Genomic DNA, 288,358 nt, shown 5'->3' with positions numbered 1-288,358 from the left:
AAAGACTTTTGGTTGTGAAGCCTTTGTCCACATTAATAAGGAAAATAGAACAAAGCTTGAGGAAAAATGAAAGAAATGTACCTTTATTTGATATAGTGTTAATGATTTTGTTTATCGCTTTTATGATTGTGAAAAACAAAAAATCATTAGAAGCAGAGATGTCATATTCAATGAAAAGGTTTTGTATAAGGATTAACTGCAAGAAAAGAAACAAGAAAAAGAAAACAGAGAATACACAGTGCTTGATGAGATCATAGAAAAAGTGGTGGTGCTTGAAAATCATAATGATCAACAACCACAACAACAATAAAGACCACAACAACAACAAGCACCTCAAACACCTAAAAGTGGTGTTAGAAGATCTACCAAGATAAGTAGGTCCCTTGAATGATACCCTTCTTCATTATATTATGTATTGGTGATTGATTCTAGTGAACTAGAGTGTTATGAAGAAGCAATGTAGGTAGAAATCAGGAAGAAGTGGGAGCAAGCCATGAAAGAAGAGATGGACTCCTTTGCACATAACTAGATTTGGGACTTAGTCAGGTTGTCTGTAGGTAAAACAAAATTGCAGAATAAATGGGTTTACAGGTTGAAGGAAGAAGATGGAGGTAGAAAAAGGTATAAATCTAAACTTGTGGTGAAGGGGTTTGCACAGAAAAAGGGTATAGACTTTGATGAGATATTTTCTCCTTTTGTTAAAATGACTTCAATTAGAACTATTTTAAGTCTAGTAGTAGCTGGAGATTTTCATCTTGACTAGTTATATGTAAAGACAACCTTTGTCCATGGGGATTTGGAGGAAGAGATATATATGCAGTAGCCATAAGGATATGAGGTAAAAGGGAGGGAGAAACTAGTGTGTAGGTTGAAGAAGAGATTGTATGGATTAAAACGGGCTCCAAGGTAGTGGTATCTAAAATTTGACAGGTTTATGTCTAAACAATGTTATGCTAGATGTCACTATGATCATTGTGTTTATTTGAAAAGGTAAAATGATGGTAGCTATATTATATTGTTATTGTATGTAGATGACATGCTTATTGCAGGTTCTAACATGTAGGAAATAAATGTGCTCAAAAGAAAATTGGTTAACTCATTTAAAATGAAAGATTTGGGTGAAGAAAAACAAATCCTTGGTATGAGAATAACTAGAGATAGGAAGAATCGAAAATTAACATTGTCTCAGAGTGAGTACATAGAAAAGTTTTTGAAAAGATTTAACATGAAGAACGAAAAACCAGTTAGTATACCTTTGTCTAGCCATTTCAAACTAAGTAAGGAGGCGTGTCCTAAGACTGAGGAAGAAATGGCTTATATGTCTAAAGTTCCATATGCATCAGTAGTTGGAAGCTTAATGTATGCAACGGTTTGCACAAGACTTGATATTGCACATACATTGGGAGTTGTAAGAAAGTACATGAACAATCTAGGAAAAGAACATTGGATGTCAGTGAAATGGATTCTCAGGTATTTGAGAGGTACCACAAATCAAGCATTATGCTTTGGTGGTTCAAACATTTCTCTACAAGGATATGTTGATACAAATATGGCGGGTGATAGAGATAATAAGAGGAGCACAATAAGGTATGTGTTTACTGTAGGTGGAACAACTGTCAGTTGGGTTTCAAAATTGCAAAGTATTGTTGCACTCTCAACAATGGAAGCAAATTATGTTGCTACTACAGAGGCTAGTAAAGAAATTATTTGGTTACAAAGGTTTCTGGATGAATTGGGTAAGAAAAGGAGTTGGGTAGGTTATACAGTGACATCCAGAGTGCCATACATCTTGAAAATAACTTTTCATTTCATTCCAAGACTAAAAATATACAACTTAAGTACCATTTCATACGGTCAGTGTTGGAAGATGGACAGTTGAAGCTAGAAAAGATACACACTAGTCAGAATCCTGCAGATATGCTAACAAAAGTTGTAACCAGGAAGAAACTGAGATTCTTCTCAGTTTCAATTAGTTTTCCAGTATGATGAAGAATATGAGAAACAACCAAGTGCAAAGTGGAGTCATTATCGAGCAAAGAGTTTCTATAATCAGTCTCTAAGTGGGAGATTGTTGTGTGTGGAGCCTGATTATCTTCTTTATTTAGAGGTATCACTGCATTGGACCCTAGTTCGTAATGTGGCAGCAACACTTGTAATATTTTCACTAGAAGGGGGGTTCAGGGAGGGTGGCTATGACCTTTGGGAGGCGCCCCCCCCGGCAAGGCGATCAGGGGCAGTGCCCTCGAAGCTAAAAACATATGTAAAATTGCCTTGTAAAATGTTGCAATTTCTTAGTCAATCTGGGTCATTGAGTAGGCAGAGATCTAACAGTAGAAGTTATGTTTAATTTAGGGTTTCTTTCCCTAGAAGGAAACCCCTCGCTATATATGCAGGAATTGTATTGCGTCTATGTAGATCTGTATTCTGAGTGAGAAAGCGAGAGGATATTGAGTGAGAGAGAAGAGGGAATTACAACGGATTTGCTGTAGGTTGTATCTCTTTAGTTTACTGGATAATATAAAAGGAAGGACTAGCTGTTTCCCATGGACATAGCCCAAATTGGGTGAACCACGTACATCTATGTCTCTCTTGTTTTATGTGTTTTCTGTGTTTATATTTCTGCAATATATTTTATGTGTTCCATTGATTTGTATTATATAATTTTCTAACACAGTTGGTGTCATTATTGTAGGCCTTTGGGTTCTCTTTGGTTTACCACTAAAATCAGATGTTTCTCTTCTATAAGGGTTTTCTTTTGGGAGGAATACCCTAGAGCAGTGATACAATGGCTTTCATAGGTGGTTGGACCACCTAGCCTTCCTAGAAGGTCCAAAACATTTACATTCATGATACCATTTTGTTACAAGACCTATGAAATTATTGTATTTAGGTTGTCATGTTAGTGACCATGAATATCAGAAAAATCGCAATGGATTAAATTAACATGGAAATAATATTGTTACGTATATAAAAAAATCAATAAAAATGTAATTCACTAGAGGAAAATCCTAAGCTTGGATAATCATATATGGTGTAAGCACATATTCCATATAACACAAAACTCCTCTCTATTGCAATGGGTCATCATAATTTGTATACATGTATCCATTCCCATAATTCCTTCAATAAATCTACTAATAGTTGTAAGTAGACACCCATATTCTTCACTTGTCTTCTACCATGGACTATGAGAGCTAACATAAGATGTTCATTCTTCACGAACAACCATGGGGGGATATTGTTATTGATCACTACTATAAGAAAAACAAAATAATTTTTGTTTTGGAGGGAATATGGGTTGATGCCATGCATGGATATGCTGAGTGGTAGAATTTGTACTTCATCATTGAATTTTTCATGTTATGTATCCTCTATAAGCTTCATGGCTATTGAATATGTTGGGATTCACATAACTCCTGAATTTCTTCCGTGTGAAACATGTCATCCCTACAACATAGCTAATTATATGAAATGAAAGAGCCTTTGAATCCTTAGGATTATAGGCATGTGTCTCAATATCTTACGAGGAGGACCATGTGATTTACCTTTTTTTTAAATTACGGTACCTGCCATGCCCACATTTCAGGCATATCTCTTTGTCTGCATATTCTCCTATATATAGAATACAATCATTTGGACATGCATGATATGATATGTACTCAAAAGCCAAAATTTTCAAAATCTGCTTTGCCTCTTCACAACTACCCAGCAAGACATTATCACTCAGAAGAACCTTATCTTTAAATAACATGTAGTTGGTGGGGAATATAATTGTACAATGCCAATATTTAATGTTCGTAAAATCAACCATTTTTAATGTTTATTGTGTGACAATATTTCTAAAAATATAAGGGACTTGATCAATCATACAGGTGAATTACCTCAATATTGCCGAAAAACATGCATTCAACATGTGAAACTTTGCTTTCAAGGTTTAAAGCAACATCATTGTCCCCAACTGAGTAGACTTTGACTTGCTTCCAGATCCAAAGAGAGGAGTGGTGGAAGTATATTTCAAGCTTTCGAATAAGATATCATTGACATGAGCATCATCCCCTAGATCATAATTCTATAATACATCTAATATAATTTCCTCCATTGCAGTCGTATCCCATAAGTAATCATCCATACCAACCTCTATTTTATTGCCTCCATTTCCAACTTATGATGAAGAACTACCATCATTGTAGTCATTCCTAATTGGTGAATCAGGATGTAGTGGGAACTAAATAGATGGTTGATTCAACCACTCTTTGTATGTTCCCTTTATGAGTCTTTCTCTTAATGCAACCTTCTCTCGAGTTGACGTTGTAGTGGGGTGCATCAGAATATGGTACTTGCATCACCAATTATCACTAGAATCCTAATTTCAAAAATATTGAATTTCATTAAGTACAATATCAATGATATTAGTAAGCACGTCAATGCAATTGGTTTATTGAAATTACATTATACCAAACCATTATTACCATCGGTGATCCAGGATTGGGGATGGAAGATGCCATGTTCCAATTGGCAGGATGAAGAGACTATACATTTTCATCTATCAACGACTTGCAATATGTTTCCCCAAATAAGAGCTTCCGCTGTTTTTGAAATGGAGGAATATTTTTTGCATTTGAACTTGATTATGAATTAGGATCCTGCAAGTTTGGATACATTTTTATTCAAATTCACATGGATTAAAAAAATAGATAATTGAAATATAAATAAAATATGAACTTACTAGAGATTGAAAGGGATAATTCCGTGAAGGAATCTGGTCAACGATATGGAACGAGTTGGAATTTGAAGAATTGACCATTTGATATTATTGAGATTTTTTCCTTGCATTTGAGAAAAATCAAAAATAAAATTTTGTGTGCATATCTAAAATTAATCTCGAGAACCATTTAACCATAATATGAATTTCAATATTGTTTTCAAACCATTTCTCAAGAATAAGGCGACTTTAAGTGGAAAATGCATACTATGAACTACTGTAATTCACGTAGATGCATCCTAAAAGATAATTTGAGATCAATATGCCATTTTATGTGAAAATAAAGTTTCAAATGTCTTTTAAACCTGAATGGTGCGCTTATCAGAAAAAATCACATTGATGCATTTAATATAATACTAGCACTAGGCATTTAAATAACAATGACACCAATTTCCGCCATTCTGAAAAAAAAAAAAAAAAAAAAAAAAAAAAAAAAAAAAAAAAAAAAGGTTATCAAATTGGTGCTCTTGTACAAAAACTCACTGATGTGTTTAAAAAAAGTAGTACCGGTATGCCCTTGTTTCCAAAATTTTGAAAACAAGAATGAATTCAACCATCTCGATAGTCATAGCAATTACAACACTGATGCTTTTAAATACAAACCACACCATTGCATTAAAAAAATTAGTCGCACAATTTTGGGATTTCGAAAAAAATGGTATCATGTCAGCACATTGAAAATATTTGGCACCCTGACAATTTCGAAGAACTTTTCTTATAAAGTCACTGGTGCGCTTGACTATCATACCCATTGATGTTTCCATAAATTGAAAGAAAAAACACATTTAGTTTTCTTTCTCTCTTTTTTAAATTAGAAAATGAGCAGCAATTGATTTTTTGAAATCTAATTTCAAAGAGTCTTTTAAAGAGTAAAAAGTTATTTAGTATTTCATTATTTTTCCCAAAATTTCAAGAGAGTGATTTACAAGAGAGACATACTAGGAGAACTATGCAACAAAAAAATACTTTGGAGTAAAAAAACTATTCAGAAGATCAGAAGATGAAAGATCTGGTGATTCACTCAAAACCCTCCATAGTAAAATTTTTAAATTTTATTTTTTATTTTACTAATAAGTTTTTTTACAATTTCTATTAGGGTTTAATTTAAAGAGACATCATTTGCAAGAGAGACATACTAGGAGCACTGTTGAGTAGCATAATATTTTGGAACTGCAGAAAGGTCAAAATTTGAAAGGTATGGTGATTCACTCAAAACCCTTGATAGCAACATTTTTAAAATTTACCGTTAAAATGTTTTACAATTTCTTTTACATTTATTAACAATTCAAAAATAAATAAATAGATAAATTATAAACCCTATATAATAAGAAATTTACTATTGATTTAAAAAAAATCATGATATTTGTTCCTATTTAAAATTAATTAAAATTTAGGAAAAAAATATATTCAATGCATACCTTAAACCCTTGCTTCTTCTTGAAAAATTTCACCTTAAGGTTTAACTTCCTCTACCACTTCATAATTAGGGTTTTCATTTTAATCATTTTAGATTTAATGAGTTTGTGTACTTACTATATATAGGGTGTTTGACATGTAAAGTAGGGGAATCTCTTATTGTAGTAGATCCAAACCCTCTCGACCCTCGCCGTTTAAAAAAATGGATTTATGTTCTATGTTGTGCCACGTATAATGTAACACAATGGTGCACCCTTTGTAATACAACACATCGATATATTATAACACTATCAATTATGTCCAATCTATTCATCGTTTCTCCCGGTGTTTCATAACACATCGATGTGCCTCTTACAAATAACTTCGTTAAATCATTGTGATCTGTTTAACCTTGCAAATCACATTTCCATAATTTAAAATTATTTAAAAATAATAATTTTCCATGACGGTGTTAACCATTAAATGCTTGATGTGTTTAATGGGCCAAACGCACCAGTGCATTTATAATGGCTTCTATATTGAATGGTATAGGTCTAATATTGATAAAAAATGTTTGAGAAGATGTCAAGTAACAAAAATATTGATTGATATAGTGATAGGACATCAACAAAAGAAGAGTGTTGGAGGGAAATGTTCCCCTAGGGCTTTTTGGGTTGAAACCCTATCAGACTGAAAGTTATCTATTCAAAGAAACACACATTCACACAGCCATTAAGGGGACGTACCTTAGGTCCTACGTTTGAGAAGGCCCTTAGGTTCCAAACCCTTCTTGGAGTTCCCTTCTTCTCTTTTGTCCCGCAAAACAACCAATTCCAAAGAACACAGTAGTATATGGACAAAACCTTATAAAGAAATCATCTTCATGTTATAAATAAAGGTAGTTAGTTATGAAATCCAAAAAACCATTTACATATATATTCCAACATGAATATCATAAACATAAAGAGGATTTATATCGGGAACCAAGACATGTGTTTCTTTTATTATAGACAAATAAATTACATAAAAAGGAATAATTTCACTTGAGTCACCTTCAGCAGGCTCCAAGAAAAGCTTCCTTCCAGATCTGTTTCAACCTCAAGCCTTTAACAAACTCCTTCCATGCCTTACTCCATGATGTCATAAATGATGGATGAGCATCAAAACAAAAGGAAACAAGGGTTTCCTGTACAAATGGGGGAAGTGCAGAAGGCACAAGGGACTTCAGACCTGGTCAGGGGAAAAAATCTCAGCATAATAACCTTTCTCTCTCTTCTCTCCTCCCTTAGGCCTTCCCATTGAGGTCTTTTTATACCTCTCCCAAAGTAGTTTTTTTTAGTTGGGAGTTGGTTGGGAACAGTTGGGCCACGGGCACTAATAGGTGATCAGCAGGTAAAACCCGTGATCTCCGCCTGAAAATAAGGAGTTTTATATTTTTTTAAGTGTTTTAATACATATACGCAAGTTGGGTATACACAGACCCGCGTATACACATGTTTAACTCAGGGCAATGTCACGTATAAGGGATAAAACACTGTTTTTTAAATTTTAGGACCAGGTCTGGAAGGAGGGGTTACCCTAGGCCATGAGTGCAGCATCACAAACCATAAGAGTGAGATTTGGAGCTATAACAGATGCCCCCTAATATATGAGGTCGGAAGGGATACATGATGGCCGAAATGTATTATGCAAGTACATGGAAAGGAAATCTGCCAAAAACTGAGGAGGACTTCACCAGAATTCAGCCTGCCAAGCCACCAAAGGAGATCAGAAAGAAACACTATCTGAGGCGGGCATACCCATGCTCAGAAAAAGTAAAGCATGTCCACATATCAAGTACAAGCGGATCCACTAAGTATACAAGTATAAATGACTGAAAAATACATAATGGATCATCTGATCATGATTGAACAAGTACATGTCTGAATATCATATATAAGACTGTCAATGATGCTGAAAGATGCAACGGATCATTGATATCAAAGACTGATCCCAAAAGGTACCAACTGAACATGATGGAATAGGATGGTACTACACTGCAAACTCAGGTGTCAGCATATAGAATGTCGCCATGACTGACTGCAACATATAAGGTGGAATGGTATCAAATAACAGCAATAGGAGCAACTATCAAGTGAACCAATGAATGCTGATACAACCTGAGGTCTTCACCGACCGCCATGGTACATTTATACACCATGGGAATAAATGATCTGAAGTCGACCATGTGAGAAATCATTTGATTACTGGTCATTGATGTATACCATTAACAAATGCGAGACTACTCACCAATAATGATAATGAGCGTCAAGGTACCCAGTACAATCTAACAAGTGTGAATAGATGAACTGGAGTTGAACACCTGTAAGAATCTATCGATCAGGAGACAATGATGGTTTCCCACTGTCGATAGCGAAGGATCTGCCACTAATGATTGCAAACCCCAAGGTACTGCCAAATGGACTCTAGATCTTTGCCCCAGAGCAATGAGTCAGAGTCGATAGGGAAAGATCCACTAGAAGGAAGGCATTAAGGCATCCTTCATCAATCTAGCGCGAGTGTAACCCGTAGGCCAATAATGTGGAAGGAATCGGACGAAAGAGATGTAGTAACCCAACCGAAGTACGTTTCCGGCGTACACAAGATGTGGCTAGCGCATGACAGAAACCCTCTGAACCAACCAATAATGAAAGCTGACACAGAGGCGAGGTATCAACCAATAGGTTCAAATGGAAACCAAGGTACTGCACGAATCCCAATGTGTGATAATGTAAGCTGATGTCGAACACAAGGGAAACCACTCAGTCAAAGACCCATGATACTGATCGATGCTGAGCACAAGGTGACCTATCAATAATGAAAATAGGGGCAGGGTGCGGCTCTAGGCCTGTCCTCAGAGCAAGATGTCATCTTCGATAAGGACAAGACCCGCCAGCAAGAAGTTAATGAGGACCTTCTCAAACCGGCACGAGTAAAGGACCAATATAGCTGATGTGATGATAGACATGATACTGACAACCAGGGATGGCCGACTGAAAGATGAGTCAAGAGACACCGTAGAAAGCTCGACTCAGGCTAACTTCCCTTGAACAAAAGCACGACTCAATGTGACTATGTGGCAGCATATGATGACTCTGTATAAGTTTGTCATGCAGGAGGCACGAACGAACCCTCCATATGATTGGAAGAGATAACCAATCAGGGGAGAACTGACTCAATAACAAGGTTAAGGCATACTTAAGTCAAACTAAATCCCTCCCAAATAGAGAAGACTTTGTTTTGAGTGCTTTGTTCAAGGGCGACACGACTAACTCTAGCTGCCAACAATAAAATGGAAATACTGTCCCGTTCCCGCTCTTTTTGGAATATTAATTTTTTTTTGTCTTTTTTTGTTAAGCTTGAAAAGGAATAAAAGAATGCTATGGTATAGTGGAAAGAACGAGTGTCGGTGAAACAGATGATCTAGTTCCTGGGAATGGAACGTTCCTATGCTCAATGCAGGGAGGCGAAAACTGGTCAGTGGCACTCAAAGGTGTGTTCCTTCCATGGGTCAAGGTGTGTCAAGCTGTAGAAGTCAAAGGTATGCAAGGTTGATTTTGCAGTCGTCATGGTCAAAAGTTGGCTTAAACACGAGTCCAATTGAAGCCGGCACTAGGCCAAAAGGTGCAAGTGGTCAACATGCAATGCAGTAGTACAACTCAACACAAAGGAGCCTCTAGGGTATAAGGCCAGAACGAAGCGAAGAAGCAAAGAGGAATGAGTCTTCAACGCATAAGTCATGGCAGGACTACAGAGGACTCCTGAGCCTACTCTAATCGGAGCAGCATGGGAAAAAATTGTCAGTGAGGTGCTAACTATGATGCCCATGTAAAGGATGGCTCTACCATCGTGTCATGATTTAAAGAATCGACGAGTGAAGATGGCTTACGAACCATAACATGATGGGGTCGACCCTATGGCAGATGTATCGGCAAATGGAGGCTAGTATGCATAATGCAACGGAAAAATGGTGTCCCTAACCTATATGCCAGTGAGAAAAATATACCTGCCATGATGGGTCAGCAGTCATGGAACCGTCTCGAAACTGTCAAAAAATGTCCAAAATGTCCTGAAAAACAAACCAATCTCGACATTCCAAGCTCCCAAGTTAAAAGTCACATGAGGCCAAACAAAATAAAATTTTGAAAAAAAATTGCATTTTCAAAACTTATAAAAGAGATTTTGGACTCACCATTTTTACCATTTGAGTTTGAGAGCAAAGTATTTGGAGCAAAAGGAGCAAACTTCGCATAGCCAGATTCAACCGTTCAAATTCGTCAAAAACCTCCAGGTAACTCTTATACTTAGCTTGCAATTGATTATGACTGGTTTTAAGATTTTTGATTAATGTTTCACCGTTGAATTTTTTGCCCAAAATTTCTCTACAATGTATACGCGGGTTGGTAATATGAAATGCTCGTACATGCGGGCCCTATATGCGACTGTGTGCACAGGGACCCGCGTATACGCCGCGAACAATTTTTAAACAAAAACTAACGGTTACAAATCATTTTTTCTCAGAATGCCTGTCACGTGGCATGAAAGAGAGCATGCAGCGGTGGATAATGAAGTTATGAACAGTCCAGAAGCTTTAGATGCCCTACGGGGATGCGGTTTGCTTAAATTTTTCAAATTTCCGAATATGAAAGCAAACACACGTCTCCTTGAGATGCTCATCGATTATCGGGACGTCGAGGAGGAAGCCTTTATGATTGATCAGATGCCACTCAGGGTAGAAGTGGAGGATATCTATTCCATCATGGGCCTTTCTCGAAGGGGAGAGGTAGTACATTCCCGGGGCAGGACATAGAGCAGTCTCATGATAGAGTACTATGTATAGATATATTGCCCGGGACATCCCAAGAAGGTTGGGAGACAGATTTCCATCACACATGTGGCGAGTTATCACTGAGGATAATCATGTTTACCATAGCTCGAGTGAACGGATCGTCCTCTTTGCATCAGGCATCATAGTTGACCATGAGCATGGCAGTTGACTGTCTCACTACTATGTTCGACTGTTGTACTCCTCTTCTGGCCAACATGAAGAGCCAGCTCCCTTCTATCAGGAGGGGACAGACCAAAAACTTTGGATATGGGACTATCCTGTGCACTTTCTTTTTCGAGAAGGTTCCCACACTCCACCCCAGGGTAGCAGTTTCCATCAACACCCCATGCGATCCACGCATGGGCCGGTGGGCCGATCTGATGAAACGTCTGGGGGGTGGGGAGGTCCCAAGGACTGCCTTCGACGATGACTTCTTCACCTGGTGGGATCAGTAGATCATCGCCGTGGATGACTACCCCTATGCTGGGCTGGATTTCCGAGGAGATCCTGACCTAGCGTTACCACCGAACGCAGCATGGGGCGAGATTGGTAAGAATTTTTTGATTTTATGATTTTTTGGATTTTTCAAATATAATGATGAATTTTGAACAATATTTTTGATGAGATTCAAATGAATAATATGATGATCATGTTTCAGACATTGGACTGGTACGACCAGATGGGTTCCCGTGGCATGGACGACGCAGCGGAGGAGCCGAAGAGGCGGCTGCTGATACAAAATGGACTCTACACAACGTCCAACGACACTTGGCGAGACTGAGCTGCCGAGTACCGATGGATGCCATAGAGGACCTTCCTGAGGATATGCCGCGTCATGTGGTTGGCATGCCACGTGACTAGGTTTGCACTTTTTGGCTTGTGGCCAATGCGATAGTTACCTACTTGGTCGCTCATCCTGAGCCGGGGGATTAGATATGTCGGACATGATTATGGGCATTTGAGTTCAAATTTTGTATATTTTTGGACACACATATGTACACTCGAGACGCTTTATGATATATATATATATATATATATATATATATATATATATATATATATATATATATATATATATGTATATATATATATATATATATATATATATATATATATATATATATATATATATATATATATATATATATATATATATATATATATGTATATATATATATATATATATATATATATATATATATATATATAGTTCAACTTTTTGATGCTTGATTTTATTGTGATGAATGATTCATGTGCTAGTCTAATGCCTGATTAGCAATAGAATCAGCTAACCAATTATGAGATCTTGGAATGTGCAAATAATTAATATAAGTAAATGATCTTTGCAACAACCTCACCCTTAAATACTGGCGATATAAACATGGATCCCTTACCCGATAAATGTTGTTTAATTGTGACACTATCAATTGAGAATCAAGATAAACTACAAACAAGTCGATCCCATGAGAGATTGCCTCAGATAATAAATTAATAATGGCAGTATACTCAGCCATATTGTTTGAAGCAGGACTGATGCATACACCTCTTGATACCATCAATTGACTAGTTGGATAATAGAGTACCCAAGCTACGGAAGTGAGATTCCGAGTGTGCCGACTAGCACCATCGGCGAACCCAAAATAGACCAAGTCATCCATCAACACCTGCCACAGCAGACAAAAAAGTGCTGATATCAAACACTTTTGATGATATATGTACAAATATACATATAGTACAAAGAAGCCATTGCCTAACTCCTACTTAAGCAAAGTACTTCTTCAGGTAGAGCTTGTTTCGGGGCTTCGCCAGCTTGTTTCCCTCAAAATTGATTAACTCATACGACCCTTTTTCTAAAACTCATTTAATAATAAAAGGACCGTACCACATAGGCTTAAATTTTCCTGCCCCCAAGGTGTCTTTATCTTGGTCATAGACCAAGACAAGGTCACCTTCAGAAAAGACTCGAGGACGGACAGATTTATTATACTGCATTTTGACCCTTTTATTATGAGCCTCATTCGTTGTGGCTGCATCTCGACGCTGCTCATCGAGATGTTCCAAATGAAGGAGGCGCTCTTCGAGACTCGAAGTCTTAGGAAGGAGCTCAATAGCTAACTTAAGGGATGGGATTTAACATTCAACCGAAAAGATAAATTCCATCCCATAAACCAACTAAAAAGGTGTAAAACCAGTAGTCGTTTTCACAGAGGTTTGGTATGCCCAAAGAGCCGAATACAACATAACGTGCCAATTGGATCAATTTTTGTCGATTGTCCGTTGGAGGATCATCTTAAGAGTTTTATTGATTGCCTTGACTTGTCCATTGGCCTGAGGATAATAAGGAGACAAATTCTCTTGCTGGAAACCCAATTTGAGAGCCAATTCAGACATCACTTGATTCTGGAAATGACTGCCATGATCAGTGACAATCTCTCTCGGGATACTGAATCTTGAGATAACCTGATTAAAAAGGAACGATGCTACTGTGTCACTATCATTCTTGTACGTAGGCATGGCCTCGGCCCACTTCATAAAGGTGAAGGTGGATTCGCCGTTGAAGGTGGATTACAAGTCGTAAAATCAATACCCCACTTAGTAAAGGGACCGACGGTGACAATGGGAAAAAGAGGAGTTGGATGCGTGTGCATCTTTCGAGTGAAAATTTGACAAGGGTGATAGCGTTTGACCGCTTCCACACAGTCTTTAAAGAGTGAAGGCTAAAAATAGCCGCACGTAAGATGCGCTGGGCTATAGCAAGCCCTGATAGATGACCACCACAAGCCCCACTGTGGCAGTCATTTAGCACTGACTCTGCTTCCTCTAAGGTAAAATAGCACCGAAGAATTGAATCAACTCCTCGACGGTATAATGTATCACCAATGATAACATAATTTTTAGCCAAGTGACATAATTTTCGACGTTCATCCTTAGATAAAGTAGAGGGAAACTTCGAAGTCTGGAGATAAACAATGATATCTCCATACCAAGGGTCGAGTGGAGAGATGAGGAATAAATGTTCGTCGGGAAAACTTTCCTCATAAACAGTATCCTCTCCACAAGGAAGCTCAGAAATTAGCTCAGCGAAAACCATGGATTTCTTAGACTTGGCAGACAAGAATTCGAGATTGAATTCTTGCAATATGACTATCCATCTATTATATTTTCCCCAATCACTCGCCTACTGAGGACAAATTGAAATGGATTGACCACCACTAAGACAAATGTTTTGCGTAGCAGGATATAATGACGGAGCCGTTGGACATCATGGACAGCTCCCAAGGCCAACTTCTCAATCGGAGAGTAGCAAAGTTCAGGACCTATTAAGCCTCGGCTCAAATAATAAATCACATGCTCGGTGAGAGCATCATCCTCCTGAACAAGAACCATACCAATGGTTGATTCTGCTGCAGCGAGATATAAAAGGAAGTCTCTACCATAATTCGATGGACTCAAAAGCGGGGCAGAGACTAATGCTTTTTTCAAAGCATCAAACGATCGTTGCGCAAAGTCGTCCCATACATATGGAACTCCTTTCTGTAGCAAACGCATGAACCCTTTAGTGATCTCGGCATAGTTCGCTATAAATCGTCTTAAGAAATTAGCCTTCCCTTGAAGACTTTGAAGTTTTCGAATTGAGGACGAGGGAGGCAACTGAACTATTGCCTCAACCTTGAAGGGATCAACCTAAATCCCTTCATTTGACATGATGAACCCTAACAGCCGACCAGACGTAACCGCGAAAATGTACTTGTTGGGATTCAACTGGATTTTATAAAAACGACATCGCTCAAAAACCAATCGAAGATGACTAGGGTGATCAGTTCTCTTTCGAGAACGAGCAGCGAGATCATCCAAGTATGCCTCGATGACATGTTTGATGTCGTGGAAAGCATATGACATGGCCCACTGAAAAGTGGCTCTAGCATTTTTAAGACCAAAAGGCATCTTTCTATATGCAAAGGTATCCCAGGGACATATAAAGGCTATCTTATGTTGATCTTCAGGACGGATAGAAATTTTATTATAACCAGAAAAACCATCCATGAAGGAAAAAATCTCATTACCCACACACTCGTCGATAATCTGATCAATGAATGGTGTGGGGTAATTATCTTTCGGAGAAGCCTTGTTTAGGTCCCTAAAATCGATGCATACGCGGATTGTCCCTTGCTTTTTATCTACAGGGACTGGATTAGAAACCCAATCAATAAGAGGAACAGGGTATATAAAACTCGCCTTTAGCAGCTTCTCAACTTCAGCTTTGATAGCTGCCGCTTTCCTAGGGTTAACCGGCCGAAGCCTTTGATGAACTGGCTTGGCGTTCTCATATGTCTTGATCTCATGTTGAACTATAGAAGGATCAATGCCAGGCATTTCTTCATAAGACCAAGCAAATACATCTCAAAATTCCTTGAACAGGTCGGTGTAAATTTGAATTTCTTCAGGGGAACATTCAATTCCGATGATCATGTTAGGGTCCCTAGAGATGTTTATAGGTATCATTTTTGAAATCACCGACATATTACCTTCGGCACGAACGTTTGCTGGAGCCAAAGGATTTGACACCATACAAACATCACTAGTACAGAGCTCAGAGAATCTAGATTCTACTTCCTGCAATGGAGGAAGAAAGTATGAATGATGGTGTAAGTCTTCCCAAGGTCGATCTATACCCATCATTGCTTTGAGGATTGCTTCTTCAGAAGGTAAAACCGAACCTAAGCAATTCAAGGCAAAGGTAGAATCAAGGCTCCAAGCCGGGGCCACATCACCGTCTAACTCCTCTTTGGAAAAAGGAGCAGAGTGGTTGTCTGCAGAGTCTACGATAGACTGATATCTAAGCTCAGCTGCAGATATAGGGAATGCCATTGCATTTACTTGTCCTTCAACTAATGTGGTCGTAGGTGAAGGTAAGGTCCAAGGGTCTGAAAAATAACGAGTTCGAAAGAACTCTTCTCGAGGAGACTCCTTAGATGATGAAATGGCATTGATTTTAGCAAAAGGAGAGGGAAGATCAAAGGTACCCCTCAATAAGGAATACATCCCTACTCCTAAATTCTCAGTAGGCGAACAAGGGTTATCCACTAAGGGAACAGTAGAGTCAGAGCTTGCTTGAGGATTGACTGGGCAATAATCCAATTGATCAACCTTAACGATTTTCCCCTCATGAGGAAAGCAAATGACACGAAACAGAGTCGAAACAACGGCGTCCATTTCATATACCCAGTTCCTTCCTAAGAGGAGATTATAGTCTAGGTTAGCATCTATGACTTCTACTTCAATATTGACGACCTTACCCCCAACACATATAGGAAAGGCCGGGATAATCCCATGCGGCTTATGAGAATGACCATCAAATGCAGTCAAGACGGTAGGTGAAGGAACGACCGACGGCTATCCAATAGCCTTCCAACATGACATCGACATGACACACGTGGAAGCTCCTTCATCGATAATAGTACGAAAAATGTTGATTTTCTGGTATGTAGACTTTATTTGGAAAGCCATATGATGAGGAAGTCGCTTTTTGACATTTAACATGTCAAAAGTGAGCACTAAAGAATTAGTTGGATCAACTTCCCCAATCGTGGAAAGTAAAGCACTTCGTTGAGCCAGACACGACTGGAGAACCTCTAAAGCAGACATAACACACAGACTCTGAGCCAGATCCTCAACAATGGAGTAATTCTGGGCGGCCCTAGCATTAGGATTAATAGTCGCGCGTTTAGCGGAACCTTTCGGTATCCATGGTATAGTCTCAACAGGGGGTCGCTCAATATGAAGGTCGGTATTTCCGGGAACAGTCTTGTCCTTGGAAGTTTCAGTTTCACCATAATCACATGTCCGAGTAGCCACTTGGACGTTAGAACCCATCATGAAAACATTCGATGATTTTTCCCCTTCCTGGTTGGCCCCTGCGGAGGTACCCAGATTTGAACTCGCACCAACAAGAAGTTGTTGCCCTTGGGGAAAAGGGTTGGTTAACACAGCTTGAGAACTAGAAGTTCCTTGCTGTCCTAACAAGCGTTGAGCGTCTTCAATATTAGGGCAGAGATGAGTTAAATGGTCTCCACTGCACAACTTGCATGGAAACTTGACTTTCTTTCTAGACTCATTTCTACCACCACCAGCATTGTTGCCGGATTTGCTTGCATCAGGCTTCCCATCCTAATTCTTTTTCTTACCTTGTCCTTTATTTTTTCCATTGGAATTTTGATTTCCTTTGGGGTTACCAGATTGGACGGCATTAATTGAAGAAGTTTGGGAAGTTGGGGGATTAGACGATGTGACTTGGTTGTTAGAAGCAGTTTGTAAGGACAACTGCTGCAATTGGTTCAACAAGTTCACTGTAGTTGTGTCTACCAACCCAACGATACCATCCGCATGGGGACCAGGCTTCAACTTAGCTATGTCAACCTTAGACCCAGGAGCATCTGGAAAGTATTTTTGTAGGATCCCAGACTGAGAGTAGATCAATTCTAATTGCTGGGCCCTAAAAATGTCTTGCTCCTCATAATAGACTCCAGACATGGAGACATCCTTAGAGATCTCGGGCTGTAAAGATTTCAAAAACCATTTGAGACAGTACTCCCGAGGGATTTCGACTTTAATGAGCCTCTTTCTTCGTCTCCATTCCTGAATATGGTCAGAAATGTGAGTTGCCTTATCCTGACAAAAAGTGGCCAGAAGTTCAGTTCCGGCATCATAACGGACAGGTAACTGGAAATGATTTAAGAAAATATTGGCTAAGTCAGCGAAAGATGTAAAGCTTCCCCCTGGAAACTCTATATACCATTTGGCCGCATTACCAGTCAAGGTGCACTGAAAAAGTCTCAACCTAATCGAGTCATCGATTAGGGAGTTAGATGAGCACCACAAATGGAATGTGGTTACATGGTCGCTTGGGTCTTCACCGCTCTTCCCTTCGAATTTTGGAATGTCCAAAGAGAGTTTGGTTGGGACCGGAGGCCAGGCTGGATTGTAATTGATTGGATCATTTGTTAACTTAGTGAGATCTGGAAAGTTCAACGTTGCCAGAAACAGAAGCCTAGGAGGACCTTGGGGGTTCCACCCAGACTGGGCGGAACTCCCAAAGTTCTAAAAAGGTTGTCCTAGGTTTTCGAAGGCACCAGGCTGCCCGAAGTAACTAGTAGAACTGGCTGAACCAAAAGGCAAGCCTTATGATCCAGTAAAATTCGGAGTTTGACCAACTCCGGCTGCAAAACCTCCATAACTAGAAAAGTTTCCTCCTAAAGGATTATAAGGAGTTGATAACCCCTGATACGATTCCAAGCCGAAGCTAAGGGAGGAATACTTTGAAATGAACTAACTGTGGAGTACAACCTATTCCCTTGTTGGCCAAAAGACAGATTCCCTGTTCCCGTGCCACTAACCCTAGGGTTAGTCCAACCTTGGATAGGATTGTTGCTTTGTCCTATAGAAGAAAAAGGCATGGATCCTATTGTCAGGTTGGAATGTGGTATATGACCACTTCTAAAAGGAAAACCCTGGAATGAAGCCGATCCACCCATCATGGACGTAGCGGCACTAAACGGAACCGATGGAATACCCTGTGAGTGGGTGCCAAATGGGAAGAATCCAGTACCAAAAGCATTGGTTTGGGAATTTCCACTCATGGATGGAATGGAGGTAGACCCAACTAAAGATGTGCTAGCAAAAGATCCAAACAAAGAAGCAGAGGATATGGAAATCGTTCCTCCTCCTTGCACTGATGTTGGGGTTTGTATAGTCCTAGCACTTGTAGAAGCCATGCTTCCAGTAGTGGTCATCGATGGTAAGTGCGTAGCGTAACCTGGACTTGACGATCTATGCGTCGGAGTCCCAACGTATTGTAATACGTCTGGATGACTAGATGGTAGTGTAGAATTCGGAGCCGCTAACGACTCTAAGAGTTCTTCGACCTCTATGTTATTCTCCGCTTGAAAGAGAACTCGAGAAAGGACTGGAGTGTCCCTCTCTTGTTCGGAAGTTCCAGGTCTTGCTTGAACACTAATGCCCCCGAGAGGAGGATCAATCCCCGATGCGTCAATTGCCGTAGGATGAAACCCACCAGTAGTATTACCTCTGCGCCTTCTAGGAGAAGGTTCTAAACTTGGTGGTGAAAGACCACGAAGTCTTCGAGACCATCTGGGAGATCGGTCAGCCACTTTGAATTTTTTGTTATGATCTAACTAAAGACTCAAAAAATTGAAAGCTAGGCCAACTAAGAGGACAAAGCACACACTATAAAGTCCCTAAAGATAACAGCCAGTCAAACAACTTCCAAGTATTTCCGCTCCAGGTGATTAGAACCGGACACCAAAATACAAGAAAGTGAATTAAGGGGCCTTTCGAAGATAGTCTGGGATGATGAGGGTCCAGTCCTATCAGTGAAGGTATTAGAGGAAGTTACGCTGACCTCCTAACAACAGCCTGCGCTGGTGCAAGCCCCCAAGCTTCGCAAGGGTGCCCTCCAGTAGTACTGTCAAGAGTGATGCAACATCGACCTCATGTGCCACGGGATTCCCCTCCACAGCCACCTGTGTAGATCCCTAGGAGTAGCAACTATGGATACCAACTCGTCACAGAAGCCAGGCGGAACAGTCGTGAGGTAAGTTCGGACAAGTAGGAGAGGGGGTATCTCTCTTCCCTGTCTTCACAGACCCTCGTGCTTAACTCCCAGATCCGGAGCTTTCCTAGTCTTCCTAACGCTATTGGATTTTCACTTGCTATTCAGACTCCTAAGTTTGACGTTTATATGGCCTTGGAGAGTTAACTCTCCACTCGCCTAATCCAAGGCCCTAAAATCCTAAACTTGTTGGTGTAACTGACTTTAAAAAAAAGTTTTAGTAAATTTTAGTTAGCACTTGATTTTAAAATAGGCTGTTCTTTAAGTCACAGGGTAACGAAAGTGAAACTAGTGGTGTTTTTTTGACGCAAAAGAAATTAATAAAAACCTAACTACATGCACATGCACTTGTTTTCGTTTTTCGATGAAGAGCAATTTCTATAGGGTTCAGAGGAACTTCTAATAAAACAAATATTTATTTTCTTTTCATTAATTCACGCTTCACACTCACAAAAGTTAACAAAGCTATGTATGCCTAAAAAGGTATGCAAATCTATCATAATGCAACAAATATATGCCGATGAAAGATTCGAAACTACTTCTAAAAACAACAAATGAAAGTTGCTTGCTTATCAATCTTTATCTTGCCACTTAAAATGTCTAGATGGAATATGAGATGCTACCATTCATTTCGTCTAAACACTAAAAACGAGCTCTAAGACAAACATAAAGCACTTTCATTCACTAAAAGGAAACCAAATGAAAACCAAGTTCAAGAAAGCAAAACTAAGTTTTTCGAAAATATTTTCTTCAAACGCAACAACAAAAAAGTCTTTTCAAAAATGCTCTCAACAACACTGAAACTTGTGATTGAAGAATAGGCAATAAACACTTTGCAAATTGACACCACACAATTGATGAAAACTCAACAAAAAGAGATGTGTTTAAGGATGCTCTTAACAATCAAAAGCAACAATGAAAGCTTTGGCAACAATAACCAAAAAGATCAAAAAGACAAATTTCAAGAAAGTGTCAATCAACAACTTTCATGAAACAAAGAAGCGGATGGTCACAAAAGTGGTTTTGTCAAGCAAACAAAAAGTCACCAAAAGCAAGATTTGAAACGAAGATTGAGATCAATCTCCCTACCCTGATGAATCAGAGCAGCCAAGATTCCAAACAAGAAATCTTGCGTGCTTGAACAAGAAAAGATGATGCTTGCAACAACAAAAACAAGACCAATACTCCTTATAATCAGAGATAATTCAAAACAAGATGCTCGCTGTAGAAATAAAAACTGATACTGGAAAGTGACTGTTGAAGACTGACTCAAACTACTAGACAGACCTTCAGAAACAAAAATATTTACAAATCTTGAAAATTACAAGATATACGTGGCTGTACTTATGTACAGATTGCATGTATACGCGACTGTAACTAAGGAAACCTGCGTATACGCGGGTTCACTTAAAGAAACATGCGTATATATGCCTCTGTAACTAGAAAAAACAGAGTATATAAAAGGTTTCAAGAAAAATAAAAAATAAAAACTAAAGAAACTAGCAAAACTTAAAGTTCAAAAATAGACCAGACAGCAACAGTAAGAAAACAGGCAACTGAGCCCTGATTGGCTTGAAAACACCCAAACTAGGAACAACAAGAGTGTTGTCCCCAGCAGAGTCGCCAATTCTGTTGGAGGGAAATGTTCCCCTAGGGCTTTTTGGGTTGAAACCCTAGCAGACTGAAAGTTATCTATTCAAAGAAACACACATTCACACAGCCATTATGCTATTATAAGCAAATTCTATTGTAAAGGGGACGTACCTTAGGTCCTACGTTTGAGAAGGCCCTTAGGGTCCAAACCCTTCTTGGAGTTCCCTTCTTCTCTTTTGTCCTACAAAACAACCAATTCCAAAGAACACAACAGTATATGGACAAAACCTTATAAAGAAATTGTCTTCATGTTATAAATAAAGGTAGTTAGTTATGAAATCCAAACAACCATTTACATATATATTCCAACATGAATATCATAAACTAAAGAGGATTTATATCGGGAACCAAGACATGTGTTTCTTTTATTATAGACAAATAAGGTACATAAAAAGGAATAATTTCACCTGAGTCACCTTCAGCAGGTTCCAAGCAAAGCTTCCTTCCGGATCCGTTCCAGCCTCAAGCCTTTAACAAACTCCTTCCATGCCTTACTCCATGATGTCATAAATGATGGATGAGCATCAACACACAAGGAAACAAGGGTTTACTATACAAATGGGGGAAGTGCAGAAGGCACAAGGGACTTTAGACCTGGTCAGGGTAAAAAATCTTAGCATAATAACCTTTCTCTCTCTTCTCTCCTCCCTTAGGCCTTCCCATTGAGGTCTTTTTATACCTCTCCCAAAGTAGTTTTTTAGTTGGGAGTTGGTTGGGAACAGTTGGGCCACGGGCACTAACAGGTGATCAACAGGTAAAACCCACGATCTCCGCCTGAAAATAAGGAGTTTTATATTTTTTTAAGTGTTTTAATACATATACGCGGGTTGGGTATACACAGACCCGTGTATACACACGTTTAACTTAGGGCAATGTCGCGTATAAGGGATAAAACACTGTTTTTTAAATTTTAGGACCAGGTATGGAAGGAGGGGTTGCCCTAGGCCATGAGTGTAGCATCACAAACCATAAGAGTGAGATTTGGAGCTATAACAAAGAGAAGAAAAGTTATTTGTAAAATCTTTACAAAATTAATATGTTTGAACTATATGTAAGTTTAACTAATATGTATTAGTTGGCGTGTGCCATGCAGAGCCACAAAATGAAGAATTTTGATAAGATTATTTATAATATAAGTGTAGAAGAGCATAAAAGCCTAATGGAAAAATTACAAAAGGATGAATCAGGTGAATGAAAAATACTATTCTATATGAGTTTTTTTTTTTTCATTAATAATATACTTAAAAATATTAGATAGCATGTTTCAAATAGTTTATTAATTCATATATGCTTGATGTTATATAGGGAGCAACAGTGAAGAAAAAGATCAATGTTGTTGTAAGAAAAGAAAAATTATAGAACATGTAAATGACGACGAATTGGCCCTTAGCTCATCTAGAGTGGTGCTAGAGGGTAATGGGGTGAATTTTTTTACAAAACTATGAGGTGTCTAGTGGAATGAACATATAGACATACTTTCCACTTACAATATAAAAATCAATCCAATGATTCTAAGAACTAGATTATATTTAAACCGTAGGAAGCGTTTCCAGAGCAATGGTCAATGAGACATGCCAAACTTGCAATAGAAAAAACATAAAACAACAAAAAATAATAACTTAAAAGGTAATATTCCTAATTAAAATGATTTTCTAGAATTATATGTATATATTAATACAAACCATTCATTTATTAATAAAAATTTTTCTATATTTAATTTTCTTATATCAATGTAAAAATGGTTTATCACTTTTTTCAGGAAGACTATGAATATCCCAAATGATCAACAAGCCGATATGTGAAACATGCTAGTAGGATTGTCCAAAAAAGTGTACAAGGAGATGGTCAAATAAATGGACATAGTTGCATCACAGGAGGAGCCATATCAACAAAAATGTGCTTCAAACGTATGTAATCATGATTGAATTTGTACATCTAAAAAATAATCTAGCATTAAATATTAATTTTCAAGTATTTTCTTACAGAAAAGAAAACAAAATGGAACTTATTCAGCACGTAAAATAGGATGACAAGGAACAAAAGGGTTGATTTCAAATTTTGTGAGTAATTTCTAATATTTCCTTATAAAAAATCAAGGTTTCATTTTTATATAATTTAAGTCGTTTTACAACAACCATCCTTAAATGTATTCAAAGAAGATTCATTGAAAGAATTGATTGTCATTGGATTAAATAAGGGTTGTGAGTATATGTTGGCATATCAAAAACTAATTCTAGAATTTGTAAGTATCTATGTTGTTTTACTTTAAGTTTATCATTAATAGAACACAAAAAAACTTTATATTAAATCTATGATTTATAATAGGGTCTAAATTATGCAGGAAACAAAGTATGGAACTACCCCAATAGAAGACTTGTTGCAACAAGGCATGAGAATTGATTTTGAAACCATGTGCACAATTTATGAGTCACTTCTTACTATGGTACATTTCTATTCGATTCAAATTGATGTATATTATTTATTTATATTTTCATTATTCTCACCAATGTAGATAAACTCATTACACTTTATTTTTATGTTTGAAGATGGAACAAGATCAAGAAGACAAAAACAATCAATGCAATCAACAAAACATTCCTCCAAATAACCAAAGTCATGGAAGTAGCTCGAGCACTAACAACAGTTCCAATGAAGAATTATAAGCTATTTGGATATAAATGCAACCTGTTGTATTCATTTTTTTTAATGTAATGGACATAGTGTCCCAATTGAAAGAAAAGGGGTTACCAATAACAATCTCATTTTGTATGACAAAGAGTCTTTTATTGATATATAATAAAATATAGTTTAATGTATTCTATTGTGTTATCCAATGTCATTTTGAAATGTTACACCACTGCTTAAATATATGGATGATTAAATATTATAATGAAGAGATATGGAATCCGATAATATAACAAATTAATCCAAACATTAAATACAAATGAACTAATCAAATTTTAATTTATATAAATAATGTTATAAGATATATGTCAATTTTTCGATGAATAATAGATTTTAAAAATTACAATAATTACACTATCACATGTCGATGTTTCCAAAAAAGAGAAAATATCATACAAAAAGTCGGTGCATCCATAACATAAAAATGCATTGATGTGTTATGTTATATAAAATCACTGTGATGCCATCTTTTGCATGTTGATGCCTTTCTAGAAAATGATAGCACCGGGGCATTTATTTCTTCAAGCACTAGTATTGTTTGCAATTAATACCCCTGTTGGGGCCTTCGTTCAAATTTTGAAAAGGTTTTGACCAATTTTGACTGACTAAGGGACAAGAAGGAAACGAGTGGCAGCAACGGTTGGTTGGGGGAACAAGTAGTTGCACAAGAGTTGCGGCAAGGTGGCAGTAGAAAACAAATGCAGCTGAGGGGGTAGGAAGGTGCAGAAGTATTCGAGGGGAAGAATTGGTAGTCCAAGTAATAGAGAAGGGATATAAAAGGAGAAGACTAAGAAAGGAGCAGGGTTAGATTCAGAAAGGTTAAGGGAAGGTGAAAAGGTTCCCTATTGCAACTAATGGAGGGAAGAGCACAGGAGCTGACAAGACACGGTTCGTGAAGCTACACAGTACTTGTGGAATTGAGCCAAGTATTTCATGTAGTTTTTTATGGTGGAATCCAAGTGATGTTGTAATGGTTAATTGTTATGATTAATATAAAAGATATGCTAAGATTAGTTGTGGCTTATTATGTATCAAGGCCTTGTGTATAAAGGAACTTTTATTTTTTTAATGACTTAACAATTGCATGTAACCGGTTGTTCGTGTGATATCATGACTATGTTGTTACCTCTGTGTTTTTTATAATGTATTCACGTATTTGGTTGAATACAAACCAATTAAGACTTCCATGACCCCATGCTAAACCCTTCTCCCTTTTGGTTGCGATGCACCTCGGGTGGGACTCCCTACCCTTTGGGGTAAGGTGAAAATGCCGGTGCTACCCTAGACTACAACGGACCACTGTTGGCCTCTTGTGCCCGAACCAGGGTCTTCCCCCTGCTGAATCTCACGAGCCAACAAATGGATCTATTGCTGGGACCTGAAGGTATGAGAACTAATTCTGACTATGGTGTTGAGGATATTTAAAAGAGAGATTTGGGATTGGTGGAACCATAGAGTAGATTAGTTTGTAGCAGAGTAGGCTACCTGTAGAAGTCAACCAATCAGCAAGGTAAGTGAGGAAATTTTATATGTTGATGGCACTAATGATTGATATGAAATTTTTTGGTGTAAGTTCCCAAAGGACCTATACAATTGGTTAAGAAGGCTGAAGGGACAAACCCAGCCAGGTGGATCGGTGACAGCTTGCTGAAGCTAGACTCCGTTGGGTGTCACCCTGCTGCAACAGTTGGATAATGATCTGACCAGAGTAGTCGACTTTTGGGTAAGGACTACAGTGGAGGGATACAGAGTTGATTTTTTTGCGGAGAGTTATCAATCTTTTTCAAAAAAAGAAGTTGTGTTTGGCTCAAGACTGAGAGGTGAGTTGATGAGGGAAGTCCCAACATGGATCAAGATGTTTATGGTGGAAGAAGGACTGTTGTCTTCGCCCGCTGCGGGGATAGCAATGTAAATCCTCAGTACGGGAGGGAGATGTAGAGGGTGGAATGCTACCAGTTGAGGGATAGAGATGCTGCTGAAGGGATGAATGTTGAAGAACTAAAGAAAGCAATAGATGTTAGGGCACAGAGAAGGGCACTGCTAGTGGATAAGTGGCAGGCGATAGTGATTCAGACTCTAGGGAAGAAAAGGATGGGGCCCCACCAAGTAGGACCGATGAAGGGAAAACCCAAAGCCGAAGTGTAAGGAGAAGAAGGTAATAGGAAAAACAAGAGTGTTGAAGGAAGATGGAGGAGTTGGGAAAATTAGGATGGACCTTCCCTGCAGTTTGTGGAATTTGTATCCCAAGTACAGGTTGCGACAAACAGATCGCAAGAAAAGAGGCCACATGGGCATGAAGAAGGAAGCAGAGCGGATATGGGTGAGGTGATGAGGAGGTTATTCAGTGAAGAGGAAGTATCCATTAAGAGTCAGCAAAAATACCCCCAAGACATAGGTAGCATTTCCCTTGATCTTCCCCAAGTACTTTATCACAATTCGAAGGAATTTATTATTAGCTTAGCTAAGGCAATGCGGGTATATAGTGCATGAGAGAAATATCGCGTCAAGTTCAACATTGGGAGTGGCACAAGACCCAGTAATATAAGTAACTCAGGATTACAAGGAGTCCAATGGCCGGGGAGAAAAGGGTTCATGTTGATAGCTCCTACCCAGATAAATATGGCAGGATATTTTACTAGATATCCTGAATTTGTGGGAAGAGGAAATGAGGATGTAGAGCAGTACTGGTACCTCTGCGAAGCTATTTGGAGGGATCATCAAACTCTAGATAATATAAGGGCAGTAGAATTCCAAATCACATAGAGGAAAAGGGCTCTGCACTGGTTTATAAAGTGGGTGGAGAAGAATCAAAACCCCACAGTAGATGATATCAAGAGAGGACTTGTGCAGGAGTTCAAGGTACTACAGACAGATCAGAAAGGGCTATCAAAACTTTTGGAAATTAAGTAGAGGGAAGAAGAGATAGCTTGGGAGCTTATGCAAAGGTTTAAGGATTCCATTTCCAAGTTGGGTTACACCCTGGACCCAAACCACCTGCAGGACTAGTACATTAAGGCACTATTTCCTTTGACAAGAATGCCATTAACACAACAAAAGATAGGAACCCTCCAGGATGCATTGGAACAAGAATCACACATAGAAGTGATGGAAGGATACCGACATGAATACAAGGTAGGGGTGAGCCTACAAGACCCACTGATTTTAGGTCTGCAGAACTAGATCGCGACCTTGACGGAGAAAATAAAAGATATTCAGCCATTGCATCCAACCATAACCAACATTTGTTGAACCCACTGCATGGTGGAGGGGCACAACATGACAGAGTTCCTAAGGTTGCGAGGGATTAATCATACAGGCATGGTTGCAGGGTCTTCAAGAGCCCAACCAACAACAGGAGTTGTAGTGGTTGGAGCGCAAGGGGCCTTCTGGGGGAGGAATACTCAGGACTTTTGTGAATTCTGTAGGGCATATGGACACCTGCAACAGATTTTCCACATTTTAAAAAAGTATTATAATGTCCCCAATAATACCTACTGTGAGTTTTGCGCATCAACGATGCATCATACCGATCAGTGTTGAGCACTGGATACTCTAGCAGAAAGGCTAGACAAATCCATGTTCAGGATCAATGAATCAAACCGGGGGGGACGAGGAGGAAATGGGCGAGGGGGAAGAACAGGAGGAAGAGGGCCTATGAGGTGTTACAACTACGATCATGAAGGGCATGTTTCCAGAGAATGTCTACTGCCAAGGAGACGTTGGTGCTCGTAATGTTGAGTTAATAACCACGCAATGGAGGACCGTCTGGAACTCATTGCAAGGTGGGAAGAAAGGACCAGATAAAGAGGGGCCAACTTGGTGAATGCTGAACCATAGAATGATGGTAGCCTCCTTGCAACCAATATTAATATAGTCACCAGGGGAGGGAAGATGACAAGGGAGGACCACTACATAGAGGACCCCCACTTGATCCTTAAAGCGACATCTCCACATAAGGGGTATCAACCTGAACGCCAAAATCAATACTATCAAGAGGCAACTAAGTTGTTCTAAGGGATGACCACATAGAAGGATACTAAAATACCATGAAACCACATGGATGATCACACCTAGCCAATTGGAGAATGGTTTAAACTGTTCTTGAAAATTATTGAGGATGAAGGCATGCTGAAGGATTTGAGAAAAATTCTAAAGGCTACAGTATCCATGGAGGAAGAGGAAGTGGATCAACCAGGCATAAGGTTTGCAAAGAAAGCTTCTAGAAGAGTGAAACAGAAAAATAGAAGAATAAGAAAGGAGTTCCAAATCAATGCACAAGTGGCAGGATTCTAGATAAGGGACACGATGTTAGACTTGGGGTAGGATGTAAAAATCCTACTGACGAAAACTTGGGAGGAAATGGGGAAGCCTCAACTAAAATACTCGCCAATTCAAATAAGAATGGAAAATCAGTACTACATACTACCAATTGGGAGATTGGAAAATGTAGAGGTTGATGTGGCGGGGGTGAAGGTACACACAAAATTTGAGGTGATTGACATCATGGGGGATAGGGACCCATACCCGGCACTCTTAGGGACTAATTGGGAATACGAGAACTATGTAGTCATAGACCTAAAGAAAGAACTGATGATTTTCGAAGCAGATGGTTAAGAGTGATCCAACCATTAGACCCCTACCAAGGACCTAGGTTCATAGAGCCAGTAGATGACAAGGATGAGCTAGGAGGGTTAGACCAACTATACATGCTCACAACAGGGAAGAGGGAGGACTACATCAACCCCATGGCTGGAGATCAGTAAGCTAGTGAAGTATCCAAAGCTTGGAAGCTAGCTTAGAAGCTGCATGGGATGCATGGCAACAAGGGGGATATGAATTGACCACTAGACAGTGTGTGATGATAAGCTGAGTAAACTTGGGAAAAATGGAGATAGCTAACTTCCCGAGGTACCATGGCCTCGAACCAGTGGATACCTCCTTAGACAGAGTAGACTGGGAAGTAATAGAGGATCAAAGGATCTCCTATCTAACTATCGGCCTCATGCCAACTCTGGCAAGATGGTGGATAACAAATTGCAATACACTAAAAGAATGGGCAAGCATCAAACAAGCAATGAAGGAAAGGTTTGTCTAGGATGAAGATCAGCCACAAGATAAGAAAAAATACAAGGGGGGTTCAAGTCTCGAGTGTTATAGACATTTTTGTGCCTTACAACATTGAGCATGAAATTTCCATAATCTAAGGGATCCAAAGTCCCTAAACATGTTGTTCCTACCCCTAGAGGAACAAGGCTAACAAACCACAACAATTCACAAAAGTTCTCCACCTGAAACTGCTCAGAAACAAGTCAATTCAGGATCATTTCAGTGGCTACACTAGCTGTCTGCGTTGAATGTCAAAGCCAACACTGGCTACCTGCGTCGAATGTCAACTGGAACAAAGGCTACCTACGCTGAACGAGAGTGGACAAGTGGCAGGCTCATTTCTCAAGGTGTCAAGACCCAGGAAGCTTCCAAAATGACACTTGCCTCAGGGAATTCGACTGGTGATGAGTAAGAGGTTCCAAATCTCCAAGTGGAAGCAAGAACCTCCAAGTGGACTCAAGAACTGATAGAGGGAGAGGACACTAGTCATATCTCAAGCTGACTCATCCTCTCTCCAAACATCTATATATGGATCTCTCCTCTATGAGATCTAGAGGCTGGAATTTTATTATTGCAAAGAATTGTTGTTGGTTTGAGACTGGAATCATTGGGTGCTTAATGCTTTGAAGGGGCTGAAGATAGGAATTCCATTTGCTGCGAAGGAGATGCTGGATTGGAGCCCTCTGGGTTGTATCTCTTCCTGAACCTTGTTATTCATCAATAAAGCTATCTTGGTTTCTCATATATGCTGATGTATTTTGATGTATGAATGTATTAGTGTATTTGGTTTATTTCTAATCCTAAAGTAGTTATGAATGTGAACATCTGTCTTTGTGTAGTGTTCTTCTCTTGTCGCAAGTAGTTGTTCTCTTGTGATCTTGCAGGAAGCTGTAGCTGGATAATCAGGAAGGAAAGTAGCTGTGAACACCCGAAGAGAAGGGAGATTGGATCGAGGGACAAACAGAAGACACCGGTAAGTCTATTGATCTCTCTTCTTTCACATTTCATAAAGGAAGAAACTAGTATAGCTGTACTTGTTCGTTGCTAAGGCACTGTCACACCTTAGGTGGATAGGATCGTCCTGCATAGGCATTTTTCCCCACAACAAATTGGCGACTCCACTGGGGAAGGATTTGTTTAGTCGATTTATTTGTGTTCCTATCATTTGTTTACTTCATAGACTTGACAGCAACAATCGAACTGCATCTTTACCGGATGCAAAGTAGAAAGTTGCTGCTTTTTTCCAGTTGCTGGAATTGTCTATGATCAGAACAATGGGTTCACAAATGATTTGATGATCCTTGTGATAGATCTTAGTAGCCTTCAAAGCATCCCTTTGATTACACCTTGCTTGTTTCTTTTATTTGGCCTGAAACAGTTGATTGAGTAGCAAACTGTGACCCAGAACCTAAGGGAAACGAGAGTTTCTCCTCCAGCGCAGACCCAGTGAAGGGATTATGCATTTCAACGTAGGTCTCATGAAGGATACCTGCGCTGAATGTCAAAACCCCTGTGTTGAACCTGCGCTGAAACAGTTTGCTCTTGTGCAGCTGGGGTTCTCTGCTCTGTTTTGCCTTGTTTTGATCTCTGATTTTTGTGGCCTGTAACCAGCATAGGTACCAGTCTAAAAACCCCTTTTCTCTGCTTACATTCCGCCTCCTTTTGTACAAAAATACTGTGAGTGTTTTTATGTGTTTGTGGCATCATTTACGGTTTTCCTTTGCATGAGTAAAATAGTCATCTTGTAGCCTTTGATTCAGATCTGATTGATTGTGATCTTAGAAGAGAGTTCATTGGCTGTTCACAGATTGATTATACATTTACTTTTGCTTATTGGTTTGAATTTGTCTCTTTTAAGTGTCGAAACAAGTCTTTATTTCGAAAATCGTTAAGTGTTGTAATCTCTTCTATCTTCTCTGATTTCGAAAAAGTGAACTTGTTTGTATTGATCATTTAAAAGCAAATTCAAAGTTGTACAAAAAGCTTTCTTTGTAGGCATCAATACTAAGAAAGCGAAAAACAAACACCTGCATTGTGCATTTGCATTTGATAGTTTGCATGTTGGATTTAGGAAAAGTGCATTAGAGTGTGCTGATTGCTCTTTGAGAAAAGATGGTGTCTTTCTTTTCCCTTAGTAGCTAGGATTTTCAAAGTTGAAAAGATATAAAGCTTGCTTATCATCTTTAGACTGCATTTAGGAATTTGTATCATACATCTCGTGGTGAACCTTGAAAGGAAAACTTTAAAAAGATCAACCTAAAATAAACTGAATGAACTTAACAACGCTTCGCAACATAACGCACAACATAGAGGTCTAGGCTAGAGACGTGTTCCGACGTCGTTAAGCCTAGTGACTGTCGATCTCGTGGAAGGTGGGTGATTCCTCCTGAGGGACGATAGCGCTAGTACGGATTGTGCTCCCACATACCGTCGTGTATATATTGGGAGACCCCTATACGCATATATCTTTTATCCTTAGGAAGCCGTGTCGGCCGCCCTACTGATCGCAACGCATTGAACACAGCGTTCACGAAGATCGACCGCCCGGACCTTAAAAAGTATTCTGCGGTTTTGCGAAAAGTTTGGCACACCCTCTGCCTAGAACTCCAGAGCAGTTTCTTTTGGCCTTTTTCAGACTCTATAATAAAAAAAGTCCATCCGAGCATTTGTCACTTCGGGCTTGTTAAAACATCGAAGGAGACTAGAGTCATCTTTAGCTTTTTCTCGACTCTTTAAAAGTGAAAAAGCAAGTTGTGTCTAAAGCGTCATTAAAATTTATTTTGAACGGAACAATCACCCTCTATTCCTGCGTTGATCTTTAGGTTGAAAAATGGAGCACACCAACCAAGGAATTCCCCTTGGTGGAAATCCTAGTCCCTTCTCCTCTTGGGGAGATGTTGGTGCGCCCCACATGGCCACATTGTCGCTTCCAGGACTGACAATTGGCCTGCCAGTTTGGCTCTTTTCAACCAATGTCGTTCATAACACCACCATTCCTGAACAGTCGAGTCAACAGTTAGACCAGACTAGAGTTGCCCACCAGCCTTCTACTTCATCTTCCTCTCCTCCTTCTTCTTCGCTTGACGGAACTGGTAAAACAAAAAACCAGGTTCCTAAGGAGAAGAAGGAAATGAAGAAGAAAGAGAAGAAGAAGAAGGAGCCAAAGGCGACTGGGGGCAAACAAGTGTTGTCTGACAAAAATCCACACACAACACTGACAAGGCCTAAATCGCCATGCGTCATATGCAAGGGAGACCATTTCCATAGAGATTGTCCCTGTATCCCTCGAATACTAAGGGACTGGTCTCCCCGTTTGCACAATTCGGTAGCATCAACCTCTGATAGCCATGTTGACTGCTCACCGTCAACTAGTGAAAGTGAAGCCACAGGACAGAGAGGGAAATCTAGATTTCCCTGCAAACTGTGTGAAGGCGATCACGCCATCCACCGTTGTCCCTTCTAAGACGAGGCTAAAAGAGTTCTGGAAGATCGCCCGATTTTACGAGCGCAACTTCCTCCTGGATATAAAAAACTCCTGCCAAGTCCTTCACTAGTTGAGAACCCGGCTGACCCGCCCAGATGGTCAGCCGAATCACCTATCATTGAAGATGAACCATCTGGATCCATGCCTAACAAAAGTCAACAGGTTGATACGGCAGTTGACCCGGTTTTGCCTTCAGAGGCTCTATCTTCGAATGATACCATCACAGAGGAGAATAAAGACGACACCATCCAAATTCTCTTCATCAGCACTGACTCCGATGAACAAGGGGGCAATGCTCCCATTCCTTTATCGCAGGAAGGAAGTTCGTCAGAGCGATATTCAGCTGTTTATTCCGTCCCACCACCAAGAAACCTGGTTGTGTCCTTTGACTGGAACCGACTAGGCAGACCGCGGTTGCCAGCAAGTATACCATTCAGAATTATCGTTCAAATATACAGAATGGTAATGGCTGGCACTATCATTGATGAGGGGGCATCTGTGAGTATCCTTTCCTCTATTGCTTGGAAAGCGCTTGGTTCGCCAGCTCTTTTACCTGAAATGAGAAATCTATCAATTTTTGATAAAGGAACCAGTCGACCTTTAGGGATCCTCCCCAATGTGCCTATAACATTGAAAGGGAAGACCGTTCAAATGAATGTGATGGTCGTTCAAGGACCCTTGGATTATAACCTACTCCTTGGACGAGACTATATATATTGCATGGGAGCTATTGTCTCCTCACTCTTTAGAGTAATGTGTTTTCCGCATGAAGGAAGAGTGGTCAAGCTCGTGGACCAACTTTCGTTTCCCAGATCACGCATCGCAAATAGTCATGTACCATCCCTAAATGGTCTATTCACGCAAGAAGTGTCTCAACCCACGGTCCGTCCTCCTGATGAGCGCGAGTAATCCGAGAGGATATGACTGGAACCCACGGTGCATGCGTCCTGGTCTGCTTCGGCAGGGAAACTTTACGTATAGAGTAGGTTTCCGCGGGAGAATATGACTAGTCTGTACCCCGTTCGTAGAGGAAGAGGGGTTATTCTAGAATAAGATTCTTTTGTCAAAGTTATGTGAGTTGACAAGAATCGTCACTCACCTTTGTCTATTTCGGTAGACATTGCTGAGGAAGTGTTTTGTTTGAAATATTAACGAGACAATCTTTGGGTAACCTGAAAGAGGTAGGCCTCTCCCAGTGAAATGAAAGTTTTGACGGAATTGAAGTAGAGGTAACCTTGAAATCGTACTTTATGCCTGGGGGCATGCAAACCTTTTGGAGTGCAAGCCAAGAGCGGTTATTTATTTGTTTTTTAGGTTAGCCGTTTCCTAACTTGCATAAAGAAAGGATAAGGAGCAAAGCTTAGTGAGATGAAGCTCCATAAAAAATAGAATCTTGATGAGACACTCTGATCATATGACTGGGTATTCGAGCAGTTTTAGCACAAAGTTCATGCTCGTTAAAAAATAAACACAAGATCCGAGCAGTTTTAGCACATAGTTCATGCTCGTTAAAAAATAAACATAAGATCGAGCAAATGTTTCCACCCGCGTTTAAGCTCGTTAAAAAATTAACTATCCCAGTAAATAACCACTGTGAATGTAATATCATCAGCCGTTAAAGCCTTGGTCGTGTTTGCACCGTCACCTCCACTTTTCATTTGGCCGATCGTTCACCTACATATGATTGTTTACCCATTTTGAGGAACAGATGCAAAGAGTGATTTCACCTAGCCATCCTTGTGACACTGCCGTGATTGGAAAATTCCAACTTGTACCTAGAATCTAATGCTAACCCTGTTTATCACTCGTTCCTCAAAAGACGAGTCTTCTTTAAGCTCTTTTCAATTGACTCGTAAAATATGAAAAGATTGCCGAGTTTTGGCCTTCCAGCTCGTTAAAGGATAGGAAGAGCTATCCCTCCTCTAGATTTTAATCTTTTTGGGCCTGAGGGATTATTGCACAAAAAGATCAAGCGCTTGTTTTGTTCGGCTCGTCAAAACTATCGAAAACTCATCCCTTCTGTATTGTTTTATACTTTTTCGGACTTAAGGGATTAGATGACGAAAAAGGAATTTTGGAGTTGACTTTATGTACCTTTTCAGACTCTCTAAAAATGAAAAGGACCGAGTTATCCTTGTCGTTATACTCATTAAAATCATTAAATAGCGACAAACTTGTCTTTAGACGAGAACGCGTTTCACTATCGCTATGCTCGTTAAAACATAGCGATGGGCTTGCCCAAGGGCAGGTTATAGAACAAGCATATGTTATCCTCCTCAAGCTTGACAAAAATAAAGAGGTACAGGTCAGCAATGACTGGGGAAAAATTGGGAGAAACTAAAGAAAACTTTGATGGTAGCAAGTCGCTCTTGAACATGACACTTTTCCTCTGTACCACAATCGGGTTGGGTTGTTTCATTCACCGGTCACATCCATGGTCTCGCCATACCATCCATATTTGGGGTAATGCTACCGATCCATCGTATCAGTGTCGCCATATGTTCAAGAGAAGTCGTTCAGAAAGAGTCAACCGTGTCCCATCCACTGCCATACATTATCCTTCATCCATTCATGACCGCCACCCTGAATCATATGTCACAGATCATTTTCACCTCCATTAAAATCATTAGCTCCGTTCCGTGTCACTGATGTGGGATTCATTAAGGCCCTCCTGTGACGGATCGCTTCTTGTCGACATCAGCTCATTATCCAAGAAGTTGATCTAGAAACGACCCCTTCAGTACTTTGAAGCTTGCATGCCACAATGGCAAGTTTCTCACTTCCGGCGGCAGGTATACGTCAATGACCTTCGACCGAAAGATTTCGCGTGGTGTTCGACGCCAAGTCCTTTATTCACACCACGTGAATTGTACTGCAGTACCTTGAGGGTCATTATCATTATCGGTGATTCCTCTCGCGCTTGTTAACGGTTTACATCATTGACCGGTAATCAAGCGATGTCTTTCCATGTTCGACTTCAGAACATTTCTCACATGGATCGACTTGTACATAGAGTGAAGATCGAACGAGTTTGAAGACCCCGGATCTAGTTTCATCCATCCGGGCTGCGATATATATTCAGGAAAGATAAAGACATTGACATGTACATCATTGCAGCAGATAATCATCCTACTCAAAGGATGATAATTTCATCAAAATTATCAGTCTATCATTAGACGATTGTCTGTTCTATGTACAGAAAAATGAATTTATAAAGCTGAGCATGGGAATGCCCGCCTCAGCTAGATCATGAAAGCAGTATGAAAAATAATGTATTGTATTGTATTGTATTACAGGTCTCCTCCCAGCATTGGATGAACTTCGGATCCCCCTGATAAAGCATTTCGCCCGATAAACAGCCTCATACTTTAGGGGGCAACTGTTATAGACATTTTTGTGCCTTACAGCATTGAGCATGAAATGTCCATAATCTAAGGGATCCAAAGTCCCTAAACATGTTGTTACTACCCCTAGAGGAACAAGGCTAACAAACCACAGCAATTCACAAAAGTTCTCCACCTGAAACTGCTCAGAAACAAGTCAATTCAGGATCATTTCAGTGGCTACACTAGCTGTCTGCGCTAAATGTCAAAGCCAACACTGGGTACTTGCGTTGAATGTCAACTGGAACAAAGGCTACCTACACTGAACGAGAGTGGACAAGTGGCAGGCTCATTTCTCAAGGTGTCAAGACCCAGGAAGCTTCCAAAATGACACTTGCCTCAGGGAATTCGACTGGTGATGAGTAAGAGGTTCCAAATCTCCAAGTGGAAGCAAGAACCTCCAAGTGGACTCAAGAACTGATAGAGGGAGAGGACACTAGTCAGATCTCAAGCTGACTCATCCTCTCTCCAAACCTCTATATATGGATCTCTCCTCCATGAGATCTAGAGGCTGGAATTTTATTATTGCAAAGAATTGTTGTTGGTTTGAGACTGGAATCATTGGATGCTTAATGCTTTGAAGGGGCTGAAGATAGGAATTCCATTTGCTGGGAAGGAGATGCTGGATTGGAGCCCTCTGGGTTGTATCTCTTCCTGAACCTTGTTATTCATCAATAAAGCTATCTTGGTTTCTCCTATATGCTGATGTATTTTGATGTATGAATGTATTATTGTATTTGGTTTATTTCTAATCCTAAACTAGTTATGAATGTGAACATCTATCTTTGTGTAGTGTTCTTCTCTTGTCGCAAGTAGCTGTTCTCTTGTGATCTTGCAGGAAGCTGTAGCTGGATAATCAGGAAGGCAAGTAGCTGTGAACACCCGAAGAGAAGGGAGATTGGATTGAGGGACAAACGAAAGACACCGGTAAGTCTATTGATCTCTCTTCTTTCACATTTCATAAAGGAAGAAACTAGTATAGTTGTACTCGTTTGTTGCTAAGGCACTGTCACACCTTAGGTGGATAGGATCGTCCTGCATAGGCATTTTTCCCCACAACATCAAGGAGCACATCAAGGATTGAATGATCAATTGGAAAAGCAGAGGAATTTCGAGGGATCGGTGGGTACACGCATTCATACATACTCTTGGAACTGTTCCTCGAGCTTGTTATGTCCAAGAGGATTTCCATCGGTAGATAGCATATTGGGATACCATGGAAGAATAGTTTGTCAGCAACTTCTCATTCAGAGGGGACGAGGCACAAATGACAAGGCCACTCCAAGCAATAAAGGGAGTTCTATTCACACCGGAGCCATTGGTTGAAGGAGGGCCTGGTGAAAGTTTTCTACAATATTTGTATGAGATAGAGTTGCTAGGATATGCAGCGTGTGACAGGGTAGACGCAGGACCATATGATGATGACAGGTTGGAGGGACCGAGACATCTAGCCTTTTGGGAAATGAAAGGGGAGAGGGATATCTGGGAGAGCCCCCAACTGGAAGGTGCTGACCTTCTACCAATGAAGCTAAGGAAGTAGAATGTTGGGTCTGAGGATAAGCCCAAGATAGCATTGGTGGGAGACTACTGGGACGAGCAAGCCACCAAGGGAACTTTCGACCTATTCTATGAATATCGAGACCTATTCTCGGCCTCAGTGGCAGAACTGAAGGGAATAAAAGGAAACCTTGGGGAGATGAAAATTGTCTTGAGACCAGATGCCCAACCAATAAAACATAGACCATATAGATTAAACCCAAGGGTGAAATAAAAAGTTAAGAGAGAAATTGACAAAATGTTGGAGGCAGGAATCATTTTCTCGGTGGATGAATTTGAACGCATAAGTCTGATAGTTATTCAAAACAAGAAGAACGCAACTGAAATTAGAGTATGTGTCGACTATAGGAGCCTGAATAATGCATGCATGCATCACCCATTTCCCACACCCTTTAGCGATGAGGTCCTAAACAATGTTGTGGGGAATGAAGCATATTCATTCATAGATGGTTTCTTGGGTTACCACTAGGTCAGAATAACTAAAGAAGATAAGAGGAAAACAAAATTCACTACGGAGTGGGGGTCACATGCCTACAATTTCATGCCATCCGGGCTAAAGAATGCATCAGCATTCACCTCAAGAATCATCATAGCTACATTCAAAGATTATATTCATAAGTTCCTAGAAGTTTACATGGATGACTGGACAGTATACAATCTGTTGAAAAAGCACACCAGCCTATTGAGAATAATGTTCGAAAGGTGTAGATAATTGAAGATCTCCTTAAACCTCAAGAAATGTATCTTCACAGTCCCCTTTGGAAATCTACTAGGCCATATTGTATGCAAGGATAGAGTATGTGTAGATCCTGCAAAGGTTGTGGAAATAATCGACATGGAACCGTCGTGCAACATCAAACAAATAAGAGAAACTCTAGGGCATATAGGGTACTACAGAAGATTTATAAGAAATTATGCATCCATCACAGCTCCAATGAAGAAATTACTAAAGAAAACAGAATATTTCATTGGGACTGCAGACTACCAGACAACCCCAAATAACTTAAAAGAAAGACTAGTAAGTGCCCCTATATTGGTGTATCCTGATTGGAACAAAATCTTCCATGCACATATTGATGTATCAGGAATAGCACTGGGAGCAGTCTTAGCACAGCCAGGGGAGAAAAACATGGACCATCTAGTGTACTATCCTAGTAGAAAGATGTCTACTGCAGAAAGAAACTACACAGCAACCGAAAGAGAAGCCCTAGCAATGGTTTACTCTCTTCAAAAGTTCAAACACTACTTACTAGGCAGGCCATTCAAATTTTTCACAGACCATTTTGCACTCAAGTATTTAGTAAACAAGCCAGTCCTAGAAGGGAGAATATGTTGATGGTTGTTGTTGTTCGAGGAATTCACGTTTGAAGTAGTGGTAAAGCCTAGCAGACTCATTGTGTGACCAGACCACTTGTCGTGGTTGGAAACAAGGGAAAATGAAGGAGAAGTAGATGATTGGTTGCCCAATGCTGATTTATTCAGAGTAGAGGCAATCTCAGATCACCTGGAATAGATCACCTCATTCTTAACAACTAGTCATTGCCAGTAGGATACACAACAACATAGAGACAACACCTAGTAATTAGGCAACATATTACCAGCTGATTGCAAGACACCTATATAAGATGGGCTTAGATCAAATACTGAGGCACTGTGTCCTTTAGCATGAAAGGAATGATGTCTTATGGGAGTACCATGGAGGGTTCGTAGGAGGCCACATAGGAGGGAAGGCCACCACAAGAAATACACTCCACGCAGGACTGTGGTGGCTAACTATCCATAAGGATTCTAAAGAATTTTCCAGGACATCTGACATCTACCAAAGGGTTGGAAATTCATCAGCACGTGATGAGCTACCTCTACATCTGGTCCACACAGTAAAAATCTTCTATAAGTGGGCAGTAGACTTCATTGGATCCATTTCTCCACCAGCGAGGCATTCGCGAGCAAGGTAAATCATAACAGCAACAAAATACCTCACAAGGTACGAAGAGGTGGCACCCATAAAGGACTGCACAACAGAAACAACAGTAAGGTTCATATTTGAGAAATAATTTCATGGTTTGGATGCTCGACGAGCCTCACAAGTGACCAAGGCACACATTTCCTGAATGAGACCATTGAGTCTCTGCTAAAGGCATTCATTGTTCAACACAACAAGAGTAGCTCGTACCACCCACAATCCAATGGTGCAGTAGAAGCATTTAACAAGATACTAGAGAAAGGACTCACAAAAGTTGTATCTGCCAATAGGGATGACTAGGATGAAAGAATACCACCAACCATATGGGCATATAGGATGACAGTAAAAGGACTCCATAAGAAAACTCCATTTCAGTTGGTATATGGAAGGGAAGTGATAGTACCAGTAGAATTTATACTGCCTAGCATGTTCATCTTAGAGGCAACGAGAATGACAGACAAAAATTCCTTAAGAGAGTGACTAAATTAGCTGATGGAACTTAATGAAACCCAGCTTTTAGTAGAATTCCATCAATCAATGGAGAAGCGAAGGCAGAAATCTTGGCATAATAGGAAAATCAGGAGGAAGTTGTTTGGTGTAGGGGAACAAGTGCTCCTTTATAATAACAAGTTCCAGAAGTTCCCAGGGAAATTGCAGATGCACTGGCTGGGATCGTTCATAGTAACAGAAATCCAAGATTCGAGTGCGGTAAGGCTTGCACGACTAGATGGAGTCTTACTGCATCGATGGGTGAATGGCAGATGCTTGAAGCCCTTCCGCAACTGAAAGAAATAATTTAATAAAAATAAAAATAAATAAATAATTATATATATATATATATATATATATATACACACACACACATATATACATATATATATATATATATGTGTATATGTGTGTTTGTATATATACACATACACACATATATACATATCTATATATATATATATATATATATATATATATATATATATATATATATAATGGGCGACAGATATCAATAAGGTTGCCGCAAAGTTTTCACTTACCGCAACCCATTTGTGGTCGGGGGGAAATGTAGCATCAATAGGCACAGATGTAGTCCCCATCAGCAGAGCCAGTGGCGGGGGGAGGGGGGGTGTAGCATCAGTGGATACACATGAAATCCCAATCAATAGGGTCAGTGGCCACATACGTAATCCTAATCAGCAGAATACACATAACCCTACACTTTTCCCAACATTTATGACCACTCAGATACCCGTCCCATCTGTCGTACCAATAGTCATTTCCTGATTAAGTAACTAAATAAGAAGTTGTCAGAGTAGGAGCCACAATATTTTTTCCCATTAAGCAAAGAGTTAGTTAATAAATAAACACATCACAAAGAAATAAATACTCCATGCAGCCCACTCTGTACCTTCGAGTCCACGTCAAGGTTGTCATGTCCAAGTCGGCTAGTGGCGACAAGGTCTAGCTAAAATGCATGTGAATATCGACAGAGTAATTAGTTATGAAGGCCTCATCAGTGAGGGAACATCGTGTCAAGATCAACTACTTAAGGCATAGAAGAATGAAGGGAATTCCAGAATTCCAATTGTAGACAACAGAAGAGTCTCAAGTTTGCTCTAAAGAACATGAGCAGGGACAGAAAATAAGGAAGCCTCTAGTGTAGATAGTTTATCATATGAGAAAGGAGATGGCCAAAGGATTTGTATCAGTTCCACAGGATACATTGGATGCATGAATTGAAGCAGTCAACAATTTATATGGGAATTATGACAAGGAAAATCTGATCGACATGGCTAAATGCGCACTGGTCAGCTACTGTGACCACATCTAGGTGGCATACTCATGCTTGGCAGCCACCAACGCTGAGATGAAGAGGAAATTGGAGACGGTGAGATCTGCATTACTGGATCCAGTGGAAATTTATGCAAGGACAGTCGAGGGGAAGTTCAGGGAGATGGAAGCCAAGAATAAAGCTTTAGCCGACGCCCTCACCAACAAATATTCCCTGATGAACAAGGTCCATGACTGGTCAAGAAATCTGGCACTGAAGAACCACTTGGTCTACCTTCTCTGAGAGCAAATATAGACTCTATTTGCTAGCACGAAAGACTACCCAAACCCCACCAAGCCGCAGCAAATCAACGATCAAATGGACACCCTCCAGGCTTAGGTTGATAGTATAGAGGAGGAGTCTATGAGGATGAAGAAGATCATCAAGGATCTATAGCCACCGTTCCGAATGCAGGTGTTACTCAGTGTGAAATTAGCCATCCAAACTCACGTCGCACTCAGCTAAATTATTTACTCAGGCTGTCGATGCAATCCTAACGTGATGAGACACCACCATTCAAAATTACATAGTGTTCAGGCAACAGACAACAACCTTTGTCATGGAGTTGGAGCCTTCATTTGGAATGGGGGAACTGCAGGAGCAAGAAAGCGCAACAAAAGTAGATGCCACCCTGCAAGAAATTATCAAAGAAGAAGAATCACTTACACAACAGATAATAGAACCAGCATAGGAAATAGTGAAACCAACACCAGCAAGATTAGCAGGACCGACAGAGGATGAAATGAATTGACTCGGGGATGAGTCAAGCAATTATGGTCGGGGCCTATTGGGGCCTTCGTTTAAATTTTGAAAAGGTTTTAACCAATTTTGACTAACCAAGGGATGAGAAGGAAATGGTTGGCAGCGACTGTTGGTTGGCGGAACAAGCAGTTGCGCAAGAGTTGCGGCAAGGTGGCAACAGAATGTAAAGGCAACTGAGGGGGCCGGGAAGGTATAGAAGCAACCAAGGGGAATAACTGGTAGTCCAAGCAATAGAGAAGGGATATAAAAGGAGAAGACCAGGAAAGGAGCAGGGTTAGATTCAGAAAGTTTAGGGGAAGGTGAAAAGGTTCCCTGTTGCAGCTTATGGAGGGAAGATTGCAAGAGCTAAGAAGACACAATCCATGAAGCTGCACAATACCTGTGGAATTGAGCCGAGTATTTCATGTATTTTTTTATGTTGGAAGTTGAGTGATGTTGTAATGGTTAATTGTTATGATTAATATAAAAGATCTGCTAAGATAAGTTGCGGTTTATTATGTATCAGGGCCCTGTGTATAAAGGAACTTTGATTTTTTTTAATCAATTAACAATTGCATGTAGTCGGTAGTTCATGTGATATCATGAGTATTTTGTTACCTCTATGTTTTGTATAATGTATTCATGTATTTGGTCGAATACAAACCAGTTAAGGCTTCCATGACCCCATGCTGAACCCTTCTCCCTTTTGGTCACGGTGCACCTCAAATGAGACTCCTTGCCCTTTGGGGTAAGGTGAAAATGTTAGCGCTATCCTAGACTACATCAGACCACTGTTGGCCTCCTGTGCCCAAACCTACAGTCTTCCCCCTTATGACTCTCACGAGCCAACAACCCCGATGCATTGTAATTCTTAATGCACCATTGCTTTCATAGAACTAACACCTTGGTCCTACAAAATATTATTTCCAACCCCAGTGCATTATGAAAACTAACAACACTGGTCCTTTTATATAACTAACACATTGGTGCATTTATAAAAATGATATGCATCGGTGTTGCAAGTTTAAACAAAATCATTGACACGATAATTATTTTATACTGTCCCTAGTGTTGTTCCTTATAAGAATGCCTTAGGGTTTTTTTTTATCTATTAGCACTAGTATGGTATATATTACACGTTAGTGTTATTTTCATTCAATGCCTCACTTCTTTTAGTTATTTATGCATCTCAGTGCGTTTACATATGTAGCGCACTAGTGCTACTTGTTCCATGAAGTGCACCGTAAAAAAAAACATTCGATGAAACTCTAACTACCTAGATTTTTTCAATTGTGATGAAGTTTAGTTATAATTTTGCTAAAAAATCCAGTATCACAAACAAATTTTTTAGTGGATGTTTTTTTTGACATTTTTTGCCAATTTTATAAAACTAAAAATCTCTGTGACAACCTCTGTTAGAAGTTATTTTCCTTGTAGTGTTAAGAAATATTATAAATTTGACTAAAGGGGTATTATATTTTTAAGAATTGAAAAGTTTTGAGACAAAATAACCTATTAGATGTTACAGGAATTATTCAATGAAATTTTATAGGCTTAGGAGTAGATTTAAGTATATAATAAAAGATGAAATTTTCAAGATCTCTTGTGTTGAAATAAAAAATAACTCTTGGGATTATATAAATCTCTATTCTAAGAGTTTTCTTATGACTGAAAAATGATGATTTTGTTCTAAGAAATTTCAGTTTAGATTAAGATGCAATAAATGTAGGTTTTCTAGATTGTTTTGGATAGAACTGGAGTGTGATGGATAATAGTGTCAGCAATACCATTTAGAAGATACATATTGCAAACTATAACTTTACAAGCTCTTCATCCCATGGAGATAAGTAAAAAAAAATTTAAAGATACCACTCTTTGTATGATAATCATTGCATAAGAGTTTTTTTGTATCAGATTTTGGCCAAATATAAGTTTCCTTGTTGATTAGGGGAGAGTGTCATTCTAAGGTCATTAGGGTTATAAAATAAGAAGGCTTTTTAGGTCTTTAAGGAACCCATTGTGTAGAAAAAAAGTAAATAATTCCATCTCTTCCAAGATATTCATAATGTTTTGTTTCTTTATTTAAAGCCATAGAGAAGTATGTATTGCAAAAAGAAATGAACAAGACGATTGTGTTGGATTTTGAGGAGAGGAAGAAAAAACCCTAAGAAGGAACGTTGTTCTTATAAAGAGGGTAAAATAAAACCTTAGCTTTGAAGGAACCCTAAAAGGTAAGTGGAACCCTTGTATGAGGTTAAAAGTCTAAAAGAAGAATTTAAAACTCATAGCCTCATAGGTGATGATGATAAAAATTTGGACCATATGTTGAAGTGAACTCGTGAAGAGATAATCCAAACAAATTTTTGGGTTAGCTACTAAAATTAGCACTTGAAATCAACTCGAATTCCATGATAAACCCTAAACAAGAGGATATTTTACCCCATTCTCATGACAACACTCTGATTCTTGAGTTAGCATAGTGACCACCTCTGATTAGGTAAGCGGGGTGCATTACAAGTGGTATGATAGTTTGTAGCTTCAAGACTTGGACCTAATGGGCTCTATCAAGAAATGAATGAAATTATAAAGGTGTAACCCTACTTACAAAATTGAATATGGAGTGCAAGAATGCTTTCAGCATGATGCAAACTTATTGAACCTTAGCAATGCATGTGTTAATTTAGCCATTGGTAGAACTTCATGTATGCTTTTACACATAAATTTGGTACTATTAACAGTTATACATGAGAATAACTACACGGTGTGCTCTTTCTGTATGGATTTTTTTTTTCTATTCACTGTGCTCTCTATCCATATTTGTTTCCAAAAACATATTCTTGCCTGACATATTTATGGATTATGTTGTAGCAACATATTATTCCACTGAAACTGAAGAAAAAAATGTTTGGTTTCCTGGCATGATGCCAACATGCATTACAATGGTATTAAAGAAAAGAAAAAATATTTAGTAACATGTTATGATTACAATGTACATTACAATGGCAGTGGGCATTATTTCATTTTGGCCACCAGTCGACTAGGAGGATTCCTAAATTGGGTGATCATCTTCTGAATAGTTTAATTGAGACCAACATATGGTTAATATATCTAACTACATTGTAATAATATATTTTAATGTTCTTCATGGAATCTAATGAAGTTGATTATTTTCATAATAGAAGTATGGTATATTTTTTTCCTAAAGATGCACTTCAATTAATCCTCACTGCCCTTCTAAATCATGTCTTCCATTGATTGTATCTTTGGCACATAATACCTTCTCTCTATTTTTTTGTGTTGTATACAATGCTAATATTTCGGAAAAAAATGTCCATTCAAGAAGGTTATTTTTCTCTTTTGTTTTGATGTGATAAGGCCATTGAAACATTAATTATTTTTATTTTTCATTAGGCCATTGGAAAATTAATTATTGTTATTTATGATTAGGCCATTGGAATAGTAATTATTTTTAATTCTAACTAGGCCATTGGAACATTGATTATGTTGGTTTATTTCATAATTGAGACTATATTCAATTGCAACATTTTGATTTATCTTATCCTTGGCTTCAGTTATGTCCTAGAGATTTTTCCAGTATTATCCTAAGAGTTTACTGCCTTTTTTTACCTACTAAAATGTTGAGAAAGCACTACAAACATATTCTCCAGCCACAAAGTGTATGACTATAAGCACTAAAGATATTCATAATCTAAAGCATAACTCTTATGTTTTGCGTGTTTGGATCAAGTTAAATTCAACTTATTAATACTCAAAAATAAAGAGAAAGGAATATGAGAACACATTTCATAAAAAATTGAAAGTTATCAATGATGTTTGCTATCTTTAAAATTAGGTTTTCTAGGTGTAATCCTACAACATCTGAATAATAATATGTTGTAGTTTCTAGGATAGTTGGATCTTCCACGATTACGTGATGGTTGTTTTGTTGAGCCACTAAATGTATAAATAGATTTATACCATGCAGTATTTTGGAAATTTTCATTTACTTTCATTTATCTATGTGGCTAGGAAGTTCCACCCATTTGGCAAGAGTCAAAATAAATGCATAACATGTATTGGTTACAATGCTATGGTTAGAGATTGTATGTAGGTTAATTACAAGAGAAAGTGAATATTGTTTAAGCATGGTGACATTATTTTCTGTTGAATTGAGATTGCCTACAGGTCTTGTGATGCAGTTTTCTTAATAAATGAGAAAATTTAAAATAAATGCTTGTTAATGTACCATGTGGTGCCACAACTGACTCTTTAAGCTTATAGGTACCATGACTATTGGTCTCAGTAAGAAGGCCAAATATTTCAAAAGTGTTCTAAAAGTTGAGCTAAATATGGTCTTGATAAAGAGTTTGAATTTGATTATGTTGTTAGAATATATCATATATTTGATTCTAACATTTTCAAATACACAATGATAGTTACGACCACACATTAAAAAAGCAGAGAAGGCAAGTTCTTTGTAAATTCTTTACAAAATTAATATGTTTGAACTATGTGTAAGTTTAACTAATATGTATTGGTTGGTGTGTGTCATGCAAAGCCACAAAATGAAGAAGGTTGATAAGATTATTTCTAATCTAAGTGCAGAAGAGCTTAAAAGATCGATAGAAAATTTGCAAAAGGATGAATCAGGTGAATGAAAAAATACTATTCGATATGTGTTTTTTTTTTCATTAATAATATACTTAAGAATATTAGATAGCATGTTTCAAACAATCTACTAATTCATATATGTTTAATTTTCTACAAGGAGCAACAACAAGGGAAAATGTCAATGTTTTTCTAATAAAAGAAAAAATATAGAGCATGTAAATGACGATGAATTGGCCCTTAGCACATCTAGAGTGCTATTGGAGGTTAACGAAAGGGGGATTCTTTTTTACAAAACTAAGAGGGATCTCGTGGAATGAATGTATAGAAGCACTTTCCACTTACAATACAAAAATCAATCCAATGATTCTAAGAACTAAATTATATCTAAACTACAAGAAATGTTTCCATAGAAATGGTCAATGGGACATGTCAAACTTGCAATAGCAAAAACATACAACAACAAAAGAGAATCATTAAAAAGGTAATATTCCTAATTAAAATGATTTTATAGAATTATATGTATATATTACTACAAACCATTCATTTATTAATACTGATTTTATTATATTCAGTTTTCATATATCAATATAAAACTAGTTTATTACTTTTCTTCAGGAAAATTATAAAAATCCAAATTGATCAACAATCTAATATGTGAAACATGCCAGTAGGAATGCCCAAAAAAGTGTACAAGTAGATGGTCTAAGAAATGGACATAATTCCATCAAAGGAGTATCCATCTCAACAACAACGTGCTTCAAATGTATGTAACCATGATTGAATTTATACATATAAAAATATAATTTAGCATTAAATATTATTTTTCAAGTATTTTCTTACAGAAAACAAAACAAAATGGAACTTATTCAGTACATAAAATAGGATAACAAGGAAGAAAAGGGTTGATTTCAAAATTTACGAATAATTGCTAATATTTCCTTATAACAACTCAAGGTTTCATTTTTGTATATTTTAAGTTGATTTATAACAACAATCCTTGAATGTCTTCAAATAGGTGTTAACATACAAAGAAGAGCCATCAAAAGAATCGATTGACATTGGGTTGAATCAGGGTTTTGAGTATATGTTGGCATATCAAAAACTAATTCTAGAATTTGTAAGTATCTACATTGTTTTAATTCTATAAGTTTATAATTAATAGAACAAAAAAAACATGTATATTAAATATATGATTTATAATGGGGTTTAAAACATGTAGGAAACACAGTATGGAATTATGCCAACATAAGACTTGTTGCAACAAGGCATGAGACTTGGTTTTGAAACCATGTGCTCAATTTATGAGTCACCTCTTGCTATGGTACATTGCTATTCTATTTACATTGATGTATACTATTTATTTCAATTTTCATTATTCTCACCAATGTATATACACTCATTACACTTTATTTTATGTTTGCAGATGGATTTAGATCAAGAATATGAAAACAAATGATGCAATTAACAAAAATTCCTCCAAATAACCCAATTCATGGAAGTAGCTTGAGCACTGACAACAGTTCCAACTAAGAATGATAATCTATTTGGATATCAATGCAACCTATTGTAATTTTTCAAATAATTGTCTCTGGAAATCAAATATTTTGTTTAATGTAATGGACATGGTGTCCCAATTGAAAGACAAGGGGTTACCAATAACAATCACATTTTGTATGACAAAGAACCTCTTATTGGTATATAATAAAATACATTTTAATTTATTCTATTGTGTTACCCAATGTCATGAAATGTTACACCACTGATTAAATATATGAAAGATTAAATATTATAATGAAGATATACGAAATATGATAATATAAGAAATTAATCCAAACATCATATACAAATGCACTAATCAAATTTTAATTTATACCAATAATGTTATAATATATATGTCAATTTTTTTATCAATAACATATTTAAAAAATTACAATAATTGCACTGCGAGAAGGCGATGTTTCCAAAAACGAGAAAATCTCATACAAAAAAATTGTGCATCCATAACATAAAAACACATTGGTGCATTATGTTATATAAAATCACTGTGACAACATCTTTTTACATGGTCGGTGCCTTTTTCGAAAATGACAACATTGGGGCATTTATTTCTTTAAGCAATGGTATTGTTTGCAATTACCAACCCAGTGCATTGTAATTATTAATGCACCAATTCTTTCATAGAACTAACACCTCGGTCCTAAAAAATTATTTCCACACTGGTGCATTATGAAAATAACAACATTGGTCCTTCTATATAAATAATGCACTAGTGCGTTTATACAAATGATACACATCAACCTTGCAAGTTTAAACAAAATCATCGACATGACAATTATTTCTTACGTGCCATGGTGTTGTTCCATACAAGAATGCCCATGGCTTTTTTTTTTTATCTATTAGCACCAGTGTGGTATATATTACACACCTCATTGCTTTTAGTTATGTATGAAACCCGGTGCATTTATATATGTAGTGCACCAATGCTACTTGTTTCATGAAGTGCACCGCAAAACAACATCCGCTAAAACTCTGATAGCCTAGATTTTTTCAGTTTTAATGAAGTTTAGTTATAATCTCTGCTAAAACATCCACTATCACAATCAAATGTTTTAGCGGTTGGTTTTTCAATAATTTTTGCCAATTTTATAACAATAAAAACCTCCATTATAACCTCTGCTAGAAGGTACTTTCCTTTTAGTGTTATGACTTATTATAAATTTGACTCAAGAGTTACTATATTGTTGGGGCTTGAAAATTTTTGAGACAAAATCACCTGCCAAATATTATAGGAATTATTCAATGAAATTTTATAGGATTAGGAGTAGATTTAAGTATAAAATAAAATATGTAATTTCAAGATATCTTGTGCTGAAGTAAAACAGAACTTCCATGCTTATATAAATCTTTGTACTAAGAGTTTTCTTATTACTAAAAAATGAAGATTTTGTTCCCAGAAATTTTAGTTTAGATTAAGATGCAATAAATGTAGTTTTTCTAGACTTTTTTGGATGGAGATGGAGTATTATGGATAGCATTGTCAACAATATCATTTAGAAGATCCCTATTGCAAAAACTATAACTCTTCCCATGCAGATAAGTAAGAAAAATTAAAGACACCACTCTTTGTATCATATTTTGGCCAAATATAAGTTGCCTTGTTGATTAGGGTAGAGTGTCATTCTAAGGTCATTAGATTTAGAAAATAATAAGGCCTTGTATGTCTTTAAGGAAACCATTTTGTAGAAAAAAGGAAACAATACCATCTCTTCTAAGAAATTCGTAATGTGTTGTTTCTTTCTTTAGGGCCATAAAGAAAGAAGTATTGCAAATAGAAATGAGCAAGATGATTATGTTGGATTTTGAAGAGAGGAAGAAAAAACCCTAAGAAAGAATGTTGTTCTTGTAAAGAGGGTAAAATAAAACCTTAGAGATGAAGGAACCCTAAAAGGTAAGTGGAACCCTTGTATAAGTGTAAAATCCTAAAAGAAGAGTTTAAAACTCATAGCCTCATAAGTGATGATGAGAAAACTTTGGACCAAATGTTGAAGTGAACTCATGAAAAGATGATCCAAATAAATGTTTGGATTAGATACTACAATGAGCAGAAGTTCAAAGTCCAAGATAAAACCCTAAACAAGAGGAAATTTTAGCCCATTCTCATGAAAACACCCTTAGTCTTGAGTTAGCATAGTGACCACCTTTGATTAGCTAAGGGGGGTGTGTTACAAGTGGTATGATAGCTTCTAGGTTCAACAATTGGCCCTAATTTGATATATCAAGAAAGGAATGAAATTGTAAAGGTGTAACCCTACTTACGAAATTGAATATGGAGTGCAGGGATGCTTTCAGCATGATGCAAGCTCATTGAACCTTAGCAATGCGTGTGTTAATTTAGCCATTGACAGAACTACATGTATGATTTTATGCATAAATTTGGTACTACTAATAGGTATGAATGTGAATAACTATATGGTGTGCTCTTTCTGTATGGATTTTTTGCTTCTATTTATTGCACTCTCTATCCATATTTGTTTCCAAAATCACATTCTTTCCTGACATATATATGGATTATGTTGTAGCAACATATTATTCCGCTTAAACTGAAGAAAAACGTTGTTGGTTTCCTGGTATGATCGCAACATGCATTACAATGGTAGTAGACAAAAAAAAATGTTTATGAAGATGTTATGATTACAGTGTACATTATAATAGCAATGGACATTAATTCATGTTGGCCACCAGTCAACTAGGAGGAGGACCAATTTGGGTGATCATCTTTTGAACACTTTGATTGAGGCCAATATATGGTTAAAATATTTAATTGCATGGTAATAATATATTTTAATGTTTTGCATGGCATTCTATGTAGTTGATGCTTTTGATAATAGAAGTATGGTAGATGTTTTTCCTAAAGATGCACTTCAATTAATTAGCACTGCCCTTTTAAATCGTGTCTTTCACTGATTGTATCTTTGGCACATAATACCATCTCTCTGTGTTTTTGTATTGTATACATTGCTAATATTTGGGACGTAATTTTCCATTCAGTGAGGTGATTTTGCTATTTTTTATGTGTCCATTGGAACATTAATTATTTTTTATTTCTGATTAGGCCATTGAAACATTGATTATATTGATTTATTTAATAATTAAGTCTATATTCACTTGCAACATTTTGATTTATCTTATTTTCGTTGGCTTCATTTATGTCTTAGAGTTTTCTTTAGTATTATCCCCAGAGTTTACTGTCTTGTTTTACCTACTAAAAAGTTGAGAAAGAACTACAAACATATGCTCTAGCCATTAAGTGTATGACTATAAGAATTAAAGATATTCATAGTAATAAAATGTTCTTGAACTCCCAAAATCATGACTCTTATGTTTTCTTTGTCTGGATCTCGTTAAATTCAACTTATTAATAATACAAAATAAAGAGAAAGAAAACATATGAGAACTCATTTCATAAAGATTTGAAAACTATTAATGATGTTTGCTAGCATTAAAATAAGGCTATCTAGGTGTAATCCTACAACATCTGAATATGACTATGCTGTAGTTTCTGGGATAGTTGAATCTTCAAATATTACATGATGGTTGTTTTTTTGAGCCATTAAATGTATTGGGTTTATCCCTTGCATTATTTTGGAAAAAATTCAGTTACTTTAATTTATCTATGTGTATAGGAAGTTCGACCCATGTGGAAAGATTCAAAATACATGCAAAATAGATATTGGTTACAACGTTATGATCAAGGATTGTATGTAGGATAATTACATGAGATACTGGATATTGTTTAAGCATGATGACATTATTTTGTGTTGACTTGAGGTTGCCTACAGATCTTGTGATGCAGTTTTCTTAATCAATGAGAAAATTTAAGATAATTCATGTGAATGTACCATGTGGTGCCCCATTTGACTCCTTAAGCTTACACGTACCATGAATACTGGTCTCAGCAAGAAAGCCAAATATTTCAAAAGTGTTCTCAAAGTTGAGCTAAATATGTTTTCAATAAAGATGTTGACTTTGATCATTTTGTTGACTTTGAGAGTGCCATGAATGTCAGAATCAAGACATTGAGTCAAGTTTTGGGACTATTTTACTTGATGATTGATTTTCTATGATCTTGATCTTTAATTGTGCGATTTTGATTTATGGATATGCATGGCCATGCAGTTTGTGTGTGGTTTTCCTTGATGATTGCAATTTTGGGTTTTATTTTCTTTTGTGATGTTGCTTTTTATTTTACCTCTTTCATTTCCTAGTGGTTTTATAATTGTCCCTTGATTTACATACTTGGGGTCCTTGGGGCAAGAGGGTTGGGTGGTAGGAAAACCATAGATTTTTAAGGAAGATGTAATGTATGATTTGCATGGATAAGGACATGATAAGGGAGAAGTAACATGGAACACCATGAGGAAAATTGGCATGAACATGGTAATAGGCATATGCAAAATAAAAATGGTAAGTGGAACGCGATATGACATCCAAGTAGGATGGTTGAGTCCATAGAAATGATGGACAACAAAATGGTAAAATGAAGTTTTCTTAACCCTAATTTTATTTGCGCATGTGCTTATCTATTGTATACATGACTATGCTAATATGAAAATTCCCTTTTGACTGACAAGTGTTTTTCAAGAGTCATTCTTGTGGAAGAATGATGGTATATAATCATTTGATGAAAATATGGATGCACATAGTACAACAAACAAAGACATGCAGGTGGAGAAAATTTTCTAGACTCCAATTGTGTATCTGGTGGAGCTCAAACAAAGTTCTATATTCCCTTATTGATTTGAGGGTGGGGGTATAAGTCAATGGATTCCCTTATTCCTTGGGTATGTGTGCATGTCTCGTACATGTGTAAATGTGTATACATTGTACCATTTCATATGTTCATTTGTGTTATGTGTACGTGGCAACATGTTATCTATAAGTGGAAAAGTGCCACACATATATGTATATGTGTTTGTTACTTGTTTAGGCATGCCTTCTATGTATTGTTTTTAGGTGGAGGCAAGAGATCCTTTGGATTCCCAATATTTCTGTCGACATAAGAATACTTGGTCTAGTAGTGACTACCTAGTTTGGTAGTGTATGCCTAGTTTTGTAGTGACTACCTGGTTTGGTAGTGCTTACCTGGTTTGGTAGTGCCTACCTAGTTTGCTAGTGCCAATAGTGTTAGAAACAATGGAAACCATGACACTACTAAGAGGCAGGGGTGAATTAGTTGTGTGGCCAAATTATACAATTATTCACAATTTTCTCTTTTTAATCTCTTTAACAATTATTCATGGATCAATAACACAAATCAATCATGTATAACATCATAAACATTAAGCACATGAGCAACGTATACACAATACACCAATATTATTTTTATTACAAGTCTTCAACTTGATTACATAATGGCCCCACAAGCTACCACGTGTGGGTTTATCTACTACTATTGAATGGAACTTCAATCCTTGCTCATTTATTAGCTACTATTGAAAGGGATTGTTATCCCTGCTCATTTACTAGTACTTACTAGAAGGAACTCTTGCCCCTTGTTTACTAGTACTCATTGGAAGGGATATTTCCCCCTTCTCATTTATTAGTCTCTACTGAAAGGGACTCTTGGTCCCAAATATTTACTAGCACCCACAAGAAGGAGCTCCTACCCCTGATCTGCAAGCTACCACTTGTTGGTCTTATTGATCCATATTTTATTCATTTTCATACTAGAACCAAGGGAACACTTACCTCACAAAAAATAAATATGCTTACTGCAATTTCTCATCAAGGCCACCTTAAACACCTTTAGCAATATCTGGTTGTTGATGCAAAACACCACCACTTTCAGCAATCTGTCATTACTGAACACATCATACACTAATCACCAAGCTCTAGACAACATCAACAATTTATGAGAAAACACCTTTCAGATACCTAGATTGGTATTTGATTCACCTTTGATGCATACCTAGACTATTATGCATCATGTTGCACCAACAACCTCTAATCCACACACTCTTCTCTACAACCACTTTCCACACCCTTGACTTTTGATGTTCAAATTCTACTTTTAAAGGATTATAGATTGATACTTTTGAATTGATATTTAGTTATATTGTTGTCAAATATCCTACATGAACTAATATTTTTTTCCTTTGTCCTGTTAATTTCAGTCCTTTGACTATTCACCAAGATTTTTATTCTACTGCTATTGTTTAAAACTCACACTTTGATTTTCTGTTGTTTTCCTGCTTATTTTTGCATTTTTGCCTTTTTAGCAAGTTTTAGTTATGGTTTGCATTTTTTTTGTAGTTAACTTTGGCTTAGCTACCAAATACGCTACCAAATTGATAGTTCCACCACTTTTAGCCTTTAGCACCTTTTCTCGACTCCTTTACCTATTTTTTTTGCCATAATACCAGGTCTATGTGACCACTGGCTTAGGTCCTAGGCGCTAAGCCCTACGTAGGCCAAAACCCTATGGTAATCACTCTATGCCATTGGTTTATTTCTATGCAAAATAAACAAACACCATCCCAAATGTCAATGATCCTTTGTTTCTACGTGAAACAATCCAAGGAGTTGGCACTCAGCCTCTCCCAGAACCTCTGCAACTCTTTATATCTCCGTGTCCTTGATTTCTACCTATGGCATAAGGCCATGTGAGGGTGCTTAGCCAATAGCTCCCTTCCTCTCAGCGTATTCACTTATGTGCACCACAATAATATGCTAGGGTATAACCTATGGGTTGACGTGTCCATGGGGGTTGGCCGATACACATTTTATTGGCTATTGTTTTTCCTCCATGGCCCAATGCCTTATGTCTACTGCCTTCTACTGAGTTCATTTAACAATCCCACCAGGGTAATTCTTGTAGGATGAGCTGCCCTGTGGGCCTTGTCGACCTTTTGACTACCTGTCAGTACATGTTTTCTGTCAATGTGTCCCAACAACGGACACTTGAAAATACCTCTTGTGAACGGTTTAAACCTTCCGGGCTAATATTGCTTGGATAACATCATGTTGGCATCACTAGGAACACCTGGTGTCTTTGGAGTGGTGACATATGTCACCTAGAAATGGCCCTTTGGGTACCCAAAAATGCCAAATTTACATTCCAGATGTCCTCATCTTATTGGCTGATGCTGACATAACTATCCTTTGTGGTCTAGGACAATCACGAGCCACCACTTGTCCTCTTGGAGGAGAGATAAAACATTCTTCGAGGCCTTATTTTGCTACCATTTCCTTTGTTATTTAATTTTTCTGAAAGCCATCGGGTTGAATCCTTTTGTCCTCAACACTACTCTTGAGCGGATTGTGGTATTGGGAGGAGTGTCCCTGGGGTGGATCTCTGTCATTAATCTATGGGATCAACTGTGTGGGAAACCACCTCCCAATACCAAAAAGCCTATCTAAAGGTTTGTCTACAGTTCCATCAGGAAGCCACCATGTGACCCAACACTTTCCTCTTGGTGCTTAGCTGTTTGCACCCTACACAATCTTCTGAGATGCACCATTAGGCTACCTCTATTGGGTCAATGTGTACTATGGTCTTGGCCTCTGCCCTATGGGAAGTCTCCTTGCTACTATTGTGGCTTCTATGTATGCCCTGTCACTAAGACATGTGCATTGCTTGCCACATCTACTTGGTCACTAAGAATTTTGCATTGTTGACATACCATCGGGGTATATCTGCCAGGGTATTACCATCGGGTCATCTCCACCTGTGACCAATGGGACTACTTCCCACTATTGTGTTGTCTCTCCAAGTCATCCAAGAGTTTCACGTAGAGACTCAACCACCATCTTTGTTGAGTTTGGAATTTCTACCAACTTTGGCTATGTGCCAAACGTTACCACCAAAAAATTATCACCTAGCCATTTCTAACTAAGCAGATCGAAATACACCATGTAGGATTAATTTTACCATAATAAAATTACTTTCACTATGAAAATAATTTAGTAAACCACTTTTTTAAAGTTATTTTGCTGATTTAAATAATAAAAAACCATGAGAATAATTACATAAATCATTATTTATTTAATCTTCTCTAGGAATAATTATTAAATCATTGTTTACCCCAGGTGCCCATGGGGCTTTGGATTGACGGTGAATGGGTGCACTGTTAAGGCACTCCTTACGATAGGTCACCGGTTCAAATCCCCCGTGGGTGCTTACCTACCAAAAATAAATAAATTATTAAATCATTGATTAAATAATTATTCCTTGTCACATTTGACTAAATACCCTATGAATAATTAAATAAATCACTAATTATTTATTATTCCTTATTTCTATTATTGGAATAACTATTAAATCACTATTTAATAATTATTTCAATTTCACACCATTCTTCATCCTCGAAAAATAATTAATAAATAATTTTATTTGTTAATTATTTCTAAATAAATATATTTAACCATTTTAAATATATTTTCCCTCTCCAATAAATATAATAAAGTATTCGATCTTGGCGAGAATGTAACCCTGCAACTTGAATGAGGATCGACGTTGACGCTAGGTTTTTGCATTAGGGTTCCATGGCGGGACGCGCAGGGGGGAGCGCCGCTCCCTCCTACAGTCAAGTAGTCACAGAAGGAGGCAAGGAAGCAGGAGGGAAGCATTTCAAAAAACTGTCGAGAAATATATCAGAAGCAAGAGGCAAGGAGACAGTTGGAAGAAATCAATCCCAGGATCAGGAAGGGAATCAATAGGAAACAAGTAAAGAAAAGGAGAAGGGAGGCAACAGCGGAAAAACGACTTCCACAAGAACCACGGGAGTTTGCAAACCCAAATCAAGCATCATTCCCCGGGTCGTATTGAGTGATCTTGCGATTCAAGTGCACAGGGACCATATGAAAGAACATGCGATCATCTGCAAGTTCATGGGGTTATGGCCAATGGAGAGGGCTTTACACATCTAGATTAGGAGCCATTGGAAGCCAAAGGGAGAAATACATTTACATCTAGGTTCTAAGGGCTTCTTCACAGTGGTGTTCACGAACCTAGAGGACAAAGACATAGTGTTTGAAGGGGGGGGCTTATTTCTATGCTGCCACAGAACTCTACATGCGGCCATGGATGATGAACTTTGTCTCGAAATGTGAAACATTTACATTTGTACTAGTTTTCATCAAACTATACTCACTACCTCTGGATTACTAGCTCCCAGAGTCTTTGAAAACCATAGGTAACAAGTTGGGGAATTTTCGGAAGATATCAGAGACAACTCTCAAAGGTAAATACACCTCCTTTGCCTGAATATGTCTGTAAATGGATCTATCTAGAGCCCTTATAGAAGCAATAATTTTAGAGGTATATGATGAATATTGGGTGCAAATGGTGGACTATGAGCACATACCTTTCAGGTGCCGCAAATGTCATGAACACGACCATCTATTTAGCGACTTCCCAACAAACAATATGGAAGGCAATGGGAAAACACCTTTGGATAGATATCATGAGGGTTTTACCAAGGTTGGGGCCAAAGGGAAAGGGGTAAATGATCACACAAGAAAAGCAGTGAAGACAGAAATACAAGACACAATAGTTTCAAAATCCTAGAGGAAGTAGAGGAGAACATGGAGATAGTCCAGGACAGGGAGAACTCATCCAAGGAGTAGGAAATAGAAGCTGAAATGGAGGATACCATAGTAAACAACCAGCAGGAGGATATACCAAGTTGCATGGAGATCAGTAAAGACCTTGAGATGACTCCAAGTGAGGCAGGAACAGAGGACCATGAACTACAAGAGATTCTAGACAGGGAAAATCTAGATCTAGAACTATTTCTAGAACAAGGCAGGAACAAAGGAGTGGACTCCTTGCCAAAAGAAGACTATGATCGAGTTCAAAAACGCTTTCTATGGAGGGCACAATTGAAGGGAATTGGTGTCAAGAGAAACCACGAAATCCAGGAGCAAAGTGGGGTCAAAACTATGGAGAACTCATAGGCACAATCTCCAAAGAACTCAAGAAGGAAAGGAGGAAGGAAAAGACAGAATGAACTGCTAAACGAATGTGGAAAACTACCAATTAACTCAGTTAATATGAAAGATCTTACCAACTATTCCTTTACTAACCTTGCTTAATGAAGCTTACAACATGGAACATTAGAGGTTTAGGTAGTAGAAGGAAACAAAGGAATTTTAGTAACATAATTAAAGAAGAAAAACCAGACATGGTATTTATTCAGGAGACCAAATGTTCAATGGAGAAAATAAGAGAAATTCATAATAAATGGTTAATCAAGTATGATTATTTAGAGGTCAAGGAAAATAACTCGGTAGGTGGGATTTGTACGCTGTGGGATCCACAGAAATTTGGAATCCTAGATGCTGAAGCATCCAGGAACTATCTATCTTTGGTGTGTAGTCTGGTAGGTGATAAGGAAACATATATGATAACAAATGTTTATGGACCTTAGAAGCAAGTAGATAAACTCAAGCTTCTTACCTCCGTGGAAAATCTAAGAGCACGATATCCCAATATGCCTTGGATAGTTGCAGGTGATTTCAATATGATAAGATCTCTTTCGGAAAAAAAAGGAGGCACTAGACAGCTAGGCAGAGATTCTGAAGCCTTCCAAGATTTCATCATGAACATGGGACTAGTGGACACCAAGACAATAAATGGAACCTTCACGTGGAACAACAAAAGGGGAGGGGCTTCTCAAGTGGCTTCAAAACTTGATAGATTTATCGTCTTTGAGGATCTCCTCCTCACAGGACCAGCCATCACAACGTCCATTCTGCCCTTTGAATGTTTGGATCATTGGCTAGTTCAACTAGAAGCTACCTTTATGGGCACTCTGAGGAACAGGCCCTTCAGATTCAAGAATGCCTAGCTCTCACACCCCAAATTCACCAGTAACATTGACAATTGGTGGATAGAGGATCTGAATATTAAGGGCACTAAAATGTACATGCTCTAGCAAAGATAGAAATATATTAAATCCAAACTGAAAGCTTGGAACAAAAAGGAATTTGGCGATATCCTCAAGGCTAAAATCAAGACTGAACAGAAACTCCAGGAAATCAATCAGATCAATATCACAGAGGGCTTCAATGAAGAGAGGCAAAAGCTAACTAATTATTTATAGGAAGAATGGGAGGATCGATGCTTACAAGAGGAGACTTTCTAGAGACAGAAATTTAGGATTCATTGGATCAAAGAGGGAGAAAGAAATACTAAGTTCTTGCACAAATCCACTATGGCCCATAAGGCACATAAAAGAATCACAAAGATTAAATATTCTCAGGGTGTTGAGCTTGTCTCCCATAAGGACATGGAATCAAATCTAGTACAACATTTCTCTAATATTGTAATGGAGCCAATGGAGGATAGATCTAGGTTCATTAATCAGTTCACCCACTATATCCCCAAGCTGGTCACTAGAGAGAACAACCACAATCTCAATAGGCCAGTCTCGGAAGAGGAGGTCAGTGGGGTGATCAAGGAAATTCAAAGTGGAAAAGCACTAGGCCCGGATGGATTCAATATTGATTTCTTCAAAGCCTGCTGGGGTACAGTCAAGCAGGATATCATCGAAGTTGTGGAAGACTCAAGAAAATACAAAATGGTTTTGAAAGCACTGAATGCTTCCTTCATAGCTTTAATCCCCAAAAAGGAAAATTCCATGACTCCAGATGGATTTAGACCCATAGCTTTATGTAATGTGGTGTATAAAATCATCTCCAAGGTGGTAGACAATAGACTCCAGCCCCTACTACCTTCCCTCATCTCGGAAGAGAAAATAGGCTATGTGGAAGGACGACAAATTCTCAACAACATCATCCAATCACATGAAGTGGTACACTCTCTCAAAAGAAATAAGCAAGCGCATGATTATTCAGTTGGACATTGCGAAAGCCTATGACAAACTCAGTTGGTCTTATATCAGAGCTATTCTGAAAGCATATGGCTTTGACCAAAATTGGATAAGATCGGTTATGGCACTAGTCACCATGACTAGCTTTTCCATTCTGCTTAATGGAGCCCCTTCAAACACATTCACACCTTCCAGAGGGCTTATAAAAGGTGATCCACTCTCCCCTTTCCTCTTTTTCCTCATGATGGAAGGGCTAGGCAGGGCAATCAGAATGGAAAATGTTGAAGGTTGAATTTATGGGATCAAGCTCACCCCAGATGGAGAAGCTAAAACTCGTCAACAATTTATGGATGATACTATGTTGCAGGGCATACCCACAGTTAGGGAAGCAATGGAAATCAAAGATATCTTAAACGACTTTGCTATGGCAGCAGGCATAGAGGTAAGAAAAAATAGGTCCAAAGTTTTTTTCCTTAACACAAATATTGTTATACAAAGAAACATTACCAGAATTCTAGGTTTTCAAAGGGATCAGTTGCCTTCCAAATATCTTGGTATTCCTCTTACTGATAAACTTCTTAGCAAGAAAATATGGGAACCAATTTTAAATAAACTTCAGGACAAAATCAGAAAATGGGCATGTAGATCTTTAAACTTAGCAGGGCGACTTGTGCTCACATAGGCGGTCTTGCAATCCATTCCTGTTTTCATGTTTGCAGCTATCACTGCTCCTCAAGGCATTAAGCAGCAGATAAGGAACATTCAAAGGGACATTTTATGGGGTAGAGGGGAAGAGAAAAAAAAGTGGGCCTTAGTTTCCTAGGACAAAATCTGTAAGCCCAAAAGCCATGGTGGCTTTGGACTACATGATCCGGAAACTCTCAGTAAAGTTTCAGGAGCTAAGCTTTGGTGGCAATGGATCAAGGAGCTGAATGCCCCATAGGCCAAGCTTTGGAAACAAAAGTACTCCAAGCACTGGCAGGAAAAGGATATTATTAGAATGACAGGACAAATCATAGGATCACACATATGGAACCTTGCTTGGGAGAACAAAAGCATTGTTCAACAGCATTATTTTTGGGAAATCCGAGCAGGGGACTGAGCTTGATTCTGGGAGGATAGATGGCAACAGGAACCCATCCTCAACAAGATTGACCTCGCAGCCCTCAAGAGAGACATAGATAGCAAAGGCCTATTAATGGTAAAAGACTTTTGGGACCAGATGGAGGAAGTGGAAGGAACTAAGTTACAGTGATGAGAATCTTTTAAAGGCCATGGTAGAGGCTCTCACCATGGACTTAAAGCATAGACAAATTTTGGTTTCCTCCTCACACGACCAATTAAGATGGGAGAAGAATAACGAAGGTAACTTTAACCTCAAAGAGGAAAAACAAGAAATCACAGGATTCAACTTTTTAAATGGTGATAAAAGTCTGGAAGGAACTTTGTCAAACTCCTCACTGGATGAAAATAAAGTTGTTTATCTGGCTTGTGCATCAAAGGAAGATCCTAACTTGGGAAAACTTCCTAAAGAAAGTCTTCACTAGCCCTTCCAAATGTCACCTGTGTGGCTCACATGAGGAAATTATTGAACACCTGCTCAACCTCTGCTCTTTTTCTGCTAAGGTATGGTATTGGGTGGCATCAAGCTTCCGACAAACTGACAAGGACAATTTCAGCATATCCAACACTCTCAAAAATTGGAGGAACAACTCTCAGAGAATGAGATCATCAACAAAGCTTGGATGCTAGTACCGGGCTTTGTTATCTGGAATGTTTGGAAAGAACGAAACAGGCGGATCTTCACAAATAAAGCTAGCGAACCCCAACATATGATCAATCAAATTCTAATACAGCTTAAAGAAATAGTTAAGAGCCGTTTGAGGTCAATTCCCACGAATCCTCCTCTGCCTCATGGGGATATTATTATTCTTAATTTGGGTCTTCAATCCATCAATCCTCAAGAACTAAGGAAGGAAGTGAGAACATTTAGCACTGGGGCAGGTAGATGGCAACCCCCTCCTGAGGGATTCTTCAAAGTAAACATTGATGGAGCTTCTAAGGGCAATCTGGGGGAAGTTGGATTTGGGGGTGCTATAAGAGATTCTCAGGGGAACACAAAAGACATCTTCCATGGCCACTTGGAAAAGGGTACCAATAACATGGCTGAACTTTTGGCTTTAGATCAATGCTTGGAAATCCTAGTGGAGGAAAATTTACAGAATGTTATCATTGAAGCATATTCAGATTTAATCATCAGAGTAGCCAAGAGGATTCACAATGGAACTTTGCTAGATAAAGTGTCAAAGCACTGGAAGCTACTGCAGATTTTTCACCATATCCACTCTCACTTGCAAACCCTTAAAACAATTAGATTTGTTCATGTTAGAAGGAAGGCAAACATGCTTGCAGATCGGTTGGCCAATGAAGGTGTGGCCAATAACGATAGGGATTCTCGGCATACATGGGAGTTGTTACCTGAAGAAAAACTGCAAGAGGACTATTTCATCCTGGCAACCAAAGGTTGGGATTTATGGATGAACAGTGCTAATCGAAGGGATTCGGAAGACAGGAGTGAGGTTGATATCACCTAATTTGTCTATGATTTTGGGATATGGTTGGTCTCCTCAATTTTGTTAACTTTTGGATGAATGATGAAGGTTTCAAGTCGGGCAATGACGCAGAATGAACTGCTTGGGTGTATTTGGCTCAGTGGGTTTCTGTTGGCGACTCAAAGCGGAAGTCTCAAAGGGGTCTACTGGAATGTTTTGGCTTTTTCGTGAAACCACGATCTCAATACCATAAGTGATATTTCGCACGGGACTCAGATGGTGTTTGGCATTTTGGTAGGTGCATGTGATTCCACTTAGTGGGTAACACGTGACATCGAGAGGTGAGAGAAAACCGCTTTCATCGCAGTTAACCTCCGCACTTCTCATTCGTGTGATGTCCCAATGACCATTGGATCAAGATTATGTATTCAGCGGCTAAAATGGGCCATGCTTGTCACCTTAGAGTTCCAGACCTGTTGCTACTTATTGGACCCAGTTTAGAGTTGCGGTCGGGTTTGTGTGCAAGGGATAGTGGGGTCCATTGTGGGTCCCTGTATGGGCCCCGGGCTTTCCACCAAACCATGAACACAAAACCCCAAAATCGTATGTTATATATCGGGGGAGACATGGCCGGTATCTGGTATTGTGGAAGATGCATGCGATTCCACTCAGGGGGTAACACGTGGCAATAAGAGGTGAGAGAAATTCGCTCTCATTGCGTGGTTAACCTCCATGCTTCTCATATGTGCGATATCCCCACTAGCCATTGGTTTGGGACTTTGCTTTCAACGGATGGGATTGGTTATGCTTATTGCACGCTTCTGGGTTCCTTTGTGGGTCCCTTTGTTTGTTGGCCATTAGATAGAGGTTATGTATTCAACAGCAAAGATTCAGTTTCGTGGACTTTTTATTATTGCCTCTAGATCCGTCTAGTGGATGCTGGAGGAACCACTTTGAGCTGTTTGTAGGAACCTCTTTGAGATTTAGTCCTTAGTTTTTTGCCGCCCCTACTATCTAGGGCACTCTGTATATTATGTAATTTGATCAGATTAATAGAAGGTTCGTCTCTTAGTTATCAATATATATATATATATATATATATATATAAAATAAAGTATTCCTAACAGTTAGATCTTGATTTGATCAAGATTGTTTTATTATTCTCGATTTTCGTGATTAGCTAAATACTTTGTTATAAATAGGAGGGTTTCCCATTCATTCTTCACCATGATCATTATCATCGTCACCATTATCGTCTCTTTTCTTTTGATCTCCCATTTGATTTCTCCACATTGTTTTGGGTTTTCACACATTGAGAGAGAAGATCAATTACTGAAGCATCAAGGACATCAAAGGACCCATCCCATAGCGGGGGACTTATACACCCATTTTTGTAGATCTCCTTCACCAGGTATTTTCAATAAAGAATTCTTTCAATTAAAGTATTTACATTTGGGTTATTGCATTGGATATATTTACTACTGCTTTCCATTCTGGATGATATATGTTTTTGTCATAGGTTTTTCACTTTTTATTGCAGATCTAAATTGTAAGGAGCCATCAAATTGTTGTTAGGGTCACTTGTCACCTAGTGACTTTAGTGAAGTGTTTTTGGTACACCTTCCAAGAAATTTCATGCTAACAAATGGCGACTCCACTAGGTATCGAACCCAAAATATGGAACTGTAGATTTAGGATTGTTTGAGGATTTAGATCACCTATAGGCTAGAGGTATTTTTCTTTGATAGGATGTGATTTCTTGTATTAGAGTAACACCATTAATATAGTTAGTTTACACTTGACACCACTACACTAGGCATTTTCTTTCTTTTTCTTGCTTTTTTATTCCTATCATCACCCTTTAGTCCTTGGATCATTATTATCTTGACCTCATTATGCCTCCTAGGTGTTCGTTGCAGAGACTTCGAGGTCTTCACACTCAATTCACGTTAGAACATATTACTCCTCCCTATTGAGTTAGATTATATCCTCCCATTTCTTTATCAAGTCAACATTTTGATTCCAATTCTACTGATTCTTATAGTTCGTCCTTTGATTCTACATCTTCCCAACCCCATATCACCACCATTTCAAGCAACAATTTGGGTGCGGGAAACTAGGGTGGTAACCCAAGTAGCAACCAGGGTAACCCCACCAGAGGAACCCCCACCAATGTGGTCAATCCTCCACTCTTACTTCCTTTTATGGTTTGTTTGAGTCTCCCAGATTTCAACCAACTTATCAATGATCCTCTTCTTCATGATCCCACTTCACCATCTATGACTACGAAACTCCATTCAAACATCCCAAAGTTTTAAGGTTATCTTAGAGAATATCCCACTAATCATGTTCACTGATTCCACATGTGTTTTTCATCAAATTCTGTTACTAAAGACTTCATCTGTCCTCATTTGTTCTAATGCAAGCTTACTGGAGGTGCTGCTAAGTGGTATGTTGATCAACCCAGAACCACTCATTCCACTTTTGCAACTCTTACCAAATATTTTCTTTCCTATTTCCAGTTACCTCTCTGTTACGACATTGGTACCGAACTATTCCACCAAACTTATGCCACTCGCCTATCTAACCATGTCCAAAAATGGTGTAGAAGGTGGAGCATCTATCGAGCTCCTAAATTTGAAGACCACATTTATATGGATTGGTTCCTTAGATCGCTTTTAGCCCCCATTACGAAAGATGTCATCTCACACTTCCTCCAGTCTAAGGAAGATGCATTCTAAGTAGCCTTAAACCTTGATTTGGTCTACTCCCAGTAAGGTTATGTTTATAATGTCATCCCTGATCTGCCTTGGCCTAGTGTTGCTAATGCACTAGGGGCATCTCATTCCACGGATGGCATAGTTGGAACCATTTCAAACCCTCAACCATATGCTCCACCTCCGATGAGTTATGGTCCACCTTAGGGAGGGACTAGCTCCTCTAACATTTATCCCTTCCCCAATCCTCCACATGGAAACTCTTATCTAGGTCCCATCACACCATATTCATATCCCCATCCACATCCATAGTGTCTAGGGCTAGTTTTTGCACCACTTGTTTATCCCAATGTTGCCCCTTCTCCTTATTATCAATATGCACCGCCCAGTGCTCCAACCCCTCTGACACCAATACCCAAGCCCCCCTACTTGCTCCCCCTCTTCCACAATAGCCACCTCCTCCATAAGGTCAAGTGTATGCTTAGGAGAGAAGATCCAATTCCCCTAACCCCAACAAAATGAATAAGGGAAAGGGTAACCAGAACCAACAATCTTAAGTTAATCAAGGAAACCAAGGTCCTCTTGCCAATGTACCTCAGGGTCCTCGGCATAATCTCGCAACCTAGCAATTGGACGGTCAACCTAAGAAAAATAAGGTTCTTCATACGAAAAAACCTTGTCCATATTGTGACATATATGGTCACTATACTCATGAGTGTCCCCTTTTACCTCAAATGCATCAATTATGGGAAGCTCAAGAAACTTCTTCTTGAGGTCCACAGACCATCGCTCCTCCTCCCCCTCCTACTTCATCTCAACTGACAGTGCTTACCAATCCTTTTCCTCACTAAGGATATATTGCTTCCCAACCTCTACTAGGTCAGGTAGCCTAGCCAACTCCATCATTTGGTCACCATTTTTATCAAATTATTATGATGAATTATGATGAGGTTAATACTGAGCAAATCAACCTTTAGACTTGATCGTGTCAACATGAGAGGCCATCCACTAATTTCACAACTAAGTCCCAACCCCAAGTTTCCACTGATCCTCTATTGTCATCCAATGTTACATTACAGATCCCTCACCCTAAGGTTGAGGTTATTCCTAAGATCCTCAAAGTTCCATTACCTCGAAATGTTGCGTCCACTAAAGCCACCCATACCTATAGCATAGTAGATGACTTGGCATATTCTCCTGCTTCCATGTCAATGTTGGAAGTACTCTAGACATGCCCATTCCAATGGAAATATATACTCTCTACTTTGGGTGTTTTGGATCCCCAAGATGATCATATGATTGCATTTCATGTTGAGAAGTAAAAAAATCCTCTGCTACCTTCATCTATTGCTTTTCAAATACCAGTCTCCATTAGAAATTCCATCCTTCAATGATGTATCATAGACAAAGGTGCCTCCACCTGTGCAATGGCTTCTAGTGTTTGGAAGCAACTTGGCTCCCCCGACCTGTCCCCATCCACCATCACTCTTCATGCCTAGGATGGTAATCCTTCACAAACCATTGGATTATATCGTAACTTTTGAATCACAGGTTCCAACAAGACTGTCTCTATGGACATTGAAGTCATTGATGCTCCCTTAGTTTATAACATCCTTTTGTGTCATAGTTATACCTACGCCATATCAGTTGTCACATCTACAGTTCACTGTAAGATGTGTTTTCCCCACAATGGAAAGATCATCATCATTGATCAGTTGATGTAATATGATCCCAAAGCCCACACTTCACCTCGGTCCAACATCTATCCCATGACTGACAATAAGGTTGTCTCGTCCCTCACCGATGTCTCTCGTGGAGTCTACAAAGATTCCACTTTTCTTGGTGCTTATTACGGTCCACCACCTACTCCTTCTGAGCCTATTTCATCTAGTGTTTTCTTTCTCCAAGCATCACGGGGCACACATGAATGGTTTGGTATTCCTTCACAATATACAACACCTCGACAACCTATTGTTCCTAACTCAACCCAACCTTCCGATACTTCTACGCAAGGATCATTTCCTTGTATTGGTGTTTCTCCTAATCCATTTCTACCTGGAACCATTCCCCTAGGTCTTAACCATCTCAAAGTAGTTCCTCCAAGCCATTATCCTTTTATTCATATGTCATTCTTATTCCCTCCCCCCATGGAGTTTATACTACACCTGTGATGGCTATGTTGAGTTTACCCAACATTACCTTGGGGATTCTAGTGTGGTACATCGATCCTCCTACAAACACTACCCCAGTCAAGTCAAACCTTACACTTCTTTGAGCCTCATCCAACCTATTGTTCCTAACCCTGCTTTTGCTTCAGTTCCATGAAAACCTCAACATGACCCTACTATTTTTGTGAAAGAATCTAGCGAGGGAGGTGTTGGATCACTAAGATGTCTTTTATACGAAATCTTAATCCCTACATTAGTTGTCAACCCGAGGTAAGTCTTTTTATCTCAAGATTGTCAGCACAGTATATGCAGTGAATCCAAAGGTTATCTAATGGTGAATTGTTGCAATCACTAATGGCTAATTCTTCAATTTAATTCACACAATTCTAGAAATAACTATATATGGGAGAAATACTCTTAACACACTTTGTAATTCTATGCAACTTGTTCCGAAATCAATTGAAACTGAATGTAAGTAAGAATTACACTTGGAATAGTTCAAATAAACCTAATGATAGCATACTCAATCAAGTAAATAACTTATAACTATTGAACAACACTATTAATCTTTAACAACCCAAATCAACTTGTAATTCTCAATTGAACAACAACAATAATTGAACAACAATTGGTAATTGAACAACAATTGATAATTGAACAACAAATAGCGATAAAGGATTTCTAAATAGAAAATGATCTATATTGAAATCTATACAAGTTAATCAGTCTTATCTCCAAGATCTATGATAACATCAATTCAAATGAACAACAATCTGCTATTAACACTAATTCACTCATTCAAATCAAAGAGCTACTTAAGTATGTCACACGGCTCACTCTAAATCTAATTGAATAATAGTATGAATCAATATCACAAACCTTTACGATAAATGAAGTAACCAAAATCTGAACATTAAATCAATAGAAAAGACTAAATGTAGAAACTATAACATAAGGGAGTAGTAGAACTTCTTGTGATTAGGCCCAAAGTTGCCAGAAGCCTCTACTTAATAAGAACTTAGAATATGAAGCTGTATCAAACGCAACCTTCTTTCATTAATTGGAAGTAACAGCTTACAGAGTCACCGATATAACAATGTATATGTTTTCAAAAGAGAATAGTTATAGATTATCAAAGTATGAATTGTATCTAATTGCCTTTCGTCCCTATATAACATAAAAGAGTAACTGGATAAAAGAAAATCCTCAGGATCAGGGGATCCTGAGGATTTCGCAATACATAATCTAATCATGTGATAAAATAGCATTGTTTGAGCTGATCTCCTGCTTCCTTGTCTACCTAAGACACTATATCTTTTCCCTTTTATGGCCTCATGTTGTTTTTTCAACTGAACGGATTTTGCCCAGTCCGCATCTTTGCACACAAAGATAGCAAAAAATAAATTTCTTATACTAGATTTTCCTATTCTATCACTAAATGCTTTCATCCATATTTATCCGATATTTTCCTCATTCTAATCTATAAATGGAGATAATCATATAAGGATGAATGGTAAATGAAGCATTTTACGAAGAGAAATCATACCTTTTTCCCGTCCCAACGTACTCCCCAGCTTACCTTGTTGAACGTCCTCGTGCAAGTGAATAGTTTAGATGCAACTGAGTTAGGGAATAAGCAGGATATACTTCCTCCTTGTAATTTCTAAAACCATTTTTCTTCTTAAGGACAGTAAAAGCTTGGGTTACCCACTAATCCTTCAATTTATAGTCAATGTGGTATTGATAAGGAGGATACCATATAGTTAGAGTTCTGTAACGACATCCTATCCAATCTGGCCCCATCGTTAAAAACATATTATTATATTTGTAGAAACAAAAAGAGGCAGCTTGGAAGTTTCGATATCCAAATGGCTCTTGGCTCCTGACAGTGTTACTGGAGACTTTCCACCTCTCCCTTGATGCAGACAAGGCTTCTTCCTTAATGTCCTGGAAATATTCCTTTCTGGCCTGAATAATATCAGTATGGAGTGGCCCCAACTTGCCTACAACACCGGATCACTACATAAAATGTTTATGCCTGACAGATAGGAGTAATCACTCTGTAGGCTCCCTCTGACCCATAATTCAATGCCATACTCAAGTTTTCTGAAATTGTTGTGAACCTTGGCCCACTTGAGCTGGTTGGCAGCAAATGAGAGGAATTCCTAAAATTGGATGTCTCCTATAAAAGGGCTAGGGTGGTTGTCCTTGTCATCTTCTAAAAAAAAATTATGCATATAGAGTTCACAAAGGAGGCACTGAACCTTATCATTGTGCTCTTTGAAGCATTTGAAAAAGTAGGGAGTGGTTTTTATCTCTACCGGTTTGCCAGCCTTAGCGGCCTTAACTTTGAGTAGGAGGTATATTTCCATGAGAAATAAAGAATAATTTGTGGCGGGGGCTCGGCAAGATAGGGTGTCTAAATAAAGAGAGCAGGTGGTCTCCATTTGCTCTCTAGTTTTTTGTAATTAACCCTTTAATCTTTCAACATTCTTTTTCTCAGCCTTATACTGAGCAAAGGTCTCATCTTCAGTCTTGTAAGTGATTCAAACTTCTTCCTTAACCCTTGATGTTCATGTAGAGGGACTACCTTTGCCTTATGCTAAGCAAGTTTCTATCGAACCATTAGTAGCTCATTGTGCAATTTTTTGATGATGGCCTCTCTTGCTGAGGAGGTGTAAAGGGGTGTCTCATCTATTTGGGCTTCTCCATCTTGGGTCTCCGTAGGGTCTATCTGCACAGCATCTTTAGCTACTTCTTGAATTATATAATCAACTCAGACATCTTCTTTAACATCTGTTTCGGTAATAGTATCCACACTGGGGTGGTCCATTTGGGTTCCCTGCAAAAAGGTACAGGGGTCCTCAGTTTGCATGGAAGTGTCTTCTATTGTAGCTGGCTCAGTCTGGGATTCTTTTGGATAGACCACAAGAAACTTTGTCTGAGTCTCACCATCCTTCCCAGAACATTGTTCTATTTGCATTCCTACAGTTTCCATTTCCACTTTCAATTTCCTGGTTTTGGTTGCCTCTTTTAACCAATGTTTCAACTGCTTGATTACTTGCTCTATTTTTTGTACTTTATGAGCTTCTTTCTAAGCCTATCTCTATAGGAATTTTCTACTCTAGGGCCTTCATCTGATGGTGGGTTGGCTATGTTATGTTATGCTTCCTGTACAGCCTGTACTATGTCAACATCAAGGATGTTCCCAATTGGAACTGTGTCTCTTGGTGGAATGCCTCCTTCTAACTCGTTGTTATTATATATTTCATTTTCAGGAGATCCTAATGCAATGGTATCTCCTGAACAATTATCATTTTCGGGGTCTTCTCCTTGGTAGGCCTCGTCCACAGGGGACTTTGAAAAGGGAGTATCACCTGGTTGATTAGCATCTCTCAGGTTTTCATCTTCAGGGTTTCCTTCTGCTGGGGGGTCCACTGGACTGGTGCCCACTGTTTGAATTTCTTCTTCATGTACCTTAGATTCGAGAGGTGTTCCCATAGAAGGAATTGACTCCCTCTATTACTCCATGGCTTCAATAAATGGCTGGGTTTGCTCATGACCAGGGCTGCCAGTAGGGACCGAACGATTAGGGGTACAATTCTGTGTTTCCATGATCCCTGGATGTTCTCTACCTTTGGCAAAAATTCCCATGCTTTCCAATACCCTGGCCACTTCCTCCACATAGTCTTGCAAAGGAGGGTCTTGCGGACTAGGAGGAGGTGTGCAGGATGGTTCGGCTTCCTCTGCTTGGATTGGGATGCGCCACTAGGTTTTCACTCGAACAGAGCGCCTACGCTTTGTTGATTCTAAGGGTATTGAGGGATTCTTTCTCTTTAGTGTTCTCTTGGGCCTGGGGTTCTTAGCCCTTGCTGCTCTGTTTTCGCATTTTCTAGGGGTGGAGCCAAGGTAGGATTTATGATACTGTCCCATGTTAATTTTTGCTGGGCCAATCTATTTGTGATAACTAATTTAATTAACCCGTGATGGTTGACTACACTATATGGGTCTTTGGTTGTCCTTACCTGTTGGGCGACATCATGTAATAGGGAATTCAGATAAAATGGTAATTAACTAAAATTATTTGCTTTAGAATGGCTATAAGTTTCAGCTGTCAAGGATTTACCAAATTGTGTCGGCTGTCGTAAGTGATGTATCTTTGGATGATGATTGCCAGTTCTTACCATGATTGCTGTAACACCGACAGATGAATTCCTTTCCCTGCTCGTACCAGTCACTTGCCCGGGTCCTGGAATACTTCAATTGCACTGTATAAAAGGATCCATTTATCTATTGATTTCTCTCCCTCTGCCAGAAGTTCGATGACTTCGGGTAGGAATTCTTCAGAAACCATCATGCTTATACCTTTTACCACTGTGCTACCATTCTGCAGATTTTGTAGAAATTCCAGCATTAGCTCCTCATGAAATCCTTGCAATTTGTTTAAATATTGCAGCCAGCCAGCGCGTTCAAGGATTTCATGAGCTTGATCCGACACCATCAGCATTGGAGATTCACTTCGAATAGCTCTTTCGCCCATGGTTGCTGCACCTGAGGCTAGTTCACCTGTATACAATTGTGTTTTACCCCTGTAATTTATAACAATAGTAATGTATGTTACAACAATTAACAGGGAAATGATGTTGTTTGGACAATTATTATCATTTTTAGTTAAGTCATTCGTCTTGTCAGCGATACTTAACATAGGATCGTAAGTTCGCATGCCCGCCATAATGGTTTCAATTCTTCATCCAATCAGAATTTCCTGCTAATTATTACACATTCATTCTCATCATGCAGTTTGTACTTTGGAGGTAATCCAAATGATTGTTACACAGTTATCCATAATTGTGATACATGTCATGCATACGCAGGACATCCCCCCTCTGACGAGAAAAGGGCGTCCATGTCCTTTCAACATGTGAAAAGCAAGCAAATATACTAATGCGAAATAAACGTCGGCAACCAATCTAAAAAAACACAGCACGCAAATCAGTAAATAATTTAAGAAACATTTACCGTCAGACGTGAATTGGCCAAATCAAATAAAAACAACAATTTTAATTCATTATGTCAAAGATATTAACCGTGAGTAGTGTTAATCACATCAACATAATCGGTGATATGTGTTTAGTGACTGTCATTTAATGATTGGACATATGGAATATAATAAATATAGATTAAAGTCACCATGCTATTCAGTTTGTAAAAGTGCTACTCAAATGGAAATTCTCATTAGAAATAAATCCATAGGTGATAAGAGCTAGATGACATATGGCAATATAAGATTATACTCCAATACCACAAGCAGAGCCACTGCTACCAGCAAGCATACATAACCTTGGCAGGGTTTCTTTTTAACCCCCCCAAATGAACCAGAGTCCTTAGAGTTAATTCTTATTTTCTTTGTCATAAGGAGACCACTATGCTGGCATGGTGACTAGATAACCATAGTGCCACTCACCAGGGTGTAACAAAGTGATCAGGCTGCCTCGTGATGAGACTCCCTATTCTTCTGACATATTAATTATCAAGAAGGTCATTGCCTTGGTTTGGTAGCCAAATTGGAATGTCACCTGCTACATCCTTATCATCATGGTAGGCTGGCTCCTGATGATACCCCCTGTCCTCTTTAGACAATGTGTTAAGCATTTTGATATTTTTTATTTTTTTTTGGAATTCTTATTGTAGAAAATGGGAGGCTCATTTGCTCCTTAAGAGTTAGGGATGGTGTAAGAAGTAAAAGGATGCCAATTAAAGTGTTATACTCTTATCCCTTTATCACTATATCATTGAGTTTTATCCATTTGGGAGTATAAACATAAGCCAGGATGGATTAAGAATAATGAATCATTTCACGTTGTGTCCAAAAAAGAAGATGTTTAGGTTGTCATTCTAAAGATACGCCGTATTAGCTTATGAATAAAGATAACCATCGAAATGGTTCTAGAGGTCATAATGATACTATTATTACTGTTTTTCCTTAGAAGAGGCATAAATCGATTCAAATGGTGCTTATTTGCAATACAAAAGAAGAAGAGAAAATGGCATAATGGTCAAAGAAATGAGGAAAATTCACAATTTAGCTTCTTAAAATGTGTTGCTCAATCAATTGAATGGAAATCGTTCAATTGTTTGAATGGAAAAATCAAGATAGAAAATACCTGAATGTGGGTGATTAATGGGAATTCAATGTTGATAAGACAGGAGAATGGTAGAAGGCGGTGCCACATGGCCACCCGCATCCTCCTTCATGCCAAATTATGGAAAAATACAAGTTACAGGCAAGCACCATTAATTTGGTGCACTGGTTGAGGCAACCATAGCAGACTTAAGGCCATGGCGAATATTAGCAACAATTCATTATCCCTCTCCCTTCTTGACTACTCCTGCCCCCCACAAGCAAAGGAGTCGAACACACGCACTGTCATAGGACGATGCTGCTAGCTTCTATGTTGTGTGGATCTAGGAAATGGACACCACTTCACCCATTCCACCTTCTGTGCTTTGAATTTTAACCAGAATTCCTCTGCTTCTAGCCCCATCAACACCAGAAACCCCAGAGTGAACGATATCCTATATGCTTCTAATTCTGGTCATAACTCTGCTATCCCCGCTCAAAACTCCAATAGCCATCCTGCTGGTCACGCAATGATGCAGATTAGGCATAGAATGTGTAGCAAACACAGAAGTAGTCGAGGCTGTAGCACTCGCCCAGCCACGCAGCCCACCCCTGATTCAGAAGCCCCTATCTCCTCCCCCTCTTCTAGCCAATTCAGAGGTCATCTCTCTGACAACTACCCTCATACCTGTAGTAGAAGAGGCCGAGCACAAATTCATGGTTCTCGTAGAGTGAATGTTTCCACTTAAACGATTGGCCCTCCTAATCTCCCTCACCCCTCTTACCACACTACCTAGTTTCGCTTTCAGAGCATGATGAATCAACCAGCCATCCTCGCCACCATAACTGTGGCTTTCAGTGAGGAATTGAATCAGCAGGAGGCGCAAATTTCCCAGACACAAGAACCAGAACCAGAGAAAGGGGTGCCAAGGAGGCAGGATAAGGCCAAGAAGTCAGTTGATACAGGAGCTGGAGCAAATACAGAAAAGAAGATTGTTTTGTTCAGGCGCAGAGAAAGATACGACAGCACCCTGCATGGCGAGGATATGGCTAGTGGCAAGCATGTAGGAGATGAATGCAAGGGAGACACGCAAAAGGCCGGAGGTAGCCAAGGTGGCATGTTTGCTGTGGTGGTGGAGGAGGAAGACTACGACTATGGCATCGTGGAAGAACCGGTGGACTGGGTGGAACACGGTTGTGGCATAGTGGAAGAGCAGCCACCTGACGACTAGTGGGCTCTGTTGGACTGCTGAGAATGACAAGTGGACGTCACTAGACTAAATCATGTTTTTCTTTGTTTTGACTATATGTCTCATTCAGACTGGATCACAACTGGGCTTTACCCATTTCATGCTGACTGGAATCTGACTGGGTTTATACTTTTTTTGTTTATGAACTGGTTTTATTGCTTGGATACACTCAGACTGGTTTCCCCTCAGTGGGTAGTCTTGTTTTTTGTATTCTAAGATACATACATAGATAACTTTGTTTTGCACTGTAAAGGCCGGAGCCTCCATGTAATTTTACTTTTTTACTTTAATAGATCAACATTACAAAGAAAAAAAAAAATCAAGATAGAAAATGAAAAGTGTTGTTCAATCGATTGAATGAAAATCGTTCAATTGTTTGCACAACGAAATCCATCAAAAAAAAAGTGTTGTTCAATCAATTGAATGGCAGTCGTTCAATTTTTCAAATGGAAAAATCAAAATAAAAACAAAATGTGTTGTTCAATCAATTGAACGATAGTCTTTCAATTGTCTGAATAGTGAAAACAAATGAAAACAAATTGTGCAGTTCAATTAACTGAATGACAGTCATTCAATAGTTCGAACTTCGAAAATAAAAGAAAACAAATTGTGTTGTTCAATCAATTGAACGGAAGTCATTCAATAGTTTGAATAGTGAAAATACAAAAAGAGAAAAAAATGTGTTGTTCAATTAATTGAACGACAGACATTTAATTGTTTGAACAACGAAAACAAAAAAAAGGGGAAAATGTGATGTTAAATCAATTGAACAAAAGACGTTCAATTTGTTTGAACAACAAAAACAAAAAGGGAAAATGTGTTGTTCAATCAATTGAACGACGGGCATTGAAATGTTTTAACAACGAAAAAACAAAAGGAAGAAAATGTGTTATTCAATCAATTGAACAACAAATGTTCAATTGTATGAACAAAAAAAACAAAAAGAAAATAATGTGTTTTTCAACTAATTGAACAGTAGAAGTTCGATTGTTTGAACAATGAAAAACAAAAAGGGAAAATGTGTTGTTCAACCAATTGAACGCCAGAAGTTCAAATGTTTGAACAACAAAAAACAAAAAGAAGAAATGTGTTGTTCAATCGGTTGAACGAAAATCATTCAGTCGTTTGAGAAAAAAAAAAAAAAAAATGTGTTGTTCAATCAATTGAACAGAATTCGTTCAATTGTTTGAACAGCAGAAACAAAAAATAAGAAAATGTGTTGTCAAATCAATTGAATGGAAGATGTTCAATTGTTTGAATAGAAAAAACAAAAAAGAAGAAAATGTGTTGTTCAATCAATTGAATGACAGAAGTTCAGTTGCTTGAACAACAAAAAAAGAAGAGGAAAATGTGTTGTTCAATCAATTGAATAATAGATGTTCAATTGTTTGAATAGAAAAAAGAAGAAGAAGAAAATGTGTTCTTCAATCAATTGAATGTCAAACACTCAATTATTTGAACAACAAAAACAAAAAGAAGAAAATGAAACTAAAAAAAAAAAAAATATTCATATTTACATGGTAATGCTTACAAAGATATCTACATTATTTACAATTTCTCAAGCAATTTAAATTTTTTGAAGGAAAAGTTGTTGGGTTCTCATTCCCTGCACCTAGAATTTGCATGGAGGGGTCCTCACGTACCTGCTCGCAGAAAGACTCCTTGGTAAGCGGTTGATGATAGAGGTGCACTCGATCCCCGTTTACCTTAAAAGAATGATCAGATCCATCTATGGTAGTCAAGGTAAGAGTAACATTACCATGCACTTCTTGAATCTCATAAGGGCTAGGCCATCTTGTTGCAACTTTCCCAAGAAGTCCTGGAATCTGGAATCGTATAGAAGTGCCCAATCCCCTTTTTGAAACATTTTCTTCTTGATAAGGTTGTCATGGCATTTTTCCCTTTGCTGCTGGATTATTGCAGTTCATTGCAAAGAAAGCAATCGAGCCTCATGTAATTTGTTAATATGGTGAAGACGCTTGGTTTTGGCTTCTCTTAATTCCAGCCCCACTTCCTGGACTGTTCTTATAGTATTTATTTCAAATTCCATTAGAAAAATTGGTTCTTTATCGAACACACGCTGGTATGGAGAATATCCAATAATATTCCTCCAAGTCGTACGATAGGCCCACAAGGCCTCTGGCAGTCTAGCAACCCAATCTCGCCAGTGTGTTGAGAATGTCTTGGTCAGAATCACTTCTATAATCTTATTGATGCTTTCGACCTGCCTGTTCACCTACGGTTGATACGGAGAAGTGATCCTATGCATAATATGATGGTTTTTTAGAGTGGCAGTAATCTTGTGCCCTGTGAATTTCTTTCGCCATCTGTGATCACTTCTCGCTGTAATCCATACCACAGAAATAGCCTAAAAAGGAAGTTAATCATTGCTTCCTCTGTGGCTCTTGGTAAATCTATTGTTTCCACCCATTTTTTCACATACACCATTTCCCATTTTTCTTAGGGATGACCATCAATGGAGAAACCCATTTACTGTCCAAAATAGGATAAATAAAATTTAAATATAGTAGCTTCTGCAATTCCTCTTTCACGATATCCTTGAGGTGTGGGTTCAAACTCCATTAAGGCTGTTGGATGGGTCGAGCATCCTTCTCTATATAAATGTGGTGTGTACATAGCTGTGGGTCTATCCCTTTCATATTAGGATAATCCCAGGAAAAAGCCCCTTTATTTTTCTATAATACTTGGATAAGGTTTTGTTGTTGTTCGCTATCCAGATTGTCACTGATATTTAGAACTTTTCCTGACTCGATCTCAATAGGTTTTCTGTTATGGACAACAGTCGTCTGAATATGCTAATCATTTGTATCCTTCAGGGGATCTTCCATGGATTCGTTATCAAGGATTTATTTCAACATCTGACACTGTACATTACTCACATTAGCTGGTTGATTTATAAAATTGTTGATAAAGTCATCTTCAGTCTGATCTTTAAATTCTAGTTCCTTTGCTACTATGAGTGGTGAATGGGTGCTCTCTTCCAGGTACGTTGGTGGCTGCTTACATATTTTTACAATGGGAAAACTTGGCCTGGTGGGAGGATCTAACACCAGATTTTTTACAACATCCCCCTTTGTAATAGTCGTGATGCCTTCTTAGCAACCAATATATGCATCAACTATTTTCAACCAAGGTCAGCCTAGAATCAAAGGATTCCCATCCAACCTACTCCTTGGGTTTCTAAGCAGGAAATCTACTGGATATTCCCATGTGTCAATAGAAACTATCATGTCTTCTGAATTCCCTTCTGGTCTTACCACCGATCAATCACCAAGTTCTAATAAAGTGGTGGTTGGTTCTAGGGCTGTAATACCAAGTGCTTGAAAGGTTTTTGTTGTTAATATGTTAATGGAAGCTCCTAGGTCAACTAGTGTATTTGGAAGAGAGTGTCCATATATCTGAATTGTTGCCATGGGGTTTCCAAGATCTTCGTACTTTATTGGAGTTTCCTCTCCCAAGAGTAAATTAGATAAGGTCCCTACAACATGGATAGTGGGTGAGGCTTTTACCTTCCTCACAGGCTTCCTTACACACAATTCTTTGATTGTTTTGCATAGATGGGAATGTCTTGAATGGCCTGGAGGACAGGGATCTTAATACACAAATGTTTTAGTTCCCCTACAAGATCGAAATCAGGGTAGGCGATCGGTTTAGGTATCGTTAGTCTTTGGAGGAACAGAGGCGAAGTGATTATAAGTTTTTCAAGGTCATCATGCTAATTTGTTTCTTCCCCTTGCTTTGATTCAGTATTATTTACAGGCGGTGGAATATGTACAAGTGATGGAATATGTATAGGTGGAGACACATTTTCAATTGAAGGCTGGTCCTTTTCTTCCCCATGGGTGATGACGCCTCCTAACCTCAATCTCAACTCATTACATTATTTTTGCTCAATCTCATACTTTGGGTTTTCAATAATCTGTACTAATTGGACTGGTCTGTTATTAGGATTCTGGTTTAGCTAGGTTGGTAACTGCGGCCGCAGAAGAGGTTGAGAATTCTGTTGCAATGTATAAGGAGCTGACAATGTGGGTTGAGCATGAGGGCCTGTCCCCATAGGTACATTAGATATCCCTAAAGGTCGCTACCAGTTTGTAGACCAATTTGGATTTTTAGAGGTGGAAGATGTTGAAAATAGCAACAAGAAATGCTAAATATAGAAGTGTTAAAAATAACACTACCATAAATAGAATTTCTGGATACCTTCCTATTTTAGTTAGTCCTTGAACTAAAATAGAGAAGTAAAATTCGAATTTGATCTTAGCAGCTGTTTGTAAAATAATTAATTAATTCAACTTGAGTTAATTAGTTGTAGAAAATCAAACATGAAGTCTATGTGAGGACATGCAACAGTTATCCCATTGATTGAGGAATTTATCCCTTAGTTAAAGAGATAAGGATGAGTTGCAATATTGAGTTTTAGTTATTTAGCTCAGTTAATTGAGTTAAGTCCAGCTAGATTAGTTCAAATAGTTTGTTGAACTAATTGTGAGTTTAGTTAGTTAATGCATGCATGCATGTAACTACTACACTTCAGATAACTGAATATTCTCTCATAAGTGACTCATGCATGTCAGACCAGACAGAGACCCAGTTGATATCAAATGATGGGACAGTGTACTATCAATTGCAAGAATATTCCATGGAGGATATCTCTTGCATGTAGAAGGAATTCATTCCTTGGAGATTGCACAATTACTTCTTCAGTTTAGTGAGTGTGTGAAGAGGCCAATCACACAGGTGGCATCATTAGACCCAAAAAAAAACTATGCAAGGAAATAGGAGGCTTGGAGGGCTGAGGGAAGGCATATCTTGTGTCTATTCAGTCTGTGAGCTATATTGTTTGATTGCAAAGAGAGCAGGATAGCTTCTGAGCTGATTCTTTTTGTAATCTGAAAATATTTTCCACTTGTATGATAATACAGAGATTGAGGTTTGAGGCTGAGGCTTTCCCTGGGTTATTCTTCTGTGTTCATGTGTGATTGATTTCTCATTCTCAGTTATATGTGTTCTATTTGATCTTGCTCATATTTTATTAAGCTTCCACAAGTTTGTTGTAGAAGTAGATCTTGTATTTTGCTTTAGTATATTGCATAATCTGTTGATCTACAATGGGAATTTCTACAGAGCAGGCCATTGGGATTGATAGGGATTGCCTTGCCAAACAAGACTAAAAGGAGAATTCGGCCATCAATTTCCTAGAAAATATTGTGTTGGCCAGGATGTCAGAGGGGATGGCAGGCTCTGCCAATTTGATTTAGGTGATTAGCCTTGCCAGGCTACCCCAAGGTTCTACAGTTGATTAAACTATGAGGAAGGAAAGAATTGGGGTATGTCTTGTGACATACCTATAGGTTTATCTTGCCATTGTTAACATTGGTTCATCAGATATACTGGTTCTATTTATTCCTCTTCTTTTTTTGAATATCGCTTTCAGATCAGGTAATGATGGACATTTTTCAGTGTCGTGATATTTAGTACAGATGGCGCACATCTAAACCATGTCTAATGGGCATTCCCGTTGGTTGTGCTTCTTTCGACAACGTGGGTAGAAGATAGCCAAATTTTGTTCTGCTAAAGCCTATTTTTGTTTAGCCTATAGGACGTCCAACTGTGTTGTAAGAGTGCCCAGGATGTTCATCTTAAAATCTTCCAAGAGGTTACCAATATCCATCTGTATTACACATCCATTATGTAGTTTGCTTCCTCTCCTCATGGGATCTCAGCTACTTGCTCCTGTGCATGTGCTTCCCAGCGAACACCTAATACACAAACAAATAATTTCATCATAATCTTCTTGAGAAATATCTCATTTTCCCATTAAGTTTAGAGTTTCTACCCATTCCTCTTCCATCCCTTTAATTAAGATAGCTATAAGGACTTATTTTGGTAGGGTAGTGTGTGGAGAACTCTGCAAATTATAATTAAATTGCTCTACATATTATTCTAGTGTTTCATTATCTTTCGCAGTCATCTTGACAATATCATCTTTCAGTTCCTTAGTTTTACAAAAGTCCTGGTATCTTTTGAGGAAGGAGGTTTTCATTTCATCCCAAGAATGGATGGTTCACCCACCTAGACCCATAAACCATCTTAGAGCCACCCATTTCAGAGTGGAGGGGAATAGTTTTAGCTTTTGGGGGTTAGTGGTATAGTCACACCCTCTACAGAGGACATCAAACACAAATAGGAAAGCGTCAAGATCCTATGTGATCATCCCATGGAAGGTTGGGATGCTCTGTATAGGAATAGCCTTCATAGGAGCATTAGCCACCTAGTCAACTATGGGGTACTCTAATGTTGAGGTTTGACGTTGGAGTGGTTGATCTGCCATTTGATCAAAGATGTGCCAATAATATTTGAGCATTTCAAGGGGTGCTTCTAGAGTAAACAGAGAGTTAGCAACCCGAGCTAGCTTTACAACACTACCTAGGTCTGGGATCTCAGGACATCCTTGTTTAGACAGCTTTGGTTCTACTTTAGTAGCCATACTAGTTTCTCCTTTTCCTTCTATTAAGTTACAAGATTTTCCCTCCTGTAGAGGATCAGAGTGTAAACTTATTGTAGCTTGACGACTCTGTTTTGATCCTCCAATTTGGCGATGAATCTCATCGTATGCTGCAAATGGTGAGCTTGTTGCTTGAGGGATAACAGTAGAACTTTTTCCAGGTAAAGCCTATTGATGCTTGAGACTCTGCTCTTCTTACGATTTCATATATAAAGGTCATTCTCCCAAGGTTCACCAATCCTTTGGGTTTTTTGGGTTTTGGTAGAGGATTCTGCTCCTTTTCTATTTTTCTATTTCTAGTCATTCATAAAAACAAATTCCTATTTAACCTCTAAGGTTTTGCTATAAAGCGGGTAGGTAAGAAAGCACTTTACTTGCTAGGTATGTAGGTTCTTACCTTCCATTTTTAAACCTAATTCTTCCACATCCAAAATAAAAACAATCACTTGAAACACCCTCCCTGGCAATGGTGCCAAAATGTTGGCTCACTAAGATGTCCTTTTACAGGCAATCTTAATCCCTACATTAGTTTTCAACTCGAGGTAAGTCTTTTTATCTCAAGAGTGTCAGCACAATATATGCAATGAATATAGAGGTTATCTAATGATGAATTGTTGCAATCACTAATGGATAATTCTTCAATTCAATTCACACAATTCTAGAAAGAACTATCTATGGGAGAAATACTTTTAACACACTTTGTAATTCTATGCAACTTGTTCCGAAATCAATTGACACTGAATGCAAATAAGAATTACACCTGGAATCATTCAAATAAAAATAAGGCTAGCGTACTCAATCAAGTAAAGAACTTATAACCATTGAACAACACTATTAATCTTTAACAACCCAAATCAACTTGTAATTCACAATTGAACAGAAACAATAATTGAACAACAATTGGTAATTGAACAACAATCGGTAATTGAACAACAAATAGCGATAAAGGATTTCTAAATAGAAAACGATCTATATTGCAATCTATAGAATTTGATCAGTCTTATCTCCAAGATCTATGATAACATCAATTCAAATGAACAACAATTTTCTACTAACACTAATTCACTCATTTCAATCAAAGCGTTGCTTAAGTATGTCACACAGCTCACTCTAAATGTAATTGAACAGTAGTATGAATCAATATCACAAACCTTTACGATAAATGAAGTAACCAAAGACTAAACATTAAATCAATAGTAAAGACTAAATATAAAAACTATAACACAAGGGAGCAGTAGAACTTCTTATGACTGGGCCCAAAGTCACCAGAAGCCTCTGCTTAATAAGAACTCAAAATATGAATATGTATCAAAAGGAACCTTCATTCAATAATTACAAGTAACAGCTTAAAGAGTCACCGATATAACAACATATATGTCTTCAAAAAATAATAATTACAGATTATCAAAGTCTGAACTGTATCTAACTTCCTTTCGGCCCTATATATAACATAAAAGAGTAACTGGATAAAAGAGAATCCTCAGGATCAGGGGATCCTGAGGATTTCACAATACATAATCTGATCATGTGATAAAATAGCATTGTTCGAGCTGATCTCCCACTTCCTTGTCTGCCCAAGACGTTTTAGCTTTTCCATTTTATGGCCTCGTGTTGTTTTGTCAACTGAACAACTTTTTCCCAGTCCACATTGCTACACACAATGATAGCAAAAAATCAATTTCTTGTACTAGATTTGCCTATTCTATCACCAAATTCTTTCATCCATCTTTAGCCAATATTTTCCTCATTTTAATCTATAAACGGAGATAATCATATAAGGATGAATGGTAAATGAATCATTTTACAAAGAGAAATCATACCTTTTTCCTATCCCAATAGGAGGCAAATCCCAAGAACGGGAACCAAAGACAAGGCACCCCCAACAACTCCATCTCCTCCTAAGCCACCAAAGCCCATTCCTTGATGTGCTTTGTGTGATGTTCTTGGTCAAGCCACCAATAATTGCACTAACTATCCTTGGGATGATATGCACCATCATGCGTACGTCCTTCCGTAGCAAACCTAATGAAGCCTAAGCTACACATACCCGTAGTATGCATATAAAATGCATGTCATATACATGTCCCAAGAATTTTAAAATTCCTTCTTAGTGAAACCTTCTTAAGCCAAAGTTTTCTTTTAATTGAATATTTAAGTAGAATTTATTAACCATACCATAGTCTTTGGACTTTGGTTAAAATTCTAACCATTATCCATAATACATTTAAGCCCTTTTATTCTGATTTATTTCTATTATAATTCTTACATATTAGAAATTGTTCCTAAACCACACTTAAACCTTCATTAACTTACCTTTCTGCCTTTCTCCAGGGCTATGCACATTAATCAAGGCTCACTTTAATGCTCAAATCTCCACCATTGTTTTTGTTGTCTCAATCCAATGGTGATCATGCCATATCACGCAATAACTAGCACGATAAATAATAATCTGAAAGCACGCAAGAAAATTTGTTTTGGGTGTGCTACGTGGCACCTCCACATTTGATCACATGCACTCAAGAAATTTTTCTTACCATTTTATTTCCATGCGATATACCACTTACCATATTTGGAAAACTACCCACGATTCCTCATGGAACTTTGAAGTTTCATTCACCACCTTATAGTGATTCTCCCTCTACACAAATTCAACATTCAAGTTTGATTTGAAACTTGGATCAGTTACATCGGCAAGACTAGTTCTTCTTCTCCCTATTCTAGTGACCATCAGTTACTCATGCAGAGCATCATCAATTTCTACACAAGAATTTCGTTTTCCTTCAGAGAAAACTTCCAAACAATGATTCTAGCAGGAATGTCCATTCAAAACTTAGTTCACACTATGCATTAATGGTTCAGAACTTTGACTTGAAATAGCCAGCCTCTCTTCCATTCATTCTCTGAGACTAATCTGATTCCCCGATTTCTCTTCAGGTAGCTTTAAACCACAACCTTAAATAGGACTTCAAGCCATCTCTTAATTAGACCTCGAATAGGACTTCGGTCCACATCTAATTCGATATGCGTTCTACACCCAACAAATAATAGCTTAACTTTGTTCCTCCCAAGCTTCAGCTTGATTCTTCAATTGATTTCGCTACAACCTGACCATTGTAATACTATTATGTGCTAGGTTTTTTTCCCGTTCTTCTCTGCATTCTACTCGAACTCCACCTAGATACACATATTATGTGGAAATAATCTAATTCTCATACAATTTAAAATTAATCACTAAATTCACACCACACAAACTCAGAAATAAAGTTATTTGTATTAATAAACAAATATTTACAAAAATAATTCCTTTTTGGCCTGTTCTTCAATATCATTGGCCTTTTTCCTTTCCTCCCCGTAGGATTACAGTCAAACCCTATCTATTACCTAGTCTCTGATCTCTGACTCTAACCCCCTACTATATTCCTTTTAGGCTTACATTTATATAAAAGGTTCCGTTAACCAATTTAGGTTCAGATCCTCTATCTCATCAACCCATTCCTAAAATATGTTCTTTATCCACAAAATCATCAACTAATTCCTAATCTAAGATTTATAATTAATTTCCAAATCTCTCAATTCCTATGAAATCTCAACTAGCCTAAATCTCTCATGTTCTCTAACATTCGAGAACTTTTACAATATGCCTCACAATATCTAATTAATTCCTATTCTAAATATCTCTTATTAAAATAACTCAAAAACAATAATAATTAAATTAATTTGATACATAGGAATCCAACTTTCTTAAATACACACAACCCCCTATGTCTACTAAAATACAATGAAATTTTTGAGCTGGATGCTCCTGCATCAGACTCCGAAGGTTGAAAGAAATCATGATCTCCAGATCATGTTCCTCATATGTTGATAATAAAAAACCTCTAGGGTCCCAAATTTTATTTTGTAACTATCCAAATGCTCTACTCCTTTGTTTTTGTTGTATGTCATCTATATTCTGTTTCATCTTCCTCTCCTTGTCAATCAGTTTCAAATTATGATTGATCACTCTTCCTTTTGTTGTCAATCTCCTCCATCTGGACTGCTTCATCATTAACTGCCATAATTCTTCAATCTCCATCTCCAACATATCCTTGGGCTGGTACATACTGTACCATTTACTTCTACCTCTTTCTCTTTGCTTTAGTTTGTTTCTATTGTACACTAACTCTTGCATCTTCACATTTTTCATCTATTCAAGCTCTTTCTCTTTCATGGTTAACTCTTCCTTCATTGAATCCTGATTTTCTAGCATTATTTCCAACAATTGAACACCTTTTTCCCACGGATTAAACTTTTCCATAGAATCTTCCTCTTTCATATTTACTTGGTTGCTTATTTGTGCCAAATTTTCTCCAGCATCTACAACAAAACATGCACTCACAAGACAATTATTAAAATAAAAAACATAAGGTTTCAGTGCCTCTTTTTCCTATGGCAACATTTTAGAATGTTGCTCTGATTTTTCCTCCCCTATCAGCACATCAATATGTTGAATCAATCTCTCTAAAGAATTCTTTAAAGGACTCTCAAGACTGTCAGGAAGTCTCTCTTCCACACCATCTACTGCAATGTTGTCTCCCTGCTCTTTTCCACTGTAGTGAACTCCTTCCTCTACAATCACATTGTCATACTCTGAGTTTTCTAGCAAATATTCCAGCAATTCAATTTCTCTTTGACACTTCATAAGTACTTCATCATCACTCATAATTTCTGCATTTATACATAAATTATCAGTTTGAAAATTACAAAGTTCAACAATCTCAATTTTTGCTTCACATATCAGCTCTTCAGATTGAATTCCATCTCCTTCTTTTACAAGATATTGTTCCTATGTTGTAACAGCTTCAAATATCAATGCATTACTAAATTCTTTCTGCTGCAATAAGTCACTTCTTTTCTCATTCAAGAGACATTCTCCGTCATTCTTTACTTCAAAGTATTTATATTCTGAAAGATACTCTTCCCTACTTTTTACAGCTTCAAAAGACTTCTCATCCTCTACAAAACCTGTAATCACATCAAAATTATTAGATTAAAAAATACAAGGTTTTATATCCTCCTCCTAATCCCTATTTGTCCAAGAGTTCAGAAAATCATCAATAATTCCTTCCTCAACAAAGTAAATTGCTTGCTGTCTTGAATTCTCACAATAATTCATAAGATTTTTCACAAATCTCTAGTCTTCATATTTACCTAGAACTTCACAAATCTCAACTTCTCTGAATTCCTCAGACTTCAATTGAACATTCATTACTCATTCAAGCTTCTTAAGCTCTTCTGCTAACTTCATATTCACCTGTTGATTTCTCTTCTCTTGTTCCCTTTGCCACTTTACTTTCTTCCTTATGACATAACCATGAATCTGGTGTTCCTTATTCCCTGCAACATCTCCATCAATAACTCAAGATGGAAATTTATCTCAACTTTTCATTTGTCAATTCCCTCTTGACTCATTCTCTTGCCATTTTCCTTGGCATCCTCCTTCTTCACTTTTCCTCTACTTAGGTCTTCCTCAGAACCTCTGTTATCTCTGTTATGATTATCATTTTTCATCTCCTTCTCTATCTTCATGAGTTCCTCAATCACTTACTATGAGTTGCACTAAAGCCTCTATAATAGCAAGTCCTCCCTGCTGCCACTTACCTCACCAAGATTTCCTTTGTACTTGGTGTTTTGGCAAGCACTTGGTTCTCTATTTTCTAGAACCTCTTGAGCATCCCTTTTAGGCTTCAACTCATCTACACCTTTTAAGAACACAACTATCCTCTTTATCCAACATCTTTTGGACTTCTTCAAGGTTCTACCACATTCTTCTTTTACTGAGAAACTATTACCATCTTTCTTCATTATTGCTTCTTTTCTTTTGCTGAGATACCTCCTTTTTGTCTACAACATGAATTTTGCAACACCATCTTCAACCCAGATTAAATCAAAAGCATATCATCTGACCTTCAAGATCTCTACATGATCTTATTCTCCCATTCACCTGCATTTTGAATGGATTGTTCTCTGTTTCTTTTCATCTACAAATTCTCCCAATATTCTGCAACACTTTATCTCTGTGTGCTTACTGTTTATTAGATTCAAAATCTGATCTCCTTTTGCTTCCTTTCATCACCATTCACTTGTATACAGAACTTCAAAACATAACTCGGTTCTAAATTCTTCTCAAAGCACTTTTACACGCAGAATCTCATTGTTAGGCTCCAATACCAAAAATGATGAAGCCTAATCCGCATGTACCTACAGTATGCATATAAAATGCATGTCATATACATGTCCTAGGAATTTTAAAATTCCTACTTAGTGAAACCTTCGTAAACCAAAGTTTAATTCTTTTAATTGAATATTTAATTGGAAGCTATCAACCATACCATAGTCTTTGGACTTTGGTTAAAACCCCAAACATTATCCATAATACATTTAAGCCCTTTTATTCCACTTTATTTCTATTATAATTCTCATATAATAGAAATTGTTCCTAAACCACACTTAAACCTTCATTAACATACCTTTCCACCTTTCTCCGTGGCTATGCACATTAATCGAGGCTCACTTTAACGCTCAAATCTCCACCATTGTTTTTGTTGTCTAAATCCAATGGTGATCATGCCATATTGCGCAATAACTAGCACAATAGATAATACTCTGAAAGCATGCGAGAAAAGATTTTTTGGGTGTGCTACGTGGCACCTCCACATTTTATCGAGCACTTTCAAGAAATTTCACTTACCATTTTTATTTCCACGTGATATACCAGTTACCATCTTTGGAAAACTACCCACGGTTCCTCACGGAACTTTGAAGTTGCATACACCACCTTATGGTTATTCTCCCTCTACACAAAGTCCGCATTCAGGTTTGATTCAAAACATGGATCAGTTATGTCAATCCATGCAAGATTGGTTCTTCTTCTCCCTATTCTGGTGACCATCAGTTACTCACACAAAGCATCAACAATTTCTACACAAAAATTTTATTTGGCTTCATAGAAAACTTCCAAACACAACGATTCTACCAGTAATGTCCATTCAAAACTTATTTCACGCCATGCATTAATGGTTCAAAACTTTGACCTGAAATAACCAGCCTCTCTTCCACACATTCTCTGAGACTAATCCAATTCCACGATTTCTCTTCAGGTAGCTTTAAACCACAACCTTGAATAGGACTTCGATCCATCTCTTAATTAGACCTTGAGTAGGAATTTGGTCCACATCTAATTCGATCTGCATTCTACACCCAACAAACAGTTGCTTAACTCTGTTCCTCCTAAGCTTCAGCTTGATTCTTCAATTGATTTTGCTACAATCTGACCACTGTAATACTTTTATGTGCTTTTTTTCCTATTCTTCTCTATGTTCTGCTTGAACCTCACCTACAAACACATATTATGTGGAAATAATCAAATTCTCATACAATTTACAATTAATCACTCAATTCACACCACTCAAACTTAGAGATCGAGTTATATGTATTAATAAACAAATCTTTACAAAAATAATTCCTTTCTGGCCTGATCTTCAATATCAGTGGCCTTTTTCCTTTCCTCCCCATAGTCTTACAGTCAAACCTTATCTATTACCTAGTCTCTGAACTCTGACTCTGACCCCCTACTCTATGCCTTTTAGGCTTAAATTTATACAAAAGGTTCAGTTAACCAATTTAGGTTCAGATCCTCTATCTCCTCAACCCATTCCTAAAATATTTTCTTCATCCCCAAATCATCAACTAATTCCTAATCTAATATTTAAATTAATTTCCAAATCTCTCAATCCCTAATAAATCTCAACTAGCCTAAATCTCTCATGTTCTCCAACATTCGAGAACATTTACAATATGCCTCACAATATCTAATTAATTCTTATTCTAAATATCTCTTATTAAAATCACTCAAAATCCTTGATATTTAAATCAATCTGATACATAGGAATCCAACTTTCTTAAAAACACAAGACCCCCCATGTCTACTAAAATACAATGAAATTTCTGACCCGAATGCTCTTGCATCAAAACCCATGACCAATATGTTGTGGAGTCCAAAGACTTCATTTATGCTGAATTAGATTGGTTTAGAAATCCCATTCTACAAAAGATTCTTTTGAAGAAGGAAACATGGCTAACATTTCCCCCACCAAGAAACTTAACATTTGGAATAAAGTAGGCATTGAAGAAAATATCATCTTGGGAGCACAATACACCTCATGAGAAATTGATGCTTACACCAAGTTATTGAAGGCATTCCGTGATGTTTTTTCCTAGTCTTATTATGAAATGCCCAGACTTGATCCAACTATTTTTGAACATCACATCGACACTTGGACGGATGACATACTCGTTCTCTAAAAGAAATGACCTATCCATCCTTTGAGACGTGAAGCTATTAAATCTGAAATTGATAAGCTCAAGCATGCTGGCTTCATCTATCCCATTGGGTACACCACATGGGTGTCCAATCCTATTCCTATTCTCAAGAAACAATGCACCATCCATGTCTGCACATACTTCCGTGATCTAAACAAATCTTGTCCCAAAGAAAACATTCCCACACCCTTCATAGACCAGGTGATTGATGAGTGTGCAGGGCATGAGGTTCTATCCTTTGTGGAGTGATTCTCTGGATATAACTAGCTATGTATTTGTTATTTCGATCAGCTTAAAACTTCCTTCACTAGTCCGTTGGGAACTCAATATGATCGAAATGTCCACCCTCATACCTTCCATGAAGGCGACCTTGTTCTTGTTTAATACCAAGCTCATGATGCCCTAGGGCATGGGAAGTTTTAATCATTATGGAAAATGGGCATAACTTTTAGAGGGTCCAGAAGGAGAAATCCTTCCCAATCTTCAAAATGCACTCTACCTCAAGAAATTTTACCCATAAAATTTCTCATTGAAATTCATATATCTCTTTCTTTCTTCTTGCATTTAGGTAGTTTTCATCCCCCACCATCTTACACATTGTCTTCATGCATCTTTCAAATGGATCCATCATCCACACCTTATATTGATTATATCAATGGTGCAAGTCGCTTCATCAGGAATCTAGCCTCGGTAACTTGGGCCATTTTCACCCGCTTGCATTCGTTAGTCCATTCCAACGACATTTTCATTGGATCTTCCACCAATAACCAGGCTGAATATGATGTTGTGATAGGTTTGTTAGCTGATTCCCTTGATTGTTGCATCCTTCACCTTCATTTTTGTCTTTATTTCTTTCTACTTTTCATGCAATTGAATGACATTTATCATGTGCATAAGCCTATCATATTTAGAAAATATCTACAAGTTAAGCTTTTGGCACGTGAGTTTGAATCCATTTCATTCAATCATGTTCCTAGAGCTCAAAATCACTATGCATATACCATTGCAAATAACATTCTAAATTGGTAGTTATCACATATAGGAAGACATCCATAAACAAATGGTGAGCCAAAATCATCACAAAAATATGCATAACCATAGATATTTATCGTAATACAATTTTTAGTCGACTACTCTAAATACATCTGACATTCTCACTCGCATGTTATTATAAAACAAAAATGGCGGCCCACATGTCCCTATGCAATCACTATCATTTGGAGGCTCCCAAGCCAACGACTCCATCCCACCAGCTCGTAGATCTCATACTTCTTGACTGGCCATAGCAATGTGTTGTGTGATTCGTCACCACTCTGAGGGAAGACCCATACACTCATTTGTATATCGATCATGCCACCTATGTTCTATCACCCCGATCAATAGCACGTCAAATCTCCGTCAGAGAACCTCTAGTAGAGAATCACTCCCTAATCTCTATTATGATGTGCCACCACCTTGATCTATAGCCCCAAGCATTGCGGCTCATCCCATGTATCTTATTGGCCTCACCGGTGCTATATCTGCACCACAAATTTTAGAAATAAATACCATATACACATATTTATTAAACTATAAATGCATCAAATATATAACATATTTCACTTACCATCTGGACCGCAAGCTCATCCCAGAAGTGGTAAGTCAGGATTCCCCTAATAGTTTATGCCACTATATGGATAGTCATCTATGCATAAGGGCATCTGGTTCGAATGAGAATAAAACTCAAGTTTGAACACTCACCAGAATCCCCCTCCTCCACCTCGTCTTAGTAGCTACCCCCAACGATGCATCTTGGGATCCTATGGGCCCCTATCACAAATATGTACATGAGGTCGAATAGTGGGGATCTTCTCAAAGAAGAGTGAGCATAACAATGTACTAAATGAATAATTTCCTTCATCTTCATAGTCTCAATTGTTGTTTCAATGATGATAGCATCATATGGGCCCACCCATAGTAGGTCCCTCCCAACACACTCTCCACTAGCATCATCTACCCTCCAATGATATGGTGGAAGGAATGAATACCTAAGATCTGCAACATTGCTATGGCTATATCTCGTGTCTCAAGCTTCTCTAGGTCACTGATCTGTATGGTCATGCCCTTTGCATGACTCCATAATACACAATGGTGATCAACAAACTCACCTATGTGCCTCCCACAATGCATCACTAGATGTATCTCCCCTACCACCCCGAGGGGTGAAATCCTATCAGAATATATATGTCTTGGATCGTGATCTTGATTGTGTGCCCCTATACTAAAAATGCCTCCTAATTCAAGTCTCAGTAACTCACTATCATCGATAGAAAAGGCTCACCAGCCCTCATCATATGGTTCTCTAAGAACGTCATCATGCCAACACCCCTCTCACTGCACGATTCCCTTGAATCTTAGCATGGAGGGAATCCAAATCTCATTCTCATCATGACACCTTCAACTCTGCCATACCTACAAAATACCATTATGTTTTGTCAATCCAGAGTTAAAGGAATGCATTTCTATTACTTAGCTTCAACTCACAATATACCACTATTCCTGCTCATCCTCTCAGCCTAGAATGCAATTTTTTCCCTCAAAAGTGTGTTGCAACTGTGAGGATGAGTAGGGGTCCCCCATAGTGAACTGAAGCCCTAATCTGAAAGTCTGATCCACCAAAAGTGATGAGTAAGGTTAGGCCACTAACTCCAACTTGCAGATCATAATTCTAATGGTAGGTTTTTTTGCGATATCCAAAAGTTTTAGGGCCTTATACTCCTCTCCAAATTCTCTAAAACTCACTATGAAAATGAATTGGATTTGGGGGAAAGAAACCCTTTTATATGAAAAGCCCTCATTTTTTCCATCGCTCTTGCGACCAAACCATAGCTCTGTTTAAAGAATTGTTAGTACCATTGGAAATCTCTCACTAAGTTCTATAATGGGTCTCTCTTTATTTTTGGTAATTTCAAACTTCACGGGAAGCCATTTTTTCCATGAATTCTCACTTCGCCGCCTATTAAAATAAAATTTCTTTATTTGAGCCACCCATACTCTGGTACCAGTTTACCTTTGCACTAGTTGACTCACTGTTGATTTTTGTCACGAGAAACCATCATTTACTCATGTTTTTATGGTCCCCTCTGGGTCTCCCCCATGTGGTAGCATCATTGAATCACCCTTGCTCAAAGCATCCAATATGAGTCACCGTTATATCTATGGAGTCTATTTTGAGTCCCCTTATGCCCAGTTACATTGTTCCATACATCATTGTGTCACATCCATCCCTTTTTATTCATATTTTCATTTCCATGTCTATTGTTCCATATTTTTCGAACCCCCGTTTGAGTCATTGACCATCCCATCCATAATCAAGTTAGTGACTGTCAGGTCAACCATCCTTATTATACTCTAACAAGGGAATTTATCAGTCGACCACTCATTTTTTTTCCTTCCATCATCATCCCTAATGTTATTCCATCAGTCACTCTACTATGATTCCCCATACATTTGTAAAGGATTCCTCATTTCCTTAACTTCGGTAGGCCCTCTTATGTCGACCTCAACACATTTATTCCATAAGAGTGTTCTAGAGTGTGGTGTACCTTGGTTCTAGCTTCCATACCTTTTTGGTGCCTCAAATCAATCAAAGGGAATCATCATTTCCCTTTGACTTGGTTGTTTCTCACGTTCTCGACACCAACTCCTTATCGCACGATTGAGATTTGTACACTTGACGGTTCGGTGCTCCAGTGATTTTCCTAGTGATTCCTAGGTGTGCATGAGATGTTCTAGACCTCATGAGAGGGAAGCCCTTCTGGTATCCCTCCACATGCCCGGATAACCATAGATGTTGATCTAACTTCAAATGTAGTTCTGCAGATATCATCGGTTTGATGTCCACCGCTTGCAGCGCCCACATCATGTATGACTCCTTCAGATCCATTCAGATATTCAGAGCCCTTTCCTATTTAGTAGGAATTCTTTGGTTCTGATCCCCGCTCACCATGTCAGCCTGAGGGGAATCATATCTCATGTACTCATATGTTATTCAATCTTGGCCTATGTTTTTATAGGCGCATTATGCATATGGGATCAATTCTATTATTTTTTGGCCCATTGAGGCTAGTGTATCATGTATCATGTACTTTGTGGCTTAGTCCCACATTGTTGGGCTCATCATTATTATTTGTATGCATATATCTCAGTGGGTATGGGTATGCCTCCCCCGCCTCATTTGAGATCATGTACTCATACATAAAAGGAGACTTCTATTAGTTTAGTAGGTCTTGCCCCCTTCATTATTTGTCGTCCTTGCATTGCTTTCGTTCTCTCTCTCTCTCTTTGTCTTCGCTTTGGTGTCTCTTGGAAGTGTAGCCTACAAAGTATTTCAGTCATACGATTTTCTCCTAACACTCATACATTGGGGGGTAATCTGTTATCACCAAAAAATGATCACCTACCCATTTCTAACTAGGCAGATCGAAATATACCATGTAGAATTAATTTTACCATAGTAAAATCACTTTCACTATGAAAATAATTTAGTAAACCGTTTTTATTAATTATTTTCTGAATTAAATAAAAAATATCATGAGAATAATTAGATAAATCATTATTTATTTAATTTTCTCTAGGAATACTTATTAAATCAATAATTAAATAATTATTCCTTGTCACATTTGACTAAATCCCCTATGAATAATTAAATAAATCACTATTTATTTATTATTCCTTATTTATATTATTGGAATAATTATTAAATCACTATTTAATAATTATTTCAATTTCACACCATTCTTAATCCTCACTAAATAATTAATAAATCATTTTATTTGTTAATTATTTCTAAATAAAGATATTTAACCATTTTAAATATATTTTCCCTCTCCAATAAATATAAGAAAGTATTCCTAACAGTTAGATCTTGATTTGGTAAATATTATTTTATTATTCTCCATTTTCAAGATTAACTCAATACTTTGTTAGAAATATGAGGGTTTCACATTCATTCTTCACAATGATCATTATCATTGTCACCATTATCTTTTTTGTCTTTTGAGCTCCCATTTGAGTTCTCCACATTGTTTTGGGTTTTTCACACATTGAGAGAGAAGATCGATTATTGAAGCATCAAGGACATCAAAGGACCCATCCCACGGAGGGGGACTTACAAACCCTTTTTTGTAGATTTCCTTCACTGGGTGTTTTCAATAAATAATTTATTCAATTAAAGTCTTTCTATTTGGGTTATTGTGTTGGATATCTTTACTGCTGCTTTCTATTATGGATTGTATATGTTTTTGTCACAAGTTTTTTCACTTTTTATTGCAGATATAAATCATAATTAGCCATCAAATTATTGTTAGGGTCACTTGTCACCTAGTGACTTAAGTGAAGTGGTTTTGGTACACCTTCCAAAAAATTTCACGCTAACACCATAGCTCATCTAACCTCTCCTAACTCTGTAATAGTTTGACTTGGGGCCACCAAATTTGGCTGTCTCTCACTTTCATGCCAAGAGGCCATTTTTAAACTTTTGCATACCACCATAAATATTTTTCTGAGCTCTTTCCATATGTGTGGCTTCCACATTCTTCTGAGATGATCTGCCTCTCTAAAAATGGTTCCAAAGTCTCTACACCATTCTCATCCATGATGATATTCTTATGATTGATCCTTTTCCATGCTTTGATTTTTCCTTTGCCAATAATGAAAACACCATTTACAGTGGTTTGCAATTTCCATTATATCCTTTTCCACCAATGATTTCCATGCTATCCTTTTCCAACAATCTTTGCCATGGCCTTTGAGTTGTCCAACAATATTTTCCTTTGCCATCAATTTCCTTTTCCAAGAATCTCCCCCCTTCAGAATTAATGGCAACAACAAGATCAAACAACACTTCATTACCAATGATCAATATTTTTCTTTGATACTTCTCCTTGTGCTTTTCCAATCATCATTTAGCATCTTGTGTTTGATAATAAATACTTCTCCTCCTTTGACATTAATGACAAAGATACTAACATGCGCCCCCTGCCAACAATATCCCTTTTTATTCAAATCTTGTGGACTTGTCAATTTCTTCTTCTTGTGAGTAATAGCTCTCTGGATTTTGATTTCTGTGAAAATTGTGTATATGGTAAGTAGAATCGGGTGAGTTTCCCCTCTTGTGGTAAGAGGGGAAACATATATTAGAGCTTGTGCATATTGATGTGTTTGGACCTGTGAAGGGTCCATCACTGGGTAAGTCTATCTACTATGTATCATTTATAAATAACTTCTCAAGGAACACATGGATATATTTCCTTAAGAAGAAATATAAAGTCTTTGATAGGTTTAAAGAATTCAAGGCTCTGGTGGAAAACCAGACAGAGAATAAGATAAAGGTGCTAAGGAAAGATAACGGTGGAGAGTTTTGCAGTGAGGAATTTCAAGAATTCTGTAAGAAGTGTGGTATAGCACGGTAGAATACTACTCCATATACACCTTAGCAAAATGGAGTTGCAGAAAGAATGAACAAGACGTTGATGGAAAGGGAAAGAAGCATGCCTAGTGGTGCCAGGATAGGACAAAAATTCTGGGTAGAGGTAGTGGAGACAACATGTTACCTTGTCAACAGATCACCTTCATTAACGTTGGAGGATAAAACTCCACAAGAGATATGGACTGGTAAGAAACCCTCTCTTTCACATCTGAGGGTATTTGGATGTGATGCATATGTACTTGTTCCAAAGGAGAAATGAACTAAGTTGGATAGTAAATCTGAAAAGTGCATCTTTATTGGGTATAAGGATGGTTTAAAGGGTTATAAGCTTTGGAACCCAGTAACAAGGAAGGTTGTGTACAACCGAGATGTGGTGTTCAGAGAGGTGAAAGATGTTATTAAACATGAATTCCAACCAAAGGAACTTGAGAAGATAGAGTTGGAGCTAAAGGAGGAAGAATCAGACTCTATAGTAGAGGAGGAACCAGAGGATGAAAAGTCACAAACTCTAGGTGAGATAAGATCAGTTCGAGAAAGAATGCAACGAGAAAGGTATAGTCCATCTGCTTTCTGTTGAAATTTTTCTTTATCTATTACTAATGATGATCCTAGAACTATGAAGGAAGCAGTAGATTCAGAGGATGGAAAACTCTTGAAAGAGGCCATGGTTGATGAAATGGCATCTTTGCACAAAAATGAGGCTTGGGATATGGTGGGGTTGCTGGATGGAAGGAAACCCATTGGCGACAAATGGGTGTTCAAGAAGAAGACAAATGCAGAAGGAAAGGTGGAGAAGTACAAAGCTCCATTGGTAGCAAAAGGTTATTCCCAGGTGTCAGGAATTGATTTTGGTGATATTTTTTCTCCTGTTGCCAAGATAATTTTGATTAGATTACTTTTGATTAGATGTTTTTGGACGCGGTGGTTTTCGGTCCATGGTTTTGTACGCGATGGTTTTCGGTCCATGGTATTCGATGATTTGGCATGTATAAATATGTATTATAACATTGAAAGGAACATAATGAAAAATCAAGCTGGTAGTCCCAGTTTTGGGATCCAAAGGACAATCTCTGTGTATATGTGTTTTTATGTGTTATGCTCTCACATTGTTTATTTTCTATGTTTTAGAATTTGTATACAAGTAATTTTTGTATGGGGTTAAAACATACACTTGTGTACTATTGATCTTCGTGTTTTGGTAGTTGTTTGATGACAAGAAAAACTTAATAATAAGATAATAAGAAGCTAATAATAATAAAAAGTAAAAGGACATCACAAGCAGTTATCAAGTCAAAGAGAAATCACTTCAATTATAGCCCTATTGATTTGTCAATGGACAACACCCCCTCGCGACAACAAACCAACAACTACCCAAAAGCCAAAGGACTGCAACACAACCCATTTTCCAAAGCATATCACCACAGGAAGCTAGCACAAACCTCAACAATAGAGCCTATACACAATACTACAAGTAACCATGATTTGACACCAAGAATTTTGACTTATAAACTTCCAGACCTAGGAACAAGCATGAATAAAACTCAAAATCCTCGAGTTATAGACATTCTAGTGTTGAAAAGAATGAACCCATGAAAGCAAATTCATTGGGATATTGTGATAAACACCAAACTCACCAAAATAAAAAGTCAAAATAAAAGACAAGAACTTAATATAACAATTCACCAGTCCGTAAGGAAGAGCTCATCCCCTCGTCAACCAACGAAATACATGAACCCAGAGCACCAACTTCACATACCACCAAGAGGCTAACTATAGGTTTTAACCCTATACAAAAATTACTTGCATGTGAATTATAAAAACAAAAATAAATAATGGCGAGAGCATAAAACATAAAACATATATACAAAAACATTTTCCCCTGGATCGCAAAACCGAGACTACCAAATTTATTTTCCATTTATATTCCTTTCAATGTTACAATAAATATATATACATGCTGAAGCATCAATAAACCTCAATCCATTAATCTTAGATTAGAACATAACCATAGTTCCCTTGACAGGATCTACAAAAATACAATGGATAGAAAACCATTATGCCCAAAACCATGTGTGAAAACCATGCACAAAACCATAGGTAGGTTTGCCCACCGCTATCGCAGACCCCATAAAGGGGGGTTACTGCACCCCTTGTGACCCCCCTACTGCGCCTAGCGCAACGAATAAGGGGGAATATCACCCTCACGTGCGTGGGACTAGTTGTGGGAATAATATAACACACACCCAACATTCTCCCACTTGTTGTTTTCTTTCCACATGGGGCCACACGAGAGTTTAGCCATTGGTCCACCCCTGCAATGCCCATTATTTCTCTACACCAATAAAACTTCTCATTCTCATAGAATTTGTCAATGCATCTGCAACATTCTTCAAAGTGTCCACCTTTACTAGCAACATCTTTTTCTCCTCATCCATATCCCTCACAATGTGATACTGAACATCAATGTGCTTTGTCTTTGAATGATAAGAAGGGTTCTTTTCCAAGAAATTTGGACTTTGGCTATCACAATATATCCTTATAGCTTGTTTTACAAACCCCGTAATTTAACACAATATCTACAACCAAACTGCTTCCTTGCTTGCATGAGTGGCTATCATGTATTCTTCCTTTGTAGTTGAAAGCGCCACTCCAAACTATCTCTTGCTCATCCAAATGACTTTGCCTACAAACAAGTTAAATACATACCCACTTTTCGATCTTCTCTGATCCATATCTCTAGCCTAGTCTGCACCAACAAATCCATGGATGTCCAAAACTCTATCCAATCCTGGTCTTCCTTGGTAGCACAGACCATAATCAATAGTGCCAGGAAAATACCTAAAAACTCGCTTCACTGATGTCCAATGCTCGTTCCCTGGTTTTGAAATAAACATGCTCAATACTCCCACTACATGTGCAATGTCTAGTCTAGTACAAACCATTGCGTACATCAGGCTATCAACTGCACGTGTGTATGGAACATGGGACATGTCCTCTTCCTCTTCTTGTTTCTTGGGACACTTTTCAGCAAATAAATTTACACTGATAGGAAAAGGAACCTTTGCTAGTTTACTATCCTACATATCAAACCTCTGCAATATTGTCTTCACATACTTCCTCAGGTTTAATCAAAGCTTCCTCTTTGCCCAATATCGTTTAATTTCCATTCCCAAAATATAGTTTGCAGCACCAAGATCTTTCATGTCTAATATGGAGGCCAATTGGGTCATCAATTCCTAGCTAATTTCTTTGTTATTTCCAATCAACAACATATCATCCACATATAAGACCAAATAAAGAACATGGTCACCAATTAATTTAAAATAAACACAATGTTTTGCTTTTCTTCTAGTGAAGCCAAGTCTCCGTATATATGTATCCAATTTCTAATACCACATCCTTGGTGATTATTTTAACCCATACAAATACTTTTTCAACCTACAAACCAGTTCTTTCTTACCCTTCATTACAAAGCCTTCAGGTTGCTTCATGTAGATATCTTCTTCCAAATCCTTGTGAAGAAATGTTGTCTTCACATCCATCTATTCTACCTCAAAATCAAAAGTAGCAATAACAGATAAAATTAATCTAGTAGAAGCTACCTTGGTAAAAAAAGAAAAAATATCACCAAAATCAATTCCCGACACTTGGGAATAACCTTTTGCTACCAACCAAGCTTTGTATTCCTCCACCTTGACTTCTGCATTCATCTTCTTCTTAAACACCCATTTTCTACCAATGGGTTTTCTTACAGTCGAAAACTCAACCAGATCCCAAGCCTCAATTTTTTGCAAAGATTCCATTTCATCAACCATGGCCTCTTTCCAAAGTTTTCCATCCTCCAAATATACTACTTCCTTGACAGTTATGGGATCATCATCAGTAATAGATAAAGAAAAACTTGAATAGAAAGTAGCTAGACTATACCTTTCTTGTTGCCTTCTTTCTTGAACTAGTCTTCTCACAACTATACTTTGTGTCTCTTCATCTTCTGATTCCTCTTCTTTTGTATAGTCTGATTCATCCTCCTTCAGCTCAAACTCTATCTTCTCGAGTTCGTTTGGTAGGACTTCATGTTTAATAACATCTTTCACCTCTCTAAACACCATATTGCAGCTATACACAACCTTCCATGTTTATGGGTTCCAAAGCTTATAACCTTTTAAACCATATTTATACCCATTAAAGATGTACCTTTCAAATTTACGATCCAACTTGGTTCTTTTCTCCTTTGGAACATGTACATATGCATCACATCCAAATACTCTCAGATGTGAAAGAGGGGATTTCTTACCAGTACATACCTCTTATGCAGTCTTATCCTCCAAGGTTGATGAAGGTGATTTGCTGACCAAGTAACGTGTTGTCTCCACTACCTCTGCCCAAAGTTCATGTCCTAACCTGACACCACTGAGCATGCTTCTTTCCTTTTCCATCAATGTCCTGTTCATTCTTTCTGTAACTCCATTTTCCTGAGGTGTGTATGGAGTAATACTATGTCATGCTATCCCACACTTCTTACAGAACTCTTCAACTTCTTTCTTGCAAAAATATCCACCATTATCTGTCCTCACCACCTTTATCTTCTTCTTTGTCTGGTTTTCCACCAAAGCCTTAAATTCTTTAAATTTGTCAAAGAATTTAGATTTCTTCCTGAGGAAATATATCCATGTATTCCTTGAGAAGTCATCTATAAATGATACATAGTACATAGACTTACCCAGTGATGGAACTGACATAGGTACAAACACATCACTATGCACAAGCTCTAATATATGTTCCACCCTCTTAACACTAGAGGGGAAACTCACCTGATTTTGCTTCCCATATACACAATTTTCATACAAATAAAAATCCAAAGAGAAATTAGACATACCTTCTACCATACCATTACCATGAAGTAGCTGAAGGCCCTTCTCTCCAATATGTCCAAGCCTTTGAAGCCATAGCATGGTCTTTTCTCTAGAGACCACTAGATTTTCTGCTTCACTTTAAGGAACCACATAATTGTTGCACCCATCAATAACAGTGCTACCTTGAAGCTTGTACAAAGTTCCAATCTGAATTCCCCGCATCAATACCAGTGCTCCCTGAACCATCTTGTAGGTATATTTCTCGAACACTGTTTTTACACCTGCATCATCCAACTTGCTTACAGAAATTAGATTTCTGGCAATGCAAGAATATATAGAACACCTGGAAATGTTCTAATACTTCCACCTTGTAACTTAAACTTGAATTTTTCGTGATCGATATTTATAGCCTTCCTATCATCCCTTAATAAGACATCAACACCATCATATTTATCATACTTGGAGAACCACTCCTTGGGGGGAGTGAAGTGAAAGGATGCACTTGATTTAATTAACCATGCATCATGATCTACATGTGTACTTGAAGAAGAAGACAAGTACAAATTGCCACCTTCATCTAAGGTGGTTTTTGCCTCTATAGAAGGAGCATCATTAGATCCCTTTCCTTTGATCTATAGTCCTTTTTGAAGTGTCCTTCCTTTCTGCATTTCCATCACACCTTTATAGGTTTTTCTGGAGATTTAGATCTCCCTCTAGATTTATATCTCCCACTTGAGCATTAATTTTTGTTTATGTTTTGGGAGCATCCTTGAACAGACAAGGCATCACCATTCTTGCCCTCTGTATTTTTCCATCTCATATCCTCTGATAGCAAGGATGAGATTATTTAATCAAACTGCAAGGCAACCGCATTACTACCTATTGCAACAACCAGACTATCCCACGAATCTCGTAGAGAACACAAAAAACTGATGCACTTATCTTCATCTAAAATTTTTATGTCAATAGATAACAACTGGCTTACTACAGTATTAAAGGCATTCATATGCTCTGTTACCGAGTCTCCATCCTTCATCCTTAGGTTATACAACTTTTTTCTTAGGAACAGTTTATTCTCCAGAGACTTAGATTGGTATAGAGTCCCTAACTTTTCCCACAAATCCTTCACTGAAGCTTCCCCTGATACATTCAAAAACACTAAATCTGAGATACGCAATTGTATTATGCTCTTTGCCTTCTGATCCAACTTTGCCTAGTCTTCAGTTGACATTGATGTTGGTTTAGTACCCAAATCTACTGTGATCCATTAATCTTTATCCACTAGCATATCCTCCATCTTGATTTTCCACAACTCAAAACTCTGACCATTAAATTTATCAATCTCTATCTTTCCATTGATTGCCATCTTCTTTCACCACAAGAATCGATCATGTAGCTCTCCCATTGAACAGGGTCTACCACAGGCCCGATAAAAACCCCTCAGCAGTAAAGGCGTCCCCTTGAAGCCAAAATAGCTCTGATACGAAGTGTAGGTTTTAACCCCATACAAAAATTACCTACACGAATTCTAAAGACAGAAAATAAACAATGGCGAGAGCATAAAACATAAAATAGATATACATAGAGATTTTCACTTGGATCCCAAAACTGGTACTACCAGACTAGTTTTTCATTATATTCCTTTCAATGTTACAATACATATATATTCATGTCGAAGCATCCATAAACCCTAATCCATTAATGTTGGATTATAACATAACTATAGTTCCCTTGACCAGATCTACAAAAATACCATGGACAGAAAACCATCATGCCCAAAACCATGTGTGAAAAGCATGCACAAAACCATAGGTAGGTTTTCCTACCTAATATAGGGTCCAAATTTTTTTTTACCCGGGGCATTGCCCCAGACTTGTAGAGGGGGGCTACCGCCTCCTTGCTATGCCTAGCACAACGAATAAGGGGGATTATTGCCCCCTCGAGTGTGGGGCTATTCATGGAAAGAATATAACACTAACATTTTTTCTTCCCTCCTAATTAGAAAAAAATCCAGAGAAATACATGCCATGAAGGCTCCCACAACCCTATGCCCAAATAATATGTTACATGAGGCCGAGGAATAAGCATTGGCAGTCACAATCTCCTTCACACTACACGTCATGGATTGAAACATGATCCTTCAATTTAATAGCATGCTCATAAATGTGAAAGAGACGCTGCATACCTCCCGCATAAAATGGGAGCATGAATTCCTGAGGGTGGTGGGCACACAAACCCAATCCCCATCCTATCTACATTAACACCCCCATCGGGGCTAATTATTTTTTATAATTAATAATAATAATTAATCTAGTTAATTATGGTTATAAGCCTCTTTATTTTGGAATAGGGCTTCCAAAGTTTTAACTTAATTATGAATAATTACTAATGCAACCATATAAATTAAATGGTTGGTAAAAGTTGATAGATATGAATCCATGATAAGGAACAAAACACTTACTCCATGATACATCTCACATTGCTAAGATTAAAAAACACATAAAAATTATACAAGTATGATTTTATTTTAAATTATTATTATTAATTACCCTAAATGGGGTGTTTTTTGAGCAAAAATAAGGGGGATTTTCCAACAGTTGTTGTGCCAAGAGACTGAGGGACATGGAAACACACCCACGTATAGAATGTTCAATGAACCAATGATCCCAAGGCACTACCACATGCAAAATCCAATCAGATTACTTAACTTCCTACATGCTCCATACTCCTCTCTCGATTGCCATTCGATCCTCCTGAAAATTCGCTGGTAATTCACTTTTGTGAAGCATCAACCAAGTTTATTTTTATTTATTATATTCTTCTTATGGCTCATATTGATTATTTTGATGGTTGTTATACCTTCTTTCAAACAAGCAGGCCTTGGTTCTCGTCAACTTCAATTGGGGTCTATGTAATCCCATTCGAGCCCTTGCCTGGTACTGACTTTCTATCTTTGGTAATCTGACTACGGTGTCAGAAAGGAAATTCTTTTCTTTCCAAAATAGAATTATAACTACGACAATTGTTTTGATCTAATGGCTCTGAAGACTGTTTTTCCACTGCAATCTTTTTCCCCTTGTAGGTTTGGCATGTATGTTGCAACTTTTATGTTTGGTTTCTTCTGCATGCAAGACTAAAATTCACTCCACTATTGGACAACTTATGTGGCTATGCAATCAGTTAATTCTATTTTGGGTGATGCCTCTTGGCCTCTAGTCTCTACTTCCATTTCAAGGTTTCCTTCTAGCTCTCCTTTGTGCCACATTCTGGTTTGGTTTGTCTATCCCTGCATATGGCTTACTTCAGTGCCTAAGAGGCCTCCCCGTGGTCTAAACTTTTGGGATTATCTCTTTACTTTGATGCTTTCCTAGGTTGGCCTTGCGTCACCTCCCCTACACTTTCCTTGGCTAGCTTATCCCCCCAACTCTCTAATAGTTGTTTATCTTCCTCTTTGGTCTTGACCATCCTTGACACTTGGAAACCCTTCCCTAATTCTCTTATATGCGGATTATTATATGGAACATGTCACTTGCACCTCTCCTCTCACACCCCTTTGTTTCTTTCTCTTTCTTAGTCTATCCACCATGCCTCATAAATTTTCTCACATTCGCAGAGGAGTGACCTACTACTAGAAACAAACCAATCAATGAATTACACATATACACCATCTCTTGGAGGAAACTTCCACCCATATCTGTGATCTTACCTCGAGCCCTATCTAGGATGGCTCACATATACTGGGGAAGAATGAACCTCCCACATGAACTAACTCTTGGACATGGAGGTTCTTGCTCAAATGACAGAATGGACATCGAATACCAGGCATACATTTTGACATTACAACTAGTACATGCACATTGTTGAGTTATATTTGCATATGAAATTCCTCCTTGGAAGAATTTTGATGGACATGTTCGAACTTCAAGCATACCTCCTCCACTCTATGGAGCACTTGCATCATCACATGAAGGACCTAGACTAGATGTTTGATCCTATAGAGAAACACCTTGGCATCCCACCCCCAGTTGGAGGCAATATTGGCAAAAAAAAGGATCTCATCTAGCTTATCATTATGAATTTTGATCCCTCCACTTAGTCTTTTGATATGTCCCTGACTCCATCATTTCTTGTTTTTATTATTTATTTTCAAAGGAAACTAGGCCCATTTTTCAGTCCTTGTATGGTCAATTTTAGTTTTTTTAGTACTTTGTTATCCTATGCCTCTCTACGAAGAGTAAACTTTTGGTTATGGTCTAGCCTTTGCAGTGAAAGACTAACCTAAAACTTTTAGAATTTTCATGTACACTCATGTTTAGAAGGTAATACAATATATATATATATATATATATATATATATATATATATATATATATATATATATATATATATGTATGTATATATATATATATATATATATATATATATATATATATATACATACATACATATATATATATATATATATATATATATATATGAATTAATATATGAATTAAACATATATACATCCTCCACTTTACCAAGAATATTCTTACCCTCTAAATAGGCTTTGTTACAATAACATGGGATAATACCATGGCTTATCAATACCACCGGTCCAAAAAATCATAATTTATTTCCTATGACAATTTCTTAATTAATCAATTTAATTAAAATTATATAAAATGTATACATGTTCTATGCAGGGCTAGAGTGAGGTTGTTGGTACTAGGCCACCACGCAAGTATACTCACTTAAGAGTTCACATGGCTCAAATCCAATACAACAATATTATAGGCAGGAAGCCATTAAACAGATATTCTTCAAGGCATTATAGCTCATTGTGTCATTGGCACGGATTTGAACCTGGGTGCGAAAGATAACAACCATTTTGTCCAACCACCCAAAATAACCCCAATTGACTATATTAATTTTTGTTTGTAAATAATAATAATTATAATAATTTAGTTATTTTCCATGTTATTTTTTGCTAAATCTGGGTGCCGTCTCGAATCATGATTGCCATAATGCCTCCCGCGCCAACACAATAACGCATTAATGGATAGGGTTAGGTGGCAATTCTCCTTTTTCAACCTCGCAAATCACATTCAATGAAGAGGGGAAGGTGGCGGACAACTAAGGACTCAACTTCCATACCTTCCTTAAGACATGTATTCAGATGTTATACCTCAAAGGGGCATTCAATCCCACACTCAAACTGCTCTGTAGGTGGTTGGCCTTTGCTGCATTTGCAAAGCAGTGAAGGTTGAGGAGCTTGGCACTGAGGGCACAAGTTTTTCTCACCTGACAGCTATGGTCCGCAAACAAAGATGCTCCATGAGAGAAGGGCGAGGAAGAGGCCATCAACCTCCCCCTCCATGGCATGACTAAGGGGTAAAACAATTCGATGAATATTTACCACAACATATCAAATGTTTGATCGTAACTATGGAAGCGCAGAAGCTCAACATTGGTAATGGTCACTAGGGAGCCAAGAACTTGCTTGATCATCATCTAAGGGATCAAGAAAAGGTCTTGCATGTCGTGGAAAGTGTGGACATAGATTTCCATCTAGTCCAGGCTCGGTCGGGTTTGAGGGTCCTATCAAGCACTCTAGGAATTCAATTTCCTCCTCCACCCCCTCCGCCGACTTCCTCCAACTTGCCAAATAATCCAGATAATGTAGACTTGATCCATCAAGGAACCAAGCCTCCCATCCCTAGACATATAGGGTCTAAGAAAAAGAAGGAAAATAAACTAGGTAGTCCTGGCTCTTCTGGCCATGTGGAGAAGGAACAAACTCCTGCCAACAAGACAGTTGTTGCAGACAATTTGAAAGGAAAAACCTCGTGGTAGGAGGCCAACGCCAGTACAAGTGGAACATTTGTTGAGTAGGAATGACCTCCATGATTACCAAAAAGCTATGAGGACCCCTTCCTGTATCTCTCTGAGCGTGACCATGATTTCTAATAATCTTCAGGAAAGGCTTTCTCAACCTCTGCTACTTTACTACTTTTCTTGTGGTCTTTTGTTGTCACTTCCTACCTAGTTTCTGCTACTCTTGCTTTTGCTATGGTTCTATGATGTCAAAAATTAGTCTCAAGGCTCTCGGGCAGACCATTTGGTTTCCCCCTTAAGGGCAGATGATCTCTCCAAAGCATTCTTTAGGTTAGGAAGTTTTTTTTTATCCTTAATGTTATCATCTCAAACACAACCCGCTCATGTTTATCCATGCATGTACTCAATGTAAACTTTTCATAATCTAATGAAATTTTGCTTGCTTAGAAAAAAGTATGTTTTTTTTTTTTTTTTTTTTGACAATGAATGATGTATGATGAGGTAAGTGATTTGATGTCTATAAGCTTTTATCAACCATTTAATTTATATGATCGTGCCAATTTTTTTAATGCAATGTGAAATGTATCATAAAGTAAACCTTAAATGTTTATCATGAAATGATATATATCCCTCTTTACCACACGTTTAATTTATATGGTTGCACTAATAATAAATCTATTAATATTTATAATTAATACTTACTATTTTTACCCCAAAAAAGTAAAATAAATTTTACTTTCTTTAAAATAAATACGAGAGTCTATATGTTCTAAATTTTCGAGTGTTTTCTAGCATATTTTCTAGTCTAATTTGTCTAGAATCTGGGAAGGATTTCTTGGAATCACAATTTTGAGTTTTAAACTCTCCAGAATCCGAATATTCAGTGATTTTTCAAAATGTTGAATCCATATATACAATTAAAAACCCATTTTAAACAACAAAATTAAGATTTCACCAAAACAAATTTTGTCGAATTCCAACTAAAAACTCCTATACATAATATTTTTAAACAACGCCAAAATAAAATTCCATACATATTTTATAAAATTTATTACAAAACTACAAAAACCAAAAACCCCAAATAAAATCACCATAACATGCGCATTTTATAAAATTTATTACCAAAAAACACACCCTAACGTGCACATTTTTATTACAAAACTACGAAAACCAGAAACCCCGAACAAAATCACCATAAAATACACATTTTATAAAATTGATTACAAAACTACAAAGACAAAACCCCGTGTATTAAGAAATTACACTAATTACCACAACCCGCTCTGGCCAAAAGGCACTGATATAATCTTGACTCTTTGTGGATCCACTGCATGTAGACACATCTAAAAGAACTCCACGTACCAACGCAGTTTAAACTTTTTATATTTCAATACTAAACATAGTCGATATTTTTAATAATTAAACGTACTGGTCAAAACACATGCCCATGAGTCATGAGATTTCATGAGGTGAACAATGAGAGCACTTAAAAAGCTGGGATGCAATATATAAAAGGAAATGTGAGGAAAAGCAACTGTCAGATATGGAACTATTTAGATGATAAAATATGTATGTACATGTAAAATATAATGGTAAATGATAATAATGATGGTTACAGGGACATCTATTTATACACATTGAACATTGAGTCACAAGGTAAAGAAGTTTGTATCTTTTTTCTCTTCATTAAATTAATTATTATATACAATTATGTTTACAATAGTGTTTAATATGTCATTATAATATTATGTTGTAACATTTCACGGTTTAATTTCATTTTTTATTTTTTATTTGGGATGAAAAAAATAAAAATTAGAGAACAAATTATCTTTCAAATATTTGAACTTCTCAAACTTTCTTCAAGTGATTCACCTCGTTTCCAACAAATGTACGTTTATGCCAGTGAATAGTTATGCCAACTTACCTTCTTGTAAGAATTTGTTCTCAACTTTCTAAAATGTGTCTAGAGCATATAACAAGCATTTCCACAAATTACAAACACACTTCTTACTAGACCACTTAAAATATAAAATCTAACTAATATTAAAATGCACATAATCGAAGTCCAATTATGTATACCTTACTATCAGAATACTTCATCTATCTAATTGTTGCAGCAAATGCGCAGGAAGGGTGTTTTGACAAAAATAGTCGGAGTATAGATCACTACAATTAGAATTATATTGGAGCCAAAACCAAATCCATTTAGTGGATTATGGATTAGAAAGGTACTAGATTGGAGTTTAGAACTACTACAACGCAAATGTAGTGCTAGTGTGTTATGTTTTATTTTGTAGAAAATAAAAATCAATGAAACTATTGTATTTAAGAGAATAACTTCCAAATTCATCTATGTTCTCATTAAAATCTGAACATGAGAAGTTTATCATTCCCACAAAACTAGCATGCCATGTGTGTCAAGGTGCTTTTAACAATTAAATTTAAACAATTAAATTTAAGTATATATATTTTCGAAATTTGAGTTCAATGCAAGCAAAGCATTATGAAATTTGTTAAGGGTGTGTTATGTTTTTTTTTTTAACTAGAGGAAATGATAACTGGGTCAATTTTATACTTGCATGATAGGGATTTGATTCCGACCACTATTACTATAATCTCTAGGTGCTTATGTATGCTCTTTTAGCACACACCAGTTAACAGGGGGATTTGAAACTTGAATCTCATCATTTACATAACACCTCATAATAAGACAATTGTCAATTGAGTTTCCCTCAGGGGAGATAGAAGGATGTGTCATGTTATTTTTATTAGGTAAAGAAATGATATGAAACATATAGTTTTAATAAGAGCCATAAAATAATCATTGGATAAAGTGCAAACACAAAAAGCTTATTTGTTTGTACAAGTAGTCTTGAATATAGGATCCAATGGTAGATTTTGGTAAAACAAACAATTTGTTTGAAATGTGAAATTCCTCATCTATAGCTATAAAGTCATCAAAACATGTATGAGATGCCATCCTTTGTGTCAATATTGCGTTTTTGGGCCTATAATGATGTGTATTTGTAAATTATTGTGATATATCCAAATATATGTTATGGTGGAAGTGTCCTTAAGATTGAAGATTGAAAGAATTTTTTATGATTGCAAATAATCTTTCAATGACTATCTAAAATGTTCAAGTTTTACATAAACTTTGATCAGTCATTAGATCTCTCTCATGCCAATCAAAGTTTTGTACAACTAGTCTTGTCGCTTTTGATATGGGATCCAATGATAGATTTTGCTACAACATGTAATATGTTTCAAATGTGATACTCCTCATTTATGAATATAAAATCATTAAAACATTTATGAGCTGGCATCTTTTTGTGTCATATTGACTTTTTTGGGCCTAGAATGATATGAAGTTCTAAATTGTCACGAGATCTCCAAATATATGATATGTTGGAAGTCTCCCTGACACTTAAGATTGAAAGATCTCTTATAATTGCAAATAAGCTTTCAATTAATATTTAGGATGTTCAAATTCTATAAAAACTTTGGTTAGACTTTGGATCTCTTGTGCCAATAATAGATAGAAATGAGAGCATGGCATACAACTTAGTCTTCCGAAATTCAAATTACAGTTGTCACGCGAAACCTTCGTGTGGTTCATGTCTTGCCCAAAATCAAAGATAAATAATTAGGTAGGATTTCATGTATAGTAATGTTCATTCCATATCATCATACACTATTTGTTTTAAGTTGCATAACATTTTAGTAGCTATCTATAATTTTTAATAGTACTCCATGACCATAATCAAATTTTAATTAGGGTTTATTAATGAATTTTACTCATTACCCAAATCTATCAACTTTTAATAACCATTTTTATCCATCTTCAAAACATGTATAATGTTTATCAATCTAGTTTTTGTTCTATTTTTTATTGGACCCCATTAAACATGTCTATGGTGGTAGATTTTTAATCAACATTCACCATAGATCTCTTGACGAGCACCTTTTTCCCAACTCCATAAATCCCTTCCACAACATTTTTATAAAACTATTGCCATAGATCACTTAGGTTTCCATTTTTTTCCTACCACCATAGATGATTATTCAAAACCATCTCTAAAGTGATTTATAAGGAATTTTTTGTGGCAATGTCAACCTCCTACAAATGATTTTTTATGATGATTTCAAAACTACCACTAAACACCCATATCTCTAGCATTACATGCATTATGGTGGCATTGACGATGTTTTTTTTTTATGAAGAGCTTAAAATACCACGTTAAGGCCCTTAACAACACTTTTTACATCTAGAAGGCCAAAAATTTTGTAGTGTACCTTTTTACACTTCTAATGAAGAATAGTTTTAAGTTCCCTAATGTTAGCACCTAAATCCACCTCAGGCTAAAAGAAGGCGAAAATCAGGGTAACCACAAACCACGCTTAGTCTTGTAGCTAGCCCTACGAGAGCAGGAGAGGGCTCTCTCCGAGTCACACTCAGTGAATAGATGAACGAAAAGGACTGAGATGACTTTCCAACGAACAATTTATATTAGGCTAGTAAGTGAAAATGAACATAAAGAGGGATTTTTATGAATGACTGTGTTTCTGGGATGTTATGGGACCACTGGACCTCAGTGAATAGAGAACTTAACATAAAGGCGCAGATTATTTCGTGAGGCAAGGTAGGTGGAAAGCATAGCAATTTCGTTTTAAGATATGGCGGAATGGAGAGAATGATTAAGAGGGTGAAAAGGGCATGGACCACATGAATCCTTTTCAACAGAAGAATGAACACTGACATGAAATTTTCCCACAGGTAGAGCAATAAAATTGAATTCTACCTAATCTCATTCGAAAAATTTCACCAGAAATGAATATGAAACGAAATATGGAACATAACAAGATACATATGAAACATAAGAGACACACTTGCTACAATCACAACCACAGGAATCTCATGAAACAGAGCCACTTCCTTTCATTAATTCTCTGTAAAAATATACAATGCAGAAACAAAGTTTCTTTCCCACAGTCTCCCAGAAGTTACAAGCCAGCGAACCAAAAAAATTCCTTTGCAAATGGTTTGCATACAATATATAGAATGTTCCATGAAGAGATAGAACGCCCAAGGGTCACAAAATGAAGGTGGAGAGCCAAGCATCAGCTACAGGTGCAGCACCAAAAACATGACACATGGCTTGGGTGACCCTTTTCCTTCCTTTGCCACTTGTATAACTGACCATATGGAGTGAAAATATTTATAAAACCGTCGCGCTCCTCCTCCTGTGCATCATGCTCGTTTCCAGGAGACTTTTGGAGGACTTACCAATGTCCAAATGGAGCGCCGGATAGCTTGTTGGAAAGGTATTTGAGTCTACTTTCTAACCCAACCAGACTTTTTCGATTTGGAGTTCATTTGCTATGTCAAAAAGCAAATCTCCCAAGACTGGTCGAACTGTGCCAAGTGAGGCTGCCTCAAGGCAGAGTGCTGTTGCAGTCAACTTTTGAATGCCTTCCTCAATCTAAAATTAAGCTCGTGATAGCTCATTGGAAATCTGTCCTGTCTACTTTCCATCCCAACTGGAATTTTGCAATTGGGAGTTCATTTTCCCTGTTAAAAATCAAATCTCCCAAGACTGGTCGAACTGTGCCAAATGACGTTGCCTAAAGGCAGAGTGCTGTTACAGTCAACTTTTGAATGCCTTCCTCAACTCAAAATTGAGCTTATGATAGCTCATTGGAAAACTACTTGTCACTGGTTATCATTTGGATTATCAAGCAAGTCATTTGGCCAACCAAACTAGCAGAAAACTTGATTTTCCTGAGGTCGCTCCAAAGGTGCATCAATTCTCCCAAGGCAACTGTATTTTTGACATTTCTTCAAAACCATGACACCTGTGTAAAATGTGAAGGAAAATTTTGTTCTTTGGTCGGTTGTGGACAAAAACCTCTCTCAGTTTTCCTGAATTCATCTTTGATTGCTCAGAAACATCATTTGAGTGAAACATATCCCGATGTGTGGGACAAGGGATTTGCCGAAATGAAGCGAAATGAAGGGGATAGGGAGCTTATAAATTCTTGAGGAAATTTTGGGAAGTATGGAGGGATGTTAGGAAGTAGGGGAAAGTGGAATCTTAGAAATTGAGTGAGGGGCAGGGGTCCAAAAAGTCAAAACACATGCCCAACCATAGAAAATTGCCAAGTTGTAGCAAGAAACTAGGGTTTGTGCGAAAATGAGGAATTTGGGGGATCTCAGAGATGGAAAGTGTTTGATAAGGTATTTTAAGGATAGGGGAAGGTGTATGAACATTAGGATACAATATTTTCCGATGATTTGACCATCCAAGAGAAATTAGCTTCAAAACCCTAGGAGAGGGAAATGAACCTTGCCTAGGCGCAACTGAAGCACAAACAAGGTGTGAAATGACCCAATGGAACTTGACATGATGATGAAAACCCTCTAAATGATGGTAGACTCAGCTGAATGGTGACATGGAACATCATTTGGACAACTTTGACAAGGGTAAAATCACACCCTAGACCCAATGCCTAGTGACCAAATTTTACTTTGAAGACTCACTAAAATGATAAAATTTGACGTTGACACCTTAAAATCACTTGTGTAAGAGCATGCTTGATCACTGGAGGAAGGCTGCAAAGACTGACACTAACATTGGCTCCAATTGGGGATGGTAGCTCCTTGGAGGTGCCAAGAACTACATATCTTTGGGTGAGCAGACAGTGCCTTTGTCCATTGGGCTATGGAGTCCATTATTCTGACAAACCAACATGACTCAATTTATTAACTGAAACTTGACTCAAAGTGACTCAATTCAAACTGACATGACTAAAAAACTTGACTGAACTTAAAACTTAAATCTTGGTGGTAGAACATGACCACCTTTATTTCTTACAAGACTATATATCATCAAACTATATCAAACTGCGAATGTAACCAATCAAGAAGATGGCTTCTTAACTGATTCTTCTGATCAGATCTTCTAGTCAACAATTGATATTGGTAACTGGGCACCCAAAAACATAATTGGCCATGATCTCCTTCATCACTGAATACTGCAATAATCACCTTCACTGTTGTCGGCAACAAATTTGCCATTGGATCATGAAAAACATGAAGATTTACCTCCTGCTGAAGAAACAAGATGTCTTTTTCTTTTGATTCTGATCTTCCTTCATAATGTCCTTCAGAAAAAGTATGTTCCTAGTCCTCAAAAATTTCTGAACAAGCAGATGAGTGGATTTACCCTTCAAAGAACACTTCAAAACATGAAACATATGAGGAAGAATATGAAATGGAATCCATAATGGTCTGGTTGGCTATAGTCTGAATACGTTTCTGATCATCTTGACATGATATCAACTAGATTCTCATACATTCATCACATTCATCAATCATGAGAAAAGAAACTTCGGATGATTCTTGAAACCCAACACTAACATTTTTATCATCTACCATAAATTCATCTAGAGAAAGCTTTTCACTTACTTGAACAAAGTTTTCATCTTGTTGTCCATGAGCTGACTGTATTACCTCTCCATGAAGGCTTTGTTCTGATGACATGAGAACATTTGGACCCAAAACTTTGTTTTCTTCTATGGACCAATCTGAAACGACACCTTTTCTTTCATCACTTTCAGCCATATGGAACTCTCCAACCTGATGATCTATTTCATGTAATTCATGTTGACTGTCAAGATGCAAAATCTCTTCATTTTCCACCGTACCCAAATCTTGATCATGCTGCAAATTTTCATGATCATCTTTACACTGTTGAAAAGGAATTTCATACAAGGCTTCCATGATTTCATCATCCATAAAATTATCATCCTCATAATATTTTTCAAGGCTCTCAATAAAACCATAAGCATGCTTGAAACACTCATGAACTAGATTCAATGATGGATAAGAGTCTTTATATTTTTCAATGAACAGGGCATGAAAATCCTTTAGACAGTAAATACAAGCAGCGGGCAAATTTTCATACCAAGATTGGGCTTCACCTTCAAGAGTGGCCATGAATATCTTCATTAAGCAATCTTCAGGAAAATCAACCTTCAACTTGCGAATATGCATGTGAAATCGAACTAGATGTAAAGCAGCGTCCTTCTTACCATCATATTTAAATGTAGGTAGATTCCTTGACCAATCCACCTTCAGAATTTTATTTGGAAAGCCTGGAATGTGATCGCGGCTCATGGGAGCATATATTCTTGCAATCTGATACTCTGCAGTGGCGTCACCATGAACCACCGATTGTTGGATTCTTCAGTAAAAGGAGTTGCCAGGTGAATGATTTCAGCCATCTTCTTATGTCTGATCGTTGTTCACCATCAACATCAGATCTGAACTTGAGATATGTCCTGGGGAAAGACAATCTACAAGTAAAAAATTTTGTAATCAAGTCCCCAGTATGGTCGCCACTATGTTATCACCTAAATCCACCTCAGGCTGAAAGAAGGTGAAAATCAGGGTAACCACAAACCACGCTCAGTCTCGTAGCTAGCCCTACGAGAGCAGGAGAGGGCTCTCTCCGAGTCACACTCAGTGAATAGATGAACGAAAAGGACTGAGATGACTTTCCAACGAACAATTTATCTTAGGCTAGTAAGTGAAAATGAACATAAAGAGGGATTTTTATGAATGACTATGTTTCTGGGATGTTATAGGACCACTGGACCTCAATGAATAGAGAACTTAACATAAAGGCGCAGATTATTTCGTGAGGCAAGGTAGGCGGAAAGCATAGCAATTTAGTTTTAAGATATGGCGGAATGGAGAGATTGATAAAGAGGGTGAAAAGGAAATGGACCACATGAATCCTTTTCCATAGAAGAATGAACAAGAACATGAAATTTTCCCACAGGTAGAGCAATAAAATTGAATTCTACCTAATCTCATTCGAAAAATTTCACCAGAAATGAATATGAAATGAAATATGGAACATAACAAAATACATATGAAACATAAGAGACACACTTGCTACACTCACAACCACAGGAATCTCATGAAATAGAGACGCTGCCTTTCATTATTTCTCTGTAAAAATATACAATGCAGAAACAAAGTTTCTTTCCCACAGTCTCCCAGAAGTTACAAGCCAGCGAACCAAAAAAATTCCTTTGCAAATGGTTTGCATACAATATATAGAATGTGCCATTAAGAGATAGAACGCCCAACGGTCACAAAATGAAGGTGGAGAGCCAAGCATCAGCTACAGGTGTAGCACCAAAAACATGACACATGGCTTGGGTGACCCTTTGCCTTCCTTTGCCACTTGTATAACTGACCATATGGAGTGAAAATATTTATAAAACCGCCGCGCTCCTCCTCCTGTGTGTCGTGCTCTTTTCCAGGCGACTTTTGGAAGCCTTTCCGATGTCCAAATTGAGCGCATGATAGCTTGTTGGAAAGATATTTGAGTCTAATTTCCAACCAAACCAGAACTTGTCAATTTGGAGTTCATTTGCTCTGTCAAAAATCAAATCTCCCAAGACTGGTCGAACTGTGACAAATGAGGCTGCCTCAAGGCAGAGTGTTGTTGCGGTCAACTTTTGAATGTATTCCTCAATCTCAAATTAAGCTCGTGATAGCACATTAGAAATCCTGTCCTATCTAATTTCCATCCCAACCATAATTTTGAAATTTGGAGTTCATTTTCCCTATCAAAAATCAAATCTCCCAAGACTGGTCGAACTGTGCCAAATGAGGCTGCCTAAAGGCAGAGTGTTGTTACAGTCAACGTTTGAATGCCTTCCTCAACTCCAAAGTGAGCTCATGATAGCTCATTGGAAAGATACCTATCTATAGTTATCATTTGGATTATCAAGAAAGTCATTTGGCCAACCAAACTAGGCGAAAACGTGATTTTCCTGAGGTCACTCCAGAGGTGCATCAATTCTCTCAAGGCAACTGTATTTTTGACATTTCTTCAAAACCATGACACCTGTGTAAAACTTGAAGGAGGTTTTTCTTCGTTGGTCTGTTGTGGAGAAAAACCTCTCTTAGTTTTCCTGAATTCATCTTTGATTGCTCAGAAACATCATTTGAGTGAAACATATCCCGATGTGTGCGACAAGGGATTTGCCGAAATGAAGCGAAATGAAGGGGATAGGGAGCTTCTAAATTCTTGAGGAAATTTTGGGAAGTATGGAGGGATGTTAGGAAGTAGGGGAAAGTGGAATCTCAGAAATTGAGTGAGGGGAAGGGGTCCAAAAATGCAAAACACAAGCCCAACCATAGAAAATTGTCAAGTTGTAGCAAGAAACTAGGGTTTGTGCGAAAATGAGGAATTTGGGGGATATCAATGATGGAAAGTGTTTGATATGGTATTTTAAGGATAAGGGAAGGTGTATGAACATCAAGATACTAGCTTTTCCAATGATTTGACCATCCAAGAGAAATTAGCTTCAAAACCCTAGGAGAGGGAAATGAACCTTGCGTAGGCGCAACTGAGGCACGAACAAGGTGTGAAATGACCCAATGGAACTTGACATGATGATGAAAACCCTCCGAATGATGGTAGACTCAGCTGAATGGTGACATGGAACATCATTTGGACAACTTTGACAAGGGTAAAATCACACCCTAGATGCAACGCCTAGTGATCAAATTTTACTTGAAGACTCACTGAAATGATAAAATTTGACCTTGACACCTTAAAATCACTTGTGTAAGAGCATGTTTGATCACTGGAGGAAGGCTGCAAAGACTGATACTAACACCTAACATTCTCAAATCCTTCAAGTGGTTTCTCAAACCAATCAATGTGACTAGTACAACCCAAATTCATAAGTCATGATATTAGGGGTTATTAATCATAATGATTTATTAATTGGTTTTCTCTATATCAAGTTCCTTGATCCTTTGGGAATCAAAACTATGAAAGTTGTGTGTACTTATGAGAAAAGTTTGGCTCATGCTTGAGTAATTCAAATACATTTTGTTTTCATATAGTTTCATGGGAAATTCTCAATTCGTATTTTCCATTATGTTGTAATTTCTCACTTGGTCACCATCTATGTATATTGTCTTCATTTTTTTTCAAAATTTAATCTTCATCTTAGATTCTATACATAGATTTTATACAAACTAATAGAATAACCAATGTTGTATTCTATTAATGAGTACATTGTATTCTAACCGTGACTAATTATGAGTTGCTTCTAATCTATTATTTGATCGACATACATTCATAAACAATGGTGAGTCCAACCAATTAGATAATTACCATATGAATTTGTAACATGTATTAGGTTAGTTGACAAGCCATTCAATAAATTGAGTAACATGTAACAAATTCAAATAGAATAGTTGAAAAAGCATCTTCGAATTGCACTCATGATTCCTTAAAGTTGATATTCAAGGAGCCTACTCAAATAGTTAATTAGATTAAAATAGTCAACCAATGTATTCTACTAGAGTTAGTTTACTAAGGGATGTAGTCAACTATTTAGTGAAATCAAATGACCAACCAAAGTAGTTATACAAATTGTAACTACTTCTATCTACTGAATCATATAAATAGACATTGATTTGAGATGTAATGGTTGTCAATCGATTTAGCATATAATAGAAGACTACTTATTTTTGGTTCCATAATTAATATTGTTCTCTTTCTCATCCTATATATGCATGCTTATGTATTGTTGTATAATATGGTTTATCAACTATGCTTCTAGTAACCAAATTTATTGTTTAATCTTGTAGATTACAACAATGGTTCCATTGCTACAATATTATACATTAGTTTCATGCATGCATAGTTGTTGAGTCAGGGGTGATTAGTGATTGGTGGGAAAGAAAACTTGAGACTAATTGAAGAATTGTCCCAAGAGAAATTGACTAACCATTATATAGGCTAAGGCATGATTTTCAACAAAAACACACAAGAGGTTTATAGAATCAATTCCTAGAGAAATAGAAAATCATGTTAATGCACTTGTTCATGAACAATATAATGTAAGATGAAAAACTACTTTTAAAATTGATCAATAGAAGTTGAATGAATTTGGATGATTGGGTTGAAAAATTGCTAAATATTTCTACAATAGACAAGTAATTGAAAAACACACATCCATGGATGACATAAAAATGATATTCTACAATGAATTACACAACAATTTCCTTTACATTGCATGTACATTATTACATAAATTTATTATCCATAAGGGAGTCAAACAAAATTTCGAATCATAGACCACCCTAAGAACTCCAATCTACACCAACTAGAAGAAACAACAAGAGTAGGGATATTTCTTGAGAAAATGAACAAAACTATAATGATAACCACCTTTCAGAAAGATTAAATTTTAGGTCATTGACGGTGACCTAGCCACTTGTCATATGCCTATGACAAGAAACAAATCCCTAGTTAGCTTGCACTGAAGAAAAAATAGGCCAAGAGAGAGTGCAAGAATGCTAAGAGAGGAAAGAAATTGGCATTAACCAAGAGGGAAAGATAGTATACAATGATGAAAAATTGGAGAGAAGAAGTAAAATAATAATGGAACAATAAAACCTCTGAGTTTCCTTACAAAAATTTGAACAAGATAAAAGAAAAAGAAGAATATTTCAATTGTGTGATGTTGTAAACCCTTGTTGACCTAGAAAAGAATAAAATTTCAATGGAGTGACAAGTCAATCGAATGCTAACCATATCCAAGTTGAGAGATCAAGATCAACTAGAGGTGAAAGGGGAAGCAATTGTGATGGTTTCTAACTTGGATGAGAAATTGCACATGGTGGAGGCAAGCTCGGGAGGCCTGCATCTATGGAAAAATACAGAAAACATGAAATTTTATGAGTCATGACCTATGATACTTGAACATCAAAGACTCATAACCAAGTATTGATATTGATGAAATAATATGGCAACACTTGCACATTAAACTTGTTATAACCTTATTTTAGAGTCAACTACATGGTTATGGTCAAGTTAGTAATGAAATTCAGATCCGAAGGCCATCAATGGAAGGAAACTAAATAAATATTATACCTAAAAGAGGATAGAATAAGTTCCTTATCAAATTTAAGGATCTCATGGGAGCATACCCCCTACTAGATTTAATCGTTGAAGAAGTTCAAACACCATTAGTGGGAATCTGTGACTAAGAGAAACAACCCAGAATAAAGAACATGGCTGAATATAAAGATAAATACTATCAAATGGATGAAGTTAAATAAAAATAAAGTTCTCAAGAGGCACTTTCCAAAATAATAATTTGTAGTAATTGAAAGACATTGCTCAAAAGATTGAGTTAGTCTAATCCAAACAAACCACAAACATCACCTTTGATCATGCCATCAAATCTGTTAAAAATAACAAATTTGACACACTTAAATGTTGAGAACCTCCCACTATATGATGGATATTTATATTGAAAGAGGCATTGGTTTATATGTGAAAAAAAATGGGATGCAATGGATGTTATAGATGAGACAAAGTGTATGGAGAATTTGTGGGTGTATTGAGAAACAAAGAATTCTTCTATTTCATGTACTTTTTAGAATATAAAAATTAAATAAAAGATGACATTAGGATTAGTTTTTAACAAATTTTTTTTATGACCCGTGATTTAATCATCATGTAGCTTATGAATTTAAAGAAATCAAGAAAATTCCAAATGAATAAGTTAGAGATTACAATAAAACATTCAAAAATATACTCATCCTAGTCCCCTATATAATTGACAAGGAATTTCTCATGCAATGGTTCATTTTTTCTTTCCCTAGAAATTTAATGCAACTTTGAGAGTGCATGAAAGCTCACTAAGGAGGCATTGAAGAAATCTCAACAAATATAATCCAATGATGACTAGGTGGCCCCGTCAGGTAACTGAGAAATTGAGGAAAAATTAGCAATAATGCAATGATTATTGCATAACCTCACAATGAGAATATCATATTTGTGGTACAAAATATGTATGATCATACAAAATAATTTTGAAGATATAGAGAGTCGATCAACAAACATAAAAATGTCAAGAAAATTATTACTTTGAAATTTGTGAATGTTTAATGAATCATACTCTAAAAAATTGTATGCACAACTTTAAAAACTTGAATCCTAAGTGGTGTGTCATTTGTAAGGAACCTACCCTCAATACATCATAATGTTATCACAATCGTAGAAATAGGCCTAAGTACTTGACTATATATCACCTAAGCTTATAAAAATCAAGCTCCTTAGGAAGGAATAAGTGATGGAAGCTATTATACAAGAGGAAGTTATGGAGATTGACATAATTAATATGAAGGTTGAGATGGCCAACATAGAGGATGTGGTGGATATGCCAGAAAATATCCCTTTGCATGTTAATAGAAGATCACTTATGTCTTAACTATCCCTTTAAGGATATAATGATTCTATATTTTTGTACTAAGCGTTGAGAAGGAGACCATTCCTTGGAAGATTACCCAATAGATAATGAACAAAATAAATGAGAGTCTACTACAAAGTATCCCAACTATTGAAAAACTATACTCCAAGAATCTAATTGTGGTTAGTAGACTATGAGAAAATAAGGTGGAAGATGCATTGCTATAAAGAACCCCTCAATTTAAGCCTAGAAAGAAAGATAGAGGGTGTCAAGTAATTTATTTTCAAAAAGTTTGGACAGTAATTATCAACCAAGGTTAGTTAACGTATGAAGTGAATTCATAGTTTGTGTAGAATCAACTTTCATATCTCTCAAAATGCTACCTTTTTGACACTATCAATTTTCATAAACATTAATTCTAATCTAATTCCAATGTAAAATCAAATATAACCTTCTGATAAAAGTCTACTCTACCTTCAATGGTAGAAATCTAGGTCATAGGGTTTCATATAATTCTATGATTAGATGACTTGTATGATAATACTATGTTCGCTATTTCAATAAATTATTAGAAGAATCTTCCTTATTAATCATAGACGATACAAAGCAAAATCAAAGCTAGTCTTCTACTTAAGGTCTATTGTAGCTTCAATAGTAGAAATGTAGATCATAGGGTTTCATCTAAATATATTGTTAGATGAATCTAGTGACAATACTCTATTTAGTACTTCAAATAATGATCATAAAAATATACTTAAGTAATTACAAGCCATAGAAAACAAAATCATAATTTCAAACATAAAATTCAATTAAATTTCTAGGCTAAGGAGAATATGAAATGTATATGAGGAAAGTTAAAAGAAAATGATAAAAGAAAAAACAATATTGATCACTCTTGGTTGATCTGGATTAGATCACTATATTTGTTTCCATCCATCTCGATACTTTCAGAGTGGAAAAAGTGGAGGAATCAACTCTCAGGATCATTTTTACAGGCAAGACTCAGTGTGGCGAATTAGGGTTTGAAACCTTTCAGGAGCATTTTGGCACATCAAAAGACATTTTTTGTGGGGTAAAAACTTTCTGCTTAAGTTTTTCACTTTTTTTCCTATTCTACACATAGATACCTTTCCAACGGTGCAAGAATCATGTCAATCCGAGTTTGTATGAAAGTTATGCTTCTCAGAAGTTGGCCTTCCTTTTTTCACCACCATAATTCAAGTGGATGCCATGTAAAACCCCATTATTCATGAAATAGGTGATATCCATGTGATTATGGTGTATAATACTCAAGAATAGTCTATATTGTAACTTTGGTTAAGAGTTGAGGTAGGAAAACCTAACCACTAGTAGGCTATCAGGTTGTGTTATAACAATGCCACTAGGAGGAAAAGGGGTTCCATTATTTCAAGTGCATTTGTTCCATAGATAAGAAAAATAGCCAAGAGGTATATGAGGTAGAGAACACAAATAGGATTCATGCACTGTAGAAGCCCACTACCCACAAGAAATACTTCTTTGTACTTGTGGACATATTTCCATTCAGAGAAAGAGAGTGGAGAGACTTCACCTTCCAGGTGCATTTTTCTCTTGAAAGGATTTCCTAGGCCATATCATATGTCAAATGTGTGTGTGTGATATTTTATTTCTCTATTCTCTATTTTCTGTTGGAAATAATACTAAGAGGGGGGGGGGGGGGGGGGGTGAATCAGTATTATCAAATCAAACACTTTTTAATTTTCATACTCAGATTCATATACGCTACTTCAGTGAAGGGAACCTGTGTGTACAAGCAACTGTGTCTATTGCAACTAGTGTATATCTAGTAAAATTATGATTCATTTAATCCATTAAATGTTGATCTTTAGTTAGTGCATAAGGAATTTTATTAACCATATGAACAGTAAAGAGGTGCAGTAAAACAGAATAGATCATCGCACACAAGAAACACACATGAACACCATGATGTAAGGTGGAAACCCAATGTGGGAGAAAACCACCTGCTGCAAGTTGTCTCTATCTTCTTTTAATAAGAAACTTATTTTTACAATATTCCTGTACTGGTGCAGTCTTATACCAGTACACAGGCTTCTACCTGCAGAAGGCTACAACCTTCTCTCATTCTCTAGCTTCTCCTGGAAGGGAGCTGCAACCCCCTTAGCTCTTGTACTAGCTGATGTACTAGTACGTAGGTGCCGACCTATAGAATGCTCCAACCTTCACTCGTTTTCTAGTTGCTACTGGAAGGGAGCTATCACCCCCTTAGCTCTTGTACTAGCTGATGTACTAGTACGTAGATGCTGACCTACATAAGGCTTCAACCTTCTCTTTCTTCCTCCAGGTACCATGTTTCATAAATTTTCAGACTAGATACTCATGGAACACAACATCATAATCTGAAGGCCACGTTTCATCCAATTTTCATACTGAACCCATCAATATCATTGAAGCTCACAATCAATCAACACTAGCATCATCAATCTCTGAATCACCAAATACTGAATCACTGAAATCCAGTCAATAAACTGCAATCACCAGAACATAGAGCAGGACATAGAACTCTGTAACAATGTTCAGATCTAATTGTATCATCAAAAATCATGTATCAAAGTGCATATGCTACCTGGAAGAGCCGAACTAGTGTGTATACGCAACTTCACCAAAGCGAACCAACGTATATGTCATTAATTACTTACTTATAACTTCGTTGCACTTCTGGACTGTAGACAAACCCAGATCATTACATATACAAGGATAATACGTATGTTAGCAACTAGATCTAGTCCATCAGATCCCATAAAGATAAGTCATTATGATCCTGATCCATTATAGATCTCATCCATCAAAACTGAAGCTAAACACAGTCAACCAAACTAAATATGCAGAATACTGACACCAATAAACAGTCATCAGAACTCTTCAACAACCAGAACCACCTGTAACTTCAAACATCATAGTTCATATGGTATACACTACTCAGATGTATCTAACCTGTGTATGTACGCACTTTTATCATAGTCAACTAGTGTATACATCTATAAGTATTCATTCATGATTTGCAGCTATTCCAAAACTTCAGTTATACCCAGATCATAGTATTTACAGAACATTACATGCATCAGTATACAGATCTAGAATAAGCGTGATCAAACCATATAGAGATTATTCATTCCAAGCCATTAGATCCTAGTCTATCCTTAGATCTTATTCTCCATCAACTGCTGAGATTCCTCCTTAGCAAAGCATTATGAACCCATAACCTGCATACTAGATCTCATACTTCAACAAATATTCAAGACTTTCTGAATGCCTTTGCCTGATGATCTTCTTCTCCTTTTATAGTCTTAGGCCTTACTCAATACCATGGTCCAGAACAATAAAGAATCAATACCATGGACCCAATTATTGGGTTCAACACTTCGGACAAGATACCATGGTCCAAAACCATAGGTCCAAATACCAAGGACTAAATACCACGAACCCAAAACTTAGTTTTCCGACATGTACGTGCCTTTCCTTGTGTGAAAGTGCATGTGTACGATATATGTGCCTTTGTATATAGTGATCCTGCATGTATACACTACTTGGTATATAGCGAACTTGCGTATATACGCGACTTGGTATATAGTGAACCTACGTGTGTACATGACTTGGTATATAGTGAACCTGCATATATACTTTTCTTTCTTCATTCTTTGTAGTCTGATCATCAATTCTTTGCTTCTAACATGCTGCACTATGATCTGTCATCTGTGTGAGTTGCCATCAAGGACAACACCTATGTCATAGCACCAAACCTGTGTCATACTTCCAACAATCTCCCCCTTTGGACTTGATGGCAAAGCTAACTTGCCATACTAAGAACTATCATCTTAATGAGTTGTCATTGTTCATTACATCTGAACTGATTCCTTTGAGTTGTCCTACATCCCATGTATTCTGTCACATCTGATGTCTCTTCTATAGATTCATCTAGTTATATATAAGTGAGTTGTTCTTCTATAAGGGGTTTCCATCAAGTACAACACATGCCAATGTTTTCTGCATATTTTTAAATTCATGTGCATGCAATATTAACAGTAAATCTATAGATCCAAAAATCTAATAAAATTGTAATAATGTATAATTTCATATTTTAAATATAATTTTATCAGATATTGTGATGAACTGTCTAGTGGAATATCCACAGTACTTTATGGATCATATTGGTATCAAAGTAGGTTTATTTGGGTGCATTATGGATATTTACAGGGGATCTAGATCAATTGGGCCAAAAGATATAAAACCCTAATCATGGCTGATAAATCTGTGAATAACCCTCACATTCCTACATTATTAGGAGAGGTTTTCGCAGTTGGAACAAGAAGTTGCTAATAGAAATCATAATGTAAATCTCCTCATGGTGGCCCTGAACAATAAGTTTGGGATATTTGGAGAAGATGGGGGTTCAAATGTAGAGGACAAATTAGAAGGGGAATCAAGAGATCAAGAAGAAACAAATAACTAACCCAAGAAAGAACCCATAAAAGATAAAACCAATTCGAGTGTCATGAATCAATCACAACCCCTTTTTAAATTGGAAGAAAAGGTAAATATCAAGTTGTACCATGACAATATTGAGAATATAAAGCTAAATCACAGATTACAACAACTAGAACTTTACTTTAGCATCTATCAAAATGAGGAAGAACAAAATATTTCATTTGTACGGCTGAAATTAGAGGGCCATGCCCTAACTTGGTGGGAAAGCCACACAATGACCCTGAGGTTGGAGGGATATGCTCCGATGACTAAGTGGGAGTACTTCAAAACCATCATTATGTCAAAATTTTTACCTATTTGGTATGTAGAGGACCAGTGGATCTAGTGGCACTACCTCTGGAAAACTTTGGGGCAATGTGTGCAAGAGAAAACCAAAGAGTTCCTAAAGATGTCCATAATGTTGGGTATCTATCCAAAGAACCTAGATGTACTCCTCAATTATTTGGGGTTCTACATCGCCATCTGTGAGAGTGATGTTGTTCAAGCCAAAATCAGTGGATGAGGCTTGTGTACAAGAACAATACATGGAGAACATAGGCCTGAAGAAAGTGAAATTAAGTGGAACAAAGAAGAAGGAGAAAAAAACACACTTCTAATGAGGGGAAGAAGAAGCAGAAGGGGGGGGGGGGAATAAAAATATGAAAGCCACAACACACCAGTGCAAAGATCCCAACAATCACTGCAACCATTATAATATTGACGACCATATAGGGGAGAAGTGTTAGAAGTTGCATCCATAGCTTAAATAGAAGGAAAAAAATAAATACAATAAGAAGAAGAATCTCATGGCCCTCGATTTGAGAAACCAATTTGAATGTAGCTCGAATTTGGATGAGAAGACTACATGTACATTAGTGCAGAAGGAGGTGAATCTGAGTAGCCTTTAGCATCAAGAAGAGAAATAAATGATCAAACTCTTCCATATAAAGATATAGGTAAAGAAGAGCAAGATTGATACTCTATTTGACTTAAGATTACAGGTGAATCACATTGCAACAAATCTAACCAAGAAGTTTGGATTGGAAGTTCATGATCATCCAAGCCCATATACACTAGGATGGGGAAATAAGGATGCAAATTGAAGGTAACAAAATAGTGCAAAATTAGATTTTCCAGCAGTGTTGATTTTATTGATGAAGTAGAACTAGATGTGGTTCCCCTTGATGTATGTGTAGTCATGCTTGGGAGTCCCTACATGTACATTCGAGATGCAATATTCATGTGGAGATCTCAAAATTATCAACTCATCAAGGATGGAAAATCATTCACCATCAACATGCACAAGAGCAAGTCGAAAATATCACCGATAAGTGGCTACGAAGAAAGAAATTGTTAGTTCCAAAATGAAGTATGTTTTATCTTTTTAAAGAGAAAATCAGTCTGTAGAAGGGTCAGTAAGAGGAAAGGAATCCTTGGAGGGGTATACTAAAACTGTTACAAGCACACAAGGATGTGTTATGAGAGCCTAAATGGTTACCTCCTGAGAGGGAAGTAGAGTATGATATCCAACTATTATTGGACTCACCATTTCTAAATATTGGGTTGTACAAGAAATTTGTTATAAAAGCATGTGGTGTGAAGAAAACATTGCAGGAACTATTGGATCAGGGTGTAATTCTACCAAGAAAATCACCGTGTGGGTCACCCATCATCATTGTGCCAAAGAAGGATGGGACTTGGTGGATATGTATAGATTACGGGGCATTGAACAAAATAACGCTCAAGAATAGGTACCCTCTGTTGAGGATAAATGACTTGCAGCAAGAAAAATACATCACCAAGATGGAATTAAATTTGTATATCACCAGGTTTGAGTTAGAGAAGAAGATACCTGGAAGACCTCCTTTAAAACCAGGCAAGGTTTGTATAAGTGGTTAGTGATGAACCTAGGTATTGCAGCAAGAATGCTGCAACTCCCATGGTTACCGGCTTTACTTATCAACCCGAGGTTCGTACAAACTTGGAGGTGATAGTGCTATATGCACAAGCAGAAGAGAAGGTACTTCCTGTTGTCACTGCTCATTTGGAAAGAGACCCCAGGGGTTATAAGCCATACTTCTATAGGGTTAGAAGAAGCTTGATTTTGATGGAAGAAGAGCAAATCTATTCTAAGGGAGAGCTACTCTACTGTAGTAATGGAGAAAACAATCATGTAATACTAAACTCGCACCAGACCCTAGCTAACCAATTAAACAACTATCCTAAGCAGAATTACTAGATCAATCACTAATCTAATGCTAATTCTCTAAGTTATAGAAGTAAAAGCATCAAAACTAGACTAAGGGGTAAGCAAAGGAAACTAAGCTAAGTCTGTGTTTAAGCGGAAGAGCAATCAGAGATCAAAATTGGTCAAAAGAGGACGTAATGAAAAACATTGCATAAGATCCATTGGATTAGATGGGTGAAATGTAAATGAACGGCTGAGATCGGAACACAGTAGCGTACATAGATAGATGGGTGAACAGGGTTAACTAACAAGATGAACGGTGGAGATTATGTCACGGCGGTTGAGTGAATCGATGAACGAACAGGGTTAACAGGAGATGGAAGGCTAAGATTATATCGTGGAGGCTAATTCAAGAGATGGATGGACAGGATTAATCAGTAGATGGACGGTGGAGATTAGATCGTAGGCAAAAGAAACGTGCACAAATGGTAGCAGGTCTGCGGAGGTGGTAAGTTGTATTTCACGTGCCCTCAAAACCATAAGTTGTATTCTAATATTTCACGCGACTAGCCTTACCGAGCAACACATAGCATGAGAAAACCACTTTTCTCACATGCTCTCAGTCGGATAACGGTTGTACAAGTGTCTGCGTGAGATTGCACGACAGTTGTTGGATCAGACGGGGCTGATCAACGGTGGGGATCGGCCAAGCTAGTTGGTGATCGGGTGAAGTGACAATCGTTAGATCAAGAGACAGATCGACGGTGGAGATTAAAGTGGGAGAAGAAAATGTTCAGAAATGATGGAGTGAGTTTAGAGGGTGGTAAGATGTTTATCATGTGCCCTCAAAGCTGTAAGAAGTTTTCTAAAATTTTATGTGACTAGCCTCCCCGAGCGACACGTAGCATGGGGAAACCACTATTATCACATGCCCTTGGGTGGATAACAATCAGATAGAAATCCACATGATATTGCACAATAGCTGTTAGATCTAGCGAGGCAGATCAATGGTGGAGATTTGATCGAGCTAGTTGGCGAGAGGGTGCGTGATAGCCGTTAGATCAGACAAGGCAGATCAACAGTGGGGATTAAAGTGCATAAAGCGAGAGTTGAAAATGAATTGGGCGGTGATTGGTCAGTTTTTGCTATGTAAGATAATCTACGGGTAAAAACCATTTAAACGTGAATTAACGGCTTCCACCTAAGTATTTCATGCTTAGGCACAATGAAAGGGATATGAGGGAGATCAAATGATAGGAAGAGAGTGAAGTAGCAGGTGGTCATAAAAGGAACAAAGTAACAATATAATGAACCTAATGACTGCATTAAACAACAAAATCCCTGTGAAAACCAAAACTTTTTGGGGTTGCTGCAGGGTTTCTTCCTCACGTCGTGGTCCCAGAGGATCGAGGTGAGGCCAAGACACCCATGGGCAACCTTGTGGATCTTTTCTTTTCTAACCTACTAATTGAATGAAAGCATAAATGAAGCAAACTAAAACACAATTAATATAATCTACACTACTGTAATGAGACTACAACTACTTAAGAAAATAAACAGTTAAACAATAAACCTTTGTAATGGAAATGAACTACTGAAGTGAATGCAAAATCAAACCATGAATCTATGCTACTTAACAATACAATAAAGAGGAGCTTTGACTACTAAGGTCGGGGCCTAACCAAAGATCTTCAGCCCTCTGAGTTAACTCAGTGTTGGCTCAAAACAAAACTCATCTTCATTATAAATCAAAAACTGTTACAAGACTTGCAACTTGAAAACAAAGTAGAGTTCTACAGTGAGAAGTCCAAACTCTTTCTAACTCTCGGTAACTAAAAAAACTAAGGTCCTAAGTATCTCTACTTATACATCTGAAGTCTCCAACGAATTCCTTCAAAATTAGGGAGGTACAGCTCCCAATTCAATGATAAATTCATTCTTTCCCTTTCATTGGATCGACTACCTTCTAGTAGGGAGGCTTGGCTCCCAACTCAAGATAAACTCATACTTTCACTTGCTTAGCTACCTTCTAGTACACATGACTTGGCTTGTTTTTCACTCTCACTTGCTTGGCTACCTTTTAGTACTCCTGATTTGGTTGTTTTCACCTTCACTTGCTTGGATTCCTTCTAGAAGGGGGGTTGTTTGTACTTTCAGCTGATGGAGGGATACTCGAATGGAGGGGTAGTAAATAAGGAGGATTTACCTCACGTAATTCCTCTCCCTTGTCCCATTCGAGTTTTTACCAAGGTCTTTACCATAGTTCCTTGCTTTTATCTTTTATCCCTGCATTTTCCTTTCTTTTATATTTTATCCCTGCATTACATGCACATTAGACCACAAAGAAAAATATCCAACTCTACTCATCTCAAGAACAAAATATAATCAAAAGTATGCAATATGTAGTGAGAATAGTTGGTTTTACAAAGCTAGGAGGTGAATTAAGGTCAATTAAGGCCCATATAATTACTCAATGATGAGGCTCATCATCACCCCCCTATTGAAAGTGTTGCTCATCCTCTGAGCAACTTAGTGGCTTTGGTAGCCTCTATCTCATTATTCTGTTGTGGTCTCTACTTCTTATTTACAGAAGCCTTCTTTCCTTTCTACTTCTTCCCACTAATATTCTATGATCTTCAAGCTATGTGGCAGTGTTTTCCATCTCCTTATGCAGGCATTTATATTATCATTTGTTGGCAGCCTAAACATGTCCTCAAAATGTGAAATTGCTTGCCCTTGAGCAACAAGATATCTAGGTGCCAACTGAGGATTATTTACAATTAGATTATGGGTGCTGATTAGGGCCATGGGATTTTATTATTCAGCTGCTTTTCTATCCTTGAAGCCACTTATCTCTTTTGTTTCTTTCTCCTCTTTCTTGTTTTGAAATGTAGAGGGGTTTGCCTCCTTCTTTTCAATTTTTTTTCATGACTAGTGTGATGAGAGCAGTGATGGCAGCAACTACCTTCTACTCAGGGACCTCTGGAGACACCCTAACGTAGGTTTTAACCCAGTACAGAAATTACCTACATACAAATTCTAAAACACAGAAAATAAACAATGCAAGAGCATAACATAGAAAACGCATATACATAGAGATTCTCCCCTGGATCCCAAAATTGGGACTACCAGCTTGATTTTTCATTATGTTCCTTTCAATGTTATAATACATATTTATACATGCCGAAGCATCCAATACCATGGACCGAAAACCACCACATCCAATACCATGGACCGAAAACCATCGCATCCAATACCATGGACTGAAAACCATCGCGTCCAAAAACATGTGTGAAAATCATGCACAAAGCCATAGGTGGGTTTGCCCAACCTAACATAGATTCCAAAACCAAAATTTTTGGGGGCATTGCGCTGGACCCCATAGAGTGGGGTTACCTACACCCCTCAAACCTCCTGTGACCCCCCCACTATGCAATCGACGCAATGAAGGGGGGGATCTGCCCCCCCTCTAACCCCCCTGTTAACTACATGGGCTAGTCGTGGAAAGAATATAACACAACCCAACATTTTTCCACTTGTTGTTTTCTTTCCATAGGGGGCCACAAGAGAGCTTAGTGATTTATCCAGGCCTACAACACCCATTGTTTCTCTACACCAAGTGAACTTCTCAGAGCTCACAGATTTGTCAATGCATCTGCAGTATTCTTCAAAGTGTCCACCTTTACCAGCAACACCGTTTTGTCTTCTATCATATCCCTTACAAAGTGATACTGAACATCAATGTGCTTTGTCTTTGAATGATATGTAGGGTTCTTTTCCAATAAAACTGCACTTTGGCTGTCACAGTCTATCCTTATAGCTCCCTATACTAACCCCATACTTGAACACAATCTCTGCAACAAAACTGCTTCCTTGCTTACATGAGTGGTTGCCATGTATTCCTGCTCTGCAGTTGATAGTGCCACTACAGATAGTTTCTTACTCATCCAACTAAGTGCACCTCTGAATAGGTTAAACACATACCCACTTGTATATCTTCTCTGATCGAGATCTCCAGGCTAGTCTACATCAACAAAGCCACGAATATCCAACACTTTGTCTAATTCTGGTCTTCCTTGATATCACAAACCATAATCACTAGTGCCACACAAATACCTAAAAACCTGCTTCACTGTTGTTCAATGCTCCTTTGCTGGTTTTGACATAAACCTGCTCAATACTCCTATTGCATGTGCAATGTTTGGTCTAGTACAGACCATTTCATATATTAGGCTACTGATTGCACTTGCATATGGAACACAGAACATGTCCTCTTCCTCTTCTTGTGTCTTGGGACATTGTTCAATAGATATCTTTACACCTACAAGAATAGGAACCTTCACCATTTACTATCCTGCATATTAAACCTATGCAGTATTGTCTCGACATACTTCCTCTGGTTTAACCATGGCTTCCTCTTTTCTTGATCTCTTTTAATTTCCATGCCCAACATATAGTTTGCAACACCAAGATATTTCATGTCAAATTTGTAGGACAATTGAGTCTTCAAATCCTGGATAATTTCTTTGTCATTTCCAACCAACAACATATCATCCACAAACAACACTAGATAAATAACACGGTCACCAATTAATTTAAAATACACATAGTGATATGCTTTGCTTCTGGTGAAGCCAAGTCCTCGTATAAATGTATCAAATTTTTGATACCACATCCTTGGTGACTGTTTTAACCCATACAAAGACTTCTTTAACTTGCATACCAGTTCTTTCTTACCCTTCACCGCAAAGCCTTTAGGTTGCTTCATGTAGATTTCCTGTTCTAGATCCCCATGAAGAAATGTTGTCTTCACATCCATCTGTTCTACCTCAAAATCAAAAGCAGTAGCAATAGATAAAAGTAATCGAATAGAAGTTACCTTGGCAATAGGAGAAAAAATATCACCAAAGTTAATTCCCGACACCTGAGAATAACCTTTTTCTACCAACCGAGCTTTGTATTTCTCCACCTTTCCTTCTGCATTTGTCTTCCTCTTGAACACCCATTTGCTGCCAATGGTTTCCTTCCAACCAGCGACTCCACCAGATCCCAAGCCTCATTTTTGTGTAAAGATGCCATTTCATCAACCATGGCCTCTTTCCAGAGTTTTCCATCCTCTGAATCTACTGCTTTTTTCACAGTTCTGGGATCATCATCAGTAATAGATAAAGAAAAATTTGAACAGAAATTAGATGGACTATACATTTCTGGTTGCCTTCTTTCTCGAACTGATATTCTCACACCTGGAGTTTGTGGCTCTTAATCTTTTGATTCCTCCAGTGTTGTAGAGTCTGATTCTTCCTCCTTTAGCTCAAACTCTATCTTCTTAGGTTCCTTTGGTTGGACTTCATGTTTAATAACATCTTTCACCTCTCTGAACACCACATCTCAGCTGTACACAACCTTCCTTGTTACTGGGTTCCAAAGCTTATAACCCTTTAAACCATCCTTATACCCAATAAAGATGCACTTTTCAGATTTACTATCCAACTTAGTTCATTTCTCCTTTGGAGCATGTACATATGCATCACATCTAAATACCCTCAGATGTGAAAGAGAGGGTTTCTTAACAGTCCATACCTCTTGTGGAGTTTTATCCTCCAATGCTGATGAAGGTGGTTTATTGACCAAGTAACATGCTGTCTCCACCGCCTCTGCCTAGAATTCCTGTCCTAACCTGGGACCACTAAGCATGCTTCTTGCCCTTTCCACCAGCGTTTTGTTCAATCTTTCTACAACTCCATTTTCCTGAGGTGTATATGGAGTAGTCTTCTACCATGCTATACCAAAATTCTTACAGAATTCTTCAAATTCCTTATTGCAAAACTCTCCGCCGTTATCTGTCCTCAACACCTTTATCTTCTTCTCTGTCTAGTTTTCCACTAGAGCCTTGAATTCTTTAAACCTGTCAAAGACTTCAGATTTTTTCTTAAGGAAATATATCCATGTATTCCTTGAGAAGTCATATATAAATGATACATAGTACATAGACTTACCTAGTGATGGAACCTTCACAGGTCCAAACACATCACTATGCAAAAGCTCTAATATATGTTTTTCCCTCTTACCACTAGAGAGGAAACTTACCTGATTCTGCTTCCCAAATAAAAAAAATTCACAGAAATCAAAATCCAACGAGCTATTACTCATACCTTCTACCATACATTTACCATGAAGTATTCAAAGGCCCTTCTCTCTAATATGTCCAAGCCTTTGATGCCACAGCATGGTCTTCTCTCCAGAGACCACTAGATTTTTTGTTCCACTTTTAGGAACCACAGAACTATTTCACCCATCAACAATAGTGCTACCTTGCAGCTTGTACAAAGTTCTAGTCCGAACTCCCCGCATCAATACCAGTGCTCACCGAACCATCTTGCAGGTATCCTTCTTGAACACTGTTTTTACACCTGCATCATCTAGCTTGCTTACAGAAATCAAATTTTTGGCTAATTCAAGAATATGCAGAACACCCGGAAGTGTTCTAACCCTTCCACCTTGCAACTTCAATTTTACTTTTCCGCGACCAATGATTATAGCCTTCCTATCATCCCCTAAGAAGACATCAGCACCATCATATTTCTCATACTCGCAAAACCACTCTCTATGGGGAGTGAAGTGAAAGGATGCACCTGAGTCAATCAACCATGCCTCATGATCTACATGTGTACTTGAAGAAGCCAAGTACACATCCCCACCTTCATCTGAGGTGGTTTTCAACTTTGCAGAAGGAGCGTCATCAGATCCCTTTCCTTTATCAGGAGCTTTAGATTTATAGTCCCTTTTATAGTGCCCTTCCTTTCTACATTTCTAGCACACTACCTTTACAGGTTTTCCTGGATATTTAGATCTCCCACTCAATGACTTATTTTTGTTTCTGTTCTGGGACCATCCTCGTACAGACAAGGCATCACCATTCTCGCTCTCCATATTTTTTCGTCTCATCTCCTTCGTCAGCAAGGATGAGACTATTTCATCAAACTGTAAGGTAGTTGCATTGCTACCTATTGCAAGAACTAGACTATCCCACGAATCTGGTAGAGAACACAACAAACTAATGCACTTATCTTCATCTGAAATTTTGATATCAACAGACGATAACTGACTTACCACAGTATTAAACGCATTCAGATGCTTTTCCACCGAGTCTCCATCTTTCATCCTTAGGTTATATAGCTTTTTCCAAAGGAACAGTTATTCACCAGAGACCTAGATTGGTACAAAGTCCCTAACCTCTCCCACAAAGCCTTCACCATAGCTTCCACTGATACATTCAACAATACTGAATCTAAGACACACAATTGTATTGTGCTTTTTGCCTTCTGATCCAACTTCTTCCATTCTTCATCGGTCACTCCCGTTGGTTTAGTACCCGGATCTACTGCAACCCACTGATCTTTATCCACCAACAGATCCTCCATCTTGAGTTTCCACAACTCAAAAATCTGACCATTAAATATCTCGATCTCTATCTTTCCACTACTCGCCATCTTCTTTTACCAATAGAATCGATCTCACAGATCTCCCACTGAACAGGGTCTACCACAAGCCTGATCGAAACCCCTCAACAACAAAGGCATTCCCTTAAAGCCAAAACAACTCTGGAACCAAATTTAGGTTTTAACCCCATACATAAATTACCTTCATACGAATTCTAAAACATAGAAAATAAACAATACAAGAGCATAACACATAAAACACATATACACAGAGATTTTCCCCTGGATCCCAAAACAGGGACTACCAGCTTGATTTTTCATTATGTTCCTTTCAATGTTATAATACATATTTATACATGCCGAAGCATCCAATACCAAGGACTGAAAACCATCGTGTCCAAAACTATGGACTAAAAACCATCGCATCCAAAAACATGTGTAAAAATCATGCACAAAACCATAGGTGGGTCTGCCCAACCTAACATAGGTTCCAAAACCAAAATTTTCCGAGGTGTTTCCCTGGAACCTGTAGAGTGGGGCTACCTGCTCCCCTCAAACCCCCTGTGACCCCTCTGCTACACAATCGGCACAACGAAGGGGGGGCTCTGCTGCCCCTCTAACCCCCTAGTTAACTACGTGGGCTAGTTATGGAAAGAATATAACACAACCCAACACCTAGGTGACTCCTTTTTTTCTTCCCCTTCTGTTTCAATGCCTTATTTCTCTCTATTCTTTTCTTTCTCATCTCTATCAGTTTCTTGCTTTGTCTCCTCCTCCGTTTCAATGCCTTATTTCTCTTCTGTTTTAACATCATCCTCTGTATTAGTTCCTTCTTCATCCATCTCATCCCCATCTAGCTCTGTATCTTATTCTTATTTTTTTTCCTCCTCCTTACTAACATAAGGACTAACGTCATAGATGAGGGTTTTGATGTTATCCTCTACTGGTAAGTCTTGGAAGACTGACCATGTTATATGGATCTTGAGGTTTTGGAGGGCATCTCAATGAGCATTCTAGTCAACCCATGGTGAACTAATTGTTGGGAATTTCCTATCTTTTCTTTGCTAATGGAGTCCAGGAGTGATTGCATCAAAAAATAGGGTACGCTGAGTCTTTGGTGAATTGGTGTTTCTACCCCAAATATTAATTCTTGAATTTCTCTAAAATGGTAGCCATAAACAACATTGTATCTACCCTCACATGAGATATTCTTGATGAGCATCTTGCTTGGGAGTCTTGAGGAGGAAACAGGAAAATTCTTTGAAAAAAATAGAGTTTCCTGTGTATGTAATCCACTAGCTTTCTAGAGGAATTTGGCCACCTTTTTACGTACAAACCAACTACCTCTTAAACTTTACAACCTTTTATCAAATTATGCATATGAGTCAGTGAGTAGGATACTTACCTGTGGCATTAATGCCACGCTGTAGTTTTCAAAGCTCAAAGGTGTTGTTGATGGTCATTCTTGTTCCTACTCTGATGTCCTGCTGAATGGAAAAAGGGAGTAGGAGTGTTTGTGGATGCAGGGATGATGGTAATGGTTTAGGTGAGGGGTTAGATCATGTCTAGAATGAATTTTTGGGATCTGACCAATCTACCAGTCAGGGGATCCTGTAGAAAACACAATTTTCACCTGAATTGGAGCAATGAAGTGAAAAACAATGGAATTTATGGAGGGATGCATGGTAAGGAGTGGAGGAGATGAACATATGTGAGTCAGGGCTCCCTTTGGATCTTCTCTTTGCTCCCTGATTATCTTTCTCATCCTCCTGCAAATAACAATTATGTTTTTTTTTCTTTTTATTATATGTATAATTTTTATTTATTTTTTTAAACACCTAGGTTGCCTCAGAGAGGTTTTCACCCTAGATATTTTCCTTGGGCACCTCATGAAAGGTTTTCACCCAGGGATCTTCTTTTTCTTTCCATTTTTCTCATCCTTGGGCCGTCTCATGGAGGTTTTCAACCGAAAGATGGGACTCAGGTGCCTCATGGAGGTTTTCACCTGAATCCTTATTCTGTTTTCCTTATTTTTCAGTGACCTGATGAGGGAGGACTTGAAACTTGCTCCACCATCATCACTATATTATTGATACTATCAATGAACTCTTATTTAGACAAAGGCATCTTGTACATTTTCAATGTGTCCATTAACTAGTAATGGAATGGATTCTTCATCTATAGATCTGATCTGCACTGAACCATTGTCATGGAATCTTTCCACCACATAAGGTCTGAGCCATTTTGTCCTTAGCTTGCCCTTGAAGTCTTTATACTTGGAGTCATATAACAATGTCCAATCTCCTTTTTAAAATTTCTTCTCCTTAATATGATTGTCATGCCAGATTTTCCTCTGAAGCTGAAGTATCTATGTATGGAGGAAGGCCTACATTCTGAATTCATCCAAGCCATTCAAATGGAATATTCTTTCTTTCTGTGCATGACTGAGATTCAAATCTAGTTGGGCTACCAACCTCAATGTATTATATTCAAATTCAATGGAAAACAAAGCCTTTTTCCCATAGACCATCTCATAGGGTGTAAATCCAGTGGTGGTCATCCATGTCCTATTATAGGCCCAGGTGGCCTCAACTAGTCTTTCTACCCAATCCTTTATGTTGTTGTTAACTACCTTGGTTAGGATGTTCTACAGTGCTCTATTGGTCACCTCCACTTTCCCATTAGCTTGTGGATGATAAGGAGTGGAGGTCCTATGCTTGATTTTGTGATGCTTGAGCAGTTCTTAAATCATGCTGGAGGTAAACTAGCTGCCTTCGTCTGTGACTAGCTCTCTAGGGTAACCAAATTTGTAGAATATATTCTCCCTTATGAACTCAACCACCTTCTCTTCTGTTGCTGCCTTAATTGCCTTGGTTTCATCCCACTTAGTCAAGTAACTAGTGCACACAATAATCCGCTGTTTTTGCTTTGAAGGTGGATTGATAGGCCCAATAAAGTCCATGCCCCACTTGTCAAAAGGCTTGAAAGTCACTTGAGGTTGTAGGGGCATTTCATCTCTTAGAGTAGGCTTTCCCATCCTCTGGCACCGATCACACTGTCTAATGCACTTTTTCACATCTTGATGACGAGTAGGCCAATAATAGCCTACTTGCAACACTTTGAATGTTGTCCTCTTTGCTGCAAAGTGACCTCCACAAGGCACATCATGACAGGTTAGAAGGATGTCAAAAACTTCCTCTTCCCTGACACACCTTATCATGATCTGATCTGGGCCAAGTTTGAACAGATTGCCCCCAATCTAGGTGAAGGGGGCACTTTTCCTAATTATCTTGCTCTTTTCTCTAGAGGGCAGGTTTGGTGGGAACTGTGTTGATACCAAATACTTTGCTATATCAGTAAACCATGGGGAGAGCACTGAAATAGCAAAAAAATTCTCATATGGTAACTAATCATCCACCATTCCTTCTTCACCTGCAGGAAGATTTATCCTAGATAGAAAGTCAGAAACAACATTCTCCTTACCAGGCTTATCAACAATAGTTAGATCAAACCGCTATAATAAAAGTAACCATCTTATGATTCTAGCATTTACATCTGGTTTGTTCATTAAATATTGAATTGCAGCATGATTAGTATGCACAAATGTTTGATAGCCTATAATGTAATTCCTAAACTTGTTCAATGAATGCACAACATCTAAGAGTTCTTTTTCGGTCATAGTATAATTTAACTCGGCCTTTGACAGGTTTTTACTGGTAAAATAGATGGCGTAGGGAAATTTTGCCTATACTTGACCTCAGGGTACTCCTATGGCTTTATGTTAGGCATCAGCATGAATATGAAAAGGGAGGGCCCAGTTTGGGCCTCTGAGAATTGGTTCAGTGGTTAACTTCCCATTTAGAATGTCTAAGGCCTATTCATAGCTCTTTGGCCATATAAATTCAGAATCTTTGGTCAACAACCAAAACAAAGGAGAGGCCAACTTGCTGAAGTCATTTATGAACCTTCTGTAGGATCCGGCTAAACCTAAGAAACTCCTGACATCTCTCTACTTTTGTGGAGGTGGGACCCTTTGGATGATGGATATTTTGTTTAGGTCCACCTGCAGTCCTTTCTGAGATATGGAATGACCTAGCACAGTCCCCCCAGTCATTAAGAATTCACATTTTTTTGGACTAAGAGACAAGTTCATTTCAATGTATTCGTGTAATACATTGCCTCTAGGTTAGTTAGGGTTTCTTGAAAATCACAACCTTACGTTGTAAAATCATCCATATAGATCTCTTCAACATCATGCACTAATTCAAGAAAAATACTCAAGACTACTCTCTAGAAAGTGGTAGGATCATTGCATAAGCCAAAAGGAAGGACCCTATAGGAAAAAGTACCCCAAGGATAGGGAAATGTGGTTTTATCCTTGTCTTATAGGCAAATTTGGATTTGGTTGTACCCATTGAATCCATCTAGGAAAGAAAAGAATTTCTTCCCTGTCAGGCCATCTAGCACTTGGTCAATGAAGGGTACGGGAAAATGATCCTTCTTTGTGGCTTTATTCAACTCCTTATAATCGACACAAATCCTCCACTTACCATTCTTCTTGGGAACTAACACTAAAGGAGAGACCCACTCATTGTTAGAGATAGGGTAAATAAACCCTGCATCTAACAATTTTTGTAGTTCTTCTTTGAATATATCTTTAAGGGCTGGATTCATTCTCCTTTGTGGTTGCCTGACTGGATTTCAACCTTCCTTGATGTATATGTGGTGAGTACACACTGAGGGGTGTACTCCCTTCATTTCCTTGTAGCTCCAAGCAAACGCTTATAGGTTTTCTTTCAATAGATTGCATAACTTTTCCTCTTCAAGAGCAGACAGAGATTGGTTGATTTTCAAATTTTTCTCTGGGCCAAATTCTATGGTTTTGACTTGGAGTGGGTTGGAATTGGCCAAGCATGAGTAAATTTGATGATTGTTCAATGTTTCCTTTACTTCTTCTTCTAATGGTAATGAACTAGGAGTTGGAGCTTAGAGCAGGTGTTCAATTAATTTGTCATCCTCTTGTTGTTCTCCTCCTATGATTGCTTCCAAAGCATAAATTTGGGCATGCTAAATCTCATCTTCTTCCTCCTCCTCCAACCATAAAGGTAAATCATATTCTAGGGAGGGTTGAGCAGAAGGGTATAAGAATAATTGTTTGGACATATGCCCATTCTTGATGGTCATATTCCCAACTCTGTAGCTAATGTAGGCATTAGTTGTGGCCAACCATGGCCTCCCAAGGATGAGAGGGTAACTAGTAAGCTTAGCCTTAGGCTGGAGAACTAAGAAATCTGCAAGGTACTCCCAGGAGTCAATGGAGACCATCAAATCCTCCATAATTTCCTCAAGGGTGACTGTGGAATGGTCTGCAAGTTCCAGAACTATTGTGGTCTTCCTTAATAACCCTTGGAGGTTAAGCTTGAGCATGGTGTCCTTGGTCATCACATTAATGGCAGCCCCAAGATCAATTAGAGTGTGTGGGACAATGTTGCCATTAATGTGCACATCTACTATAGGGCTTCCAGGTTCTAAGTATGTTGGACATATTACCTACCCTAGCATTAAGTCAGATAACTGCCCAATGACATTATTAGTAGGGGCGTCCATTTTTCTTCTTCCTGGATGCTTGAAGCACTTCTCCTTAATCAACTTATCATAGATAGGAACATCTTTGATTTCCTAGAGAAGGGGGATCTTAACACATAGATTCTTCAATTCTCCTAGAAGTTCAGCTTATTTTGGGGTAGGCTGGAATGGTTAGGCTAATCTTTCAGGAAAGGGTGGATTTGCTTTAAGGTTTCTTTCCTCTATTTCTTCCTCAACCTCCCTATGTGGAGAGAGAGGTTGGTTATTTAGGAGAATTCTCCTAGATCTTAGGTTGATCTCCTAGATTTCTACAACATAAGCTGGGTATGATGTCTCTCCACTGTATCCTTGTTGATATTGCCTATTGTTTGGGTTTGGATTTGGTTGGGTAGGCATCTGGGGTTGCTTAGGTGGAGAAGAGTGTAGGAGTTGTGGTTAGGTAGGTGGTGGAGGCAATAGGGCTGGAACATTGTTGAATTGGGGCCTCCACCCCTAGGGTGGGGTATTCCACTAGTGTTGTGGCTAAATGTAAGGTTGAAATGACTGGCTGGCTGGTTGGGAATGATACTGAGGTGCATAGGACCAAGGAGGGGGTGTAGAATAGGAAGGATGAGAAAGGGGTCCCCAAGAAGGTATAGCTATGGTTTGGTTAGGTCTGTAATATGCATGTGATGATCGTTGCATACCATATTGGTATGGTATAGGCCCAGGAGGTCTCCTATGGTTGATGTAGCAAAGCTACTCAGTGACCCCTTCAGCTCCTTGATATACATATTTGAGTCCAGGTAAAGAAGGCAACTTGTTTGTGGAGTGGTTTTCTTCACAGACTGAGCAAATATCAATACAGTTCAATGGGAATTCATTCCTAGGATGCCTCTTGGTGCATCTAAGACAAAATATGGCAAAGGCTCTCTCTGCTTCCTCTTGCTTCCTTTTGATATTCATTGTATCCAATTGCAAGGCAAGGGTTTGCAACATCTCACTTTTGAAGTCCTCTAACATATTTCCAATTTCACCCTTGATGGATGAGTTGGAAGATGATGTATTGGACATAGGTTAACTACTCCTACCCTTTTTCCTGGTTGCCCTAGAATGGTTTCTAAAGACAACCTTGATATCCTCATAGGGTAGTTGGTAGATATATCCTCCTGCTAACAAATTCAAGGTATCTAGGATATCCTCCCTTACACCTCTAAGCATGACTAGCTTCAGTTACTCAGGGTTACGTGTGCACCTGGTCCTTTTGTAACTGAGTTGGAATCTTTCTTCATAGTCTTCTAAGGATTCATCCTGGCCTATGGACATCCTAAAAGTCTCTTATAGTGTCCTTTTACCTACAGTAGTCCCTGTATTTGTTGTTAAAGGCCTGTTGCATCTGTGCCTAAGTTATGCTACTATCTCCAAGTAAACCCATGAACCAGCGCAATGTTGCATCCTTGAGGGTAGATGGAAATAATTTTAACTTTTTCTCATCCTCTGTATAGTTATAGGTCTAGCATATAACAATAATCTCAAATAGGAAAGTTTAGGGTCCTCTATGGTCAAGCCATGGAAATGAGGTAGAGCATAGGTGCATATATTCTTTATTTTAGTGTCCCCATTAGTTTCCCTAATGGGGAAGGAACCCTCAATTCTCTCTCTATCTCCTCCGTCATCTTGGTTTTTAGCCACTGGTTCAGTAGGATTGGGTTCTTCCTCTTCTTCTTCCCCTATAGTTTATTCAAATATGTCAGGTTGCTCACTTAAAGGTACTTCCAATTCACAATCACCCAAATAAGAGAGAAGGTTGATTGTTGGATGTAGTGGGGGTATTTGGCAAGAATTTTCCTGAATTATCCCTATTCCTATAAGGCATGAAATGAAATGTTTTTGGGTTGGTTTTTGTAATATTTTCTTTAAAGATGGAAAGTACTCTGCAAAAAGGAAATTGCTGATTAAATGGAAAGACTTCTAGCAAAAAGAAAACTACTTGCAGAATGAAATTGTTGATTGAATGGAAATACTTCTGAAAAAAAGAAAACTACTTGCAAAATGAAATTGCTGATTGAATGGAAAGACTTCTAACAGAAAGAAAACTACTCGTAGAATGAAATTGCGTAATTGAATGAAAGACTACTAACAAAAAGGAAACTACTTGCTGAATTGAAATTGTTGATTGCAAAATGGAAAGGAAAGCAGATAAATGACAAATGAAAGAAAGAAACTAGATTAATTTTGCAGAAATAAATTAATGGAAGAAAATGGAAGACTCAAAGTAGAAGAAAGGAAATTTAGAGACTAGAAATAAAAGAAGGAGCAGTGATTCAAAACCTACTCTGACACCTCCCCGGCAATGGTGCAAAAAGTGATGAACCTAGGTATTGCGGCAAGAATGTTGCAACTCCCAAGGCTACCAGCTTTACTTATCAACCCAAGTTTCATACAAACTTAGAGGTGACAGTGCTATATGCATAAGTAGAAGTGAAGGTACTACTTCTTGTCACTGCTCATCTGACAAGAGATCTCAGGGGTTCCAAGTCAGACTTCTATAGGGTCAGAAGAAGCTTGATTTTGATGGAAGAAGAGAAAATCTATTCTAAGGGAGAGCTACTCTACTGCAGTAATGAACAAAACAATCATGTAATGATAAACTCACACCATGCACTAGCTAACAAATTAAACAACTATGCTAAGCAGAATTACTAGATCAATCACTAATCTAATGCTAATTCTCTAAGTTACAAAATTAAAAGCATCAAAACTAGACTAAGGGGTAAGCAAAGGAAACTAAGCTAAGTCTGTGTTTAAGAGGAAGAGCAGTCAGAGATCAAAATTGGTCGAAAGAGGATGTAATTAGCAACAATGCATAAGATCCATTGTATTAGGTGGGTGAAAGGTAAATTAATGGCTAAGATCGGATCATAGGAGGGTACGTAGATAGCTGGGCGAATAGGGTTAGCTAATAAGATGAACAATGGAGATTATGTTGTGGCGGTTGAGTGAATAGATGAACAAACAAGGTTAATAGGAGATGGATGACTGAGATTATATCACGAAAGCTAAGTCAAGAGATGGATTGATAGGATTAATCAACAGATGGGCAACAAAGATTAGATCATGGGCAAAAGAAATGTGCCGAAATGGTAATGGGTTTGTAGAGGTGGTAAGCTGTATTTTGCATGCCCTCAAAACCATAAGCTGTATTTTGAGATTTCATGCGATTAGCCTTTTTGAGTGACATGTAACACGAGAAAACCACTTTTCTCACATGCTCTCGACTGGATAACGGTTGTGCAAGTGTCCACACGATATTTAGTGACAACCGTTGGATCAGGTGGGGCTGATCAATGGTGGAGATCGACCAAGCTATTTGGTGATTGGGTGAAGAGAAAACTGTCAGATCAAGAGACAGACTGATGGTGGAGATTAAAGCAGGAGAAGAAAATGTGTGAAATGATGGAGCAGGTTTAGAGGGCGGTAAGTTGTTTATCGCGCACCCTCAAAGCTGTAAGCAATTTTCTAAAATTTTATGCAATTAGCCTCCCTGGGTGACACATAGCACGAGGACTCTTATCGCATGCCCTCGGGTGGATAAAAATCAGATAGAAATCCACGCGATATCGTGCGATAGCCGTCGGATTTGGCGAGGCAGATCAATGGTGGAGATTTGACCAAGATAGTTGGAAAGTGGGTGTACGGTAGCTGTCAGATCAGACAAGGCAGATCAACGGTGGGGATTTAAAGTAAATAAAGTCAGAGTTGAAAATGAATTGGGTAGTGATTGGTCAAGTTTTGCTGTGTAAGGTAATCTATGGGTAAAAACCTTTTAAATGCAAATTAACTACTTCCGCATAAGTATTTCATGTTGAGGGAGAATGAAATGGATATGAGGGAGATCAAATGAGAGGAAGAGAGTGAAGGGGAATATGATCATAAAAGGAATAGATTAACAATGTAATGAACCTATTGACTGCATTAAACAACAAACTCCCTGTGAAAAACAAAACCTTGTGTTTTCTGGGTTGCTGCAGGGTTTCTTCCTCATGTCATGGTCCCAGAGGGAGGAGGTGAGGCCGAGACACTTGTGGGCAACCTTGTGGATCTTTTCTTTGCTAACCTGCTAATTGAATGAAAGCATAAATGAAGCAAACTGAAACATAACTAATCTACTCTACACTACTGTAATGGGACTGCAACTACTTAAACAAATAAAAAGTTAAAAAATAAACCTTTTTAATGGAAATGAACTACTGAAGTGAATGAACAATAAAAACCATGAATCTATGCTATTGTTTTAATGGAAATGCACTACTTAATCAGATGAACAGAAAATAGGAATTTATGCTACTTAATAATACAATAAAGAGGAGCTTTGGCTGCTAGGGTCGAGTCCCAACCCAAGAGCTTCAACCCTTTGAGTTAACTTAGTGTTGGCTCAAAACAAAACTAATCTTCATTATAAATAAAAAACTGTTACAAGACTTGCAGCTTGAAAACAAAGTAGAGTTCTATAGTGAGAAGTCTGAATTCTTGATAACTCTCGGTAACTAAAAAAACTGAGGTCCTAAGCCTCTCTACTTATACATCTAAAGCCTCTAATGACTTCCTTCAAAATTAGGGAGGCACAACTCCCAATTGAATGATAAACTCGTGCTTTCCTTTTCACTAGCTCGACTGCCTTCTAGTAGGGAGGTTTGGCTCTCAAATCAAGATAAAATCGTACTTTCACTTGCTTGGCTACCTTCTAGTACACATGACTTGGCTTGTTTTGTGCTATCACTTTCTTGGTTGCCTTCTAGTACTCCTTATTTGGTTGTTTGCACCTTCACTTGCTTGGATGCCTTCTAGAAGGGTGGTTGTTTGTACTTTCAGCTGATGGAGGGATACACGAATGGAGGGGCAGTAAATGAGGAGGATTTACCTCTTGCAATTCCTCTTCGTTGTCCAATTCGAGTTTTTACCAAGGTCTTTACCATAGTTCCTTGCTTTTATCTTTTATCCCTGCATTTTCCTTGCTTTTATCTTTTATTCCTGCATTACATGCACATTAGACCACAAAGCAAAATATCCAACATTACTCATCTCATAAACAAAATATAATCAAAAGTATGAAATAAGTTGTGAGAATAGTTGGTTTGACTAATCTAGGAGGTAATTAAGGTCAATTAAGGCCCATATAATTACTCAATGATGAGGCTCATTAGTTAATTATTCCATTTGGCCTTTGTAATGCACCAACTATGTTTTATGATATTAATGAATGATGTAATGTGCCCTTTTATATATTCATTTTTTATTGTCTATTTGCATGATATAGTAGTATATAGTGCTACCTGGGAGGAGAACATCTCACATTTGATGCAGGTGCAAGAGGCATTAATGAAGCACCAAATACTAGAAAATATCAAGAAGTGTGAGTTTGCACAATAGTCTTTGGTGTATCTGGAGTATGGGATAGGTGGAGGAGAGCTGATGATATATCTTGCCAAGAGTGTGTCCATAACGAAATCATTGTTGCCTACTATTGTTTCTTAGGTCGGGAGTTTCATGGGGTAAACATAGTACGTAAGGAAATTCGAGCCTCATTTTCAATGGTAGAAACACAACTCCATGCCATAACATCAAGTAGCAAGAGTTTCTAGCTAGGAAAGGGTCAACAAAGGGATTTTGAGGAGCTAAAGAAGAAGGTTAGTCAAGCACCAATTCTACAATTAACAAACTTGTAGCAACCCTTTGAAGTGGAGATAGATGTGAGTGGGTATGTTATAGGAACAATCTTGTTGTAGGTAGGAAGACATAAATGCTACCATTTTGAAGTATTTCATGGGGCGGTTCTTAACTATCCTAACTATGACAAGGAACTTTGTGCCTTGTGCAAACTGTGAAGAAGTTGAAGCACTATTTGGTGGGAAAGGAGATAATATCCACACAAATCACCATCCATTATAGTACCTGTAGGCCCAAAGTAAGCTACAATAGACTAGACATTACAAGTGGACGAGGTTTCCACACCAATTTCATTTAGTGATCAAATACAAGAAGGGTATCACAAAGAAGTTGGCTAACATGCTCTCAAAGCCATCTACATCAACAATCACAAATTTCTGGAATATTATGAACATGGATCCATTAAACCATGATGCATATAGAGAAGCATATTCAAAGGATGAGGAATTCAAGGAGTTTTTTTAGTAGTTGCAGAGTCAAATTCATGTGTAAGGTGGTGATGATATCATTGACTACCATATCCAAGATGGGTTACTCTATAGGATGAATAAGGTATGTGTCCTTAAAGGTGAGTGATTGTATTTGATTAGAGGCTCATGCCTCCAAGTTTACAAGGAATTTTTGTGTAGGGAAGAATGTGGCCAACCTACAGAGGTATTTATATTGGCTTAAGATGCAAGAGTAGGTATCTAGGTTCATAAGAGGATGAATGCTTTGTTGTACCAGCAAGCATAACAACAAGAAATATGGTTTATAACATACCTTAGTTGTACCCACTGATCCTTAGGAAATCATTTCCATGGACTTTGTGGAAGGTTTACCAATAAGCAGCAAGGGACACGACTACCTGTTCATGGTAGTTGACAGGTTTAGAAAGATGTGTGTTATGTCACCCTGTAAGAAGACCATCAGTGGAAAATAAGTAACAAATATGTTATTTGGATAGGTCTAGGTGCACTTTGGGATACCAAGGAGCATCATTTCAAATAGGGACATAGGTTTCTTAGTGCATTTTGGACTACATTGTGAGAGAAGATGGACATGAAGTTGAAAATATCTGCAACATTCCATCTACATATAGATGGGAAGACAAAAGTAGTCAATAGAACTTTGGTGAAGCTCTTGAGGGGATAAAAACAAAAGTATCCAATTACCTGGGATGAAAATATGGTATATATATACATGATTATTGCAACAAAGTAATCAACACTTCTATAGGAAAGTCCCCATTTGAAACCTATTTTAGATATTTGTCACCTTCACCTTTGGACATTCCATATGGATCATAAGGAGGAGTGAGGGAAGATCTTACATGTGATTCCTTCAGGGCTGAAAAACTTATATAGAAAACAAGGAAGATCCATATACAAGTACATGAGACAATGCATAAGCCACATGAGAAATATATGGCCAAGCATGATCAACATCGAACAGAGAAATCATTCAAGGTGGGAGATAGAGTATGGATATAGTTGAATAAAGAGAGGCTACAGGGGCTTGGTAAGAATATCAAGGCTCTTAGGTATGATCCCTTTGATATACTGGAAAAGGTGCGTGATAATTCTTATCGACTCAATTTACCACCATATACGTGCCTTTAATTAGTTGTGAATGTAGCGAATTTGAGACTTTATGAGCCTTCCATGATAGATCAGGAAGAGGAACATGTCCTGCTTCTGTGGAGGACTTGGCACCATATTCTTAAGAAGAGTTGGCATAAGATATAGTTTTGCAGAAGAGGCCTAGAACTACAAGATAGGGGTAGCATGACCTTTGGTAGATTGAGTTGAAAGGACAACTTACAGGAAATTCTAAATGGTACACCAGAAACAAGGTGGAGGAAAAATGTCCTTACCTCATTCAATAGAAGCATTTTGGGACCAAAAGCCTCCTAAAATGGGGAGGTGTGTGTTGTGTAAAATTAATTGCTTAATAAACGAATAAAACAACTAATATCCTTGACACTAGTTATCAACTCGAGGAGTGTCTTTTTATTTCAAGGCCATCGACAAAATATATGCATAACAATACCAACAACTAACACTGGTTTTATATGATTGTGTTCTATACTATCAAGCTCATTCAACAAGAAATAAAATGTAAGACTTGAATAATAAATCTAAAATTAAAAAGAAGAAAGTAAATGACAGGAAAAACAATTATGCTAATCACACAACTTGAATCATTGCTAAATTAAATCACTCCTCATTAAATTGGAGATTTAAGCTATTGCATTCAATAGAATTCAAATGCTAATCTAGAGCAACAAATCAAATGAAATCTAGAAGTTGGATGAAATAACAAATCTAGAAAATGCAACAAACAACAAACTAGTTCAAAGAAATGAAATCTACTTTCACAATTGAAATTCACATAAAAAAATACATAATTACAGTAATTTACATGTTCAAGGCAGCACCTCATCCAAGGTGGTGGGCCCAACTGCCCAAGACTCAGTTTTGCCTTGAGAAATAACTCAGATCAGATTACAAATAACAAATGTAGAATTCAATGGATAACTTCCTTCGTTAAAACATATGAGATACAACATAATGAAGCTCTTAGCTCTGCCTCAAATTCAACAATTGTTCATCCTCTCATCTCTTATCTCTTATCTATTCTCCTACATCCTATATAAGAATTGTCCATCTCCTATCTGCTAATTATCTCTCATTATCCCCCTATTGCCCTCTAATTCTCCTCCTATTCTCTTCATATTATTTTCATATTATCCTCCAGTTCTCTAATTCTCTCCTCCCTCTTTGATCTCTGTTTTCATTTAAATACACAAAGATCAAAGAGAATTTACAACAAATCTGATTACAAAATGATTTCCATTACAAATTTGGATTGTACGAAATGAATTGATTAGCAAGATCATATCTAAAATATCCTTCCATCAACATTCAGCAGGAACAAGTTGAATTTGGTATTGCAATTGGAAGAATTTGGAAAACGGTCGCAACAACAAATCTGAGAAAATAGTCTTCGAAGAACCTTCCATTTCTCTTAATACAGACTGAATTTTGGAAAAGTGCTCATCACAAAACTAATTCGGTCCGTTCTGGACAAAACTCATGTTTCAGATTTTCTAGATTCTCATTAATTTGTCTGAAACATTTAATAAAAAACTGTCACTTATTATTCCAACGAATTTCTGAGTTGAAATATTTAATTGTGAGTTGGAGATCAAATTTTCAATCTGGAAAAGATCTTGGATGCTAAAATCATGAGTGATGTTACAAAAGAATCCATTAGTAAACCATCATTAGTAAAATCATGCATAATAATCATCAATTTATTAAAAATAAAGGAGAAAAATAGTATTTATCCATAAGAGCATAAATAATTATAAAATGGAATTATATGATAAATTATGAGAAATGACATGATAAAGAATCGTAGAAATGGATGAAATAAGCATCAAAAAGTGATCATAATAAGGACAATAGTGGCCCAACATACCCCCAAAATGAATATGTTGCATGTCCTCATGTAACCCCAAAGCCTCTGTATTAACCAAGTTATATGAAATGTTCATCCCAAGTCATGAAAGTGATGGAACAAATGAGTTCTTCCTCAAATAATGAATATTCAATTTTAGCAATTTTGATGAAGGTGTAACAATTTTCACATTGACTTTCAACCATATGTATATGAAGTCGCAAAAAAATATGATATAAGCAATGAAAAACTTCACTAACCATTTTCTCAAAAACTACAAATCAGATTTTGCTTAAATTTAGCAAGAAGATTTATACTATATTAGTGCTCCAAAAATCATATCGTTTTGATGCGCGGAGCATGAGATATAAGCAAAATGGCTGTAGGTGAGTGCGTGATTTCTGAATTTTTACAAACTAATTTAACTTGAACTTTTTTGGGTTTGTGTATTTTAATGATAGCTCTTTGCTGTACAAAAATCACAAGAATTCAGTTCATAGTTTTATAGGTATGCACAAACCAATTTCTGCACTGTATAAAAATGAAATTGTATGCCTTAAATAAGAAAAAAAGTAGAAATCACCGATCATGTGTAGCAATGACTCCCCCAAACTAGAGAATTAACATGCCCTCATGCAATACTAGAAAACAAATTGAGGTGGTTACTACAATTGTGGTTGAAATCTATGCTTGGTGTAAAACAACATGGAATAAGAGAGGTTTTGAGAATGAATAAGGAGATCAGTGGATGATGGCATGATCATAATAAATAAATGAATGAAAGTAAAACTCCCCCAAATTGAAAGCTTCTGTCTTTGAAAAATGGGAAGTGGTAAAGATGTTGAATGAATGATGATAAACAATGCTCAATGGATTTTCATGAAATTCTCCTAAACTTTTAATAAATCCAAAAAAACCTTTGTATAAATGCAATAATAATATCGTGTCAAATCAACAAATTATGGCAGATTTCAATAATTATTACACACACTATTCCATAATGCATATCTTCCCCCCTCAAATTAGAAAAGGGCGTCCACGACCATAAAGCATGGCAAAAAGGGAAAGGACATTGAGGATTCATAAATGCAGGCGACCAATTAAATAAAAGCAGTGTAAAATACGACAAAGGAAATCAAAGAATTATACATCAAAATATTTGAAATACCCGTAAAATAAAATAGGGAGTTAGATCATTATGTAAATATATATTTACCTTAGGTGGAAAAGTGACGAACGCATGACTGGTGATAAATGTTAATGAATGGTGGTAGAGTGATTGGACAATAATGATATAATGCGTATAAAGATATAGTTTGCCATGCATGTTGGCTAATTGAATTAGAAATATTGTTCAAATGGTAAATTCTCCTTTAGAAATGAATCCATAGGGGGTAATAGGATAGAGATTATTTGGCAGTGTAACATAGTACTTCAATACCACAAGTAGAGCCACTGCTACTAGCAGGCATTCATAGCCTCGACAAGGTTTCTTTTTAACCCGAAAAATGAGCCAAAGTCCTCCATTTAGTATTTAGATGGTTTTCTGTTTTTTTATTGCTTAAATAGACCACTATGCTGGCATTGTAACCAGATAATCATAGTTCCATTCACTCAGATATATCAAAGTGATCAGGTTGGATCGTGATGAGACCCTCTGTCCTTCTGATAGTTTTAACTATCAAGAAGGTCATTACCTTGGTGTGGTGGCCATAATGGAATGTCACCTGTTACATCCTTATGATCATGGTAGGTTGCCTCGTGATGAGACCCCCTATCCTCTTTAAGAAAATTCTTGTTACATTTTCATATTTTTATATTTTCATGCTTTTATTGTAAAGAGAGGTTGGCTCATTTACTCCTTAAGAGTCAGGGATGGTGTAAGAAGTAAAAAAAATTCTAATGAAATTTATGTTTTTACCCCCATATCATCATATCAAAGGGATTTATCCATTTGAAAGTGTAAAAGATAAACTAGCATGGTATTCGAATAATAAATCATTGTATGATGTGTCCAAAGAGAAGATATTCAACCAGTCATTATATAGGTGCACCATGTCATCTTCAGAATAAACATGACCATCAAAAGGTTTTATAAGTTATAATGGTATTAATATTACTGTTTTTCTTTATTTTAGGCACAAATCCAACCAGGTGGTTTGTTTATTCAAAACATAAAAGAGAAAGAAAAATGACAAAATCACTAGCGATGAAATAGTAAAGAAAAATCACAGTTATTCCTATAAAAACGCAAAAACTGTTGTTCAATCGATTGAACAACAATTGTTCAATCATTTGAACAACAAAAGTAAAACACACAAAAGTGATGTTCAATTGATTGGACAACAATTGTTCAATCATTTGAACAAAAAAATAGAATACACAAAAGTGTTGTTCAATTGATTGAACAACATTCGTTCAATCATTTGAACAACAAAAATAAAGCATGCAAAAGTTTTGTTCAATTTATTGAACAACAATCATTCAATCATTTGAACAACAAAAATAAAACATAAAAAAGTGTTGTTCAATTGATTGAACAACAATTGTTCAATCATTTGAACATAAAAAATAAAACATGCAAAAGTGTTGTTCAATTGATTGAACAACAATCGTTCAATCATTTAAACAAGAAAAATAAAACACATAAAAGTGTTCTTCAATCGATTAAACAACAATAGTTCAATCATTTGAACAACAAAAATAAAACACACAAAAGTGTTATTCAATCTATTGAAAAACAATCATTCAATCATTTGAATAGCAAAATAAAACACACAAAAGTATTGTGCAATTGATTGAAAAACAATCGTTCAATCATTTGAACAACAAAATTAAAACAAGAAAAAATGTTGTTTAATTGATTGAACAACAATCGTTCAATCATTTGAATAGAAAAAATAAACATGCAAAAGTGTTGTTCAATTGATTGAACAACAATCGTTCAATCATTTAAACAACAAAAATAAAACACGCAAAAGTGTTGTTCAATAGATTGAACAACAATCATTCAATAATTTGAATAACAAAAATAAAATATGAAAAAGTGTTATTCAATCGATTGAACAACAATCATTCAATCATTTGAACAACAAAATTAAAACACACAAAAGTGATATTCAATCGATTGAACAACAATTGTTCAATCATTTGAACAAAAAAATTAAAACATGCAAAAATGTTGTTCAATCAATTGAACAACAATCGTTCAATCATTTGAACAACAAAAATAAAACACACAAAAATATTGTTCAATTGATTGAACAACAATCATTCAAACAACAAAAATAAAATACGCAAAAGTGTTGTTCAATCGATTGAACAACAATCATTCAATCATTTGAACAGCAAAATTAAAACACGCAAAAGTGTTGTTCAATTGATTGAACAACAATCGTTCAATCGTTTGAACAACAAAAATAAAACACACAAAAGTGTTGTTCAATCAATTGAACAACAATCGTTCAATCATTTGAACAACAAAAATAAAACACGCAAAAGTGTTGTTCAATCGATTGAACAACAATCATTCAATCATTTGAACAACAAAAATAAAACACGCAAAAGTGTTGTTCAATTGATTGAACAACAATCATTCAATCATTTGAACAGTAAAAATAAAGCATGCAAAAGTTTTGTTCAATTGACTGAACAACAATCGTTCAATCATTTGAAAACAAAAATAAAACTCGTAAAAGTGATGTTCAATTGATTGAACAACAATTATTCAATAATTTGAACATAAAAAATAAAACACACAAAAGTGTTGTTCAATCGCCAATGAAGCGGAAACTACAATTTTGAAGGAAGAAACACTTGAAACACAAAAACATAAGAGAAATAAGAAAAGAAACAACACTTTCTTTAAAAACAGTAAATAAATTAATTAATTAAGTTACAACAGCTATGATGTTATTTCCTAAGGGAATATCAATTCATCAATGGAAAAAAATGATCTCTTGGAAAAATGTTTTGGCACTAGTGACATGAATCTTCAAATGGAAATCAACTCTCCATTTCTTATGTTATGAATATTTTAGGTAACGAATTGGATGAAATGCCCTTATTTCATTAAAATTTCTTTCAAGAATCGTTCGTTCATAAATTGACCTTCTCTATTCTCCTAGGACTTGCAAAAAACGAGTTTCTACCTACAATAAAACATTAAATCATGGAGAAATAGAGGCAATCGTGCTCCCCTAATCCAAGAATTATGCAAAAAAATGACAAGTACTTACTCTTTGAAACAAATCCACGGAAAAAATAAAAAGGTAAAATTAATTTATTACCTACGGGAGAGCAGTGGCCAATCATGCTAACCTGCAGTGTTTGAATCATAACTTCTTCATTTTTTGTCCAATTTGAGTGATTCCAAAGCCAAATGAAAGTAAATTAAAATTCATATCTCTAATAGAAATAGGTTTTTTAAATTTCATGAGATGATCTGTCAAATTTACTTAGGATGACCTGCATAACAAAGTCATTTTCGATTTCCCAGCTTATACCAATAGAGGATATTTTAACCATACCTTTTTCAGTTTATGACGGATTGAGCTCATTCAAATTGTAAATAAAATTAGATTCATTTGTTTATCTCAAATAAAAATATGTTTTGAAGACAAGAATAATTGATGGGTCAAATACTCCCGGATGCGGGTGGAGAACAAGCGGGATAGACAGGTGTCGGCGGAGGCAAGTCACGTGGGCAGTCGTAAGCCCGGACATGCCACGATGCACCCGACCGCAGAGGCAATAAAAGCGATGGGAGGCTCCGCATACTCGGCTTCAATGCTGGGTTTATGGCTGGTTCAATGTGCATTCATTGCGCAGCTCAGTTCGAGGCAAATGGCGCTCGTTATTTACGCTCCCCTGGTCGCCTGGAATCATACCTACAAACATTCCAAGCAGAGGTTAGCGAAGGAGATTCTGAGCACAAATTCTCTGTGGGATTCTGGTTCAAAGGTTGAATTGACGATGCCGCGGGAGAGGCTAAGGATGGGTAGTCGCAGGGGTGGTTCACGGGGCAACTCTGCCGCCCAGCGCCCAGTCAATTCGCCCTCCTCCTCGGCGGAAATAGCATATGAGCACATCAGAAGCTCAAACAGACCTGTAGGACGCGGAGCTATGCGTGGGTGGGGAGAAATTCCGGAATGTGGGCATCTGGAGCACCCGGCTGTTCGTTACCGAATTCCTTGTACGCTGGAAAACAATACTCTTATAGTTTCAGTCACGGTGGAACACTGCAATAACCACAGAGGACCTCTGGATAATCTGGGCATGCCGGTGGTCGATATGCAGGTCCCCGCGGTCGATATGCGAGGGCCTCCCCCAAATTACGCTCCCCCAGCCACTCAAATGGACGAAGCAGGCCCTAGTGATCCGGTTCAGAGAGCGTTGAGCGCGGAAATGAGGGTCTCACAAAAGCCCAAAGGGCAGGTGAAGGATGGGGAGGTCTCGCAGAAGCTCAAAGGACCGGTGAAGGAGGAGCCCCAAACGACCGATGAGGATTAACTCCACTGTCATTTCGCTCAATGCTGCCAGGAAAGCAACTCTTTTTGCTCCATGTCGATATACTGCGCTCTTTGTCTTTCTGTCTATGTGTCATCCATATCGGATTTTGTATCCACTATGTCAGTCAATATGTCCATTGTGTCGGTTTGTCAATCCACCGTGTCAGTTCACATATCCATTGTGGCGGCTTCTAGGTTTACTGCGTCGAATCATTTTTGTAATGATGCTACTCAGAAGGTTTTTCATGGAGACAATCCCGCTGAAGATGCAGGGCCATAGCCCTGGTGTAACTTTGCTGTAAATTTTGTTTTTTGTAATATAATTTAGCCTAGACTTACGGAGAAAAAAAAAATTGATGGGTCAAATACTTTAATGAACAGTGTGAAAAACAAAGTTTTAAGAGTGCTGATTTACGATAGATAGTCAGTATTTGGGTGATAATTTCCTCATACGATATCGAAATGGAGTGATTCAAATTGCCTTGTAAACTAGATTCATAGAGGAATATACCATGGAAGCCAACTTTAAAATTATAGTTATTTAGGCCTCCAAAAATTGATTGTCCTACCTTTGTGCCTGAGCTGCCTACTAGACACCCTATCAATGTTTTGGTTATAAATTCTTCGATTCAAATCCAAATGGAGTGATTTGAATTGAGTTGGAAAGTAGACATAAAGAGATACTTAGGATAGAAATGTTTTTTAAAAATAGTCTCTTTTGTCCCTCAAAACATGACTGTCCCAACTGTGTTTTCAGAATTTTCATCAAGCCCGCAAGCCAAAAAATATAATATTCAAGCATTTTTTCCAAATTGGTGATAAAAATGAATGTGATTGTCATTAGAATTTTTATTTTCATTATAATTCATCTACATACAAAAATAAATTAAACTATTTATCATCGATGTTGATTACGACAACGTGTTGCAACAAAAACAACTATTTTAACATAATAATAAAAATTTATTTAATTATGTCCTTATTTAATTATTTTCTACGCTAACCTAATCTTCTTTGAAAATGAATATTCTTACACATAAGAGTACTTCTAGTGGAGCCATTTTCAAAATAAAGCTTCAAGTATGTACATACCCAATTTCAAAAACTACATGTTAATAAATAATAGGGTATGAGCAGCCAACTTCCCTTGAAAAGATGGTGTCGGAAATTGTTGAAATATGGAGTGATGCTGCAAACAAATGATGGGGTGAAACAATATTCAATATATCCTTTACTTTCTTGATTTCCCATAGCCGTCATATCATGAAGTTCTTGAGCTTTTAAAACGACTTGTTGTTGCAAGCTAGAAGAAACCTCATTTTCTTTCGTAACTTCTACAATTTTTGGATTTGAAACATTCCCAATATCAATATAAGTTTTCTGCAATGGTTCATGTGAGATAGAATGGGTGGGAAGGGTAGGTAAATTTTGTAGTTCAAAACTATAAGAATGTTATGCTGTTTTATTATGGTGAGGGTGTGGAATGAGTTGAGTAAGAAATTTTGGAAGGCATGGAGCATTTTGATGATGTAGTTGATTGGGTTGTGTGGATGATTTTGGTAGGCAAGCAAGATGTTGTGGAAGAGCTGGTGATGAATATGGATGATGTGTTTGTGCTACAAGATGGGGGAGAGTAGTCATGCAATCATAAGATGAACCATGCCAAACTTGTAGACAAGATTGGTGGGGGTTATATTGAGATTGACATGGCTACCCTAACACATGAGTATTCCATAATGGATTATGCAAGTAAAAAAATGGAGAGGAAGTGTTTTAAACCATACATGTAGGCCACGATTTCCATGGTTTTCATCTTGTTACAGCTTCCCCATCTCTTTGATATGCTACTTCCATCCTAGATAAGGAAGAGTGACTATCTACGGGATGCTCCTTTTAGCAATGAGGGAAAAACACTTCTTCAATTTCTTAATTTTTCTGAACCTACAAAACATCCAATTGTGAATTTAGAGAGCTAATAAAGTCAGTTTTAAAATGTTCAAATAAATCATTGATTTCAACTCCTATATCTCATGTTCTTGTAGTAGATTTGGAAAAGAAAAAAGAAACTTCTCTAGAATTCTTACCAGCCTTAAGGATTCCTATTGAATACCTTATGCATAATTCACAAACATCATCATATGATAAGTAAAAAACATCGCTTTTTCCCATTAGATTTAATAGCTCTAAAAATTCATCTTTGATTCCTTTAAGAATGAGTGTTTTAAGATTTTTTTTTTAAATGCTTATGCTTTGATTTTTGAAGGTTGGCCTTGCAATAGTCTTGGTACTTCTTCAAGAATACTTCTTAATGTCCTCCCATGTTTGGATGCAATTCCCACCAAGGCTCCTGAACCATCGAAGGTCTGCTCCTTTTAGAGTAATAGGAAACACTTTAAACCTTTTATCATTAGTACAATAATCATATCCTCTACAAAGTACTTTAAACTCAAATAAAAATGTATTTGGGTCTTCGTTTTCCAAACCATGAAAATTTGGAAGAGAAGATGGGGGAATTATGTGCATTTGTGTCACTCCTAGATCTTTGATAGGGAATTCAAAAGTAGAAATGTGAGCCATTTCTTACCATCATAGAAGATGTTCTTCATGTGTTTCTTTGAGGCTCCTCCTTCAAATGTTCCTGTTAATTTCTTAGTGAAATGGTTGGTGCTTACATCACCACTTAAGTGAAATCATGAGATTTGTTTTTCGAAATTCTACCTCTACAATTCCTATTTCTATCGATGCATGCTATATGACCTAAGCCTGACTACTAAGGGTAGACCCATCACTGGTTCCCCAGGATGGACATGTAGGTTCTTACCTTCCGTCTTCAATATCCAACTCTCATGAAGTTAGGTATGCATCTACAACCAGATATTAGTGTGGTAGTGAAACTTGATTGTCTCCTCGACAACAACGCTAAAATGTTGGGTAAAATTAATTACTTAATAAACGAATATATGGATAATATATATAACATCTTTTTATTTCAAGGAAATCAGAAAAATACATGCATAACAATACCAACAGCTAACACTGGTTTTATATGATTGTGTTCTATACTATCAAGCTTATTCAACAAGAAATAAAATGTAAGACTTGAATAACAAAGCTACAATTAAAAAGAAGAAAGTAAATGTTAGGAAAAACAAGTATGCTAATCATACAACTTGAATCATTGCTAAATTAAATCACACCTCGCTGAATTGGAGATTTAAGCTATTGCACTCAACAGAATTCAAATGCTAATCTAGAGCAACAAATCAAATGAAATCTAGAAGTTGGATGAAATAACAAATCTGGAAAATGTAGCAAACACCAAATTAGTTCAAAGAAATGAAATCTACTTTAAGGAATGACAATTGAAATTCAAATAAACAAATACATAACTACACTAATTTACATGTTCAAGGCAGCAACTCATCCAAGGTAGTGGGCCAAACTACCCAAGACCTAATTTTTGCCTTCAGAAATAACTCAGATGAGATTACAAATAACATATGTAGAACTCAATGGATAAATTCCTTCATTAAAACATATGAGAGAAATAATTACAGCATAATGAAGCTCTTAGCTCTGCCTCAAATTCAACAATTGTTCATCCTCTCATCTCTTATCTCTTATCTATTCTCCTACATCCTATCTAAGAACTGTTCGTCTCCTATTTGCTAATTATCTCTCATTATCCCCCAATTACCCTCTAATTCTCCTCTTATTCTCTTCATATTATCCTCATATTATCCTCCAGTTCTCTAATTCTCTCCTCCCTCTTTGATCTTTGTTTTCATTTAAATACACAGAGAGCAAAGAGAAGTTACAACAAATCTAATTACAAAATGATTTCCATTACAAATATGGATTGTAAAAAATGAATTGATCAGCAAGATCATATCTGATATATATTTCCATCAACATTCAACAGGAACAAGTTGAATTTGGTATTGCAATTAGAAGAATTTGGAAAATGACTGCAACAACAAATCTGAGAAAATCATCTTTGAAGAACCTTCCGTTTCTCTTAATACAGACCAAATTTTGGAAAACTGCTCATCCCAAAACCAAATCGGTCTATTATGGACAAAACCCATGTTTCAGATTTTCTATATTTTCCTTCATTTGTCCGAAACATCCAACGAAAAATTGTCACTTCTTATTCCAACGAATTTCTAAGTTGGAATATTTAATTGTGAGTTGGAGATCAAATTTTCAATCTGGAGAAGATCTTGGAGGCTAAAATCATGAGTGATGTTACAAAAAATCCATTAGTAAACCATCATTGGTAAAATCATGCATAATAATAATCAATTTATTAAAAATAAAGGAGAAAATTAATATTTATTCATAAGAGCATAAATAATTATAAAATGGAATTATATGATAAATTATGATAAATGACATGATAAAGAATTGTAGAAATGGATGAAATAGGCGTCAAAAAGTGATAATAATAAGGACAAATTAATGGCCCAATAGTGTGATCTAGATTGGATAATTATATTTTTTTTCATCTGTATCAATGCTTTTATAGTGGAAAAAATGGAGGAATCAACTACCAGGGCTATTTTCACTGACGAGACCCATTTTGGCAAATTGGGGTTTGAAACCTTTTGGGAGAGTTTAAGGAATCAAATGATATTTTATGGGAATATTTATTTTTCTCTTTAGCACTACACCCTTTTTTTCCTATTCTACAGATAGATACCTTTCCAATGACACAAAAATCATGTCAATTAGATTTTGTATGCGAAAGTTTTGCCACTCAAAAGTTGACCTTCTTGTTTTCACCACCATAATCTGAGATGATGCCACATCAACCCCTATTATTCATGGAAAATGGGCTATCCATGTGATTATGATGTAAAAAACTCTAGAAGATTCTATATTTTAGCTCTGGTTATGAGTTAAGGTAGACAAACCTAACCACTAGTAGGCTATCAGGTTGTGTTATAACCAGGCCACTAGAAGGAAATGGAGTTCCGGTGTTTCGAGTGCATTTGTTTCATAGCTGAGAAAATAGACAAGAGGGATAGGAGGTAAAGAACATAAGGAGGATTCATGCACTATAGTATCCCATCAGTGACAAATCATATTTCTTTGTACTCATGGCCATATTTCCATTCAGAGAAAGAGATCGAAGCGACCTCACCTTCCAACTCGGTTTTTCTCCGAAAGGGTTTCCTAGGTCATATCATGAGTCAAATATATGTGTGATATTTTATTTCATTGTTCCCTATTTTATGCATAATTTTAAATTTGCATGCATGCATTATTAACAACAAATCTATAGATCCAGAAATCTAATAACATTGTAATAGTGTAGAATTTCAAATATTAACTATAATTTTTTCATATTGGTTGTGATGAATTGTCTAGTGGAATAGCCATGGAAGTTTCTGGGTCATATTTTTATCAAAGTAGGTTTCTTGGGTCTATTCTAGATACTTTTAAGGGATTTAGATCGGTTGGGCCAAAAGTCGTAAAACACTAATCATGGTTGACGAATATGTGAATAATCGTCATGATCTTGTAGAGGAGAAGTTTTTGTGGTTGGACAAGAAGTCAATGGTATAAACGTAATTTAAATCTCCTCATGGAATCCCTGAGAAATAAAATTGGTATGTTTGAAGAAGATGGGGTTCAAATGAAAAGAAAATTTTAAAAGGGGGAGTAGAAGATTAGGAAGAAATAAATAAATAGTTGAAGAAAGAATCTAGAAAAGTTCAACCTAGTTTGAGTGTTGTGAATCAATCACAACCCTGTTTAAAATGGAAGAAAATGTCGATATAAATTTTTACCACAATGAGATAGATACTCTTAAGCTAGATCATTGGTTTGAGCCGTTAGAGTCAGTTAGTCTTGTAGTAGTCAAATGTCTTTGAAAATAATTTTGTTGTCATGGAAAATTTCAAATTCATAAACATTTTCACTATCATGAGTTCAACCTTCTGCTTCCTGGAAAGACATCGTGAGCTTGGTCATCACTTGGTCATTAAAGTTTAATCATGGGAAGGGGTGTACAATTTTTTAGAGATATCATTATTATTTTTGAGTCAGGGTTTTGAGGGTTTGTTAGGATGTCCACCTAAACATGTGTTTACAGTCAAAGGAATGATGTCTAAATAGCATGTTCACAAATATCACAATATTATCCCTCTTTTAATATCATATATTTCCCTCATTTCCTATTCCTTATTTTCTTCCTTATCCCTAATAATCATATTCCCTCAAATCCTTATTCTTTCAAAATTTCCCTATCCCCAAATATTCATGTTATCCCTTATTCTTATTTTAGGCCTAAATTCCCTTTTATCCTAAGTTTAAGTCCCCTATTACCCTAGGCCTAAATTATTTTACAATAATTTCCATAATTAGTGAACATAATTCACATATCCTCTACACCCTAATTATTTCCCATACTCCCTACACTCATGCCAAGCATGGAGGGCTTCTACACTCTGTAATGAAATTTCCTCTAAAATTAACTATTTTAGTCACCATTTTGTAGAAAGGTTTATGACCACATGGAGGATAATTTTGGAAAACAGAAAGAGAATTTTCTTAAGCACAGAAAAGAGCACAATAACATCTTCCATTTTTTTCACAGCTGTCGTGGATCGGGAGATTTGATTGCATATTCAAAGCCTATTTTTCGGACTACACAAATACTTTTTTTAGTCAGGGTTTTGCAAAGCAGTTTATGAGGCTCTGGGGAAGAATTTGAAGAAACAGAGAGAGGTTCTTCTTAAAAACGATCATATCTACGAAAATGTATCTCACATTTTATACAAGTGCTATATTTTTGGAGTTACAAGCGTTAAATGATGGCCTATTTTCACAGTTTCTGCCGACAAAATTAGGTGCTATGCAGTCGCTACACACTGTTGCACAAACCATGCCCATACTCTTGCACACGTAGTGAATGTAAGCCACTTGTTAGGGTTTAAATGGTTCAACATGAAGCATCTGTGGCAACCATATTAAGCCTTCAGCTATCAGCCATGTACCAATTTTCAAAGTAAAAATCATTGGTCACTGTGTAGCTGCTACAAAATGTTTGTGTAGTCATCATTGATTTTTATCTTTTGATCTTTGGAGGATAAACTTGTTTTAATTAGGAATTCAGTTTTTTATTTAGTTGAAGTCATCAGGCTTTATGTTTTTTGTTTTTCATCAAAGGAGGAAAAAGACTTGGAACAACAAAAATCTTTCCTCTTTTCAACTATTGTTTCAATCCATTGTTGGATCAACCATGCAAAAAATCTCGACTTTATTCATATTATGTATATGCCTATCTAAACCAGTGAATACTATATGAAATGATTGTTGTTGGTTTCATTATTGCCACGAAAACTATTGTAGTTTATTCTTGTGATGTATATTAATGCATTTTCTTGAATGTTGAAGAGATTCCAATGGAGTTGTAAAGATAATTATGGTATGAATGTTTCGGAAAAAGTTTCTTCTTAGTTTATATGTTATCCTATTGTGTTATCTTCTTAAACTAATTTGAAGGTGTACGGAATAGTTGCACTTGAATCCATTTCATATGCTCATGTCTAGCTGTACCAAATATTTTAGTTTGCTAATGGAATATGTATACATTTGAATGTTTTGTATTGTCTTCTTGATGGTCATTTATCTAAGTTGCAATAACAAAATATCATTTCTTGTGCTATTTTTGATGAATGTGTTGATACCCTCATCTTCACTATACTACAATTTGTTTTTTATTCCGAAGCTATACTAATTGAGCCTATGTGCATGAAACTAGTTGGGGAAAACATCAACATGTTGGACCAGGGAGGTCATGATCACATCACTAGCTTTTCCTAAAATCCTCTGCCACCCCCATACAAAAAATTAAACATTTTTAGATCTAGTCTCTGGAAAATATCATATTCAAAAGTTTTATCTCTAAGTTTGCTCAGTGAGGGAGCCCCCTCAAGTTGAAGAAGACCAGTATATCAACCAAAAGAGGTATGTGGTTACCTATGAGTTTTCTCCTTTCAATCTAGAGAAAACTACAAAGTGATAACATATTGACGTCATTGTTGGGGATCAAATAGTTTCATATTCCCCGGGTCAGATTTTCAAAGTTTCAGATTTGACTATTGATGGTGAACAAAAATCATACATAGGAAGGCTGAGTCATTCACTTAGCGACTCCAATCAAGAAGAAACCAACTTTTCTAGTTCTACTAGTGTTTCCACATTTTCAAGATGAGTTCAAGAATGGAACGCAAGTATACTCCTATGGACAAATCTAGTATTCCAGGATTTCCAAATCGCATGCCATGTATAGATTGGCAATCATATTTGCCAAAGTTCAGAGATGAGATTGGTGATGATGCTACTTTACATCTTATCAAATTTCACATGCATTTATGTAGACTTGGGATTGATTTTCATGAGGATTTCCTAATTAAAATGTTCATGGCTACTTTAGAGAACAATGACATCATGGTATGAAATATTGCCTACTGCTAGTATATGTTCGCTTAAGGATTTTTATGCAAGTTCTTTTAAACATTATAATAAAAATTACCCTTCTATAGTGCTTATAGAAAGATTTCATGGAAAGATTGATGATCTTATTCAGAATATGGGAATTGACATTTTTTATCAGGATTTAATGTATAGTGAAATTAAAGAAGGCTTGTTTAAGTTATCTTTTTATCAAGATGGAATAATAGAAGCTAGTTGCCATCACATTCAATAAAATATACAACAACCAACAATTTATCTTTTAGCTGAGGATGAAATCAATCAAGCACTTGATGTAGATGTTAATGTCCTTTCCCCTGAGATAGGTGAATATTTGTAGCCAGTTTGTCAGTTGTTGTGTGATCAAGAGGTAAGTAGTGAACTAGTTCATGTTGGCATCATTCCACATTTACAAGAAGATAATGAAGAGAAGATTGTTTTAGATTCCTTGGATAGTGAAAAATTTATTCATGATTATACACCTCTTGATTGACATTTTCAAAAAAAATTAAAAGTCGAGATGACACTCGTTGATGTACATGAAGGGTTAACTCTTGACATTGCCATGATCCATCATATTCATTACAAAGCTCACATAAAAATTTGTAGCCCTATCAGGATAGATATAGGTTGAGGTTGCAGGGAAGTAATGTTGCAGATCAAGATTTATCACAACACAATTGTAATCTACCAGTGGAGCTAGAATTCGGTATGCATTCCTACGAGGATCCTTTTGTAGCATTCTTGAAGTCAACTAGTGGACTCATGTTCTTTAATCTCATCATAGTTGAAATTGTTTGTGAGTTTTTATGGGAGTGGTCATTCATTAGTTTTCCTTTTTTGATTGGGAGAAAGCACAGGTAGAGAATTCAACCAATGGATAAGGTGCTTGCATGGTTGCACTGGTTGTTTGAATCAAGTAACTTGTGGATTAGTTAAGCAAGCAATATAGCAGGTGTGGGAAACTATCATCAGAGTTTGAAGCCCAAGGAGAAGGCCCTAAGATTCTAGTGATATGTTTCCATATATAAGTCAATTAGTTAATTAGGTTCATTCAGTTAGTAGTCATCTTTAGTCAGTTCAGTCAATAAAATTTTCCAATTTGTTCGTCTTTTTATCAATTTTGTACATTAGTTTCATTGCCCAATGGATAGGATTCTGGTCTGCGGTCTTCTTGGCACCTCATAGGGAGGCTTCCATCTCCAATGAAGCCAATGTTAGATCCAGTTAGTCTATTAGTAGTCAAATGTCTTCGAAAATAATTTTGTTGTCATGGAAAAGGTCAAATTCATAAACACTTTCATTGTCATGAGTTCAACCTTATACTGCCTGGAAATTCATCATGAGCTTGGTAATTAAATTTTAATCATGGGAAGGGGTGTATAAATTTTTATAGTTGTCATTATGATTTTTTAGTTACGGTTTTGAGGGTTTGTTAGGATGTCCACCTGAATGTGTGTTTATAGTCAAAGGAATGATGTCTAAACAGCATGGTCACAAATATCACAATATTCTCCCTCTTCTAATATCATATATTTCCCTCATTTCCTATTCCCTGTTTGCTTCCTTAGCCCTACTAATCCTATTCCCTCATCCCCTTATTCTTTCAAAATTTCCCTATCCCCCAATATTCATGTTATCCCTTATTCCTATTTTAGGCCTAAATTCCCCTTTTAACCTAAGTTTAAGTCCCCTTTTACCTTAGCCCTAAATTCTGTTAGCATCATTTCCATGATAAGTGAGCATCAATAAAATATCCCCTACACCCTAATAATTTTCCATACTCCCTACACTCATGCCAAGCATGGATGGCTTCTACACTCTGCAATGCAATTTCCTCTGAAATTCACTGTTTCAGTCACCATTTTGAAGAACGGATTATGACCACATGGAGGAGAATTTTGGAAAACAAAAAGTGATTTTTATTAAGAAAATACTAGAGCACAATAATTTGTTCCATATTTTTCATAGATGTCATGGATCGGGAGATTTGATTGCATCTTAAAATCCTATTTTTTAGACTGCACAAATACTTTATTTTAGTCATGGTTTTGCAGAGCTGTTTATGAGGATTTGGGAAAGGATTTGAAGAAACAGAGAGAGGTTTTTCTTAAAAAAATATCATATACAAAAACCTATCTAATATTTTACAAAGTTGCTATATTTTTGGAGTTACACGCATCAAACGATTGCCTATTTTTGTAGTTTCTGCAGATAGAATTAGGCATTCTGCAAGCACTGCGTAGTCGCTACGCAAACCATTCCCACACTCTTGCACACATAGGGAAAGGAGAAACTTGTCATGGTTTAAAGGGGTCAACATGAAGCATATGTGGAAGATAGGTTGAGAATTTAGCTATCAGCCACGTACCCATTTTCAAATTAAAAAAAATTGTCACTACGCAACATTTGCACAATCAACATTGCTTTTTAGATTTTGATATTTTCATTTGTTTTATGAAGATATGATCTTCAGAGGATAAAATTGTTTTATTTAGACATTAATTTTTTTATTTAGTTGAAGTATTAGGCTTTTTTTGTTCTTGTTTTTCATCAAAGGAGGAAAAATACTTGGAACAACAAAAATCTTTCTTTTCAAATTTTGTTTCAATCCACTGTTGGATCAACCATGCAGTGAATCTAAAATTTATTCATATTATGTATATGCCTATTTAAACCAATGAATACAATATGAAATTGTTGTTGTTGGTTTCACTATTGGCAGGAAAACTATTGCAGTTTATTTTTGTGATCTTTATTAATGCATTTGCTTGAATGTTGAAGAGATTCGAGTGGAGTTGGAAAGATACTTATGGTATTGTTTTAGTGGCTACAACCACCCTCCAAAATTTTGGCTTGCACCCAATTTTGGAGCCTCCCTTGACATTTTCACTTGATGTTTGCACACACTTGGGTTCACTTTGTGTGCTTGTGTTGAATCTTCGCACAAACCTTACTTGATCATTTCACCCAAGTTATTTCATGTTTGTTACACAGTAATTTGTCACTCACTTCATCCCAGTCTTCCCATTGTGTCCTGTGTCAAAGTCGTACATGCTGATATTAGAAAAATGCTCTCTGATGTTGCCAAATGACCCACTTTTCCTAAGTTATCTACCTCATCACGTCTGCTGGCTAAATAAACGCGCTGAAGGGCGCTCCAAAACAATGCAGAAGCACTGCCATCATGGAAGTACACCTGATTCCCACAATGGTCTGATTTTATGTGCCAGCATGAGGTCGCTTGTAATATTCGGCGATGACCTGACTAGCTATGTTATTCAATAGCGATTTCAGCGTAGAAGATCAGTTATGTGCCCACAATGATCCAGATTGGGCGAATTTGTTCCAACAATCGACCTTCCAGATGACTCCAGACCTGGTTGTTGGCATAGTTTATGTCACCCTCCTTTATCTGGCATGGTTGTTCTGTCATTTGTGCTACCTTCTTTGGAGATAAGTTCACTCTTCCACCTTTCATGGAGACTCATTCTCCTATTTAAACTCTCACCATTGCTATGTGCTACTAGTTTTTTGGAATGGTTGCTGATGGTTAGCTAGTGGAGCAGCGATGTTAGTGTTTGTGAGGTTGCTAGATAGTTGGTGTGAGTGTGACAAGTGTAGGATTATTGATAGCTTGAGGAAGGTTGTGAAGTGCCCTTAATCTTGTGTAAAACTTGTGAGTGAGAGAGACTTGTATATTGGGAGATCCATCTTCAAAGAGTGAATGCTTGAGGAACTTGCTGGCTGGACCCTTCTGAGAAGGCTTGTGACGTCAAGACTTTGGTTGTAAGCTTACTCTTATTTCATTGTTAATGCAATCAATGATGTTTTCCTACGTCTTGTATGTAATGTACTTGATAGATCATGACTTCTTGACTTTCTGAGTAAATAGATCATTGTTGTTCTGATTACGTGCTTTGTTGTATTTCCTTTGCATTGTTTCAGGTTGATTACTCATTAGGAGAAGGAAGCGGAAGCTAGAGCAGCACAACAGAACTCCATCGATCACCAGTTGAGGTAGGCCTCCAACTATGACTGTTTAAGGAAAGTTATTTTTGATCTATCCTTGGTTGTGACTAGACCCACTCGAGGGCTAGTGGGGTTGCCTATGTCCGCAGAGGGAACACTTTCCTGCATCAGAAATTGGCAACTCCGTTGGGGAGATTTGGCCTTTGTTCTTTTCTGTTTACTCTTGTCTTCATTTTTTTTGGTCTCTTTGAAGTTTTGGGGATTAGTTACTAGTCTTCTAAGTTTCCTGGCCTGATCTAGGAAATGCCCTTATTTGATTGAAGGATTGATTGTCTTTGATTTGGGAGTTTTTGGTTCGCCTGTCACTGTTTTGAACATCATCGCGGCTTTAAATTTAACAGTTGCGCTGTCATTGCATCCACCATTTTGTACTATCCTATTCATCGCGTGATTACGCATAACAGTGGGGATGGTTCTGTTAATCGAACCATCGAGGAAAAGTCGTGTACTTATGCACTGACATCGCTCTATTGCTACGGTGTGTTCTTTATCAGCGCTTGTTGCTCGTGTATTACCCGCGTTGATTGCTGTAGAATTTATTTTTTCGATTCTGCCTCCTGAGTGCATCAGTCCTGCTAGTCCCTTGCTATTCTCACTCGTTTGATGATTTGTTGTTCACTGTTTATAGGTTGAGGAGCTCTCCTGTGAGCTTTGTTGGATGAATCTTGTTGTTTTTGCTTATGTGACCTAGTTTCATTATTTCGAGCCTCTTGGATCAGTTTTGCTTGGTTGCTTGTTTTCTCAAAGATTCATTTGCAGCTTGCAGTTGGTTTGATTGAGCCTTCCCCTTTGCTTACTTTTGGTTGATTGTTTAGTGATTATTATTGGACCAATCTTGGCATTGATTCGATTTCTCTTCACTACCCAGACATAGATTACTATTGCTTGGATCAACCGTTTTTTCCACACTTTGCTTATTTGTTTCTTTTGGATTTAAGAGACATCAAAATAAAAAAGAATTGCATTCATTTAGTATATGAAAGTGAAAGCGAATGTTTGAATCTCTCATTAGTAGTATCTGTGCACTTTACGAATTGATGTCTACATGCATTGAGTGAATGCTTTCTTGTCTTGGTTTTCTTGGTTTGGGAATGATCTCTCCACCCTCCCGTAGGTAGGTGTTCATTGAAAAAAAGGATATTTCATTCATTCGAGCTGCATCCTAGGATTTGTTATATACATACGGTAAGGCCTAAAAACTGAAACATAATCCAAGATCAACTCTAAAATGAACTGAATAAATCTAACAATGCATTGGAAAATAACGCACACTATTTAGAGGTCTAGGCTAGAGATGTGCTCTGGCGTCGTTAAACCTAGTCACTTTTGTTTCCACTCAAGGTTGGGTGATTCCTCCTTCTGTGACTCAATAGTGGTCTAGCACAGAATTATGCTCCCATGTACCATCGAGTATATGCTGAGAGACCCCACTAGGTTATCATCCTTTATCCTTAGGAAGCCATGTCTACCGCCTTACAAGCCGTAACGCACCGAAGATAGCATTCGGGAAGATTGATTGCCGTACAAAAAGTCCTTGGTTTTCATATGATCACCAAGGTGTATATGTAGTTTTACGGGTTGTTTGGTAGACCTTTTTCCTAGTTCTCCAGAGTAGTCAATTTCATTCCTTTTTGGACTCCCTAAAAGAATAGGTCCATTTGAGCACTTGTCCTCTTAAGCTCATTAAACCTTGAAAGAGATAGAGTCACATTTTCGTCCTTTTATCGACTCTTGAAACATGAAAAGGTCAAGTTTTGTTCTTGTGTCATAAAATTTACTGCCCATGAAAAATTCTTGGTAATAGTTCAAGTTCTTGGTTGTGAGAAGAGTGTTTTTTAGGCTCGTTCTCGATGGCAACATTCCCCGAGTCTACTGGCCAAGGTCTTCCCCCAAATGGAAATCCTGGTAAATTTCTGCCTTTGGGAAATGCCGGTGCTTCGTATATGGCAACATTGTCTTTGCCTGGGCTAACCATTGGTTTGCCCGTATGGTTCTTTTCAACCTCGGTGGTCCCAAGTGTCATGACTCTTGTTCCACCATATTCTTCATCTGAATCATGACATGTTGATTCTAAGGTTGAGCCTACGTCTTCTTCCCCTGTTTCTTCCTCCTCCTCTCCTCCTTCGCCTAGTGAAAGTTTCACATCTAGTATCCAGGAGACTAAGAAGAAGAAGAAGAAGATGAAGAATAAGAAGAAGTCCAATAAACATGAGGCCACTTGTGTAGCTACTGCTCCGAGTACATATTAGGTTGAAACACCTTCTGCTCCTCCGCAGAAGGTTAAGTTTCCTTGTAAATTGTGCAAGGGTGGCCATCTTCTTCGTGATTGTCCTGGCATTCCTAGGATCTTAGAAGTATGGTCTCATGATCCAGCTCATCCCTCATTGTCCTCTAAAGCTAATGGTGATGCTACCCTATCAACTAGCAGTGGTAAGAAGAAAGGGAAGATTCGATTCCCCTGTAGACTATGTGAAGGCAACCATCCCCTTCACCTTTGTCCACTCATGGATAAAGCTTCCACCATTTTGGAAAGTATTAGAGCTTCTTCACCCCAACTTCCCGTTGCTTACCAGAGGCTCTCTTCAAACCCTCTCCCCATCAACTAAGAGATTGACTTAGATTCTTCTCTTGTCCATCCTCCTCTTTCTGAACCTGGGTGCGCTAAGCTTGTTCTAGACCAACCATTGGTTGGAGAGAGTGTCGACTTGGGTTCACCACTTGTTGATCACTCTGTTTCAGAAGAGCGTCATGCTCATGTTCTTCTCATCTCGCCAGATTCTCCTGAGTCCAAGAACGACCCTCCTATCCCTGCTGATTACGAGAGTTCTTCTTCGATTCCTCTAGAGCATGGGGGCAACCATACGATTCCCCCACCAAGTAGTTTGGTCGTTACCTTCGACTGGAGTCACTTGACTACTTTCCACCATCCATCCTATGTGCCTTTCGAGATTATAGTACACGCCTGTGATAAGGCAGTACCTGGCAGTGTCCTGGATGAGGGTGCGTCTGTCAGTCTTATGCCCTCCACTACCTAGCAAGATTTTGGTTCCCCACAGCTTGTGCCGGTCACGAAGAATCTGTTGGAATTTGACGAAGAACCCTATCAACCTGTAGGGGTCCTCCCAAAGTTTCCTATTACTTTGGGGGGAAAGCCATCTATATAGACATCATGGTTGTCCAAGGTGCGAATTTCAGTCTTCTCCTTGGCCATGACTATGTTTATGCCATGGGGGCCCTTGTCTCTTCACTTTTCTGTGTGGCTTGTTTTCCACACGATGGAAGAATGGTGGCCATAGATCAATTATTGTTCTTTAGTACCCCAGTGCCTCCTACATAGCCATCACCCCTATCGGTTCTTGCTCGCAAGTAGTACCTTCCTTGCCACAGGTTAATTATATGGCTACCCATTCCATCTCCGCTTCTCCTGATGATCATGCAAATGGTCTGGTACAAGATGTACTCGGGGCATTGGAACCCGATCTATCTTTGGTGTCTAATGACATGCATTCCTCCCAGAGTGCGTTGCTTCCATCCTGCAAAGACCTCTTGGGAGCCCTGTTCTCATAGGTCCCATGAACAAGAGTCTCGAGGATAGTTTTGATCTTGTGTCAACCTCATTAAAAAATGAAACAAGGTGTCTCGAGGGTAGTTTTGATCTTGTGTCAACCTCGTTAAAAATGAAACAAGGGTTATGAGGATAGTTCTTTTTCAATGTGTCAACCTCATTAAAAAATGAAACAACTCCCTTTCCAAATCGAGTCTTTGGTTAAGATCTCGTAAAATCCAAGTCGAGTCTTTCCAAGATCTCGAAAGTGAACCTTCATTCCATCCAGCTCGTTGAATGCAATGAAGCTTGGGGGGCATGTACCTTGAGTTGCGTCATTATGCTAGGGGCATGTGAACTCATAACAAGCATGGTTTTTCATTTCAAGCTTGTGTAAACATGAAACCGAATCTAAGCAGAGTTCTCCATGGTTCAAGCTTGTGTAAAAATGAATCCATACCTGATTTACACCTTGTGATTGTCATTTTTATCTGCTAAATTCTGCTAGATGAGCCTTGGTTGTTTCATTCCATCGCCACCATCTCTTTGGCCAATCATATGCTTTCACTTGGTTGTTTTTCCTTTCCTGAGGAACCGCAGCGATGAGTGGTTTTATTAGCCAACCTCTTGACCATTACATGTTTTGAGCAGTTTCACCATTACCGGAACCAGTTGCTACCCTTTATACCACTCGTTCCTCTAGGACGAGTCTCCTTTAAGCCCTTTTCTGACTCATAAAAGATGACAAGATTGCCGAGTATTTTTCCCTTTTTGACTTGTTAAAGAGAATATAAATGGAGGTTTTCTTTCAGCTCTTTTCTCATTATTTAAAGACAAAAAGATTGCCGAGTTTTCCCTCTTGACTAGTTAAAAGAAATAAGAGGCGGTCGACTTTAAGCTCTTTTCCGACTATGTAAACATGAAAACATTGTCGGGCCTTTGTCATTTCAAGCTCGTTATTGGTTACGAAACGACGTGATTTCAATCACTTTTCTACTTTTTCGAGTTGAAGTCACTAATCACGAAAACTACTCCTCGGTCGTAATGGTCGGGCGGTTCTTTCGAGTATCATTTTATACATTTTCGGGCTCGAGAGACACAAATTTACAAAAAAGAACCCCCCTGGATTTTTATTTTTCATGTCTTTTTCAAACTCTCTAAACATGAAAAAGACTTCGAGTTTCACCTATGTCGAACATGTTAAACCCTGACGACATTGGACTCATCACTATGAAGAGACTCGAGCTTCTCCTTCCTAGGGCTCATTAAAATACTACTAGGTTGGACTCAACAACAGGTTTATCATTGATTATCTGTGGCAGCTAGTCACTCTTGAACATCGACAATTTTGCTTCTTGTCTGGTTGGGACATCCATACATCATATTTTGGCCTTCCGCTGGTCTAGGTTCTCATTTAGCCTCATTCCATCTTATTCATGATGTCTCCATCGAGCCTCTGATCCCTTGGTATCTAAATGCTACCACCCTCCAGAGTCGTGTCACTGACATGTTCAAGAGTATAATCCTTTAACAGTTTACACCCTCGCCTTCTCCTCTGATACTTTGTTTCACCATCTACCACTTGTTCCTTATCTTGTGTCGTTGATGGGGGAAACACTATGGCCCTCCTGCGATGGGTCGTCTCCTATCGACGTCAGCTCATTATCCAGGAGATTGATCTAGAGATCCCCTTTGGTACCTGTTGTGGTAAAAATACAACACCCCCCATTATTGATGCATCCACTTCGAATAATGGGGACCCTTTCTATTAATTTTTTTTTTTGGCTAAGCACCTTTTTGATTTTTATTTTAATTAATTGCCCTACGGTTTTGTTAATTTTTAGTTTTCGTTGATTTCTTGTTTTGATTGCTTTTTTAGAATCGATTTTTTATAAGCTTCCCATCGACGCTTGTTTCGCCTCATTTGGTCAACTGGTTTGAAAATGGCACTCCTTTGAAATCTCATCATTTATCTAGCCTGGGTTAAAAATGCATAAAATGTACAATATCGCATTTTGTAAATAAATTTGTCCAATAACGCATTCAGTTTAAATATTAACTCGTAGAGGGTTTTACTAACATTTTTCATTATGCAGCCAAATAATTAAGCATCGGGACTTAAGAAATTCACTCCAATTTTCTAATCAAATCTTAATCTCGAAAAACCAAACATTCAAGTGGCTGTAGTTTATTTTTATTATTTTCTAAATGGCTGTAGTGTTATTTTTAGCTATAGTTTAAAAACTTATGTTCATAAAAACAAAATAAAAAAATGAAAATTTAAGTTTAAAATTAAATTTTAAATTAATTAAATTAATTAATATATTATATAATTAATTTAATTAAATTAAAATTTAAAACAAAAAAAATATATAATAAAAATTGTTTTAATCGCATCGCAACTTGTATTCGCAACATATTTTAAAAGCCCCCGAAATACCCATTTTCAAAACCCCCGATGCGATATCGGGTCACAAGTTTATTCGCAACATATTAAGCCACCCGATAACATATCTTCCCGATGCAATATCACATCGGGGATTTTGGTTTAACACATCTTAAAAGGGCCGACACTCACTCCCGATGCCGATGCGATTCCCCGATCACTAACAAGCATTACCGTAAGTTTTATTAACACATGGGTTTTAAGTTTTACCTTAGTTTGGTTTTTTTAAAAAGCTTTGTTTTAAAAAGTTTTAACACTCTTACGTATAGTGACAAGGTTTAGTTTTAATATATATTAATATTAGTTAATAGGTTAGTATATTATATATATTACATTATATTAATTAATTAATAATAGGTAATATATTATATTATATTAATTAAATTAATTAAGTATATGTAATATTTAATTAATTTAAATATTAGTTAGATTAATATTAATTAGTTTTTAATTAGATTAATATTAATTAGTTCTTAATTAAGAATGGATTTGTTTATAAATCATTAGTTAGTTAAATTAATAAATAGTTTAGTTTATAATTAGCAATTAAATTAGAATTAATTAGAGACTAATTTAGGATTTAATTTTTAATTTAAATTCTCATTTTTAGCCCAGCAACAGAATTTCCAGATTTACATCGGATTTGACCCATCAACTTTGGAAGCTCATAAATTGAGTTCTACTTGGCCAAATAAGGCCCAGGACGGCTCATTGGAAAGAGAAAATCAAGGAGAATATTTCTGAGGAGATTTCATTGACAGATTTGGTCATTTATTGGGTCAAAAATCAGGCAGAATATCAAGCTCCGAATTTTGAAAACAAAATCATTTTTCTGAGTTTTATTTTCATTGGTCCAGGCCTCTTCTAATTGCAGATTCACTCGTCAATGATATTCTTGGCCAATTAAACCATCCCAGGCATCAAAAGAAAGTTTATATTTTGTTTTCAGTTATTTATTTAATAAAATTTGATTGGATTTGATTTAAATGCCAGCAATGCCATGATTGATTTTGTTGTTGCATTTTAATTTATTTTGATTTCTTTTTGCAGGAAAATAGTGGGAAGAATATGGAGAAAAAGATCTCAATCAATGAGAAGGCTCCAGCAATTGAAGGTCAGGAATTTTGAGCAAATAGAATTGGATTTGACAGATTTCTCTTCACCAAACTTTCCTCTCAAGAATTCCTTCACAGACACTATAAATAACAGATTGCAAAATGGAATAAGGGCTGCTCTCCTCTGCAATTTTAGAGCTTCTAAGAGCACTATTGTAATTGGAATTTAGAGTTGTAGGAGGGAGGAGTGAAAAATCTCAGATCTGGGGATTATTGAGGATTTTCCCTTTGTATATTGAATTATGCATGAAGAACAAAGCTTGCACTCTTGTGGCTCTAGTTTTAAAGGCAAAAGTTCAAGCAATGTAAAGGGCTGTTGGAGACCAAGAACAGAGAAATGGATGCAATAAATTGGTATTTCTAATACTACTGTTTCAAATATCAGTTTTATTTTTATGGTGATATGAATGTGTCATTTTATTCATGTTTGTGCACTATTGTCAATATGGGTAATTTGTCTCAATCTTGTTATTATGTATCTCTGTTTTTATGGATTAATTTCTCATTTTGGAGTAACTACTTACTCTGAAATCTGTCTTATGAAACTGATTTATTGAATAATAATGTGTGTGAACTATTTCTACATATCATTATTCAATTATTGGATTTATTGATTTGATAATCAATATCATTTTGAGAACTACTTCCTGAATGTTATTGATTTATTATTTCAGTTTTAAGGTCTCAATAGGATGTGTTTTGGTAACCATAATATCAGTTAATTGAACTACTTCATTAACTTGATATTCATTATAAACAAGACATGTTTAAATCCTAATATTTTAATTATCTTGCTCTTAGTTGGGTTAGATCTATATCTGCCTAATTAAGATAGAATTTAGATTAGTTTCTTTTGCTTGCATCATAGAATAAACTTGCATTTAGAGCAAATTATACATTTTGTTAAGTCCTCTCCTCAAAGAGGCAAAATTTTAGTTGTGGCTTGGCTGAACCCAAATCAGCTTAAGGGTCATTCTCTTGCCTGATCAGCAAGAAGAAGTGATCTGATGTCCCTGTCTATTGGTAGTTAAAGGTACATTATAAACCAATAGCAATAGGGAGAAGGTAACTGGACCTAGATGAACAGTCGGAGCCACCACACCAAACGGAAAAAGAGCTGCTTTTAAGGTCCGGACCGGGTGGTTATCCCCCAATGTTGTTGCAGCGATTTTCGAGGCCTCAATAAAATGGCGCTAGAAGGAGGGCCTGAGATTATTTGTCTATTGGAGTCTTTTCAATTTTAATATTTTATTTATTGTGATGGCTCCTCTTAAACTTCCAATTTGGAGTTGTATCCATGGACGCGCATCTTCCAATACTCCACCCGAAGTGGTAAGACTCTTGTCTCAGGTAAAATTCAATGGTAAGAGCAATTCTTCTGCTTTTAACCATGTCTTTCAATTTATTCAAAATGTTTCAAAATATGATTTTCAAGGAATTGATGAAGGCATTTTATGCAGAATTTTTACTCTCACATTTGCGGCAAAAGCCAGAAACTGGTGCAAAACTCTTCCAGTTGCCTCAATCCATAGCTGGGATCAATTTGTTACAATTTTCATTTGTAAATTTGACGGCTATAATTATGAACAGGTATGTGAAGAAATTGAATATCTACGAAGGTTTAAAAATGAGTCTGTTAATGATTTTCATATTCGATTTCACTTGAATTGTTTAAGATTTAAGGATGAAAATAAACCTACAGAAGAAGAATCATTAGATTGGTTTGAATATATTTGCTCTCTTCCAACCATTCCCAATCCATATGAAATTAATTCGAGCTTTGTTCCATCCCCTTCTAATATAAATGAGAATTCCAATATGGATGTGCAAATAAATGGTGATGAAGTGGTTTCACAAAGCTTGGAAAATATTTCCATTCAAATGCAAGAAGACAACAATAGCAATTTTGGGGAAAAAGCCGCCTTGAAATCTGAAAGCTACTGTGAAGAAAATTTGGAAAATCAAATCGCAACTCAGCAAGTACAAGCAGCAATCAAAATGCAAACTGCTGTACAAATTTCTGAATTTCTCCATGATAAGCAAATGCCAAAATCAGAGCAGCAAAGCAGCGTTCTTCAAGAAAGCATATGCACGCAAAGGAATGATCTGCAATCTGAAATTTACAATGAGCATAATGCACAAGAGCTCTCAAACAGAGACAGTTTTAAATGCATTGTTTCAGGTTCACACTTTTCCCTTTATCCTGATATTTTCAATAATGGTAATATTTTTCCTCTTGATGTTAATGATATTCCAGAAATTAAAGAGGCTGATCTAAATGAATTACCATTAAGTTTTTATCAAGATAAAGAAACAATAATTGATCATTCTTTTGCCACTAATGAACATGAAATTCTTGTCCCTCCTTGTTTTGATATATTGGATGAGATTGAAGGGAATTCTAGAGAATCTTGTGAGGTCATTTATGATGATTACTCTGATATTGAGGATGTTGATTTCAATTTTTCTCAAGAGAATCCTCTTAATAAAATTCAAATAACATCTGAGGATGAAGAACGCTTCAATTTAGGAATTATCTCAACTAATCCTCATTTTAGAGCAGCAAATTATCTTCATGATTTCACCATTCAAGAAATCATTCCAATTTATGATTCATATGAGGATCAAACTCCCATTCCTATTCATAATCATAATTCGTTTTCTATTTCACAAGTTGGAATTCAAAATTACCCAAATTCCATAATTCTGGCCATTCCTTGTGAAAATGAAATTGTTTCAAAACGATTCCAATTGTGCTGTAGCATTAGTTGTATAAATAGTGATTTCATTTTATTTTTGTTTCCTCAGCGATTTTGTTTAAACTTAGATTTATTTTCTGATTTTATTTTGCAAAATTTTCACACTCTTCGCTGGCATATTGAACACCTTATTATCAAACACTCAATTGATGCATTGTCCGATTGGGAAATCGAAGTTTCATATTATAATCATGAGCATCAAAAGATATTAATATTCCAATTTATATCAATGCTAATGTTTCATCAAAAGCTTCTATCTTTTCAAAGGCAATGTCAACAAGAGAATGTATTTTTGCAATCTGGCCAGCAATTCAATTCAATTAATAAATTGCCATTTTATTTGAAAGGCTTCCATCCATTTTTCATTGACTCATTTGAAAATTGTTTGGAAATTTTTCCTTCAAGTAAAATTGACAATGATTTAACATTTGTACATAACACTAACAATTTTTTTCAGGCCTTTGAATTTAAAAGCTCATCTTCACAATCTGGCCTGTTATCTCTTCCTTTGAATATTTCCCAATTTTTAATAGAAATCCATCCAGATTTCTATGATCCAATTGGTATTCAATTGGAAAAGAAATTTCATGAGAGAGAGATTTTAATTAAGTTCCTAACAATAACTGTACATTCTGATTTCATATTTATTTTCCTTAGTTTAGCCAAATCTGTATTTTTATTACTAACATTTGAACTGTACATAAATGCGGGAATAAAAATGAGAAAATGGCTACACTGGAAATATGACTATACCTAGTCATTCTCATGCATATGGTTAGAATAGGAGTAGAATTAATTTAGTTAGCTTGTTTTATGTAGTTAATTTATTTGCAATAGTTCTGTAGATTAAAAAATAAAACAAAGTAATCAGCCTTCTCATACATGTTCAGTGGAAACATTTTTCCTTATCAGAAAATTTTAATTCTTGCTTTCCTTTTTGAAATTTCTTATAGTGATTTCTCTACTCTGCCTATTTTGAACAATGTCTTGATCAAAGTCAATTAAAATTGCACTTGGCATCGATTGCCTCAAAGCCACTTTTCTTCATTTCAGGATTTCCTTCTAAGATTTTCTTTTGAAATTTATATGGTAAGAATTTGAGGATATAAAAGCTTCATGATCCCATTATCTTATGAGATGTATGATTGACTATGATAAGCCTAATTCTAATTCAATCATTATCAGTCAATCTAACATGTCACAGCAATCATATGAAGTTCATATTATATTCCTCGGAATTTGCCAAAAGCTGATCTTAAGGATGCCCATTTTGCCAAGTGCACACATTTAAATCTATTTTGACTTTTTTTTCTACAATTATTGGCTTAATCTCATTCTAATCTTTAGTTTATTATCTGATGCTGTAAAAACGCATCATGTCTATTTACTAAAGGCATTATTAAAAAGTCACTATAACAATACAGATTTTTTCTCAAGATTAATTCGGAATGAGCAGAGGTAATAAATTGTTACTTCACTTCGAAAGGGAAGCATAGTTTCATATTTATTTCTGGTAAATTTTATATTCCATGAACATGAATGATTGATTTCATTTAGGCTGATTGCACACTTAGATTTAGAATAAATAATGAGATGATTTTAATCAAAGGAAGAATTTGAAGATTATAAGGTAAGATTTACAAACAAATTCCTTCCAGGTACACATTTACAACTTTGTTCTCATCTCTTATTAGTTTCTCTTTTCCTTAGTTTATTTTTGATTTGTGTTCTGTTTTATTTGCAGGTTTTTATTTCTTTTCAAAATCTGAAGTAAGCAGCAAACTCATTTTAAATTTGCAAACAGGTTCAGGGAAATTCAATTCTGATTCATTAGAGTTTAAGCATTTTTTTTAGCTTTGCTTTCATTCATTAAAAAACCTAATTGAAATTTCAAGAAATGTCATAAGACCATTCGCATCATAATATTTCATCGGAAGTAGTTTTTTTTAGTATTTCTTTTGATAAAAAATAAAAATAAAAAAAATTGTTCATTAAAGACCTCCGATGTATTATCTTACTCATATGTCATATTGCATTTTGCTTATCGGAGCTTTCCAAATGAAGTATACTTCCATGAACATGAATCGCCGATCTCCGATAATCGACTTTACCGATATCGCGATGACCACATAATTCCGGACCCGATATGAAATTCAAATCAAATTCATAAAATATCGCATCCGCTTAATCACAATAATGGTAGGAGCATAACGTTAAAAGGATCAATCTCTCGGATCCGATATGTTATCAAATTTTCATCATAAAGTTATCGGGTCCACTTTTCATCGCATGTTGGCGTATCGAGAATGGTTACATCATGTGCTCAAGATTGCCGATTGCGCCGATTGCCGATCGCCGATTAACTACGACATTCATCGTACATCGGCATCGCAGGAATCATATTGTGTGATATCGGGTGCTTAAGATTGCCGATCGCCGATTAGTTATGTCATCCATCGCATCGCCGATATCGCAATCACTTCCTTGCATTTTTATTTATGGCCATATCATTATTTTAAATCTGCGATGCGTGATGTCCAAAGTACAAATCGCAAGATACGGTGTGTGATGTGCAATTTGTGACATAACTGTCCCTGATCACTGATTTGATATTTCTTTAATGATGCGATCGCTCTATCTCATAGCACAACTTCTCATCGCATATTTTCATATCGGCGATTTTCCGTTGCAACCTTTGATGTGAGAACTTCCAATGCATGCCTTTCAGCCATTAACATTTAATCAATATATGGCATAGCAATAAAAGTGAAGTTTTGCGAATTAAACTTAAAGCATGGTGAAGAAACATGTTGTGTGGATCATCCGATGAAGCGATGTGTTAAAGCAAGCTTGGGTAATCACTATGGGAAAAAGGCAATTGATGACAAATTTGCAGTACATTTAAATCATTTCAATTTCTCATACATTTTAGTTTTAAATATATAATTCCATAATTATAAATGGAATTCAAGACCTTTATCTTCATATTTAAATTTTATTATCTTGGATTTGGTCTTGATTCTGGACAATTTATCAAATCATGGAGTTTATATTAAACTTATAATATTTTGAGAAACAGTCATTGCTGCAATTTCTCATTCTCATTTTTGATGCATTTGCTTTAATTTCAATTCCCTTGAGCACTAAGCATTCCATTTTTTACTGCTTTCTTTAGTTTAAATAAAATAAATAATGATTTTGGGGTTGTATGATTTTGGTTAGTTTGACTTCTTCATGTTTTTAATATTAATTAAAATAAGAAGGCAGCCACTTTGGAGAAACTGATACCTTTCAGGTAAGATCAAAAGCAATGATAAACTCTGTTTTGCAGCTCTTCACAAACTTTTTCAATCTTCTGCCGAATCATATTTTCAAAGTCCATACTCTTCTCCTGACTTTATTTCAAGAAGCAGCGATAATCCTCATTGAAACAGCCACACCAGGAAGTTTCCGAACCTTTAGTTTGTTTCTCTAAGCATTCCTTTTTTTTAGAAAATGATTAAGTTGATGCTTGGAAACAAGAAGATTCATATCAGACAGAAAGTATTCATTGTGGCTGAATTTTACAATCACTGTTATCTTAAAGCCTAAAGCATTCACAACTCTGCAAGGTATGTTTTTCTAGAGCTCAACATAAGAAGGAATGATTACATGCTTATTTTCTTTTTCTTCATATTGTTGGAGACATTGGTATAAACATTCTTGTTTGAGTTTATCTTGCGAGACTTGGATTTTCTTTTCCATTTTTAGAGATTTCTTGGTTTTGATTTTTGCTCGCTGATTTCTTTTCCCATTTTAGCATAAGAATTATTTTTCTTTGGTTTTCAGTTTTGATTTTGGTGACTTTGCCATTATTTATATGGAAGGCCTATTGGTTACCTAACAATGGTCAGCATACATGGAGAAAAATTGTTAATAGTCACCTATTAGCTTTTTCTTAAATCTCTTAGTAAAGTTTGATTTTCTTATTATTAAAGTAGACATACTTAAGGAAGAGATTACCAATCAAGAGAAGTTGGCAAAGTATCATAAAATCTGGAAAATCTCTTTTTCATCAAATTGGAATCATTTTGAGATTTCAAAATTTTATTAAGATCTTTCAAAGTTTTATTATCAGTCAAGAAAAGTTATTTTTAACCAAGTAAAGACACTTTACAGCAAAACACCTTTAACTCTGAAATTGTCATTCTTAACTCTTAAGGAGTCAATGATTCCCCCTGTCTCAACAAGTCTTATTTTTCTAGAGAATAATCCAGAAATATATTTAAACTTAAAAGATAGGAGGTCTCATCGTGAGCCTGCTTACCATGATCATAGGGGAAAATAGGCTGACATTATCAACACTGCTAAATAAACCAGGGTAATGGCATATGATTGCAAACAATTATAAGATAAGGGGTCTCATCACGAGCCAGCTTGTTCAGTCCAATTTTAACCAGTGAATGACATTGTCAACTATCTGGCTACCATACTAGGACAATGGCTTTTAAGATTTAATAAAAAATAAAAATAAAAAAATAATAAAAAATAAAAAGTAATACATATATAAATGGATTTATCTCTAGGTCAATAATTCTTGAAAAGATGGGATTCTGAATCATTGATGATTAAAAGATAACCCTGTCGAAACTATGGATGTTTGCTGGCAACAGTGGCTCTACCTGTGACAAATGAGTATACCTTAAAAGCTAAGCTGTAAAGTTACCCCTGCTTTATCCCTTCAGCTAATTAATGACTGATATAGAGTTTTGAAATATTTTAATTTATGAGAAATTTTAAGAAAAATTACAGTTAGATGATTCTGGTTTTTATTCAGACTAATGAACTAAGTCAAGCATTTCAAGCATAATCTTCTCTTCTTTAATTATTTTTGCTTTAATTTTAGGAAAATCTCATTCATAACAGAGATAACTGGTTCTTCTCCCGTGTGTCGCCAATTGTTGTGGTAAAAATACAACACCCCCCATTATTGATGCATCCGCTTCGAATAATGGGGACCCTTTCTATTAAATTTTTTTTTTGGCTAAGCACCTTTTTGATTTTTATTTTAATTAATTGCCCTACGCTTTTGTTAATTTTTAGTTTTCGTTGATTTCTTGTTTTGATTGCTTTGTTAGAATCGATTTTTTATAAGCTTCCCATCGACGCTTGTTTCGCTTCATTTGGTCAACTGGTTTGAAAATGGCACTCCTTTGAAATCTCATCATTTATCTAGCCTGGGTTAAAAATGCATAAAATGTACAATATCGCATTTTGTAAATAAATTTGTCCAATAACGCATTCAGTTTAAATATTAACTCGTAGAGGGTTTTACTAACATTTTTCATTATGCAGCCAAATAATTAAGCATCGGGACTTAAGAAATTCACTCCAATTTTCTAATCAAATCTTAATCTCGAAAAACCAAACATTCAAGTGGCTGTAGTTTATTTTTATTATTTTCTAAATGGCTGTAGTGTTATTTTTAGCTATAGTTTAAAAACTTATGTTCATAAAAACAAAATAAAAAAATGAAAATTTAAGTTTAAAATTAAATTTTAAATTAATTAAATTAATTAATATATTATATAATTAATTTAATTAAATTAAAATTTAAAACAAAAAAAATATATAATAAAAATTGTTTTAATCGCATCGCAACTTGTATTCGCAACATATTTTAAAAGCCCCCGAAATACCCATTTTCAAAACCCCCGATGCGATATCAGGTCACAAGTTTATTCGCAACATATTAAGCCACCCGATAACATATCTTCCCCTCGCATCGGGGATTTTGGTTTAACACATCTTAAAAGTGCCGACACTCACTCCCGATGCCGATGTGATTCCCCGATCACTAACAAGCATTACCGTAAGTTTTATTAACACATGGGTTCTAAGTTTTACCTTAGTTTGGTTTTTTTAAAAAGCTTTGTTTTAAAAAGTTTTAACACTCTTACGTATAGTGACAAGGTTTAGTTTTAATATATATTAATATTAGTTAATAGGTTAGTATATTATATATATTACATTATATTAATTAATTAATAATAGGTAATATATTATATTATATTAATTAAATTAATTAATTATATGTAATATTTAATTAATTTAAATATTAGTTAGATTAATATTAATTAGTTCTTAATTAAGAATGGATTTGTTTATAAATCATTAGTTAGTTAAATTAATAAATAGTTTAGTTTATAATTAGCAATTAAATTAGAATTAATTAGAGACTAATTTAGGATTTAATTTTTAATTTAAATTCTCATTTTTTAGCCCAGCAACAGAATTTCCAGATTTACATCGGATTTGACCCATCAACTTTGGAAGCTCATAAATTGAGTTCTACTTGGCCAAATAAGGCCCAGGACGGCTCATTGGAAAGAGAAAATCAAGGAGAATATTTCTGAGGAGATTTCATTGACAGATTTGGTCATTTATTGGGTCAAAAATCAGGCAGAATATCAAGCTCCGAATTTTGAAAACAAAATCATTTTTCTGAGTTTTATTTTCATTGGTCCAGGCCTCTTCTAATTGCAGATTCACTCGTCAATGATATTCTTGGCCAATTAAACCATCCCAGGCATCAAAAGAAAGTTTATATTTTGTTTTCAGTTATTTATTTAATAAAATTTGATTGGATTTGATTTAAATGCCAACAATGCCATGATTGGTTTTGTTGTTGCATTTTAATTTATTTTGATTTCTTTTTGCAGGAAAATAGTGGGAAGAATATGGAGAAAAAGATCTCAATCAATGAGAAGGCTCCAACAATTGAAGGTCAGGAATTTTGAGCAAATAGAATTGGATTTGACAGATTTCTCTTCACCAAACTTTCCTCTCAAGAATTCCTTCACAGACAGTATAAATAACAGATTGCAAAATGGAATAAGGGCTGCTCTCCTCTGCAATTTTAGAGCTTCTAAGAGCACTATTGTAATTGGAATTTAGAGTTGTAGGAGGGAGGAGTGAAAAATCTCAGATCTGGGGATTATTGAGGATTTTCCCTTTGTATATTGAATTATGCATGAAGAACAAAGCTTGCACTCTTGTGGCTCTAGTTTTAAAGGCAAAAGTTCAAGCAATGTAAAGGGCTGTTGGAGACCAAGAACAGAGAAATGGATGCAATAAATTGGTATTTCTAATACTACTGTTTCAAATATCAGTTTTATTTTTATGGTGATATGAATGTGTCATTTTATTCATGTTTGTGCACTATTGTCAATATGGGTAATTTGTCTCAATCTTGTTATTATGTATCTCTGTTTTTATGGATTAATTTCTCATTTTGGAGTAACTACTTACTCTGAAATCTGTCTTATGAAACTGATTTATTGAATAATAATGTGTGTGAACTATTTCTACATATCATTATTCAATTATTGGATTTATTGATTTGATAATCAATATCATTTTGAGAACTACTTCCTGAATGTTATTGATTTATTATTTCAGTTTTAAGGTCTCAATAGGATGTGTTTTGGTAACCATAATATCAGTTAATTGAACTACTTCATTAACTTGATATTCATTATAAACAAGACATGTTTAAATCCTAATATTTTAATTATCTTGCTCTTAGTTGGGTTAGATCTATATCTGCCTAATTAAGATAGGATTTAGATTAGTTTCTTTTGCTTGCATCATAGAATAAACTTGCATTTAGAGCAAATTATACATTCTGTTAAGTCCTCTCCTCAAAGAGGCAAAATTTTAGTTGTGGCTTGGCTGAACCCAAATCAGCTTAAGGGTCATTCTCTTGCCTGATCAGCAAGAAGAAGTGATCTGATGTCCCTGTCTATTGGTAGTTAAAGGTACATTATAAACCAATAGCAATAGGGAGAAGGTAACTGGACCTAGATGAACAGTCGGAGCCACCACACCAAACGGAAAAGGAGCTACTTTTAAGGTCCGGACCGGGTGGTTATCCCCCAATGTTGTTGCAGCGATTTTCGAGGCCTCAACAGTACCTTAGAGCTTGCATGCCTCAATGGCAAGTTCTTTGCACCTGATGGTCAACTTTCATCATTGTTCACCGATTGGGTGATTCCACGAGTGTTTGACTCCAGCTCCTTTTTCACACTTCGTGGATTGTGCTAGATAGTACCTTGAGAACCATTGGCGTTATTCGTGGTTTCTCTCACGCTTGTTAACAATTTTCATCATTGACCGATAATCAAGCGACTTTCTATCATGCTCGACCTCAGCACATCTATTCGCATGTTAGGATTTGTACTATGATTGGATGGGTTCAAGACCCCAAACTCAGATTACATATGTTTGGGCTGCATGGATTGATTATGATTACATGACTCATTGATGGATGGCTATGACCATACCTGAGTCTTCATGGATGGCTGCGAACATACCTTTATCATCATCATGGTCTCATTAGCTGGATGGCTGCGTCCATACCATAGACCTATTTTGTATGTATTTTGGATGGCTGCACCCATGCCTAGACTACATGTACTTCATTATCAGAGATATCAGTTGTACTTGTTTGTAGATTCTTCCAGATGGTGTTCCAGCTCAGTAAGTTTCGTAAATCATTTCACCTCTCCCTCTCTCTTGGGCTTCATACTTTAGGGGCATTTGTTACACAAGAATTTGTCACTGTCTTCATCCCAGTCTTCCCATTGTGTCATGTGTGAAAGTCATACATGATCATATTAGAAAAATGCTCTCTGATGTTTCCAAATGACCCACTTTACCTAAGTTATCTGCCTCATCGCGTCTGTTGGCTAAATAAACGCACTGAAGGGTGCTCCAAAACAGTCCAGAAGCACTACCATCGCAGAATTACACCTGATTCCCACGATGCTCCAATTTTATGTGCCAGCATAAGGTCGCTTGTAATCTTCGGCGATGACCTGACTAGCTATGTTATTCAATAGCGATGTCAATGCAGAAGATCAGTTATGTGCCCGCGATGATCCAAATTGCGCGAATTTGTTCCAACAGTCAGCCTTCCAGATGACTCCAGACCTAGTTGTTGGCATAGTTTACGCCGCCCTTCTTTCTCTGGCATGGTTGTTCTGTCATTTGTGATACCTTCCTTGGAGATAAGCTCACTCTTCCACCTTTCATAGAGACTCCTTCTCCTATTTAAACTCTCACCATTGCTATATGCTACTAGTTTTTTGGAATGGTTCCTGATGGTTAGCTAGTGGAGCAGTGCTGTCAGTGTTTCTGAGGTTGCTAGATAGCTGGTGTGAGTGTGAGAAGTGTGGGATTGTTGATAGCTTAAGGAAGGTTGTGAAGTGCCCTTAATCTTGTGTAAAACTTGTGAGTGAGAGAGACTTGTATGTTGGGAGATCCATCTTCAAAGAGTGAATGCTTGAGGAACATGCTGGCTGGACCCTTCTGAGAAGGCTTGTGACGTCAAGACTTTGGTTGTAAGCTTACTCTTATTTCATTATTAATGCAATCAATGATGTTTTCCTATGTATTGTATGTAATGTACTTGATAGCTCATGACTTCTTGACTTTGTGAGTAAATAGATCATTGTTGTTCCGGTTACGTGCTTTGTTGTATTTCCTTTGCATTGTTTCAGGTTGATTACTCATTAGGAGAAGGAAGCGGAAGCTGGAGCAGCGCAACGGAACTCCATCGACCACCGGTTGAGGTAGGCCTCCAACTATGACTGTTTAAGGAAAGCTATTGTTGATCTGTCCTTGTTTGTGACTAGACCCACTCTAGGGCTAGAGGGGTTGCCTTTGTCCGTAGAGGGAACACTTTCCTACATCACAATGTTGATGTCAAAGTCATGCTTGCAACCATGTTCTCGTTATACTCTAAGTCTTCACTTCGTGTGTACTTATTGAGTTCACTATGAAAACATATGTTGCACTCACACAGAGTCACATTCACTATTGTGCATGCATCATCACGGTCGACCAATAATCAATCACAAGTGTTGTGCTTATTGCTTACACCAACAGTCAGTCATGTTGAGAATGTGTGTTTGGATGGTTTGAGTCATCTCATCGTCAAGTCATGTATGTGTGTGTTTGCAAGATCAAGTATGCATCTTTCGCTTGTTCACACACTTAGTCACTTTGTTGAAGTTTTGATGACCAGATTCCCCTCTTATGGTCAGACCATCACCCCACCATCAATTCGATTGAATATCACCGAGAACAACATAGAAGCACCAAGAAATCCATTTCAAGTTGCACTGTCTACAAGAAAATCAATCAACCTTCATGTTGGTCAACCAGAGAGTTTGATGCGGTAGCCACCTCGGGACTAAATCCCCTCAAAAATTGCACAAAGGCTACAGACCTTACGGTCTCTACTGAATGAGAAAATTTCACAGATAGGTCGAATAAACACCCAGTGCCTGTCCTTGTCTCCCCCAAAAAATTGTGCAGTTTTTCTAGCCAGCCCTCCCGACAGTTGACCTGAGGTTTCTCACCTAGAAAATTGCACAGTTTTCATGAACAAGTCCTTTGTTTCCCAATAGTATTCTCAGATCAATAACTGCGCAGAGGTGACCAACAAACCAGACTCCTGGCATCAACACATTTTTTTACTGCGAGCAGCTCTCGATAGCCAACTAAGAGTTCCCTCTAGAAATTGCGCAGTTTTTCTGCCAAGCTACAATGGCTGACTACTAGTTCCCTCCAAGAGTTGCGTAGTTTTTGCTGCCAAGATCCTAACAGTTGTCTGCCAGTTCCCCTCAGGAATTGTGCAGTTTTTGCTGCCAAGCTACCACTACCTTCTCATCTCGAAAATTGCACGGATTTTTCCTGCCCAACCTTTTTTCAGCCGGACTGTTACTCTAAAAAAAACACAGTTTTGTTCTCTAGCTAAGAAAACCCCGTGGACAGTCACTGTCGATCCGGATTTCCCACCTTCATCACGCAATGACTCCTACACAGTTTTCATTAGTAGTTCCCAGAGCCTCCATCCCATCTTGTAACCTTGTCACCTTTCCCGGTCACCTGCATCTAAAATGATCATGCATCATGGTAGACTAGGAGGCTTATGGATTCGATGTCATCTCGTCATGAGTGACTACAGACATAGGTACACACACAAACATGGCGCGATGATGGATGGGATGAACAAAGGGAGCACATGCAGAAGGACAAGTTCACTAATGGACGAACAAATGATGTATGAAAAGAGATGTTCTCGCGAACGGATGATCATGCAAATATTTGTTTGCGGACAGATGAATGAGAAAACATGCAAGATGTGTTCATGAATAATCGGACGAATGAACATGCACCTTTCGTGAAAAAACAAACCTATCAAGCTTACCAACATACAGGTAAGGAGAAATGTGTGAATGCAACATCAAGTGAACCAATGACCTTCGAAGACTCCGTGCACTTTGCCATGCAGAGGTGAAGCTGTGACACACCATGAGGAAATCCATCACCCAATAGCATTGCTTCTTGACATGCACACTAGTAGCAACACAAATGTACCATCACTATCATGTCGAGTCATGTCATCCACATCTCTACTGTGGGCCATACTATCAATCAATGTAATGTAACGTGGAAGTCAAAGAGACCCACTTGTTTTATGAAGAGTCATGTAAAGTAAAAAAGTCATGGAAGTCAAACAGTCATGAGGGTAGTCGTATATCCACAAGGGTCAGTTTCACCCTTGGCTATAAATACCCCCTCATTTGTACATACAGGGGATTTTTCACCTCAGATCCTCCAACATAGCCTTGAGATTCTGTCATATTTTCTTTTAGGAGTAAGTAGTGGCTCCAACGCCCTGCTCATGGGTTTAGTGATGTATGGTGTAATGATGTGTCTTGTAAATTTTGCTTAATTCAGAAGCCTTCTATCAAGCCACCACATTTTCACACATGTATTGTAACTGTTGTAAGACTAATCTTAAACACATGTAATGCATGTTTCTTTAACCTGTGTTTAACACTTGAGCTAATTCACTTGTTGTAATACATATATGTTAATGAAAATGTGTTGTATATGTTGTTAACACTGTCTTGCCTGTGTTGGCTACTCTCCCTCACATCAGACAGACCTTTCACAAGAAACTTGCTATAACAATTGTTTCACTCACGCAGACTAATCCGTTGAGTGTTATACATGTTATCATACCTTGTGTGTTGTGATTTCCACATCGATGTGGATTTTTCCACTAAAATCTATGCATGTCCTGTTGTGTTGTGTGTTCCTATCATAGTTGGGACTACTCCCAACCGACTTGGGACTCACTCCGACCCTCTACCTCTATGGTGAAAGAACCATTGACACAAGTGACTCTTACAATCACCAGGAACATGAACCTCACTTCTCAAAAGACAAAGAAGACCACTCTCATGTGCTGACAAGTAAGATTTGAGGCAAATATTTAAGATAATGGAAACCAGGCCATCATACCAGATGGGACTCCCACACCAAACAGTGTTAGATCTAGTTGGGACTTCATACCGAGGTGATCCCCTAAATGTTGGCAGGTCCAACACAATCAACGTTTCTGGCACTAGAAGGAGGCCCAAATGACAAGCTGATTCCTCACAATCTGTTTTGAATCTCTGCATATCTATCATGACCAACTACAAAGTTTCTCTTCCGAAGTGTATGTCTTGTGGAAACGACTTCGAAATCTCGGAATAGCTCTTGGATAACTTGTCACATTAAACATATGATGATGGAGGCCATGTATCCTTGGTCAGTCACGCGGTTGGTGTTGTAGGCTCATGCGAAAGACATGGAATCTTTGAAGAACACATGACATGTGCACTGTTCGTCTACCGTCTTTGAGGGCACCCATTGCATTGGTGTGCCACGCTGCCTAAAAAATATATTCATTCTCTTGCTCATCTGGTCATAAAGATTAACTGTAAAGCACTTAGTAAAGAAATTCTAAAATTATGAAAATCCCCCGATGAATCTGTTGAATAGTTTCACACACTCTTTTGTAATATTTCTTACCGATTTCCTGAAGATGAAAATTATTGGGAATTTCTCGATGGAAGATTTGAGTATCTTCTTCACATATCCAAAAATCCACAATTCTTGAAATCATTCAAATCCCTCTCAACATACCTCAGTGATGGAGCTGCAAAATCACAGGCATGCGCAGTTGCTGTCATAAGTGACTGTTTGCCTTCACCTCATCAAATAGCTCTACCACTGTAGAGTGGTGTGGGAGAACGTGCGCCTGCATCTGTTGAACTGTCACATCCTTCCACCCCACCTTCTCTTGATATCTACATAGATTTGGCTTGCAAGCTTGTTGGTTGTCATGTAGATTCATTCCCTCAACCTCCATCCCCATGTTTTGTTGATCCTCCAGATTGTATTGTCATGTGTTCTACCATTCCACTCACCTGCTGTGAACGAGGATCAAGGTTTCGATAGAGTTGGTACTATTCAACCAACCTGCGTCATCATTCATGATGAGTGTGTGTGGGAATCTAAAGAAGAACCCATGGTTAGGGATGAATCCCTTCCATTCGTGCCTCACCCACTCTATCTTGACATCCCTTGTGATTATGCCACTATTGATTTCCCCTATGAAAACTCATTTCCGGATGTTTCTACTTCCCATCGTTCACAGGGCACATCGGATGACAATCTGTCATTACATTGCGGAGTGGACGCATCTTCCTATAAATATCCATCCAATATATCATCTATCATTTCTGAAAACACAAAGGGTGAAAATCCTTGCTTCTCATCTACCCATATGCACGATTCGTCAAACCATGAGGATGCCGACAAACATCTTTAATTTTCTAATCTTGGTTGTCGTGATCTCTCTACTTCTTCATCTGATCATGATGTTGGTTCAATTGTTGTTAATCTATCTAAGACATTGGTCTATGATGATCTATCAGTTGACAAAGTCGAAACCCACCAGATTGTCAAGGCACTTCAGCCCAAGCTGAATGTTATGTCAGGTCTTCACTATCCTGAGGTTGGTTTCACTTTCGATCAGGAAATCATTGAAACACGCAAGGATCCTCATCACTCTCTACTTTGCATTGAATATCAAACAAACACCCAGATTTCACTTCCTCCACTCGAACTACACAATCCCATCGCTCATGCATTGGAGGAACCTTACACAGCAAGCACACTTGCACAATGTAAGTGGTCTACCTTTCTCACATTTGCTTGCAAGTCACAGTCAAGAGAATGCATACACTTAACATCTATACGTAGTGTAGCACAACACCATGGCAAGTCCACAGAGTGCATGACATGTGCTTTCACTCATTTTTGTTCTGTGGATGCTTGTAAGCTTGGAGTGTGTACATCTTCATCATTATATCTTTCATGCTTGCTGGTTTGCGCAATTGCGATGATCACAAACCATGCCTTCACCAACATGGGTTGACCAATGCGTCAGTGGCTACATTGGAAGTATCACTTCACGTGAGATGACCCATGCACTATTAGCTTAAGAGTAGGAGTAGTATTTTCTTTGAGTTTTTTTCTTGCATGCATGTTTTATTCTTTCTTTGTGTGATTTCTTGCTTGCTTGTTTGTTTGCTTGTTTGCTTTGATTTTGGTTTGTTTGCTTGTTTATGTCCATAGGTTAGTTTCAAATGGACCATGTGCGACTCCTAAAACAAGCTAGGTGAAGTACATGAGGACTTGTACAACTATCAATACTTGGTTATCTGTCATCTTGCCTCTTATGTAAGAACTTGTTGCCTTCATTCCATGATACATCAATGGAAAATACATACACAGTCCAAGAGAAGCTTGGCCCACACACGTACCAGCTGCAATCACTTGATGGGAGGGTTGACAAAATTCCAGTCAACAGGCAAGATCTCAAGCATTATTTATAGTAGGTCATGCCATGCCCCGTGCCATGTACATATTCTTCTCGCTGATTGTTATTTTCATTTTGTTTTACTTGCTTACTATCTTTGTTCTTATTTTGTTTGTTTTGCTTACTATTTTTCTTTACATTTGTTTTGTTTTCTTGATACCTTACTATTTTTGTTTCCAAAAATAAGTGATGCCAACTATTGTGTTCTGGATTTTTAATAAAGTATGTGATTGAGATTTGAAGAAACTTGTGACATTGTAGCACTTGGCTAGTCTTGTGTCCGTCTTCTTTGTGCTTGGTTATAACCTTCAGCCGATGAAGACTTGATGAAAAATACGAGTTGTCTGCGAGGGAATTTTTGGTCCAACCATGAACCTGTGTCCACACTAGGAAGCCCCATGCTTGCACTCAGCCTTCTGCTTTGTTTGTTCAAGCTCATCCAACTAGTAGAAACAGAGAAGAGGAAAATCTAAATGAGAAAACCTATATTAGAGATCTTACATGCTTCTCTGAAGGAACAACCTCTTCTGATCTCAGTAAGTCGAGATCCCTAATCCACCCCAAAAATAAATAAGTGCATATGCACAGTCCTCTTGAAAAATACAAAGGTGAAAGAAGAGAAAGGCTTCCTGCATAGAGAGGTGAAGCATGCAACTCCACTAGGGTACTGACTAGGCTCGCTAGCAGTGGAGAAATGCGTGTGTTCCTGCATGACTCTGCTGGGGTACTGCCTAGGCCTACTGGCAATGAAGCAACACTAGAAATGAAAAATTATACTCTGAAATCTTCAACTCGTGAGCTAAACTACCCTTCCCGAATTCAAAACACTGTGATCAAGCTGAACTTTTGACTGTGTTTGACTAAGTTGGAAAAAGGAGAAGCATGTATGTCCATGAGGTAAGTGGGGAATATGGAGTAACCCACACAATGATTCAATAATCCCCGAAAGAATAAGCCATGTGCTATTAATGAACCAAAATAGAGAAGTTGAAGTTCTACTAGTGTGTCGCCAAGTGTTGTAGTAGCTACAACAACGCTCCAAAATTTTGGCCCGCACCCAATTTCGGAGCCTCCCTTGAGAGTTTCACTTGATGACTGCACACACTCAGGTTCACTCCATGAGCTTGTGTGAGCCTTTGCACCCACCTTGCTTGATCATTTCACCCCAGTTTTTTCATGTTGATGTCAAAGTCATGCTTGCGACCATGTTCTGGTTATACTCAAAGTCTTCACTTCGTGTGTACTTGTTGTGTTCGCTATGAAAACATATTTCACACTCACACATAGAGTCACATTCACTGTCACACATGCATTGTCACGATCGAACAATGATAAATCACAAGTGTCATGCTTGTCTCTTACATCATTGGTCAATCATGTTGAGCATGTGTGTCTGGATAGTTTGAGTTATCTCATTGTCAAATCATGTAATTGTGTGTTTGAAAGATCACGTATGCATCTTTTGTTTGTTCACACACTTAGTCACATTGTTGAAGTTCTGAAGACAGGATTCCCCTCTAATAGCTAGACCATCAACCCGCCATCAAATCAATCGAATGTCACCTAGAACAACACAGAAGTACTAAGCAAGCCATTTCAAGCTATGTTGTCTGCAAGAAAACTAATCGACCTTCATTATGGTCAACTAGAGAGTTTGACCTGACATCCACCCCAAGACTGACTCCCCTCAAAAATTGTGTAGAGGCTATAGACCATGCCTGCTTTACTGATTAAGAAAATTGTGCAAATAGGCTGGACAAACACCTAGTGCCCATCCTTGTCTCCCTCAGAAAATTGGGCAGTTTTTCCAGCCAGTCCTCTCGACAGTCGATCGGCTGCTCACCCAAAAAATTATGTAGTTTTCATGAGCAAGTCCTCTACTACCCAGTAGTCTGCTCAACTTAGAAACTGTGCAGAGGTGACTAGCAGACTAGCCTCCCAACATCAACGTAGTTTTTCCCACCAACAACTCCCGACAGTTGACTGCCAATTCCCTCCATTAATTGTGCATTTTTTGCTACCAAGATCTAGCAGCTGACTGCTAATTCCCTCTAGGAATTGCACATTTTTTGCTGCCAAGCTCCTGGAAGTTGACTGTCAGTTCTGTTACAGGGAGAAGTGTCTACACAGAACTGCTTATCCCACTAAGGTGTGGTAGCTACCTTAGAAACAAAAAAAGTAAAGCTACTTTCATTTTTCCTTTATGAAATATAGATGAGAGAAGAACAAAGAAGACCAACCTCTATCTTGCGCTAATCTCCTAGTGCGATTCCTCTCTCTCTTGATAGTCTTTCGCTACTTGCTCCCTTGTACGCCCAGCTTCACAGAGTACCTGTAAGATCACAGTAGCATAGCACTATACAAGAACATGGATCTATAATCATAAACAATCTAGGATCAGATGTAAATTTACCATACAAATGCATAAAATCTAAATGACACAAGAGTATGGAGGAAAACTTGAATAGCTTTTATTGATAAACAAGAAAGAACCAAGGGAGTTACAACTAGTTGTTCTGACCTAGCATCATCCTCTCAGCAAGGAAGCCCCTCTTCACCTCATACAAAGCTTAGATCACCCAATAATCTGATGTTGTCTCAAGAAACCAACAACAATTCCTTACAATATGCAAAATTCCAGCCTCTGGATCTCTCGGATGAGGGATCCATATATAGATATCTGTAAGGGAGATGAGTCAACTTGTGATTTGATTAGTGTCTTCCCTCTGATATTTCTTGCTTCCACTTGGAGATTGATGATCTCTTACTCATCCTTGGTCGAATTCATAGAGGCAAGTGTGACAGGAGAAGTTTCTGGAAGTTTCCATGCCTTTCCACCTCGCAGAATGACACTGCCATTTGTCACTTCTTGCCCATCGCACCCCATAGAAGGGATTTTTGAAATGAAACGCACCCACACAGTGTATTTAGGTGAGATGCAACACACTTTGCCTATGGAGTAGCTGAAATGATCCTGTTTTGACCAGTTCTGAGTAGTTTTTCATGGAGAACTTCTAGGAGAAGCTGTAATCAGTTGACCTTGTTCCTTTAGGGGTTAGGACAACACTTTTAGGGACTTAGGAGCCCTTGGTTTATGGACATTTCATGCTTGGGGTTGTAGTGCCCAAAAATGTCTATAACAGTTGCCCCCCAGAGCATGAGGTCGTTAATCTTTTGATGTCGGGTGAAATGCTTTATTATGAGGATTCGAAGTTCTTTCAAGCTGGGAGGAGACCTGTAATAAGATACAATACAATACATTATCTTCATAATATTTTCATGATCTAGCTGAGGCGGGCATTCCCATGCTCAGCTTTATAAATTCATTTTCATGTACATAGGACAAACAATCATCTGAGTATAGACTGATGATTCTGGTAGAGTCATCATCCCTTTGATTGGATGATTATCTGTGCAGCAATGATGTACATTTGATGTCTTTATTTCCCTGAATATATATCGCAGCCCGGATGGATGAAACTATATCCGGGGTCTTCAATCTCATTCGATCTTCACTCGAAGTACAAGTCTATCCATGTGAGAGATGTTTTGGAGTCGAACATGGAAAGACATCACCTGATTACCAGCCAATGATGTAAGCTGTTAACAGGTGTGAGAGGAATCACCGATAATGATAATGACCCTCAAGGTACTGCAGTGCAATTCACGTGGTGTGAATAAAGGACTTGGCGTCGAATACCACGCAAAATCTTTCGATCAAAGGTCATTGATGTAAACCTGTCGCCGGAAGTGAGAAACTTGCCATTGAGGTATGCAAGCTTCAAAGTACTGAATGGGGTGTTCTTAGATCGACTTCTTGGATAATGAGCTGATGTCGAAAAGAAGTGATCCATCACAGGAGGGCCTTAATGAATCCCACATCAATGACATGGAACAGAGCAAATGATTTTAATGGAGGTGAAAACAATCTAATGACATAAGCTTCAAGGTGGCGGTCATGAAAGATTGGAGTGTAAATGTATTGTAGTGGGTGAGACATAGGTGAATTCTCTGAATGACTTCTCTTGAACATATCGGCGACACTGACGTGATGGACTGGTAGCTTTAACCCCAAATGTGGATGGTGTGATGGGACCATGGTGATGTGACCGGGGAATGAAACAACCCAACCCGACTTGGATGCGGAGTGAAAGTGTCATGTTCAAGAGCGACTTGCTACCAACAAAGTTTATTCAAGTTTTCTTCCCAATTTTTCCCCAGTCATTGCTGACCAGTACCTCTTTATTTTTGTCAAGCTTGAGGAGGATAAAATATGCTTGTTCTATAATTTTCCCTTCGGGCAAACCCATCACTATGTTTTAATGAGCCTAGCGATAGTGAAACTCGTTCTTGTCTTCTATGGACAAGTTTGTCGCTATTAAGTTTTAACGAGTTTAACGACAAAGATAACTCGATCCTTTTCAATTTTAGAGAGTTTGAAAAGGAACGTAAAGGAAACTCCAAAATTCCTTTTTTTTCATCTAATCCCTTAAGTTCGAAAAAGTATAAAACAATACAGAAGGGATGAATTTTCGATACTTTTAATGAGCCGAACAAAGCAAGCACTCGATCGTTTTATGTAATAATCCCTCAAGTCCAAAAAGATTAAAATCTAAAGGAGGGATAGCACTTCCTGTCCCTTTAACGAGCTGGAGAGGCCAATGGCTCGGCAATCTTTTCATATTTTACGAGTCAGTTGAAAAGAGCTTAAAGGAGACTCGTCTTTTGAGGGACGAGTGATAAAATTGGGTAGCAGCTGATTCCAGGTAAGGTTTGGAATTTTTCTATCATGGCAGTGTTACAAGGATGGCTAGTGAGATCACTCTTCGCAGCTGTTCCTCAAAAGGGGTAAACAATCAAATGGAGGTGAATGATCGGCCAATACAGAGTGGAGGTAATGATGAGAACACGACCAAGGCTTTTAAAGGTTGAAGTACTACATTCACGATGGTTATTTACCGAGAAATAGTTCATTTTTTAATTAGCTTAAATGCGGGGGGAAACATTTGCTCATGGCTTATGTTTATTTTTTAACGAGCTTGAACTATGCGCTAAAATTGCTCGATGCAACGGTCATTTCTTGACTTTACCATAAATAGCTTTGTTCTTTCAAAGATTGTACTACATTTTCAATTGCTTTATCAAACTAGTTAGAAATGAACAATACATGTTTGAAAAATGAGTTAGAACACTAATAATTTACTCGAATTACGTAAAAAGTAATGTAAAAGTGCTTTTACCTCTCATTTTACCATTTCAGTTGAACTTTGGTTTGTTGGAGCTTTGGAGGTGCTTTTCCCCCTTGATTTTCATCAGCTGATTTTGGGAGATTCTGTGGACGATTCTCGGTGCCGTCTGTACCAGGTAGGAGCTAAACTTGAGCTCTTTTATTTCATGCCTTCCATTTTGCATTCTGAGCTTGATTCCTGGTTTTTTTGAGCCTTTGGGGTTTGAAAAACTCACCCTGGCTTCAGCGCACCCTTTGTGTATCGAAAGGTGCATTGGATGTTGGCCTGTCTACTAGCCATCTGACATGCAATTCACCTAGAGCACTACTGTAGGTGCGATGGGCGCAAGGAAGGAATTTTATGCACAGTTTTTGATGGAAATTTTTCCTGTTTCTTACCAAAATCAGGATCTAACTCTTCTCTTGATTGTTTTCAGAGATTTTTGGAGCAAGATTACTATTACATGGCGAGAACGTGACCATGAAGAAGAGGAAATGCTTGATTTACATGATCCGGTTACAGTAAACGCACTGCGGAACTGTGGCTTGCTGAAGTTTTTCCGCATTTCTAGCATGAGACAACAAATCAACTTGCTGCAGTATTTGCTCGATGCTTGGGATCCTACCAACCAGGTGTTCTAGATTAGGGGAAAATCCATCCCCTTGACTATAATGGACATGTTTTTCTTGACTGGCTTGTCGAGGCGGGGTGCCCCCATCTCTTTATCAGGTTCGGCCCGAGGAGGTGAATCTGTGAGAGATTATGTTCAATCGTATTGCAGAGAGGGATCTCAGCCGAGTAAGGACGACAAGATCATCATCTGTGATGTCACTGAAAAGTCCCTCAGGACTATTCTGTTCACTTTTGGTAGGATGGCTGGTGGTGTGGCTCTTCATGTAGCCAACCGATCTTATATGCAGTATGCCTTGGAATGTCTCCAACCGAAGGTGTTCAACTGGTGCGATGCAGTACTTCTTGTGATGAAAGAACAGGTTACCAAGGTGAAGAGTGGGAGGTTGAAGAACTTTGGTTATGATTCTATCTTGACTGCCTTTGCCTTGGAAAAGATACCACTGATGCAGCGGCAGTATATTGCACTCGATTTACCTTCACTGACTGAACCACGGATGCAGAGATGGGTCGACCATATGTCTAGGCATGCTGGTCAGTCTCAGATTTCATTTTCTGATACCTTCTTCAGGTGGTTTGATCGTCAGGAGATGGTTTATTTTGAGTATCCATATGCCGGTATGGACTTCCAGGGTGATCCAGATTTAGTACTGCCGGCTGGCGAACAGTGGGGCACCATTGGTAAATTCTTTGACCATATCCCTGTTTATCGTTTTTCTTTTATAATGTCCTTGTGCTTTATTCTGTCAAGAATTAATCAAACTCATGTGTTCATGTAGATGTTGGTCCCGTTTGGCCAGTAGTACGCTTGAGAGTGCCAGCTGCCGCCCCAGCAGGAGAGGCTGTTGGAAGGGCTATCCTTCGCGACCTCGATGTGGCTGAGACTCTCACAACATTACAGGAACAAGTTGAGGGCCTCACTCTTGGTATTCCAGATGTGAGGACTGACGAGCTGCCCTTGAGGTTGCAGTGGCATACTACTGGTGTGCCAAGACGATGGACTTGGCTCTTACGCATGATTGCACAGGCTGTGACTTACTATCACGAGCATCATTAGACTAGGGTGCCCCCTAGCGTTTTGAGTTTTTGGTAATTTGACCAATTTTGTCTTGGTTATAGAACATTATGTGTAAACCATAAACAGTTATATATATTTTTGATTTTCGAAGCTTTATTTTGGTTAAGTTACATGATCCAAATGCAAATATTGATGGTATGCTTCTTTTTATAAATGTTGCAAATGCCTATCTAACACATAATTTGCCAATGAGTTAGTTAATGTGTTTAGGGTTTTGGAAATATGTTGATATTGAATAAAATCAAAATGTCTTTCCAAAGTCTTAACCCTTAGGAACATGCGATAAATAGCTGGATTTCAGACAGAGTAGATACCAGTGAGTTGTTGTATGACGAGTTGTGAGTCTAGCCTGACAATCAGTCAGCGTATGTTATAGACATTTTTGTGCCTTACAGCATTGAGCATGAAATGTCCATAATCTAAGGGATCCAAAGTCCCTAAACATGTTGTTCCTACCCCTAGAGGAACAAGGCTAACAAACCACAACAATTCACAAAAGTTCACCACCTGAAACTACTCAGAAACAAGTCAATTCAGGATCATTTCAGTGGCTACACTAGCTGTCTGCGCTGAATGTCAAAGCCAACACTGGCTACCTGCGTTGAATGTCAACTGGAACAAAGGCTACCTGCGCTGAACGAGAGTGGACAAGTGGCAGGCTCATTTCTCAAGGTGTCAAGACCCAGGAAGCTTCCAAAATGACACTTGCCTCAGGGAATTCGACTGGTGATGAGTAAGAGGTTCCAAATCTCCAAGTGGAAGCAAGAACCTCCAAGTGGACTCAAGAACTGATAGAGGGAGAGGACACTAGTCAGATCTCAAGCTGACTCATCCTCTCTCCAAACATCTATATATGGATCTCTCCTCCATGAGATCTAGAGGCTGGAATTTTGTTATTGCAAAGAATTGTTGTTGGTTTGAGACTGGAACCATTGGGTGCTTAATGCTTTGAAGGGGGAAAAGAGAGGAATTCCTTTCGCTGGGAAGGAGATGCTGGATTGGAGCCCTCTGGGTTGTATCTCTTCCTGAACCTTGTTATTCATCAATAAAGCTATCTTGGTTTCTCCTATATGCTGATGTATTTTGATGTATGAATGTATTAGTGTATTTGGTTTATTTCTAATCCTAAACCAGTTATAAATGTGAACATCTGTCTTTGTGTAGTGTTCTTCTCTTGTCTCAAGTAACTGTTCTCTTGTCGCAAGTAGCTGTTCTCTTGTGACCTTGCAGGAAGTTGTAGCTGGATAAGCAAGAAGGCAAGTAGCTGTGAACACCCAAAGAGAAGGGAGATTGGATCGAGGGACAAACGGAAGACACCGGTAAGTCTATTGATCTCTCTTCTTTCACATTTCATAAAGGAAGAAACCAGTATAGCTGTACTCGTTTGTTGCTAAGGCACTGTCACACCTTAGGTGGATAGGATCGTCCTGCATAGGCATTTTTCCCCACAACAAATTGGCGACTCCGCTGGGGACATTTGTTTAGTCATTTTATTTGTGTTTCTATCATTGTTTGCATCATAGACTTGACAGCAACAGTTGAACTGCATTTTTCCCGGATGCAAAGTAGACAGTTGCTGCTTTGATCCAGTTACTGGACTTGTCTATGATCTCAACAATGGATTCACAAATGATTTGATGATCCTTGTGATAGATCTTAGTAGCCCTTCAAAGAATCCCTTTGATTACACCTTGCTTGTTGCTTTTATTTGGCCTAAAACAGTGAATTAAAGAGCAACCTGTGACCCAGAACCTGAGGGAAACGAGAGTTTCTCCTTCAGCGCAGACCCAGTGAAGGGATTCTGCATTTCAACGCAGGTCCCGTGAAGGATACCTGTGCTGAATGTCAAAACCCCTGTGTTGAGGTTGCGCTGAACCAGTTTGTCCTTGTGCAGCTGGGGTTCTCTGCTCTGTTTTGCCTTGTTTTGATCTCTGTTTTTTGCAGCCTGTAACCAGCATAGGTACCAGTCTGATAACTCCTTTTCTCTGCTTATATTCTGCCTCCTTTTGTACAAAAGACTGTGAGTGTTTTTATGTGTTTGTGGCGTCATTTACAGTTTTCCTTTGCATGAGCAAAATAGTCATCCTGTAGCCTTTGAGTCAGATCTGATTGATTGTGATCTTAGAAGAGAGTTCATTGGTTGTTTGCAGATTTATTATACATTTACTTTTGCTTATTGGTTTGAATTTGTCTCTTTTAAGTGTCAAAACAAGTATTCATTTCGAAAATCGTTAAGTGTTGTAATCTCTTCTACCCTCTCTGATTTCGAAAGAGTAAACTTGTTTGTATTGATCATTTAAAAGCGAATTCAAAGTTGTACAAAAAGCTTTCTTTGTAGGCATCAATACTAAGAAAGCGGAAAACAAACACTTGCATTGCGCATTTTGCATTTGATAGTTTGCATGTTGGATTTAGGAAAAGTGCATTAGAGTGTGCTGATTTCTCTTTGAGAAAAGATGGTGTCTTTCTTTTCCCTTAGTAGCTAGGATTTTCAAAGTTGAAAAGATATAAAGCTTTCTTATCATCTTTAGACTGCATTTAGGAATTTGTATCATACATCTCGTGGTGAACCTTGAAAGGCAAACTTTAAAAAGATCAACCTAAAATAAATTGAATGAACTTAACAACGCTTTGTAACATAACGCAAAACATAGAGGTTTAGGCTAGAGACGTGTTCCAGCGTCGTTAAACCTGGTGACTGTCGATCTCGTGGAAGGTGGGTGATTCCTCCTGAGGGACGATAGTGCCAATACGGATTGTGCTCCCACGTACCGTCGCGTATATATTGGGAGACCCCTATAGGCATAAAACCTTTATCCTTAGGAAGCCGTGGCGGCCGCCCTACTGATCGCAATGCACTGAACACAGCATTTAGGAAGATCGACCGCCCGTACCCTAAAAAGTATTCTGCGGTTTTGCGAAAATCTTGGCACACCCTCTGCCTAGAACTCCAGAGCAGTTCCTTTTGGCCTTTTTCAGACTCTATAACAGAAAAAGTCCATCCGAGCATTTGTCACTTCGAGCTCATTAAAACATCGAAGGAGACTAAAGTCATCTTTAGCTTTTTCTCGACTCTTTAAAACTGAAAAAGCAAGTTGTGTCTAAAGCGTCGTTAAAAATTTATTTTAAACGGAACAATCACCCCTATTCCTGCGTTGATCTTTAGGTTGAAAAAATGGAGCACACCAACCAAGGAATTCCCCTTGGTGGAAATCCTAGTCCCTTCTCCTCTTGGGGAGATGTTGGTGTGCCCCACATGGCCACATTGTCGCTTCCAGGAATGACAATTGGCCTGCCAGTCTGGCTCTTTTCAACCAATGTCGTTCAGAACACCACCATTCCTGAACAGTCGAGTCAACAGTTAGACCAGACCAGAGTTGCCAACCAGCCTTCTACTTCATCTAACTCTTCCTCTCCTCCTTCCTCTTCGCTTGAAGGAACTGGTAAAACAAAAAACCAGGCTCCTAAGGAGAAGAAGGAAAAGAAGAAGAAGGAGCCAAAAGCGACTGGGGGCAAACAAGTGTCGTCTGACAAAAATCCACACACAGCACTGACCAGGCCTAAATCGCCATGCGTCATATGCAAGAGAGACCACTTCCATAGAGATTGTCCCTGTATCCCTCGAATACTAAGGGACTGGTCTCCCCGTTTGCAAAATTCGGTAGCATCAACCTCTGATAGCCATGTTGACTGCTCACCGTCGACTAGCGAAAGTGAAGTCCCAGGACAGAGAGGGAAAGCTAGATTTCCCTGTAAACTGTGTGAAGGCGATCACGTCATCCACCGTTGTCCCTTCTTAGACAAGGCTAAAAGAGTTCTGGAAGATCGCCCGATTTTACGAGCGCAACTTCCTCCTGGATATCAAAAACTCCTGCCAAGTCCTTCACTAGTTGAGAACCCGGCTGGCCCGCCCAGGTGGTCAGCCGAAGCACCGATCATTGAAGATGAACCGTCTGGATCCATGCCTGACGAAAGTCAAAAGGTTGATATGGCAGTTGACCCGGTTTTGCCTTCAGAGGCTCTATCTTCGAATGATACCATCACAGAGGAGAATAAAGACGACACCGTCCAAATTCTCTTCATCAACACTGACTCTGATGAACAAGGGGGCAATGCCCCCATTCCTTTATCACAGGAAGGAAGTTCGTCAGAGCGATATCCGACCGTTTATTCGGTCCCACCACCAAGCAACCTGGTTGTGTCCTTTGACTGGAACCAACTAGGCAGACCCCGGTTGCCAGCAAGTATACCATTCAGAATTATCGTTCAAATATACAGAATGGTAATGGCTGGCAGTACCATTGATGAGGGGGCATCTGTGAGTATCCTTTCCTCTATTGCTTGGAAAGCACTTGGTTCACCAGCGCTTTTGCCTGAAATGAGAAATCTATCAGGCTTTGATAAAGGAACCAGTCGACCTTTAGGGATCCTCCCCAATGTGCCCATAACATTGAAAGGGAAGACCGTTCAAATGAATGTGATGGTCGTTCAAGGACCCTTGGATTATAACCTACTCCTTGGACGAGACTATATATATTGCATGGGAGCTATAGTCTCCTCACACTTTAGAGTAATGTGTTTTCCGCATGAAGGAAGAGTGGTCAAGCTCGTGGACCAACTTTCATTTCCCGGATCACGCATCGTAAATAGTCATGTACCATCCCTAAATGGTCTATTCATGCAAGAAGTGTCTCAACCCACGGTCCGTCCTCCTGATGAGCGCGAGTAATCCGGGAGGATATGACCGGAACCCAGGGAGCATGCGTCCTGGTCTGCTTCGGCAGGAAAACTTTGGGTATAGAGTAGGTTTCCGCGGGAGAATATGACTAGTCCGTACCCCGTCCATGGTTGGAAGAGGGGTTGTTCTGGAATAAGATTCTCTTGTCAAAGTTATGTAAGTTGACAAGAATCGTCACTCACCTCTGTCTATTTCGGTAGACATTGCCGAGGAAGTGTTTTGTTTGAAAGATTAACGAGACAATCTTTGGGTAACCTGAAAGAGGTAAGCCTCTCTCTTTAAAACAATTTGTTTTGAAGGAAAAGAAGTAGAGGTAACCTTGAAATCGTACTTTATACCTGGGGGCATGCAAACCTTTTGGAGTGCAAGCAAAGAGCGGTTATTTATCTGTTTTTTGGATTAGCCGTTTCCTAACTTGCATAAAGAAAGGATGCGGAGCAAAGCTTAGTGAGATGAAGCTCCATAAAAAATAGAATCTTGATGAGACACTCTTATCATATGACTGGGTATTCGAGCAGTTTTAGCACAAAGTTCATGCTCGTTAAAAAATAAACGCAAGATCCGAGCAGTTTTAGCACATAGTTCATGCTCGTTAAAAAATAAACATAAGTTCGAGCAAATGTTTCCACCCACGTTTAAGCTCGTTAAAAAATGAACTATCCCGGTAAATAACCACTGTGAATGTAATATCATCAGCCATTAAAGCCTTGGTCGTGTTTGCACCATCACCTCCACTTTTCCATTGGCCGATCGTTCACCTCCATATGATTGTTTACCCATTTTGAGGAACAACTGCGAAGAGTGATTTCACCTAGCCATCCTTGTGACACTGCCGTGATTGGAAAATTCCAACCTGTACCTGGAATCAGCTGCTATCCCTGTTTATCACTCGTTCCTCAAAAGACGAGTCTTCTTTAAGCTCTTTTCAACTGACTCGTAAAATATGAAAAGATTGCCGAGTTTTGGCCTTCCAGCTCGTTAAAGGACAGGAAGAGCTATCCCTCCTCTAGATTTTTATCTTTTTGGACCTGAGGGATTATTGCACAAAAAGATCGAGCGCTTGTTTTATTCGGCTCGTTAAAACTATCGAAAACTCATCCTTTTTGTATTGTTTTATACTTTTTCGGACTTAAGGGATTAGATGACGAAAAAGGAATTTTGTAGTTGAATTTATGTACCTTTTCAGACTCTCTAAAAATGAAAAGGACCGAGTTATCCTTGTCGTTAGACTCGTTAAAATCATTAAATAGCGACAAAGTTGTCTTTAGACGAGAACGAGTTTCACTATCGCTAGGCTCGTTAAAACATAGCGATGGGCTTGCCCGAAGGGCAGGTTATAGAACAAGCATATGTTATCCTCCTCAAGCTTGACAAAAATAAAGAGGTACTGGTCAGCAATGACTGGGGAAAAATTGGGAGAAACCAAAGAAAACTTTGATGGTAGCAAGTCGCTCTTGAACATGACACTTTTCCTCTGTACCACAATCGGGTTGGGTTGTTTCATTCACCGGTCACATCACCATGGTCTCGCCATACCATCCATATTTGGGGTAATGCTACTGATCCATCGCATCAGTGTCGCCATATGTTCAAGAGAAGTCGTTTAGAAAGAGTCAACCGTGTCCCATCCACTGCAATACATTATCCGTCATCCATTCATGACCACCACCCTGAATCATATGTCACAGATCGTTTTCACCTCCATTAAAATCATTAGCTCCGTTCCGTGTCACTGATGTGGGATTCATTAAGGCCCTCCTTTGACGGATCGCTTCTTGTCGACATCAGCTTATTATCCAAGAAGATGATCTAGGAACACCCCCTTCAGTACTTTGAAGCTTGCATGCCACAATGGCAAGTTTCTCACTTCCAGCGACAGGTATACATCAATGACCTTCGACCGAAAGATTTTGCGTGGTGTTCGACGCCAAGTCCTTTATTCACACCACGTGAATTGTACTGCAGTACCTTGAGGGTCATTATCATTATCGGTGATTCCTCTCGCGCTTGTTAACGGTTTACATCATTGACCGGTAATCAAGCGATGACTTTCCATGTTCGACTTCAGAACATTTCTCACATGGATCGACTTGTACTTAGAGTGAAGATCGAACGAGTTTGAAGACCCCGGATCTAGTTTCATCCATCCGGGCTGCGATATATATTCAGGAAAGATAAAGACATTGACATGTCATCATTGTAGCAGATAATCATCCTACTCAAAGGATGATAATTTCATCAAAATTATCAGTCTACCATCAGACGATTGTCTGTTCTACGTACAGAAAAATGAATTTATAAAGCTGAGCATGGGAATGCCCGCCTCAACTAGATCATGAAAGCAGTATAAAAAATAATGTATTGTATTGTATCTTATTACAAATCTCCTCCCAGCATTGGATGAACTTCGGATCCCCCTGATAAAGCATTTCACCCAATAAATAGCCTCATACTTTAGGGGGCAACTGTTATAGACATTTTTTTGCCTTACAGCATTGAGCATGAAATGTCCATAATCTAAGGGATCCAAAGTCCCTAAACATGTTGTTCCTACCCCTAGAGGAACAAGGCTAACAAACCACAGCAATTCACAAAAGTTCTCCACCTGAAACTGCTCAGAAACAAGTCAATTCAGGATCATTTCAGTGGCTACACTAGCTTTCTGCGCTGAATGTCAAAGCCAACACTGGCTACCTGCGTTGAATGTCAACTGGAACAAAGGCTACCTAAGCTGAACGAGAGTGGACAAGTGGCAGGCTCATTTCTCAAGGTGTCAAGACCCAGGAAGCTTCCAAAATGACACTTGCCTCAGGGAATTCGACTGGTGATGAGTAAGAGGTTCCAAATCTCCAAGTGGAAGCAAGAACCTCCAAGTGGACTCAAGAACTGATAGAGGGAGAGGACACTAGTCAGATCTCAAGCTGACTCATCCTCTCTCCAAACATCTATATATGGATCTCTCCTCCATGAGATCTAGAGGCTGGAATTTTGTTATTGCAAAGAATTGCTGTTGGTTTGAGACTGGAACCATTGGGTGCTTAATGCTTTGAAGGGGGAAAAGAGATGCTGGATTGGAGCCCTCTGGGTTGTATCTCTTCCTGAACCTTGTTATTCATCAATAAAGCTATCTTGGTTTCTCCTATATGCTGATGTATTTTGAGGTATGAATGTATTAGTGTATTTGGTTTATTTCTAATCCTAAACCAGTTATAAATGTGAACATCTATCTTTGTGTAGTGTTCTTCTCTTCTCTCAAGTAGTTGTTCTCTTGTCGCAAGTAGCTGTTCTCTTGTGATCTTGCAGGAAGTTGTAGCTGGATAAGCAAGAAGGCAAGTAGCTGTGAAAACCCAAAGAGAAGGGAGATTGGATCGAGGGACAAATGGAAGACACCGGTAAGTCTATTGATCTCTCTTCTTTCACATTTCATAAAGGAAGAAACCAGTATAGCTGTACTCGTTTGTTGCTAAGGCACTGTCACACCTTAGGTGGATAGGATCGTCCTGCATAGGTATTTTTCCCCACAACAACGTATACCATGTGTGATGTCATCAGAGAGAAGTTCTATCAATGCGCTATATTCAGTGATGTTATTTGTTGATCGACCAATACATACCCCTCTGAAACTAACTCGCCGCTTGGATAAAAAATGGCCCAGACCGCAGAAGATAGGTTCCACGAACTACGACTCACTCCGTCGACATATCCAACACATGACTCCAATAGGTTTGACATCTACAATAAATGTAAAAAGTGGATAACTTGACCAAAACAAACACTTTAGCGAAAACAAAAACATAACAAAATCATACAGGTTACTATATTGAATCACGCATAGTAATGCTTGAGGTACAACCCGTTACGAGGTTGTGCTAGTGGAATCTCGTCATAATCCATTAACTCATAGGCTCATTTTGCTAACACTCACTTAACAATATAGGGGCCCAACCATAAATACTTGAATTTACCTGCCCCAAATTTATCGGATTCATGGTCATAAAGCAAGACCAAGTCACCTTTTGAGAAGACACGGGGTTTGACATTCTTGTCGAACTGTGCTTTGACTCGTTTCTTATAGGCTTCGTTAGCCAAAGCGGCGTCACAATGGGTTTCATCCAATTCGATTAGTTCCAAGAATCGAGCCTCCTCTTCTGAAGTTCCGGGGAGAAGGTCAATTGCGAGTTTGACGGACAAGATTTCACACTGGATTGGTAAGACTGCTTCCAGGCCATATACCAGTTGGAAAGGTGTAAACCCGGTTGCATTCCTTACCAATGTTCGGTAAGCCCACAAGGCTGAGTACAGGATTAGGTGCCAACTTCTTTTGTGAATTCCAATCATCCTTTGCAGCATGCGCTTCAGGACCTTGTTGATTGCTTCAACTTGTCCATTGGCTTGTAGGTAATATGGAGTAGAGCTGTCGTGAGACAACCCTAGTTTGGCAGCTAATTCGACCATCATGTGATTGTGAAAATGTGATCCATGATCTGTGACTATAGCTTGTGGGACGTTGAATCTGGCGACTACATGATTGAAAAAGAAGAGGACAGCTGTTTCACCAGTATTATCTAATGTAGGCATCGCCTCGACCCATTTGGTAAAATAGTCAACTGCGACTATGATATACCCATGCCCCCCGGTCGAGGTGGGGTTACATGTCATGAAATCGATGCCCCATTTGGCGGATGGCCCGACAGCAACTATTGGCTGCAGAGGTGCGGGTGGTCTTCTGGTTTTGCTATCGAAAATTTGACAAGCATGGCAACTCCTAACTACGGTTATGCAATCTTTGAACATTGTTGGCCAGAAGTATCCTGCTCATAAAATTTTTTTCATTGTAGCATAACCGAATTGATGCCCCCCACACGCACCCGAATGGCAATCATTCAGGACTTTTTCGGCCTCCTCATGGGTGAGGTACCTTCTCAGAACTGTATCGATACCACGACGGTGAAGTGTATCGCCGACGATCATGTAGTCTTTCGCTTGGTATCGAATACGTTTTTGTTCAGAGCGAGAGGTATTTGGCCTATATTTTTGGGTTTGGAGATAAATGATTATATCCCCATACCACAGATTGCATGAAGATATCAGAAACAAATTTTCGTCCACGATCGTTTCTTCGGATGTTTCATCGTTGGACGACGATGGGAGATCGCATAATAATTCTGCAAAAACCAGAGCTTTCTTTGACTTGGATTTTACAAATTCCAGATCAAACTCTTGTAGAATTGCTATCCATTTTGAATATTTTCCCCCCAGCAACTGTCGTGACAATATATAAGTCATGGGGTTGCAATATAATAGAATGGTAGTTTTTCAAAAGAGGACATAGTGTTGAAATCTCTGTATCGCTTGAACAGCTACGAGCGCTAGCTTTTCAACATAAGAATATTTACTTTCTGTACCATTTAAGTTCTTCCTCAAATAATATATAGGATGTTCAATTCCGTTGTCTTCTTGAACTAAAACCATTGCGATGGTTGTATCCACTGCAGCCAGATACAGGTTAAAGTCTTTTTGATAATCAGGAGTGTACATTAATGATGCTTTCATTAGGGATTCTTTTAAAGCATCAAAGGAAGCTTGTGCAACCTGATCCCAGACAAAGGGTACTTCCTTTTTCAAAAGACACGTATAACCTTTAGTAAGTTCGGCGTAATTTGGAATGAACCTCCTCAGAAAGTTTTCTTTCCCTTGGAGTTTCTGAATCTGAAGCAAATTTGAAGGTGGAGGCAAATTTATGATTGCCTCAACCTTACATGGATCGAGACGAATCCCGTCTTTCGAGACTAAAAAGCCAAGTAAATGACCAGAACTAACACAAAATACACATTTGTGTGGATTGAGTCGTATCTTGTAGTGTCGGCAACGTAGAAATATTGCTCTTAAATGCTGCGGATGATCAGTCCGCTTTCGCGAATGAGCCGGTAGGTCATCGAGGTATGGTTGAACGATGTTTTTGATGTCATGGAAGGCATAATTCATTGCCCTCTGAAAAGTTTCCCCTGCGTTCTTTAAACCAAAGGGTAATTTTCGATATGCGAATGTGCCCCACGGACAAATAAATGCAGTCTTTGACTAGTCCTGTGGGCGGATATTTATTTGATTATACCCGGAGAATCCATCCATGAATGAAAATATTTCGCATCCGGCACATTCATCAATTATCTGGTCAATGAAGGGTGTAGGGTAGTTGTCTTTTGGACAAGCTTGATTTACATCCCTATAATCGACGCACACTCTAATTGTTCCTTATTTTTTCATAACATGGACAATGTTCGATACCCAATCGGTTAGAGGAACCAGGTAAATGAAACCAGCATGGAGAAGTTTTTCAACTTCTGCCTTAATGGCAACGGCTTTCTTGGGGTGCACCTGCCGTAGCCGTTGTTGTACTGGTTTGACATCTAGATACATCTTGATTTCGTGTTCAACGATGCTCGAGTCAATGCCTGGCATTTCATTATATGACCAAGCAAAGACATCTCTGAATTCGCGAAAAAGAGCATTATATATTTCCAGTTCTGAAGGAGAAAAACATTTGCCAACATAAATATTCTCTACAACATCTGCTTTGGTCGAGATATTTATGGCAATAGTCTCTTCAATGTTGGAAAAGTTTCGCTCCGAATCCACCGTGTTTACAGTATTTGATAGGAAATCAAAAACTTAAGGATGATAAAGGTCATCAGGAGTATTTTCTTCACAATCCGGAAGAAGGGAACGATGGTGGTAATCATCCCATGGTATCGCTTCAATTACCATTGATTGAACAATTCCTTCGTCGGTGACATGAACTCGCGACCAAGGATCTGAAGGGCTACCATATTCCTTAGACCTATCTATCCAAATGCTTGATGAGCGTTGATTTGGGTTTGCCTCCCATGCTAGGAACATTGATTGCTACAATATTTCTGTTGGGCTTGGAGGCAAAACCTGCGCATGATCCATGTCGATATCGTTTTCTGAGATATTTTTAGAAGATATCATATTGTAGGTTCCTATCGACGCTACTTCCGCCAAATTGATTGGAGGTGGAAGGGCGAAAGTTCCCATTAATATAGGATCTTTTAGTAGGCCTACTCCGATATTTTGAAGCGAATGGGGGCTTCCATGGATCATTGGAATGCTTCCCGTAACTTGAGAACCATTGGGGAGGAAGTTTTGTTGATCGACGATTGTAATCCCTCCTTGAAAGGGAAATGCAATCTTCCTAAAATAGGTCGACACAACAGCAGCCATAGCATATATCCATGGTCTTCCCAGTAGGATGTTGTAATCAAGATTTTCGTCGATTACCTCAACATCTATTTCTACTGTTTTCCCTCCTAGTTCAACCTTCAAGTTACTTAGAATACCATATGGGGTATATGTTCATCCGTCAAATGATTTTAATTTCGTCGAAGATCTCGACAAGGTTGGAGATCCTAAAGTTTTCCAGCAACTCATCGACATAATACATGTAGATGCTCCCTCATCAATAATTGTTCGATGAACAGTTTTGTTGAGGGCTTCCACTTGAACGAGGAAAGCTAGTTGAGTTGGTAACTGAGGATCATATCCTTTATGATCGAAGGATACAAGATTGGAATCCTTTGGGTCTATCCCACCAATGGCTGATAATAAAGCTTGCTTTTGGGATGGGCAATTTTGTAGTACCTCAAGAGTCGACATAGCGGATGGCGATTGGGCAAAATATTCCACTATATTATAATGTTGTGCCACTCTAGCATGGGGATTAAACGTCGACTTGTGTACTACCCCCTTTGGCGGTTTTATTGTCAACTCGGGAATGATGGGTGGCGCAACTTCTGTCAAAGTTGTTGTCGAACTACTAGGTTGATCTTTATCCTTGTTGTTCGACAGTTGTGGATTCCCATAATCTTTGTTTCTTGTCGATATCAAAGCATCATTTTGCTGTTTGGAAACCGACAACATTAGCACTTGAGATGGGGAAGCATTTCCACTGTCAACCAGATTTGTCCCTAGATTCGGAAATGGATCAGTCAATACTGCCGAGGTTTTTGAATTCTTGAAGAATTTTTTAAGCTCAGCTCTGTGTGGAAAATCTGCGGTCCAATGATCCTCATCGCATATAAAGCATGGATTTTTTGGTTTCGTATTTCCTGGAGGGTTTGCAGAAGATTTTTCAGGTGATGATTCTTCCTGTCTCTTCTTCTTCCCTTTGCCTTTCTTCTTGCCCCCTGGTTTCTTGGTTTCATTGCCTTTATCTGTCGATACGACATTTACTTCCGAGGCAAGAAGTTCCTCTTTTGCATTTTGACCAGAAATCTTACGGGCCTTTTTAGATGTAGCCTTTGTCGATTTCGTGTTTGTTGTGCCAATCATTGCATTGCCGACATGAGAGTCATTGTTTGATTTAGGAGGAGGAGGAACTGAGAATTCCGGTCTAGGAGCGTCAGGTATTTTATCATAGAGCGTGCTGGACTGAGTGTAAATCAAGTCCAAATATTGCGCATGAGCGATAACCTACTCTTCAGTGACGACCCCCGCTTTTGCCACATCTTCCGTGATGGAAGGCAGTAATGACTTAATAAACCATTCAGCTAAAAGCTGATCGGGAACATACGTTTTCACCATTCTACGACGACGTCGCCACTCATGTATATGATTAGATATGTGAGCGGTCGTCGTTTGTTTGAAGTTGGTAAGAAGTTCTGTTCCTATTTCGTACCTTATTGGTAACTGAAAATGGGTTAAAAGGGTTGTGGCTAGGGTACTGAAGTTGTAAAATGAAGCTCTAGGCAATTTGATATACCATTTTGCTGTCGGACCTGTTAACGTCCTCTGAAAAAGGCGAAGCCTAATCGAATCATCGTTTAGGGTGTTTGATGAACACCACAGATGAAAGGTAATCACATGATTCAACGGATCTTCAGCCGGATTTCCATTAAATTTAGGAATATATGATGGATGTTTATGCGGAATCGCTGGTCACCAAGGGGCGTAAGCGATTGGATCATTTGTTAACCGATTTAAATTAGGTAACTCTAAAGTCACCACAAAGGGTAACTGTTGATTCATGTTAGGTGAAGCATACCCAAGATAAGATGGGATTGCCTAAGCAGTTGGTCTTTGCATTCCAGCATAATGCATTTGATGCTGGTAACTTTGGTAAAGTTGGTGGGCATGACCATTGTAAAATGGTCGATTTTGACCGTTTTGAATATACGGTTGCCCACTATTCGCAAAGATTTGTTGCTCAGAACCTTGGTATACTTGTTGGAACTACAGTTGTTAGTATTTCACTAGCCATGGTTGTGAAGCCATGTGCTGTTGCCCGATACTAATTGTTTGACCAAGATGAGGGGTAATTGTACCCGTTTGAACCTGTGTCATTCCACCTGTCGGCGATTGTGGTTGAGTTGCAGGGTTAAGGGGCTGTTGCATTACAACCTGAGAAACCTGAGGTTGGCATACAACAGGCAGCGCTTGAACTTGCGACACCATCACAATAGCTGGCGTAGTTGGTATACTTGACATAGGTAAGCATTGTTGCATCGAATATACAACTCTTGGTTGTTGAGGTAGTATCAATACCCAACCGCTTGACGCAATTCCAACATAACCCGAATTTTGTTGTGAACTCCCGTATGGCTATACTCCTGGAGGGGATAATGAAAGGGTATACTGCCCCCCATATGGTGGTAATCTGGTACTTAAGGGAATGGCTTGCCCTTGAGGGCCGGACTGCCCAAATCGACCTCCAAATGGATCAATTTGTTGAGACTCAACATAAGAGTTTCCGGATATTATTCTGGATGAACAAACTGGAACAGACCATACCGTCGAAATGGCCCCTGGGTGGGCTCCTTCTAGTGATTGAGAGCTAGTTGGGACAGATGGTATACCAGCGAACATTGTTGGAGTGATAGCAGGAAGTTCTGTCATCGCTGTGTCAGACGACACAGTCCTAGATGTTGACGGTTGTTCAAACATTTCTAGTCTATCCAAAAGATTACCTAGCGATTCTACAGGAGCTTCTGCTGGCGGTAGACTAATTTTTGATGAAGAAGGATACAGAGTGATCCCGACTCCAAAATGCGATGGAGTACTAGATGGAGGATCTTCCACAATCTCTTCTATAGCAATCAGACCAGGTGGAAGGGGTAGACTGTCACGTCCGTAGAATATTTCTGGTGCCGAAGAAGGTATGGAATCTGCAGCGACAAATGTTTGGGGAGCAACACTCTCCGAACCGGTTGTAGATGAAACTGGTCCAATGATACAAGTTTTCACCCTCAGACTAGGATCAATACTACCATCCTTCTGTGGCTGCTGAACTTCTTCTATAAAGGCAGGGATACCTGAAATGTTTGGAGTAACTGGAGTCTCTGATGTTGTTGGAACACTTTTTCTAACTTTACCAGGAGATTTGGAACTGGTTAAATGAGTTCACTTTGTCCGTACTTGTTTTGATTCCGGAGACAAAGACGGTTGACTCGTAAGCCTCCGCGAATGACGAGGTTTCAATTGACTTTCTTCCATGATTGCAGATTACTTGATCAACTAAAAATCAAGGGGAAGTATGTTTCCGAATTAGATTAATTTTAGACGCTTCGACACAACTTGTTTTTTCAATTTTTAAGAGTCGAGAAAAAACAAATGATGACTCTAGTCGCCTTCGATTTTTAATGAGCCTGAAGTGACAAGTGCTCAGATGGACCTTTTCCGTTAAGGAGTATGAAAAGGAATGAAAGGGATTGCTCTGGAAATCTAGGTAGAGGGATTACCAAACCAATCACAAAACTGTAGAATACTTTTTACGGTACGGCAGTCAATCTTACCGAATTTTGTGTTCAGTGCATTGCGATCGATAGGGTAGCAGACACGACTTCCTATGGATAAAGGATTAAGCCTAATGTGGTCTCCCAAAATATACTCAACGGTACATGGGAGCACAAGTCCGTACTGGCACTTATCGTCTCAAAGTGGAGGAATCACCCAACCATCAGTGAGAACAACAGTTACCAGGCTTTACGACGCCGGAATACGTCTCTAGCCTAGACTTCTAAATGTTGTGCGTTAGGTTCCAAAGCATTGTTAGATTCATTGAATTTATTTTATAGTTGATCTTGTTTAAGAAATTTGCCTTTCAGGTTCACCGTGAGATGTAAATGTATAATTCCTAAAATGCAATCTAAGATGATAAACAGTCTTTTATCTTCTTTGTGTAATGAAAATCCTAGCTACAAAGGAAAGAGAGATAGTATTCTTTCACAAAGAGCAAAGAGCACACACTAAATGCACAGTGCTAAATCAAACCAATCAAATAGTCTAAATGCAAATGCACATGCATGTATTTGTTTTCGACTTTCTTAGTATGTGAATGGTAAAAAGAAAGCTAATGCACAAATCTGAATTACTTTTCAAGCGACAATTACTAACAAGTTTCTTTTCGAAATAAAAAATGGAGACAATCACAATACTTTACGATTTGGAAATGAATACTTGCTTTTGACACTAGAAAAATTACAAATTCAGACCAAATACAATAGTAACAGGATAATCGACTATCTACAGCAATCAAACTCTTTCCTATGACTAAAAACGACACTTGCGACACTTTCAAATCAAAGGACGACAATACGATTACGTTACTTTTTGCAAAGGAGAACTGAAAATGACTCAACAAATACACAAAAACATTTACAGTTCTTTTGTACAACGGAGGCGGAATAACAGCAAGGAAAAGGGGTTTCAAACAAAGGTATACTGATTACAGGCAGCAAAATTCATGAATAGAACTGGAAATAATGAATCACAGAAATCAAAACTGAACAATGCCTAGTCTGATCAGCGCACCTGTAACACAGGGAATTTGAAATGCAACACACCTACTACACTCGGGAAGTGCGTTGAATTTCAGATTCACAGAACAGTACCTGTGCTGGACCAGAGACGAGACTTTGCTTGGGTTCCGGGTCACAGTTTGCAGTTCAGTTCATGGGTTTTGGCCGAGCAAATGGTAATCAGTAATGCAACAATCAGGGGTAGATCTAAGAAGGTTCTCAGAGATACCACAAGGGGCAATCAGAGAGTTTGTGAATCAGTTGTTTAAGTTATAAACAAATCCCAGAGATTGACTGAAGTGACATTTATCTACTTTGCATTTGCATAGCAAATGCAGTTCAAAAGCTACCTGGCTCGACTTCAGGCGCCGTTTGTAAGTTTATAAAATAGACAACAAGGAAGATAAACAAACAAACTAATTCATCCCCAGCAGAGTCGCCATTTTGTTACAGGGAAAAGTGTCTACACAGAAATACTTATCCCACTAAGGTGTGGTAGATACCTTAGAAACAAACAAAGTAAAGCTACTTTTGTTTTTCCTTTATGAAATATAGATGAGAGAAGAACAAAGAAGACCAACCTCTGTCTTGCGCTAATCTCCTAGTGCGATTCCTCTCTCTCTTGATAGTCTTTCGCTACTTGCTCCCTTATACGCCCAGCTTCATAGAGTACCTGTAAGATCACAGTAGCATAGCACTATACAAGAACATGGATCTATAATCATAAACAATCTAGGATCAGATGTAAATTGACCATACAAATGCATAAAATCTAAATGACACAAGAGTATGGAGGAAAACTTGAATAGCTTTTATTGATAAACAAGAAAGAGCCAAGGGAGTTACAACCAGTTGTTCTGACCCAGCATCATCCTCTCAGCAAGGAAGCCCCTCTTCACCTCATAAAAAGCTTAGATCACCCAACAATCTGATGTTGTCTCAAGAAACCAACAACAATTCCTTACAATATGCAAAATTCCAGCCTCTGGATCTCTAGGATGAGGGATCCATATATAGATATCTATAAGGGAGATGAGTCAGCTTGTGATTTGATTAGTGTCTTCCCTCTGATAGTTCTTGCTTCCACTTGGAGATTTATGATCTCTTACTCATCCTTGGTCGAATTCAGAGAGGCAAGTGTCACAGGAGAAGTTTCTGGAAGTTTCCATGCCTCTCCACCTCGCGAAATGACGCTGCCATTTGTCACTTCTCACCCATCGCACCCCATAGAAGGGCTTTTTGAAATGAAATTCACCCACACAATGTATTTAGGTGAGATGCAATGCACTTTGCCTATGGAGCAGCTGAAATGATCCTGTTTTGACCAGTTCTGAGCAGTTTTTCATGGAGAACTTCTGGGAGAAGCTGTAATCAGTTGACCTTGTTCCTTTAGGGGTTAGAACAACACTTTTAGGGACTTAGGAGCCCTTGGTTTATGGACATTTCATGCTTGGTGTTGTAGTGCCCAAAAATGTCTATAACAAGTTCCCCTCAAGAATTGCATATTTTTCTATGAAGCTAACACTACCCACTCATCCCGGAAATTGCGCATATTTTTCCTGCGCAACCTTTCCGCAACCCAAACTTTTCCTCTCAAAAACTACGCAGGTTTGTCCTATGGCTGAGCTAGACACCACAGACAGCCATTTTCAATCCAGATTTCCCATCTTCATCAACCAATGACTCCAACATAGTTTTCATCAGTAGCACTCGGAGCTTCCATCCCGCCTTGTAACCTTGTCACATCTCCAAGTCAACTGCATCTGAAATGATCATGCATCATGATAGACTAGGAGGTTTATGGATTTGATGTCGTCTCATCATGAGTGAATACATACACATGTACACAAACAAACATGGCATGAAGATGGATGGGATGAATAAAGGGAGCACATGCAGAAGGACAGGCTCACTAATGGACGAATAGACGATGCATGCAAAGACATGTGCTTGTGAATGAGTGATGATGAAAATAATTGTTCATGGACGAACAGACGAGGAAACATTCAAGATGTGTTCATGAATAGACGGATGGATGAACATGCAACTTTCGCGAACGAACGAACCTGTGAAGCTTAACAACATACAAGCAAGGAGAAAAGTGTGAATGCAACATCAAGCGAACCAATGACCATCGAGGACACCGTGCACTTTTCCATGCGGAGATGAAGCTGTGATACACCATGAGGACATTCATCACCCAACGACACTACAACTTGACATGCACACTAGCAGCAACATGAATTTACCATCACTATCATGTCAAGTCATGTCGTCCACATCTCTACTATGGGCCATACTATCAATCAGTGTAGTATAATGTGCAAGTCCAAGAGACCCACTTGTTGTACGAAGAGTCATGTAAAGTTGAAAATTCATGGAAGTCAAACAGTCATGAGGGTATTCGAACAACCACAAGGGTCAGTTTCACCCTTGGCTGTAAATACTCCCTCATTTGTACATGCAGGGGAATTTTCACCTCAGCCTTGAGAGTGTGTAATATTTTATGAGGAGTAAATAGTGGCTCCAATGCCCTGCTCATAGGGTTAGTGATGTATGGTGTAACGATGTGTCTTGGCACTTTCACTTAATTCAAAAGCTTGCTATTAGGCCAACACATTTTCACACATGTATTGTAACTATTATAAGACTAATCTTAAACACTTGTAATGCATGTTTCTTTAACCTTTTTTTAACACTTGAACTAATTCACTTGTTATAATACATATATGTTAATGAAAATGTGTTGTATATCCTATTAACGTTGTCCCGCCCGTGTTTACTACTCTCCCAGACATTAGACAGACCTTTCATAGAAAACTTGCTATAACAACCGTTTCACTCCTGAAGAATAATCTATTGAGAGTTATACGTGTTATCTTACCTTGTGTGGTTTGACTACTGTATCCGTGTGGATTGTTCCATTGGAAGATGTGCATGTCTTGTTGTGTTGTTTGTTTCTAGCAGAGTTGGGAATAATTACAACTGACTTGGGACTCACTCCTACCCTCTCCCTCTACGGTGAAAGAACCATTAACACAAGTGACACTTACAATCATCAGGCATTTGAACCTCACTTGAAAGAAAAAGAAGACCACTCTCTTGTGCTGACAGGTAAGAGTTAAGGCAAATATTTAAGATAATGGAAACCAGGCCATCATACTGGATGGGACTCCCACACCAAATGGTATGAGATCTAGTTGGGACTTCATACCGAGGTGATCCCCTGAATGTTGGCGGGTCCAACACCATCAACAGGTATGGATGTTCCAAAAAACATTTCTTCTTATTTTATATGTTATCCTGTTGTGTTATATTCTTAAACTGATTTAAAGGTGTATGAAACAGTTGTGCTTGAATTTATTTCATATGCTCATGTCTAGCTGTACCAAATATTTTAGTTTGAAAATGGAATATGTATACCTTTGAAAGTTTTGTATTTTCTTCTTGATGGTCATTTATCTAGGTTTCCGTAATGAAATATCATTTATTCTGCTATTTTTTATGCATGTCTTGATACCCCCATCTTCACTATACTACAATTTGTTTTTCATTCTGAAGCTATACTTATTGAGCTTCTATACATGAAACTAGTTGGGAAATACATCAGCATGTTGGACCATGGAGGTCATGATCACATCAAGTGTAGTTTTTCCTAGAATCCTCTACCACCCCCATACCAAAAATTAAACATTTTCAGAATTGGTCTTTGTGAAAGATCATATTCAAAAGTTTTATCTCTAAGTTTTCTCAATGAGGGAGCCCCCTCAAGTTGAAGAAGACTAGTCTATCAACCAAATAGGTTTGTGGTTACCTCTTATTTTCTCCTTTCATTCTGGAGAAAACTACGGAGTGCTAGCAACAAAAATTTTAATGTCCATCAAATTGAGGAAGAACATGAGATTTTATTTGCACAACTAAAATTAGAGGGATATGTCCTAAGTTGGTGGGAAAGCCACACAGAGACCCTAAGGTTGTAGGTAGAGCCTGTTAACACCCAGGTTGTTCCCTTCGACTCCCAAGGGAATACAGCCGGGGTAACCGCTAACCAAACTTTGGATTATAGGTCCTAGCCTACCTATAATCAGAGAGGGCTCTCTCTTAGAGTTTTAACTCTGTTTGTGAAGATTTTAGGCTAGTTGTGAATTCAGCTTTTGTTTTTAAGGTTTTGGTTGTGAACTGTTGTTTTGAGAAGGGCATGAAATGTTTGAGAGATTTTTTAGTCCATTGGGCATATGGAGTCAGAAATTGAGTAGGTCCTGATGTCTGTGATGGAGAAAGATTTACTGCAGAGCTAGACAGCTATTCATGATACAATTTTTGGTTTATAAATGAAACAGAGTGAAATGGAAACTTATACACAGTCTGACTGCAAGTTGAAAAGAGCAGATTCTATTCAGTAGCATCTAAGAATTACTGCACAGAAACTGTTAAAGATTTATAGTAATTTGGAGCATTTAAGAATTCCAATTTAACAGATAAACCTGAGGAAAACATTTATAACAAGGAAAGATTGAATTCAGGGTGTCTCCATGGACAAATCCTGAGTTATTCTTCTACTTTCTTGTTAAGATTAGATCACATACATGAGAAACGAAATAAACAAAAAATTTAACACAGACAGAGATAGAGAAACTTATTGTATCAAACTATAGCACTAGAATTCCACAGCATTCAATGGTTCCAACACAGCATACATCAGAAAAGACAATCTCTGAGATCCCAAAGCTTCTTTGTATTATTTTTTCTCAAAATCCAGCCGAGTTCTCTTTCTGAACAAGTAACAACAACCCCTGCAAGCTTATGCGAGGGGGAATATATACAATCGGTTCTAAAAAAATATCTGAACCGCTGAGTCATCTGGTAATTAAATACGCTCACCAACTTTACAAAATAGCAGATAAGGAAGTTATTACTGCTGTAAATACAAAATGAATGCTCTTTAATTCTGTCAGAAATCCTTTTGACCTTTGGAGGCCACTGAGTCGGTTTGAGCATTCTGCATAAATGCTGAATGATGTGTCTTTATGCTTTGTCATGTTGTAGCTTTCTCGGCCCTGTTATTTGCAGCTGTCAGTGTTGCTTTAGTGGCCGAATCTTTCTGCTGAGTTGGCTCAGTCTACTTCTTCTCTAATCATACTGTGTGCATCACTTTTTCTGAAGGTGATGACTTATGTCTTTTGATGAAAAAACCTCCCTGTTTACAGCAACATCTGTATCATTTTGGTCCACCACTCCTGTGTAGGCAATTGATGCCTCAAAATTGCATCTAAGGTTTCATCTGCCTCTGTGTATTTGTAGAAGTTTGGAGGCACTTCAAATAAATGTCTAATCTCATTCATAATGAAAAATAAGTTCTCTACTCTGTCGTAGAGACTTTGCCCAGTTGCTGGCCCTGTTACCTCTGAGGTACTTGATCCTTGAGTGATCTGATTGGTGGCAAATGTGTTCACCCTTTTTGCATAGTTCTCATGTGATAGTAGTCTCCCTGCACTGTTCAGCAAGCCAGGAAGACCTCTGCTCTGTAATGCTGCAAACTTGTCCATGAACCTGTTGACTTCTGTTTGCATGTCCTGGCTTCTTCTGTCTAATGTTTGTACCAGGCTTTTCAATGTGAGGACCCTCCTTATCAGCTGGATGGTTTTAGTTCTATTGGAGATTCCCATTGCTTCCAGCTGAGGACCTGTGCGGTTATTGAGCACATTGATCATTCTGTTGGCTATCTCAGGCATATTGCCTAGAGATGCCCTTGATCTTTGGACTTCCTTGTGTGCTTTGGCTATGAGTTCTGTTTGCTCATGAATGGTCTCAATATACTGCCACTGGTCTGTGATCGATTGACCAATGTTGGCCCATAAGACTGTCTTGAGCTGAGCCACCACTTTGTCAAGGGTGAGCTCTTTCTCCAGCTCCTTTATCTTCTCTTTGAGAGCCTTGACTTCTCTTCCCTTTTCAGCTATGCTTTGCTTTGACTTGTCATATTTTTCATTGAGCTTAGCCAAATTCTCCCTGGCTTCATTTAGCTCTGCCATTTGGGCTTCTAAGGCCTGAATTTCATTCTTTAGCTTCTGCATGTCAAGGCTTGGAGCCTGCTCTGTTGTTGGTGCTGGTGCTGATGTAGATGGCGCTGTCTGAGCTGTCTGTTCTGTTGGAGGAGCAGTAGTTTGAGGAGGTTCCTCAAGGTTGATTATTTGTGGAGGGGGCTGAGATGTTTGGCCTCCTTCCTTCTGTTGCAGGGCTGCCTGCAGTGCAGCCTCTGACTCTCCCAATTTCTCTTGTGTCTGGATCAGCTGTTTGTATAATGATACCAGCATAGCTGCTGCATCTTGGTCATGCCTTAGCTGGGCCACTTCTCCTGTTTGAGGATGAAGAGTTGCTGGGATCTTAACCATTTTTCTTAACGCTGCCATATCCGCATCTCTTAATTTCAACAACGCTTGTATAGCTTTGGTGTCCTTGGGATCATGCCCAAGCTCTATAATGATATCCTCCAATGCTTTGATTCTGTTGTCCTTTGCCTGGGAGGATGCTTTCTCCAACTCAAGTTGGGCAGCTGTGTTATTTAGGCTATTTTCCAGCCTATAATTCACCAATGTTTTGTCTGCTAGGGTAGCATATACCATCTCACCCGTTTGCTTGTGCAATTCTATTTGATCCATAGGGTGGATGTCCTTTGCAAGGACCTCAAGGTTGCTCCTTATGTAATCAGCTGCAGACTGTGGCTGCAACATGGTTGGCATGAAATGACTCATTACCATTTTGTCCTCATGTACATCATATGCAGACATTAATCTCTACTGGTTTGTAGGGGCCATCTTCAATAAGTGGTTGTACAGCTGTATCCTTATTGGCTCATTCCTCTTTTTAATATCAATAAACTGTTGTTTGATGCCTATTTCAGCTCCCCTTTGCTGGCTTGAGGAGCTGACTTCGACTCCAACTGTTCTTTCCTATTCCTGCTGAAAGGAACTTGCAGATGCCTCCATACTTGGTGGGCCCATGCCCAAAGATTGCCCAGCAGGCATTTCTTCCTCAGAGAGGGGATTCATTCTGTGTCTTTTCTCCCCGTGAGTTGTGGAGGTGGTGAGGGGAGTCTCCTACTCTCTATCCCTCTTTTTTCCCTTTTCTTCTTTTTGTGGAGTTTGTAGCACTGAGGCCTCCACTGTCTTTTCTTGCCTAGGAGGCACATTCCCTTGAGCTTGTTGCTCGGTGGATATTGGGGGTTCAGCTGTTTGTTCTTGCTGCTGTATTGGCTGCCACTCTTTTTGCTGTTCTTTTTATTGCTGTACTTCTTCATGAGGTGGTTGTTTCGGCTCCATCTCTTTCTCTTGGTCTTTGCTGGAAGCCTGATCAGTAACTTTGGCTGCTTGCTGATGTGTTGTAGAAGATGAGGCAGTTGCTCCCACTTGAGTGCCTGGGAGAGAAAATATCTGTGAACAAAGCTCTAAGTCAGCCAACTTTTGGAGATTTTTTACTGCTCTTTGACCTAGTTCTTCTTGTGTGGCAGCCTCCTCTAAGGTGCCTTCCCTCCACTTTAGTTGATTTGCATATTTTTCTATGTGAGGCAACCTTATGTGGTCATAACTGGCCATCCTATATCTGACCCTTCTTAGACTTATGAAATGATTGGGGTCATATGGTTTCCAAAGGAAGCTGGTCTGCAAGCCAAGAGCTTCTAGCATTCTATCTGCCTCTTGCCAACCTTCCTCCCTTTTATTGTAAATGAAGTGGCCTAATTGGTTTCTGACTTTGAGTTGTGCTTTCTTGCCCTTGCCTGAAAAATGGAGTACATCAGCATTCCCAAATTGCCTGAAGTACTCGAGGGAAAACAATCTCATAGGCACATATTTGGGTAATCTGTATGGGGGCAACTCACACCCATATATTCTGATAACTGTGTGGTTTTGGTAATAATACCAATCCCCAATGCTGTATACCTTAGACAATTGAAGAATCCTCTGCATCTCATCGGTTAGTCTTGGAGGGGGTGAGCTCAGAAGCAGAGACATGGCTGGGTGGATGAAGAGGTCTATAAACTCACAATAAGTGTATGGAGAACAAAATCTGCAGTGGAAGGCAGAGGACCAATAAACCACTGACCTTGGATTGCCTTGTGCATCAACTCTTTTCACAACAAAAGGAAATTTCTCATGCTGATAATATAAGATTAAGTGGTAGATATAGGAGGTGTATCTGAACACCCTTTCCCTTGCCAAGTTCATCAATTGCTCATGTATTTTATCGGATATGTAAGTGGCATAGTCATAATAGATTGGGGATTTGCCAGGGGAAAACATGAGCATCATCACTAGCACAGTTTCATCAACAAATTCTATTGAATTATAGCCCAATATGGGACTAATCATGTCTACAAGGTCTCTGCCCAATTGGTTGAGGTATACATGAGAAATGGGAGGGTACTGCACGGTGTCAGAGTCAATGTACAATTGATTCATCTTGGTGACCTGAGCATCTGTCAGCTTAGCTCCTTGCTTTATCAGATCTACCAGTGATAAAGGAACTAATTTCTTATCAGTATTGAAGTGTAGCATCTCTCTGATGGCTTCAGGGGTGATATAAAAAACAACTGAGCCTGAAGGGTCAAGCACAACCCTCTGAGTGGGGTCATAGCAGTCAGCACATCGGTGGATTAGGTCAGGAAACTGGTTGACCTGAGGGAGCTTGAAGATAGGGAGGAAAGAGTCCCAAATGCCTAATACATCCATTCCACTCTCATGCTTGATCTTTAATTCATTTAGCAAGTGAATGTGGTACTTGCTGTGCATTAGCATTTCCTCTGATATTTGATAATCTAGATCTGCTAATGCTCTCCACTCCAACTCTCTCTGAGGGGCATTCAATGGAGCAATATTCAGAGCCACAGGTGCTACTGGTGCATCCATGGTTAATTAGTACTATGATTTGTATTAGAACTGGTGTTACTGAACAGAGCAACACAGAGGAGTATTTCTTGGAACAGAGAGGTGAATTACAAAGGAACAGAGGGTAAATGGCAGTGACAACAATTGAAATACTGCACAGAGCACTGATAGAGCAAATGCTTGGCCTGAAAAACTCTCTTCACGGTGAATTAGTGCAGCTCGGGTTCTTAGTTCACGAATGCGCGAACTAACTGTGAATTTCGAGGAATTTGTTTAAATGCAGGTTCTGGAGAGGAATTCTGACCCAACAGTTGGAAATGGACACAGGTTACTGGAGGTTTGCTGGTAAATACAATGTTTTCTCACTCTTTTTATGCTATCTTTGGACAATAATGGACAAAACCAGGCGCGGAGGGAATGATATCGATAAATACCTCTTCAATTGCCGGCAATGGCTACAAATGCAGGTGGATTGGACGCGCCCACAGTCTCTGGGTCGATTTCTGCAGGTTGGCGATGGATTGGTCGTAAAACGCATGCAAAGCAGAGCAATAGTTGTTTTAACAAAAGTGACAAAAAACACGATTTTTGGCGAAAATATGGACTTTTTGGGATTTTGGCACTTTTTTTGGATGACGTCAGCATGACGTCATCAAGTGGGCTCAGGGTCGGATGACGTCAGCATGATGTCATCGGGTGAAGTGGCGGCCTGTGAGTGGTCCACGGGGACTGCATAGGTGGAGGACATGTCAGAGCGATGGCGGGCGGGGGTGCTGACGCGGTGGTGAGGTGGCGTGACGCTGGCATGACCAGTCAGCGGAAAACTGGAAACGGTAAGCGGTATAATATCGCACCGCTCTTTATACGGAAGCAGGATTGACAGAGGGCGGCCCGATACAATGTGGGGGCGACGCGTGGCAGAGGCCTGACGTCACCCTCTGACAAATTTCAGAAGCTAACTGTAGTACATCGGGGCCGCTCCGAAATTGATAAGGGCTGTCGGATGGGAAAACCCAGATCCGACGGCTGGCGGGAGGCAAAGGTGGCCGGACGATACGGTCAGACGGGGCCAATAAAATAATGTTTTTTGTGAAATTCGTGCCCGGCGGAAACATTAGAAATGTGGGTTTTCAACTGTGTTACGGGACAAATGGGTTATGCACAGGTTTATTAATAAAGCCGGATTAAGGTTATTAATCCAAACAGATTTTGGATTAATCCCAGGATTAATTTATGGCGCTCTGTGGGTCGCGCTCTAATGTTTTTAGCGCTTAAAAACATTTGAAAGCAATTATAGAGCTATAATGCTCGGGGAAGGGGATACATAGGTATTTTTGGGGTTTTTTGTACAATTTACATAGTAATAAGGGGAATAGGGGGTATTGGGAGTTAAATAATAGAAGTTAGGGGTTAATATGAGTGGAAGAGGTGGATGAGGAGTGGAAACACTAAGTTTTATATGGAATCAACTTAGTTTAGGGAGTAGATCAAAATGAAAAGATTTTTACACAAGAAATGTGGCTCTTAAAGAGACAAGAACCAACCAAAGACTTTGACCTTCTTTCATGAACACAACTGGTGTAGGGATGTTAGCAATGAAAGTGAAGGGGGGAAACAGGAAGTTAGACATGCTCCTTTGTATTGCTGCAAGATGATGGAGAAGAGGAACTCCTCTATCCACTGATGTTTCCTTTATTTTAAACCAACAAAATTCAATTGAAAGGAATGACATTTCTGCAACCCCCTATACCTACCCATTAGCTTTGCCTAGCATTTTTTGTCTCTTCATGGAGGGTGCACTTAGACTTGCAGACCCTCATGTGCCTTTTCTTTTCTTTGGGCTTTTTCTTTTGATTTTCTATCTAGAACTACCCTTATTGCTTCCAAGGTCCTAGATTAAGCAGTTGGGAACCTTATTTCTCTACCTAACTACTGGTCTGCCAAGATTAAACAGTTTGGACAGACTTCTTTCTCTATTCTACAACAAGAAATTGAAACATGGCATGATCCAGATTAGGCTTTTGGACCATCCATCCAAAATTGAGTCAACATCAAGCTATGTACACATATTACCTTCTCTTGAAAATATGGGATCTTTGCATCACCAAAGCAGAGCATATTTGGAACTTCCTTTGCCAATCATGAGATATGAAACCTATTGGTATAGGTATCTAACAGAGCCTCCATAGACTAAGTGGGAATAATTAAAAACCCTCTGTAAGTCATAGTTTTACCCTATTTGGTATGTAGAGGACTAGTGGATCCAGTGGCACTACTTCAGGAAAAATTCAGAGCAAAGCATGAAAGAGTATACCACAAAAATATAAAAGATGTCCATAATGTTTGGTATCTCCCCAGATAACCCAAATGTAATCCTTAAATATTTGGGGGTTATACACTATCATTTGTGAGATAAAATGATGTTGTTCAAGCCCAAACTAGTGGATGAGGCTTTTGTATAGGCATAATACCCAGAGAACATAGGTATGGAGAAATCCCAATCAAATGGAACAAAGCAAAAGGAGAAACAACACACTTTTAATGAAGAAAAGAAGAAGAATCTCATGGCCACTGATTCGAGCAACCAAGTTGAAAGTAGCTTGAACATGGATGAGGAAAACATCTATACATCAGTGAAGAAGGAGGTGAATCTAAGTAATCTTCAGCAACTGGAAGAGAAAGAAATGACCAAACTCTTCCATATAAAGGTACAGGTCAAGAAGACCAAGATTGATGTTTTTTTGAATCAAGACCACAAACAAATATCATTAGAATAGAGCTAGTAAGGAAATTGGGATTGGAATTTTGTGATAATCCAAGACCATATCCACTGGAATGGGTAAATAATGATGCAGAGATGAATGTAAAAAAACAATGAAAAATAGGTTTTCCATTAATGTTTATTTTATTGATGAAGTATAACTATATTTTGTTTCCCTTGATGTATGTGGAGTCGTGCTTGGAAGTGACTACATGTACATATGAGATGTGATACTCATGTAGAAAGCAACTAGTATAAGCTCATTAGGGATGGAAAATCATTCACCATCAATGTGCACAAGGGCAAGTCAAAAATATCACTGGTAGGTGCCAACCAAGCCAAGAAATTGATTATATCCAACAAGAAGTATGTTCTATTGTTTTAAAGAGAAAATTAGTCTATAGAAGAGTCAATAAGAGGAAATGCATGCTTGAAGGGGTGTACTAAGAAACAAAAGAAACAACTGGAAGGGTTGCTACAAGAATATAGGGATGTGTTCCAAGAGCCTAAAGGGTTAGCACCTAAGATGGGAGTGGAGTATGAGATCCAGCTATTTCTGAACTCCCCATTACCAAATATTAGGATGTATAGGTAGTATGTTATAGAAGCAAGTGATGTGAAGAAACAATTGTAGAAGCTACTAGAACATGGTGTCATTTGATCAAGTACATCACCGTGTGGGTCACCAATCATCATTGTGCCAAAGAAGGATGGCACATGGTAGAGGTGTATAGATTATAGAGCATTGAAAAAGATCACACTCTACAATATGTACCCTCTATCTAGGATGGATGACTTGTTAAATTAGTTGCAGTATTAAAAATACCTTACCAAGCTGAGCTTAAAGTCTGGATATCACTAGGTTCGAGTCAAAGAAGGAGATACCTTAAATATCACCTTAAAAACTAGGCAAGGTTTGTATGAGTGGCTAGTTATGCCATTTGCCCTATGTAGTTCACCAACTATGTTTATGATATTAATGAATGATGTAATGCACCCTATTATAGATTCATTTTTTATTATCTATTTGGATGATATACTGGTATACAATGCTACTTGGGAGGAACACATCTCACATTTGGTGTAGGTGTTGGAGACATTAAAGAAGCACCAACTACCAGAAAATCCCAAGAAGTGCGAGTTTTCACAGTAGTCTTTGGAGTATCTGGGGTATGTGATAAGTGCACAGGGGCTTCCGTGGGGGAGTAATACCATACCACATGCATTCATATTGGGGGAATATATTGAGGAAAAAGTAACATTGAGAATACAATAGGGGGTAAAGGGTTTTTGTATTGGCCGGTATAACGAATGGAGCTCAAAGTTAATAAAAAAATATAAAGGGGTATAAAAAATATTAATGAAAAAAAGGATACCTACAATATCTAAGGAAATAAGAGTTTTTTTTTAATTGGGAAGGTGTATTGTGTTCATATTGGTAGAAGGGTTAAATAATGTGATTTTTAGAAGTATTTTTCTGTATGTAGTCAAATTAAGAGTTACCACCCAAAAAATGTTCACCTAGCCATTTTTTATTAGGTTGATCAAAATACACCATCTAGGGTGAGTTTTTCCATGGTAAAACCCACTTTCACCATAGGAAATAATTTAGTAAACCATTTTTCCTAAATTATTTCTCATTCAAATCCAAAAACCCCATGAGAATAATTAGATAAATCATTATTTATTTATAATTCCTTATTTATCCCATATTTTCCTTGTGAGATAATTATTAAATCATTATTTAATAATTATTTCAATTTTATATTTTCATATGTGCTTCCTTCAAACTTTCTTCGGATGAAACTTCAGTCTCAACATTGGTAGATGATGCATCTACTAATCATCCATCCAACCCTTTTGATGATGTATATGTGAACCTTGTCTCTCATGAATATGCCTAAGGTAGTTCATCTTCATCATGTGGTCCCTCTTCGTCTTGTCCTCCCATGTTTCATTTTGATGAAGACATCATGGAAGCCATGAACACCCTTTATTATCCTTGGGATGATATGCATTATCATGCATATTCCTTCCAAAAAAAACCCATGATCAGTATGTTGTGGAATCTAAAGACTTCATCCATGGTGAGGTCGATTAGTTCAAAAATCTCATTCCTGCACCAGATGCTTTCGAAGAAGGTAATATGACCAAATATTCGCCTATCATTAAGATTAACAAGTTGAATAAATCAGGGGTTGAAGAAAATATCACCTTGGCAACACAATGTACCCTACAAGAAATTAAATCTTACACTAAGTTATTCAAATAATTTCATGAAGTTTTTTCTTGGTCCTACTGTGAGATGCCCGAAATTGATCCCACAATTATTGAGCTCCATAACGACACATGTCTTGATTCCATTCTAATCTGCCAGAAGAAAAGGCCTATCTATCCTTCCAAATGCGATGCTATTAAATCTGAAATTGATAAGCTCAAGTAGTTTGGTTTCATTTACCCCATTGAGTACACCACATGGGTGTCCAACCATGTTCACGTTCTAAAGAAACAAGGTACCATTCATGTATACACAAATTTTCGCGATCTCAACATATCTTGTCCCAAAGACAAATTCCCCACACCTTTTGGACATGAGGTCCCTTCCTTTATGGATGGATTCTTGGGGTACAACCATATACATATATGCTTTGTCGATCAACTTAAAACTACTTTTACTAGTTTGCGGGGAAATTTTTATTATAGGGTCATGCCTTTTGGTTTAAAGAATGTCGGGGCCACTTTTCATTGTGCCATGTAATATTATTTTCATGACCTATCACACATTATCCTTTCATATCTTGACGATCTGACTGCTCATTCCAAACTTTAGTAGCAACACCTTGTTGATTTGCGTACCATCTTCCTACGATGTCACAATTATAAAATTCACCTCAACCCCCTTAAGTGTATCATTTGTGTTCTTGTTGGATGGATTTTGGGCTTCATTATGTCTAAATATGGCATCTCCCTTGACCCTCTCAAAGTTCAAGCATTTCTTGAACTTCCTCCTCCTTGCACCCTTTGCTAGCTACAAAGCCTCCAAGGCAACGCCAACTTTCTTCGTCAATTTGTTCCTAACTATGCCACCACTGATCATGGGTTTCTCATGATCCTTCAATCTAACATCCAATTTTTTTGGGATGATCATGCTCAATGGCATTTTTATTGCCTCAAGTGTGCCCTCACTTCCGCTACCTTGATCAACCCAACCAACTTTGAGGGGGACTTCATCTTGTATGTCTCATCTTCCACCTATTTGGTTTTTGGGCTTAATATAAGAATATGGAAATATAAACGAGCACACCATCTATTATGTCAGTAAGAACCTTAATGGATACCCTATGTCCTATTCCCATGAAGACAATTTGACCCTAGCTATTGTGTTCTCTATCGAGAAACTTCATCATTATATCCTTATGCATACCACCAAGGTTGTGACTACTTCCAACCCCATGGCCTCCTTGTTGAGTTGACAAAATCATCAATGGTAAGCATGCTCATTGGATTTTTATCCTCCAAGAATTTGATTTGGAAAATCTCATGCCCAAGAGTAAGAAAGGTTTATCCCTTGTTGAGTTCATCTCTGAATTTCCTATTAGTGCACAAGATCCACTGGTAAATGATGACCTTCTGTAACACCCTCCTCCCACATCTACCCAAGAAACCAACCAGATGGGGTAAACATGTGATGGGAGGCCACTATGACATGATTCTATCTCCTAATTAACGTTAAGGAAGTGGAACCGATGGAAACACACCATACATCCATTCAACATCAGCTATAGGACCCTCAGGAACCAATCCAATACTTTAGACAACTTTCCCTTGGATCCCGCTGACCTTTTGGACAGCTTAATCCTTAATCGCTCTCATGATATAGGCATGAAAACATCGAAAAACAAAAATTCGCTCTCACGAGCTTGTTTGCCAGTTGCCAAAGACTAAATTTGTCAGTGCTATGCTAGCAACCTCGAGATTTGAGCCACTTTTTCAGGCCCAGAGCCCAGGTCACTATCCTGAACTGAACCATCTCTTCAGAACAATAAAAAACATGGAAATTCCATTTTTAAATTAAATACTTGTTTAAGACCTTGATTGGACCCTTACTAGCCATGACAGGAATTTCGTCAAACATATCACGAATATGTAATCTAAAGGTGTAAACAATAATTATGAGCATAGGGGTCTCATACTTAGCTGAGAATCGCTAAGAATCATTGATGCCTCAATACGTCAACTTCCATTCCTTCCATTAGGTCATAGATACATTTATCATTCAATTACAAGTAAAAACATGATGAAAGATATACGTCTACTGTCATAAAACACATACATAACCAACATAATATTAGTAGAAATAATCATGAAAGTACATCCATATAGACCACATATAATCCATCAAAATGATCATAGAAATACAAGGAGAAATAACCTTTCATTAATGATGCAAAATCCAAACATGAGATGGGACTTCCATGTTCCACTCGACCGTAGAATGGCTGAGCCAATTCTCTCTTCATCCATTCACCCCCGTGCCATATTCCAAGCATGAATATGGGATCTCATAGAAGACATCAATCAAAACCCATCTAAGGCTTCCAGAGGCCATCCACCTCAACCCATCAAATAATGATTCCAACTCATAGTTAGACATCATGAAACCATCATTAAATTGGTCTCCATCCAAGCCTTCTAGGTTTTCCAGAGCATTTGTTCCAACCAACGCTTCCAAGACTAGTAAATCAACCCACAACTACCACTGAGATTCCAAAGATTTTTTCTAACCAAGGATTCGAGGACAAGTAACTCAACCCACCAAGGGCTTCCAAAGCATTTTTCCAACCAAGGCTTCCAAGACTAGTAACGAAACCCAAGTTGTTACAGGGCTTCCAGATTGTTTGTCCAACCAGGGCTTCGAGGAACTAATAACTCAACCCAAGCTAAGGAAACATGAGAATGAATCAAAGACAAATAATGCAAGTAAACCAATAATCACCATGGTTATCTAGGAAATGGCAAGCCTAGGCAATCCATTGTCAATCCAGGAAATCCTCTATGCCAATGGTAGATCATGACCAAGAATCGACATGCATATGGCATGCATGCCAAAAATAGTGAAGAAAACATGCATGGAACTCAGTACGTACAAAGAAATATGATGTATTTGTTGATCCTGATGCCCTCGCACACTTTCCTACTCTTCCTTTTCCTTCTTGCTCCAAGAATCCAAGTATGCCACATCTACGAAGAGTGCTCCAAGAAAATTCTAAGTCTCCAAGAGTATGAGAGAGAGATAATAATGAGAGAGCTACAAAAATGAAATGAAAAAAAGGTTACCAATTAATCCTCATAAGCCTCTTTATGAATGATTCTTCTATTTCCTTCATTTTCCATTATTTTCCTTCAATTTCCTCCTCACATACAACATGTGACTTTTCACCTCCTTTTTCTCCTAATTTCCATTATTTTCATAAATAAATGTGCCAAAAATACCATTTTGCATTTCCAAAATCTTAGCCATTTCCTTTGCCTATTTCCTTAGCCATAAACAATCACAAGTGATCCCCGTCACTAGGATTTTTCCCAACATTTAGCTTGGAATAAGTGTCCCATCAACCGTGGTTATTATTTTTCCTTTATTTAATTTTATTACATGGAATTTTCACTAGGGCTATTACAAAACCCTCCCCCTTGGGGTAACACCATCCTTGGTGTTCAACAACACCTATAACCATAAAATTGTTGTAAGAAAAATATACTACCGATGGAAATTTATAACTTAGCTCAATGCAGTATCTACAAAGATGAACCTGCTGAGAAGCAAACCAACATTAAACATAAAAACATAACATAATCATGATATGACACCCATACCACTTATTGGAGCTTTATAACATAGCTCATGGTGGCATACATCCATATACATATGTACATAAACCATCATCATCAAAACATATACCACAAACCACACCAAAACACCAAGCCAAAAATGCTTTACCTCAATCAGCAAATGAGGAAGGATACATAGCCTACATTTGATCTGCCATCTTCCATGTAGCTTCATCAGGCCAAAATTTCTTCCACTGCACTTTAACTTGCTCAATTACTCAGTTCCAAAGCATGAACACCTTTTTCTGCAATATACACTGAGACTCAGACTGGAATTCTCCATTTGGTTCCACTTGAAATACATACCAGTAAATCACATGATTAACATGTTTAACATACTTCTTAAGCAATGATACATGGAAAACATATTGGACTTTCATTGTTGGAGGTAGTGCAAGTCGATAGGCTACTGGCCCAATCCTCTCAATGACACTGAAGGGTCCACAAAACGTGGTGCTAGCTTGACACATGATCCAATCCACAAGGAGATCTTCTTTAGTTTAATGTGCAAATACACATGTTTCGATTTGCATAGCTTTTCTACCTATCCTATGCTGCCATTAGATTTTTCTTTATAACTTGCATTTATTGTTCCATTTCTACCAACATATCTACCAATCAATACCTTATTAATTAGATCACTCCAAGTGACGGGAGTGTTACAACTCCATCCATACAATGCCTCAAAAGGACTCATCCTCAAAGATTCCTAATACCCATTGTTGTATGAGAACTCTACCAATGGAAGGTACTCTTCCCACTTTCATTTTTGATGCATCACATACATCCTCAACATGTCCTCTAATATCTTGTTGACCCTCTTTGTCTGTCCATCTATCTGTGGATGATAAGTCATATTGAAGGCCAACTTTATGCCCAAATCTGGAAATAACTCCTTCCAAAACTTGGAAGTGAGCTTCGCATCCATGTCTGACATAATATTCTTTAGAACACCATGCAATATTACCACATCTTAAATGAATACCTATGCTACATCACTAGCTAAAAATGTAGACTTCACCGAATGAAATGTGAAACGTTCATCAACTTGTCCACAATAACCATGATGGAATCATGCTGTCTCATAGTCTTCAGAAAACCTATAATGAATTCCACAGAAGTGACTTCTGATTTCCACTCTGGTATCATGATTGGTTGTATCAGTCCACTTAGATTCTTACATTCTGCTTTCACACATTGACAATCAAAACACCTTGCTACAAACTCTGCGACATCGCTCTTCAATTTTAATCAATGGTAAAATCTCTTCACTGATGTCGGTGTCTTCTAATAACCTAGGTGACCTAAATAAGGTTTTGTATGAAACTATGTCAAGATATTATTCTTGAGCTCACTGTTCTCTGGAACATATATCCTATCTCTAAACTTGACCAGTCCATCTGTTGTAAGGCAATAATCAACATCTTGTGCACATGCACCTGTACCACTACCTATACATGTACCATCACCTGTACCTATACATGTACCTATACCATCACCCTTGCCTGTACCTGTACCAATACTCTGCTGTAACCTGTGCCCAATATCCATATATTTGACATCCTGTTGACCTGCAAGATCCTATCCTGTAGATTTGTCCCATAAGAGCTCATAACTCCTAAGTGGTTTACTTGTATCTATCTACTAACAGAATCTACCACTCTATTCTATTTACCTTTGATATACTTGATCTCAAAATCAAACTCACTAATGTTATAGACATTTTTGTGCCTTACAGCATTGAGCATGAAATGTCCATAATCTAAGGGATCCAAAGTCCCTAAACATGTTGTTCCTACCCCTAGAGGAACAAGGCTAACAAACCACAGAAATTCACAAAAGTTCTCCACCTGAAACTGCTCAAAAACAAGTCGATTCAGGATCATGTCAACTGCTCCACTGACCATCTGCGCTGAATGTCAATGGCTCCACCGGCTACCTGCGCTGAATGTCAACTCCAACACTGGCTACCTGCGCTGAGCGAGATTGGACAAGTGGCAGGCTCATTCCTCAATGAGTCAATGCTCAGGAAGCTTCCAAAATGACAAGGAATAAATATTACGGGAATCCACAGGTGTCAAATAACAAGGCTAATGAACAACCTAGTAGTTCGACAACAACTTTGACCAAAGCTATGCCACCCATCATTCCTGAACAAATGATAAAGTCGCCAAAGGGAGTAGTACACAAGTCGACATTTAATCCTCATGCAAAAATAACACAGAATTATAATATAATAGAGCACCTGGCCCAATCGCCGTCCGCTATGTCGACGCTTGAGGTACCGCAAAATTGCCTCTCCCAAGAGCAAGCTTTATTATCAGTAATAGGTGGGATTGACCCAATGGATTCCAATCTTGTGGCCTTTAATCATAAAGGATATGACCCTCAGTTACCAGCTCAACTAGCTTTCCTTATCCAAGTGAAAGCCCTCAACAAAACTGTTCATCGAACAATTATTGATGAGGGGGCATCTACATGTATTATGTCGATGAGTTGCTGGAAAACTTTAGGATCTCCAACCTTGTCGCGGTCTGCGACGATGTTAAAAGCATTTGACGGAAGGACATATACCCCATACGGTATCGTAAATAACTTGAAAGTTGAACTAGGAGGGAAAACAGTAGAAATAGATGTTGAAGTCATCGATGGGAATCTTGATTACAACATCCTACTAGGAATACCGTGGATCTATGCCATGGCCGCAGTTGTGTCGACCTACTTCAGGAAGATTGCATTTCCTTTCCAAGGAGGAATTACAATCGTCGACCAACAAAATTTTCTCCCCAACAGTTCACAAGTTACGGGAAGCATTCCAATGATCCACGGAAGCAATCATTCGCTCCAAAATATTGGAGTAGGTCTCCTAAAAGACCCTGCTTTAATGGGTACTTTTGCCCTACCGCCTCCAAGTAATCTGGCAGAAGTGGCCACAGTGGAATATGAAACCTTCTATATCTAATGGATCTGGACTCTGAGGACAGTTCTTATCTCGTGTCAACCTCGTTAAAAAATGAAACAAGGAGTCATGAGGATAGTTCTTTTACTATGTCAACCTCATTAAAAAATGAAACAAATCCCCTTTCCAAATTTCAAAGGGAAACCTTCATTCCAACCACCGAGTTGAATGCAATGAAGCTTGGGGGGCATGCACCTCGATTTGCGTTATTATGCCGGGGGCATGCAAACGTAAGATCGAGTAGTTTTAGCACAAAGTTCATGCTCGTTAAAAAATAAACGCAAGATTCGAGCAGTTTTAGCATAAAGTTCATGCTCGTTAAAAAATAAACGCAAGATCCGAGCAGTTTTAACGCGGACTTCATGCTCGTTAAAAAATCAACATAAGCAATGAGCAAGTGTTTCCACCAGCGTTTAAGCTCATTTTAAAATAAAAAATGAACCTACCCGGTAAATAACCACTGTGAATGTAATACCTTATCAGCGATTAAAGCCTTGGTCGTGTTTGCACCGTCACCTCCACTTTTCGTTTGGCCGATCGTTCACTTCCATATGATTGTTTACCCATTTTGAGGAACAGTTGCGAAGAGTGATTTCACCTAGCCATCCTTGTGACACTGCCGTGATTGGAAAATTCCAACCTGTACCTGGAATCAGCTGCTAACCCTGTTTATCACTCGTTCCTCAAAAGACGAGTCTTCTTTAAGCTCTTTTCAACTGACTCTTAAAATATGAAAAGATTGCCGAGTTTTGGCCTTCCAGCTCGTTAAAGCGACCAGAAGAGCTATCCCTCCTCTAGATTTTAATCTTTTTGGACCTGAGGGATTATTGCACAAAAAGATCGAGCGCTTGTTTTATTCGGCTCGTTAAAACTATCGAAAACTCATCCCTTCTGTATTGTTTTATACTTTTTCGGACTTAAGGGATTAGATGACGAAAAAGGAATTTCGGAGTTAACTTTATGTACCTTTTCAGACTCTCTAAAAATGAAAAGGACCGAGTTATCCTTGTCATTAGACTCGTTAAAATCATTAAATAGCGACAAACTTGTCTTTAGACGAGAACGAGTTTCACTATCGCTAGGCTCGTTAAAACATAGTGATGGGCTTGCCTGAAGGGCAGGTTATAGAACAAGCATATGTTATCCACCTCAAGCTTGACAAAAATAAAGAGGTACTGGTCAGCAATGACTGGGGAAAAATTGGGAGAAACCAAAGAAAACTTTGATGGTAGCAAGTCGCTTTTGAACATGACACTTTTCCTCCGTACCACAGTTGGGTTGGGTTGTTTCATTCACCGGTCACATCACCATGGTCTCGCCATACCATCCATATTTGGGGTAATGCTACCGATCCATCGCATCAGTGTCGCCATATGTTCAAGAGAAGTCGTTCAGAAAGAGTCAACCGTGTCCCATCCACTGCCATACATTATCCTTCATCCATTCATGACCGCCACCCTGAATCATATGTCACAGATCATTTTCACCTCCATTAAAATCATTAGCTCCGTTCCATGTCACTGATGTGGGATTCATTAAGGCCCTCCTGTGACGGATCGCTTCTTGTCGACATCAGCTCATTATCCAAGAAGTTGATCTAGGAACAACCCCTTCAGTACTTTGAAGCTTGCATGCCTCAATGGCAAATTTCTCACTTCCGGCGACAGGTATACATCAATGACCTTTGACCGAAAGATTTTGCGTGGTGTTCGACGCCAAGTCCTTTATTCACACCACGTGAATTGTACTGCAGTACCTTGAGGGTCATTATCATTATCGGTGATTCCTCTCGCGCTTGTTAACGGTTTACATCATTGACCGGTAATCAAGCGATGTCTTTCCATGTTCGACTTCAGAGCATTTCTCACATGGATCGACTTGTACTTAGAGTGAAGATCGAACGAGTTTGAAGACCCCGGATCTAGTTTCATCCATTCGGGCTGCGATATATATTCAGGAAAGATAAAGACATTGACATGTACATCATTGCAGCAGATAATCATCCTACTCAAAGGATGATAATTTCATCAAAATTATCAGTCTACCATCAGACGATTGTCTGTTCTATGTACAGAAAAATGTATTTATAAAGCTGAGCATGGGAATGCCCGCCTCAGCTAGATCATGAAAGCAGTATGAAAAATAATGTATTGTATTGTATTACAGGTCTCCTCCCAGCATTGGATGAACTTCGGATCCCCCTGATAAAGCATTTCGCCCGATAAACAACCTCATACTTTAGGGGGCAACTGTTATAGACATTTTTGTGCCTTACAACATTGAGCATGAAATGTCCATAATCTAAGGGATCCAAAGTCCCTAAACATGTTGTTCCTACCCCTAGAGGAACAAGGCTAACAAACCACAGCAATTCACAAAAGTTCTCCACCTGAAACTGCTCAAAAACAAGTCAATTCAGGATCATGTCAACTACTCCACTGACCATCTGCGCTGAATGTCAATGGCTCCACTAGCTACCTGCGCTGAATGTCAACTCCAACACTGGCTGCCTGCGCTGAGCGAGATTGGACAAGTGGCAGACTCATTCCTCAAGGTGTCAGAACCCAGGAAGCTTCCAAAATGACACTTGCCTCAGGGAATTCGACTGATGATGGGTAAGAGGTTCCAAATCTCCAAGTGGAAGCAAGAACCTCCAAGTGGACTCAAGAACTGACAGAGGGAGAGGACACTAGTCAGATCTCAAGCTGACTCATCCTCTCTCCGAACATCTATATATGGATCTCTCCTCCATGAGATCTAGAGGCTGGAATTTTATTATTGCAAAGAATTGTTGTTGGTTTGAGACTGGAATCATTGGGTGCTGAATGCTTTGAAGGGGCTGAAGATAGGAATTCCATTTGCTAGGAAGGAGATGCTGGATTGGAGCCCTCTGGGTTGTATCTCTTCCTGAACCTTGTTATTCATCAATAAAGCTATCTTGGTTTCTCCTATATGCTGATGTATTTTGATGTATAAATGTATTAGTGTATTTGGTTTATTTCTAATCCTAAACTAGTTATGAATGTGAACATCTGTCTTTGTGTAGTGTTCTTCTCTTGTCTCAAGTAGCTGTTCTCTTGTCACAAGTAGATGTTCTCTTGTGATCTTGCAGGGAGTTGTAGCTGGATAAGCAAGAAGGCAAGTAGCTGTGAACACCCAAAGAGAAGGGAGATTGGATCGAGGGACAAACGGAAGACACCGGTAAGTCTATTGATCTCTCTTCTTTCACATTTCATAAAGGAAGAAACCAGTATAGCTGTACTCGTTTGTTGCTAAGGCACTGTCACACCTTAGGTGGATAGGATCGTCCTGCATAGGCATTTTTCCTCACAACGACTAATCGTAGCCAACCACCGTGCATGCCTACCATTTAGATATGGTTGGTCAAATAGATATCACAAACCGCTGTGACCACTCATCAATGTGAACCTCCTACCTAGAAGATAATGTCTCCACATCTTGAATGCATGTATAATTGCTTCCAACTCAAGATCATGTGTGGGATAGTTCTACTCGTGCTCATTCAACTTCTATGACTCATAGCATACCACATGTACATACTGCATAAGGACTCCACCAAATCCTCTCTTGGAAGCATCTGTGCATACTAAAAACTCTTTGTCTAGATATGCAATATTTAGCACTGGTGCATGTGTCAACAACTGCTTGAGCTAATCAAAACTAGCCTCACACTCCTCTGTCCATTCAAACTTCTTACCTTTCCTCTGCAATTATGTGATAGGATAAGCAATCTCTGATAATTTCATGATGAACCTATTATAGTAGCCTTGCAAACCCATTAAGGATCTCACCTCATCCACATTCTTAGGATCTACCCACTCCGTGATGGCTCTTATCCTTTTTGGATCTACTACAATACCTTCCTTTGATACAACATGACCCAATTAGTGTACCTCAGTTTGAAGAAACTACACCTGCTGAGCTTAGCATACAACTGATGCTCTCTCAACAACCTCAACACTATTTCTAGATGTTTGACATGCTCTTCCAAATTTTTATAATATAACAGTATATCATCAATGAATAGAATAACAAAATTATCCAAATATGGATGCAACACACTATTCATCAAGAACATAAATGTAGTTGGAGCATTAGTTAAGCCAAATAGAACAACAACAAACTCATAATGCCCATACTAGTCCTGAATGTGGTCTTGTAAATGTCCTCCTCTTTGATGCATACCTGATGATATCGTATCTCAAGTTGATCTTAGAGAACACTACTGCTCCCTTTAACTGATCAAACAAGTCATCAATCCTCAGCAATGAATACTTGTTCGTGATGGTTACTTCGTTCAACTGCCTGTAGTCAATGCATAATATGTGAGTACCATCTTTCTTCTTTACAAACAATACTAGTGTGCCCCAAGGTGATACACTTGGCCTAATGTACCCCTTTTCCAACATTTCCTTCAACTGCAAATTTAACTCAACTAAATTAGGTGTGCTCATCATGTAAAGTGCTTTTGATGTTGGAGATTCCCTTGGCACTAACTCAATAGAAAATTCTACCTCCATGCGAGGTGGAAATTCTATAATGTCCTCAGGAAATACATCCTTGAACTATTGTAAAACTGGGTACCTACTCAACACTTTTGCATCTTCAACTTCCTTACCCTTATCACTAGAAATGTGCAATGAATATAGTTTACACCATGTCCCTCGACTACAATTTTCTTGCATAGTTGTCACCATCCTAACTGATGTAGATTTATTCTTACCCTGTAAGCCTCTTGGTTCTCCATTGTCATCAACACACTCAATGGATTTGTCATAACAATATACCTTGGTTCTATGAAGATACAAAAAATCCATGCCCAACAACATACTATATGATACCAATGGTAATACATTCAAATTTGCTACGGTAGGCATACCATTCAAATAAAAAATGCACAAGATATTACCCAACGATGAACTCACTTCTTCATACTTGTAGAAAACTACACTAGCAAAGAATATGCATTCAGTTTGTTACTCAAACCACACTTATACATGAAGTCAGGACTAACATATCTATAATTATATCTAGGTTCAATCAAAATAGAAATAACTTGATTACAAAGCTTATTTTCCATCTCAATGATAGATGACTGATGATCTGATACGTGGAATACTCTAACCAACATCCCCAATAATCTATGCCTCCTTTGCACTATATATATGAGGTCAATCGCCTTGATTCTATGGACAACCTCTTCTACGATGATCCTTGCCACAAATCCAACACTCTATAGGCTTTTAGCTAGTCTCCTTGTTTTTTTCTCCCGATCAAAATCCCTTTCCTCTATTCATTGCATTGAAATTCTTAGGTGGCACAACATTCTCCTTATTAGCTGTATGCTGAGGCCTTGATTGCTTTCTATCCCATTTTCCTTTTCTCTTTGTGTTACCTCTCTAGTATGGCTTAATCTCATTTCTACACTTTGATTGTTCATAGAAATGCCTTAGCTTCCGAATGGCCTCCTCCAATGATCTAGGCTCATTGAACTCAATCCTGTCTTTAAATGAAACTAGTAACCTACTAATAAACCTATGAATCTTGGCATTTTCCTTTGTAAGTTAAGGTACATACCTCAACAACTCCAAGAATCTACTAGTGTACTCATCATCTGTCATGGAACCTATCTCTAGCTCATAAAATTCTTTCGCCTTGTCATCAAAGTCTCTCTTTGACAAATAATTCTTCTTGAATAGCCACTCAAACTCACTCCAAGTCAAATCCTCCTCATGAATGCATCTGACATTCTTCACATCTTCCCACCAAATTTCTTCTTTACCTTTGAGAATGAATTTAGCCACTCTAGCTTTCATGTTCTCTAAATAGTCATGCATTTTGAAGAATTTCATCATGCCAAGCAACCATGCCTCTACATGTTGTGTTTCCTTCATCTCTCTATCAAATTTTGGTGGTGTTGCTTTCTTAAACTCATCTAGTAAATATCCCCCACCACTTCTACTATAAGGATTATAACGATGATGATCATGATGCCTATCTGAATCAGAACTAGAATAATACTCGTGTTTATCCCCTCTCCTATCTGGAGTGTCCAAAAATATTTCGTCTCTAATTGGGTCATCTCTATCTGTATTATGTCGAACATATGACCGAATACCATATGCCCCATTAGTTCTATCCTCCTTCTCATATCTAATCCGACGTGATCCCTGTCACTGCAAATCTGACAAACTCTGAAGTATCACTGCATTTACCTTTGCTTGTTTCTCCTATGCCTGCATGATTCTGTCATTATTTACCTTACAAATCCTTATTTCTTCCTTTAACCTTCACATTGTAGCTTCCAGATCGGAAGAGTTCCAACGACCATATTTCTCTTCAAATTCATAGGGAGAGTTTTTTTTCAGTCAATCATTTTGCTAGTCATTTGATATTTCTTCGTGCAATGTATATCATGACAGCTAAACCATATCACAATAAACCAACGTAACTTAGCATAGATTTGGGAGCATGCCTTGTCTACAAGATCAACAAATCAACATGATACATGTATGATATAATCATGACAGTATATAGAAAATTAATACATAAGAATATGACCATGCAATAGTAATTATAGCTAGGGTCTAGTCATCAATGCATGGCCTTAACAACAACACACACCACAACCTCATGAATGAAAAGAACCACTACATAACTGTACTCTTGACCACATGAAAACATGAGCATGCATAAGAACTACGTAACCAACTACACATATGCATAAGCACATATTGTCAAGCATGAGTGAACAATACTTTAAATCAAACCTACAAGAATGATACATGCAACCAAGCATACAAGAATGTAACCAAACATGCAAGAATGTAACCAAGCATACTACAACAATACATGTAAGTGATATAAATTGACATGTAACCATTCATACACTCACAACAATGCATTCCACAATAACAACCTCAAATTTCACATGACGACATCACTACAACCATGAACAACATCATGAAAATGAAACAAGCACATGGAATGAAAGGGTGAGAGACAAACATGAAAATGACATGAATGCATGACCAGCACATAGCCTATCCACTCCAAGGGGTCAACCTAGCTCTGATACCACTTTGTAACACCCTCCTCACACATTTTCCCAAGAAATCGCCAGCTAGGGTAAACATGCGAAGAGACGTCACTATGATATGATTCAACCTCCTTAATCACATTAAGGAAGTGGAATTGATGGAAACACACCATATAGACATTCAAAATCAGTTACAAGACCCTTAGGAACCAATCCAATAATTTAGACAGCTTTCCCGTGGGTCCCACTAAACTTTTGGACAACTTAAGCCTCAGTTTCTCTCATGCTATATGCATGACAGCATCCAGAAACCTGAAATCACTCTCATATGCTTGTCTACCAGTGACCACAGAATAAATTTGTTAGTGCTATGCCAATGACCCCAGGATTTGAGCCACTTTTTCAGGCCTAGAGCCTAAGTCATTGCCCAAAATTGGACCTTCTCTTTAGAATAGTAAAACAACATGGAAATGACAATACTAAATAAAATACTTGTTTAAGACTTTGATTGGACCCCTACTAGCCATGACAAGCATTTCGTCAGACATATCATGAATATTTAATCTACATGTGTAAATAACAATTATGAGCATAGGGATCTCATACTTAGTTGAGAATTGCTAAGAACCATTTATGCCTCAATATATCAATTGTCATTACTTCCAATCATAGATACATTGGTGATTTAATTAAAAGTAAAAGCATGATGAAATCCATACATGGTTGTTGTCGTAAAACACATACATAACCATCGTAATAGTAGCAGAAATACTCATGAAAGTACAACCATATAGACCACATATAATCCATTTAAATGCTCATAGAAATATAAGGAGAAATAACATTTCATTAATGATGCAAAATACAAACCCTGGAAGGGACTTCCACATTCCACTCGATTGTATAATGCCTGAGCCAAATCTTTCTTCATCCATTCACCCTTGTGCATATTCCAAGAATGAATATGGGATCTCATAGAACACATCAATCAAAACGCATCTAGGGCTTTCAAAGGTGATTCACCTCAACCAAAAAAACAATGATTGCACCTCATGGTTAGACATCAAAAAACCATCATCAGATCTCTATCCATGCCTTCTAGGGATTCCAGAGTGTTTGTTCCAACCAAGGCTTCCATGACTAGTAACTCAACCCACAGCTGCCACTAGGCTTCTAGAGAATTTGTCCAACTAAGGCTTCCAGGACTAGTAACTCAACCCACCAAAGGCTTCGAAATTGTTTGTCCAACCAAGGCTTCCAGGAATAGTAACTCAACCCAAGATGTTATAGGGCTTCCAAAGTGTTTGTCCAACCAGGGCTTCCAGGAACTAATAACTCAACCCAAGCTAAGGAAACATGAGAACCAACCAAAAAAAAATAATGCAATTAAACCCATAATCACCATGTCTATCTAGGATTTGGCATGTCGAGGCAATCCAGTATCAATCTAGGAAATCCTCCATGCCAATGATAGATCATGACTAAGAATCCACATGCATATGCCATGAATGGAAAAACTAGTGAATAAAACATACATGCAACTTGGTACCTACAAGAAAATCTGATGTAGTTGCTGATCCCGATGCCCTCTTCTGATTTCCTACTTTTCCTTTGCCTTCTTTCTCTAAGAATCCAAGTGTGCCGCAACCACCAAGAGTGCTCAAAGAAAACTCCAAGTCTCCAAGAGTATGAGAGAGAGAAAGAGACAATATTGAGAGAGCTCCAAAACTGAACTGACAAAAGGTTACCAACTAATCCTCTAAAACCTTTTTATGAATGAGGCCTCTACTTTATTGATTTTCCATTATTTTCCTTCAATTTCCTCCTCACATGAAACCATTGAACTTTCACTTCCCTTTTCTCCTAATTTCCATTATTTTCATAAATAAATGTGCCAAAAATGCCATTTTGCCTTTCCAAATCCTTAGCCACTGGATTTTCCAATTTCCTTAGCCATAAACAATCACAAGTGATCCTCATCACTAGGATTTTGCCTAACATTCAGCTTGGAATAAGTGTCCCACCAACCATGGTTATTATTTTTCCTTTATTTACTTTTATTACATGGAATTTTCACCAAGTTTGTTACACCTTCTAGATGAACACTTGTTCACTATAATCTTGATGATCCATAGTATGGTGACATCCTCACTTATTTGCGAACCCAAAAATTCCCCCCCATCTTACTCATGATGATTGATGATGTATTTAACATCTAGCGACTCACTACCTCCTCATTAGTGATGAACTTTATCTTTGTGGTGTCGAAACTATCCTTCACCATTGTCTCACCCATGATGAAGCTAAAAAGGTTCTCAATTCCTATCATGTCAGTGCTTGTGGTGGTCATCTCTTTAGAATGGACACTTCCCATAAAATCATGTGTGCCAGATACTTTTTGCCTTCTCTCTTTAGCGATTACACTGTGACAGTCAAACAATGTCCCAATTGTCAATTATATTCCCCAAAGGTGAGCTCCACCTCCTCCCATCCATCCTATCATTGTAGTCGTTCGTTTTTGTAAATGGGACATCAAATTTATGGAGTGTTGACCTACATGTAATAATAACCATAAGTATGTTATCGTGGTCGTAGACTATTTCACCAAATGTGTTGAAGCCATTTCCATGTTCAATAACACTACAACTACTGCAGCCTTATTCTTCTTTAACCATGCCATCGCTCGTTCGAGGTTTCAACACAATTGTTTCCAACCATGGCCAACACTTTGAAGATGAGATATGGTATGAACTATCGTCACTATTGGATTTTGAACACCAATATTCATTTCCCTACTATCCCCAAGGAATTTTTCTTCAACTGATGGTGAATAAAAACAACACCAACTAGAAACTTATGCTCTTCCCTGCATTATGGGCCTATACAATTTTTTTCAAAACCACCATTGAGTTCACTCCTTTCCACCTTGTTTATGGACAAGAGGAAATATTACCAATCGAGTGTGAAATCTATTCTCTCCACTTGGACACCCAAGCTTTTGAACAAAGACTCATCATGCTTGAGTGCGCCAATGAAGACCGTTGTGTTTCCTTGCAAACCATTGAAGTGGCTAAAAAGTGCAACGAATCTCAGTATGAGCATAAATTCCACCCTCGTAACTTTCATGAAGGTGACCTTATTCTTTTCTATGACCAAGCTCATGATGTCCTCGGGCAAGGAATTTTGACCATTATGGTACGTCCTTATATAAATCATAAGTGTTTGGGAAAGGGGGCATACCTTTTAGAGGGTCTAGAAGGAGAAATTATTCCCAGCCCTCACAATGCACTCTAACCAAAGAAATTCTACCCATGACATTTCCCATTGAAATGTGTGTTGCTTGTTTTCCTTTCCGTATTTAGGTAGCTTGCATCTCCCATCATCTCATTCATTGTCTTCTTGCATCTTTCAGATGGATCCATCATCCACACCATATATTGATTACACCAATGGTGTAAGTCATTTCTCCAGGAATATAACCTCGGTAGCTTGAGCCATTTTCTCCCCTTTACATTTGTTAGTCCACTCCAACAATGTCTACATCAGATCTTCCACCAATAATAAAGTTGAATATGATGCAATCATAGGTTTTTTAGCTGATGCCCTTGTTCATCACATCCTTCACCTACATGTTTTTCTCGATTCCTTTCTACTCATCATGCAATTTAATGGAATTTATCATGTGCATAATCTTGTTCTATTTAGAAGGTATGTACAAGTTAATATTTTGGCACATGAATTTGAATCCATTTTGTTCAATCATGTTCCTAAAGCACAAAATAACTATGTAGATACCATTGTAAACAACATTCTATATTGGCATTTATCACATGCATATATAAGAAGACATTCATAAAATATACAAACGGTGAACAACATAATGAAAAAAAAGAAGCATACCCTTATTATGTGCCATAATATCCATCATATAGTGTTTCGAGTTCACTATTCTAAATACATTTGTCATGCCCATAGCATGCTACATACAAAAATGGGGGCACACATACCCCTATGACTAATCACTATCCTTTGGAGGGTTCTAAGCCAATGGGTCCACTTCCCTTGCTCGTAAGTCTCCAACTGCCTAACCGACCATAACTACTTGCCTCAAGATAGCCCACCACTGAAAGAGAAGATTCATACACGCATCTGTGTACTGATATTCCAACTCATGATATTCATTCTCTGTCACCTCAGTTAGTAATAGGTCCAACCTATCATGGATATCCTCTAGTAATGCATCTCTCTTTGGCCTCTATCACGATATTTACCCCCTGGGATATGTAGCCCCAGGTGCTGCAACTCATCCCACATATCCTTCCAATTTCACCGGTGCTATATATGCATGCCAAAGTTTTCAAAATGAGTATCACATACACATACTATAACGCCTTCTCCCACATTTACCCTCTTGTGCTAGTTTATTTAGGGTAAACTTGAGTTGAGGGTCACTATGATAAGATTGAAACTCCTCTATGACTTTAAGGAAATGGATTCGATAAATTAATACCTTACTGACTTCCCTCAGGTGCTACAAGACCTCCAGGAGAAACTCAATCCCTCGAGGGGTCCAACCCCTGAGATAACTCTTTTTTTCACTGACCTAAAGCCCCAGTCGCTCCCTTGCCAAGGCATGCCAAGAAATATAGCCCTCTATTTGCACTGATAATTCTACCTCCATGTGACTGTGGACTTTTCCAGTCAGTTCTATGCTAGAAATCCAGAATTCCGAGCCATGTTTTTAGTGAAAATACTCAACCTCTACCCAGAAATTAGTGAAACTTCCAAAGATAACAATTGGCATATAAAAAATACTTGTAAAGCAAATTTGAAACCAGGACTTGACTTGACCTTCCCCAACCGAGACTAACATTTCATCGAACACTTGGTAAACATGCAACCTACAAGCCATGAGTGCAAGTCTAAGCATAAGGAGATGGAAACTTGTTTGAGGTTTAACAAGAAGGATCATTTCCTTCTCACATTAGTTGTCATAACATCAATTAGGTCTTGCATTCATTATTCATTCAGTTACAAGTAAAAACATGGAAATAGCCATGACTAAGAGCTATCAAATAACCATGCTTATGACCAGCATACAACTAGATAAATACCAATGAGAGAATAAGCATTAAATCTACATAATAACAAGTACATTTACTCATGTTGTAGTGACTACAACCACCCTCCAAAATTTTGGCTCGCATGCAAATTTCAGAGCCTACCTTAGATCCAATGATCATTCGTCCTTGGTCACTTGTTGGTAAGCTGATGATTTCAAGCTCCCCTCCTTGATCTTATGAGTTGTCCACATTTTCATATTTATGCAGCATATGTCATTTTCAGGCATAGGGGTTGTTGTTTGTCATGCAAAGGGAATGTTGTTTTTCTTCAAGGGAAATCATGTGCGCATGAGTGGTTGTCATCACATAGAAATGTTTCACATTCATCTCATGCACTCTCGTCATGAAGGTTGTTGCATCAAGAAAAGTATGTCTTATGCATTCTAGATGGTTTACGTTGTGTCACTAAGTTTCCATGTGTGACCACAGTCAATTCCTATCATGTTTTCACATGTTTCACTAATATCACACTTAGCCTTTTTCCCGAGAAACGTAGCCTCATCCATCTTCCTGGAACTGTGCGCTTTTCTTCTACAACCATTAAGCTTCCTCCCTTGCTTGTTGAATCCCTGTAGTGTGCAGAGACACCAACATCCCTTTCCTACTGAAACCTCGCAGCCTGCAGAGGCCCCAGCTAGCAGTGCACTCCTGAAATGCGTAGAGAAGTCCAACTGCACTACACTTAGAAATTGCACAAAGGTGTCCTCCGAAGACCTTGTCCCACGGTAGTGCCCTGAGCCTAAAAAATACGCAGTGTTTTCCATGTTATATTTTCTATCTTGCATGCATAAACTGTGCACGCGGGCCTTCGAGGGCCTCATTCCGCAAAAGTCACTATTCGTGAAATTGAGCAGATCTACCTCTCAATGACTACAAGAAAATGTGAAATGCTGAAATCACTCCCAAGGAGTCAAGGAGAAGGACCAAGGAACTGAGTAATGGAAAAGATTATGACCGCATGCAAACTCCATTGGATATGTGATCATCTTGAGGGTAAGTATGGTAAGTAAAAGAACACCTTTCGAAGTACACCTCTTAGTTGAGTTCATAGGATTTCTTGTCATTTTCATATCATCCAGTCCTCAGTAACATGCATGTGTGCAAACAAAAAAGGAATCTCATGTGTTTCTTCTCAAGTCTTGCTTCCTTTTCACTTGTTCGACCAACTGTCATCTTCAGCATGTTGATTGGCATGTCATGCTTGAGACCTCTTTCTGGTGGTGTTGAAGGTTGTGTTTGAGTTGTGTTTACCATGTACACATCTATCACACTCACACACGATGTTGTATGCACTATTGCGCAAGAATCGTTGCGGTTGTTCAACAATCTATCACAAGTGTCACACTTGTTGCTCGCACCATCAGTCAGTCACACTGACTATATGTTGTCTTGATGGTTTGAAGTGTCTTGTTGTCGAGTCATGTTGAGTGTGTGTTTATGCATAAGTTCACTTGCTCACACACTTAGTCATTTTACTGAAATTTTGATGACCAGATCACCCTCCAATAGCCGAACCTTCACTAAGCAACATCGTGTAGTTTTAGCCCTCAGTGATCATGTACTACTGCCTAGAATTACGCAGAGCTTGAGGCTATCTCCCAGGAAGCCTGCACGGTGAAATCCTGGAATCAACTAGAGTGAATGTCACCCATAACAACATAGAATTTTCCTAGCAAGCCATTTCAATCTGCGCTGCTTGCAAGCACATCAACCGAGCCTCTAGCTAGTCAACTGAAAAGTTTGACCAGAAAGTGACCCTAGGACTCACTCCCCTAAAAATATAAAAAAAAGCTAAAAAGATTTCCCGCTCCACTAACTGAAGAAACTACATAGACATACCAGACAGAAACCCTATGTCTGACATTGTCTCCCTAAAAAATTGTGTAGTTTTTCTAGCCAGTCACCCAGTCAATCACCCTGTTGATCACCTAGAGAACTATGCATTTTTCATGAGCAGTCTCCCAGCTACCCCAGCTACCCATCATCCCGCTCAACTTAGAAACTGCGATGGGATGTTCAGCAGGCCAACCTCCCAAAAATTGCACATTTTTTTCCAGTAGACTCCTATAGCTCGCTACCAACTCCCCTGAAAAATTGCACAATTTTTCCAAGCAAGCCTCCTATAGTCCGTTGTCAACTCCCCAAAGAAATTGCGTAGTTTTTGCTGTCAACCCCTCTGCTTCCTGTACTGATTCTCTCAAAAAATTGCACAGATATTTCCTCCAGCTAATCTAGATCCCGCAAATAGTCACTACTAATCCGAATTTCCCATCTCAGTCTCGGAGTGACCACTACACAATTTTCGTTGAGAGCCCACATCCCGGGTTAAAATTTGCCTTGTGTAGTTTCAAGAGCATTGTCCTCTCTCCTGGTCACCTACATCTGAAAGAGAACAATAATGCATCATGGTAGACTAGAAGATTTCTAGATTTGATGTTGTCTCGTCATGAGTGACTGCAGATACAGGTACATGGATGAGACATGACGCAATGACGAACGAGATGAACAAGGCTAACACATGCGAGGATATTATTTCATGAATGGAAGAATGAGGAATGCATGTGAGGATATCTTTTCATGAACAGACAAACAAGGAATTCATGTGAGGAGATTATTTCATGAATGGATGAACGAGGAATGCATGCAAAGATATTTGTTCATGAACAGATGAACAGATGAAGCATGCCAAAGTACAAGTGAAGGAGGAACAAGCACATGCAAACATCAACAAAAAACCAAGACCATCAAAGACTTCACACATCTTTCCATGTAGAGATGAAGCTATGATACACCAAGAGCACATCCATCACTCAGTAGCACTGCATCTCAACTTGAACACCCCCAATATCATGAACATACCAACACTGTCATGCCGGGTCGTGTCATGAGTCATCTCAGCCACATCACTACCATGGGACATATTGTTGTAATCAATGCAATGTAACATGGAAGTCCAAGAGACCCACATGTAAAGTTGAAGATTCATGTAAGTCAAACATTCATGAAGGAAGTTGAATAGTCACAAGGGTCAGTTTCACCCTTGGCTATAAATACACCTCATTTATACATGCAAAATACTTTTTCACCTTGGGTCCTCCCACATGTTAGTACTACTCAGTGTCCCAAGGCTAAGAAAGGAGACTGACGGAGGTAACCTCAAACCAAATTTGGATCTGGTAGCTAGCCCTACCAAATAAAAGAGGTCTCTCTTAAGGATATCATAGTCAATAAAGTGAATGGGGAGGAAATCATATGTTAGGCTAGATATTAAGCTCAATGGTGTTTGAATTTAGGGTTTTCTTGATGAAACTCATAGATCTAGGAACTAGGCTAGGGTTCAAATGATCAATTGTAGAGATACAATGGGGAAAGTAGGTATGATTAGTGAAAGAATTAGGTTGTCATGGTGGTGCAGTGTTGAAAAGGTAGAGAATCAGAATGAGCATGTAACCATGAATTCATTCATCAAAAGAAATAACACTAGCATGAAAATGTCATCAAAAAGAGCATATAACTTATGAGTTCTATTTAAACACCTATGAGATGATCACAAGAAAGCATAGAGATGGTAGGAAAGAGAAAAATATATTCAATTTAATGATAATAAGAGAAAGACACTGTCACAGAAGCATACCACAAGAATCCCAAGATAGTAGTTGTAATTGTCTGTTGTATTACTGTAAGAAAGTGTACACTAGCTCCAAGCTATGATTCTCAAAAATCCAACCCTCTCTATGACTTAGATTATGTTACATATAGATACAAAACCACTTTCCCCCTCTCATTGGTCAAATCCACCATGATAGGAATAGTTTACATGAATTTCTCCAACCAAACCTAAAACTAGGGAGGTTAAGAACAAACTCCCAATTTAGACCTAACTAATTCACTTTGACTTTACAAGCTTTGATGAGCATGAATCTACATGAATTTGACATTTACCAACTCAATGAAATTTAATTACATCACAAGGCTACCCAAGAGGAGTAATTACATCACAAAACATGACTTTGACCAAGCAAAACTAAAAAATTTCACTTGCTGATAGAAGCACAACGAATCTCCTCACATGCGCAGTGAATAGTTTGAGGGTACTTTTGAGTGACTTTTCCTAATCTATTTGTTGATCTAAAGGTATATTTATAAAGCTTGGGACATCTAGTTTTCTGTAGAACCTTCAAGCATGCAAAATTACCTCTCCAAGGTAGAGAAAAACGAGTTGTCCCAAGACTGATCGAGAAGCATAGCGAGGGGGTCAAAACTGTAATATCCCTAGCTCGGAATATTCCTCAAACCCCAGCAAAAACTCCAACCAAATATGTGCAAATGATATAATAACCCAAAAGTGATAAAATAACAGTGGAACAACATATAATAATGTAAACTGAAAATATAAGCAGATACACAAGAAATGCAACGAGAAATGCTAAGCCATTTTATTATACTGAGCAATAAATGAGTACAAGAGGTGATTAGATAGATGGCACCTCGACTTGCACAAGGCAAGTGAAGAAATACTCTCAGAATGACAAGAATGGCCTCTTTGCATGGATGCTGCTGCTAGAAAATAAATGATGATTTGGGGTTTCTCCCCTCGGAAAAAGCTGAAACTCTGGATTCGGGCTCTACTCAAGAAACCCAGAACAACCCAGAAAGCTTTCCTGGAATGGCCTCACACTGATCTGCATCCCAGCTGCTGGGAAACTGCTACGCTGTTGCTCCTGCTAGAAATCAAATGAGGATTTGGGGCTACTCCCCTCCTCAGAAAAGGCTGAAACATCATAATCAGACTCTACTCAAAAAACCTAGAAAGCTTTTCTGAAATGACCGACCCCTGAAAATCACCCCCTTGGGGTTTTGCGTAGTTACTCAAAGATGCTGATGAAACTGCTGCTGAAATGCTGATGAAACTACTGCTGAAATGCTAATGAATCTACTACTAGAATGCCAATGGAAATACCTTGCCCGAGCAGGCACTCGAAGTCCCCCGGGGCTAAGGGTGAGATCTCCGAACGGAGACACTCAATGCACTAAACAATGTTGCAGACTAGCTAAATAGCCAACGTGTTCTAAGTAGAAATGACTATCACAAATGCTCATAACCAAAATGATCCAAATGAGGGAGCTCCTCTCTCCTTTATAGCATTGGCCCTTCTCCAAAACCCTAAAGCCCAAGCCACCTATCCAACTGCGCAGTTCCAAGTGTCTGCGTGGGCCCCCATCTCTGCATGGTCCTTTGGCCTTCCCCCCTTGGCTCCTCCTAAGTCATAATGTTGTGCTACCTAGGAAGTGACTTTATTCTAAAGGTGAGTTATGTCCCCCTTCACCTATTTATTTAAAAATAACTATAATAGGAAAAATATAGCAAAATCGAATATTCCAATTAGTTGTAGCTAATTAGGAATATCATAGTCTCCCCCAGAAAAATGTTGCTTGTCCTCAAGCAACTGAAGTGATGGATGTTGTAAGATGTTCTCACTCTCCCAAGTGGCATCCTCATTCAGTAAATTATTCCACCTCACCAAGAATTCCTGGATCGTTTAGCTCCACAGCTGCCTCTCCCTGGTATCAATAATAGCCTCTGGCTGTAACACCAAATGCCCCTCATCATCCGTGGGCGATAGCTCATCTGTCACTGTCACATGCTCCCCCAATGCCTTCTTCAGGCATGATACATAGAAAATTTTATGAATCTTGCTACCTTAGGGCAGCTCCAACTCATATGCTACCTATCCAATCCTGCATATCACCCTGTATGGCCTGTAAAAACAGGGCTTGATCTCATCGACTACCCTGTACCTGTCATCTGCCACCTTCCCATCCAGAACCTCACATGCAAATCTATCTTTGGAGTAATCTACTAAAAGTCGAGCCCTCCAGTCTGTGTCCAAGCTCATAAGAGACAACGTGGCTGGTCTATGTGAAAGGGCATATGTGACCACGTTGTTCTTTCCCTTGACATACTCAATGTCAAAGTCATATGCTTGGATCTTGCTGATCCACTTCTGCTGCCTCTCCTGTAAATGTTTCTGCTCCAAAAAGAACCTGAGGCTATTGTGATTAGTCCTCACCCTGAACTTGTTACCCACTAAATACTGCCGGAACTTGGCCAATGCATGCATGATGGCCAACATATCCTTGTCATATATAGGATACAACCTCTCATGTGGAAGGAGCTTTCGGCTCTCATAGGCTATAGGGTAACCTCCCCACATCAATACTACGTCAATCCCCTCTCTCGACGCATCACACTCCAAAACAAATGGCTGCGTGAAATTTGGCAATTCAAGGACTGGGCAGCTACTCATAACTTGCCTGTCAAAGGCTCACTGCGCTGTATTTGTCCAGTTGAATGCCCCCTTCTTCTTCAAATCTGTCAGGGGTGCAGCAAGCTGCAAGAAACCCTTGATGAACTTCTGATAGTAGGCACAAATGCCAATGAACCCCCAAAGTTTTGTCACGTTCCTCGGCTCTGGCCAATCTCTAATGGCCCTGATCTTCTCCTCGTGGACTCTCACTCCATCCACCCCTATGATATGTCCTAGATACAACATCTCCGTCAATCCAAATTCACACTTGGAGAGCTTGGCATAGAACTGCTGCTCCTGCAAGATGTGCAACACTGTCTCAATGTGTTGGAGATGCTCCTCCCAAGTCCTGCTGTAAATGAGAATGTCATCAAAGAATACCAACACAAACTTCCTCAAGTGACTGCGGAAGATGTGGTTCCTGCAAGACTGAAATGTGGCTGGGGCATTGGTTAGCCCGAAGGGCATCACCAAAAACTCAAAGTACCCATAGTGACACCTGAAGGCGGTCTTGGGAATGTCCTGTTCCCTCACACGATTTTGATGGTACCCAGATCTCAAATCAATCTTTGAGAAGAACCATGCTCCTCTCAATTCATCCATCAACTCATTGATCCTGGGTGTGGGGTACCTGTTCTTCAGGATCTTCTTGTTCAAAACCTTGTAGTCAATGCACATCCTCATCGTACCATCCTTCTTCTTCACTAACACCACAGAAGAAGCGAAAGGACTTGTGCTCGGCCGAATGTGCCCAAGAGCTAGCAACTCCTGGATAGCTCGTTCAATCTCGTCCCGATAGGCCTTGGGGTTCCTATAGGGGGTGGTAATCACGGCCTGTATGCGCTGCTCAAGCTTGATGGTGTGCTCAAACCCTCGATACGGTGGCTGTCCTGGTGGAATATCCCCAAACAATATGGCATACCGATCAAGGAGAGATTGTATCTCTGGATGTACCTTCTACCCTATGGTCCCTGCCTCTGATGCATGCAGCTCCACTGCTCACTGTATGTCTCCCTTCCAGAGGACTACCTTCATCCGATGAGCCAACACAGTCTGAGGTGGATATGTATGTTGTCCCGTATCTTCTCATGCCTCCCTGTCTTCTCATCATCCCACTCCATCTCTAGGGTCTTCCAATCTATCGTGACTTTCCCTAGAGTGATGAGCCACTGAACACCCAATATCATGTTGGTGTCCAGAATATCGACCACGAAAAAGTGGTCAGTCAATGTGTAGGTTCCCATCGTCACTGATAGCTCAAGAACATAACAAGCACATGTCATGGTCTAATCTCTCCTAGGACCAAGAATGAAAACCCATCGAATCTCTCTGTCTGTATACCTCTCCTCTCAACCATCTGGGCATCGATGAAGTTGTGGATTGCCCCACTATCAAATAAAACTGGTATGCACTGGCCATGTACTGTCCCTCGTATGTGTAGCATCAGATACTTGGGAAATCCCCATAATGCTGCAAGGGCCCCTCTGGTGGGTGAAAAAGATGCACCACCTATTGCTGGTGGTGGAGGTGGCAAAGGTCCTTGTATGGCATGGCTATCTCTTGCCTCCACATTGTCCTCATCATCCTCTTCTCCACTGGTCTCGGAGAAGACCTCAATTAAATGTGCTTTACCGCCAGCACATCTATGTCCTAGTGCCCATGGCTCCTGACAAGTGAAGCACAACCGCTTCTTCTTTAGTTCCCTCCTGGCATTATCGTCAAGTTGTATGCATCCTGGATTCCCCTTTGGAGGTGGAATCCTCACTTCCTTCCCCTTAGACTGGAAAGTTTGTCTTTGGGGGTAAGGTGTCCGGGTCCTGGGTAAGACATCCTGTAAGTCCTACGTCTTGCTGATAGCGTCCTAGAACATAGCTGGTCTAGTGGATCAGACTAGACCCCGAAGTGGTTCTGCTAACCCCTCAACATACATATAGACCCTCTGTGTCGTGGAGTGGTCTGGCACCATCACAGAGACCCTCAAGAAATCTGCAATGTAGGTCTCTGGGATCCTTGTCTGTTTGAGCCTTGTCAGCTCAACAAAATGCTACTCTGGATCTCGCCAATCAAATCGCTCCATCAGTCTCCTGGTAAACTCGACATATGTCATCACTGTGGAGTGCCCCAGTGTAACCATCCCATGAAACCACCAATCTTGGGCCTCGCCATCCAAATGTAATGTTGCCACCTTGATGGCCTCTGCCTCTGACATCTGGTTAAGATGGAAATAAATGTCCAACTTCTCCACCCAAGACTTTGCTAAACTGTTTAATGAGCCATCAAATGTAGGAAAGTGGAATCTACTCGCTGCATGGTGAGTGTCGCCATCATGGTAATGCTGGTACCCTCTGTGATGGTCACAGGGTCTGCTATCCCGCTGGAGCTTAAAAAAATATTTGAATGAGAGGCCTTTCCTGAACTCCTGCCCATAGGCCTGGTACTCTGCAAAATAATCACCCATATGCCCAGGCTCTGCCTCCTACTGAGCTGTGGCCCCCGTGTCTACTCCTAAGAAGGTGGGCATGGTAGAGTGTGTAGGGGCATGTGAGGCCCCCTGCTACGCAGTATCATGCTGCTCTAGCAAGTGATGGGATGCACCTAATCCCTCATCAATCTGAAAAACTCATGGGCTCTCCTACTGTCTGGCCTCTACTGTCGTGAATCTTTGCCCCATCACCTCAATCTGCCTCGACAGATCTTGCACTGATTTGAGGAGCATATCCACAAATCTCTTCATGTCCTCATCTGCCATCTGCTCTGCATCCATTACTGGCTTTACCAAAGGTTCCTCTTGTTCTTCGTCTGCCACAAGAACACAATCTCCCTCTCCGTATGTATTCTCCAACCTACGCCCAGTGTCTCTGTATCTTTGACCTCTGTAACAGATATAGGGTTTTTCCCCTGGTGTCATAGATTGCTAGCTCCATAGGCTGAGCCAGATTTATGCTCTGATACCACTGTAATATCCCTAACCCAGAATATTCTTCAAACCCCAGCAAAACTCCAACAAAATATGTGCAAATGATATAATAACCCAGAAGTGATAAAATAACAGTGGAACAACATATAATAATGTAAACCGGAAATATAAGCAGATACACAAGAAATGAAGTGAGAAATGCTAATCCATTTTATTATATTGAGCAATAAATGAGTACAAGAGGTGATTAGACAAATGGCACCTCGACTTGCACAAGGCAAATGAAAAAATACTCTCGGAATGACAAGAATGGCCTCTCTGCGTGGATGTTGTTGCTGTGCTACTGCTGCTGCTAGAAAACAAATGATAATTTGGGGCTACTCCCCTCCTTGGAAAAATCTGAAACTCTGGATTCGGGCTCTACTCAAGAAACCTAGAAAACCCAAGAAAGATTTCCTGGAATGGCCTCACACTGATCTGCGTCCCAAATGTTGGGAAACTGTCGTGTTGTTGTTGCTATTGGAAATCAAATGAGGATTTGGGCTTCTCCCCTCCTCAGAAGAGGATAAAACTATAGAATTGGACTCTACGCAAAAAACCCAGAAAAACCCAGAAAGCTTTTCTGAAATGGATGACCCCCGAAAATCACCCCGTTGGGGTTCTGTGCAGTTCCTCAAAGACGCTGATGAAACTGTTGCTAAAATGCTGATGAAACTGCTACTGAAATGCTGATGAAACTGCTACTGAAATGCTGATGAATCTACTGCTAGAATGCCAATGGAAATACCTTGCTCGAGCAAGCACTCAATGTCCCCCGGGGCTAAGGGTGAGATCTCCGAACGGAGACACTCAATGCACTAAACAGTGCTACAGACTAGCTAAATAGCCAGCGTGGTCTAAGTCGAAATGACTATCAGAAATGTTCTAACCAGAATGATCCAAATGAGGGAGATCCTCTCTCCTTTATAGAATTGGCCCTTCTCCAAAACCCTAAAGCCCAAACCACCTATCCAACTACGCAGTTCCAAGTGTCTGCGTGGACCCCCATCTCTGCGTGGTCCTTTGGCCTTCCCCCCTTGGCTCCTCTTAAGTCACAACATTGTGCTACCTAGGAAGTGACTTTATTCTAAAGGTGAGTTATGTCCCCCTTCACCTTTTTATTTAAAAATAACTATAATAGGAAAAATAGAGCAAAATCGAATATTCTAATTAGCCATAGCTAATTAGGAATATCACAAAAACTGTGGTAGAAACCCATTTTTTAGCATGTATTTTGGATTTTTATCTCAAAATGAAGAATGACATGGCACATCAGTGGAATATATTACATGTGTAGGTCATAATATATCCATGTATGCAAAAAATTTGTCATTTGGTGCCCTAGGGAAAAAGCGCAACAAATGTTCGTTGCATTTCTAGCAGTGTGAAATTGCCAAAAATTGCCAAAAATCAACAAAATTAAAAAAAATCTTTGAAAAGATTCAAAAATTGTTCTTTCTTGCTCCTTTAAGCTAGTGAATGGTAGGCTGATAAAACAATGAGGCATCAACAAGTAGGTCAAGGTTTTCCCTCTTCATTAGCTTTATTAAGGTTTTCTTCAATTTCTTCAAATTCCTAGCCCTGATTTGACTAATCCACTTCTTGGTGTAGTAGTGCCTGACCATGTGTCCCTAAATCTTAGCATCCCTATTAGACTTCTTTAGAAGCATCTCCAAGTGTTCATTGACCTTCTCAAGCCAATATTCCTTGTCCTTTTCAATTTCTGGTACAATGGTGCCTTTCTGGTTGACCTAGTGGAGAAGATGGCTCACTCCCTAGTGCTTCCTTTCTTTTCAGTCCTCTAGTATTTGGCCTCCTAGGCTTGACCTGAACATATTGATCCTCAATATATTCCATATCTATCACTTTCTTTCCTTTTTCATCCTCTAGTGCCACATCAACCCTAGGTTTAGAAAGAAAAACTGATTTACCTTGAGTTGCTTGTTTTCTTGCTATGAAAATGAAATCATAAAGTTGGCCTTTGCCAAGTCATCCTTAAGCTCTCTAATTTGTGCCTTTTTCTCCTTGATGATTTTATCAGGTGACTTTTCTTCCTCCTGTATTTCTAGGTCTTCCATGTCATCATCAAAATGTACGTGTTCTTTCTCATACAAAGGTTCCTCATGTTGATGTTCTGATGTTTCTTGTCCTACTGTAGTAGGTTGATATATTTTCTCACTACCTGGAGAAAACAAAAACCTCTTTCCTCTACTATATGTTTTGGTCACCTCAGCCCTAGGTGTCTTTGTCACTAATGTTCTTGTAGATCCAACTTTTTGAGGTCTTAGTGATGTCAATGGTGTACTTTGATTGCTAGGTTGACTTGTAGTAGGCAAAAGAGAGGCTGACTACATGAATACCTCCCAAGATTAGTTGACCTATGACAACTAATGCAAGAAATTAAATTTGACCAAGCTATGATGGAATAAGCTTGCTTGGTGATCTTTCCCTTGGGTGATGTTGTGATATCACTTTGTCTTTTTGCAAAATGAATTGATAGGCTAGTGTACTGTAGCTTTATACTTTAGTATGCATAGTTACATCTTCATAGAGAATACAATGTACTTTATAAATCATTTAGGGCACTTTCCCTAATTACTACTCCCATAATGAAGAACTAGGTGATGACATGACTCTTTTTATGACCTTTTTTATGACTTGACCTAGTAATGACACCTAATGGGTTTATGAACTGATGAATTGGACCTTTGAACTTTGTAGTATAGCTAACCATGATAGGATGACTGAGATGGTGATCAAGACACTTTACTGATGACTCATCACAATGAGTGATGGAATGACCAAGACAACATTTTATGACATTTAGTATGGAGGGAGTAGTAATGACCTATAACTAACCAATGATCAAATTTTATGTGAAAATTTATTTGGAAATATAACAATTTGACCTAATAACCCGATCAATCACATGGAAAGAGTACATTTGATCATTCGTGATCATAACTCCAATGCCTTGCTTACGAGGTTAGTGATGTATGGTATACTGATGTGTCTTGGAAATTTCGCATAATTCAGAAGCCTGTTAATAGGCTAGAACATTTTCACACATGTATTGTAATTGTCTATAAGACTATTCTTTGGACACTTGTAATGCATGTTTCTTTAACCTGTGTTAAGAAAATTGAACTATTTCGGTTGTTCTAATACATATGATTATGAAAACATATTGTATAAGTTGTCAACATTGTCTTGCCTATGTGGGCTACCTCACCGGACACTATACAAAACCATTCCCATAAACTTGTTATAATGACCGTCGTACTCATGTGGATTATTCTGTTGGGTGTTTTACATGTTATCCATTCATTATGTGTTTGTGACTTCTGCATCCGTGTGGACTACTCCATCGAAAGCTACACATGTTCAGCTATGTTGTGTGTCTCTAATAGAGTTGGGACTCTTCCCTTTCGACTAGATTCTCGCTTCCACCCTCTCCCTCTATGGTGAAAGAACCTTGACACAAGTAACACTAGCACTCACTAGGAACGCGAACTTCGTTGTTTGAAGACAAATCGGACCACTCTCACGTGCTAACAAGCAAGAGCTAAGGCATATTTGTAAGATAATCGAAAATAGGCCAGTGTACCGGATGGGAATCCTACACCAAATGGTGTGAGGTCTAGTTTGGAATTCATACCAGGGAGATCCCCTGAATGTTGGTGGGTTTAGCACCATCAACATTTCTAGTGCTAGAAGGAAGGTGAGATGACAAGCTGAGTTCTCACAATCTGTTTTGAATCTTCACATACTTATCATGACTAACTACATAGTTTCTCTCCTAGAGTGAATGTCTTATGGAAATGACTTTTGAATATCGAAAGAGCTTTGGAATAACATGTCACATAAAACATACGATGGTGGAGACCAAGTATCCTTGGTTAGACACGCAATTGGCGTTGTAGGATCCTATGAAGGACATGAAATATTTGAAGATTACATGAAATGCACGTTGTTCGCATACATGCTTCTAGGGCACCCAATTCATTGATGTGCCACGCTACCCAAAAAATCTATTCACTCTCTCTCTCATCTAGTCATAGAGATAGATTTTTCTTTCAATCATTTTGACTATAGAGCACTCGATAAAGAAATTATGAAATTACAAAAAGCACCTAATGAATCTGTTGAACAATTTCACACAAAATTTTATGATCTTGCATACACTTTTCCCGAAGATGAAATTGCTTGGGAATTTCTCAATGGAATATTTGAGTATCTTCTTTACATACGTGAAAATCTGAAATTCTTGTAATCAATTGAACCCCTCCTAGCACACTTCGGTGTTATAGATTCCAAATCTAAGATGGAGGAGGTCATTGTCACAAGTGACTGCCCACCCTCTTCTCATCAAACAACTCTAGCTCCGTAGTGCGAGGTGGGAGATGGTGCGTGCACGTCTGTTGAACTGTCACATCCTCCTACCCCATTTGCTTTTCGTATCTACGCATATTTGGCTTGAAAGCCTATTGGTTGTCACGTGGATTCATTCCCTCAATATCCATCCCCACGTTTCATTAATCCTTTGGATTTACTTTATTGTGTCTTTCCATTTCAGACTCCACACATGTTGTGAACGAGGATCAAGTTGTTGACAGAGTTGGTGTCATGCAGCCAACCTGTGCTATCATTCATGATGAGTGTGTGCGGGAATCTAAAGATGAATATGCGGTGAAGGATGACTCCCTTCCATCTGTGCCTCATCCGATCTATCCTAACATCCCTTGTGATTATGTCACTTTTGATTTTCCCTGTGAAAACTCATTTATGGATGTTTCTATTTCTGATCATTCACAAGACACACCAGATGTTAGTCTGTCATTACATTATGGAGAGGATTGCCTTCCTCTGAAAATCCATCCCATTTGTCATCTATCATTTCTGAAAACATAGAGGGTGAATTTCCTTTCTTGTCATCTACCCATCTGCATGATTCATAAAATCACGAGGATGATGATGAACATCCCAAATTTTTTGATCGTGGTTGTCATGAGATTCTTTGTACTTCGTCATTTGATCACGATATTGATTCACTCATTGTTAATATGTCTAAGCCATTGATCTCCAATGATATACCTATTGACGGAGTGGAAACCTCGCAGGCTATTGAGGCACTTCATCCTGAGATAATGGTTATGTCAGGCCCTCACCATCCTGAGGTTCGTTCCACTTTTGATCAGAAAATTTTTGAAACACCCAAGGCTCCTCATCACTCTTTTGTTCACATTGAAGATCAATCAAACACCTAGATTTCGCTTCCTCCACTTGAATCACATGATCCCATCGCTCAAGATTTGGAGGAATCAATGAGCAGGCTTGCAAAGAATAATCCATTCATATTTCTCATGTTCGCTTGTATGTCACAATCCAAAGAGTGTGTATGTTTATTGTTTGCATGCAGTGTGTCACAACACCATGTTAAGTCCACAAAATGTCTGTCTTATGCATTCATATATATATATATATATATATATATATATATATATATTTGTGGATGTTTTAGAACTCATAGCATGTTGGTGTTCATTATTATATCTTTTTTGTTTTTTGGTTCACTTGACTGCATTTCTCGCGAACCATGCCTTCACCAACATGGTCCAGTCAATGTGTCGGTGGCTGTATTGGAAATATCACTTCATGTGAGTATGCCCATGCACTGTTTAGCATAGGAGTAGGAGTAGTCTTTGCTTCTTTCTTATTTTGATTTATGGTTTGCATGTTTGTTTTCTTTCTTACTTGGTTTTGCTTTCATTCTTTCTTTCTTTACTCACCTGCTTTTCTCTCGCTTTACTTCTACTTTTTCTTTTTTCTTTATTTTCTTTCTCGAACCCATAGGTTAGCCTCTCATGAAACCATGTTTGGATCTCGAGACATGTCGAGCGAACCTAAGAGGTCTTGTATGACTATCAACATCTATTTATCTATTGTCCTCTCTCTTTATGAAGAACTTGTTGTCCTCAGTCAATGATGCATTCATGGAAAATACGTTCTATTCTGAGTGAGTCTTGGTGAAAACACAATGATTGCACTGTTAACTAGTACCACCTACTCTAATCAGTTCTTTTGGGTTAACCCTTGTCATCTTAGTCAAGTAGAGTAAGGTGAGGGGAGAAACCTTAACAAGTTTGTCAGAGGTATACATAACATACTTCTCTTAAGAAATAACCTCTTTTGCTCTCAATAATTTGAGATCCATCTTCCTCCTTTGAAATAAATAAGTGCCTATGCACAGTTCTAAAAAAAAAAATGAAACATGAATAAGGCAAAAGAAGAGAAAGGCTTCTTGTGCAAAGAGGTGATGCAAGTAACTCTGTCGGGGTACTAACCAAGCTCGCTGTCAGCAAAGCGATACTTGTATTCCTGCGTGACTCCACTAAGGTACTATCTAGGCCTATTGGCAATGGAGAAACACCAAAGATGAAACTTAAACTTTGACAGTCATATTACTTGTGCATTAATATACCCCTCATCCCCAATCGAAATAACTAAGTTGACTTGGCTTGGAATGTGTGCTGATTGATCAAGAGAATGGTAGGGACTACATATTTCACACAAGCTAGTGTAGAAACCACGATGATCAAAGAATCGAACAATACTTTCGGAAAGGTTAGACTCTCTTTTCATGAAACAAGGTCCATTCAGAGAGTGGGAGTTCTACCAGTGTGTTGCCAAGTGTTGTAGCAACTACAAACACCCTCCAAAATTTTGGCTCGCATTCAAATTTTAGAGCCTACCTTTGATCCTGCGATCATTCATCCTTGGACACTTATTGGTAAGCCGATGAATACAAGCTCCCCTCCTTGATCCTAATAGTTTTCCATGTTCTCATCTTTATGCGGCATATGTCATTTTTGGGCATAGGGGTTGTTGTTTGTCATTCAAAGGGAATGTTGTTTTGTTTCAAGGGAAAGCATGTGCACATGAGTGGTCGTCATCACATAGACATGTTTCAAACTCACTTCACACACTCTCATCACGAAGGTTATTGCATCAAGAAAAGTATGTATTATGCATTTTGGATGGTTTACATTGTGTCACTAAGTGTCTGTGTGCAATCATAGTCAAGTCCTATCATGGTTTCATATGTTTCACTGATATCACACTTAACCATTTTCACAAGCAACCTAGCCTCATCCAGCTTCCCCGAACTGTGAATTTTTCTTGTACAACCATCAAGCTTCCTCCCATGTCTACTGAAACCCAAAAGTGCACAAAGACACCAACCTCCATTGCCTACTAAAACCTTGCAGCCTGCAGAGGCCCCAGTTAGCACTACTCTCCATAAATCTGCAAAGTAGTCTAGCTACACTACACTCCGAAATTGTGCAGAGGTGTCCTCTCAAGACCCCTATTCCACGGCAGTGCCCTGAGCCTCAAAATTGTGTAGTGTTTTGCAAGTTGTCTTGTCTGTCTTGAATGCAGAAACTATGCAAGTAGGCCTCCTAGAGCCTCATTCTGGTAGCAAAAACTTTCCATTGAAATTGCGTAGATCTACCTCTCAGTGACTACAGGAAAAGGTGATATGCTGAAATCTCTCCCATGGAGTCAAGGAGAAGGACCAAGGAACTGAGTAATGGAAAATATCAGGACCACATGCAAACCCCATCGGATATATGATCATCTTGAGCGTAATTATTGTAAGTCAAAGAACACCTTTCGAAGTAAACCTCTTAGTTGAGTTTGTAGGAGCTATTTTCATTGTCATATCATCCAATCCTTAGTAACATGCATGTGCACAAACATGAAAAGGAATCTCATGTGTTTCTTCTACATGTCTTGCTTCCTTTTCACTTGTTCAACCAACTGTCATATTCAATGTGTTGATTGTCATGTCATGCTTGCGACCTTGTTTTGGTGGTTTTGAAGCTTATGTTTGAGTTGTGTTTTCAATCTACACATCTATTGCACTCACACACAATGTTGTATCCACTGTCGTGCAAGCGTCGTCACGATTGTTCAACTATCTATCACAAGTGTCATGCTTGTCGCTCGCACTGTCGGTCAGTCACACTAGGTATATGTTTTCTTGATGGTTTGAGGTGTCTTTTCGTCGAGTCATGTTGAGTGTGTTTTCGTAACATCGTGTATGCATGAGTTCAATTTCTCACACACTTAGTCACTTTGCTGAAATTTTGATGACTAGATCACCCTCCAATAGCTAGCCCTTCGATGAGCTACATCACACAATTTCAGCCCTTAGTGATCATGTACTACAACCCAGAATTGTGTAGAGCTTGAGGCTATCTCGTAGGCAATTTGCACTGTGAAATCTTGGAATTGACCAGACTGGCTGTCACCTAGAATAGTGCAGAATTTTCCTATCAAGCCATTTCAATCTACACTACCCGAAAGCACATCAATTGAGCCTCCAGTTGGTCAACTGGAGAGTTTGACCCGGCAGTGACCCTGGGACTCACTCACCTATTTTTTTTTGCAAAATATGCAAAGCTTGCCTGCTCTGCTGATTGAAGAAACTACGTAGACATGCCATACAAACACCCTGTGTCCATCACTATCTCCCTAAAAAATTGTGTAGTTTTTCCAGCTAGTCACCCAATCAACTGGCATGTTGCTCACCCATAAAACTATGTAGTTTTCATGAGAACTCTTTCGACTTCCCAACATCCCTCATAGCTCAAAAACTGCAATGGAATGTTCAGCAGGCCAACTTCTAAGAAATTGTGCATTTTTTCCAGTAGACTCCCACAACCCACTGCCAGCTCCCCAGAAAAATTCTACAATTTTTCCAAGCAAGCCTCCTGCAGTTCATTGTCATCTCCGGAAGGAAATTGCACATTTTTTTTGCCAAACCCTCTGTTTCCTGCACTCCCTCCTTAAAGAAAATGCACAAATATCCCCTCTAGTCAAGCTAGATCTTGTGGACAGCCACTACTAATATGGATCATCCATCTCAGTCTCCCAATGACCCCTCTGTAATTTTCACTAGCAGTTCCCAGAGCCTGCATCCCAGCTTGAAATCTTCCTTTTTCAGTTTCAAGAGCCTTGTCCTCTCTCCCGGTCATCTGCATCTGAAAGTGAAGGATAATGCATCATGGTAGACTAGGATATTTTTGGATTTGATGTCATATCTGATCTGAAAATGAAGATCTTAAATTAATTTTAAGGTATTACAGACTCATGTGCATGGATTTTCCTATATTACTTATTGCAATGGATCGATAAGATTGTGAATAACATAGACAAGGAAGAAGCTAAAGAAACATAACAGATAACACACATAAGCACAACAAGTTTAATATGGAGTTCACCCAAAACTCATGGGCTATGTCTCCTGGTCCAGCCTTCAGTGGTGACCTCTCTATTATGTCTTCAAGAGCAGATTTCTACAAAGTGTGAGCTGAAATTGAGCCTCAACACAACAGATACAAAAGAATAGGAGTTTCTTGAATCCCTCAAGCCTCTCTAAGTACACAAAGTCTCCCTCTCACTCTCTATATCTGTCTTTGCTCTGTCTCAACACTGCTTGTCTCTGTCTTCTGTCTTCTGTGGCTTTAAAGCCAATCAGCACTGTCTATTTGTTTCCCCTTGTCAGGCTTTCTAGCTCCTGACCTCTGTTTGCTCAAATCCCCTTATGAGCGTTAGCAATCATGGCATAACGTCTTCAAGGAAGGTGGCAATCTATTCTGCAACGAAAGGGACCATTGGGCCTTTGAAATCCCCAAAAATAGCATTCTTTGTTTACACAGAGAAATACACTAAAAACTGTGAAAATCCGTCAATCTGTCATTTATTAGGTTTGAAGTATTATAAATTCCACCTTATAACTCCTATCGGGTCTGCCTTTATATCGCTTATCGCATCTCCATCGTTGATCTGAGAGATCTTGATCCAATGGCTGAGGTTCATTTCAGGCAGCTCATGTGTACAGGGTTAACCACCCAAAAAGGGTGGTTTTCTCTCTCCAGTGCTTGGCCATATGGTAGTCGTGTATGGGCTCAGGCGGAGCCCGGCCAAAACCACTTACTGCCTATGGCCTGCCCAAAATCCTACTCGTTTCGTGGTTTCCCTTTGTATTTGAAAAATACATTAAAACATTGAAAATCCTGCAAAATGGCTCGTATCGGACTTGAAATAATATACAACTGCATTAATAAACCATTTTTGGTCTGGTTTCATCACATTGGTGCATTTCCCTTGTGCTTCATTCATTTTAGCAGAAATGCAAAATACACAGGAAAATGCTGTTTTCCAGATCTCAAAATATATAAAATATCATCTGTAACCTTATTGGGTCTAGCTATCACAAGTCGCGTTTGTTATTGGACCCTCTCCTTTATAATGCTCCGATGCGATATTACAATGCGATATATATCACAGTCATACATCGCATAGTCCCCAGGCCATTGTAAGCACTCCTTTGTAATATACCAATGCGATATGGCAGGTTAACCTGGGTCGTCGATCTGCGCACTTGATCGACGGTCGTCATTGACCTCGCTAATCGCTATCGCAACATTTATATGGTCGCCTCCGATAGCCTCTGCTTGCCTTCACTGATTGCGATATGCCGATCGGATCTGGACCGTTGATCGGCCAGATCTGACGGCTCCTGTGCAAAGTTGTTTAAACTGTTGATACTCTGTTTTTCCACTATCTCTTCATGTTTTTTCACTCCTGATAGTGTTATACGCTATTTCTAAGAGTTCTTCTTTTGTAATAGTTTTGATCTTTAGAAGACTTTGAAGACTTAGAGAGTTTTCTAGGATCCATTTGGATCATGCCTTCCCACTGAAAAAGATTTTGGACCACCAAAAGTTGGTTTTTAAGCATCAATCAAGTGAGGTTACAACATCCTCACTTGTCCAATCTCTATCCATCTTGCATTGCTTGGTTTTGAACCCTTGAGTCTGATCCTTAGGTACTCAACATCCCTCTATGCGTATTCCTCACCTTCCTGGCCAGAACTGTATCTTCCTGCAACTCATTGAGATATTCAGGCAAAAGATCATCAATGGAAGGTAACTGACTTTTCTCTTCAGGATCTTCAATCAATGAAGGTTCAAACAGTCTCAAGTTCTCTGCATTAACTACTGAATAGATGTGCATGTAAGCTGGAAAATCAAGGAAAAAAGAATTCTCACCAATTTTCTCAAGTATCTTGAAAGGCCCATACCTTATTGGCTTCAACTTCTTACCTTCACCTTCCATTCTGTCTTTGCTAATGTACAACTAGACTTGATCACCAACTTGGATGTTATGCTCAATTCAATGCTTATCATGTCTTGCCTTGTACTTGGCCTGGCTTCTTTCCAGTTGTTCCTGCATTACCTAGTGAATTTCTTGGATCTGTTCAATGAACTTGGTTGCTTTGTCCACATCACTATGTCCATCGACTGCTATGTCTTTACTAAAGACAAAATCTAAGGGGGACCTTGATGTAAAACCAAAACAAGTCTCTAAAGGAGATCTTTGTGTAGAAGAGTGCTTAGCATAGTTGTAAGCATGTTCTACATAACATAAATGTTCATCCCAAAGCTTGGGATGCTTGCTACAATAGCCCCTGAGCAACTGGATCACTGTCTTTTTGACCACCTCTGTTTGGCCATCTGTTTTTGGATGAAATGTTGTGTTCTTCTTCAATCTGGTGTCCATCAACTCCCATAGACTTGACCAAAACTTCCCAACAAATCAGGAATCTCGATAAGATATAATAGAAGTGGGTAACTCAAAATGAACCCATACATGCTGAAAGAACAACTTTGTTGTTTGTTCAACTGTAATCTGCTTGTTACAAGGTATTAAAATACACATTTTGCTGAACCTATCAACAATAACATATAAATAATCATGACCTTTTCTAGATTTTGGCAATCCCCCAACAAGGACGAGAAGGAACTGGAAGTGGAGTGTACAAGCCTAGTTTTCTATTGCTAGGCTTGCTTTTAGCACACATGGTACACCCTTTAGTATATCTAGAAACTATTTCATGCATTCTTGGCCAATAACAGAACCTTTGTAGCTGTGCAACGATTTTAGTTACACCAAAATGACCTGATATTAGAGAAGTATGTGCTTCTCAGATTATGTTAACTCTTTCAGTTTTAGGAATGCATAAATTTCCCAAATGATACAAGAGTTGGTCCTTAAGATGATCATCCAATTCTTCTACTTGTTTGCCATGACGTAAAGTTTCATATACATCTTTAAAACCTACATCTTGAGCATATTGTTCAATGTAGCTTTCAAAGCAATACTGAGTTATGCTTAAGCAAAGTAGATGCATTTATGATTGGTATTGATAACATATCTGTAACTTTATTGTGTATTCCCTTCTTATATCTGATAACATGATGAAACTGTTGTAGAAAACCCATCCACCTATAGTGTCTTCATTGCTGCAATTTAGTTTGTGAGTGCAAATATTGAAGTGGTTGATGATTTGTATGTATAATTATTTCCTTGCCCAATAGGTAATTTTTATAGACATATTTGGGCACTGCAACCCCAATCACATATGTCCATAAACCAAGGGCTTCTAAACCCCTAAAAGTGTTGTTTCATACCCTAAAGGAACAAGGTCAGCTGATTACATCATCTCCCAGAAGTTCTCCATGAAAAACTACTCAGAACAGGTCAAAATAGGACCATACAAACTGCTCCGTGTGTAGGGGGCAATGCATCTCACCTATTACACACAGGGGGTGAGATGCATACTAGAAATCCCTTTTATAAGGTGTGATGAGCGAGAGCAGACAAATGGGAGAAGCAGTGTGCTAGGTGGAAACCTAGAGAATCTTCTAGAAACTACTCATATGACACTTGCCTCTCTGAATTCGCCTGGGGATGAGTAAGAGACCTGAAATATCCAAGTGGAACCAAGAACTATCAGTGAAATGACACTAATCAAAATCCCATAAGCTAACCCACTCTCATGAAAACATCTATATATAGATCCCTCATCCAAGAGATCCAGAGGCTGGAATTTTGTAATTTGCAAGGAAGTGCTGTTGGTTTCTATTTGAAGACATTGTTGGGTGATTTTGCTTTGTATGAGGTGAAGAGGGCTCTCATGCTGGGAGGATGATGATGTATCAGACAGCCTGGTTGTAATCCTCTCTTCTACTATTTCTATCAATAAATCTATTTGAGTTTTCCTCCATATGCTTGTATATCTCTGAATCTTGTTTACGTATGCATTTATATGGTTAATGTACATCTGATCCTACATTATTTATGGTTATATATCTCTATGCTTTGATGGTATTTGTTGCCTTGGCTTTACAGGTGTTCTTTGAATTGGGACAAGTGAGAAAGGGGTGGCGAAAGATCTATCAAAGGAGAGAGGAAACAAGAAAGGAGACTAGCAAAAGAGTGAGGTTGGTGCTCTCCGCTTCTCTCTCCTCCATCTCTCATAAAGGAAAACACAAATAAATATAATCTGTTTGTTTCTAAGATAGCTACCCATCTTAGTGGGACTAGTAGCTCTGAATGGACACTAGGTTTCCTAATAACAATAATGTTTCCACTTTTTCACACTCTACACTAATGCATACAATTATTTATCATATGTGTAATAATTAACTACTTTAGAATTAAATGTCTCAGAATGATAACATATGGGTTTACTGTGTTGCATCAACACTTCTCCTATGGCATAGTCACTAGCATCTATTTCAATCTCAAATGGTCTTTGAAGATCTGGCAATGCTAGTACTAGTGTTGTACTAATTTTTTCTTTCAAGGTGTCGAAGGCTTTTTGCTGTTTTCCTACCCACTAAAACACCTTGTTCAATCTTTTTAAAGCATGTAAGGGAGATGCAATCAAGGAAAAGTTAGCAATAAACTTTCTCCAGTATTGTGTTGCTCCTAGGAAGCTCCTAACTTCTGTAGCAGATTTAGGTTTAGGCCAATTCACAATGATTTCAACCTTAGAGGGATCTATCTTCAATTCACCACCCCCTACAATATGAACCAAATAATTTAAAGATGTTTTGCCAAATTCACATTTTGATAACTTAACATAGATATTTTCTCTCTTCAAAACATCCGGAGTCTGCTTTACATGCTTCATATTTTCTTCCCATTTTTTACTGAAAACAAGAATGTCATCTAAATATGCAATTAAAAAATCATTAATAAAAGGTCGGAGTATATCATTCATAACTCTCATGAAAGTGGTAGGAGAATTAGTTAAGCCAAAAGGCATAACCAGCCATTCATATAGCCCTTGCTTTGTTTTGAAAGCAGTCTTCCATGCATCTTGTTCTCCAAATCTGACCTGATGGTAGCCATTATGCAAGTCTAACTTGGAAAAGTAAACATCTTCTTTCAACTGATCTAATAGATCATCAATGCAAGGAAGAGGATAATGATTCTTGATTGTTATTTTATTCAGTGCTCTTTAATAAATGCAGATCCTCCACGAACCATCTTTCTTTCTCACCAACATGATTGGAGATCCGCATGGTGATGTGCTTGGTCTTATGAACCCTTTCTCGAGTAGCTGTTGTACCTACTTCTTATCTCTGCATTCTCTAAAGTGGATAACCTATGCATTCCGATGTTAGGCAATGGAGCATCTTGCTACAAATGAATATCATGTACTATTTCCCTTTTGGGTGGCAGACCTTTAGGTTCTTGAAATAGGATATCATATTCTGAAACAATTTTTTCTAGATCAACTTTCTATTTAGCACCACAACCTTCAAATACATTGGTTTTATCAGGGTTCTTTTCCTTTACAACCATTAGTAAAAATTTCTTGCATGAATTTACAATTCTTTTCATCTGACCTGAGTTTATGAGAGTGTAGTTATTTTTGAGCTTATGTGCTCTTACAATATATTCTATTCCATGTTTTGTGACTTGATACTTATTTTCAGCTCTATAGAAAATGGCTTTTCTATCATACAAGTAAGGACTTCCTAAAACAATACCACATATATCCAAGGGAACTATATCTAACTCAACCTCATCTACAAATGTTGAGCCAAAAGCAAACATAAGTTTACATTGTCTAGTCACTTGTAGCTTTGCTTTATCACATACCCAACCTAATGGATATGGCTTATTGTGAGGTGTGGTTAGTAGTCCCAACATCTTTACAATTGCTTCAGAAATCAATTTTAATTGTGATCCACTATCAAATAAAGTATCAATCTTTTGATGCTTGGAAATAACTCTAATATGAAAAAGCTCATGTCTTTTACTCTCATTTTCTTCATTATCAATGGATTGTGCAGAATTACTAGTAGATGCTTAAGAATTTTTACCTTTTATACCTGTGGCTGTGATTGTTGTTTCATCACCTGAGTTTGACCCCAAATCTTTCTGAATAGCAGCAGGAGTCTTCTTCTTCTTGCCATCGAACTTCTTAGGTTTCAGGTTTGGATGCAAAGACTAGCAATGTGCATCATCATGTCCATCCTTCTTGCAGTGAGGGCATGAAGGTTTTTCTTTCTGTACAACGTTTGCCTTCCTCTCTTTCCATTTTTTCTTCTTCTTTTCATTGTTTTGCCTTGCAATGGGTTTTGAAAATCCCCCAATATCTGGGTTCACATTCTTGCCTCTAGCATCTAGATGTGTAGCATGAACTAAAACCTAATCTATGCTAGTAGGGTTAAACATGAGAATGGTGTGCCTCAAATAGCTATGTAGACCACCTATATACTTCAACAAAGTTTCAGGTGAGTGTAGAGAAATGCCTAGAATTAAAGCTCTTTTTCTAGATTCATGGGTATAGCTTTGTACACTTTCCCCTTTAATTGGTGAAGAGTTTTCCAACTCATCATTGCTTGTTGCATATAAGCTAGTGGATAGAATTGTTTTTTAATGGCAGAAACAAATTCACTCCAGGTAGAAAGAATTTTACCATGCTTCTTCAAATCAGCTTGTGTTCTGCCTTCCCACCATACTAGGGCAGTTCCTCCAAGGCGAAGGCTAGCCAACTAAATATTTCTCATTTTTGAATCAATGTTCTACACCTTGCAATATACATCAATCTTTCTAATCCAGTTATCTAGCTTTTCTACATTTCATTCTCCATCATATATTGGCAAATCAAATTTAATAAAATATGTTTTCTTCTTTTTACTTTCAGGGCTAGAAGGAGGTGTTGATGGAGGAGGCCCTTCCCATTTCCCTTGTCCTTCTAAATGGCCATCTGGAAGAGGTTCCTCTGTTCCTTTGTCTTGTTTGGAGGTTGAATTACTTTCACCTCGACCTTTCTTAAATTCTCGATACATCTCTTCTACCATGGCTCTCATGGTCATGAAACTGTCCATGAACTGAGAGTCTGATTCCAAGGGAATTTCTTCTGCCATTTTCCTCCTAGGATAAACTCTTCCAATTTCTGGATTAGCCTGAACAACTTCTCCTTCTCCTATTTTGAGCTTTGACCTAGTTAGCATTCAACAGTCTAGCACAATCTTGTCTAACCTTAGCAAACCTAAAGCTCTGATACCACTTGATCTGAAAATGAAGATCTTAGATTAATTTTAAGGTATTACAGACTCATGTGCATGGATTTTCCTATATTACTTAGTGCAATGGATCGATAAGATTGCGAATAACATAGACAAGGAAGCAGTTAAAGAAACATAATAGACAACACACATAAACACAACAAGTTTAATATGGAGCTCACCTAGTACTCCTGGGCTACGTCTCCTGGTCTAGCCTTCATTGGTGACCTCTCTATGATATCTTCAAGAGCAGATTTTTACAATGTGTGAGCTCAAATTGAGTCTCAACATAATAGATACAAAACAATAGGAGTTTGCTTGAATCCCTCAAGCCTCTCTGAGTACACAGATTGTCCCTCTCACTCTCTGTCTCTATCTTTTCTCTGTCTCAACACTGCTTGTCTTTGTCTTCTATCTTCTATGGCTTTAAATCCAAATGGCATTATCTGTTCGTTTCCCCTTCTCAGGCTTTCTGGCTCCTGGCCTCTATCCGCTCTAATCCCCTTCTGAGTGTTAGCAATCATGGCATAACATCTTTAAGGAAGGTGGCCACCTGTTTTGCAACAGAAGGGACCATCGGGCCTTTGAAATCCCCAAAAATAGAATTCTTTGTTTACACAGAGAAATACACTAAAAACTATGAAAATCCACCACTCTTCCATTTATCAGATTTGAAATATTATAAATTCCACCTTATAACTCCTATTGGGTCAGTGTTTATATCACTTATTGCATCTCCACCATTGATTTGAGAGATCTTGATCCAATGGATAAGATTCATTTCGGGTGGCTCATGCGTACGGGGATTAACCACCTGAAAAGGGTGGTTTTCTCTCCTTGGTGCCTGGCCACTTAGTAGCCAGTGTATGCACTCAGGCGAAGCCCAGCCAAAACCACCTACTGCCTACAACCCACCCAAAATCCTGCTCATTTCATGGTTTCCCTTTATATTTGAAAAATACATTAAAGCATTGAAAATCCCACAAAATGGCTCGTGTCAGACTTGAAATAATATACAACTGCATTAATAAACCCTTTCGGGTCCAGTTTCATCGCATCAGTGCATTTCCTTTGTACTTCATTCATTTTAGTGGAAATGAAAAATACAAAGGAAAATGTTGTTTTCCAGATATCAAAATATATAAATATCATCTATAACCTTATCGGGTCTGGCTATCGCAAGTCACATTTGTTATCGGCCTCACTCCTTTATAATGATCTGACGCGATATTGTGATGTGATATATATCACAATCACACATCGCATAGTCCTTGGGCCATTGTAAGCGCTCCCTTGTAATTTGTCGTTGCGATATGGCAGGTTAACTTGGGCTGTCAATCTATGTGCTTGATCGATGGTCCTAGTTGACCCCGTTGATTGCTATCACAATATTTATATGGTCAACTCCAATAGCCTCCACCTACCTTCGCCGATTGTGATATGCCGATTGTATCTGGACCATTAATCGACCAGATCCGACGACTCTTGTGAAAAGTTGTTTAAACTGCCACTACTCTGTTTTTCCACTATCTCTTCATGTTTTTTCACTCCTGATAGTGTTAACCGCTATTTCTAAGAGTTCTTCTCTTGTGATAGTTTTGGTCCTTAAAAGACTTTGAAGACTTAGAGGGTTTTCTAGGATCCATTTGGATCAGTATCGTTATGAGTGATTGCAGATATAGGTATATGGATGAGACATGATGTGACAACAAACGTGATGGACAAGGAGAACACATGCGAGGAGATTGTTTCACGAACGGACGAACGAGGAATGCATGCGAGGATATTTGTTCGTGAATAGAAGAATATGGAATGCATGTGAGGAGAATGTTTTGTGAATGGATGAATGAGGAATGCATGCAAGGAGATTTGTTCGCGAATGGAAAAACACATGAAGCATGTCAAAGTACAAATGAAAGAGGAACATGCATGTGCAAACATCAAGAAAGCACCAAGACCATCGAAGAATTCACACCCTTGCCATGAAAAGATGAAGATATGCTACACCAAGACCACATCCATCACTCATCAACACTGCAGCACGACATGGACACCACCAACAACATGAACATACCAATACTGTCATGCCAGGTTGTGTCATGAGTCATCTTGGCCACACCACTACTGTGTGCCATACAGTTGTAATCAATGTAATGTAATGTGGAAGTCGAAGAGACCCATATGTAATGTTGAAGAGTCATGTAAGTCAAACAATCATGAAGGAAGTTGAATAGTCACTAGGGTCACTCACCCTTCGCTATAAATACCCCTCATTTGTACATGAAAAATAACTTTTCACCTTGTCTCCTCCGACATAGCCTTGAGAGTCTGTAATATTTTCTTTGAGGAGCAAGCAATGGCTCCAATGCCATGATTACGAGGTTAGTGATGTATGGTGTACTGATGTGTCTTGGAACTTTCACTTAATTTAGAAGCCTGTTAATAGGCAAGCACATTTTCACACATGTATTGTAATTGTTTGTAAGACTATTCTTTGAACACTTGTAATGCATGTTGCTTTAACCTATGTTAAGACAGTTGAACTATTTCAGTTTTTCTAATACATATGCTTATGAAATGTGTTGTATAAGTTGTTAACGTTGTCTTAGCCATGTGGGCTACCTCGCTAGACACTAGACAATACCATTCCCATAAACTTGTTATAGTGACTGTCGCACTCATCTAGACTATTCTACTAAGTGTTGTACCTTCTATCCATTCATTGTCTGTTTGTGACTACCACATCCGTGTGGAATTATCCACCAGAAGCTATGCATATCCTACAGTGTTGTATGTCTCGGGAAGAGTTGGGTCTCTTCCCTTTTGACTAGGGACTCACTTCCACCCTCTTCGTATGTGGTGAAAGAACCCTGACATGAGTAACACTGGCACTCACGATGCACACAAGCCTCATTATTTGAAGACAAAGCAGACCACTCTCATGTGCTGACACGCAAAAGCTAAGGCATATATTTAAGATAATGGCAACTAGACCATCATACAGGATGGGACTCCTACACCAAATGGTGTGAGTTCTAGTTGGGACTTCATACTGAGGAGATCCCCTCAATGTTGGTGGGTACAAAACCATCAAAAACTCATCAAAAGAAAGAGGAACTTCTCTCTTATTAAACATAGGAAAAAGCCAACTAGGTTCGGGACTTCCACATACCAGCCGACAATAGATTGGCTAAACCAAATATTTCTTTTAACCAATCACCCTTGTGCTATATTCCAAGCATGAATATGGGATCTCATGGGATAAAACCATCCATAAAAAATCGAGGGAATCCAAAGGTTAGACCACTTCCATCCTCACCATACAATGATCTCACCTAAATTGGTGTTGAGATCACAAAACCAAACTGTGCTTGGATGCCACATAGTTTCTTCTCCAATACCTCGAGGAATTTTCTAGTCTCCACCCTCAGGCTTTGCTTTGTATCTCACCATCATTGGTCAAGGGATTCCTAGGCCTTTGGGAATTTCCCTAAGACCACCTCACCCAGATCCAAAATCTTCCAGAAATCCAAAGCTCAAATAGAGAAAAGTCCCATCACACCATGGATATATGGAAATGGCAAGGAAAGGCTGAAATCCACTGTCAAAACCCAACAAAATCCATGCCACTGATAGCAAAAGAATCAAATACCAACATGCACATACTAGGCATATCAAAACTAGCTAGGAAATCATACATGCAACCTATTAATTGCAAGTATTATTGTTGAAGATGCTTGATCCAACCTTTCCTTGCTTTATCCTTGCTTTCCTTTATTTTCCTCGTCCTTCCTTTGCTTTCCTTATCCTTCCTTTACTTGCTTGATTTCCTTCTCCTCTTGGTGCTCTTCTCCTCTCTGAGACTAATTCTAAAACATAATTGATAAAAGGCTACCAACTGATGCTCTAAGGTATTTTTATTGATGATGCCTCTAATATCTTCAATTTTCTATTATTTTTCTTCATTTTCCTCCTCACATTCAACCTATGACCTTTCACCTTCCTTTTCTCCCATTTTCCATTATTTTCATAAATAAAGTACCAAAATACGTTTTTTCCTTTTCAAAGCCTTTTCCATTGCCTTTGTCAATTTCCCTTATCCATAACCACAGCAAGTGATTCCCATTAGGATATTTTCCCCAAAATTTAGCTTAGAATAAGTATCCCTTGACCTTGGTCATATTTTTCCTTTATTAACTTTTATTACATGAACTTTTAATCCTAGGTTGTTACACATATTTTCTAAACTATACATACGATAAAAATATAGAAATTTAACATCATGTCCCCATGCTCATCCTGGTGGAAGTGGTAGATCAATATCCCCCTGAAAGTTCATACCAATGTATGGATAATCATCTATGTAGGGTGGAATTTGATCCCAATGAGAAGAAAACTCAGGTTGGAACATACAACTAACCCCTCCCCTCCATCGCATCATAGCAGTTTCCCCCAGTGGTGTATCCTGGGCTCCTACGGCCCCCCATCATGGATCTGCACATGTATTTAGATGGTAGGGATATTCTCAAAGAAGAATGAGCAAAAATATATCCCAAATAAATAGTATCATTGGTCCACTGCTTTCATAGACCTAACTGATTTTTCAATTATGTCATCAAAATTTGGGCCCACCCATAGTAGTTCCCTCCCAGTACACTCTCCACTAGCCTCATCTTCCCTCCAATAATGTGGTGGAAGGCATGACTACCCAAGATTTTCATCACTATTGTGGTTGTAGCTTGTATCTCAACTCTCTCCAAGTCATGTATCTGGATACCTGTGTCCTTTGCCTGAGTACCTGGTATGCAATGACGATCCAAAAACTCCCTAATATGCATCCGATGAGGCAGTACTAGATGTATCTCTCCAACCACCCCCAAGGGTGGAAACCTTTCAAAACGTATATGTCCTGGATAGTGATCTTGATCCTATGCCCATATATCACAAAGGCCTCCTGGTATGGGTCTCAATAACTCATAATCCGAGGTAAAAGTGGCTCACCAACCCTCATCAAGGGGTTATGCAATAACTTGAGAAACCCATATCGCGTTAGATCCCATCTACCAACCTGATTCCCTTGAATCCTAGTGCGAAGATCATCAAAGTCCCATTCTAACCATAATAAGTTTAACTCTTCCATACCTACAAAATACCATCATATTTTTTTAGTTCAGAGTCATCCCATACATTTTTTAGACCTTACCTTCAGCTTCTAGGAGACCCTAATATTATTTTTCCCTTAGGTCCTGGGTACAGGTTTCCTCCAAAAATTGCATTGGGTGTAATTTATTTCCTCTTTCCTATGCCCTAAGGCACAAAAAAAGGCCTAACAGATGTTTTGTGACTAAGAGGAAGAGAAAGGGTTTCCGTTAGTCTAGTGAAGCCTTAATATGGAAATCAAATCCACAAAAAATGATGATTAAGGTTAGGCCACCTACCTGAAAGTCATAGATCTTGATTCTAACAGTCTATTTATTTGCTACAAGATCACCAAGGTTTAGGGCCTTCTCTCCCTCTTCAAATTCTCCAACATCTCAATGTGCAAATGAATTAGATTTGGAGGCAAGAAGCCCTTTTATAGGAAAAACCATAATTTTTTTGTTGGCCATTATGAATGAATCGTAGCTTGGTTTGACAAACTTTCAACATCATTGGAAAGCTCTCACTGAGCACTCTCATGGGTCTCTCCTCTTTTTTGGTAATTTGAACCTTCACTAGGAAGCCATTTTTCCGCGAGGTCTCATTTTGTCGCATATTAAAATCAAATCTCTTCATACGATTCACTTGTACTCTAGCACCACTTCGCCTTTTCACTTGTTTACTTAGGTGTCAACTTTCATCAAGAGTAACTATTATTTACTCATGTTTTTATGGTCCCCTTTGGGTCTCCCCCATGGGGAAACACCATAGAGTCACCCTAGTTCAAAGCAACAGAGGTAAGTCACCCTTTCATCCATGGAGTCTGTTCAGATTCCCATTTAGTGTTGTTATAGTACACCATATATCTTTGTGTCACATTCATCCCATTTCACTTACATTTAGCCTCGATATATACTAACTTGTCTTTGAAAATCCTTCACTTGAGTAATTGACCATCCCCTCTAGAATCGAGTCAGTCACTACTAGGTCAACCATGCATATTATGCTCTGACAGGGGAAGTCATCAATCCACTATTCATCTTGTTCCTCCATCATCAACCTTGGTGTTAGTCTAACTATCACATTACTATGATCCTCATGCCTTTGTTGAGGAATCCTCATTTCCTTAACTCTGACGAGCCCTATTCTATCGCATTCAACACATTTATTCTAGAAGATTGGTTTAGAGGGCGGTGTACCTTGGTTCTAACCTTCAACATTATTCAGTGCCTTGGATCAAGCAAAGGGAATAATCATTTCCCTTTGACTTGGTTGTTTCTCACGTCCTCGACTTCATCTCATTGTCACACAATCGATAATTATACACTTGATGGTCTAGTGATTGAGCAAATTGTACCAACATTTTTCGGGTGTGTGTGAGATGTTCTAGACCTCATGATGAGGTGGCCTTTCAAGTATCCCCCTGCATGCCCGAATGACAATAGATTATGATCCAACCTCAAATGTTGTTCTGATGATTTGACTGGCTTATTTCTCGCTAGTTGCAGAGACCACAACATGAATCTCTCCTTCAGATAGTCCATTCATATCTTCAGAGCCCTTTCCTATTCAACATGGCTTCTTTGGTTGTGATCTCCTCCCTCCTCTCAGTTTGGGGGGGCATTATGTCTCATTTACTCAAATCAAAAATTTTTATTGTATCCAGTCCTGACCTCTATTTTTCAAGCACATTATGTATATGGGACTCATTGTATCATTGTATCACTTTGTGGTCCATTGATGCCAACATATCATGTATCATGTACTCTGTTACTCAAACCCACATTTTTGGGTACATTATTATTATTTGTACTAAGTTATCTCCTTGAGTATGTGTATGCCTCTCCTACCTCATTTGAGATTATGCATTTACCAGTAAAAGGATACCCTTATCAGATAAGTAGGTCTCACCCCCTCCATTCTCAATCCTTCCTTGGCTAGCTTCAACTCTCTCTCTCTCTCTCTCTCTCTGTCTGTGACTCCTATTTGATGTCTTGTGAAAGTGAAAAATATAGTGTATTTCAGTCATACAATTTTCTCCCAACACTCTTATGTTGTGGGGAAATCTGTTATCACTCAAAAAGTGTTCTCCTAGCCATTTCTTACTAGGTTGATAAAAATAAACCATGTACGATGAGCTTTTCCATGGTAAAACCACTTTCACCATAGGGAATAATTTAGTAAACCATTTTCCCTAAATTATGTCTCATTTAAATCCAAAAACCCCACGAGAATAATTAAATAAATCATTATTTATTCATTATTCCTTATTTATCTCCTATTTTCCTTATGAGATAATTATTAAATCATTATTTAATAATTATTTCAAATTTATATTTTTCGTAATTCTCACAAAGTGATTAATAAATCATTTTTATTTGTTAATTACTTCAACCACTTTCTAAATAAAGATATTTTACCATTTTGAACATCTTCTCCCTGTCAAAAAATATAATAAAAATATTTACAAGAGCTAGATTTTGATTTAGTCAACAATATTTTATTATTTTCTAATTCTCAATCTATTCCAATATTTTGTTATAAATAGAGGTTTTCTCTTTATTATTCACCATGACCATTTTCATCATCCCCATTATCAGCTCATAGCATTTGATCTCTATTTTGAGTTCAAACATTTTTTTTTCTTCCCATTGCATATCACATATTGAGAGAGAGGACATTGTCGAAGCAAAAGTTCAAGAAGAACCCATCCCATGGAGGGGGATATATAAACCCAATTTTATAAGTTATTCTCACTAGGTGTATCACTTTGATTAATACAAATTGCTTATTCATATTATCCATTGGGTTGCTACACTTTTATTTATATTGTTATATGCATATTATCTTTTGTTGTAGGGTTTTTCTGATGTTTTGTTGCATATTTGAAGCATAGACACCACCATATTTTTTTGTTAGGGTTATAAGTCACCTATAACTTAAGTAAGGGATTTTTGCTCACTTGCAAAAAATCTTTATAGTAAAATTAAGGGTATTTTTTAGTATGCCACAAACACACATGATATATTAGAGGTTCATTGCATGAAGCCACCAGGGATAGATTGAGGAGAGTTGAAGATAGATCTTGGCAAGATTGAGTCCATCATGAAATGGTCAGTGCCTACTAATGTTTTTAAGGTTAGGAGTTTCATTGGGATAGCATAGTAGCCTGAGAAAATTCATAACCTCATTTTTAGCAGTAACAACATTGCTCCATGTCATAATAGCAAGTGGCAAGAGTTTCTAGTGGGGAAAGGTCAACAAAAGAATTTTGAGGAGCTAAAGAAAAATATCAATAAAGAATTAGTTCTGGCATTACCAAACTTGCAACAACTCATTGAAGTGGAGATATATTTCAGTGGGTATGCAATGGGAGTGGTAGTGTTGTAGGGAGGAAGGCCTGTATGCTACATTCTGAAGTATTTCATAGGAAATTTCTTAACTACCCTACCTATGATAAGGAACTCTATGCCCTGGTGCAAGTTGTAAAGAAGTGGAAGAAATATCTGATGGAAAAGGAGACAACAATCCATAGAGATCACCAATCACTATAGTACCTACAGACCCAAAGTAAGCCACAACAGACCAAGAATTACAAGTGGATGGGGTTTATACAACAATTTCATTTAGTGATCAAGTACAATAAGGGTAGCACAAAAAAGTTGGCGAACATTCTCCCAAGGCCACCCACATCGAAGACCACAACTTTGGGGAATCTTATGCACATGGATTCATTCACCCGTGACGCATATATAGTGGATGAGGACTTCATGGAGGCGCCTCTTGTAGAGTTAGAGTCATGTGTACGATGGAAACAACACTATTGTCTACCATCTTTAGGATGGGTTACTCCACATGTTGGATAAGCTATGTGTCCCTAAAGGTGAAAGATTGTAACTGATTAGAGAGGCTCACACCTACAAGTTTCAGGGAACTTTGGTGTAGGGAAGACCATGACCAACTTGCATAGGTATGTGTATTAGCCCAAGATGCAAGAGCAAGTTTCCAGGTTGATAAGATGATTCATGCTTTGTCTTACCATCAAGCCATGCAATAGGAAATAAGGTTTATATCATCCCTTAAATGTTCCCACTCGTCCTTCGGAAAACATTTCCGTAGATATTTTGGGAGGTTTACCAATAATCAGGAAGGGACATGACTACTTGTTCATAGTAGTTGACATGTTCAACAAGATGTGTGTTCTATTGTGTTGTAAGAATACCATTAGTGGAAAAGAAACAACAAACTTATTATCTGAATAGGTTTCAGTGCACTTTGGGATACCAAGGAGCATTATTTTAGACAGGGACATAAGATTTCTTAGTGTATTTTGGACTACATTGTGGGAGAAGATGGACACAAAGTTGAAAATATCTACAACATTCCATCCATAGAAAAATGGACAGACATAATTAGTCAACAAGAATTTGGTGAAGCTTCTAAGGGGACACAACCAAAATAATCTAAAGACATGGGATGAGGATCTGGTATATATGAAACATTCTTACAACAAAGGAATTTTCACTTCTATAGGAAAGTATCCATTTCAAACTTGTTTTGGATATTGTTTGGCCAAATTAGTGTCCTAAATTTCTCTACATAAATTATCAATACAAGTATCGTAAACTAATGAAGTGTAGTGCACTATATGTGCTAGATGACCCTTCTTACCTCACTATTTTTGAGTTTTATGTTGTTTTGGGGGTTTGATCCTTTAATTCCTAATGTTTTGCAATGTACTTAACAAAATCTTAAATCTACTACAGTTAAGAATCTAGAAAATTGAAATTAGGACTAAAAGTGATTTAAGCTAGATTTGGAAGTAAAGTTTAACCAAGAAAATGAAAATAGAATTTCTATTTCTTCTCTTACTATTGTTCCAAATCATGAACTAAAAGGACTTAAAAATGAAATTGGAATTACTATCTTAGTCAATTACAAAACCAAAGCTAGATGAAATATTAAAACTAAAAGTGAGATTTCAACTATCTATGATGGAAGTGAAACTAAAATGAAATACTGGAACTGAAAATGATATTACAACTACTATTTAGTCTATTGCAGAATCAAAACTTAATGAAAAACTAAAAATGAAATTGCAATAAAGCTAAATGAAAGACTTAATACTGAGAATGAAATTGCAACTAATCTACTATGGAAACTAAATGAAGTGCTTAATTACTCTGCTTCACAATTTTGGGAAAACAACCTCCTTGTGATAACATTTTGAGGAATTCTTGTACTTCATTACTCTAAGAGAAAATAAATACAAAAAAATTCAGAAAAAGACTCATTACATAAATGAAGTATTCCAACACTTAGTTTAAGATGAACTATCAACTAGAAGGGCTTTTAGAAACATTCACTTACAATATGAGTCACTAAACTAATAATAAAATGGCAAGATAGAAATGGCAAGGATTAGTTTTAACTAAAAAATTAAAGACTAATGAACAACAAATGAAATAAATTACTCCACACTACTGAACTCAACTTCAAGCTACTGATAAGAAACTAAAAATAAATGAAATAAAAGAACTATTCTGTACTGAAATGAGCTATTCTGCGTTAGTAAGAAGATGACAAAAACTACATTATGAACAAGGTTAGAAAATGATTATAAACATTATGGAAGAAATGATGAATTCACAATTTAACTATAAAAGACAAAATCAAATGAAATGTAACCTTAGCCGGCGAAGGGGCCCTCTGCAACTGCTTAGGTTATATATACTTAATCAACACTCCAACAAATGCTTTCAAGTATCCATGAAACACATAGTCTTCATATTAAAAACAGAGAATGAGTTCTCAAAATTACAAAGTGGTAATCTAAACTTAACACATGAGCAAATTCGAAGTTGTTCTGTGTTCTTCACACAGGTATTTATAGAGAAATTATACAACTATTTTGTGGAGAAAAATAAGCTACAACAAAAACACGTGGGTAGATAGGCACATGGAATTCTCTTCCTCGGTTGCTGGAGACATAAATCTAAGGTGATGGCTATTTGATTCAGTTTGCACAGATGGATGATGAAGTCTGTGGCATCAAGAAGTTGTTTCGGATCCCATCACTGTGAAATGTGTACAAAATAGAGTCATGTTTTCCTTAGGTTTTTATGTTTGACTTCCCTTTGACCGGAGTCTTCCTTGTCGACCTGGGCTAGGTGAATAGGACACGATCCATCCCATGATGTTTTCCAAGCTTCCCATGTAGTTATTTCCTCCATCTAACACTTAGAACCTGTAAAAGGATGGAAGTAGCTGCAGAACAGTCGATTAGTTGCAGAATGGGTTGCGTTCCGTAGCTAAAAGACAAAAACTTATTCAAATAGAAAACATAAAAGTATAACATGAAAATCACTAAAATGTTCTCCTTAAGGCAATGTATAATGGTTATTGGTGATAAGAATGCATTTTCCATGGAAAAACAAAGAAGGAAGGATGAGAAAAGTTGCTAAGGAAAGGGAAGTTTTGAGACTCAACATACCCCCAATGCAAGACTATTACATGTCCCCATGCAATCAAAATTGTGAACTTCCTCATCCTACTGCATTTGTTCTGATACTTCAGCCAAAACATCCAACTTCCTCTTCTTGCTTTTCTTTGCACCAACTGCCATCATTGGCTTCCCCATGAGAAATCTGTACTTGAGGTTAATAAGTGCCTTGTTTAGCTTCTTATTCTTCCTTTTTAGTCTTTTGTTCTTCTTGTTCCATAAACCCAACTGAAGCATAGTGTTTTCATGGATAATCTTATCCAACTTATTTTGTTCTTTTAAGGCTTCATTTTCTCTTTGGATGTGCCTATTCAGAACTTCTAGCTCATAGATCTCTTGTTTAAGGGAGCTAGTTAAAGTTTCTTGTGAGGTGGCAGGCTAATCTATATTAAATAAAGTCCCTGGGTCTACTGATGTACTCTTTTTCTCCAATGACTCTATGTAGTCATAGATTTGTTGTTGGACCGGATCAATGCTAGGAGAAACTCTTCTTGGGCTGCCCTCAAAGTTAAGTGGAGGAGAGTTCTGTTGGCTTTTCTCATATGGGATATTATTAGGGGACTGAGTTGGAGTTTCTTCCTCTAAATCTATAAGCTAGGTCTCTTTTGATTTCACTTTCTTCACTTTGCCCCGGAGTCTATAACTCCTTCTCAAGTTTTGGGAGCCTATGATCTCTTCTTCTGTAACCCGTTTCCTCTTTCCTTTCTCCTTATCTTTCTTGATTTGTCCCCTGATTTTGATTAGTTTCTCAGAAAGCAAATGTTCGTCCTCTTTAGGTGTTGAAGGTTCATGAATATCTTTGTGGATTTCTTCAACCTTTTCTTTCATTTTTCCCCTCTGTTTAGTCTACTTTTTTATCTCTATTAATTTCTCAGAGATTGGCTCTTCTTCATCAATTTTTTGTGTTGAAGTTTCAAGGGTGCTTTGAATGGTCAGAATAGTCTTCCTTCTCCTACTTCTTTTAATAGGACTTCCCTCAGAAAAATCTGAAGCATCTTGGAAGAATTTCCTTACCAAAAATTCCTCCCATGTATCCCCTACACTTCTTAAATGAAATTCAACTAAAATCTTCACTAGTCCATGGTGATATAGAGTGGTTTCTATTGATTCAACTTTCTTCTAAACATTAGTTTCCATTCTTCTCAAACTATTCAACAGGAAAAATGGAAGATTAAGGGTTCCATTCTCTAGAAAATTCATTAACAGTCATATATGATACACATACATACAACCAAACCTCCCTTCACATGTAATAAACTTTTGCAGAATTAACAAAATGCTACTCCATTTGTTGTAAGTGTAGAGATTAGAATCCATTTTCTAAAAACTGAAATGTCCATACCTAGATTTTTAAGAATGACCTTCCAGGATTCATCATGAAACTATTTGTTCTTAAACCACCTTTCTCCTAGCCTTGGAAGTTTTGTTGCTTCAGCTCTAAAGGACTCAGTAATTCCAAATTTGATGTCACCTATTTCCACTTCCATTCCATCAAATGACCTGGCAAAGGATTTAGTGATTTCTTTATGGTAACTGTTGAACTTTTCAATAAAGCACAACCAACCAGCCTTCTGTAACATTCCCTTCAGCTGCAGATAACCCTCCATGTACTTCACCCCTATGGGTTCAGTTCTAAGAATAAGCCCCATAGCTTTTGTTCTTGGCTACTCTTCAAAATTTCTCTCACTGTCTGAGAAATGGAATGACTACATAAAGAGGATTGTGGACTGTGTATATGGATACAGAACGATTGTGGATATAGAAATGGAATGACAGAGTATATGGAAGCAGAATGACCATGAACTGATGGTAAATATTAAACAAAATGACTATATATACAGAATTTATGGAAATAGAGTAGCTGTATATGTAAATTGTGTGAAAACAGAGTGATTGTTATACACAAAGAATATGAAAACAGAGTGACTGTGTGCACAAAGAGGCTACGGAAGTATGAGAGAAAAAGTTAGTGTAATAAGTGAATAATTAGGGTTTGAAGAGTCATACATAGATAGGTCATGTCATTAATATAACCATTAACAAGTGTAGCTGTAGAAGTCTGGTTAAGTACGAGTCATGGAATTTAAAATGGAGATTAGTTATGAAGGCATCATTGGACCGTTTGGCATTGAAGACGGAAGATATGGTGGAGGAATCATGGCAGTCAAATCAC

The sequence above is a fragment of the Pinus tabuliformis genome, chromosome 6 (genome assembly GCF_031772625.1).
Source record: "Pinus tabuliformis cultivar Carrire ecotype Pingquan chromosome 6, CPIR1, whole genome shotgun sequence".
Taxonomy (NCBI): Eukaryota; Viridiplantae; Streptophyta; class Pinopsida; order Pinales; family Pinaceae; genus Pinus; species Pinus tabuliformis.
Note: the sequence above shows the minus strand (reverse complement) of the source record.